This window comes from Chaetodon auriga, chromosome 5 (assembly GCF_051107435.1).
Source record: "Chaetodon auriga isolate fChaAug3 chromosome 5, fChaAug3.hap1, whole genome shotgun sequence".
Lineage (NCBI taxonomy): Eukaryota > Metazoa > Chordata > Actinopteri > Chaetodontiformes > Chaetodontidae > Chaetodon > Chaetodon auriga.
This window is the reverse complement of record NC_135078.1, coordinates 27296673-27501031: the sequence shown is the minus strand read 5'-3', so window position 1 is coordinate 27501031 and position 204359 is coordinate 27296673. Positions and strand designations below refer to the sequence as shown.

Below are 204359 nucleotides of genomic sequence, written 5' to 3'. Positions count from 1 at the left end.
TATGCTTTTTAAGAAAACGCAGAAGTCACAGAATCCACTAAAATACACAAATAACCAACCAAACACAGAGTAGGCAAGTAAAAGCATAAAATAAATAACATAAGTAAAGAAGAGGTGTGTGCTTTAGCCTATGTGAGAGTGTGAGTGTATGTGTGCATGCAGTTTGGATGTAACTGTCCCACAGCTGAGCCCTGAGTGTCTAACAGAGAAAATACAGCTGATGCTCGTCTTTACCCTTTGAAAAGTACTTTCTTGTTGACATTTGAGCACACTAGGTGATACCTATAAGCAAGGGAACAAATCCAGTGAAGAAAATCTAACAGTGACTGTAATTGCACTTATAAGTCGCAGTAATCTGAATATTTATTATGTCGCCGTGGGGTTTGTGTGTCCTAAAACTCACCTGTTGAGGCTTACACCAATATGACACATGAAAAATTCAACAGCATCTGGCAGATAGCACCAAATATTGGACCTGAGGCATTTTGTCAACTACATCATTAAAATTGTGGTGATAAGCTCGGATAATTACAAAGCTTTACTCAGCAAACAGCGCAGGCTTTTAAAACATATTCTCTACTAAACAGACGTTCCAGTTGTAAACTGTGAACATGTGTCAGACAAAATGAATGTCCTCTGTTGGTAATTAAGCAAATCAGTCAGCATGTTTTATCATTAAAACTGTTTTTCTGTGAAACATAATGTGTTTAGATGTCAAATTTCACAGATCAAAATTCACAATACACCTCTCTGTATCTGACCCGTTCTGTCATGCATTTAATAAAGCATAATAACATTTTCAACGTGTCCCTTTCTTCCTGACAAGTCATTGATCACCATTTGGTGTTTTTAGTTTGATGTTCTTACTTAGAAAATGTGACCAACAAAATATTTTACCACCATCACGACAGTACTAAAAAGAGTGTTTTATCCATATGGCACACGAGTCTGAAACAGCAGCTTTCAGATGTTTTTTTCGACAACTACTCCGTTATACTGACAGCATCTGCTTGCTAACAGTCGCCTTTGTCCTGTTTAGCAAAGAAACCCTGCTGTGCCTGGTTTTGGTGACAGATGGCTCGCTTTGAGAACCGTCGAGGAGTGCTCTCTTACAAAAGATGTCTTTTTTTGAACACATCTGTGTGTCTGATTTTAAGCACTAAATAATATGTTAATGACGGTGCATTTTAACACAGCATATGTTGGTGCTGACATACTGTATCATGTTCCTGAAAGTGAGGTAAATGTCTTGCTGTTCTGGACAAATTAGTTAAACTGACACGTCCTTTTTAATAACGCGAGGCCACCAGAAGAAGACATGAAATGCTTTTTGTTTGAGTGGTGAATTGAATGAAAGCAAAGGGGACGTGTTAAATATGGGATGTTTGGCTGGTGGGTTTGAGCGTGACGATAAGTGCTGCCAAACCAAGTGGAAATGTTTGAGCAGACTTCAACAAAAGGACGTTCAGTAACAAAAAAAGCGGCATATGAAGTTTCTGTTTGTAATGATAGCACTTTACACGAAGCTCACACATCGTACTAAAGAGGCAAAGCAGAGAGTCTGTTAGACATGGAATAAAGAAGTAAATAAGATATGATAGGATCTGCAGTGGTGCGTCTTCTGAAAGTAAATTCAGATTCAGAAAAAACTTTATTGATCCCTGCAGGGAAACAGCTTTGTTGCTGTGCAAATTGCTCAACACACAGTGATAAAGAAGGATGAAGTGCTTAAAAAGGTAAAACAAACAAACAAACAAACAAAAACTGCTATAAAAATGCAAAACCATAATACTAACAGTAATAGTAAAAATGCAATGTGTGCAAATGTGCATGTGCCAACGATTAACACAAATGTGCAAATGGAAAGTAAAATAACTACAATTCAAGAGTAAAGATAAAAAAAAAAATAAAAAAAAACACAATATAGTAAAAATAATGCCGATAATAGTGCAGATAATGAAGCACAGTATGTGTGTGACTGCCTGTCAAATAACAGTTGATTCAGATGGTCTTTAGGTGGCAGCAGTGCAGCACAGGCCAGCACATCAGCCCTGAGCTCAGAGTCAGTGGTGCACATCTGTTAGGACACAGAAAAGGCATTAAGAGCACAGTTTTACACATGCATGAAGGCAAACATCACCCATCATGTAAATGGAAACAGGCTAACAAACAGCACTCAGACAGTCTGTTTGGCACACTGACGACTCCTCCTGTGAAGTGGAAAACAGAAGTTTAATCAAAGTTCGGTTCAGACAATTATCAGTTTCTCACCTCATCAATAAAGACCTGTTCCCTGAACGGATGGCAGCTCGCTCAGAATCCCTCTAATGTGACTTAAGTCTTCCAGTTTACCCTCCGTTTTTGAGCCATGCGCTCGTGAATAATCTACTTTTACAAATCAGCCGGTGATCAGCTCTTAAGTCTTTGTGCACACACCTGTCGGGTTCCCCGGTGAAGCACTCTGAAGTTCATTTGTACCTTTGCCGCCCTGTGGTCACAAGAGCATAGACAGAGCAGAGACACATCCCCCCCCCCCCCAGACACACACCCACACACACACACACACACAGATCTGAGGCTTAGCATTAATGTAGGTTCTTGAGGAAGTTTATGAAGATCACTGCAGCACAGCATCAATGTCATTCACAAAGCACTTCACGTGCCCGTGGTCATCAGAATGAAAGATCTGAAGCTGCTTTTGAAAAAATCTTCCAAGCCACCATTATTTGGTGGAGGAAACAGAAGAACTGCACAAGTTAATATGAACTGAACGACTGAGCTGATTTACTGTGTTCAGGCTCTCGTCCTCCATTAAGCTTAAAGTTCAACCGGGCCGACAAACAATGAAGTCACGATCGCTTCACATCGAAACGGTAACGTAACCTCCCTCAATGCTACACGTGATGCAACGATCTGCTGGGATTATAGGTATCAAAGAGTGATGGCGGCAGTCAAAAACCTGTCAGAAATATCACCCTCTGAGCTCTTTGTCCTTTTCCTTCGGTCTAATTTTGATCTGAAGGTAAAGAGGGGAAAAGAGGGACGATAACTGCGGTTCCATTCCTTCAGCCCATACGACTAAACCTGCCTCTTTATTAAACGCAGGCCCATCTATCAATACAAAGAATGGTATCGAAATTACTTTGTTGGCCACAAATCGTTGGCAATAGATTGAGCCTCTCTTGAAACAAGGCCATCATTTATCTGGTTCACATTTCCTCCTGAGGTGACAGGAAGCAGGATAAGGCTTTCATTTGTTTCTTGAGTGATAGATGTGACCCCCCCCCCCAACATGTGATTATGAGATTACCGCATGTAAAATAAGAATCTATTAAACATTTAGACCTGTTAGTTCCCTTTGGATTTCCTCTATTTTCATCAAACAGTGCTGTCAGAGGAACTTGAGGCATGGCAGTTTTGAAGCAGCGAGGAGATTTAAGGAGCTACGAAGTACTGTGGGCCACGCAGAGCTGTGTGGTTTGTCCCAGGAGGGCGATGCATAAAGGAGAAGTTAATTACCGCGGATACAAAGTACTTTAAGATGCTATAAAGCAGAACGCACACTGGACCCTTCAGCTCCTGAGGAAGCCGCACGCTCGAGGTGAAAGGTGATGGAAAACCGACGGTGAAGGTGAAGGTGGATGCAGGGAAATGATAATAGAGTGACGGGGCATTGTGGCCTCCTTTCCTTCAGTTCCTTACTGAGAGCTGGAATTATCAGAGCAGCAGGTCCGGGCCTATCCTTTTGTGCTGGCGGCATATTGCCGAGTGAAGATTGTGGATGGAAATAATCAGTCCTTTTAAAGGTCAGAGGAAGTTAAGCACACCCAAAGTAGACCATGACACATTCTAGCTGATAAGAAATAACAGTCTGTGTAAGGAAGAATGAGGAGAGTTCACCTTGTCCCATTTATGTTATCGTGATTGCTCAACTGTCAGTCAAATATAATGGCACATATGCGGTCAACCCAACCACAGCTATAAAAAACTCTTTGTTCTGGCTGACATACGGCGCTCTGAGGCACAGAGTACTGCAGCGAACAGTGCGGTCACTACAGTTTGATGGTATCTTTTAAGTATGTTACTACATAAAAAACATCTCTGTGAAGTGTAATGATGTGTAATGATGAGTGCTGCAATAACCTGCGTAAGTAAAACTGCATTAAGTTCATTTTTGGCCACTCGAGAGCAGCAGAAAACACTGATATGGAGCAACATTAACTCATCAGGAGTGATGTTTCGGCTGTTCGGGTGTTAAGTGTTTGCGAGTTAGTCGCCGTCTGCTGCAGCCAAAAACGACGCTATGAGAGCCGCGAGACTGAAGCGGTTCAGAGTTCAGCTGCAGGCTGTAAAACCAAAACAATGAGCTAAAATGCTGAAACACCGTAGAGGTGAGAGGAGCTGTGTGGAGCAGTGGTTAACTCTGCCAAACCGCCGGCTAATCCAGAAATTAGCATGAGGTGAACTGAGTGAAGCCTGGCTGCTGAAAGCTCACAGCTAACTGTCCCTAAGAGCAGCACGTCCATAATTATGCACAACTTTAAGCCTTAAAATAGTTTAAAAGAGTACATGATGGGAAAAGTCGCCCCTGTATGGTTGTCATGAACCAGGAAATTAGCTATAAAAACCAAAACAGTTTTTGTACCATGCTGTAAACATGTTTATTTTTTAATATGGGGGTCTCTGGTGACTTTCTTGTTTTGGAGGCTGCCTCGAGTGGCCGTTTGTGGAACTGCAGTTTTTGGCATGTTCGTTTTTCAGCATTTATTTTTTAATTTTGAACTTCAGTTTCTGTACAGGTGAAGCCAAACAAGATATAAGATGCTAGTTAGCAAGTTTTAGAGGAGCCGGAGGCTGGATTTTATAAGCTAAGCTAACCGGCTGCTCTTTGCGTTGTATCAGTATTTCACCAGAAACAAAAACGTGTATTTCCCAAAATGTCAAACTGTTCCTTTAAGATTTAAGTTAGTTACTCAAGAGTTCAGGTCTTTGTCTCCTTATGGAGATGGACCGATTACCTTCAGTAGAGTTTAGGCTGCAAAATAAAGGGGAAAGCATTTGGAACTCATGACTCAGAGCACTGTAGGCTATGTGAAGGTCACTCTTTGCCTTCCCTCTGGGCATCAGTCTTGAAAACAGAGTGACGGCCCCAGAGAGGCTGATAAGTAAATACAGTTTTAATGGGCTGTGAATGGCTGGTGGTAATCTGCGCAGGCTGGGAGTGGGCAGGGCACAGAGGGCGACAGGACATTCTGCAGCCGTTATTATTAATGCTATCATAGATCAGATAGGCCAGGGGAGGAGAATGAAAGGTGGTGATGAATTTGGGCCTCCTGTCTACCAGCTGACTGGAGGACAGGCTACCGAGGATGGTTAAGGTCATGGATGAAGGATACCTTCGAAAAGAAGACACAAGGGACGATTCATTATGTATAATACAGAGGAAAGGATCGTATATACCTCAGGGACCTGCTGAAGGTCATGAGGCGACTGTGGGAAACTTCAAAAACAGCCTCTATTGTGTGTATTCTAAATATCTGAATACCCAACAAAACACATCATCTGTGGTTTTAGTTTTCCTGACAGAAACTAAACTGCCTGATGTTCCAAAGCGAAACAGAGCGATATGTGTCTGAACATGGAAATGTAGTCTGCTGTCTTCGTGCCTGACATTTCATTCTTCTGTGTGTTCTCGGTGTATGAAAGCTTCCAGATCTTTTTCGAGACATCAAAGGCTCGAGACCTTTCTCCTGACTTCAAAGTCTTCAGACCTGCGCTCGGAGAGGTCTGCTCATCTGAACGCCACGTCTGGCGAGACACAATCGCTCGTACGCGCGGCTCCCATATATCTCTTTAAATATTGCTCTTCCTGTTTTTTAAAACTCCCACATTTCCAAATCCGAAGGTTCTTATCGTCTTTGGGGGGAAGATGGATGGCGTGTGAGTTTTTACAGCAGCCAGCATTTCTGTAATTTAACCTGGGAAATGGGTTTGCCATGTGTAGAACTGAGAGGGGTTCAGCTACTTTTTTTAATGACTTGCAGTGACAGACAGTGTAACCTAAGCCACTCGGGCTCTGCTGGTGCTCTCTCTGACTTCCAGCAGTTAAATGGACCTCAGTGCAGCGTGGGCTTTAGAGTGAGTGTCGGGCTTTAGACGGGCTGCTTTTGGACGTGCACCAGCCTTTGTGTGAGCGATGTTCCAGCCCACCATTACAGCCTGGGAAGTGACTGCTCTACATCAACACTTTTGTCCCCCACCACTAATGCATTTTGCAGCTGTACAGGAGCACATTTCTTTCCACGATTGCACACATTTAGGAGGAAGCAAAAGCTCGGTACCATGAGAAAGGAGAAAATTGGAATTTGAAGTCAACCAGAAAGGATGCCTTGAAATTATGACAAATGCAGCGGCTGTAAGCACGCTTTAGGTCAAAGAGATTTCAAACACACTCTTACCTTTGCAAACATCTTCACAGAAAGCTAACCCGAGCATTATCCGCACACTCTGTCTGAGTGCAAGTGGGTGATTTCTCTGTTTGCTTTTCAGACATAACTGCTGCACACACCCCAAACAGAGTATGGGTTGTGATACCGCTTTTAGGCTACAATTTGCTTTGCTGATGTACTTTAGTTTAGCTTGACATGTTTCTCAGAAATATAGTTTGTGATACGTGGAGCCTGAAAACCACAGAAATCCACATGCAATTACGTAAAATACAGGTTGCCGTGTGTACTCAGATTCTACATAAAGCAATTTCAGCTCTGTTAAAGTAGATATGACGTCTGCTTGTGTTCTTCATTTCTGATTAATAAACACTGCCTTCATTTGTAAAAGCATGACAAGTCTTAATTATATTCATTACACCTCAAGACAGCGTGATATCTTTCTCACAATCAAACCAAACTAATGCTACGTCCTCACCTTGAACTGATCCCAGCACAGCAGACAAGCAAAGCAGTGAACAAATACTCAGGACAAGAATGATTAGACTGGTGGGTGACTCATGTGATATTTCTGTATTTAGTGTTAATGAATCTTTCTTTATCTTTGCCTCACAACACCATCTGGCCTTCACAGGCAAAAAATCTGCTGCATGGCTCACGGTTTAATCAATCACCAGATTACAGTAATAAACCGTGTTTCAGTTCATTTTCTTTGAGGTTTTTTGGTGAATTCCTCAGCAGCGACAGTTACATTTCAGAGTCCCAGCAAATGATGAAAAACTGAGAAAATCAGATTCAGAATCAGCCTTATTGGCCAAGTATGTGTGCAAACACAAGGAATATGACTCTGGATTAAACCTTGCATTCAATGCACTTACATAGGAAAAACAAAATGATGAGAAAGCTGCAGAGATGATAGAAGCCCTGGACAGAGCACATCATGGCTCTCAATAGGAATATGTCTGGAAAATAAAGGGAATGAAGTTCTAGAAGAAACGATGTGAAAATCCAGCGGGGACACTAGAAAATCACTGCTGAGCGCCACCGACATGAAGACTGACTGCATCTCTCTCAGGACAACACGGAGGAGTGGGTGCATCCTCAGGAGAGAGTCCATGATTCCATCAAACTGGTGATTTCTGTCGCGGTCAGTCACTTCAATCAAAGATTTCTAATTGAATCTTTGCGGCGTCCTCAGCGTTTATTGTCTACTGCCTTCTGTCCTCTGCTCAGTTCAGTTTTCACGCCACAAGGGGTCACTAGTGCCTGCCAAGTGGCGCAGTCATGCAATCAACTGAACATGTCCGATAACAACTTTTAAAGTCCATCTTTTGGTCCACAGAGGCTAAAGGTGTCAGCGAGGAGCTGAGAGGGTTGAACTCAGGAGGGGAGATGTGAGTAAAAACAGTCCAATCTGAGCAGGAATGGACTGAAAGGAGATGCCTTCGCGTTCAGTGTGGATTCATTGTTCCAAAGTGTTTCATAGAAATGCTTATGTTTATTCTCACCACTACCTGTGAGGACTGACGCGCCGCTGGTCTGCCTCACGCCTCCTGATGTGCGCCAGTGCCAGTCGTTGTCACTGCTATGGGTTTTCTTCTGCTCTGCATCTCTCGACGCGCATTGGACGGCTGACAATGCGTAAGCTCCACTGAAACTGTAGCCCACAATCAGTCTACATAAACATCGAAAGATGAAGGCTTGAGAGCGGACATCCGCAGCATATCTGAAGCACTCGGAGCCAAAGTCTAATTAGAAGTGGCAGCTGCTCCGGGAGCAGAGCCCTGCGCGCTCCGCCGAGGCTGCTGCGTGCTGCTGGAGTTGCACTCTGGACTTCACCAACGCTGTGGGTGTCTGGGTGTGGATGTACGCAGTCTGAACTTCTTTACTTTTATATATTTACCGAGCATGATGGCGGGCTGGGACTGCTCCCATTCGTCCCCAAGTGTCGGACTCCATCCACCGCACAGCAGCCAACTTGACGCGGAGGACACAGAGCAGACAAACTGACCAACAGGGGATCAGGGATTGGAAACGTTTGCAGTTTGGCTGCTTTTGGAGAAAATTGTCTTGCAGCTCATTGAGAGAGTCATTGTGAAGATGTGTCACAGCAGACGTTTCACTCTGGCTTTAAGCTTTTTTCCAGACGTCTAAACGTTTTCTCTTCCCGAAATGCTTCCAGGAGTGATGCAAAGCTGCGCGCAACTTCCTCCTCTTCAGTTGCCGAATTTTCCAGGCGATAACAAGTAGATAGGACACAAGTGAGGAGGCTTTCACGATTCTTTTTCACGAGCTCCAGGATTTTTTTTAGCATTTGCAAATGGCTGGACGAATCCTGACATTTTTAGCAAAAAAGATGCTTTTTCATATTTTACTAGCGATGCTGGAAGAGGGATTTTTTTCTTTGAATTAAGCCATTTCGGCTTCCGCGTCATTTTTGGGAGATTCTTGTTTTTGTAGCGGCTCACAGAAACATGTTGCTTATCCTTGCGCTTCAGTCGGTGGTGTTACTTTTTGGAGGTAAGCTCAATTTCATCCTGCCTGTGTGTCTTCTGATGCACCGCTTCCACTGAGGAAATGTGTTTTTCTTACAAAGAATGTGCAGCCAACCGTAAAGAAGTTGAATCGAAACTGCAGCCAACACATAGCAGGAGTTGAAGCTTTCCCAGGTAAAGCAGAGAATTCCTACCTGAGACACAGGAGGACGCAGGGCAGTGACATCCTGTGAGTCACTGCATCCTGAGAGCCAGTCTGCTCCATTCTTATCTGAATTTATCTGCCATTCAGTGTTATTCTGCAGAGGACAACGATCAGAGTTCATATCTGCTCAGTTATGTATTATGAATCAGGAGGACCCCTCTGCAGCCATTGGCCGGTAGCTCTGCACCTGTACAACATCCCAGAGCAGCTCTGGCCTTAAATAACATTTATCTCATGAATATTTCAGCACGACAGACATTCTCTTGTGCAACAGAAGCGTCAGGGCTTTATTACCTCTTGGCTTGTCAGGTTATTACATCAAAATTCATCTGGAAGCCCATAATTATTTCATGGGCAAAGTTACAGGGAGCTGCAGTGGTGAGAGAGCCCCATAGCTCAGCTCACAGTGTGACAGCAACACTGACAATCAGGGCATGTCCTCAACACTTCCTGTTTATCTGCAGGACTTTATCTGCATTCTTGCTGAACCTGTAATAATGTAAATTTCATTTTCTATGCACGTGACTTTGCATCGATCGTTCAGAGGCAGCAGGAGGGGAGCAGTGTTTGCTGTGGCTGCCCTGCAGCCAGCTCTGAGGGCAGCTAGTGGTCTGGCTGAGGAATCCCTTCTGTCTTGTGGGAAAAGCTAAAAGTCTTTTTGGAAACTGTATCCTGTGCACTATGGTGTATATTTTCTCTGCTGGCTTCAGCTGCTGTCTCTCTTATGACACAGACAGAACTTTTTATTACGTCCCTATATGTTAGAAAAAGGTCTGTTCAGCTGTGCAGCAGCGAATAGTCAATGTAATTTCAGCAGCAGTGAAGGACATGTTTCTCAGTCAGTGACCGTGACAGCCTCCCAAGAATGGCCGTCTGATCGTACTCACGTACAAGCCAATGATGTATCATTTGCAATAAAAGAAAAGAAACACGTCCACTGATTCCCTTCAGAATGAAAGGTCAAGTATTTCCGGAAAGTCAAAGCTAAACACTCTCAAACTGCATCTCACGCATACACCTTGATGACGCTCCCTCCTCAGAGCTCAGCGGATGGCTCTCATTTGACAGCGCCTCCATTATGACTGCTGACTCACTGGCTTGAAGTGTACGGTAATGATGTTTGCCATATGCCGAGGCCTTCTCAGTAACCACACGCAGTATGATACTAATTGAGCATTGTGTGTCATAAAGCTGCAGGACACAGCTTCTCACTGTGAATGGTGATGAAAATTGATAACACACTCCAGGAAATGAGAGGATCAGATCCATGCTAGAAAAATGCCTGCGCAGCATAATGAAGCCATAATCATGGAGGGAAGTCTTCTGGTATTCTGCTCTGAATACTGTGACGGCACCCTTTGTTTGGAGAAGCAGAACTGGGAGTTATTTCACCTAAAATCTGTTGAATAAAATGCCATTGTGCTAAAGTGTAAAGATCCTTCTCGGTTCTCAGAGAAGTGGCCTTATTCCTTAAATTTAAAAAGGCTGTCCTCGCTATTAATTGAAGCCGCGAGGTGTGTTCCAGTGAGACACCTCGCTGGGATTCCTGAGGGTAATATCCAATCTTCCCTCCCTTCGTCTTATCCTTGAGCTTAACAAGATCCAAAAGGGGATCAAGCAAGGATAGCCTTCAGTCTACATCTTTAAGCACTAAGCACATAGCCCATGCTGTCTCTTGTCTCTGCTATGTGTCTGTCTCTATGGCTCTACGTCCCTGTGAAGGGATTCAGCTTGTCCCGCCGGATATATATATATATATATATATATATATATATACATCTTATTTCTTTCTGGAACACCAACATTTTATCAACCCTGCAGAGATTCCTCCTCAGCAGACAGTTTTTATCTGTAATTGTACTCAGAGATCTGTTGCTGTGGTCCTGCACCCGGCGCTGTGGCTCACATCCAGCTCCTCTTCTTTTGCCCCTGGCAGTCCTTTAAGCCTCGCGACTCATGTCCTTGAGCAACTAAGGACCAAGAAATGAGAGACAGGGGTGACACACTGCATGCAAAGAAAACGGCGTGTTTTGAAAAGTTGCTGGAAAAGGAAAATATGGTTGAAATGGATGGACTGAAAGGCGGCAGGGCGCTGTAATCTGTTTCCTGTGTGGTAGACTGTGAGTTCACAGCTGCTTTTAAAATACTGATTAAATAGATATAGAATGTGTTTGTTGGCATCCTGTCACATGACTGCGTCTCTTTGCTTTAGGTCGTGCAATCAAATCAGAATCAAACCATCAGCTGGACGTTTTTTGGAGACTTAAGGACAATCAGGAGTTAAACAGGGGCCTCCTCGTCGTATTGTTTTATCGCTTTGGAAGATTTGAAGTCCTGGAAGTCTCATTGAGAACTTCAGATCCTGAACTCTGTTTGAAACCTTTGTCAGTTCTGCTCGTATCAGCAGCGTGTGGTCGTTTAGGTTGAAGTGAGTCTGTGTGATCTCGTGTCGGGTAAAGACCTGTAAAGTCATTTTTCTGGTTTGTTGGTTTTAACTTGGTTATGATGTTTATTTACGGATCAGAGGACATGAAAAGAACAGAAGAAGTCCCCGGCTTCCTGGTATTTTTATCAAGGCTATCTTACAGCTGCGCTTTGAGCTCGCTGTGGAGCAACTCTGAGATTTGTGACGGAGGACGCTGATAAAAAGGCAAATTTTTCCCTTCTCTCAAATCCAGTTTGACGTGGCTTAGGTGTTTTCCGCAGCTTCTGCTCGTGGAGGGAGAGAGGAAAAACAGATCCCAGCAGCAGCTCGGCGTGAGCTGGGTGTTAACGTCTCTGCTGTGTAATTACCAGCCATCACGAATGTTTCTCGCCATAGGTTTGCATGTCAAACTGTGCACCTTTGTTTGTTTATTGACCGTTTTATGAAACACAATGAGTCGCTGGACTCCCGTCTTTATGCTCATTATACTTAAAGTGTGTGTGGGAGGCATATATTGCAGCTTTCCAATCACTGAGTCAAAAGAGGGGTTTTGCCCCCATAAATTCTTATATCATCAGTGTAATGTCCTATAATATTTCCACAAAGCACATCTGCCCTGTGTTAATTGGCTTTTTATAACTGCCGTGATCTCACATTCAATTTAATCAAATTTCATGATTAGAGAAGGTGGATGAAAGGAATCTGTGTAAAAGCTTTAAAGGGAGGGGCCGTGTGTGTGCCTGAGGAGGGGGGGGTCATCGCAATAATTGACAAACATGCTGATGCAGTGGTTGTGCTCTCTCATCAGTGGATAGTTGTGTCTGAACAGAGGACTTCCTCCCCATAAATCTTCACAGCCAGGCTGTGTCGGCGAGGTGTGGCTCAACAGAGGAAAACACCGGAGATCAGCAGCAGCTCAGACTACAAAATGAACCCTTTGATAATCATGAACTCAGGCTGCATTTACATTTACCAGGTATCACATATAGAAACTATAAAATGCATGTCTCATGTGGTGGAATCAAGATAAAACAAGAGAGTCTGCAGCCATGTTTGCAGATCTGTGAGTTTTTAGGCCCAGCAGTGCTTTGAGCTAAATGTTAGCGCGCTAACATGCTCACAATGACAACGCTAACATGCTGATATTTAGCAGCAAATGCTGCCGTGGTCATCATCTAAGTTTAGCATGCTAACATTGATTAGCAGCAAACAAAGTACAGCTGAGGCAGATGGGAATGTCATTAGTGTCAGTTAGCATCGGACAAATTAAAATTTTGACCTAACGAGGGAGAAAGCTGAAGAGTCATGGGACAGCTAACATCATAGTAGTTCATCATTTGGGAACCACAGATGTTTGTACCAAGTTAAATGTCAATCCATCCAATAGTTGTTGAGATGTTTCCCTCAAAATCCCAAATATCAACCTTCATTGTTGGACTAGATGAAGTCAGTGGATCATAAAAGTCGGATTAGTAGGATTCATCCTCAGGGGAACATGCAGGTCTGTAGAAGATTTTGTGCCAGTTGGATGTTGAAATATTTGACTGGATAAGAGAAAACTTGACCTTCTGGTGGTGTTATATGAAAACTCAGAGTATCCTAAAGGTCATTAGGATTCATCCTCTGGGCGCCATGAATGTGTGTACAGAGTCTGTGCTGTTCCCGCCGCTGTCCCCACTGCGAGCGCGGCTAAAACTCCCACTAAGAAGCCACTAACAGATCACATTTAAGTCTCCTAATAAATATTTTAGCAGAATGAAGAGGCTCTCGTTTTACTTTGAATACTGATGACAAGAAATAATAAGCATGTTGAAAATGTGAACTCTGTTGCCCTGCTGCTCGACAGCTCTCTGAAATTCGGGGGGCCACGGCAGCAGCTCTCTGGCTGACATGAACGCCTCTTGAAGTGACCACCTCCTGTGGTCACATAAGGGCAGGATCAAGTGCGTGCTTTATACCAAATTACACGATATTACATAAAAGCAGTCAGAGAGGAGGAAGAACTCTGGGATGCAGCTCAGGAGTCATGATTGCAGCTCTTAAAGATATGCCTTGATGTTTTCTTCTGTTTACTCTGATTGCACAGTGGGCTTTAACACAAATGCAATTACACTGTGACCTTTTTCAAGTCCATGCTGCTCAGACATCTTAACAATGATGAGATATGAGGCTTTGCTCTGTGCAGATGCTGTCTTAAAATCCTAACCTGTTTCTTGACTGTTAATGTTTACGCTGCTTTTTACAACAGCTTAACATTTTCATTGTGAATGAAAGACGAGGGAAAATAGATTTGCTCTGTTTACTGTAATGTAAAAACTATTGAATCATGGGATATTCAAAAAAAAAAAAAAAAAGAAAAAACCCCACCAGACTAAGAAGTGGATTATGTTTTTATTACTGCAATACATTAATAAAATGTCATTAGCCTGGGAGCTTTCTCTAGAAACAAAAACTGCTACGGCAGCATCCCACAGTATTACATATTTATGTAATATATCCTGCATTAAGGCTTAAACAATATGAATACACCCGAGATCTGCATCTCCTTGTAACTGGATCTTCTCTGCAAGCACAGATGTGAGTAGGAGAAAAAATAACATCAGCACTTGTGCTAAGCTGTATAGTGATACACATGTACTGTATAATTCCTCTCTCTCCAGCCGGCTGCCGCACAGCGTTTCATTCGCCGCTCCTCAGCCCGGTCTTGCTTCCTTGCTGTCAGCGGAGATGAATCAATAACTCCAATTGGTTATGCATTTTTGATTTGAGTAATCACAGGCAGGTGGCTGGACAAAAGGCTGTCACTACATCTGAGAGAGCGGGGCTCCTGGTTGTGTGCGGAGCTGTCGCTGTCTATCAGAGGCATCAGAGCTTAATGCATTAGAGCCAATGATCTGACAGGTACATATTGTCAAGGCCCATTGACTTCTTTGTGGTGTGGCTGATTGATTGTCAAGATTATGTTAAAACGGGAGCCGTGCGCCTCTTTGTGATTCAGAGTGGTGCGCTCATGCAGTCGAATGCTGAACAGCGGCCTTAAAACTACCATTGAATTTTAATTTTAAGATATATTAGTTTTATCCCTCGAGCAGTTCATTCTGTTTGTGAATAATCACTATTGTCTGCTGCGGCTGGAACAAGAGCGAAGAGTTTGCTGTGGCCTCTCATCTGTGACAGCAAACCAATGCACAGCTGCACGAAGAATGAATTACGGCAGATGGAAAGGTGCCTCTGACACAGCACATTATGTAATGTGAATCAAACAGCATCAGAATAATATGAAACTCTTTGAGATGGAAAGAAATGGCTGTTTGAAATCAACATATTGGCTGGCAGCGAAGCAGCTCTGGGCTTTACATCAGCGTGATGTCACAGGTTAGAGCTTTGAGGTTTGCTCCCATTCAAAGTGTTATTCTATCTGAATTATCGGACATGCTCACCTCTCGTTTTCACTATCGGCAGCAGCGTCTCTGATGTTTCTAGTATAGTGTTGCTCTACAGGAACAAAGTATTAGCAGAACAACAAAGTACCACCGCAGTGGGAATAAAACTGTGGTCCTAAACCAGCTGCCATCTAAGGAATAACTTCAAATCAACGAATGCGGATATTAAGAAACTGAAGTGAATGTTCTCTCATGCTAAATTAATGGCTATATTTGCTTAAAGTCAAACTTAATCCCTAAGCATCCTCGTCACATACTGTATTTTTGAAAATGTCACATCATGAGAGAACATTTGGAGCTCTCTGTGATTTAGTTGACACTGACTGCTGCAATGCGGTAATCTTCATTAGAGCCGCACTCATAAATCGGCCGGGCCGGCGTTCTGGCAGATATTAACTTATTGCAGATTTATTGGTATCGGTGTATGTGTAGGCCAATAAATTAAAATAAAAATTAAAAAGTCTCAATTACACAGTTTGTCCAGCAAAGAGCACTGACAAGTTTATTTTTCAGCTGTAAATGTCCCGCTCGTACATATCCTGCTCATAATTCTTTAAATCTGCATTGACTGATTGATTGGGGCCAGCAGCCAGCTGTAAACACCACACTGACATATTAGCATCCCATAATATTAATAACAGTCGCCTCACATCCAGCAGACACTCACTTGCAGTCGTGTTTAAGTCCTGTTTGCAGTCCACTTTTAGCTGTTTTGGTCCCCACAAAATCCAAAACAATGAGCTAAAAGATGCTAAAAGGCTCGACAGAGGTCGGAGGAAGTGCAGAGTCAGCTCTAAAAATACTGATGAGCGCAGCTTTAATAAGCAAACTGAAGGAGTGTGAATTCAAATTGCGATGATCGAGCTGGAACGAAAGAGCTGAAGTCACTTTCAAACCTGTTGCGCTGATTATGGGATGTGAGGCGCTTCTTTCTCTTGCTTTGATTTTAAAGGCGACACTCAAGAGAAATAACTCTACAGAATAATCACTTGTTCATTCACTACAACTCGGTTAAATGTAAATGGCCTGAAGTACGCTCTGACCGTTGGCGGGATGGTACTTGGTGTAATTGGAATGCCAGCGTTTGTGTGCGTCCCCAATCAGTCTTGAAACAATCACCGCTCCCTAATCAGCGTGAAAGTAATGGCCACCTCGGAGTACAATCAGCGTACAAGTTAGTGAGGCAGGAGTGGCTCCAACTTAATGAACTCCCTCGAGTGAACTTACTGAGTCAGCGCCGCTGTATTCATACACAAAGAGCACCAAAGTCCTGCCATGCACGCTGACTGCCTGCATCTGAAAGCGTCGTCCTGTTCCTGATTTATGCCGATCTTGAACTGCCTGTGCAGCGGTGACATGCTTTCACGCTGTCATCTTGCCCTTGCTGTCCAGCAGCCTCCAGTCCTCGGTTTTTGGCAGCTTGGCGTGTTCGTGCTGCTTTGTTTCTTCATGCTAAGGGACAGTGAGCTGATGATGAGGGAGGATTAGATTTGTCCAGTCACAACATAGACAGTGTGGCAAGAGTGAGTCATTGGCCCTGTGGTGCTCAGCGGTGCTGCCCAGGCCAGGAGGGGCAGCGCTGGCAGTAAGCACATCCTCCCACAGCTCGTTCTGAGCCGCTATCTGCTCCTGCAGATTCTCCTCTTAACCCACAGGCCCTCAATTTCACACAAATTGGAGGGAGACACACCAAGCTGCGACAGAATGACCCCAATAATAATGAAGGGTTGGCCTAAAAAATATTACAGTTTCATTCAAATTGGAAATAAAATCGTATAAGGATGTTAAAGCGGCTCTGAATGCTGTCTGTCCCACCTGCTCAGAATTAGAATTTGGATTAGTCATATCTTAATCATTTTTACCCGCCATGCTAACACCGTGACTTAATGGATGTCAGCGGGCCGCTTTCTCAGCCAGGCTGAAATATCTCATCAGATTCTGTTCACGATCCTCAGAGGATGAATCCTAATGACCAGTGTGAAACTACTGGATGGATGGACGGGACATTTAGCACAGAAGCTCACGTTCCAGTGCTAACATGCTAACGCACTAAGCTAGCACGGTAAACATGGGTCACATTGTCATTGTGAGCATGTTAGCGTATAGCATTAGCTACCATTGTGACCAAGTACAGCCTCGCTGAGCTGCTAGTGTGGCTTTACCAAATTATTACTAATGATAATAATAATAATAAAGTAAGGCGCCCTGAAAGTCCTGCTCCTGTCACATACAGCTAAGTCCACTAACGAGCAGGTGAGACGATCTCAGAGATCTACTGGCTGTCTTGTACGTATGAAGCCTTCTCCTTCACAACATAACCTGTTTCTATGCTCTCTACATACCAATAGCGCCACTTGTTGCTCTGGAGGTCATGAGCTTCTTGAATCGGTCTTCTTCATAAGAACATAGCATTATGTCAGGTTGGGTGCAGCAAACTGACCTTTGGAAAGCAGCATTGGAGTCTGTCCAGTGATCTGAGTGGTTATTGAACACTATCATGTCCAGTTTAAGAGACGCTGGTAAACATTTTTAATCTCAGAACTCGTATCAATCAGGTTTTAGAGCAACAGACAACAGTTCCACTTAAGTGAATATTACACTCTTAATGGGACTCCAGTTGAAAGAGTGTCCTATTTAACTACCTTGGTTTCTGGCTCGATGACAAGCTGCTCTCTAAGATATAAATGAGCTCAGTCCTTCAAAGCAAAGCTGGCATTTTTAAAAAACAGAAATAAAGCATGCATCACCCAGAACTGCAGAAAGAACACGATCCAGCCAACCGTTTTCCCATTATAGTCTACGGTGAAGTCATTCGTATGCATTGTCCTGCCTCCGCTCTTAAAGCTCTCCACGCAGTCTATCATTCTGCCCTTTGCTTCATATCTGGGCATGGCTTTAGAGTGCATCGCTGTTTACTCTCTGAGGAAGTCGGGTGGCAATCGTTGGCAGAGGAAAGGGAGCAGCATGCATTCTGTTTATTTATAAAGCACTTCTTGGCAAACCACCTGGATAACTTACATGCCTCTTTAACCATAGATCACGTTCACACTGCACTACGTCCGAAGGCTCCTAGAAAACCAACATATTAATACTGAGACTGGGAAACTTAAATATCATGCTCCACAATATGCAGAAAAGATCATAATTATCAGACAGGCTGGTTCCTTTTATGCCATTTGGACCAGTGTGAATGTGTGTTTTCTTTGTTTGTTGTGCGATTTGTTTGTACTGTGTTTGCTCTGTGTATATTTTGCATATGTGTATGTATGTTTTATATACACACACACACACACACACACACACAGCAAATAGAGGATCATAAAGGAAAGACATGAAGGATGTGAGAGGTTAAAAGTTCAGACATGTAGGCTGGAGGCAGATAATTCTTTGTGCTGAAGATGATGAGTAAAACCTCAGAATTGAGCTGAAGTTTATTGGCAGGCAGCGGAGGGAGACTGATGCAGTCGCTGTCTTTGCATTCATTAAAAGCCCGGCAGCATTTCTTCTACAGCAGTGCACACAGTGACGAGTGGTGCACATGTGAAGAAGGACGCCCGCTTTCTGTCGGCGTATACGGCTTTAACGCACCACATGTTGAAAACAGTATTAAGATTTGATCTGAATCTTTTTCTGGCTCTGAAATTTATTGAGCACGGTGATTCACAGAGGTATGATGGAGGCTGTGATGTGACTCGCTCAGAGGACACGCTAACTAGCCCGAGATAAGTGCAAACAAGCAGTTGGCAAGTGGTTCTTTGCCCTGCTGGGCCGCATTTGATTATTACTGCTGCCTTGTTTCATGCTGTTTTTGTGTGTTCTCAGAGAACCTCTCAGAGATTGTTGTGTGAAGGCCTGTAATTAGATGTTCCGGGACTATGGCAACCGCTGAAACTCAGTGATGTAATCTGCGCTCCATCCTTAATTGCACATGCCTTGTGTAGGATGGATAGTTTAGCCCAGAAGAGCGAAGAAGCTGAAAGCTTTTTCCAAGTTGGTACTTTCCAAAATCAGTCCATATATAGCGTCTCTGTGCCGGGTTGTATTTTTTTATAGCCCGTCTGGAACTAACATAAGCGCATATTGCTTTGACGGAGGATGTGAATTTTATCACACATGCAGTGCTGCCCTGCATTCCTGAAGTAAGCATGACCACTTTAACAATATCCATGCCAAGGGACAGGGAGAGGCAGCGAGAAAAAGTACAGCGTGATAAGGATAAAGCACCTCTAAAACAACTCAGCACGTCAGGTGTTGTGCTTATCTGGTCTTTTCAGAGATGGAAGCCAGGGTGGTTCATCCAAATAAATATTCAGGATCTGACCCGCATGTCCGCACGGCAGCTTTTGTCCAAATGAGAAATCTGTTTGGAGGCATATTGCGCGCTGACCAGCAGAGAGAGGAGGGCTGACAGCAGCCTCGTGTGAATGAAAACAGACGAGAAGTGACGAATCACTCTCTGCTGCTGCGATGTGGCACAGCTCACCTCTGAGACGAGCACGAAGAAACAAAAAAACGCCTCTCACACAAAAGCATACAAAGTACACATATAACCTGAAAGCGTGTGATATAGAGGAATTCTATCAATTATTTGATAAGGGATCTGGAGTCGCGCACAATTTCACAGAGGGAACTGGGAAGAGAACTTGTGATTTATTTTTGGTATATCTCCTCATGTTGTAAGAAATGGACCCATGCTGTAACAACTGGGCAGCGGTGATACCGAGAGCACCAGGAAGTCAGCGCAGAAGTGGAGTTTAATCATATTAATGGTGTGGCTGAACCTGCGGGGACATGTTTTCACACACTCTGCTCAGAGATTCCTCCACATGTCTGCTTTTATGCACTCAAACACTGATTGAAATGACTAAATAAATAACCTGTTTTTAATGATTTAATCTGGTGCATGTAACCTGCTCTGAATACTGAACCCTGGGAATTGAAGCACAGGCAGGGCTGATCCATTTTCAGTCAAACGGTGGTGTTTTTCGAGCAACCAATGACAGTATTTATTGATATTGGATATGAATGTGTGACATGTCCTTGAAAGCTAACCCAGACAAATCCACATGATGTATGACAACCGATACTCTTGACTACGGCTCCAACTACATCCAACCATTTCTTCATTAGCTCACCGCGGCTCAGACCACCAGAGGGGATAAATCAAGCCGTGTCGCACGGTGAAGTGTCGGATGACGTGCTGTCAGTCATCCGAATGAGGTTTGTTTGGTTTTTCCCTCACAGGTTGAAGTCACCAGATCCGTCCAATGAGCGAGCGGCCCGCTGGTCCATGTGAACACTAAACGCTCTAAACTGCTAAATGCTAAATTCTTTGGTAGAGTGAAAGCTAGACGACGGCGCCGCTAACAGCCCGAAACACTGCTGCGTGTCAGAAGAAGCTGAGCTCATGTCGTTGGATCTTCTGCTTCTCTCTAACACTTTTCTGGAGATTTCACTTCCTTGTCTAGTGCACGGCAGGCATACAGATTTTAGGCAACGCTGTTAACATGATGTTTTTACAGGCCAGCACATTTTTCAGCACATCACCTAATTTATGAAGGGAAGCATCTCTGTAATATTTTACACCTGGAAGCACAGGGGCAGCTCTACCACCAGTGAGCTAATTTGCTGGCATACTTCCTGCAGGCTGTGCAGGCTCCCTCTCAGAACAGTCTTACATGAATGACACCGGCTGCGGGTCTTTTCTAACAATGTTTTATGTGTTTTTGTATTACAATGAATAGATTTTAGTCGGAATTTATGTTTAAAGGTATTAGTCTTGAGCTGTTTCCTCTGTATTTCCTATTTTTGCAGGCAGACTCCAAACACAGCTGGTGAAAGTCTTTTTCTGAGCACACAACATGAGCACGAACCAGAAGTTATGTGTGCGTGAGTTCATGAGCAGTGCGCATGTTGTGTGTTTTGGAGGGAGTCTTTAGTCTTTAGTCCTTGTTTCTCTTGAATATTTTTGTATTGATTACATTCACATCACAGTAAAGCGACTCCCTGTTTAAAGCTAAATAGAGGTGAAAGAATTGTTGTCACACTGTTGTACTAATTACTGCAACAAGCTTTTCTTAACTAATATTTAATGAAGAGTTTTGCATTCTCCATTGATTTACTTCATGCAGCACAAACAGACGAGCTCGCTGAAGAGTCTTTCACGTTGCTTTGGAGAAAATATCCCAGGCTGAGTGTAACCTCAGAGGACAAAACGTTCACAACACGTTAACTGAATGACAGAATGACACGGCGTAAAGGTCTCTGTTGGGATTGGAGGTGAGGAATATATTGTCTCATGCCTGACATTCATTGGCTTAAAAGAATAGTTAGCAACCACAGGCCACGGCTTGAAACTCCACAGGTAAGCTAGGTGTGACGGCTAACAGTGTTAATTAAAATGCCAGGACTACTTTTCCTTTCCTTTTCCACCGCCCGTAATGCCGGCCTCATAATACTGGCTGGCCCTCCCTTCTCTGCTTCTCAGTGGTTAGGCAGGGAAGACTGTGGTGCTTTAGCTTGGCCTGTGGAGGATTAACTCAAACAGTGAGTGATTTTTCTTTCTGCCTGCAGAGCAGCTCTGCTCCTGTGAGATGTTTGTAGAACAGAAATTATAATTATCTTCTGTTTCCTTACCTATTTTTTCAATACATTAGAAAGCCCACGTCTGTGCAGCTGGCTCAGGAGGCATCGTCTAGTCCTCCAGTGTTCCTGCAGGCTGGTTTCGGCGAGCGTCGAGTGAGTCGCTGTCAATCACAGGAAGCAAGTTCAGCTTGGCGGCTGGACAGGAAGCTTGTGAAAACAAACGTGCCCTGCCGCATCGCGAGCTGGAAATATTTCTCTGAAACTGAAAGATTTTGTCAGTGGTGTGAAAGCACACTGCTTCTCCCTCTGATCTGGTCTGAAATAGAAACGTTTGCCTCCTCTTGCTTTAATAGCTTCCTTTCCCCAAAAATAGACCTACTTGTTCATGGAGTTAGTTCCCACTCTGACAGGTTTTAGGTTAAACTGCAGATTTAAAGCCAGTCCATCTGGAGCACAATAAAACCTCTTTTCATGAGGGAACGACGCCGTGAGGGGTGAATGGACACTTCTGCAGAGCATCGTAATTCCATATTTCCAAGGATTAAACACATAACTGACCTTACTGTATGTGTTGTTGTACACACAACACAGTGGAGAATGAAACAAAGCCGTCATGTTCGGAGGCTGATGGTAGATCTTGATGTGTACACATGTAGACTTTAAACTTTAAGCCCCTACATTCAGCCTAAAGACGTCTGTAGTGTCTTGTTGTGTTTCTATCTGTCTGCCTTTTATTGTCTCCCTCGATGCAGTTTAGTAAATTATGTGCACTAAAGCAGAAAAGACCTTGACCTGCTTCCAGAGATGACAAGACAAGTACGGAGAGTCAGGTGACATCTGTGCAGAGGGCAACATCAACCCTCGCTGTTATCGTGGTCACTGCAGTCCGGAAATAATGAGGATAGATGCATAATTCACTGGTGCATTGTTAAAAAGAGTTTACCATCATTACATGCTGTTATGCTGTGGTAGGTTAACTGTCTTTGTCACAGTAGCCTGTTGAAGTACTTGTTGTAACAGTAGTAATGCAGTAATGAACAGTGTTAGAGCCATGCAGGCTATTTTTAAGTTTCAAGGCAAAGACATATCAGTTCAGGTTTTGGTCTTTGAGCTTCAGCAGGACCGTGTTTTCTCGACTTCATCTTTGGAGAAAATATCTATTTGCAAGCTTTAGACTTTTGTTGGCACAAGGTCATTTTTTTCAACCTTTCAACGTTCTGTGGAAAACAAAAGTGCAGTTTTTTTGACCACAGTGAAAGTGTTTTTGAAAGGCTAAGTGCCAACAAATATGGATTGAAGCAGAATATTTTGCCGGATAAAAACATGCTGCGAACTTTGGAAATTATTGCATCTATCTGTTCCTAATAAATTTTGACTTTTGGACTTTGCAACGCTCCGGAGTTATTGGAAATTGGATCACACCAGTCAGAAATAATCCTACGCAGCCACCACTGGAATCTAATTCCACAAATAGTGTAATACTAATAATATTAGTCTAATCTTTATCTGCTGGGTAAAACACCAGGTTTGAACAGAATAAACAGCCAGGCTGAAAAAAGCTGTGCAGCATTGATGTTGATTTAGAAGTGAAATGTCAATGTTTTGGCAGACTAACACCTGACCCCTCTCTCTGATGATGAAAATGTTATGAACTAGAAAAGCGCATGGTTCACATCTACAACAATGAACACACATGCGCACAGACAAAATGATGCTAGCAGACCCTGTATGTACAGCAGTGCTTTGAGCTAAATGCTAATGTCAGTGTGTTATCATGTTTAACATGCTAATGGGAGGGGAATCATTATTTTTTTAAATTTATTTGGTCATAAAAGAAAATACTGAAGAAATTAAAACTTGATCTGAGACTCTGAGAATCACGGAAATCGATGGATTCATCCTCTGGGCACCATGAACGTCTGCACAACAATCCATCTTTTAGATGTTGAGATATTTCACCAGATAAGTGTCCAGCTGGTGGTGCCAGGGGAGAAAATCAGCTGACCACTGACGTCATTCTGAGGCCTCATCTGGTGAAGATGAACGTCTGTCCAGGAAATCAAGCAGCTGATGAGATATTTCAATCTGGACCACCATGGTGGACCCCCAGATGGACAGCTCCACGGCACCAGTAGACTGTTGGTGTGGTGGCTCCAAGCTTAGCACACAGGCCTCCCATGGTGAAGGTTGGTGGTTTGAAACCTGGTTTGATGAGGCTCTGTGCAGGTAGTGCCTGTGTAAAGCTTTATTGTCATAGTTTGAGTCATCTGATGTTGTTTTAAGACCTGGACAGCTTGAGTTATTTTAAGATAAAGAGTGAAGATGAATCCCAGCCCTGGCAGCCAAATTAGCTCGTTTCAAGCAGAAGGAAGGTCACATCTGAAATGTTCTCACTCAGATTTGATAGAGCATTTGGTGGTGTGCAGAGACGGTTGCTGGGCAGTGACCTTTATAATGTACCAAACTACCAAACTCACATTTTTATGAAGCAAGTTGGGTTACAGCTTCCAGGTTTGATTTTCTAAAAACACAAGTGCTTTGTGCTCTCAACAGCTGTGTCCTACTTCCACACAGTGAAGTACCCAGACCCTGCAGCAGTTACAGAAGACAAAAATAAGGCAAAATGAAAAATCACTTTACCATTTGATATACTTTCATACACTAACGACGTCAGCCACGTTGAAATTTTGGAAATCTGAATTAACAAATTTAAACTTCTGGAGATGTCTGAGCGTCGTCCATTCGTCCACAACACCACAGCAACAAATCAAGCAAACCCAGTGCGCATGATGACATGTTTGACTTCATGTTGTAACTTTTTCACTGTGAATGCATTAAATACAGACAACTCATATCAGAATTAGAGTGAACCGTAGCAGCGGGATGCAGATTATGTTGTTTGGCCACCAGCTGTCAGATCTCAGATTAGAGCTTCAAGCACTTGAATATACCAAGAATAGAGATGTTCAAAGCCATCCTTTGTTTGATGTGGACCCATGTGGTTACAAACCAAAGCAAATTTTTTGTGTTTTATATCCACATGAAAATAAATTCAGCTGTTTTTATTAGCCACAAACAGCCAACAGCTGTTTTTCCTTAAGCGTGGCGCTTCTGCCAGTATGTCTGTGTATTAGTTTGAGTGACAGCTGAGCCAGACGGATTTTACAACTTCGCAGGAACTCTTCAGTGGCTTTACTAATTTTCCACCCGTCCCTTTGCTTTCAGCCTCTTTCTTCCTGAGCAGAATTTCTTGCTCAAGTTGAAACGTTCATTTTAAAAAGACAAATCTTTGCCTCGGTTTTCGCCGCCTGGAGCGAAGCTACACCTGTTTCTCTCCATTCACATCTTTTTTATTGACGTTGAATACGTTTGTACCGCCTCCAAATTTTGCTTGGCAATTCGTCTGAATGCACCAATCAGTTTCAAATGAAGACATCCACAGTGAGCACTTATAGTCTAATGGTACTGCAAGGTATTATCCAATCAAGGTCAATTATCAGCATAATCGTCGCGTATTCATTAGCAATGAACCGAAGGTCTGGTGCAGGAGAATGTAGAGGAGAGAGCGAAAAGACCTCAGAGAAAAGCCGACACTACATTCATAAACACTGCATAGCCAAGACTCGCAGTGTGGCTGCATTTATGGGGATTCAGGCTTGTCAGGAGAGCTCCAGGCAGAATTTATCATCCTATATGTGGGTGACCTTGGGGAGAGGTTTACCAGTAGATTTGGGGAGGGAGCAGAGTTGGGTAAGGAGGCACTTAAGCATGCAGAGACTCTGTGCTACAGAACTCTTTCATTTACAAGCTCTGTTTTTCACACCTTGCTATAAATAAAGGGATTTGGGGGAAAATCTTCCCTCCGTACTATATAAACTGATTTAATTAACTTTTACGGATTTTACGGTTATCATCCCCTGGTTCCTCAGCAAACTCTCCGCAGCCTCGCAAGTTTTGCTTTAAGAAATTCAAGGTAACAACAGTTTTCTGTGAGTTGACCACAGGTGAACTCTGCAGTCATATTCGCTGGAAACGTTTTCACTGATGCGTCTTGACCCCAAGTGGACAAAAACGTGTTTTGGCTTGATTCAGATTTTGATTATCCGAGGCCGCCACTTGTTCCTCACACTCATCAGAGAGGTACAGTACTTCATTTTCAAGCTGCAGAATCACAGACAGGCGTCACCGTCCATAATCAATCTGCTCCGCTTGTCTTGAATATTCTCTCAGTTAGATTTTTCTTGGTTTCTTGATTTGGTGCAGTGTGAATGTGATTTCTTGGTGATCGCACTTAAAGAGCAGAAACTATGCCAGTTGAAGAACAAAGAGAAGTAATTACAGTCGCAGATTGGAATTTCTATTTTTCAGTGATACACTGATGATTATCAATTGTCATCTAATCCTCCACTATAATCCTATTTGCTGTGTAATAATAATTTCTAACCTAACTGAGCTCCCGTCAGTAGGTGGCCAATAAGTCCTGCTTGGATTTGTGTCCACTTGTTCCTCTGTGCTAACAGGGCTCACTCACCATTAAATGTCCCTCTGCACTCACAAAGAGGCCAACTGACTCTGCCCCGCGAATGCCTCTGTATTTAGCCTGATTTACGATATCATTTTGCAGTAAAGGCCAGTGTGAGGGGAAGAGATTCATTAAGGAGCCCAGTTTATGTTTTAGAGAAGTCCGGAGGGGCCGCGGGAATACTGATTGGCACACAGATATGTGATTGTCTCATCCTCCCAACCCAAGCCAAAAGCTCTCAGCCCCTTTCCCCTCCAGCCATGTGCACTGGATGGCACAAGAGAGGTGTTGTTCTGGGCTCGCAGGATGCCCAGGGCTCTTGCCACTCAGTCTGCAGTCTCTTGCTGTGATAACACTGTTCCAGACATATCAGGCCTCCTCGCAGCACCTGGAGGCCCTCCTCAGCATCCCTTAATGACATCCCCGCTGACCCTCCCAGCCACTAACAGCAGCGCCTATTTGGGTTCATCTTTTCCATCCACAGCTTTACCAAATAGGCCAGCGGCACGGCACTGCAGTGTTTACTCTTCATCGGTCGATACTCTTTAATCCCCGAGATGATGCTTTCTCTCATGAACTCAAAATAGCTCTTCCTCCTCCCTGGTGAAGCCACAGGCCCATTACTCTTTATTAGCTCTTAGCGTCTTAAATGTGGCCATCCATTAGAGGCGAGGGAACAAACATCCCCAGCAGGTCCCTCAGTAGCCTGCCAGCACACACACACATGCACACACACACACAAACCCACACACACACACACACACACTAATTTAAAGTGACCCTTAATCAAGAACAATTATTGTGCATTGAATTCAGCTCATCTGAAAGCTAAAGAAGAGTCACCTGTGTAGCATGTTTCCTTTGAAGACTCCCTAACTTTGCATTGCCCCCCCCCCCCCCCATGACTTCTGCTTATCAGCTAGGCGGAGTCCACAGACCTCTATCTGCCTGAATGATTTCTTTTCAATGGAGGCTGACGTGAAGTAATACCATACTGTGTCATGTATTGATTCTTTTTTCAGTCCCTCTTTCTTGAATTTCTTGGTGACTCAAAAGCATAAATCATCCACAAATGATCCTTGAAGGAAATATTGTAATTATTATTCTTGACGCATGGTCACAAATTCAATAGCCCTTATTAATTGAACATGGTGAGAAATATGATGTGGGTAATTCAATGGGACTAGAGAGCTTTCTCTCATCGCTCATGTTTAGGACTGTTCTGTTTGGCATTCACTGCAACGCTCGCAGTGATTCAGGGTCAGGATGAGGGTCAAAGGGAGTGTAATTGTAAACCTTGGCAAATAATGTTTCTCTGTCAGCTTTGCAACGTGCTTAGTTGTTTTCTGTTCTTAGAAAACCACATTTAGGCCACCGATGCTGGAAAAGCCTTTTGTATGTGATCCTTGTGCAGAGATGATTGAAAGCTGACTGAAGAGAATCAGTCGCATTCGCCTTTTCTCTCAGACTTTGCTTATTGTTGCTCACCATCTGCTTTTTCCTATTGGGCTTTCTGTCCTTGTACCTTGTTTCTTGTCTGTCTTGGTGTGTGTGATGAAGCAGAAAGACAAGCAGCTGACCAGCCAGCCACCCAGGCAGCCATTCACTTCTGTGTCCACCCATATCATTACAGCCAGGAGTGGACAGCAGGAACGCGTCCTCTCCTTCCCTGGTGTCCTCTATTGTAGCTGTTCATTTACTCAACCTGTGTGAGTGTGAAGGTTGCTCTTCGCTCTGCCAGTCCTATTCCAGCTCTACGTAGCCTAGCGTGGAGCCCTGGCGATAGGATGAGTGAGTCTGTATGAGGCTGGGTACAGGAGGGGTGCTGCTTGGCTAGTTAACTGTCACCTGGGACCTGCCTTTCTCCCCTGCACACCTCGACACAGCTGTGTCTGACAGAAAAACGCCTGACTGGTAACCTCAAAAACTGGAAAGCTTAAATTGACTGCATGTGCAAGAGTGGAATCAGATATTTCAAAGTCACAGCCAAACTATATACTACCAAGGCTGATACAGTGCGTGCTGTATAGCTGCACACTGTCTAAGAAAATAGACCAGGGCTGAAAGAGACCGCAAAGCTGTTCCTTCTATTAGAAATTAATCCAATGAGCCACAATTAAGTCTCTGTGTGATTGTCCAAATACATCTTGTTTTAGGCTGTTGTAGCTCACCTGTATTCACAGTAGTATGCGGACACCCAACCTGAGCCTGGCGGGACCCGAACCTGCAGGTTTGGACAAAAATATAGAAATGATGTTCAGGTTTGGGTTACGTCAGCCGCTCTAGCCTGCTTGATGTGGTGCTTTCAAGTGCTTTAAGTGAAAATATGATGTAAAAACTAATAAAAATGAAGGACCTACTCTCTGTGCTGGGCTACGTCCTGTTCATTGCTGGAGTTTGTGACTACGCATGAACACAGCACATGGCTAGCTCAGGTGGTGTACAGCCTTTTCATGTAGCCTGGGGTGGAGCACGTTATACCACATTTAATCAACATTGTGGAGGTATTTCTATTTAGCCATCACCTGCATTCAAATCTGCAGGTAACAGGTGAAATCTGTAATCCAGTCATGTTTTGTGCCTATGAACAAAATATGATGATCTTACAGAAGCTTGGACCACTTTCAATCAATAATATCATGACATCCACCCGTCAACCACTCTTAAACTTTTAGTGGCACAGATCTCAGAGTCATTAGTCAGCTAATAGTCCTCTACAGCTGAGTGCGGGCTAGCATCCAGCAACTGTAAGTCTCCCTGTTTGTTATACGCATACTTTTCAATATTATAATGAAAATTATGCCAGTGTTATGTCAATAGGCGCAGAAGGGGGTGGAGGGGCAGCCAGGGCTGCAGCCCCCCCTAGTGTCGGCTGCTGAGAATCTTAGATGCAGCAGTAATAATTTAGACTCCATTCCAGCCCTGAGGTGTCAACCGCCTGTTCAAGACTACCCAAAATAAGCTGATAGCTGTTCTTGAACCATTTGGAGTGCATGGATGGTTTTGGTCTGTTTTGAAAGGTAACACTCTGAACTTTGATCCCCAGCAGAATCACTGTTTGTGCTACGGGCATTGACTAACAGAGGTGTGAACACACTGAAGAAGGAGTTTTTTTTTTTACTTGCAAATAGATGCAATAGGAGAAACCACAGAAATGTAGTATTTTCACATTTCCCCTACTTGTATATCCTCCAAAAAATTACTATATATTCATCTACATAAACATTTCTATTTATAATAATGAAATCTACATTTTGGCCATCTATGTTCATATTTAAGGTATCTATACCTATATTTTGAACACATATCTTTACTGTGTTTATCACTTCAAACTGCTGTTCATTTTCCTGTTAGCACAGAATTTCTTGGTTTGAGGTGATTGAGCTGTAAATAACGAATTGCCATATCAGTGTTTTGAGAATTTCATTGGCTATTCAAAGTGTCAGTCATCTACAAACTCGGTTATGATTGGCTTGATTGAAGGCGGCCCTTCTATTCATCTTAGGCTGTTATTGGCTGCTGTGGTTGCTGCAGAGTAACTGGAGACAAGATGGCGCCGTAAACATTTCCGTGAGTTGTAACAGGGAAAAGACGAGCAGAAGACAAGCACGAGGCCTGCTAGTTTGAGAGGAGGAAACATCATTCTGTGGATTTTTATCATGTTTTGGACTAAATATTTTGACAGCAGTGGATCGTCTGGACCTTTGTCAGTGTTACCCGACCGTGTCTGCCCAAGTATTATATGTGACTCAGAGACGTAGTGTTATGGGTGAGTTGCCTCAGTTTTAAAATTGTTTGTGTGCTGTTGCTGTTTGCTGTGCCTCCTGTTGTGATCACATCTTGAAGTTGTTTGTATTAGTCCACTCTCAATAATCTAGCTGTCTCACTGTGTAATGTGAGTATAAAGGCGATCGTAAAGTTTTTGTGAATAGATAGAGGAACTATAAAGAACAAAACGTTCTCATTTGGCCCAAAGACGGGTTGCTGGCATGTTAAGGGACACTAGCTTACAGTCAGTTACACGGACTTTCCAGCGAGAACGCAGGTGTGTGTGTGTGGCGCATCGCTGCTAGTAGCGTGTGTTGTTGCTATCGTAACGGTTACTGTCGCTAGCGACTCGGCTACAGAGCCCCTAATCTACCCTAAACCACAAATCCTCGCGCTTTTATATTCCGTTGGCAGACCTCTTACTTAAACCATCTTCCTGCGAGCATGCTTATGTCCCGTCTGTCTGTTTCACCCGGAAATGCGTCACAGCAGAAGCGCTTTTAGCTAAACGCTAATATTAGCATGCTAACGTGTTCACAGTGAAAATGCTAACATTACTCAGTGGATGTATTTACCATGTTCACCATTTTAGTTTAGCGTTTTAACATGCTAACATTGCTAATTAGCTCTAAACACAAGCTACAGCTGACATCAGTTTTGCAGGTAGTTTGTCATGAGTCTTAAACAAATTAATATTTTGACCTAGTGATGGCGCTAGGTGAACTATTAAGGGATCAGTAGTTGGTACAATTCCTCCTGAGGGAGACATGAATATCTGTATAAGATACCATGACAATCCATCCCATAATTGTCGAGGCATTTCCCTCAAAACCACAAATATCAATCTTGTGATGACACTAACGGAAAGGTCAGGGGATGACCGGAGTCAGGAGGGTGCATCATAAAGAATAAGAGAGTGTCTGTACAAAATCTCATGACAATCCATCGAGGAGTTGTTGAGATATTTCAGTTTTTCCAATTGCCATTTATTATAGCCACTAATCTGTCGAAAATGACAGTAGTTATTTATGTGCAGACAAACAGTGTTTTCATAATGCGCATTCACCCCTAACATTTAATGAAGCGACCGCTCTTTGCTTGCTGGATGCTGCAATCAGCGAGAGGTCCTGAGAGCAGCTCCATGAAGAAAGCACAGCGTTTCCAGAGAGGGGGAAAAACCCCTTTGATTAAAGATTGGAAATGAAGAAAGAGATTTGAACATTTGAATTTATCTGCCTCAGCATAATGCTGCCGATGCTTTTACGATTTAATGCCACACAATAGGGAAATTTAATTATACATGATGTGGATCATAAAGTGTATGCTGAAATAGACATTTTTCTCACTTGAATTATAATTATTTTTCTTTCTGTGCCAACTCAAAGATGTACACCCCCCACCCTCCTTATTGAATATGAACAGCTAATTTAGTATCTTAACATTCCTTATTAAAACTACAACAATTGACCGGTTGATTGTTAGAGAGCTGATAAAAGTGGAGAGCTGTTTATACATCTGATCAGGTGTCAGCTGCTCAAAACTAGTGCTATTTCCTTTTGGATGGTTGATAGTTTCTTTAAAATGAAATTCATTACAAAACTCATTACATATTACATACTGCATTACTCTTTACTTGACTTTTGTTACAGCTCGGCTCTGTCACACTTTCTGTATTTAACCCATAGACTTGCTTTAACAAGCAGCTCATTTTGGAAGTATTTACTGACCATCAACAACTAGCTTAGTCTCACTGACTGCATGCGGCGCTCCAGAGGTCCAGTTCTTACTGTCTGAGCAAAACCAGGTGATTCGTGAATGGTGGCTTATAATTATTTTGGTAGCCAATTACTGGGATCAGTAATTTAACTGTATTGTAATGACTTGGTCAGAGGAGGTTTGTTTAACTTAGCTAATGCTAAACATAAAGCCTGGAAGCATGGATAAACAGCTAGCCTGGCCAAATAAGATAAGATAAGCTAGGACTTTATTGATCCCACACTGGGGAAATTAAGTCGTTACAGCCAGCAAGTGTTATAAAAAGCAAAAACAGTGGCACAAAAGGGTCAAGATAAAAAAAGTGGACAGGATGCAGAAAAGAAAAACAACTATGTATATGAACATTATGTACTAACCCTAGTTGCTGGTTGTAGCTTTATAGCCTACTTCCTGTGCAGACACGAGAGTGGTATTAACCCTCTCATCTAACTTTCAGCAAAGAGCATATTTACCTTAAGATAATTCTGCTGCATGCTATTGTTGTGATGCTAACACTGCTGATGTACAGTCCATATATTGCATCCAGTGTGAAGTGGAAACTGGCCAAAGGGACATTATAACCAGAGTAAGTTCTGTAGAGGTCCTGAAATGTGGGACCTGAGAAGTTGTGACAGTAACACTCAAATATTGTTGCGTCATGTCCAGTCTCTGCTGCAAAGCTGTGAAATTGCCGGTGGGCTGAAAGCTGGTAAAAGTTGTAGGGGCCCCAGCTGGAGAGGGCCCACAAAAGAATGATTTTATTAACAGGAGTGCCGAGAGCAATATTCTCTCAGGGGGGTCCAGATATCTGAGCTACACCCCCGCTGCACAGAAAAACAAAGAACTACTGGAGTTTGAAAAGTAGGTTTGTTCTGTGATTTTCAATTTCTCCTCCCCAGAACAAAGCAGGGAGTTACTCATCTTGAAATAGCTTCGTGTGAGTTATTAATTCCAATCCATAACGCAGGCTTGCTGATTCTGATTATGTCGGATCTGGGTTTGGAGATTTCCAGGCTTTATTTGGCTTGAGATAGGATTATTTCCCCGTTTATAAATTCAGTGTCAGTTTTTGGGCAGCGGTCATAAAGAAAAATAAACCTGCACACTGTTTGGGCGCATGCACACACTGAAATACACTGAAAATATAGTCACGATTAAAGCTCCTTGGTTTGAATGTCTGTCTAAAAGCAAAGCATGCATTAAAGACATTTTTAAGATTAAATTCAAATGACGTCTGAGCCAAATGAACAGAAATGTAAACCTTGTTTATTCCTGATTCTGAGTGTCTGTAAATAATTATACTGCGACTGTATGTTGTCCTACTTGTCACACTAGCAGTTTGGTGCAGACATATCTAATTTGTGTTGGATTTTCCATTTTCTGTTTCATTTCCTCCTTTCCACGAGGATAGCTACTCATTTTATTAAGAGATGACTGCACTTTTAGATTTTGTTTGTACACAAGTTGTGCCTCACCGCTTTGCTTTAAATAGAGTTCAAATATGTATTTTTTATAAGTCTGACGAAACCCTGTCGGTCTTGAACAAGGTCGTCTCATGCTGTTATCCAATAGGTCGTCCTCTTGCTTTTGTGCAATCAGTAGAGACTCAGTCATTTTGTGCTTTTTGTTCTTCCTGCTTTGCTGATATCTGATAATTATCAGAGCAGATATTCAACAAAGCCTTCATTTTGTGTAAATTTTGAATCACATTGTGAATAGTGGATATTGTGGCCCACATTAACAAAATATTTTTTGCACTGAAGTATATTTTTTCATATCTAAAACAATTACAATAGCCTCTTGTCTGTAGGTCCGTTAATGTAGCGGTGGTGGATCCAGTCAAACAGCTGTAACATGCATTTATTTCATGGTTTATTAATGAGGAGTGAGCAGTGGATCTATGATCAGTGTATACGTTCTTATATTTTCCTTCGCGTGTGTGTGTATGTGTGTGTGTGTGTGTGTGTGTGTGTGTGTGTGTGTGTGAGCACATTTTGATCCTTTATGTAAGCTTTGAAGACAGTAAATCACATTTCAGCACAGAGAATAAGGTGCACAGTCCTGCAGAGAGAGCACTTTGCTTTCACTTTACTTGAGACATTAGAGCTGAGATGTGAGTGAGAGAAACATAACTACCCAGGGACCAGAGGATGACTTTGTTCCTGACTCTTCTGTCTTGCTGGACTATCCAGCTTTTCATTTGTCAGCAGTGCTGTGCCATGTGTACAACAATGCCTCTTGCCAACAAACAACACAATGCTCCTGCTTGTTCAGGAAAAATACAAATTGCTCTGTGGTTGTTCGCTGCTCAGAAGTCTGTGTTCCCTGTCGTAAAGACAAAGTCTAGAGGCGAGTGTTTACTCAGAAACAGATAGCTGATGCTGTAAATAGGGCTGATGCTGCACCGGGGTTGAGGGTTGGAGCCCGCTGCACCCCTGTACCCCTCTGTGAGATGGGAGCACTGAGGTCAAAGGGGGTGCCATGAATCACAAATCCCCTTGTGATTTGTCAGCTGCCGGGACATTGATTCACTGATCAGAGGAGAGAAATCCTCCGGCAGCCGGCGTGAAGACGGGAGTAAGCTGAGGAAGTGCAATCACACGGCGGATTGCTCTTGAGAAGAAGTTCAAAGCCCACTGTGATTGTGATTAAAACAAAGGCGTCTGTGCTGTGAACTTGTTTTACATCAGAGGGCAAAACTGCACATTACAGGCTTAATGGATTTACATCCATGTGTTCAGTTGATTTGATGAGCAGCCACACCAGTTGTCTGTACATCTAAACACGATTAATAACATCTCCTCCTTGTGTTGGGACATTTACAGAGCCGTTCAGAATAGTTGGTGACAGAGGTGAGGAATACATGAGGCTAAGCTGGAGGTCAGACTGGGACTGGATGACCAATATGATACTGAAACCCAGATGATTTAGATTTCAGAACACTTCTTTTCAGACCTAACTTTTAGAAATAACCAGACCCCCAGAGGCATCAAAAGTCTGACTTTTATTGCATTTTGCTGGGTTTTGGTAATTTGATTAACTGAAAATTACACCACAATATTTCAATATTTCCCAACTGGTTTGGTTCAGTTTTCAGAGTTTCAAAGTACAAAACACACAATGGTGTAGTCTTGATTTTAGCCTTAAAATGTCATGTGGCACACAAAATGAAAGCATCTAAAGCAGATTAGGTAATGCAGCACTCAGAAAGTGTAAATCCCCCCGATGGAGTCCAGACACTGGTGGCGGCGGCTGATCACTGACTGATCTGCAATGACTGGGCGGTGATGGGGAGGTGGAGGGTGCAGCAGAACAGCAGTATGAAAGAATGAAGGCCGACGAAGACTCGTGTTTAAAAAGACAGCAGAATGTCGATAGGCTAACGATGAAGGTGTCGCTGTGTTATTGGACAACTGTGACCAGCTGATGAGAACAGCTGATATCTTAATTGACAGCACCAGACAATGACAGCAAAGACATGATGAGTGAACATGCGTGAGAGGAGTGAATGCAGGATGGAATAAGATACAGGCCCGAGCATGCAAAGGACCAGTCTGTCTGACTGAGCTTTCGCTAGAGCTTCATTATTTGGAAAAAAGATTTAAATATAGATGATGGAGTCTACGGTCTGACGACACTGCACTCAATCTAAATTCAAGGCACAGCATGTGATTTAGAGATTTTCATGTTGTTGATGTCATTTCAGCATGTTGTGTTTAAAGGTAAGACTTTGGCAGGTCCTGCGTCGTGTTGCCATGTCTTCCCTTGTGTGAAAATTCTTTATTCTAGTTTACGTTTTTCTCACATGCGTATCGCTAAATATACGTCTGCCTCATGCAGTTAGGAGAACATGTTGTGCACACAGTGCCCAGAGGGTGAGGACTCAAACGAGGCTCCACAGGACATGTTTACTCTCAGGCCTCCTAACAGGTTAATGCAGCCGTTGTTTCAGTACACAGCCTGATGACATTAAATTATTACACTTGTCAGGCAGTCCAACTCTCAAAACTATTACATTTTGAATGATATGGCAGCAAACGAGTGGCTGGAACCAGTGCACACACTTCATTGATTGTAAAAATCACAGCTGATTAGTTTTTGATTGATTGATTGTTCCAGCTCTGTTTCAGTCGCAGTTATCGTTCCAGATGTCTGAGTCTTCTTTTTGTCCTATTTTCTACTTTTACAACACAGGAAAAGAACACAGTTAAACAACTCACCTGAACCATTCTCACAATCAAATGTCCTTTGCCAACAACACACAGTGCTTTGACTGAGTCAGAGATTGTGAATGTCAGAAAAACATCCAAAATGAATGGGAACACAAAGCTAACAGTGCAGTGACTGGCAACCCCACCAGAGTGGAACATGAAGAGAAAGCGTGTCGTCTCTTTACTTCTTCAAATGGCTGTCACTCATGTAACTGATAGTTTTGTTTAGTCTTTATACTAAGTGCTTTATGGCAGGAGAAGAAGTCATGTGATGGTGAACTTTCCCTGACTCAGCTCTTCTCTTCTGTCTTTTAGTAGCCGACTGTCGAGTCTTGGAGGGATTGCAGAGATATTCCTCCATCTCCACGTACCTGCCTGTCAACTACCAGGTGCTCAATGCTGACTTGGCGTTTTTCCTGAAGGAAGCCAACCAGGACTTCATGAGGAACTCTAGCCTGATGTCGCGAACTGAGCCCTTCTTCATCTACCAGGCCAGAAGTTTGCCCTCAGTGAACGCTAGCTATGGGCCTCTCTCTTTGGAGCAGCCCGTCCCCTTAGAGCTGCTACAGAGCCCGGGGACATTTCCTGCCTCCTCCGTTTTTACCTTCAACTGGAAGGTGCAGACCTTTATTATGAATACCAGGATTCACTTGGCCAAGCCCAGAGTCCAGGTGCTGTTTTATGTCGCAGGCAGGGACTGGGACGACTACAGTGCCATCGACAAGCTGCCCTGCGTGCACATGTTTGCTTTCCACGAGACCCAGGAGGTGCGTGGCACTTGCCAGCTGAAGGGGGAGCTGGGGCTGTGTGTGGCTGAGCTGGAGCCCTTGGCCAGCTGGTTCAGCCCACCCAGCGTGGTGCCAGGGCGCCAGAGGAACCTCGAAGTGTCAGAGGGCACGCCGGTGGAGCTCTACTACATGCTGCAATCCACAGAAGCAGGGGAGTGCCATTCAGAGGAGGCCAGGAAGGACAACTTCATGCGCTCAAGCCAGGAAGGGCTGTTTGGGTCTTATACCTCCACACCGCTGAGGAGGATCGGTGGCGTGAGGCTGTACCAGAACCCTAATCCACCACCCCTCGCTGAACACAGGCTGGATAATAACTTCATGGTCATGGTGCCAGCCACACCCATGAGACAGAGGGAGACCGTCTCGGCTTTTATCAGCGTGTCGGCCTACTCTCCCGTGGAGATGTTTACTCTCAGGTAGGCATGCATTTCTTTTCTTCTCTGAAGTGTTTGCCTGCAGACTTTCACTCTCAAACTTTGAAATTCTGCAGTATTCCTTTTATTCTTTTAAGATTTCAGCAGTTTCCACACTGAGGATGTTTTTTTAATATGTCCACACTGAAATGAAGCTAAATCTCCTCCTCGTTCTCCTCTTTCTGTTGGCAAACACTGAAAGTCATTGGCTGGTCACTGTGCTTGATCTCAGAAGGTTAAACCGCCGATCTGTCCCGTCCTGCTCTCCATGCTCAGATTTTCTTTCATTATGTCCAAACGTACACTTTAGTTGTTTTCATTTACCACTGAATGAGAATAAGACAATGATTTGGGGGCAACTTGTCAACCAAGGTAAACAGTAATGCTTGTGCTGCTGCACTGAGACAGTTTAGCAAATCAATATTGATCGCAAAGTCGCCTGACAGCAAAGATGTAAACACAGGCTAACGACAACAGTTCTCTTGTGTGATTGGCTTAACTTCACTTCTGCACATCTTCAGCACATGTTCACATCTGTGCAGGCATGTCATCAGTTTGCAAAAGCAATCTTTATCATATTCAGACACACAGAGGATGATCATCCTGCATTTCCTATCACAAATGACAACAACAACAACAACAATATGACTGTTATCATCAATAATCATAAGAATAATGATGAGGAAGAAGAAGAACCTTTCATACAAGAAATGCAGCTCATAGAGCTTTACAGCAAAGATCTCACATGCACCTAGTGCTTCACGTGGAAAAAGACAAAGAGTGAACATAAAAGCAGGGATAGAAAATTAATGTGAAATAAGATGGAAGATTCCCTGATATCTGTAGGCAGTGTGTTCCACAGCTTTGGGCCGTAATTGACATAGGCTGCATTGACTTTTGGCAGTTGCTGGAAACCTCCAATAAACCAGCAGCAGGTGACGCAGTGTTCTTGAAAGCAAATAGTGAGCAAGGGATTTAGTGATTTAGCTTCGCCCTCGGCCATTAAAGGCCTTGTGTAGAAGGAAGAGGACCTTAAAATCAGTTCTAAATGTTACAGGAAGCCGGTGCAGAGCAGCTAGAACTGGACTAATGCCGTCACTGTCGTTCATGCATGAGTATGTGTTGAACCATCTGTATAAAACATGGACTGATAATTACCTTTAGATTTTGTATTTGGTGTGTTGAAAATTCGCCTGTGTAGTTTTTTTACACTCTGGCATGTGACAGAATTTTTCGCTGAAGGTTTTGTGTTGCTTAAACGCAAAATAATGTGTTACTTTGTGAGCTTTGGAAGTGCTGGTAGGGTCAGTTGTTACCTTTGGATAGAGTCAGGCTAGCTGTTAGCTGCTTCCTCCAGTCGTAATGTTCAGTGAGCTGCTGGCTGCAGCTACACTCAAGAGTGGTAACAATCTTCCTTTTAACTCTTGACAGGAAAGCAAATAAGCATATTCTGTTCCTTTAATGTTTGCTGAGACTGAAATGACTGAAATATTATCATGCAGCGTGAGAATACAGGACTAAACGTTACAGTATATCCAGTTCATACAGGTTCTGTTTCTATGGGTTTAGTAAACTTTAATTAACTTCATACTAATTAGACTGTAAAGTATTTGCTGTTTTAATTTTGAGACATTAAACATCATAAGCAGTCAGGTTACCAAGCATTTCTTCAGAGTGAAGCAGACAAAGAGCAGAGTTATCTCTGGAAGTAGCTTTACTCTGCGAAGCGCTTGATAGGTACTAATTACAGCGAGCAGACAAGACAAAATGATTTAGATAATTAAAATGCAATTCGAATAAAGATGTCATTAATTAAACTGCATGTCCATTAGTGTAATGACTGAAGCTGATCTTAATCACGCTGGTTTGGAGCATTTATAAGCCTTCAGAGACGCTGCAGCGAGGGGTCAATCCAGTTTGTTTGAATGGAGCGAGCTCAGTGCTGAATGGAGTGTTTTTTGTGCTTAGGCAAAGTAAAAGCATTTAGAATGAAACATTAATGTTTATATAAAGCTGTTCCACTATGTATTCGCTTTTTCCAGTCGTTTGCTAATGAAGATCATTTACTCAGCCTAAAAGATACACCGAGTGGGCTTTAGGCTCAGGATTGGAGCCAAGGTAAACAAGTGCACAATAGCTGCGAAGTCTTAACAAGCCAAACTGATTCTCCACACTCGTGTCCTTCCTCTGTTTGGTTTAATTATCGAATAGCTATTCTGAAGTCACCAGGCATTAAAAACTTTTTGTTTTTCAGAATGGAAAAACTGTGAGAGATGTCTTTCATGAGTCAGATGAGCAGGCCAGGCTGGCCACAGAGGCAATGCCTGTGGTGTTTTTATTTGGCAGCGGAGCGTGTGGCAGGCGCAGGTTGGCCATCTGAGAGCGACAGATATGGAAAGGCCTCTGTGTGGTCCTAGGTGATAAGGCTGTCCTCATACATGCATTTGTTAGGACGCTTAATCACCAGAGCGGGAAGACTTTGATCTCTATATTCACAACATCATTATCATCTGTGCACGACACACTTCTGTGTCGGCCATTGTTGGCTGTGCAGCCCTGAATGCAGGATGAGCTCATGATCCTGTGAAATCTGTCAAACAGACCGTCTGCTACTTTACTTCTAAATGTTCATTAGATCCCAAAATCCACAGCCAAGTCTGTCATATTCCCTTTTTTCAGTTTTAGACCTCGTTCAGCGTGAGCACGGCAGCAACATCTGGACTGAATTCCTGGAAATGGCGAATTTAAAAAGAAATGAAAATGGCCACCATCAGTAATTCTTTCCTCTTCCCCAATTCAGTTTTCACCTGCGTGTCCTCCATTATGCTGAAAGGCTCATGCTGCGACAGATATTATGCAAAGAAAGCTAATTTCACATACTTTTAAAAGCCAATCATCCGGCCAGTTTGTTGCTTTGTGGATGCCCAGCGTGGTGCGCCTTGCTGGGGTATTTCTGTCTCGACATGCTCTTTTAATTTGATGGACTGGGATTTGGTTCGACCTCCCCTGTGCTGATAGGCATTCAGAAGAGGAAGCGTGACTTGTGTTACTGTAGCCCATTGCAGACGCACTCAGAGGGATTTTGGTGCTGAATGTTTCATAGTTGCTACTTTTAGTCACTATCATGAATCATCCTGACACACGAACACATTCGTGTTTCCTGCTTTCCCTCTATTGACAAGTCATCGTCCACTGGAGACAAATGACTCAGAGGAGAAAGCTGAGTAATTACAGTAAAAGACTGTTGCATTTGTGGGTCATAAAGTCTACATTTACCTTTTTAAAGGTGCATCACCATCGTCTGCGTGCCCCTGATGCCAAGATGTAGAGATCCAGTTCAGAGCTCCTGATAGAATGAGGCACTTTGGACTTGGAGTGTCCATCAGGATCCTTCAAACCTTAATTCGATGATACAAGCTACCTCTTATTTCACTCTGAGTGACTGTGCCGAGTTTGAGAGCACGCATTATCCCGTTCCCTTGAGTTTTGATTGGCCGCTGAATGGAAACCATATGTCCTTGGACAGTCTAATCATTGATTAAGAGTATTTTTGGTTCAGGTTCAGGTTCAGGTTGCAGGAACACATGAGCTTTCCATTCAGAAGCCGGACTAATGCTTCTCTATGTGCAGAGACAGACGGGACTGTTTGAGACAGTAACATGATAGTGTATTTTAAATTTATTTACCCTCCTGTTGTTGTTGTTTTCTTGTTGCGTGGCTCCCTGTAGTGAGAGCATCCTCAGAATACTACAGTACTTTATTTGGATACAACACGCAGTATCTTTAAAGTCTAGACATCAGTAACACCTGTTTTCATCAAAGAGCGCAGGTGTGCTACGGCTGATAATGCAGTTACTCTTTGATAATAAACGAAATATCCAGATAAATGTGAAGGTGATTGGTGATTATCACTTCAAACAGGGTGCGGCATGTTAAAGTGATGATGCAGTGACAAATACAGCAGCGTATGGAAGCAAAAGGCACCAACAATGATCTTATAAGCAACTAAATTGTGACATTTAGCTGCTGCTGAGTACTTAATGGAGAACATTTTAAATACCGCTGAATTTACAGCACTGAAATATTATATTTTGAAAACCGTCTGGGTCATTTTATGTGGTTTGAATTCCCCTCATGGTAATTTTAAGTGGTCCAATCTTCTTTTATTTTTCCCTGTGCGTGTTCACAAATTCAAATTAAAGTGTCCAGCATTCAGAGTATTGAAGGTGCACAGACTCGTCAGGTGAAAGACAGACACAGAGAAATGAGAAATTCAGACTTTAACATCCGACTCCCAAGACCCAGACGAGATGCTCCTCCTCTTGAATTTTGGGCAGGTTATGTGACTGATGGAGCATCACCTGATCAATCACAGAACCCATCGGCTGTTGTATGGAGACGATTTAGCCTCTGGGGGGCAACAGCCAATGATTTGGGACTTGCGGTGACGTCAGTGGAAATCCAGATATGTCAGCCAAACTTTCTCATGCATGCAGCGCTCAGTGTTTACAGTCCAGTCAGCACCTGAAGACGACACTGGCTAATCGCTATGAACAGATATCTGCATATGAGTGCAGATGCTTTAAATCAGATGACAGCCGATGGGTCCTGAGATTGCAGTTCAGCCTGTAAACAGACTGTTTACCTGCAGGCAACCAAAGCAGCTCAAACATGATTGGTCAATACCACTCAGACTACAAAGTGACTACAAAATGTTGTCCTTTGCCCACAGATTGTGCGTTCATATTCAGATTTCTGTTTGTGGAAACTATAGGATGACAGGACAGAGGTCGATCCCTGCTGATCCTGATGTTCAAGGTTATCTTGAATTTTGGCGTCTGAGTTAATCAGTGCTAATGTTTTTCGGGACACCTTGTGCTGTAATGTCATATACTCACTGAAAGTTAGGAGTTATCATCTGTTGAAAACCGTAAAGACTCAAAAGGAATAAGACAGACAGGAAATGCAGTAATGCCGTTACGCCGTCATGGACTTAATTGATATTTCATGACATTTTCAACAAGCTTACACATCCTGCAGTCATTTTCCTACCGGTGGTGATTTGCCAGCTACGCTGGGAATTAAAATACATAACATCTCCTGAAGGTTTTAAAATGTCTTGCCAAATGTCAAAGGACATCATCAAAATCAGAATTATTATGAACAAGGCAGGATTAGGCGAGATTAACTCTTTGATAGCAGTGTATTCCTTTGCTGTACTCCGTCTTTGATATCTCCCTGCTTTGTTGTGCTGGATGAGACACAGTATCACATCACAGTCTACTGTAGAGCTGTTTCATCATGAGCAGGAGTTACTCCTTGTAATGTCTTCAAAGACGTTTCTGCACACCAGCACATTCGGCTCTGCTGCAGGGAAGCCGAGTGAAGGGAAAGGCATAGAAAAGGCTCTGAGGGCTTTAAGGCCATTAAATGTAATATGCAGTAATGTGTAAGTCAGACTCATTATCATAATATGTTTTGTGGTATCACTGTGTGAGTAATTCAGATTGTTGTATGTCGTTGATAATTAATCATTATTAGATGATTCGTATGCAAATCAAATGCAATGATGGGAGTGTTTTAAAGGGTATTTTCCTCCTGCAGTCTCTGTGGTACAAAGAAAAACCCAGAGCACAAAGGAAATTGCTCTTCTTTCTGTCTTGGTGCAGCGCTGCCATACAGCATGAGTCACAGTACAGTGAGGGTCAGCACTGCTCATTGTCCCTCGCTGTGCTCAGCCACCAGTTTAACCATAGATTAGCCCGTTGAAGGAACACATTTCATGAGTCATTCCACTTCTGTCTGTATTGTTGTCCTTGGCTTATGTTGCATTTCTTGTCTTTTTGATGCTGTCTTTTGGGTTTATTGCCTTTTTTTATTGAGGCTGGTTTTTGTGTTGAGTCCAGGAAGACGAGCAACCGCTCTGTGGAAGCCAGTGAGGATCCAAAGAGAGCATTTCATGAGAGCAGCGTTCTCCTTAGAACGCCGCATTTCTCATGTCTCTGTATGTGGAGTCACTCCACTGGTGAAAGGCTGGAGGTCTGTGTCCAAACTACTTATTGTCTGTTAAATACCACGCGTTAATTACCCACAATGCAACTCAATTGCCGACTGTTCAGTTGGGGATTCAGGTGTGTGTTGGCTACAGAGGCCTGTTTAACTCACCTCTAAGTCCAAACCTCCAGATTTTCTTCAGCTGTAGACGTGTGTTCTTCGGCTCCAGCCCCCCCAGGGTCCACCTTTGAGGACATTTATCACATTTCATGCAGCTCGTGTTTTGAGGTGAATCTGTGAGTCAGGACGGTTGAAACGTATCACGCTTTATGTTACTTTTAATCTTTTCCTGTACAATAATAAAAAGGAAGATGAAAATGATATGAAAGCTCCCCCTAAAAAAAAAGTTTTATGCAAATGTTTCCACATAAATAGAGACTGACTTTGACACCAGTTCCCCCGTAACATTTCCTTTAAATCCTCCCCAAACTGCAGCATTTAAATATCTCAGAGTAATACAACACACTGGTACAGCCTGTTTTGCTATTAGATAGTTTGCCCCATTTTAAATAATAAATACAATATTTGTCGCCCACGCACAGTAACACACATCAGATCTGAAAGAAAGAGCTAAAAGATTCACAGCAAACTTTACAAAATGAAAAATAAGCTCTAAATAAAGATGGATGAGTGAACTGGACACAGGTGGCAGCTCTTTGGCACGACCGCTGCAGTGTGTTTGTCCATTCTATGAAATAAAATAAGTATGATTCAGATGAGATGATGGTGTGTTTAATGTACGAGGTCAGTCAGTCTGTAAGGTTAAAAACTATTAGACTCCACCTGCCACCACGCATCATGTTCATACAGTCCCATAAGAAGAACAGTGAAAACCTTTGATGCACACTCAGCATTATCAATATGAAATATGAAAGTTACTGATCAAGTTGCTGTAAAGAGCGTCTTGTCTCCTGATCAGCAGGCTGGTTGGTTTTTCCTAAACTGATATAAAGGGCTTTGACTTTACAGTCAGAGCGTCACTCTGTGTTTGATGACGCTGCCATTGGCCAGGGGGGGTTCAGGGCCACCTGGATACCCCAGATGGCCCCCCTCATGAGCTGCATATGCACATTATTGTGATAGTTTGTATTAGGTGCTGTTCATTTCAATCAGTAATGTGTGTTTTTCGTGGTATTTCATGTCAAAGAAAAGCACAAATGCAAACCAGCCAGCCTCCTCCCCCGGGGGCCCAGAGGCCCCGTCTGGACCCCCGTGAAAGATTTCTGGGAGCACCACTTTTTGCTCACCTGAGTGTCCTTAGCTTTGACCTGGAAAGGCATTGAAATGGGAAAGATTGGAAACAAAATTGGATGCAATGGCACAAAATTCTGTGTTCAGATGTAATAACTGTTATTGCTGTACTTTGATCTACGTTTTGTAAGAGTGTGTGTGTGTGTGTGTGTGTGTGTGTGTGTGTGTGTGTGTGTGTTTGTGTGGTGAAAGGAGGTGGAAGCTGAACTAATATGCTTGTATTCTCTGTGTGTGTGTGTGTGTGTGTGTGTGTGAGTGTGATGCAGGTGTGTGGCACATGCAGGTGTGCCGTGTGTGCATGTGTCTGACTGTTTGGGCTGATGCGTTCGCCAGCCGCTGCTCTCCTGCACGCAGTTTGTTTAATCGGTCGCCTCCCGTGGAGAACATTCCACCAAACATTTGTTTGCAAACAGATTTCAATAAATTTGTCACATCCTGCGTGCATGTGTGTCTGTGTGTGCATGGGAGTGTTTGTGTGTACACAGAGGTGTTTGTGCGTGTGTGCTGACACGTCTGAGCGACGCTCGCGCCGTGAATACCAAAAGTACTGTACGAGCGAGCGTGGTGGAATCAATTTGCCTCGTCTTTAAAAGGCAGTGCATCAGTGAACAAATGATCAACCATTACGCTTCATTATGTGTGCTGATGGACAACACTGACTAATATATGCAGGAAGCTGTGGCGTAAATATCAGCAGGGGTGGACAGAGGAGAGAATGATTCCCCTGAAAAGGTGCAGGTTCACTCCACAGGACAACTTAGTGCAAACATCAGGTGAACATGTTTTGGTTAAGTTTCAGAAGTTTTATCCACAAGTACTTTCTCATTATTTTGGCCCACTTGCACTAAAAGAACAAATCTTAAAATGGAAAATAACTTGTACTTTGACTTATTCATTCACCAGTACTTTCAGTACTCTACCCTCCAGTGGCTGCACGCGGCGGCCATGATGAAGAGCCCTTTTCGATTGGTCCACCTGAGGCCTCACATCGGCTTCACGTTAGCTCTGCGCTGCGTGGACTGCGGGCTTTGGCCTCCATTTGAGACTGGAGAGCAGGTTCATTACAGCGACCCAACGTTCAGTGCACACATGGCATGTGAGGGTTGGATTAAGACAGACCTAGAAATATCCAAACCGTTCATGTTTCATGTTCGAGTCCAGGCTCGTGTCAGGAATCCTCACACTGTCCTCATTCTTATCCACTACGGAGGCTTACATGGGACAGTAGTCACTCACATGGCTGGCAGATCAGTGTCAGGGATACGTCTTCCTCTTCGTATTCATTTGCACATCAACATTTTCCTCTAAATCGACATCCTTTAAACTCAATGTGGCCTTCGGGCCGACAGAACGCTGAGCTGGAATCAGCTGATTCAGCTCTAAGCTCGTAGCTGCTGACCACTAATGGCTTGAGACAAAAGTCCAATGAAACTAATCCTTCATAGAAACAAATGAGTAACCGCTCAGGTTGAGAAATGGACAACAACACAAATGGTAGCTGGCTGAAGCCAAGTGGGAGACCTCCACCCGCCTCCCCCCTTCACGGAAGACCACAGCACACAGATCAGCTCGGTGGCCACATATTCATATCCGATTCATTACAGTGCAATCTCATTTGAAAGCCGTCGTCGCTGGCTATAAACAGGCACTGAATCAGCAGCCACTGGGGTGCTTCTGCAGGGAGAGTGTGTGATGAAAGACTAAGAAAATGCCTTGTCATTTATTGGCAGGCATTGAAGCCATAAGCCATTTTCCTAAAACAGCTCCTCCATTTGAAAGTGGAAGAAAGAAGCACTCCGGGGACCAGATATAGATGATTAAGGCTAAACGTATCTGAGAGAGCGGCTTCAAATACGCATTAAATAAATCTTGTCAGATGTCTCCCAGTCATTATGAATAATATCTTTGTAGTTTGTTTATATTTAGTCTGTGAGAGGTTGCAGTGTGATTTGGCAACCAGCAGCAGATTGCATTTCCATAACAAACTGTCCTCTTTAAAGAGGCTAATAGTGTCGGCGGCAGACTCTCCGGAGCCCTCTTGGATGCGATAATACACATACCTTTAAAAAAAAAAAAGCCATACAGCACCGTGAACGTTTAGGAGCTCTTTATTTTTATGCAGTAAGGAGTCTCCTCTCATTTTCATGACGGTGTCAAACGTTGACGTCTCGTATGCTGAGCTTGCCGATTTAACTTTGTCCCATTATGTCTGCTACATTTTTATTAGCTGGTAGAGTGTGTGGCCTTGCCAGCGGCAGACTGGGGTCCTGTTAACAAACACTGCTGCCAGGAGCTGGCTGCACAGCGGCTGCAGTGCTGTAGCAGAGTGGTGCATCGCTCCCACATCGAGCCCCGATTGTTCCCACACGGCTCCGTGGGGGGTCCCGTCATCTGCCTGGGCTCCGTCTATTCGCTGTCTTAGTGAAAACACAGTATTGTACACCCAGGAATAGCGTTCATATATAATTAGACAGCAGCACAGATTTGCCGCTGACTTACTGGAGCTTTTCTCTTTGTTACTCGACGTCTGCGTGCAGGATGGACGGCCGTGTATGTGAATTCTGCTTCTGCTTCTTAGTCACATTACAGTGAAAATATGTGTTTGTCCCACCACCTCAGCGCACAGTGAAACCTCTTAATTGCAAGAAAGGCCCACAAATGTCCAAATTATACGATGTATAAAGAAATATGTTACAATTTAAAAAGGCAGAAAATGCATAAGGATTTTTCAGTGGACGGCATTTGCAGGAAACACCGTATCTGAATCTCCTCTGCCGTGTGTGTGTGTGTGTGTGTGTGTGTGTGTGTCCCCGCAACAATTGATGTGTGTATTCTGGAGTGGGTCACGTTGTTTTGCCTGTGGGAGTCTCCATTGATCTCTGATACTGAAGTGGTCGCTGTGGACAAATCCACAGTCGTGAACGCGTGAACAAGAAACATGTGACGGTTCTCTGTTGAAACGTGGAGGCGCGTTGCTTTCTCTTCGCTTCCTCGTCCTCCTCATCTTCAGAAATATCTAATTGTCGTGTGTTTGTGACGAGGTGGAAGGGGAGGGTCCCACAGGCCGACGGGCCGGTCATCATCTGTGTGCTGTTGGTGTGGAATTAGACAAGAGACATCAGATCTGAAGATGAAGAGAGGACCTGTCTCACCTGTCTTGTCCACTATTCCTTTCACGATGATCATTTTTATACAAAGTATATCTATAATAAAACCGCTTTCTGTGCTCAAAATGTCCCATTGCCGCTAAGAAGCAGACAGAAATATCCCTCAACACTCAGCAAAGATGAATCATCCATCCTGGATTTCAGCAGCGACCTGAACAACCACTTTTCATCGCCACCAATCGTCCAGAATTTACTTCACAAGCTTTTGTCTTTGTGTTTGATCCACTCATTCCATTTGTAACCACACTGACCAACTGTTACAGGTAAGATTAGCATGCTAAGTGAATGTTGACGAATATTAAACGCGCGATTCTCATAATCGGATATCCTTCTGGAAGGCTAATCGAGGCCGTGCTCTCACTTCTGATGAATATATTGACAAGAACGGAGCCTCAGATATCACAATACATTCCCCGCTCTCTACATTATACATGCAGCGGTAATTATTTCTTTGTAGAATGACTGAATTAAATTACAATAATTCTTATTATTCAGTGCTAATTAAAGGGTCATCTTATGCAGTCCCCAGTCTTTTACTTAGCCTTTCCTTTGCGCCTCTCACTTTTATTCCTTTTAAGCATAAACATGATCAAAGCGTTTTTCTGATAATTAACTGCAGTTTGAAGCTCAGCTCTGTTAAATTTAGGGCCAGAGTTTTGTGGATTGTTCCAGGCCTGATTTAAGCACATATATATATACAGCTGTCATTTATATAAACAGTCATTTCTTTGTTTCTAGATTAGCTTTCGTAAATAAATGACTAAAATAGTTTTGGATACTTTTGGTTTGGTTTGATACGCCCCTCCATGGTCATGTGCTTTATGTGTAGGGCAAAGCGGAGGTGGAGAGGAGAGGCTAATTAGATTTTTTAGAAATGATCCAAAGCATCCATCAGTCAGTCACCCTCACAACTCCCTACAAATACATTATGTCACGCAGGCCACACTTCAGCCTCGACCCTTTGGCTCAGTTTTATGGTATCGTCCATTTGACCTTGAATGCTCGGCTTATTAGCAGTCGGGAGGTGCAGAGATCTGATTTAATGCTTTTTCTTGGAGAGAACACAATGAGACCAAACTAAATGATTTCACTATTCATTTTCATGGACTTAAACGTGCCTTTGTAACCCTTTAATTGGCACTCTAACTGGTTGTGTTCTGTCTTCTGTGACACGTGTAGCCAATTGTTCACTGACGGTGGCTAATTAACACAGTTAGGAGTATTTTTGTTGTTATGGGAAGTAAATGAAGAAGTACTCTGCAGTCAGAGACGTTGATTCTCAAGGGATCTCTCAGTGCGCCGTTCTCCTGACATCCAGATAAGAACAGACATAAGAGGATTAGCGTTGCACCACAGATGACTGTAATCAAATTTATCAGATAGTAGATTAAGACTTGAAAGACACAGGGCTACATTTTTATGATTTTTATTTTCCCCTCTAGATGCCCAAATCCCCAAAAGCAGACAGGACAGTCTGTCCTTAAAGGGATGGCTTGAGGCAGATGAGAAGATCAATACAATCTTATTTTTTAATGTAAATATGCAGCTAGAGCTCCTGTAGGTGCAGCATGGTTAGCTCAGCAGAGTACGACTGGAAAGTAAGTAAGTAAGTAAGTAAGACTGGAACCTGAAGAAAGATAACAAAATCAGCACCTCACAAGCTCACAACTGAACAGATCACGTCTCCTTCATTTAATGTTCCAGCGTGTAGCAGGAGAACCGACGGTGGCCACTAAAAGCATGAAAGACCCCGTTTAGAGCCAGCGTTTGGTTTGTCCCCTCTGGGCTGCTGCAAACACAGCAGTGCAGTATGACGGACTCTGTGGATGAGATAGAAAGAGCTCATTCAAAACACAGCAGATCTTATTTTCAGGTGATTATATGCTAAAGGAAACATAGTTTTTAATACAATATTCCATTTCTGCCAGTAGATTTGCCTCCATCCTGCACACTGGATCTTTTAGCTGAAGCTTAAACACAATGCATAAAGGTAGGTCGTTACGGGTCAGACTATTTCCTGGTGGGGCACAGCGACTTCCTGAAATCTTTGGTTTTTGTGCAGATTAAATGGATGAGAACATACTTGTGGGCGGATTTTCTTACAACGTTGACAGAGCCAGGCTACCCGTTGCCAGTCTTTATGCTAAGCTAAGCTAAACACCTCAGCTGCTGCCCAGCAGGTGACATCATCTCATCTAACCCAAGCACGTCTTCTAAAAGTGTTGAACTGTTCCTTCAAGCGCAGCTTATTTCAGTAATATGAACATCAAAGCAGACAAAATGACCAAGAGAAGAACCTCTGAAGAACCCTTTCTTGTAAATAGCGTCCATTACTGATCAAAACAGAAGAAGTTGCACATTTGTTTACTGTCCATCTGCTGATCAGGAGATGAACCACATGTTACATACACTGTGTTGTCTTCAAGTCCTGTCTGGGGAACCGTTTCGCAGATGGCCTCCGGTTCAGACTCTCTCAGCTTGGAGTTTGAAGTCAGCGCGAGAACAAGCTGTTGCTTCTGTTCGGATCAGTGTGACGATATTTAAATTGTCCTTTTGTGCATTCTGTCACTTTATCTGTGAACAGTTTAAGGAAAAGTGCACTTTTATCTACTCTAATCCATGCTTTTGTCCAAGTTTGTGCATCTTCACATAGATTAAACCACAAAAGTAAAAATTGCCGCAAGCATTGCTCAATCCACTGGAATTGAAATAGTGTGACGATCCAAAGTCCCCGAATAATACAAATAATACAAATACTTAAAGCCACAATCCGACACTTGACACATAATCTCTGCCCTGATTCTGATGACCTCTGTCCAAAACCCTGCTGGAATCCACTTCAAATGTAGGATTTACTGGGTTCATCCCCACTCTGTGTGTCAGACTGTACATCAGGCCGGCCGCATCCGGGGATCAGGACAGAAAATGTGTATCTAACAACAGCTCTGCTCTCCACAGACAGACAGACAGACAGACAGACAGACAGACAGACAGACAAGGACACAGCTCCCTGTGATCACAGCCCCCCAGCACAGCCCGCCCCCTCAGACCTGCATCAAATCAATGGTTTCAGGCAGAACGCCATTATACCTCCATATCGTAGGCCGATTTTTCCCTTTTCCTGTCCTGCCTAGCTGCTATGCAACCGAAGCAACAAGCGCCTCATGAATGCATAACGCTGAAGTCCCATGACAGAGAAACACCCGGCATCATTTTTTACATGAAGAGACGAGCAGCATGACGCTGTGCATCAGCCCTGAGACACCGCAGCCTTTATGTTAACACTCATTTCAAGCCTTTTAATTAAAAACAAGGCCAAATACTTCAATCCAGGCATTTTGAACATTTTTTCCTACATCTTCCAAGGAAACCCCTTCTCTGCCACAGGTGAAACAGGTCGTGGTTCTATTCTCTCTCCGGCGACTGACCATCAATCATGGCCAGTGTTAATAATGAAAACAGTGTTTTTTTATGCAGTGATGATGCTGCAGATATCTGCTGTCCAGGTCTAAACACAGTACTTTATGGAATAAGCAAAAGTAAGTGAAGCGACAGAAACGAACATCAGGAACAGCAGAAACTCACTCAGTGCAGTGATGGAGGGAGTATTTAGATCACTTCCTGAAGGAAAAGCAGCAGCACAACCTTGAAATAAACGCTTTGATAAAGTCCTGAATTGAAAATATTACTTCAGTAAAAGTATTCTTAATTATCAAAATGTACTTTTATTTACTGGTTGTAATCACAGGCAAAGTGAAAAACGGCCTCTGGGAGTTTTATGCTAATCTTTCATGAGATCATTGACGCTTCAGTGTAGAAGGAGCAGTAGATTTTCTGCACTGTTGATGAAATCTGTCGCCCTGCGTGCAGTAAGCTCATCCTAAGAGCTGTACGTGAGTTTTTAAAGTAGGCATTAACCACCGCTGTCAGAGGAAGGTAGTGGAGCGTCAGTTCAGCGCTGCCTCCACCCTCCAGCCTCCCATGAAATCATCTGTGTCATCTCTGAATACATGTGTCGGCTTTTCCTCAGATTAATATCTACAGTTTTGGTTCTTGATTTCAGTGGTGTGCATGAACGATATGATGACATGTTGGCACTGAGCTGAACTGTGACCCAGCAGCAGCCACTGATGATGTGTAGACAGCCTGCCAATGAAAATGAGAACTGCTCCTTGACCTCCAAACCAGATCAGCGAGGGATAATCCTGCGTTAAGCATGATAGTAACGGAACACAAGAGCAGCGCACAGGAAACACCAGAGTTCATCTGGTCTCAGGAGGAGGAAGAGGAGTGATTCCAGCTCGGTGTTCGCTGAATGATAATTACACGTAGCTCCAGAGCGGGACAGCCAATGGAGAGAAAGAAGGCAGGAACGCAAACTCTTCTTCTTTAGGTGGAAACAGCTCACCTATGAGACACGAGTAGATCCGAGAAGACGAGACGGTTTCAGAATTCTAATCACAGCGACTGAAGGACGAAGGACTGTTAGCAGGCGGTTATGATTAATAACATTTGCTTCATAACCTGATGACAGCAGCTAGTTTGTGTAGGTCAACGGCGAAGCTGTCAAGCTGCCTGCAGGCAGACGGACAGACAGTGTAACCAATCAGAGAGCCAGAATGAGCAGCTACGCTCTGACAGGTTGACAGCGCTCAGTGTAACAGTCATGCTGTAACTCTGTTGTGGAGTTAATAAAAGCACTCGTTCTGATCATAACGCCTCCCTGCGTGTTGTTCTCTGCGGCAGACGGCCGGTTCGCCAGAGAGCGGCGAGCAGACGCCAGCTTTGCCATAATGACGCATTTAGTGGTTAAAACTGACAACATGTTCGTCCAGCGGTCATACCTGGTTTCCTCTGTCCACACATTGTCTTTTTTACTCCTGCGTGTGCGTGCACAGATCTGGGTTTGTGTCTGCGTCCTTGGTGTGTGTGCAGCAGTCTGTCACCTGCTCTCGTCAGGACATCTTTGATCGTCTGATTTCGATGTACACACGTTCGTCAGGATGAGTCATTGTGCATACATTTCTGAGGCTGTGTACATACACAGTTGATAATAACACCAGGTTTGTGACATCAGCTGCTAATGCCTCCTCACCCGTGGATGTGTTCCCATCCTCAACCTATTTTGGGACTGTGGTGGACAATTATTGAAATGTACACGTAAAATCGCTGAATCACTGTTAGATCATCTGCTGAATAACTCAAAAGTGGCATTGCAGCCGTTGACGTGAGGGAGGAAGATTAAAGGACCTTGGGGTGTCTCAATTTCCTGAGATATGCTCGTTGGTAACTGGTTGTGACTGGATTTTGTCGCGTAGAGACAGACTGGCCGCACGCATCCCTTTTTATGGGAGTGTTGAGGTACTGAGCACATCTTCCTATATTTTTTGGCATTGTTCCTCATTTATTTGGATATTAGCAGTGAGAGTAAACACATTTATGTAACAATCAAGTCTTTTATCATTCCTGTAACAAGGTGGGTTTGGGCCCACAACTCGGATATTTCTTATACTGACGTTAATCTTGGCAGGACCAGATTAGCAGCAACAAGTGCACAGACTCTGGTATCATACAGTGAATCAAACACCAAGCTGTCACAGGCAGGTGAAGGTCCAGGAAGGGTAAGGCGAGACTCATGGTCGGGGACTAAAGGCTGCGGTGTTTACTGGGATCAGGAAACAGACGTGGTCAGAAACAGGCAGCTCACAGCTGGAGGAACATGGAAACAGTGACAGTCTGGCAGAGCAGCTTAAACACTGCACTGATTGCTATGAGCCTCAGGTGTGCCATCAGGTGAGCAGGCAGGTAGGCGTGGCTGAGTGTGGTAGAGTGCTGAGGGCACAGGTGAGCAGATGAGAAGACAGTGGCAGCAGGTAGGAGGACTGAATACACTGTGACTCATTCCTGTTAACGACCTCGTTTAACGAGTCAGCTCGTGTTTGGTGTTGTGTTAAATGAGTGGACAAACTTCAAGTCACTGAAAGCTGTGAAGATACTAACCAACGTTTTTCTGCTGGGGTTCACATCATATGGAGCTTTATGAGTGTGATCGCTCATCACAGTGCTGTGTGTGCTCACACAGTATGGATTTACATTACTCATTACACACAGTCCGTCCTCCCCTGTACTGTTTCTATTGATGCAGCTAAACACACAGGCCTGTTCTTCCTGTAGTGTTTGACTTGTCTCAGCGTCTTATGTTCTGTTGTGTTTACGTCTGTCAAGTCCCCTTTGGCTCGAAGCTGGCTTCCAAACATACACGTCCAATATGGAAATCACCATGAAACAGCTTCTGATCGAGCCACAACAGCCGCACGATAGAAGAAATCCACAAACCTGTTCTTGCTCCTGGGAACAGAGGAGAACGGAAATAATGTCATCAGGGAGGAAGAGCGTTCACACAGGCCGCCTCAGTGATTCAATGACAAACTGTTTATTTTCACAGCTTGACTGCTGACCATTCATAGCTGGGGGGGTGGGGGGGGGGTGTCTTGTAACCCCAGGACTAAGGATGTAATCTCAGCAGTGAATTCTCTCACTAAGTTTATTATTTTTAACATCTTGTATGTTGAATTCTGCAGCATATCTGCGCTCAAACCGCGACAGTCCTGCTCACATGTTGCTGATTTTGTAGTTTTAAAACTCATTTAACAGGGTGTGTGTGTGTGTGTGTGTGTGTGTGTGTGTGCGTGTGCGTGCGTGCGTGCCGCATATATCAATTTCTTTTTTGTGCAGTGTACGAGTGTACTGTATCGATAAACCATTTCCATATTCAGCCGGTGCCTGTGGAAATGGATGAGCTCTGCATTATCAAAGCGCCAGCTCCCTTATTTACATTTCATCCTCTTCTTCCTGTAATAATCTTTGAAATTGTTATTAACCCGAGGAGACCCCGTTCCTGTAAAAAGGATGTGGAAATAGAATGTGAAATCACTTAAAGATGAGATCTGGTGGCAGGAAGCTGCAGTGGACTGATGTAATCTTTGACTTACAGTATGCCGCTTGCTTTTCTTTCATCCTCTGATTTGATGGAGATGTTGCGTCTCACCTTGATTGACTCGTGTTTCGATGATGCTAACACGCACCGACTACAAATCACACAACATTACTCTTCTGGTTTTTCAGTCCGCTGAAGGTACGCTCGGCTCGATATTTCCAGCTTGTCTCACTCTAACCCCGACACCTCGGGATTTGACCACTCAGATGCCGAACTCTGGCATTTTACATGTACTTCCAAATCTGGTTATGTTATTCAACTGTCTGGCATTTCCAAAGGTCACAACCTTTACTTGTTCATTTGGTGCCTTCGATGTCAATGTTTCTGTGTTCAACATGAGTTTTTCCGGGGCAGATGTCAGAGGTCTGGGCCTCGTTAGGGCTGCAGAGGGAGCCGATCGGCATAGCGATCAATCCTCAGCAGGGCCTCTGTGATCTTTCTGCCTGCCACTCCCTCTTTGATCTCCCAGGCCTGATCAATAAACCTACGGTTTATTCAAAAGGCTGCAGAATTACAGTTCCAGCAGATCTGTGAATGAGGCCACAGGCACCAAAGCAAGAGATACCAAAACACTGAAACAGCTGAGCTCAACTTCTCTCTGTCAAGTTAAACATTCAAATTTTGTTTTCCTGTGGTTTGGCTTTTCACAGTGCTCTCGACAGTATGTGCCTTTTCCTCTGCAGTACATATCTACCATAGACAGACACTGAGGAAATGACAGTCAGCTCCTCCTGTAGCATTAGGTGCAACCTGACGGTGGGGAAGGAGAAGCCGAGCAGAGTGGTCGGTCTGAGTGGCTAAAGACTGAGAGAGATGAACCGTGGTGGCCTCTTTCTCTCCTGTGAAAGCAGCCTGTGGGCCCATCCTGCAGCAGGAAGGTTAGGGATTCATCATTGACCAGAAAATTCAAGTGTGTGTGTGATCAGGGTGGCTGGTCCAGCGCTGGGCTAAATGGAAGACTAATGGGTGGAGGGAGCGAGCCTGACGGGCTCTGAGGAGCCCTGTTCTCTCTCCCTCCACCTGTCATCCATCACATTTCCAGCTGATACTGGGAGATAGCTGTCTCACACTGGTGGGAGGGGGGCCAAGGGAGCAGACGGAGGGGTGGGGGAGCGGGGGATGCCAGCTGGCTGGAGACGGGGACGGGGACGTGGCTGCCGCATATCATTCTGAGCGTTCAGTGTTTAGCAGCCTTTCTCATCCACAGACTGAGATGATACCTGTCACAGCGCTCCGGCCGAAACTCTAACAAGACCAAGCAACGATCAGTTCCCTCCAGCAAGCATTCAGACTATCTCTGAGAATATTAATGTGCGTGCAAGTGTTTTATCATGCGACACTCGAAGGGATGAAAGAGGCTGAGGTAAAAAGAAGGACTCAGCGGGCGTCACGTTTAGCATCGAAGCTCGCGTCAATAAATAAGAGTCTCATCGTGAGAGACGCGGTGGATTAGATGCAGCTGCTTGTCCTCCAGCGTGGAGGTTTGGAGGTTTGGGAGGAACCTTTTCACATAATCACTGGCTCTGCTTTTCCTCTGTGGGACAGAAAACACAGGGGAACTCACACACACACACAGATCACACACATGTGCAACAAAAGCGGTGAAATGGCGTTTGAAAGTCTTTTATACCAGCTCAGATTAGACTTCTTTTAAAACAGATGTCACCTTGAGGGCAAAGAAAAGAGATTATGGATTTTTTTTTTTTATCACCTCTGTTCGCTGTCCTTTACCGCGGCGACGTGTCAGAACTCTGAAGGCAAAATGCTCCTTAGATTCGACTAATAATAAGAAAATAATTAGAATAATAACGTAAGAAGTGTCCCTGAAACATCAGTGTTTGCTGTATGGAAGAAGTCATTGAATACCTAACTGAGAACAAAGTGCACTTTAGCATAAGTTGGCTGTCCAGTTAAACAAAAAAAAAAAAAAAATCCTCCTCAGCCTCATTTTAATTCGCCTCCTTCGCTGCAGACCATTACAGCATTTTTCACCTGATTGATGTAATTTTCTGTTTGTGCCTCGGTCAAAAGCAAAGTATCAATAAATTTCACAACAGAACAGATTCAATTGTTTCGCTGCCTGCTGACAAATCGTTGTGTCCGCTCCTGCCGTGATAAATGCGTATTCATGGGCGTGTTGTTGTTCCAAGTCCACGAGTCGTGCATGCAGCATAGGACGGACCCTCTGCTTCCTTATTTTGATAGCCAGCCCTGTTAACTATTCACGAGCTCTACATACACATTTAACAAATGATTTATAACACTGTCATGTAGCTGTGATCAGATATGTGTGTATTAATGTGTTTGTCAACCGTTTCGACACATAAATGCAGTTTGGTGTATAAACAGATAGAACAATGTAGTAAAACATAGTTGTAATAATATGAAATATAGGAGTGAAAATACATCAATAACCCAATGTAACATAACTGATGAACTTAACTAAATAAATGCATGTTTGTATGGTGATTATTAATACTAATTGTGAGGTTTATACCGTCTTAGCTTTGTGAAACTTCAAATATTTAATTGTTGAATATTGACTGAACTTTCTTAGGCTGAGGATTTCATTATAAGGGGTTTGAAAATGTTTTCTATAAACAGCATTTACAGTAATTCCTTCAGTGTGCCGAGCAGTTAAAGGGATAGTTTGGTTTTTTCAAAGTGGGCTTGTACGAGGTGTTTATCCATAGTCAGTGTATTGCTTACTGTAGAGGGGGCTTTGCACACCCCCAGCGAGGAGAAGCAGCAGAAACAGCAGCTTAGAAGCTGGGAAATGTACTGCTGAGGACGAGGCCCACCTAAAAGATCAGTGACAACTCAAGTGTACTCAGTATTTCGAGTGTTTTCACTGCTTTATCTCGGCGTCAGACCCTCCTTTCCAACAGGAAACTGAAGGCACCAGACTCCTTTGAGAAAAACAGTACTTTTAGCTCTCAGAACACGAGAGTCGCTGGTCCACAGCTGCCTTTATTGGTTAGTTTGTTCGTGTTCTTGTGGACGTCAATGAATCCTAACTAACACTTTACGACACGTTCAAAAACCCAAACTATCCCTGAAAGTTGATTCCAGATGAAGGAGGAAGCTCAGAACTGCTAGAGAAATAAACTCTAAAAAGTGTAGAAGATGTAACGTGTTCTTGGTCCGATATATTTAATAACTTGTTCCTGTGCGCTGGGTTTCTGTGGTCTTAGTCCTCTGTAGCAGGTAATTAAAGAGGAAACACTTGGGCACAGTTCGTAGGTGTGAAAGTGCCCACGTATACTTAAAAACTTCTGTGATGTGTTTCCTCATGTGATTTCCGCTGCCCACCGGTCTTCACCAGACTCCCTTCACATACTCCTCCCTCGCCTCTTCCTGGTTTTCTCTGTATCTTCTCGTATGGCGGTGGCTCCTGACACTTTTGTGTACCGTAGCTGTTAAAATGCAAATTTAACAGGATTCAGCTTTCCTGTTCTGTCGGCAATTTGCTGTGTGACGTCCCCATCTCCGTGCTGCTGAGCAGAGGACACGAGTGTCAGCTATATCCATCCTCCTGAGCTTTGGTAAAATGCCACGATATCCTCCTGCACAAACTGCAGCACTCCCCTCACGCTGCAGAGCATGGAGGCCAACAAGCAGCTCGCTCTCGAGCCTCTAATGTTTTAGGCCCTGACATTGTTTGCACGTCTGTTGTACGTGTTTTAAGCTGACGGCAGCTCAGGGAAAAGCTTGAGCTGTGCTGTTTCCTTGCTGCAGACAGATAGCAGAGATAGCTTAAGATATACTGTGCAAACATTGTGTGGAGAAGATTTCAAGCCCCATTTTACACCAGAAATAAAGCAAAGCGAGTCTCTAAAAGGCAGGCGGTGATGCTGTATTCATGTCACAGTCTTTTGTAGAGCCACATGAGCATTATGCAGGGCACCTCGCCACCTTTAGATGTCATACAAGAAGGGCAGGTCGCTGGTTTGCAGCTGTAAAGTTTGTAATGTGGCTCTGTTGCATTTATTAGACGAGCGGCGAACAGAGACATGTTTTCTCATTGCAAGTGCACCGATAGAATCTCGAGCTCCCCAGAGAAAAGTCTCTTCTGTGGCCTTTCCGTCAACTGTGGTGAAGTGTGTTCTTTGCAGACATCTGCCACAGCGGGGAGAAGCACACACAATGCCTCCTTTTCTTTGTACAGTTCACTGTAAAGAACTCTGCTTCAGCAGCGACGGCATTGGCCCTTTGTAAACAAGTGGTATTAATTGTCACAGTGTCATTAACTCGCAGTGTATGCCGAGTAAACAGCCTTCGCTAAGGTGAAATGAAGCATACTGCAAATGATGTGCACTTAGCAGCGAGTGGAAACAGTGTGTTTGTGTGTGTGTGTGTGTGTGTGTGTGTGTGTGTGTGTGTGTGTGTGTGTGTGTGTGTGTGTGTGTGTCCGTTCGTGGGTGTTCTGGTGTGTATGCAGTACCTACAATAGATTGGGTCAAGGTTGCTTACAGGCAACACGTGGAAATGATTATTGAAAGAAAGAGGTGAGGATGAACAATTATTAATATTAACACAGACAAGAAACACACAAAAGAAACTCAACATGTACTAAAACTGTTCTCCTTTCCTTTCCTTTCCTTCTCTTTTCTTTCCTTTCCTTCCCTTCCCTTGCCTTTCCTTGCCTTTCCTTTCCTTCTCTTTCCTTTCCTTTCCTTCCCCTGCCTTTCCTTTCCTTTCCTTTCCTTCTGTTTCCTTTCCTTTCCTTTCCTTGCCTTGCCTTGCCTTTCCTTTCCTTTCCTTCTCTTTCCTTTCCTTTCCTTCTCTTTCCTTTCCTTTCCTTGCCTTTCCTTTGCACCCCCGTGTTTCCTCGGCCCCATCATGACGCTCATGACTCATCAGAGACACGTGGTCATAAATCAGCCACTTTATTGAGACGCTCCTGTCAATGAAACAACTCCCGTCTATGAAATAGGCCTCTGTTAACGTGGATCTTTAATCCATAGGACATCCTTTTACTCACAGACGTCGCCGATTGTCACGTGCATTAACTGCTCCTGCTGCATGAAGTATGGCGGGACAGTGATGACGAGGGAAAGCGTCGCGCTGTCACATCACGTCCATACAGCGCAGACGCTGTCCTTATTGTTGCATCAGTAAAGATTATTCATGAAGCACGTCGTTGTCTGTATACAGATGAGATTAATGTTTAAAATAGGAGCCCATGGTGGTGGTTCTTAAGCTAGATGATTACAGCAGGGCTGCATAAATCCTGAAAATAAAGGAACTTTGCCAAACAGTTGACTTTGTATTTAAAGTGCTGAATTGCATTTCTTTTTGAGGTCGCTTAGTGTATATTGTTGCATATTATCAGCCTTTATAACAGCAAAATTTACTGGTCATTTCAACGGAATCGCTGCAGTAAATGTGTGTAATTCTTTTGTTAAACTTTGGTGAACTTGTGAATTATTAGCTGCATGACTCGTTAACAAACTGCTCCACAGCAGAGGTTTGCAGACAGTTAAGAGGAAGGATTTGATGGCATAAAACGAACTGTCGTCATCTTATTGTCTCGTTAGAAAGCTGCCTCGCTGACAGTTAGGAAGCTCGCTGGCCTGGAGAGAAAGAACTCAGACGTCACCGAGCGTCCAGCAGCTCTGTGGTGTCACTTTCTGGCGTGACCATGTTTTTGACTGTGAGTTCTGTTGGTATTTAGTTCACTCAGACCTTCAGTAACTGAACTTTTGCCACCTGAGGGCAGTGGCAGTTGCAACAACTATCTAATGGTGCGTTGAAGGAGAAGCTGTGCTCCTTCCTGAGACGTCAGAGTGTTTCAGGCTGCTGCTGTTGGAGGAGATATTGGTCTTAACGTCTGTCTCTTCTCCTTTCATGGTGGAATTCTCTCTGTATGGGCCTCCAAAGAAGCCCTTCGTCTTTGATTCTGCTGAGCTTTTATGTAAAATGTGTAAGATTTAAAGTGCTGGAGGGCAGATGTTTCTTTTAAAGAAGCTTGGTGTTCTTTTGCCTGTTTTTAGGACCTGTGTTGTCATGCTTCAGTCAGTTCGAACAAAGCGAGCGTGGATGCGTGTCTGCAGTGCTGACTTTGATGTCAAAATCAGATTTTTAGGTGAGGCACAGACACAGACACATGCAAGTCCATTTCCTCTCCTGCACTGTGATGAGTGAGACTCCTGAAAGACACTTGTCCCTGGTGGGCCGGGAAGGCGCCTTGTGCCTGAAGAGCTCTGGGGCAGCTGCTCCGACAGGTGACTCCATCAGCTGTCCTCAGCTCTTTGACCGCATATGCAGGACAAGGACACAACATCCGCTGCCCACTTCAGTGCAGCGTCACCTAGGCCATCATAGGCTGGGTCAGCTGTCAGTCATAGCTGAGTAATGTATTGTGAAGTGCCCAAGCCAAGGGCGCCGTCAGCCGCGGTGATAATTAACTCTGCAGAAGACCTCTGGGTCGTATAAACAAGGGTCAGCACACCCCACTGTAACTCTGGCATTAGGCAAGAGTCGTCCTCCACGAGGATCAGAGTGATGAAGATGACACACTGTAGGTTCCCAGGCAGCAGAGTGTGTGTGTGTGTGTGTGTGTGTGTGTGTGTGTGTGTGTGTGTGTGTGTGTGTCATTCTTATTAGGAAAGGTCATCTTGTTGTTTGGGATGCAGAAAGTTACTCATGAAAGATGAAATTTGGGATTCAGATTTGAAAGTTTTGCTGGTGTCTGTGCGACATACCTGCACAGTCACAGTCAGATCCTGTGAGGAAGACCATGGTGGAAAGTTTCATGACCTCTTTCATTGAGTCACATTGGGACTGTGAATAGCGTTTTTTTTATATAAGCAGCTGCACTACAGACATCCCGTTAGATATTTTTAGTCTTTATGATGGCCACGCGTTAGGACAGCCGAGCACAGGAGTATTACTTTTTTATTTTCAGGAGAGTGTCTGTGTACCACAGCAGGCCGACATCACCACAAAGATAAGGTCAAGAGCTGAAAAGAGCGACAACATGATATTTGTGCTCCTGATGCGGCCGCGGCGCCGTCAGTAATGCAGCCACAGACTCCGTCCTCGGTGGGTTCGTTTGTGTGTCTGTCACAATCACTTAAATACGCTGCCTCGCGTCTAAAAATACAACTACACCACTGGCTGACAGGGATTACCTTGATGGAATAATCGGACCTCGGGATCCACTTATGAGCTTTTTCCAAAGCACTAGTCTTGCTTGCGCCATCTCCATGACAACCAAGCACACATCCGCCGACGGGGGCCACAAATTGCGATTAAAATGTGAAAAAGCTGCTGCAGTAAATGGACCCTGAGTAAAAGCTGCTCTGATCAATATGTTCATTCTAGCCAGGTGACTTCATGTCATCTCTACGTGAGTTATCACCCACTGCTCCGCGCAGTGTTTTTGGCTTCTTTTAGCTGATTGTCTTCCAGCCGCTGTTTGGTTCAGTCTCTTGGCTCTCATCAGCATCGTTTCCAGCCGCAGCTGTTTTTATCAGAAAGCTTCTGTTACACCTACTGTACGCTGCCGGCCAAGCGGCAAACAGCAGGCACGCGCCGTTAGCAAGCAGCTGGCGAATCCAGCGTTAAGTGCTTAAAGTGCTCGAAGATTACATTGTTAAAGGACTCCAAGGCCAGGAACGAACGTTCACACTCAATTATCATTACTTATCGTTCCTCTTTCCTTTTTTCTGTAAAGACTGAAGACAAATTAAGACACACAGGGAGACAGACAGATGCAAACTTTATAACCGAGCCCGTACAGCATCGCACACAGTGCCTTAAGTCTTGAGTTCACCCATTAGTTTCAAAGGGAAGAGAAAGTGCTAATTCACTACACAAACAAGCATCCGTTGGATGACAGACTTTCAGCAATTTCGGTGCCAATTCTGCAGATACGAGCGGAGCCTTTAATAGACTGCAGAGCGCTCTCTGTGCTGTATTAGGCTGTTAGTGGTTCTCTGTGGTTTTGCATGATTTGAAAAGTTGTGTCGTTACATTAGCGGCCGGTGTGTCCTTCTAATCCCATTTGCCTCGTGGTTACAAACAAGGTGCCAGCAGAGCCGCTCAGCTGAAGGAACAGAGAATCCACGCTTTATACCAAGCAGCCCTAATTCAATTGACATTACTGGCTGGCTTTAATGGATTTTACCTGGTGAGCCTGCAAATTGAATATTTTAAGGCATATCAACTCCTTCGGAGCAGCTGAAAAGAAAGGGTGCAATTTTCATTTCGTGGGCCCTTGGTATGGAGACGGTGACATACGGGAGATTATAATCTATTTCTTGGATTGGAGTTGATTTGTCCTCGGTAAAGCGCGGTCCCTCTTGCCTGTGGTTTGGGCTTTTATCTCCCTCAAGCCATTTGATGTTCTTAACCACTGCTTTTCATTAGCGGAGCACGGACTCAGGCGCTCACGCTCACATGGACCACGTACACCCCCCCCCCCCCCCCCCCACCCCCCCGCCCATCGCAGCCCCAGCTCCAGCCTCGTCTTCCAGTGCAAAGCCAAACTCTTTGCTGTGTCATCTTGCCGAGCTTCTGAGGCTGTTATTGTTTTATCTCCCGGTGTGTTGATCTCTGCGCGAGGTGGGCGGCCGTCCTTCCCCTGCTCTCTCTGTAAAGGTCAGCGAGCTGCGGATGAAGTTGTGTCGATCAGACGAGTGCCAGAGACTGACAGCTAATTTTCATCAAAGCAGCTGTGGACGAGGGGGGCCAAGGCGTGGACCGCCTGGGGGCCTTTTGCCTCTCTGAGGATTCTCCACTACATACTTATCAGGCTTACCGGCTCACTGTGTGGAGGTATGGCCCTGCGGTCTCCTCTAGAGTCCACTAGCTCTGCAGAAAGTTGCCGTTCGCTCTGAACACCAGTATATATACGGCTGTGCAGAGGGAGGAAGCAGTAAAAACACCGTCAGCGGCTCAGCGCTGTAACATTTGTCATTTCTAACGCAGCCTCGTCTGATGATCTGAACCTTCGCCGCGCTCTGTTCGGTTTTTGCCCTCTTCCTCCTCCCCTGTGCCAGTATTCTAAACATGGTTTGCATTGATTTATTCTCCTCCACCAATTAAAAGCAATTTTGTGAGCATTAGAGTAAGCCATGCCGGGAGCCGTTTACTGCGGCAGGCTGTTCATTACCTCATTGTGAGTGAGTGTGTGTGTGTGTGTGTGTGTGTGTGTGTATGTGTGTGTGTGTGTGTGTGACCTCCTGGGTGCCTCTGTTATGTTCCTTTAACTCTGTGGATGTACGTGCGAACGCGTGTGCGTGCAGACGTGTGCCTTTCCGTGTACGTTAAGACATACGTGAGCAGATGTGTGCGGGTGTGTGCCAGAGATTCCCTTCACGTGCGGCGCATTAGTCCTCTGTTTGCAGGATAAATCCTCATGTTGTTGAAGCGGTGTCAGTTGCCTCTGCCACGACACAAAGCTTATCTTTTAGCAACTCCCATGCCCCCGTGAGGAGGGGAGACGTGGGGGCAGGGCGTGGGATGAGGGGATGTGTGAAAGAAGACAGGAAGTAAATAACCCTGGGCTCTGGGAGAAGGTTAAGAAGCCAACGCCACGCTGAATAACGAGTGTTATCCCTGAAGGATCCACTTCCTGCTGCACCCACCCTGCCCCCCCACCCTGATGGAGCTCTGTGCCATGATGGCAGCCATCACAGCGATGTGTCGGTGCATACAGGCCTCTGTTTGTCCGTAAACGTCGGCGGATCTACGACCGCCATCCGTGCTGGATTAATATTGCATTGGTATACTGCAGCACAGGCAGCAGACCGACGGTGTTTTGGTTTCAGTCTGGGAGCATTTTTAAACTTCTGTAACTTCAGGCCAAACTTCGTGACTGAAATATTATCTTTCCCAACTTTTATGTCTGCAGTTGTCGAGACCAAGCGGACGTTTTTCATAATGGTTTTGTGAGATTCCTGCTCATTTCGTTCTTTGTTTGCCGAAGTTTTTCAAACCGCTGCTCAGTTGCCGGTTCATTTACCGTATTTAATAACACTCTCAACATAAACACTTTGTGACATTTTGAAATAACAGAATCTGGGAGACAAAATAACAATTGCAGAACGTTCCACTGTGTCAGCGTGGAATAATTAGAGCGGCTTGCTGCTGCGGCTCAGAGACAGTGTGCAGTGTGAATGCAGCACCGCGTGCAGCGGGATGAACAGCATCACTAGCTTAGAAACTGGATGGATGTTTGGAGGGCGACCACCTTTCACTGAGCGCTGACGTGGAGGAGGGGCTTCCGTGTTACAGGTGAGGGTCGGGGGAACTGTCCATGCAGATCCTTCTGAAACTATTTGGTTCTCGTCAGAGTAAACTGATTTCCGACTCTCCCCTCTTGGTCATCCAGCCTTTAACCGGCGCAGCACATGAAACCAGAGATGAGGCGTCACTGTGTGAGCAGCAGGGCCGGGCCTTCAGCGCAGTTTCCCTTTTACTAACCGTTCCCTCTGGGCACGCGACTATTTATTCCCATCATTTTCTCAAAGCTGGGAGTGAAATGAAAAGAAGCAAGAAGAGAGAAAAAAGGAAAAGGAGTGTGCGGGTTAATCTCTCTAGCCAAAGGCGACGCTGTGACATTATCTCTTCATCACGACTTAACAACGGCCTCCTCCTATGACTGTTTGTTTGAGGGACTGCGTGTACATACATGTGCAAACCACACACATGCGTGAGCACATATGTGCGTGTGTGCATTTGCATGTGTGTGCACGTTTTCCCGCGCCTGGCTTGTGTGAGTTCTGAGAGCGTTTGCTGTTGTGCTCAGAATGAAAGGCATCATGTTTACCCACACACGCGTTCGTCTGCAGATTAGCCTGCGGCTGCCTGCCCCCCCCCCCCCCCATGCAGGAGATGCACACTTCTCCAGCAGCCTTTGTTGAGCCCCACTACCTGCTCCTTCTAAATCAGCTCCCCTCAAAAACACTTTAATATCATCCAACAAGGCATGATACGGCAATTCACAGGCTAGACGAGCTGCTCCACAAACCCTCAGACTGACTAACTGCACTCAGTCATGTTGGATTAATAACGAGAGACAGTCTTGAATTTGTTGAATTAAACTCGAGTGCGCTTTGATTGAAAAACCTTTTATCTGATGAAACAGGAGAGGAAACGCTGCGCAAATATTTTATAAGTCTTAAAATATCTCACAAGCGAGTATTATTGACTGTTTCTGTTTCTCTCCGCTGCTTTTTTTTCCTCCTCCTGCGTGTTTTTCCCCCTCTCGCTGTGCTTTTGAATGTCGTGAAAATCCAATTAGGTGGACACATTCTGCGAGAACGCCACAAAAACACGCTCCATGATAGCAATCATATGAATTCTTCAAATGGGATTTTCAATGCTCTCCTTTCACACCGTGTCTACACTAAAGATAGAGTAATTGGCAAACAGATCTCCATACAAAATGTTTTCCCCCCTCTCTTTTATGGCCACTCAGCATAACAATGGGTACTTCTGTAATCTCTGCAGTGTGATTCAGAAATGAAAAGCCAATGAAATGTGTCTCCTGGCATGCAGGGAAAATGACTGCTACTGTAGGTAGGGCATGTTAGCAGCACTTAGCGGCTCCCCCACTGACACATGAGCAAACGGCTTATAATTGTCTTATATATTGCATTGTTTCAGACTGTCACTTCTGGCGGGCCATGTCACTCCCTAAAACTGCCCTGTTTTACCAATTTAAAAGCTAAAATATGGCCGTCTATATGCTGTAATAAATGCTAATATTTACCTGGATACAGGTGGGGAATCCTAAATGCTTTCTTAACATTCATGTTGATGTTACGTTACTTAAACAGAGGGAAGAAATGAATAATTCATAGTCGGGGAAGGGGCTGCTGCCAGGCCCATAGACTCAGGATATTATGTGTACCTGACCATGACAGCAGCAGAGTGAAGGTCTGTCCCAGCCTCGTGCTCATATGACAGTTTTCATAAAGGGACTCCAGTGCGTTCTGTCAGCGCATCACGTCTGAATCGCTCTGTTGTCCTATGAACATTTTATGATGATTTTAACTCTGCGCCTCTACAAACAAGGCTTATTTTGCTCTGCCGTAACCCATCGTATCGAAGCATCTGTTTTCCTTCCCTGGTGAACGGTGGAGATGGGCAGTACAACACATTGATTTAAGTAACTGCAGAGTGCACAGTCACGCTCTGTGCCTGCACACGCACACACTCAGCCTCTTCCCGAACCTGCCTTCTCTTTCTCATTGTTTTTCTAGCCGCCTAAACTCCGTCTCCCCACGCCCTCCTACGACCTAAAATCCCCTAACCCCTTACCTACAGCATTTGTTTTCTTTCTTGTCCTTTTTCATTTTGGAGATGAAATAAAAAGCAGTAGACTGAGGCTCTCCCTCTGTGAGGCTGTGAACGCTGTAGTGCTTTGAACTAAATGCTAGCATCAGCATGCTAACATGCTCACAGTGACAATGTTAGCATGTGGATGCTAACCTGGTGTAATGCTTGCTTATTCAGTTGAGGCTGATGGGAATGTTATTCATGAACCCAAGTAGTAGACAGAGTGAGATTTTGACCTGATGACAGAAGAAGAAAAGTGAACATCTGTACCTGATTTCCAATAGTTGTTGAGACATTTCCCTCAAAACCACATGATGGCGCTGGAGGAAAAGCCGCTTTTTTACGTAATCCTCCCCCTACCTTGTGGGACATCAGGCCCACAGGCAGTGTAATAAGTGGACAGAGCCTCCGGGTCCGAAAAGTGAAGCCAGCGTGAAAGTGCCCTACACCTGGCCGGCAGGGGGCGACTCCACTGGTTGCAGGTTGCACATTTTATGTAAGCTTTTGAGAAAATGACTCTACTTCTCACTCAATTTATTTCCTCAGTAAACATTTTCCAAAGGAGTTTCTGGTCCGAATCGCTAGTTTCAAGTCTTCGTCAGTCCAGCATGATGTTCATTTTGTAAATCATGGTTCCATTGAGAGTAAAATACAGTGTGCTTTAAAGCGTTGCGACCTTGTTATTGACAAATCACTGTCACAGCATGTCCTCGGGTCCTCCCCTGCTCCACTCTCACGTCTAAATACACTCACTTCTGACTCCAACAAACAAGATGGCGACGGCCATATTACCAAAGTCAAGGCTTCAAAAGGGCTGACGTCACAGCGGCTACGCCCACTGCACTGAACACAGTATCTGTCCATGATGTTGTGCCAGTTCATCTGAGGTATTTCACAGGTGGCCTCAGGTGAGAAGTCAGGGGTCATACATCCTCTTGGCTTAATGGAGCTCTGCACCAAGGGAAGCTCAGTGGGGTAAACCAATTAGGGACACCACACACGTACACTCTCAGACACACTTATGCACACACACACAAACACAAACACATCAGTAAAGAGCATTAAGAATCCTTTTTTTGAAATTTTTAAGACTTTGCAAAAGTTTCCGTGTCTCATTGTACATTGTGAAAATAAGTCTGTTTTGATATGTCACTTCGGAATTGGAGTGTAGGCGTCTGGCCTGATTTATTTTTTGCTTGCCAGCGTGTGTGTCTGTGTGTGTGTGTGTTCCAGTGTGTGCTCTTGCAGCAGTTATGGTCTATGAAGCAGCACACTCGTAGATGAGCGCGGTGCTTTACACTGTTCCATTTGCCGTCAACCACAAACCATCACAAAGCGCTGTCCTCCCGCTGTCTCCCTGCCTTTCCCCCACACTGCAGCGTCTCTCTTTTCCCCGTTTCCCACTGAGCTCGCAGTCCCTGCACACTGTTTATGTAGGCGGGATGGCACAATAAAACAGGAAACGCTTCCTTGGGGAGCTGCTGATTTTGGATGCATATGGTCCTCAGAGGAGTCAGTGGAGATAAATGGTCAGACTAGATCACCAAACCCTGTGATGCATGTGAGCCAGGAGCAGCCCAACAGAGCCAGATGGAAGCAGGCCACAGAGGTAACTGGAGTGCAGTGGACTCAGACCACTGGCTGGGGACTCCCATTACCATCCAGCCTCCACCTTATTGGATTTCCCCTGGAAATTTTTATTTCTTTCACCGCCCCGCCGAGAAGTAGCTCTCCTACTTATCTCATCACTATTTATTAAGGGAGCCCCTGAGGAGTCCAAGCATACGATCAGGTCTGAGGGAGGACGGGCGGCAGAGAGACGGAGCTAAGAGAAAAAGAATGAGAGGATAGAATATACAGTAGTTGCAGCATGATTTTCTCCATTTTTTCATCCAAGAAAGGGTCGTGATGACATGAAATGGCATAAGAATCTGGTCCCCTCTGTGCTCCCTGATTGCCTCTGTACAACCAGCAGCAGCTTCTCTTTGTTCAGCTCAGTTGAGCTCAGACTCAGCACAGCGCTGATGAAGACTCGTCAGCTTCTCTTATGATTGCTGACAGTTTTAGGAGTTGCGCCGAGCGTAACTTTAAACTGTCAACTGTTGCCTTTTTACACTGCGTCCCTTTTTCTCTCTGTGGGCCGTTGTCTCTTTACTTCCCCTCTAGTTGTTTAATACTTGGTATTCAGAACAGTCAGGCTCGATTGTAGTTCGGCGGCTTCACAGTAGACCTATTCAGAGACTGAGGAAAGCCCAGGTGCATTCATATAAAGTGTTCCTTCCTCCTTCATCTTTTTTTTTTGGAGGGGAGGAGGCTTGTCAAACTTTGAAGAGAGTTCTACCCGATTGTTGTCTGGCTTGCCCTTGACTTTACTCTTCATCTGCGTCACACATTTTGTACAGTGTGTAAGACTTAGCCTTGCTAGGGGTTCGGGATGGGGTCCACCGCTTTGGTCCAGACTGAAACATCTCAACCTCTATTGGATGGAAGCCCGTTAAATTTTGTAAAGAAATTCATGGATGAATCCTTCGACCTTTGGTGATACCACAAGCAGGTCAGAGTTTTCCTTTATCCAGTAACAAATCTCAACAATCTACTCAATGATTTTTGTGTCAATCCAAAATTTCCCTGACACTGAATCATGATGACTTTGATGATCGCCTGACCTTTCCTCTAACACCACCATGAGGCTTTGTGTGAGGCATTCATGTCACCCTCAGGATGAATTGTAATGACTTTAGTGATCCACTGACATTTCATCCAACGCTGTCATCGGGTCATATTTCAATTTGTCCAATAATTTGGTTTATGATGAAATACCTGCCAAACTAATGACATTCCCACCAGCTTCAGTTGTACTTGCAAATGTTAGCACACTAAACTATGAACACGGCTAACATTATACCTGCTAAACATCACCATGTGAGCTTTTTCGTGGTGGATTGCATTGGAAGTGTGCTCATGTTAGCATGTAGCTCAAAGCACCGCTGTGCATGCATGTAGACCTTTACTCTTATTAAACAATGCTTTAGCTTAATAAATGTGCTCTGAGGTAACTGATAACTGAACTGTGAATTGCATGGCTGTCTGAGCTACAGCGTGAATCAGTCAGTCACCAGTATTGGATGGCTGCTATTTAACCTGCAGTCGACTCCTACGCTGCCGGTTACAAGGCCAAATTGACCATTAAGTCAATAAAAGACTCTTCAAGCATGCACCAACACTTGCTCTGTGAACCCGGATATGGTCTGTGGAGTAATGACTGCTTCCCTTCTGAGACTCGACTGTGTTTAAAACATTCTGAAGCCTCACTGGAAACCATTGATACACATCCAGATCACTGAAGTGTAAAGAATCCAGATAGAAGACCACTGGCCCTTCGGGACCCGAGCAGGACTGTCCAAGAGCTCTTTGTGTTACAGTTGTATGCTCACGGCCGGCGAGGTCCTCCTCGGCCCTTCCTTTCACTCTGACTTGAACAGCAGATCTTCAGTTTAATGGAAAAAGGGTTTGCCCTTGGATTGACACTGGAAGCTTTTATTCTGTGCTGTTTTGTGTATTTCAGGACTTGCAGATGAAGAGTTGTAGTTGGTGGTGTAGCGCCTTCACCTGTCTCACCCAAAGCACTCAGGCTGAGGTGATTTCCACCTTCTCCAGTATGTTTAAGTTTAGCAAGTATGTTCTTTTTGCCTTCAGTCCAGATGTATGGGAATATGAGTGAAGTGACACTGAAGAGTTCTGAGGATGCAACAACAACAACAACAAAGCTGAGTTCGCTCGCCTTTTGACATCCACACCCAGTCCGTGATGCAGGCTACGTCAGGAGTGGATACAAGCATTCAAAACCTGCAGCACAGTCTTGATTCAGCGCCGTCAGATGGCTGAGAGGACTGTTTCTGAATGGTCTTTAGGTTGAGGTTGTATATAATCCTGTTAACAAATGCTTGTTCTTTGGATGAAGGCTTTGCAGAAAGGTCATGCTTCGTACATGAGGAACCAAACACTGAACGGTGGTTCAACCAGACTGACAGCTGAAAGGTCAGAAAGAGACAAAGATGCCTCTGAGTCAAATATGAATGCAAGGCATCACCAGTCAAAAGAGATCTGAAGCTTTGCATCCAAATCTGTGCAGACTGAAAAACGAACAGCGTCCTGTTTTAGCGTCAAGAGCTCAGGATCGACTTTTACGAGCTGGAATTAACAGCTGTGTTGTTTTTGCTAAACTAATCTTAAAATTTCAAACTAGAAATGGTCGAGAGTAAGAACTATTTGAATTGGATCGCAGATCAGCTGAACATAGTCTGGACTGACAAAACACACTTCACACCTCCTCAATCTAACCGCTGGTTGATTGAGCAGCTTAGATTTGGTCAGCGGCTGGTTTTCTTTGCCCAAAGAAAAATGGGCTCCCAAAATATTTCGAGCCTACTTTCACAGTTCAGCTGTGGTTCAGTGACGATCGAGGTTCACCGACGCCTTCCTGCACTGGAAAACAAATTCAAAATTGAAGGATATTTGGGAAAAAGAGCAGCAATGTTCTCCTCCATTGAAGAAGAAAGCATCAACATCACAGGTGGTCCAGATCTTTGAGCGTGTTGTCTGCGTCTTAAAGGAATCAAACCGACTGTTTCTTTGCATCATGGCAGCAAAAGCAGCATGTCGGGTTTTCTTTGCCCTCTCCTGCACAGTCTGACATCTTCTCATTACATTCAGCCAAACAAGCACAGCGTTCAGTGCACGGCTGTAAACATGAGAAAGTAGAAGATAATACATGTTTTATTTTAGCAAACCTACAACCTTTAAACTGTCGCCCTCTGGTCAGGAGCATTAAGGCTAACGTACCACACGTGTCAGTGCAGCGTCACCCCCTGCAAACATATGTATGCTGCTCACCCACATGTCCATCCTCCATCTGATGATGAACGGTTCAAGGTTTGCTCTCATTCATAAGCCCAATATTTGTTGACGTTGTCAGGTACAGCAGTAATCCTGATGCTGTGAGAGACGGCAAGCTCTGATTGGTCGCCGTCCAATTTGCAGTCATGCCGTTCAGCCAAGTCGTAGAAAGTCATGGCTGCTTGGACTCACATCTAATCTGGAAAGAGAGAAATATTGTGTGGTCTGATCTCGGCATCAGACAAAATGAGATGTTGTGGTAAAATCTATGAAAGCGTGTAGGCCTCCGTTCACGCACGTGGCAGAGAGGGAAGCAGCTGGCGAAAAGACATCAAGCCATCACAGAAATACTGCAACACAAAAGCACACACACACACACACACACACACACACACACACACACACGGAGAAGGTGTTGCGTTTATCGTCATTCCTATAGGAAAGGAAAGCTAACCGTCTGTCATATTACCCATTTTCACTTTGCATTTGGCCCCCTTCACAACATGATAAGACATCAGATCAAAGAAAGAGGCTTGACTGGAGAGGGCAGATGCATTCATCGACGTACAGACGGGCAGGCGCACAGTGCATGCTAAAGTGCAGCAACAAATTCAAGATGAAAGCAAAGTCCTATCTTTGCTCTCGTCTGCCAGCCGGCTGTGGACTGGACAGCCAGAGTGATTTGGCCTTTTTTTTATAATTTAGTCTGCTCTTCAACTTTACTGTCACCCTCAAACCAAATCACCTGTGAGACATTAGTCTGAACCTATTTCATGTCAACACTTTCCACCTGATCACTCTGTGTTCAGCGGATGTACTTAGAATACGTGCTCCTGTTAAGGAGATTTTCATTTCTGTTCCTCTTTCCTCTTGATGAAGGTTTTCCTCCTTTGTCGCGCACTGAGCCAGGGACATTGACATTGTAATTTTGCCGCAGTCAAAGAAACCTTTTCATAATGTCCTTTTCAGAGCGCAAGCAAGTGAATCTATTTTTGAGGGAGGTAAAGGAGGCATAATGGAACGTCACATCCCACTTACACAGCACCCTCATTTCATGACAAACAGCACATTCTCCACGGACGGCAGATCCAACAGCATCGGGTACGAAATTAATTTAGATACAAAACTAATGAGATTTTGCAAAGATGTACACCAAAGCGTATCAGAGGGTTCAGCATGCGCATTGAAACCGCAGGTGTTTGCCGTGCTTTGATTATTTGATTGACCGGTGGAGCGCATGAAAAAACTCACATGTTTAAAACAGCCAATTGTCCTCCTGGGATACAAAAACAATGTGATCAAAACCAAGAAAACAGCTGCGACATCTTTTGAAGACAACGCGGTGCAGTGAACCATCTGGATAACGTATTGCTAGACAGAATGACAAAAAAAGTCAAAAGCAAATCATCGTCTGTGTGGAGGCAGCTGCCACGCACGGATCAGCTGTGCGTCCAGTGACTCGCTGCTCGGCGGCAGGAGAGAATCCCTCAGCCTCACATTCATGAACATCTTTTGTCTTTTGTCTCTGCTTCGTCCACAGGGTGAAGTTGAAAGAAGGAGTGACGTTCCTCGGGGCTCGTCCCAGCAACCCCACTCAGTGGATCGTCAGCCAGGACGTGAGGAGCGAAGGCCACCGCGTGGTGACTCTGCACTGCCGCAGGAAGGAGTCCAGCTACGACCAGCAAAGGTCAGCAGATCCATAACTGCGCGTTAAAGGTCCAGTGCATACGCTTTAGTTGCATCTAGCAGTGAGGTTGCAGGGTGTAACCAGCTCAATACCCCTCACCTCCCCCTCCCCTCCCCTCCCCCACGGTGGCTGCTAAAAATTATGTCTTAAACCTGCATTAATGCATTTTTTGGTCAGTAGAGGGCAAAACAACAAGCTGTGAACAAAGCACTGAATATATCATTACTGTATGAAGTTGATATAGCCTATATGCTAGCAAACAGTTGTCTATTCATTATGTTTCTGCCCACCTGGCCAGTCTAAGCTCAGTACTCACTCTCTTTTTATCTCTGTTTTGGTCTCCACCAACTCCTGAGGGACATACGGGATGGTTTTGGTGCTGAGCTCAGCAGATTTCTGTCAGCTGCTGAGTGACGGACGGGAGAATTGAGACTAATCGGCTGAAAGATGCTAAAAGTGATGAAGGGAGCTGCAGAAGTGGCTTCATCAAAACTCGCGACCACTTTTACATTTCACATCGTCACCTTTTCTATTATTAATGCTAAATGATATGAATTATTGCAGCTTTAATTTGTCCGTCTCAAACTCCTCGATTAAAGTTTTCTGATTTTTACTTGGATTTAATCCCCTGACGAGCCTCGATCTTCACCTGTGGAGGACACAGCAGGAGTAGCTCTGTCGTCTGTTGTCATTGTGCGGCGCTCCGTCACTCAGACCGAGCAGTGGCTCAGTGTGAGTGGTTATCGGAGTGACGTCCCTCTGCTGAAATGACACGCTGCACTTGACATTAGGGCCATGGGATATGTCTGTTGAGACCACTCTGGGGGGGGTTAATAGACTATTGCGATATCCCCTCCTCTCCCTCTCGCTCTGTCTCTCCATCCGTTCCTCTGGTTTTATTTGCATACTTATTTTCTCCGCTGCCGTAGCCTCCAAGTTGTTTTGGTCATTTCCTATCTGTATTCTCGTCCTTAAACTAATCTGGCAGATAGGGAAGTGATTGCCAGCACTGGGAAAAAGGTTGCTGTGTTAATTAAGTGCTGATTGAAGGCCTTTGTGTGTTGTAATGGTTTTTCCTTCTCGGATCAGGAAGCGGTTTTAATAGATCTAACTTTCTAGTGACAGGTGTAATTTTATGGATTAGACGCAGATTTGGGGTTGAGGAAAGCTCCACTTATTTGCTGTTTAGCTTCAGTTCCACTTAGCAAATTCCAAACCACTCCCCAGAGAAAGCAGGACGTTGACATCGCAACTGCGACTTTATAATCAGAGTGGTTCAGGGGTTATTTAAGCGAGGACCAGTCCATGAAGCGTGTTATGTCATTGAATGTGCTGCTCCACTGATTTGTTTAGACATGCTGCTATTAGCAGATCACTGTGAACTATGATTCTAATGTAACTATGATGCTACAGCGTATAAAACGGAGATAACGGCGCCCGCCTTTGAGCGGCCGTGGCTGTAAAATCAGAAGCAGCTAATAAAGATTTGCTCTAACAGGCGTCTCGTGCAGTAATCTGCGCTGTGGTTCTGCAGAGCCACGCTCAGCCCAGCAGCTCGCTGACGGGTACGCTCACATCTCTGCCGCATGTTTTCACAAAATAAACATTTTCACTTTTCAGAACATACAGCACAAGTTTATTTGACTTTATTAACAGTCGGTTTCAAACACGAGCTGCCCCGGGAACTCAAAGTCGCCTCCGCACCGAAACTTCTCTTCAGACCTTCCATTCACTCACATAATAAGTTTTGACAGCTAAGTCTTATAAATAGAAAGGTTTCGGCTGCCTGCGAATATACAGGGATGCAAAATACGCTTTTGATAATCACATTGTTTGTATCTGCCTCGTCCCTTCTCTTTTTCTTGACTTAAAAATGAAGGCCAGAATATCTGCTGTGCTGTGGTTTGTGATCGTGACTCAATGAGACTCTGAGAGCACGTTAGCAGCTACAGCTGAGAGCTGAAAATGATCCCTGTTAACAGATTTGTTGTCGCCTCGCAGTACACAAGATTTTATGTGTGTGACTTTGGTTTTATGTAATTTTTAGCAAGAAGCCTGCAAACTGAAAACCATTTTGGTTTATGTGTGGCAGCTGGTGTCAGCAGTTTCTCTGGAAATGGAAATACAGAAAGCACGAACGTGTTTGCGCAGTAAAATGTTCTTTTAACGTCCCCAAACACGACCTGTCAAGCTGAATGAGCGAGGGGGCCGGCCGAGTTAGTCCGAGCTGAGTTCTTGGCCTTTCTCAGTAAACTTCCCGTGGATGCATTGTATCGTGGTGCTGCCTGGCTGGAAGCGGAGCTGCGGCATCTCGAACAACATAAAAAGGAGCTTTCAGCAAACTGCAGCAGCGAGCAGCAACACTTGGCAGCTGGCTCCTCCTTCCCTCCGGAGCCGTTCTCCCCCTTTATGCAGGTGTTTTTCTCTCTGCCTCACGACCTCACCTTCACACACACACACACACACACACACACACACACACACACGCACACACTCCATTACTGTAGTAAAATCATGTTTTATTGATTTACTAAGTGAAGGAGCCACAGACAAGAGTGAGCATATTTAGTCTAATCCCTGCTGTTTGGGCCATGTACGATGGACTGCTCCTTAATCCCCAAAGCTGTCAAAGTCACTTCACAGAGGAGACCAAAGACGCCCCGTGATGGCTCTACAATGCACAATGCTCGATTTTTCTTTCGTCTTGTCCTCCCCGCTCCCAGTCATTTCAATGAAGCTCTTTTAGAAAAGGATTAGACACAGCTATCTCATCTGTTGAGCTGTCATTCAGCCCGCTCTCTTCTTTTCTGCTCCTTCCTCGAGGAGAGGAGGATGATGAGGTGTGTGAGCTGTGGAGGGTGCAGTCAGTGATGTAGCTCATCGCACCGTCACCTTACCTGTAACAAGGTGCTCGGAGGATGCAGAGTTGTTAGTCACACTTCTGAAACGTAAGGATGTGTTTTAATTATTCTGTTCGTCTGCTGCAGCGAAGGCAGAGTTAAGCACTGGGATCAAATCATGTGTCCTGACCATTTCCCGTCCTTTCTTCATGTCCACTCACGCTCAGCCAGAGACACGTGGGACACGGCCAGGAAACATGTTGAAAGCAGAAGGGACTGTGAAATTGTGATGTCTCTCATTGCTTTGTGGACTGTGGTTCTGAAGCCTCGACTTTGGCTTTTTAGTTGACGTCATCCTGGTTTTCTGGAGACAGAAGTGACCAGACTGTGGAGCCGTGAGGGGCGCAGCCATGACCCACATCAAACGCTAAGTTAGCGCTAGCTAGTTTAGCACATTGTGGGGCAACAATTAGACATCAAAGTTACGGTGACATTGTTTTTAGTTTGAACCAAAAATGTGACGTGACGCTGCAAAAAGGAACTTTCAAGTGTTTATTTTTACACTTTTCACAGCAAAATATTTCACTGAACTTCATCCACGCTGTAGATTTGTTTCCTCCAAAACACTTCACACAGAACCACGTGGCATCGACAGCAGGAGACACGTTTTCAATGAGATCTGACAGCAACAGTCTGATTATGAAATAAATGACCTTTTGGCTGCAGCGAGCGTCCTTTCCACAGTCTCAGACTCTGATTCTGTACATACAGGATTTCGTCATAATATCAGATTTTCATTTGCGTTTTTCACTCAGTCTGTGTGTTTAAATACACGGTGTTTAGATCAGGCTGCTCGTGCCTGGTTAGCATGTCTACAGCAAGCTGTCTGTGGATGGAGGGATGAGTGGCTCAGCCGCAGAGGCTGAGCAGCTGTTAGCGAGAGAGCTAATGACACCAGCAAACACATATGTCATCAGTAACTGCTCTCATGATTGCAGTGAGGCTGGCTTTTCATCTTAAAACACACACACACATACACACACTTGAAAATTGGAAGCTCTGGCTGTCAGCTGTGGTACAAATGGATCATTGGCACTGCGACTGGACCTTGGGTTGTGGACTGGGCTTAAGTGTCATTGAATAATGTGTGTGGGGCTGCTAATTGAAGCCTGCGTGTGTGTGCGGGAGCCTCTGGAAGCACGAGGACAGTGTCAGCGATGGGTCAGGTGTGCTCTGAGCGCAGGTTCACTCAGTCACTTGAAGCCGCTCGGCCCGGCCAGCTGAGCCGCTCCTTTCTTCCCACTCACAGCTGATGCTCGCGCCACACCCGACTCGCTGTGAATAACAATCTAAAAAAGTAAAACGACATTTTGCACTTGCCAGCTCTTTCTTCTTGCTCACAGGCAGCCTTCAGACTGACGTGGCATCTGCTTTACAGCTAAACATAATGTACATTTTGGACCGTATTCATCAAACAATATGATTTTTCTTGCAAGTGTTCATTGCACAAAACCTTCTCTTTCAGAGGAATGACATATTCTGAGTGTGTTTCTCAGCCCTGCAGACGAATTTTCCTCTGGTAATGCAAACATGCACACTTTCCCTGACTGGCGGCATCCAGCCTAATAAAAGCAATACTGAGGTGACAGTTTTTCATCAAGGGGTGCTACAGTGGAAAGACAGCTTGAGCTTTTGACTGAAAGTAACCCTGAGGGAAACGCCACCAAACAGCTGATGTCGGTCCTTTTCAAAGTGAAGAGAAGGAATCTATTGAGCATGCAATAATGAGTTAATAGCCGTCCAGGATTTTGTCATGAGGTGTTTTAATGAAAAGCCGGATCCGCTCCAGTTGCACTGCATGCTGGGTCGCAGGCACTAACTTAAAGCTGCACTCATTTATTGCCAAATCAGACTGAATAACAAAGGCTTTTAAGCAAAGCACTTGTTCATGAAGACTGGAAATTGCTGAAATTACCCCTGAGTGATTGATTGATAGATCACTGGTGTCTTTTAAACATGTACATCGGTTGGCTGTTGACTAAACCCCGCCCCTGAACGGCGGGGGTCAGGTCATAGCTGAGCAGGGCTTTGCACAGCAGGCCTGTCGAGCTTTGGGTTCCTCCTCACGCTGGAACAGACGATCATCTGGATCTTTGTAGCTTCCTGTCTTTTTTATCTGCATCAGGCATTGACTTCAACAGTGTTTGTGTGATATAAGGTGCAAACTTTAGCACGCTTGGCTAGCTGACTTACCTGAAGTTTTAACGTGGCATTCGTTTGTTTCCATGTAATCGATCAGGTGGTGACTTTTCGCTGCTGCATGCTTTGCCCCAGTCTTTGAGCATCATGTGTATAACCATTAAGTGCATGTTTATGACCTTTTAATAGGCTTCTTATTGTAACATCAGTCAGCTGGAGAGTTTTGTAGCTCGAAATGAGTTTGTTTTGTTCTGTATGACCCACCGTTTCAAGAAATTTGTGCCGCTTTTATTGTTGCAGCAGTGCTGTGAGGGCCTGGATGGTCATTTCTCTCTTTGTTTATATTTAGTTGTATGCCGTTTGTTTGTTATCCTATAAATAATTAATGTTCTGTAGAGTAATGAGAGCATGGTTTTCCGTTCATATACACCTAACTTCATAGTTAGAAATGAGCATTTACAGCCACGTGTTGATGCAGAATCTTTTTTAACCTGCCACGATGCTTTGAAGGGAACCTGGCAGCCTTTGACAGGCTCCACGTTTTCAGGGATGGTGCTACAGTAGGTGGAAGAAATCAAAATGAATCCCTATAAAAAAACAAAGGGGCCAAAATTGCCATGTGGAGAGCACGTGATAGTGGCTGAAGTGCACTTTGGTAGATTGAAAAGTTCACTTTGTCACCATTAAAGGCAAACACATCGAAAACAAAAGCGCTCCTGCCTCCTCAGCATGTCATAAGCCATAAATGGAGGCCTCAGTAAAAGTGCCATGTCTGGGCCTCGGTAGTTCATTAAGACTGTCTGGGTGCAGATGGATCTCTCTTGTGAGCCACCACTTCATTAATCCCCCACGCCACACCCAGCAGAGGGACAGCAGGCAGTCCACTTATTACAGCCTCTCCACAAGAGAGCCAGTCCAAGTGGACGGGGGGGAGGTGGGAGCGCATATATATTTAAATATCTTTTTTAATGATCCCAGCTTCAAACAGCCTCATCGTGGCCTGTTTCACACTGTCTGAATCAAATCTGCATAGAGTTCAGATTAATGTAATTAAATTCAACGTACATTAATTTAGCGATAAAGATACACGAGTTTTCCTCTGAAGCAGGCTTGTAAATCTCATCAACGTGAATAGTTGGGATCTCAGCGGGAAAGAAATCATGCAGCGGTGCAATAACGGGCGAGATTTGGCAGCGACCTGACAATTTATCTCAATTTCAAAGTCCAGAGAACCTTTAAGAACATAATTATTTATAGTTTGTGACATTTACTGCAAAACTGCAATGAAAGAAAGGACCCAGGGTAGTTTTTCAGTCCTCAAGGCCCCGCAAGAAATGTGAAGCCCATTCACTCACGGATGCATCGTTCTTTCTACGATGTCTTCGGGTCCCTGAGACATTTGTGCCTCTTTCCTTCAGAGATGTGAAAAAAGTCCAGTTACATTAACGGAGACTTTAAAGACGAGCAGAGAACAGAGATCATTCCACCGTCAGTGCAGCTCACCAACAGGTCAGTGCTGCTTCAAACCTGATTTCAAATGAGATGCTAAACCCTCTTGATTTTTTGCATGAATCAAGTTTTTTTTAAACAGTGCAACAGCCCTGAGACTGATCCACACGCCCTGGGCTCTCATGCTGTATAATGCTGCATAAATCAAGACTGGAACGAAATGACCCAGTTACATTAGGGCCAAACAGGAACGTTAACTTGACAGCCTTAATGCTAACACCCTTAATAATGAATCAGCCCCGTTCCCGCTGGGCTCCGTAAACACTCTCACTGGAGCCTCATTGGCAGTATTTACCTACACCCAAACAACTGTCCACACTGCTCCATCGTCTTCCTCGCCTCTCATTAATAGAGCAACACCTTCTCAGAGCTAAGCGGCTGAAGAGGTTGGTTGCCGGTGACTCCTAAAGATATGTATGTGACCTTCATCGTCACGTGGTTAACATTGTGAAACGGTCCAGTTCGTCCAGGTTTAAGCAACTAAACGTTGAACAACAAAACGGGTGAAAGTGTTGATTTGATCGTCCCTCCACCAGCCTTCCTCCACCCGTGGACTTTCTTGCTCTTTACACGGCGTCACCTCACTTCCTCTTCGCTCTCATCCTAATCACTCCGGCCGCCTGACTACAAACACAGATAAGGGTCGTAATAACCGACTTGTGCGACCTGTGAAGCCGTCTTTCTGTAATTGAAATGACGTGATTGGAGGCCTCGTGTGACGGCCGGGCGTGTCGGCGCTTTGTACTGAGGCACATTTCTGATCGAGAAAGAAAATGAGCAGCGGGGGTGCTATTAGGTGCCGTATTGTCAGGCTGATGAGAAAAGAACATTCAGATTGTATTTAATAGAATAGATGTGGCTTGGTTTCCTTTCTCTGGACTGGAGCAGAGACGTGGCATATTCTGTGTCTCCCCAGGACGTCCAGCTGATTACAGCAGTCAGCCCAGATTACATCTGACTGTCCGGGCTGCTCCTCTGCTCCATTACCAAGGAAACAATATGAGGAAATAATGTCCCAGTGTGCCTCGCTGCACATTTTCTGAGGTCAGTCTGGATAGTAATAGCTCCAAAAGTGGAAGATTGGATCAATTGTATACATCTACAGGTTGCAAGGATACCATTTTCCAAGTTGAAATCTTCATTCATGGGTCGCATTGGCTTTACATGCCGACCTAAATAGCCAGTCAGTGATACAGCTCAGGTCACGCCACGGCGTCCAGAATCTGTTTGTGGTAGACGGTGGATGTGCGGAGCAGAGACAGATTGAGGCTCGCATGTGTCCCAGAGAGTTCATGTGTTTCAGATTTCTAAAGCTTTATGAGTGAATATCCTGCTCTTAGAGGTTAATCCGCTGGAGGATTAGATGGTGGCCACCAGTGTTTGGAGCGTTGCATTACCACAGGGCTTTTTTTAGCTACTTACAGGAAAACTGCTTTTTAAAAAATACTGAGCGAGAGCACTGATTTACATACAGATTTTTTCTTTATTTCTAGTTGCACGCAGCTGAGCAATCTCATGACTCACTTTATTTTCTTCATGGTGTCAGTTTATGAAAGATTACTGCAGTGACACAAACTAACGTGGACATCATGTGCACGAATGTACCAACTGATTTAAACACCCTTCATCCTGACGTGTGTCATTTTTAATACCTGTTGTGGATTAAATAATGTGATAATGTAACTATTTTCTACATATGGGGCATCAGAAATCACATTATGGTCTAAATTATTCTAGAATAATGATCCTTACACAAGTGCATATTGATTGACTGCAGTGCGCAGTGGTTCTGTGTTACTGGGGAACAAAGCATCGTGCTGAGCCATGAAGGTGAGCTTTGTGTGTGTTTTTGGAAATGATGATGAAATACTGGGGAACAGTAATGCAGTTTTGGGATCCATCTGACAGCCAAAGTGATGTTGTTGGGATTTTGGACGAGCTGCAGCCTGAAGAGCAGGACTGAGCCGTCCATCTCTCACCAACCACGTTGCTTTTCTTCAGTAATTCTGCCTGAGCTTCATCTTCTGCTGACAGCACACGACCGTCAGGACAAAACAATTAACTTTATTAACATCGTTGTTGTTACAGTGTACGTTGGAGGTGTGTGGGCTGTAAAATACAGTTCGATCAGGAGAGACAAGCGAATGAGGGAAAGATAATTGTTCATTACGACGGCTGATGTGTGATGATTAAGTCTTATCAGAAAGTCTTTGGCTGATGAGGATGATGAAGATCTGCGAGGACTGGGCGGTGATGGGGGTGGGGGGGTGGGGGGGTGGGGGCAGCGTAACAGCAGCGTGAAAGAACGAAGGCAGCGAGATGATTGGCTGAAGGCGACGGTGTGTCAGTCGATGTGACTGAACCGTAAACGAAACCCTAAACTCACAGTTTGTACAAGCACAGCTCAGACAATCAGCTGAGTGACAGGAAAGAAATGCCGACAGTTTTTCATGCAGAAATGATAAATTTTATGGGACCAGTTTCACAAATATGAGGATTTGCTGCTTCTTCATTTAATGATTTTAATGGGTTTTGAATAATAAGTAAAGACAGTACAGATATTATTGATATTTGAGATCTGAAGCGTTTTTATTCTTTTGGCACATGAAGGAGACACTGTGAATTAGTCCGCTGTATCAGCTGTCTATGTGTCTGTGATTTTATTTAATAGATAAATTAGACCAATTACTCATCATAATCACCTGTGGTCGCCGCCTTTCCTTCCTCCCTCTGTGAAGAATCACGAGCGTTTGCTTTTGTTTTGAAATCCTTCAGCGTGAAACAAAGGCCACGAATGAGCACTGATTTATTTCCCATGCTCTCCTCCCATAAATATATGTATGATCGTAGCCTCTGCAGAAATTTCCTCATGTTTTCCGAGCAGACAGACGCGGTTCAGACCTGTGGTTAGATCAAAATTGTTGCTGTGCTCGCTGCAGGTAGCACTCAGTCAGGGAGGCGAAGTGGGTTGAGATGTAAACATGCAATTGTCTACAGGCGTTCTGACAAACATACTGGTTGTTTCTCTTCTAATTACGTCTTCGCGGTGTCTATTGAACAAGTGCTCAGTTTGGATTGCTTTGCAATGAGCTTCCCCTCATTCGGTATTCTCCTCTGATGAACAACAATCGAGCAGTGAGAATAAGCTGCACTTGTCTTTAATATCGCCATTCAGATTTCTCTCGAAAGCTCCTTCCCCACAGATTTATCTTACTGAATAGGCAAAAGAAACCTTGGCCTGCAGTTGGCTCCAATTAACCTCAGTTTAACTTGGCCTTCAAGATGATTGGCTTTTATACCAAAGCCCGTTCCAGTTAAAGAAATGCCTGCTCTGGCACCAGTGCTTTCTCATTCCTCTAACCTGCGCTGGAGAAATATTTAAATGAGCCTATTAAAACAGGCCCTGGGCTGTGGAGAAAGGTATAGAAGCAGTAAAAAAACGAGATGGGGCTTTTACATGCCCGAGCAAAGAGACGCTGAAGCTCGTGAAACACGACTGGGCAGCTGTGCTTTCAGTCAGCAGATTCAATCGACCACAGGACAAACAGAGAGCGTGCCAGTCCCATCCTCTCACCTGCTCCACGACACCTGCGCGTGTCGACGCTGACAGGCAATCCTTTGCTGTCCTCTGTTATCTTTCCCAGCCTAACTGGTTGGAAGCGGAACTCTGTCCACCTGATAACGTGCAGGGAGAGGTTTAGGACGCCGCCGTCGGCAGCCCTCTCCTGCAGCCGGCGCCTGCTCAGCGGGGCTCACCAGCCCTGACATGTAATCAGGCGCTGTGTACACCTCAGTCGGCCACAGGGGCATCAGAAGCTGCACCCAGAGCGCCTCAGCGCAGCGGGACCGGCAGACGCCTTCACGCCTCCAGATGAGATGCCACACTTTGTATATGTCACCTCCACCTTGAACCATCACACGTAAACGCCGGGCGCAGAGACATCAGGGAACATGCACATTTACACACATCCACGTGACAGCGAGGCATCAGAGGCTGCCATTGGCCGGAGGAGATCCACTGAAAGGACACCTGCACAGGCTCCTCAGCTGATCGATGACTTCTCTCAACACCACATTGCTGATTAACCGTCACTAAAAGCAGCGTATCTGCTTGTTTTTGACAGCTGACGCGTCCGTCAGCGACGCCCAAGCCACAGCAGCATCTTAGTCATGTCGTGCGAGCGCCGATGGAGTCAGACGTTTCAGACGCTTGTCGTTAGTATATCATTGTGTGATCTAACTCAACTCTTCACAGCCTCCGGATCAACCCCAAACCCCCCCCCCACCAATCGTCTCTCACAGGCTGCAAGTCAGCGAGCAGCATTCAATGGCTGAGCTGAATATGTAAATGATGCCATTAAAGCTCTCTTTCTTTAATTAGTCTTTAGATTTCATGACTGAGTGCTTCCAATTATGGATCAATGTCTCATTTCTGCACACGGACCTCTGGGTGTGCGGAGGCAGTTTTTCTGTTACCGAATGCTTTATAATTTCTCCTGTGCCGTTCACATCACACTCCCTAACTGCTGATCAATGACGAATTCTGCTGCTGTCAGCCCGCTGATATACGTCTAATGTGCAGCTCTAAGTTTTTTTATTTGCACAAACATGATCAGATTTCCACAAATACGCAGTTTGACTTATGGAATAGGCTTTCAGGATCTGAGCTGCTGGTGTGTGTGTGTGGCGGATGCGGTATGGCGGGAATGTAGGGCTGATGTGTGTGTAATTGCTCTGGTTGTAATTTAGCACTGAGCTCATTAAGTGGTGCACAAGAGGTGCCTAAATTCTGCTTAATGCCTAAATGCGCTTCTGACTGGGAGTTGGGTGCATACTGGGAGGAGGTGCTGATAAAGCGCTTTGAGAGTGTAAAACGCAGCTCGTGTGTTTTAAAAATGGCCGTCGGGGTCTGTGGGTTCAGTTCCTGGAGCCCGTGATCGCGGCTCGGGGCTTTTATGAATCCAAAATGTGAACTAACCTCACTGTTAATTGGCTTGTGACAGCCAACGTGTCCACATGCAGTTTTTATGCTCGCTGGGATTTCAAAGGCGTTTAGGGACGAGGAAAGCTCTCACATTTCTTTCTTTTAACTTTATTTCCAGAGCAGGTTCTTCGTGACTCTGAGAGCAGACGAGTCGCTTCAAACTGGGAGCAGGCGAGGTTAAATACATGTTCTCTCAAAGTTTATCGACTGTAATATAAATTTACAATATAATTATTAATGCAAGATGAATCCAATCACAATCTGTGATGTAATTACTGCGTTTTCATATTAAAGGAGCAGTCAAATCCTCATTACAGGATTCAAAGTGGCAGCAAATTGTGATTACTGGGCAGCCTTTAGATTAGCAGCCTGCTAATGCACTGAACCTGTTTGATAGCTGCAATATCTTATCAACAATTTGCGAAATCAGTCCTAAATTTGCAGTGAAATATAAGAAAAAGAGAATTTATCAGGAACTTTCAGCACATTTTGAAGTCAGTGTTCATGGTGGGTGTGCCTGACGGGATGCACGTGGAAGGAAAACAGATTTTACCGTGACAGAATAGCCTGTGTGGGTGTCACGCACATTTATTCGCTCTCTCAATTAAAATGGATCTTTTAAGGGCTCCTGGGAAGGCAGGAGTCGTGCAGGGGCCGACTCTCCATCACTGCCTCTCACCCCCCCGGTGCATGGGACACTGCATTAAGACTGAGGTACAAAGCAGTCGTGCCCACACAGCCTCCGCTTCACTTCCTCACCAACGCTGTAATTATCACAAACAAAGCAGTTGTGTTTACGCGTGTGTTTGTGTAGAACGGCACGAGTGTCGCTCGTTTATTCAAGTGTGTGCTCGTGTGTGTGCGTGTTGGTGGACGTGCACGGGTTAGCATGCGACTCCGTGCTGTGTGCTCAGATTTTAAGGGCTTTGCCGGTGGTACTTAAGGTTAAATGTCCTCATTTTGATCCGTGCACTGCTTTTTCATAAGATGCTGGCACAGATCTCAACATCTGGCTCTGCTGTCCTTATTTAGCAGCGCCCCGTTAGCGAGACCTCGTCTGTGATGCCGAGCGGGTCCTCCGTCTGACTCTTTCACCCTTTCTGGGTGTCACAGAGTTGGAGCTTAACCTCGCACATCCTACGAGCGGGGGGGGGGGAGGGTGAAGCCTCGCTGCGATAGAGTCCCATTGATCTGATGTTCGGGCCCCTCTGGTCAATGACTCTTGTGTGTTCTCCAGGTTCTGTTGCCATGCCAACAGTGCCAGAGCTGAAAGGACCCGGGTTTCGGGGGTCTTTGAGGACTTTAGTGAGGAGGACAGGCGCCGCCAGTGTCACAGCACCTGCAGGTGCAAGGGCAGGCCAAGACGGTCACATGATGTCACCCGCAGATCGAGCAGGGGGAGCCTGCAGACGGGGAGGGATCAGTGTATCTGCACCATCGGCGCCCCAGGGCTCAGTGTCTGCTGCCCCCTAGTGTGCGTGCCGACGAGTTATCAGCAGCTTTGCTGGCTGTCGCCGGTGGTTCCTGCCTGTGATCCGGCCTCGAGACGAGAGCTTTGATGTGGGGAAAATTGAGTGTAACTGTCAGGACGAGCGGCAATTTATTATATTCCAATTTACTATTTAGAAAGCTTTTCTATGAGCGAGACAGATACAGAGTGCAGCTGACTGAGAGGTGATGTCTGACGCTCAGAGGTCCGAGGTCACCAGTGATGATAACCGCCGTCATTAGGGATCCATTACGCCGCGGAGCCTACTCCAGCTGATGGACTCTAACGATGCTGCGCTGCAGAAAAGCATTTAGTTTTGATTAGACAATTGTTGGCATGGTGCATTTCATTAACTCCGAGATGAGATTTTGTCGTCTGGGAATTGATACGCTGCTGTTTGAGCCCGGTCTAACAGGCTGTGCCCCGTTTCCCTCCAAGGCAAGTTAAGAAGCAAATGTAATAATGGAATATTCTCCTCCTGACACTCCTCTACTTTAACATCCAACATCCTCATCCTCATCCAACGCCCCCCCAAGAAATCAACCTTTAACTCACCTGCAGATATAATGTCTCCTCTTTGTTGCCACAGCTTATTATTGCACTGATAAAACACGTTTAGTTCCTGTGAAGAAAGCAATGACAACAACTCTCCTGTATCCAATCCAGGACAGACACTCAGTTATTTAGAAAGCCTGAATTCTCTCTTTTCCATGTACATTTAATCAAGTGTATAACAGTTTGCATGACTAAGGGAGGCAGCGAGACCAAACGAGGAGCGGGAGCAGCGAGTGAGTGTGTGTGGGAGTTGAATATTTTAGCTGATGAATGCTGCAGAACACTGTTAAGCTAATCGGAAATTTGATCCCCTTATTGGGTTTGATGCACACAAGCCAGAAGCCCTCGGTTTCCACCCATGGTTCATTATAATCGTATAATTAATAGTACTCAGCCCTTTTCTCTGCGTGCACGTTAGAAAGGGCTAAAGAATAAATGATTAAATTAAAGGGAATCCGATGCTTATTAAAAGTGGGTTTTAATTCAAGCACTGTAGGTTATGTGAAACGTAACAGCCTGATTTCTTTATGGGCTCCTGAGAATAAGATAAATGGAAATTACAGTTCCTCAGTGTATTTTTTGCCTGTTGGGAAGAACAAAGCAGCTTGATGAAGAACACCTTGTTGAAAGTGTCTTATAGCATTATTATTGTTATTATTATCTTATTTAGGAAGTGCATGTTTTCATTGGAGAGCTGACAGGAGATGACAGGAACCCAAACAAACGGAGAACACTGCGGTTCATGTCGAGGACGTCAGAGTGCACACGCAGCACTTTTTAATGTGTGTGTCTGACTGTCTGCGCAAAGGTTCAGACAGCGTCCTCAAAACCTCCCGTGAAACAAACACAGCAGGTTTTACAGGATTTCTGATCTTTGTCATGGAGACAGAAATATTCAAATGTAGTCAAAATGCAACTCAAAAACAAAGATAAAGTAAAAGTGTAGAAGTATTATAGTAAAATGTGCTAAAAGTAGCAAAAACAGTGTCACGTCATTAGATATTAGATTATTGCATTATTACTGTTCATGTATGTGATTCATTCATGATTTAGACGAAGAAGAAGAGTTTGTGGAATTGGTCCTGTTCATCATAAGTCTAACATTAGTGAGGATATACGTCATTAGTTGAGTGTAACAGCGTATTTACCTCAGAGTTAATGTCCAGGATGAGATTTCTACAAATATCTGCCAAAGTCCTCCCAGAGCAATCGACCATTTTACCTCCAAACAGAGCTTTCTTCTTAAAATGACACTCGTGTGCCAAGACAGAGATGTGTCCAAGGATTTATGCTTCCTGCAGTAAATGTTAAAAGACTGTTAGCAGAATCTGTTTTCTTCATCACATTTCCAGCTGCCTGTTAAACACAGAGCTCCTTAGAACAGCCCAGCACAGTGTTTCCTCTTTTTCTGTTCTGCCAGTTCAGAGGTGTGTAAATGGATGTCAGCTGACGCTCCATAAATCAAAGGTATTGGTTTAGTATCTTGGAGGAAATGATAGCAACATGAGGGATGCTCCGGCTCTTGATTGTATCACCAGTGCACTGCAGCCTTCATGTAAGAAACACTTTGACATGTTTGAAATGCAGGAATCCTGCACACACACACACACACACACACACACACACACACACACACGCACACACACACACGCACACACACACACACACACACGCACACACCTGCGTGCACACACGCCCACAGGGCCAACACAAACCCATACATTCAGAGGCAGGTTGGTATTAAAGTTTAATCAAATGTAAAATTGGCGTAGTTTTGAATGTCATATTGACAAGTTAATGTTGGGCGCCGGCGGCTGGCGGCTGTGGGATCCGTCAGCAGGCACTTTGTTCAGAGGGATCTTTATAGCTCACCTCCAGGAGAGGATGGAGAGAGCACTCACCGGCTGCAGGGACGTATTGTTGCTGTCAGACGAGAGGGAATAAAAGGTTTTTCTCTCCTCACTTTGTGTCTAACCTGGAGTGAAATTTTATAGTGACGCTTTTTTAACCAAGGCACACCTGAAATCACGGAGACGCCTGCTAATGCTGCCAGTGCAGTGTGGGATTTTTGGACAAAGTGACTTACTGTGTGTGAGGGGGTCAGTCGGTGGTCTTCTTCATGTTCTACCAGAGCAGAGCACAATGTTCTTTTCACTCTCGTCTGCCATGTTGGAAATGAACACGCGTCTTTATGTTTTTACACGTTTTTAACTCATCCCTTGAAGCCATGAGGCCCTCCTGCTCTTAAACTGTCTCTATTCTTGTATAATTTCCCTCTCGTCTGTCCGCCTTCGCTCTCTTGTGGCCAATATGTACAATATATCTCTGTCTGCATAACCATGAACCTCCAAAGCCACAGAGGCAGCTACACCTCGCTGACATTTATCACTATTATTCTCCTTCCTGTCTTCGCTTTATCTGACAGTGTTTCGGGGGCAGTTCGCACCTTTTCTCCTCCCGTCACTATTTCTCTGTCTATTCTGGTCAAGGCTGAATTGAAAAGGTCCGCCGGGTATGGGCGTCTGAGGGTGCTTTAACTCCTACACTCTCCCAACTCTGCAGCCCCCACTTCCCAGCCTTTGGCTTTTCTCCATCTCCTTCCTCCACCTCCCTTTGTGTACTTTCACAGAAACATACTGGAGAGATTTTCTTTGGAACATAAAGGCACTAATGGACTCACCATCCTCGGCTTTGTGCTCAGGTTTCTTCTAACAGGCTGAAGTTTAACATTTCTTCTGTGCAGCTCTGTGACATTAGCCCGATAATAAATATTATCATAAGAATAATAATATGTCTCCATGGAAGCTCCAGTCCATCTTTCTGCTTTTCAGATGCAGAACAGTTTTCACTGTCGTCCGCGTTAACATTTGGGCTTTTGAGTGGAGCCGTGGTTATCGTCTGCTCAGCCTCTGAGGGACTTGCTTTGATTGCAGAGCAGCTAATCAGAGGGCCGTGAAAATGTGCCTCTGCTTTCTGATCAGGACTCCCCCAGCAGAGGCCTGAACCACTGGGGTCCGTTCTCAGAAATCAGGCCTAAAACGAGGCCGTGATGCAGGCTGATGCTTGCTGGAGGTAATTCACCTCTCGTGGGCTTCCCTCAGGCTGAGAGCAAAGACTCAGACAAATCTGACGTGGACTTAACTCTGATTCTGTTCTCTATCAGACATCTTTTCAACGAGCAGTCGTTTAACATGAGCTCTTCATGTTCGTGCACTGTTACTGTCGTTTCATATGAAATATCTCAGCTGTTTGTGTGTCTGTCTGTCCTTCACATTCACCTCAATCCTCTTTTTAATGGGGCTAACTCGGCAGACAGACAGACGTCACAGGGTTGATCCAGTCAGGGCAGTACTCCCCCAGGACACCGTGATGGACATTTTTCACTGCTGTCAGAGGATTTATCGACAAAACAATAAGCAGATTAAACCATTGTTAAAATAAATGTTAGTTTTCGCCCTAAACCGTTAAAAAGTTGTGTGAAGATGTGTGTTTTCAGGCTCTCGCCCTCATTGTTGCACTGCTGTCGTTGTTGATGACGCGACTGATGTGCTGCACTGTGCCTTTGACAAACGTCAGTGTCTTTCTGCGTGTACGTGAAGCGACAGATTGTCCAGTCAAGACAGTTTGCGGCGCGCTGATGTTTGTATTAGATTCAGAAAAATGTAATCTCGTGTGATTAAGTCCACAGTGTTTGTCAGAGTGTGTGTGTGGCCACAGATTCATGCATGGATGCACCGGTGCACAGGATATACTGTGTGTGCTCATACATGTATGCATAGCTGTTTGTGTGACTGCGTGTGTGTGTGTGTGTGTGTGTGTGTGTGTGTGTGTGTGTGTGTGTGCGTGTGCGTGTGCGTGTGTGTGTCCTGGCTTCATTGTGCTGACTGGTTTATTGCTGTTCCAGGTGACGGAGCATGAGAACAGCAGAGTTTCAGGGTGCTGTTTTCAAGCACCACTGAAGCCACAAATTTGATTATTTTTTTTTCCTCTACAAGTAGTTTAGAGTTTGCATGAGACCCCCCCCTCCACACACACATACACGCACACACACACAGAGCTGAGTCACACTGCCATGGACTGCATCTCCTCTGGTTCCACCGGCCTGCATTATGCATCTTCATCCTCCGTTCTGTTTCCGTTCAGCATTTCTTGTTACGGTGAATCAGCAGCGTTTCGTGCTGCTCTGCTGTTTGTTTTGGCCCTTCATGGCTCGGACTCTGAATCTTTCTCAGTTTTTCGTACATAAAACAGAAGAAACGGGTCTGTCCTCGGCTACGTGTTTGTCCAGACGCGGTTCTGTCGTTCTGATGTTACGACGACGCCACGACATGTCGAGAAAAACTCGAGCTGCAAGTTTAAAATGAAGAAACTGGACCTGAAAATGTCACTTCATTTATTCCACAAAGGCTCTCTGTGTCTGTCCCTTATTCTCCAATCCCCATTGGACGAGGCCATGGACACACGGATCCAATCACATCAGGCAGAGATTAAACAAGGAGTGTCACAATGACACAGTGAGTGTGATAATGGAACAATAGAAGCTCTTTCAATTAAAGCTCTTTCTCCAGAGAAATCTGCTCAAGAGGAAATTCCTCCAATAACTTTGTCCCACGTCTGTTTATTCATTTTGACATTTAAATCTATCTTTCTTTAACCTTCCTGCAGCCTAAATTCAATATCTCCTCGGCATGCTCCATCAAGATAAGATGGAGCTCAGTCACCTTTGCAAACAGCTTTTGAGACTGTTTAATTAGTGGAGACAGAACAATAGAAGAGTGGATTTAATGGATGCTGAAAGGACACGTGGAAGACGGAGAGAACGTTACAACAACAGCTGTCTGTGAACCTGAAAGCTACATGCTAACGCCTGGCTAGGCACTGCTCAAACCATGAATCCATTTGATGGGCAGAAAACGATCAATAATTAGAACTGACTGGTCATTTAAGGCATTTCTGTCTCAGTCGTCTGTGTTTGTCAGACCTTACAGTGAGCTGAGTGTCTTAAGCTGCTGGACTGTTTGTCCAAAAACGAGGAATCGCTGTGGGCTTCGGGAATTAAGCCGATTTAGCACATTAGCAGATTAATCAATACTAAAAGTTACTTAGAGAGTATGAGATGCTCAGCATTGATCGGTTTCAAGAATGGAGTTTAGCTTTAAAGATACAGCTGAAATTACACCAAAAAAAGACTCACGCCGCCGACAGACAACATGATCAATGAGAATATTGACAGGCTGTGATCACTCACGCAGATTTTTAGGAGTTGTTGAGTTTGTTTGGAAATCCTCTGCATGTGGCCAAAGATGAAACACTTCCTCTGCGACAGGAAGCGAACAGGGTTTGTTGTAACGTGAGGGAGGCGACTGTCAGCAGTCACCACAATGGCCTCTGTTATTTATGTCAGCCATTGGCTTGACGTTGTCATTTTGATGTATAAAAGTGCGACGAACGGCGTCTTAAATGCATGCATTACGCTGCTCGGCTATGCACTTATGTTTTATTGCGTGTCACCGCGTGTCCTGCAGATCTGCCGGTGTCACTGTGATTAATGGCCGCCCTGAATGTGCCTAAGCAGCGTCCTCGCAGCCGTCTCCCCGCTACTCTCAGTGAGCCGCTCGTCAGCTGTCTCGGGCAGCACCTTGTCAAGTCTGATTTCCTCTGGAGTCCGGCCTCTGAAGCCACGGGGCCAGCTGCTTCCAACTTCAGGGCCTGTCTTCTGCCGAGCCCCCGTCTATTGCCTGTTGGCTGCCCTCCGGTCATCTGTCTGGCCTCAGATTTAGTCAAACCGCAGCTAGTTTACAGATAATTATCGGGCTGAGACCAGCTGTGTGGCACGCATCCACGGGCCCTTTGTTGCTAATTGAATTAGACCCCACGCTGGAAGTGACAGAGAAATGAACAGTTTCCCCCAGCGAGCCATGTGATTAGCCGACTTGGAGAGGGGAGGTCGGCTCGGGATGGCACGCCGGCGCTTGATGCCTGCGACTCAACGGCTGAGTCACATTCACCCTGACACCGACGCCTCCGTCAGGTTTCACTTTATGACGTGTGCCAATGGGGGTCAAGTGCAGCGAACGATCAAAAAGCGACTGCTGCCAGGCTTCCTGTGTGAGGGAAAGAGCCCAAAATGTCTGTTCATCGTTCCCACTTTCGCCCATCTGCTTTACAACTTATTGGTCGGCTAGATATACGACCAGGAGCAGCTTTGGTTTTTAAGAGTCGTCGTAAAAATGCCATAAACAAACTGTTTTCACCCCAACATTTCTTACTTATTTGTTATAGTCACAGCTTTGTGCATGAAGCACAAAATAAATCACAAACACACACCGGGACATGTCCTCCACTGTCCATGTCCTCTGCCGTCCATGTCCTCCACTGCCCATGTCCTCTGCCGTCCATGTCCTCCACTGTCCATGTCCTCCGCCGTCCATGTCCTCCGCCGTCCATGTCCTCCACTGCCCATGTCCTCCGCCGTCCATGTCCTCTGCCGTCCATGTCCTCCACTGCCCATGTCCTCCACTGTCCATGTCCTCCACTGTCCATGTCCTCCACTGCCCATGTCCTCCGCCGTCCATGTCCTCTGCCGTCCATGTCCTCCGCCGTCCATGTCCTCCACTGTCCCTGTCCTCCACTGTCCCTGTCCTCCACAGACTGCAGGTCCATCGTTTCCATCCTCACCCTCACATTTTGTATTTCAGCTCTTCTATTCCTTCTCTTCCCTTCATTTGTCCTCGTTTTTACACTGCTGTCATCTTTTCAAGTCTTTTTTTTTTTTTTTTTTTGCATTTCTGCTTTATTTATTTAGACAGCGACAGCTGGAGAGAGACAGGAAAGGCAGGGGACGGTGAGAGAGGGGACGACATGCAGCAGAGAGCCCGGCTGGAGCTGAACTGGGCCTCGGTGGTCAGGACTCAGCCCGGAGACGTGCTGTGCGTTCTACCAGCTTCAGGTCATCTGAAGTCACGAAATGCAGAATTAGCAGCATGTTTGCATGTTCGGATGAAGCAGAAGGAGTGTTTCCACCCTGCGCTGTACAAACCCTGTAACCTCAATATTTTGTTGCCGTTTTTATTGTAGGAGGAATTATAAAAACCTCATGAAATTCACGGCATTGGCAGCTGCTGTCAAACTCTGCCAACTGGATCACGTGAGGAGGGAAATATTTTACATCTCTGAAGGGAAAAAAGCTCTTAACAGTCAACTTTTCCAGTTCTCTCTGCAGGCCCTTTAGCGTTGTGAGGTGGGAGTTCAGCTCCTGTACTCGGCGGTGTGTGTACAGTAAAACCAAACCTTTCTGCCGTGCAGTCGCTTTCATTCTTTCCCCCGTCAGTCTCGTTGCCTACATAACGTGTGTGATGTTTGCCAGAGCAACCTTTCTGCAGCACAAGTCTGCCTGTGCCGTGGAAAGTAGGCCACTGGGGCTGCCGTCTGACTCTGCGACGCTCGGTGGCCGCGGAGCCTCAGAGGTTTATCCGCGGACGTCCGGTCGGTCGTCTGCTGACTTTGCTTGCCTGATAAACCTCGTGGCCTCACCGGTCTGCAAGCAGAGATCAGCATCTGTCTCTGTCCGCGGCACTGTGGGACAGTTATGTAAGTCCGTGATGTCGTACTATTCCTTCAGTGGCTCTGCGCTCTGATTGGTGCGCCGTTATGAAATGTGACACTAGTTATTTGGTTGTCATGTTAATTATTTATACACACCTCTGTTGGATGTAAAAATTGGGTTGTTGTGCTCTGCTGTGCAACAAATCTTCCATTCTCTCACAGTGAAACCGAATAATGTGAGAGTGATGTGGAAACAGTGTCACACGATGTGAACGTGGGAGCGGCGGATGAAACCTTTTCTATTATTTATCGTTTTACTGTTTTTAGTCCACTATTCATAATTCAACATGTTATACATTTGCTCTGTTGTCTTTCCAAGATGTATGACACATGTATCATGTCTTTTTTCGACGGTGGTTCGTTTGCTTGACATTTGGCTTTTTCCTGGCTCTCTGCTTCACAGTACCGTCGATCACAGTTCAAATAAGTACGTTAGTCAGTCCGAGACTTCACAAAGCTCCGGTTTGTAGGACGAGGGCAGATCTATCTGCAGAAAATTCATGGGTGTGTTTTCATCCGTGCATAATGAGGTGAAAATAAGAATGGTTGTGTTTTCCTTACCAGGGTCGTCAGCGGGGTCTTTTCCACGGCGTCCGCCATGTTGCACCGCCGTGTTTCTACAGTAGCCCAGATTGGACTAAACAGACACTGAGTCCAGAGAGCAGTTGTATGTAAGTTAGAATAAGTCAATGCTGATTTCGGTTTCTCACCAGCAGCTGTCTCCTGGATGATAGTCTTTGTCTGACTCGTCCGTCTTCCTCCACATGTGGACTTTCTTGCTCTTTATACGACGTCAGGATCACCGCGGCCACTAGAGGCTGAGCTCTGAGTGTAAATACGGGTGGTAAAAGTCGACCTGCGTGGAGAGGACGGCCTGGCTCCATGTACATACATCCTCCTCTCCAAACAAAGTACCCCGTGGATTTATTCATCCCTCCTCCTCCTCCTCCTCCTCCTCCTCTCTCTCCCCCCCTCACCATGTTCAAATTACAAGATGCTGTTTTGTGCCGGTGTGCCACAGAGACCATGCATGAAATTTATTGGCCCCGAGTCCTGCCATTTGACACGCAAGACGTGGCTAACAGATCTTGTGCCATTTCCCATCTCCTCCGGCTCCCGTGTAAAGCTGACCTTTCCTGCCTCCAAGCTATATTTAAACTCTGAGCACCAGAGACTTATGGCGGCACGGGAAATTTTATTATCAACGCTCTCCATTTGTCTGACTTAATTCAGGCCCGCCGTAGATTGTGCCAAAGCATGCCGTATATTTACACTCTGCTACGGCAAACAAGGGCACCGGTGACAAACCCGACCATCCACCCCTGAGCGGGGGCGATGCCTGGTGGAGCTGCTCCGGGGCGCAGCCTCGAGATTATAGGTTGTGTTTACAGTGCACATCACCTGGGTGAGAAGAATGAGGAGAACGGGAGCGACGTTGTTCCAAAAAGCAGAGGCTTGACCAGTGAGTCAAACACAAAGGGACTTGACATTTTGAAGAATCCCAGTTGGTAAAATGTCAGAGATTTCAGCCACAGAGACGTTCATCAGCCTTTACCGTTTGTCATCATTAGAGCAGACAGCAGGTTGAATGAGCTCACATGAACACACACGCTTCCTCTTTTTCTCGCTCAGCCATCTGCCTAACCACTCGCTGACTCTCTGTTTTGCTCTGGCAGGCCTGAGATGGGAGTTCAGAGGGTGCTCCAGGTGGATCTGAAAATGGAAAGCTTTCCAGAGCTGCTGGGTAGCCGCTGGATGGCCTGGCAGGTGGAGTACCCGGCCGGTCGCGCCGCCACACAAGAGGCCGAGACGGAGATCCGACTGGCGCAGGAGGACCTCGCAGGCATCGTGCCGCTGTCCATGGTGAGTGATGCCGCTTCTGGTTCGGCGCCACACATGAAGAGACGGCTGTGAATGAATGTGAAATCGGGCACCGAGATCATGTAAACCACCGCGTTCTGTTCATTCAGACCTCTGAACCTGTGAAGCAGCACGTGTTATGTTGTCTTTCAGCACATGAATGAAACACTTTCACCTTTTAACATGACTGACGGCAGCCAGAAGGAGAAAGACGAACGTTTTCATGTGGTCACGTTTCATACAGACTGTCAGTGAAGTATTTAGCAACAAAAAACACATTTAGAGAGGAGGATGTTAAAGTTCCCTGATGTTTAAAGACTGCTGTTTCATCATTTATATTCATGATATACTCACACTAACAAAGCCATCAGTGGGCGGTGGTGGAAAGTAACTAAGTACATATATGCAAATATTGCACACAAGTGCAATTTTGAGGTACTTGTACTTTATCTGAGTATTATTATTATTTCCTGATATTTTATACTTCGACTCCATTTCAGAGGGAAATGTTGCTTTTCTTTGCCTCGTGGCATAAATCTGACAGCTATAGTTACTATTTATTAACTTTTCAGATTAAGATTTTACAAAACGTGACGAGTTTATAAAATACTGTGTATTAAAATACTGTACAGAAAAACAACATGCCCCAGTGCATGCTGGTCCTATACCTGTCTGCCCATGTATGTACGCCTGAGGTGTGTGTGGAGCTGCTCAGTTCTTAGAAAACAAAACAAAACATGATGAATAGATGTGAAAGGACTGAACTGACCATCGCTGTGCTGCAAACGTGCTAATTCACCCATGATAACAGTCCAGTCATGTAATATAGACGTGGAACATTGTGGATGGAGTGAGGCTCACCGCTCTGTGAACACATGATTGGATGAATAAATCTAAAGTATGCTAGCAGCTGTGTTTGGGAGCGCTTCATATCCGTCGCCTGTAAACAGTTCGTTTGAAAGTCTGTTTCGTTCACGGCTCACACGGCGTCCCTGCTTCTTAAAACCAGGCTTGTGTTTCCACTTCAGCTCAAAGGATCTGAGTACTCCTTCCATCAGCGCTGCTTCCACAGATAAGGCAGTGCTGTAATGTGGGCCTGTGCCCGCAGAGTGTTTTTAGGAGCGGGGCAGGAAGCGAGCATCTGTAGCTCCCAGCAGGCGTCAGATGGGGTCTAGATTCTGGCTCTGGCCTGAGGGCGAGCCTGGAGCTGTCTGTCTCCCTCAGCGAGGTGCAGGTACTCTGTGTGTAGATTAAGCAAAGCTCCCCCTATAGAACTTCACACAGAGAGCGTTTCACACATCTCTGCAGCTCTCCGGCGGCCCGGAGAGCGCCGCGTCTGATTTAGACCAGGAAGGCTCAGGTGGAAGAATGAGCGACATCAGTTGTGTTGCCTAAAGAGAAAGACGTGCTGTCACATCAGCGCTGATTACTAAGACAAAAATTGCATTCATTTCTATTTCGGTGCTTCTGATCTGCATGATACATACCTGACTGTTGTGTCAATGTTATTCTCTAAGTATTGCCCATGGCTGTGTAGATGATAGATGCGCGTGGGTGGCTGTTCCTGGATTCAGAGGAACGCGGCGCATCCTCACCCACTGATCCAGTCTCAGGATAATTCGAGCTCTGTGTTTAATGCCGCGGTATTGTTCGAGTTCCTTTTCTCACGTCGTGTCACTGATGTACCAACAGCCTGCTCGCCTTTTTCTCCAGGAATATACAGTTTGCTCCCACATCTTCCACTGACTGCGAAGATGATTTGCATGATTATCTCTGCTCATAAAAATAATTTGCTGTTGCCTGTTGAATGAGAAACATATTTTAAGTAAAATCTTTCCACGGCTGATTTGATTTGGCTGTTGTGTAAAACATGCTTTTGTAAGATCTCACATGCTCTCATCCATCATTTCTAAAGCCGCTGAATATTCAGCTGCTTTGACATAGAAGGATTTCACGGCTCTCTATAAATCATCTAACTTTTCTTTTTCACGGTGGCAAATATCCATCTCAATTAACCTGATATTACATTATTTGCTAAACTTGGCTAAATCAATTAGGGACAGGATAATTTAGGCAGGAGCCTCCCAGGAGCCAAGATGAATAGTGTTTCATGTGTACTAAAACAGATGATGTGCTCTGTGTGTGTGTGTGTGTGTGTGTGTGTGTGTGTGTGTGTGTGTGTGTGTGTGTGTGTGTGTGTGTGTGTGTGCGCTACTCGTGCCGTGGGGACATAAATCTCTTTACAGAGTCACATTGTGTGGACTCACCTTCCTTCTGGGGACAAAATCCAAGTCCCTGAAACATAAATCATTACATTTAAGGGTGAAGACTTTGGGTAGGGTTTGGTTTGGATTAAGGGTTGGGGGGGGGGGGCAGCAAGTGGCTGCTGTGGTTATGGTGAGAGTAAGTCTCCAGGAAATGAGTGGAAGTCTCATAATGTGATGGAAATATGTGCGTGTGTGTGTGTGTGTGTGCAGAAAGGCTTGATTTTCCCTTTTCCGTACCTTGATTTGCCATTCTGTTGGGAGGCCCGTCAGGGAGTCAGTGAAGCAGCTGCTGTCATGTCAGGGAGTGTGTGTACACAGTGTATTGAAAAGGATAAAGTTCACCGATCAGCGTTCACCTTTGATACGAGCGTTTCAAACGTTTTCATCATCTGGCTCGTATGGAAAACAGGTTGATGGGACGACTTTATTTCATTTTATTTTGCTCCGTCGTGAAGCGCTCTCCTCGCTTTTCTACTTAATTTTCTTCCGAGTGCCTCTCCTGCACAGACAGCTTCCCAAGGTGCACAGCGTCTCCAGCCACTCCACGCCACTTCACACACAACACAAATACTTATGCATGCAGACACATTCAGAACTCATTAACTCTGTCTTCCTCTGTCCCCCTTTCCTCTCCCCTCTCTCCTGTGCACACACACGCAGACACACATGCACATGAGGCTTTTGCAATCTGCATGCACCAATATGAGAGGAGCACACAAGCGAGAAAGAGGAAGGCTGAATTAGATTACTTGGGATCACTGTGGCATGAAAGGCCCACAGATAAGTTCCTCTCCCTTCCCCCGCTACACTGGTAGAAAAGAGGAAGTAAGGTAATGTAAGAGCAGGGCTGTCAAACCCTCGCACACACACACGCACACACACACACACACACACTCCCATCACCACATTGCCTCCACCGAGGGGAAAACAGACTCAGTGATTCCGATGGAAAACAGGTTTCTGCACACAGAGCTGCAGCCCCTGTAATAGAGCAGCGGCGAAGGAAATGCAGCAGAGACTTGAAATATGAAATGTGGATGGACAGAACGTATGATAATCACATGTGTGCTCTCATGAAACAAATGCTGAGTTACTGTAAGGGGCCACTTTAATCCTGCAGTATGGGAATATCATCAGGGAGCCACGCAGAGTCGAGGTCAGAGCTAATAAGTCAGTGACGTCTGCCCACAGCAGTCCAGATCCAGCATCATGTTTTTGCTATTTCAGCTCCAGACTGCTGCTGTAATCATCCTCTAGTTTTCTCCAGATGCACAGTGAGAAAAAAAAAACAGCCTGACCGTAATATGATTCCACTGCTCTGAGGTTCACGTCGGTAAGCCTTACAGAAGGAAAAGCATCTTCATGTGTTGGCTTTGGATGCAAGTGCTGCAGGTTTTTAAGTCACGAGGCAGCCGTGTAGCTTAAAACTTGAACTAGCTTAAAAAGCTGCTCTGTGACATGTCCCCTCCCCAGATTCCTGCTGGAAATTACACCCTCATAGTGCAGATTGTCATGGAGGTGATGTTTAAATGCTGTGGAAATGTCTCAGACTTGCGGTAAGGCAGTTTTCACCAGCTGATCTGTAATATGTCAATTTATCCCTGTTGGCAAGCTTTAAGCGTTACTTAGTCGGCCAGCAGGAGCAGAGCAGCATTGACTTCCCGTCAGAGTCTTCTTTCTCACCGCTGGTCCAAGACGAGTCTGATATTCCTGCTTTGGCCTCTTGTTTCATCCCCTAACTCCTGAGAACAAACGTCTGGGTCTCTGAGAGCCAAAGTAATGAGCCTGCAGCGGGGCTGCAGTCTGCGGCGTCGATCCTCGGCGGGATCAGCAGCGTTAGCGTCATTCCATAGACAGTGTTAATATCCAAACATATTGATTAATGCAGCTTTGAAAGAAATATGATTGTCTTGCTGCCTTCGCAATTAGCTACGGTGAAGACGGCCAAAGGCCCTTTGTAACGCGGCCTGTCATCGTTAGCGTCGTCTCATGTTTGGCAGTCTTTGTCCTGATCAGTGATGTGGACAGCAAATCAAATGTTCAGCCTGGAGACAGAGAAGCAAAGCAGAGGAAAAGCAGACCTTCAGAGGCAGCGGAGACGGGAGACGCACGGCGAAGTCTTTTTAATCGAGTTGAGAGGCGAGACTTCACAGAGCGCGCTGAAGGCTTCTGTTGACACAACAAGTCTGTGCTTTTGCTTTGGAAGGTCCTTTCATCTGTAATTAGCACTAATTAGTCTAATAAGCTAGACTGTATTTTGGAGTGATGGAGACGCTGCTGTAATTGTGTTTTGACCAGAAATAATCTCATAAACCGAACGAGGATCCATAACTGACCATGTCTCCGAAGGTTGTAATGTAATAAAGCTAATGACCATCAGTGATGGGGAGCTTATTTAGGGTTTGATCACATTTATGGCCTGTTACCTCAGCGCCTGCTCAGACCCGTTCCTGCGCCCATTTATGGCGTGTCCTAAATTACCGCACCCTTGCTGGAATTGATTATTATAAAAAGGTCTTTTTATTGCTTTTTCCCAGCCAAGCGATGGGCTCTGCCACGGGTGACACCTCCGGGAGAGCGGCGACGTGGTTTTGAAAGATGAGCTCTCTTTTCCTGCTGCCTTTGAAGAGGCCTGTGTGTTGTCACAGACCCACCTGCACCGGGAGGGCTCAGAGCGCCGCTCGCCACTTTGTCACCAATTTCAAACCACCGAGCAGGAGTTCTGCAAATGCAGCAATTATTTCTAAAGCAGAAAATGAAAAGAGTACTCAAAAGTTTCAGTCAGTTCAGAGCGAGGAAACGCCTCAGAACTCTTCCTGCCGGCTGTAACGCCGCTCGCCTGTCCTGCCTCGTCTTGTCGTTACCTCTTTTCTCCTCCTATATTCCTCTGCACGCTCCAGACAAACATACATTAATATATTAACAATGTAGATTAATTGCCTCCCTCGTCACCCCCGCCTCCTCCTGTCGGCATCCTCCGTTTCCCTTACAGTGTGAAAGAGCTGTGTGTTTTTTTGGGTCATGTTGAGATGGATCTTAAAGGCAGTAATTGGATGCCGGAGCAGATTCCCCTGCACAGTAGGAGGCTGGTCCATTATCTTTTAGCATGGTGAAGTAATGCGCTCCTGTCCGGGCTGCCCTCATCATCATTACCCATGCTGTGGATGCCTGGTGATGGAGAGGGAGCAGGAGGACAGGGCATACATCATATCTGGACTCATCAGTCTTCCTGTTCCAGCCGAGACACCACACTGTGCTCGCTCACACGAGCGTTCGCGGGCATAGAGATGAGGAGAAATGAAAGCAGCCGTTTGTATTCACATGCCGCTCCCATATATCGTTAAACAATACATCATCACCCTGGCCTTCTCTGGCCACTTCTGCACTCACATGATAAAGTCATCTATCAACATCCTCCAATGAATGTTTCATTTTACTCCTTTCGATTTCATTCCCTCCGTTGCAATGCGCATCTTCTCTGCCGGGCAAGTGAGATCTGACTGACCATTCATCAAACACATAGTTAGACATACAGACAGGAGCATCTGTATGCCAGCTAATCCTGCAGAGCCGCTGCAGGGGCGCCGCTAATATCATGCAAGCTGTTTATCAAAAGGGGATGTGCTATACACCTTGCTTGAAAGCACCTTATTTCATCTAATAACCTCAGCCACTCTGTTCCACTAGTGCTGAGTCTCTGTTGCATGCCTCCAGTGTTTTAGTGGAACAGAATAAAACAGCACTTTTTTCACCTCGCATGAGTCACACAGTTTACAATAAGGGGCTGATGGATGGACCCCAAGCGAGCAATCCATTAGCATGTACTACAGCTTAGAGGCTGATGATGAAGTGGTAGCACTAATTGAGGCTGCTGCAGTATTCACGTGTGGCGTACTACATGTAAAACCAAATGGGACAACAGATTGTGACAAATGGTCACCTAATCCAGAGCGCCATCGAGTCCTAGGCTTAACATTTTCCGCGTTCCATCACAGGACATATTTTGAAGGACTGACACTCCTGCATGTACAGTGAGAGAGTGAGTGGGTGATACGCAGAGGTTTAATGGTAAATTCTTCCAGAGTCACTCAGGAAGACAGTACACTGAACGCTTTTGTGATGGAAAGGCTGAAAGAGAGTGGGACGGCTTCACGACCTTTAAAACTTACACACACGCGACCTCTCTTTGTGTGTGTGGTACGTGGCTCAAGCTGTAGATGAATGCGTTTTGGTGCTCGCTCATTACGGTGACATCAGAGAATTATCAGTCACCGTAAAGAAAGCTCCTCGGGCCGTGAGGTCAGATTACTTGTTTACTTCGCTGTGGCAATTCTCCCAAGATGATGCAACGCGTTCGTGATTCATGCAGTAAACACTGCACTCGTGTAAAGTTTATTCTGTGTGCCTACAGAAAATGCTTTAGACCTGTACCCTTTGGAACCACTTATGTTCTAGTGCCTCTAATTGAATGCTGTGAACCTTCATCCCCGTCACTGCAGCCCTCTCCGTTCTCTCAACCCCGTCAGTTCTGGTGGAACTCGTTTGTACTGCGAGGAAACAGATGGGGGGATGAAGCGAAGGGCAGGATCCAGACTGACGGATCGGTAAATGTCCATATCTCACGTCTCCCTGTAATTGTTAACTTCCCACGTTCTGACCCAGTTCTGTTCGTTCCGACTTTAATCCCGGCCCGCTGAGGTTTGAGAGGAATGTGTGTATTTTTTAGCGGTAATGGACTCTACAGTGGAGCTGACCTTTGTGCCTGCTGAGAGAGGTCCGTGTCCAGAGGGCAGCTAAGCCAAGCTAAGCCAAGCTAAGCTGGCAGTATGGATCTCGATCAGAGCCGGGTGAAGAAATCAGACAGAGATCAGGAGGTCATCTCCCACAGGCATGGTTGGCTGTTGGTGAAGAACTCTTCATCGATCGTCCGACTGTAATAGATATCGGGCTGAAATTGAGCAGACTGGCGCGGGCAGGGCTGTTTCCTTGGCTTCTGGCCTCCGGGCCCCGGCTCAATGGGCAAACAGCGGGGGCACCAGAGAGACATCGCTGTATCAGAGCCAGCATCAGTCAAAGCGGCCGCTGGCTCCCTTCCCCGAGCCCCTGCAGCTCGCTCACTCATCTCCAGGTGAGCACAGAGCTGCTCGTGTCCCTGGTGTCTGACCTTGGTTCTTCCAGAGTCTGGCTGTTTGAAATTCACCAGGGACGCCAGCTCCTCCCTCCTGACCCATTGATCCAGATGTATTACAGGTATTGTATTCATGAGAATAGCAGGGGATTTGTCCTATAAACTTAAAATATTGTACTTCCACGTCCAGCCATGTTTTATTCACAACTCCTTTCCACAGCATGAGGTTCAATTCATGGCATCTGAGCCGTAGAGGGTGTCTCCGTCCCTCCAGCGCCAGTCCAGTAATTCCTAACTTTGTTTTGAAAGTGCAGAAACTAATAAGCTCTTTGTTAATGGACTCATGTTATGGACAGGCGTGTTTACGAGAGATGCCCTGAGGATTCGTGGATGCAGCGCAGAGCACCAGAGCTGCAGCTCATAGGCCGACTGTCTCCCAGAAAATGTCTTCCTTTACATCCTGTGTGTCTCCTGTGAAAGTAAAATATTTACACTCGATAAGATTTAAGATAGACCCTTCGATAAAATCTCTTTGCATTGTAGAAAATGAAATATACTGTCAACAACCCATGTTGACTGAGGGATCAGGGACAGTTCATAAAGTGATTAATATTTATGGGGGGATTTGTCCCGTCAGCAGTGTCATTGTGACAGTTCCCCACAGTCAAAGTTTACTCGTAAATCATGTGCAATCATAAATAATTTACAGCTGAGAGCGATTCGCTGTGACTAAAACATCAATACCGTCCATGAAGTGTCATGCGAATCCTCTCGCACAACTGGCCAAGCAGCTCAGACGAAGAAGAGGGAGGTCTCCACATGTCATCGTTTGAAGTTTGTGAGGGCAACAATACGACATAAATCATTCCACCACGAGTTTCTGTTCAGGTTGATGCGGCACATTCGGGTCCTGAATCAGCGCTAATCATCCCGTCCTCTGATGTTCTCTGTCTTACCGCGCCGGCTCGGTCATCAAAAGTAAAATTCAGGTCAGACATTCAGAAGCAAAATGCTTTATTCTTTCATTTCAGAGACACTTAGAGTGCGTCAAGGCATTGAACACTGAAAGCAAATGGTAATACATTTATGTTTTGGTGGAAAGGCTCTGTTCTCTGAGGGGCCTCAAAGAGTCTGAGCAGCAACGAGGATTCTGTGGGAGAATTAATCCCTCCTTACAGGAAGAGTTTGACATTTTGGAAAATATGCTTATTTTCTTTCTTTGATACCGTTTTCATGTCTGTCTGGTAAATAAGAACCTACAACCAGGAGACAGTCAGCTTAGCTTGCTTAAAGTCTGGAAGCATTTGGAAAGAGCTAGCTGGCTAACACATGGTGGTGTGATGGGGGGGGGGGGGCTATTTGCTGCACTTTTTCTTGGATTGGTGCACCAAATAAACCCCATAAACCTGAACTTTTTATCAATCAAAGACACGAGGTATAACGTGTTCATGAGCTTTAGAGTTACCTGGATTCTCATAAGATCACACAAGCGAGAATCCATCTCACTCAAGTTACGCACTTTTGTGGTTTTGACCAATCAGCATCCCATTAGGAAGTACTGGCAGCTACGGGCAGGCGTGATTTAGGTGTGACCACATATCTCCACCCCTCTATTACAGCGCCCAGCAATAATTCAGCTCATTCTCATATTGGCACTGCTGTGACAGGGAATAAAGTGCCCTTTCTACAAGGTCTCTTAATTTTTTAATGAGGTACCTGCTGAAGTGGCACCAATTCGTCCCGTCCACCTGACCCTCGCCGCGATCTCCCGCCACCTCCCCTTTTAAGCCGACACTTCCTGGAGCAGGTCCACTATCATAGCCGCCATCAAGTAAATCAGCCACAGCCAACAGTAATGAGCAGATCAGATCTCTGACCGGCGTGTACCTCAGAAAGGGCACCCGCTGGAGACGGGTCTTTGTGCGCCACGCACTGCAGCCGCCTTCATCCAGTCAGCGGGGAAGAGACGAGGAAGAGGGAAAAGGGAAGACAAGGGAGGAACTGGCTCATTCTTGGAGGAGCAGGAATTGGAAGAGAAGGGATCAAGAGAGAGACCCTCATTAAAAGGCAGTGTGTTGGCTTCACAACCATCCCACCACTTCAATGCGCTGTCATGCGGTGATGTATCGCTCTGCATGGTGCTACCAAGGCCTTTATTCCCACTCTCCTCCATGTTTCTCGCTTCTAGCCAATTAAACGCCCACTGGAATAGAAGAGAGGAAGTGCCACATTGAGCATTGCACAATGTGGAGAGAGGAGCTGATGAAAGGACATGTCTCTTTTAGTCTGCTTAATAGCTTCAGGACACTGTCTGAGTGGCATTTAATGTCTACAGCAGATAATTCACTATCCCCCTACTCCCATTTCAGTTTCCTCACACGTACGCACAGTTTATCACCAAGAGATGAAAATGTTTATCAGAACTATGAATATTCATTTACCATAGGTTAGTTGACTATTGGCATACTTCACTGCCCCTTTTTAATGCATTTGCTCTTGAAACGACATGAAAGATCATAAAGAGGCTCGTGTGCAATGATAAGTCATCAATTACGGTGGTAAAAGCACCAGATTAGGTGTCATGGCTTCTCGGTTTTTTACTGCCTCGACTTGCGTGTTTGGGTTTATTTGGACAGCTCGCTGGCTTCAGCTCAGCCCCAACAATGCCGGCCTGACATGAATAGGTGTACACACTAAGTGTATACACTGTTTACCACCTTCTCTTCTCTCTGCTGCCCCATGAATAATGCAAGCCCTAAGATCCCCAACTCAACACTGTGCTTGACCTGTTCATTTGTTGCCGGAGCCTCGATGTCGGGTCAGAATGTGGATGTGTTAGTGCAGGGCAGCAGCAGAGGCTAATCGCAACTCCAGGACGGGCAGCTTCGCTACTTCGCATGCTGCCGGTGTCACTCAGGCTGACACCATAAATCTCACTTATTTTCAGATCCAACCGAGACACAGGCAGAAATTACGGCCCAGAGCACATTACCAGCCACAGCAGCGTGCTGAATGCTAACAGAGAGATCCCTGATAAAGCAGACAGGCAGTTCTCTCACAGATTATTGAGCAAAAAGACTCCTATCTGTGAGACTTGAAGGCCCAGATTGGCTCGTAACTAAAGCACAAACACCGGCATCAACAGTTGGGAATCAAATGAACAACAAAGCTCTGCAGTATGCAGAGAAACATATGGAAAAAGTGCATTTGTACATACAGTTACAGATGAGTGTTATCTGCCTTCTTATGCATGCATGTCAGTGTGGGGGTGCAGAGACGTGAAGGACAGGACGATGAGACAAACTGAGCTCGGTTCACGTGAACACCTGCTCGACGTCACACAGCTCTGCTCCTCAGTGAAGGTGTTTGACTGACCTCAGTGCTCAGAGGTGAAGGCTGCAGGTCTCAGGTGCTTCAGGCTGTGGATTCTTTACCTCTGCACGGCGCTCAGTAATTCTGTATACACCAAGAAAAGCACATAACGATGGGGGTCTTAACTGAACATTATTACATAATCCTGAGGACCCTCGTTAAAGAGGGTCCTACGAGGGGCCGTAAATCATGTGTTAACGTCTTGCTTTAAGGCATTCTGCTGCCCTGAAGGCCTGATTTGGCCTTGGTAAAAGCAGTGCGACTCCGTACTGCCCCGATGAACATGCAATAAAGTCCACCGTACAAGTCAGTGATGCTCTATAAGTGAAATAATCCATTCATACCATTGCACTACTGATAAATAATGCACTCTGCGTGGTGGACTGTGCTTCAACACCGTCGCCGTTGCTCATGGATTATCTCTTAACGAGTCACTGCCACGTTAATCTTGAAACAACAGATAATAATGGTGAGCAATGGGGACGTTACCAACGAGCTCAGTCTGCGCTGCAGTTTCTACCATGTGTAAAGCTTTTTACTTTGCACCTCATCTGCAGCGTGTTGATCTCATGTGAACATTCTGTATATTCAAGGAAACTGCTGCACACAGTCCGGATGAAAACATGGTGTTTAACAACATCTTTATGTCCTGTAAGCGACACTCTTAAAAGCACTGCATGATGCACCTTTCAGTGCTCTAAAATGAAGCTTTGGAAGAACAAAGCCGGAGCAGAACGATGGTTAAAAAGCATCTCAGGCTGTATCTGGTCATGTTTCCAGCCTCACAGGCCCCAGATTTCGCTTACTGTAAGAGTAACGCTGCTGATGTGCACCGCTGGCCTCCATTTGATGTTTAATTGTGCTGTCTGTGTCTGAGTGTGGACCACTGATGCATCACTGGAGGATCCCGCTGTGGCTTATTACTGCCAGGCCCTGCTCTCTGCTGCTCTCAACCTGCTGGGTCATCTCCAGCTGCTGTAATCTAACATTATCCTCCGCCTTCACCGGGTCCCAGCCATTTACCCCATCATGTATTATAGATGACCCTCTGGAAATGGAGGAATCCCAGCAGACGCGGAATTAATTTACAGCAACCCTCGATTTTAAGGGGAATTGAATCAAAGTCAGCGGCACGGGGAGAGGGGGGTTTATTGCTATATAACACTGTCACAGTCTATAAAATTGTAATGAAAAGCCATTTGAAGATTAAGTGTTTTTTTTGTGATTCATTGGTATCTCTTGGCTCAACTAATAATCATTTCACTCCAAAGCTGAACGGCCTCAGTAATTGATGCTTACAAACGACCGGGCTCCTTTCAACCAAACTTAATCCTCCTTTTCTCTTGTTGAATGGCGTCGATTCACAAGCTCACAAACACAGAGGAGAGCCTTTAGGATCCGCGCTAACAGGATGTGCACGTCCTGTGTACGTCCCGTTACAGCGGCATACACGTGAATGTGGCGACAGGAAGTCAGGCCCTGTGCGTTGGCCCCGTCTGCTCTTGTCAGGTTCGGCGACATTATTCGAAATGAATGCGACATTTTATTCCACCGGCATCACCCTGGAGTCAGATTTCCTCTGTTAGAAGAAAAATAGTTGTAGCCGCCTCAGTAGAATAGCAGTGAAGTGTCTTCAGTGCTGCAAAACTTCAATACAGCCGATAAAGAAAAAAAAAAACAGACTCTTGGGGTTCCTGCCCATTGAAATTAAGGAAATGTGAGCGGGGCTTTTGTGTAAGACCATCCCCGAAGCAGGATGAAAACAGCTTACAATGAGAGACTTTTGTCACGCCGTACAATTAGCTAAAGTCATTCCAGTTCCCCAACAGCAAGAAGGCTGCGTTCGTGGTATAGTACAAGTATTTAGAAGTACACTTTGACCTCAATGGCAGCTACTTAATGTGCTGCCCGTGGTTCCATAGCAATCTGTGTAATTGAAGTGCAAGTTCTTTGGGCTGAATAAGCGGAAGAGACAATCCAATGTGCACGGGTGACTTCAGAGAGCAAAAGTTAACTCAAACTCATCTTAATTGGCCCCAATTATCTACTGTGACAATACCGCAGTGTGTGCGTGTGTGTATGTGTAATGAAAGGTTAAGATTTATGTTCAGAGTGATGAAGCTGTGCCGTTGAACTTAAAGAAGCAGGGCTGTCTAGACCACAGAGGTCACTCGCTGAGAGTACCGCTAATACAGTCCAGGGCAAATCGCAGCATTGGTGCTTTTTACAGAGAGCCTCAAGCCGATTAGCCGCTAAGTGCTAATTTACACCCAGTGTTCCTGAAAGAGTCCTGGCAGGTTAAGTCTTATGATCCTGCTCCACAAAGCCAAAATGCATCACACAACCAACTAAAAGCTAAAGCAGGAGAGCTGTGTGAGGTGGAAGCTACCTGGTGAGGCAGCCATGACTCGCCGCAGCCGAACTGCCATCTTGGTAGTTCATTATTCCTACAAGGTAGTTACTAAAGTAGGGTGAGCATATCTTCAAACCCCCAAACCAGGACCCCTAAGTGTACCACAGGTTCATGCATGTGCACACCTGTCACAGGCGTTTTCATTAGGACAGGTGGACGATTATTCCAGTGCCTTCAACACCATGAACGCAGCAGAGCCACAGGCGTCGCAGCCTGGCGCGCCGATGACTCACTGCTAGCAGCAGCATTGACAGCGACACACTGAATGACTGACACACACACACACACACACACACACACACACCCATAGACAAATCAGTGCTGAGTTCAGACGTGTGGTGTGTTATTCATGTTTTAATGTTGGGTTAGGTGATAATCAGTGGGACAGAATATGAAGACGTATGTCAGCTTTGAAAACAAGCAGTGTAATTGGTGTGAAAACATGAATATTTTAGTGTTTTACGGATATTTGTCGAGTCTCAGGACTCTCATACGGGACGTCTGGTCACTTTAAGATAAACTCCTGTTAACCATGTTAGTCTTAGCGTTTGACTCCAGTGGACTTCAAGCGATTTCATTGAGGTTAAACTGCCTTTATGTGTGTATTAATAGATATTACATGTAGATTCTAACATAGATATTAGTAGAAGACACACAGGAAAGCAGAAATGCGTTCAGTTAATCCCTCTGTGTCAATGTATAAGGCTGTTTAATGGGTGAGACAGCTGTCAGAGCACAGCTGGACACTGAAGGTCGGCCAACACAGAGCACACTATCTGCATTTCAGTCATTCTAAGTTTTGTGGCAGTGCTTATTATCATGTCAGATCGAGGTATCACAACCTGTCTGTTACGTAATTCACTGGTTGAAAACTTTAAACCTTCGTCTTAACGTTGTAGGGTAGCACTGTTCTTCTTATTATTTTACCTTCTTATTGTATTTTTCTTACAGGAAAATGTAACATATGTTACATTTTCCTGTCAGCAAAGCCCCCATCAATGAAACGAATTATCATCATTAACAATGATCGTATACTTAATGCCTGTAAACGATGATTGCTGGATTTTTAACTTTGAGGAAGAGAAAAGAGGCCAAGCGGCGTTCGCTGTGTCTTCCAGTAAAAGGCAGAGTTTGAGACGTCGGCTGGCAGCGCTCTTACTGAGCAATTACACATGCACAAGGAGGGCAATCACTACCGCCACGGAGGCTGCAGAGAGAGCCTTCAAACTGCCGCGGATCCAGGACAACATGAATAAAAGCTGGATCAACCCCGGCTTCATTACTGGTGATGTGTGTGAGCAGAGCGGCAAATGATTCTGTGAAGGCCAGAACTCAAAAGGACTCAAACGCAGCAGCGATCACACAAAGACTGAAGCCCAAAAAAGTTCCCGAGTTTACTTAAACGCTCGAGGTCGTGAAAGAAACAGGCAGTCAGCGCAAACAAAGCAGACGAGGAGCCGGCAGAAAGGCTGAGCACGAAAACTGTCCAAGAGTCAAAAGTAAAGCATCGAGCTTACAGAGCGTTAGACAAGAATCAAATCCAAGAGCAGGAGGAGGTCAGAGGAAACGCAGAGGCAGCAATAACGGCTGCAAGGCCAGCGGAGACGCTGCGGCAGACACACTGATGGCAGGAAGTAAAACAAACCGAATCCAAGAAGGTGAAAAACTTCAAATTAAAACAGGAACAACTACAGTGAGTGACACAGATTTGAACAACAATTTCCAACATGAAATCTAATTATTAGCATTTCAGTCAATTCAATGATGTCAACGATGAGTAAAATCAGTAAAATCGAATTATTTTCATCAATTAGCTACCTTTAGAGCATCTCAGTGTTTTGTATTCTTCCTAATTACTTTCCCAATAATTAAAACAACCCTCACATAGCTGCACTTAATTTCATACTTAGAAAGTTAGAAACTCAAAAGTTCAACGCGCACCAAATGCTGCACGTTGCCTCTTTAAAAGAAACCAGACGAGACTGAAGATGAGCAGCGGACCTGACGGAGGAATTTAAATGACAGAAACACGCTCTCTGAGCTGCTGTCACACCAGCTGCCATCACTCATTAACTGTCCACCCAGCAGTGCTGCTCATTTACCCAATAATCCCTAATTGAGTAGCGATTGTGCAAAGCCTCTTTAGGTCATTCTCAGTGCGTCTGTGCTGATCTCCCTCCCTCCGTCTGCAGGACTCTGAGATCCTCAACACCGCCGTGCTGACCGGGAAGACGGTGGCCGTGCCGGTGAAGGTGGTGACCGTGGGAATAGACGCCTCGGTCATCGACGTGTCCGAGGCGGTCAAGTGCCGCTCCACAGACGAGGACGTGGTCAAGGTGAGCCGTTTGAGAAGCGAGCCTCTGTGAGTGCAGAGTGAGTGAATGTATGTTTTTAATGTGTGCGTAAAAGCAGGTGGAGGTGCTGAAAATCATCTGAAAGAACTCTGGTCTGTGTGGAGCCATGAGGAGGCTCTAACCTTCCTCAAATGAACTCATTTCACAAACACAAATGTCAGATCTACGTCACGTTTTCCACCGTTTGAGCTCTGCCTGGCGCTCTTTTCATGACGTCATCTCGCTGTGTTCTCTTCTTCTGTGATGGCGCCCGGCTGGAAAATTGGCTCCACCAGCTGTTTATCTCGATGCGCCCGACTCCTAATATTTGCATAATGATAGTGGATAGAAACGCATCTTCATTTGCATTTTCTTTCTGTAAATTCAGTTAAAATTTGCGGTTTTATCACTTCTCTTACTAAAGCATGCCTTCGATTGACTTCAAGTCCATTTTTGCTGATGGTTTTCAACGACCTCTTCCATCATCTCAGTGCAGTTAAAAGTCAGTGAAGTGATCCATGTAGACCCATTTTTTAATCTGTTCATATTAATTAAATATCCATATATTTCTATATTAATATACCAATGAATGAATCATTTTGAATCAGTGTTGTCTGTTTACAGAAGAGTCCATCCTGGTTATCAGAGCAGCTCAGCGCAGCAGCTCTTAGTTAACATCAAATCAAAGTGACTTCACAAACGTGCACTCAGTGACTGACACATGCAGGAACTGTGACGCCTTACAGACAATGCATTAAAGCTTATGTGAAGGATAGATGAGAAGATTTTCTATGTTTAGCACATCTATATAAATCCTCCAGAAAGGATAAACAAACACCAGCAAACAACATGAAAGTGTGTGTTTGATATGCAGTGACTGCTGACAGGTTGCTCAAGTTTTCCTTTATTTTTAGAGCCCCTTTCAAACCTGGGGCACCAGGCACGGCAGAATAAACAGGCCCTTACAGTGTTAGAAAATGGAGCCGGGTATCAGCGGCTTTGCTCTCCAAACAAAAGAAGTCGCTCTCCAGCAGAATCTCAATGAACTCTGTAATGATCTACAGAAGGAAAAGCAGAGGAAATATGACATTGTCTGTGGTCTGTTTCCAAGAGGCTCAGTATCTAGAAACAGCTCCCCGCTGCGCCGAGAGCTCCTTCCAGTCGCGCTTCCCGTGTCAGCCCGTCGAGATCAGAAAGGATGGAAGGATGCAGCGAGTCAGACCCGCGTAATGTACGCTAATGAGCCGTAATGAAACAAAATCAAAAGTAGAGGAGCATATTTTGCCACATCGATCCACTTTATCGTGTGTGATGAGCGAGTCGGGGGACGGTTAAGTGAGTTCCAGAGGGAAATTAAACCCCAGAGATGTTTAAGAAGAAGCCACAGCTCCGCCGCTGATATCTGGAGGTCAGAGGAAGCTCACTCTGCAGAGTTCTGTTCTAATCATGTATGTAAACATGACTAATTTATCTAATTTTGACCTGGGGAATTAGCAAAAACACACAGTGACATTAAACCTGAATAATGAATGACTGCACACATTAGATTATGCTTCTTCTATCCACTCGTGGCCTTATAATTATGCTGAATTTGAAAGAAATACCTCAGGTCACATGCTTTTTCTTTGCAGGAGTGTGTTGCTTCAGCAGATCTCATCTGACGTGTATAGGCTGAAATGAAGCTGCATTATTCTGCATGCACATGTTGTTCTGTGTGGGTTTATAGTTTTGACAGCTCAATTTAGGGCCAGTGTGTAAAGCCCGCTTCACTGAGACCGAGCTGGATTACAGGAGCATCTAATGGCTCATATGCTATACTGCACATGTACGGTCATGTTACAGCTCTGTGTGCTGCAGCGAGGACGCTTTAGAGGGGTGAACCTGCAGGCAAGCGTCTTTCAGCTCACTGTTTTGGTTCAGCCGCTGTCCTCCACCTGTTCAAGGTTAGCAACTAGCTAAAGAGAGATTATAGCAGCGAGAATGAACGAGGGTCTCATCTTCCAGAAGCACGCAGCTCTATCAGGGGCTTCTTAGCTCCAGGAGAGGACGCTGGAGGACAGCCTGTAGTCATACAAACAGACCAGCATTGTCAGAATGGACAGAAACGGAAGGCTAACAGGTGTGCAGTCGGTGCGGAGGAGGTTCTCAGGAGACGGTGAAGACCAAAAACAGAGCGTGAACGTTGGATTAAGTTGTCCTGGTGGCCACAAACATGACGCCAAATGAATCAGAACGTTTCTCTCCCATTTTATTAAAATGAGATCTGTGTTCAGATAAGTTCTCCAGACACTAAATGATCCGGTCTTTGTGTTTACAGCTGGTGTTTTTAGTGCGCTCTCTGTATCCTCATGAAGATCAAAACCTGCACTTCATTTCAGAGGAGGTAAATCAGCCCCAGACTGCCTTCAAAAGTCTGAGTTGTTGAGTTTAGAGAAACTTTATGAACTCTGTGGAATTCTCTGACAAATTCTTCATTATTTTGTGAATTCGTTCTGACTTTCTTTGCATACAAACACTCCGTTTGTCCTGGAGTGTTGCAGTACTGTAGACCACTGCCTCCACACGTGTTCAGACACATCCCATCACGTTCTCATCATGACGTGTTTTTCCTGATCTGGATAACAAGTGTGGACACAGATCACGTTTTGAAATGTAATGGGTTCTGAGTCGGTGCCGTGATCACAGTTTGTGAAATAAACTCTTACTGCAGCTTTAAAACGATGAGAATGAAGTTTGAAATGAATCACTTTCCTTGTTTCTGTGTGACTCTTTCAACAGAAAGGTCCAAACTTTCTCTTCATGCTTCCGTTTTCTGGCACGTGTTGTTTCTGTCGTTACCTTTGACTCCTAAAACTTTTTTTCTTTTTTACAGAAAGAAAATGTGCTGCAGTCGCTCGCTCATAACAAGAATACAGAAACAGCCGAATCAACAGCACAGACACGTTCCACAGTTATGTTCTGTATTAATGCGTTTCCATGTTAGCCGTGGAACGTACTCACTCAAGGTCATGCTATGAGCGGGCTCTTACGGCGTAACCGCTGCTTCCAGCAGGGCTGTTAGAATATTTACAGACCTTCCTCTCGCATTGAAATGAGCGCTGTAGCTTATGCAGAGGAGTCTGAGCGGCTTAATTGCTTCTGTCAAGCCAACTCTGTGTACGAGCCGGAGACGGGCTCACCCCGCCGTCATGCTCCCTTCTCCCATCGCTCATATCTGCCGTGGATTCTGTCTGTCTGGTGAGCTGTTAATTTCCTGGGCTAGATCCAGAGACAGCCTTAATGTCCTCTGTAAGTATTCTCCCGTTAGCTGCCTAATGTGTCTGATTAATGTGGCAGCGGATCCTCCTGGACGTTTATGATACTTTGTGAATCAGAATGACGGTGGGGGTGTAATTCGCAGAGACAGTCCCACCCTGGCTCCGCCATGACGCACTTCCCGCCGAGAGGGTGCAGAAGGGGTTAAAGGGACCGCTGATTAATTGGGGGTGTCTTTGTATGTTCTAATATTGATTTGGAGCTGTGTCGGCCAATAATACAGCACAGCAGGACGGCGTAACGGCGTCAGCGTAATGTGCCGCGATGGCTCCATGCATGTTTTCCATAATTGTTTCTGCTTAGATCGTTTGGGAGGAGATCAAAGAAACGCCAGCAGGTAGTTAATGAGCTGCATGTTAATAAATCCCACTCGTTTAACACACTTTCCCTAAACTGACTGTACTGATCATTCACGTCCCTGTTAGACGCCGTCGACCTGACGCTCGTCACACGTCACAGACCCAAGTTGTGAGGAAAGTCAAAGACGAAGAGGCCGTCAGCCGGCTGAGTGCAGCAAGAGGGAAAGAGCCGAACAACGAGGGCCGCTAAGGAGCAGGGACTCCTCTGACGTCTCTATCAGTTCAAACACACGCTCACACTGGGAGCCCAATCTGCTCCATGACTGACTGCAGCCAGGGGAGCAGCGCCGCCCTTGTAGAAATGTTCAGAAGCTTCATTAAGCATCTCTGTCACTGTTAGGCTGCAGCGCCGTGCAGCATTAGCACTGCTACGTATGCTCTGTGCTCTTTATTGGCTGGAAAAATGTAGAGAAAATACCCATCGATCCTGCACGCGTCCGCTGGAGAGTTCAGGACCGGCACCAGGACGTCGAAGGTCTGGAGGGCACCTGCAGCAGGAGGTGCTCGTCTGCAGCTCAGGCCAGCCAAAGTCCCACAAAGGTTATATCAGTTCGTCTCCAGCAGCCACACAGGATAAAGGAAAAGGTGTCAGAGCAGGAGTCAGACAGCGAATTTAAAAGTAATTTGAAAATGAAAAGAGAAGGAGGAAGGAGAGTCAGTGAGCAAAGAGGTTTATCTGGTGGGGATGTTTGCAGTGACACACACAGGATTTTTAAGGATTCACATGAAGGGAAGTTTGTTTGGGGGATGTTTGATCGGTCAAGATGACGAGAAGCGAGTTGATCATCATGGAGCGAGAATCAAAGAGCCAGAGAGCCAGAGCCCTGAAGATCTGTGAATTTAGAGATTATATCTGTGTGGAGTGTTTCGGATCAGAGGGAAGAGAGAAAACAGCGGTCAGCGCTGTCAGCGAAGGCCGAGTCATTTCAGGATATCTGAGGTGTTTGTGAATCAAGACGACTGACAGGACTCGGAGACGGGGAAGGAGGACGGCGCCCCGGCGTTCGGCTTCTGAAGGATAATTACCAGAGAGAGTATTTCTTGACTGTGTGTGCCACGTGAGGCGGTGTGAGAGCTCCTCTCAGATGTTTCTGTTTCCAGGAACGTGGACGTGTTGCAGCAGTTTGTAGAGGAGTCAGAAGATGTGGGCGATGCAGGAAGAACGATCGCTACAGGGAGCGTGAAGAAGAGCGAGCAGAGAGCCTGCACCCAGAGGAGACATCATGAGGGGTCAGCAAAGTGTCCAACAAGAAGGAAAAGTGAATGAAGTCAGAGCAGAGACAGAGAGAAACAAGGAAAAGGTGGCAAAGCAGAAGGAACCACGACTTTTGTTTGCATGGCTGTTAACTGTGCTGTTGAAACACAGGAGATGTCAGAAAGGATTAAGATTAGGATCCTTGAACATGGCCGACGTTTCTGAAGACGACCTTGATGCGACACTGAGGGAAAGATTTACACCAACGCACACAGTCGGGTCTGAGGTATAGAATGGACAGCGAGGTGACACTGAAAATAGCTTTCACTGTGGAGCTGTTACGGTCCAGCAGGGGGCAGTAATGCAGCTTACATGGATGCCAACTGCTGTAAAACTCAGAAGAAGAAGAAGACTTGGACTCAAACCTCTCTGTTTCCTGTCGTTTTGGCTGTCTGGTCTTCGTCATTTCCAGCTCCTCCTTTCTTTAAACGCAGAGTGAGCGGGAGCTGATGACGACTCAGTACAAAACAACTGTTAACGTTAGCACGCTAGGCTAACTAGCTCCCACTAGCCTAGCTTGCTAGCTTCCAATTTCAAGTAGAAGACAAACCGAACAGACAGATCCTCCCAAATGCTGAATGCTGTAGAGGGACAAATGTCCTAAATCACTAATGGTGCATAACCAACATTATGAGGGCTTGTTCGGCCCTCAGATGTGAGTCAAAGGGAAAAGAAAGGAAAACACCACCCAAAATGTTTTTGCCCTCTTTTGCTGATTGAAAAAATGTGCACAATAGTTGCAGTGTCATCATAATACGTATTTCCTCACACACACGAAAAGATTTGTTTAAAATTGAAGAACTGAGTGACAGGATGAATGAATACCTTCAGGACATCATGCGTTCACATCATCACCGTCGCGGTACATGTTCTTACATCACGTTTGTTTATTGACAGCGCTCAGGTGGATCTGCATGGATGCAAACAGGGAGCGACTAGAAGGCCTTCGATGACTGTTCTGATTGAGCCGACACTGAAATACACGTGTTCGAGCTCATAAAGGCCACGAGTTCTAGTGCAGAGTCCACAGTGCAGAGTGTAAAATCAATGCAGCGAGTCTCCAAACATCTGCTTTCATTTATACAAACCATCCAAATTGACTTTCCAGAGAAAAATCTGCGGCTGGCTTCGCTCTGGAGGTGACGTGAAGTGGAGGGAGCTCCCACAAAGCAATAGAATCTGTCACACACACAAAGTTTTCTGGTCACAGAGGATATCCTCCACGGCTTCATGATGAATGGCTGTTTATGGTTTTATCTCGCTGTGGAGAAATAACTTGGAAGTAGAAAAAAAAAAAGATATTTCCCCAGACCATCTAATTACATCTGGTTCCAGCCGTGGTCGTCTGCTATATGATGGGATCAATGGGATTGACAGAGAGCCCAAAAATCCAGCGGATCTCTGTTTAAGACACACTGATTAATTACCTCTGAGTGTGTGTGTGTGTGTGTGTGTGTGTGTGTGTGTGTGTGTGTGTGTGTGTGTGTGTGTGTGTGCGCTGGATATCCCCCTCGAGGTCTTCTGCATGCGTTTGTGTGCGCCGTGCGTTTGTTATGCCTGCACGCCGTATCATGAGGTTTTTAAAGAGACGGAGACAGAAAGCGAGAGCGGAGATTCTGGACATTAATCAAACGCTGGTACGAGTGAAGACAGAAGCGTGGGGGAGGCTTCAAAGACAGTGAGCAACACGGAGCTGTGTCTTTGGACAAAATTGGCCGGCTCATTCCATTTGTAAAGCAATTTATGAAACAGATGGCTTTGAATGTGGTCATTTTATCCAGAGACAACTGCTCTCCTCTTACTAGTTTCCATCTGTTGGTCCTTCTTTTAGCTGTAGGCAGAGCTGTAATGGAGGAGCAGACCACGACCTGTTCTCCCTCAGGTTCAAAGATGTCCTTTCCGCCCCCCTCCCTCTTTTCCTGAGTGTGGAGCAGACAGAGGACCTTTCATCTTGTTCAAAGTAGTTATAGGAGTACTGTATCAGTGCAGGGCTCAGAGTGTAAAGCCTTCTAATCAACACGGAGGGCCAGGCCTGTACAGTACATCGCACTGTGTAATTCACCGAGCGCGGCCGTCACAAGAGCTCAGCTTAAACACTGTCTCTCTTAATCCTCCCCTCTCCTCCCACGCAGGTGTCAGACAGGTGTGACTACGTTTTCGTGAACGGCAAGGAGATGAAGGGCAAGGTGAAGATGATGGTGAACTTCACCTACGGATACCTGAGCGCTCAGCTGGAGCTCAACGTGTGGATCCCTCGGCTCCCCCTGCAGATTGAGGTGTCAGACACGGAGCTGAGCCAGATCAAAGGGTGGCGGGTGCCCATCATGGCCAGCAGTCAGAGGTACGGTGCTGCATGCAGCCGGCAGGTACGAGGCGTCGAGTCTCACTGAACACCTTCAATCTGCGAGACAAGTCGTCAGCTCGCTCACTGATGAAACGTCTTCCAGTTCAGCCACCATCTCTCTGCATTTGTCAGAGATTAAACAGAAACAGATGTTTATGCTTATTAACGACAGATAAAATCATTGGAAGGTATTTGTGTGTCTGATTGGATGAAACCTAAATTGACTCAGTCTTTCAACATCCTGCGTTTTCTCACTTCATCAGTGTCATCTCTCATTTGAGTGGGTCCGAGTTTGATCTAAATGCACTTCTTTCCGTGTGGCTCTTGTAGATTTCGCGTGCAGCAGCCGCTCATCATCAGAGTAACGCCTAACGAACAGCCTTTATTCCAGGTCATGTATTCGATTTCAGTGGTGGCAGCCTCAGATAAGATAATGATGAGACGTGTGACTGAACACCTCTCCACCTGTCTCCTCCTGACTTCTTGCTGACAGTTTTTGGCTGATAACAAAATGGCTGACCTGTGCAATACGGCCTGTCATTACGGCCGGCTTAAGGTGGCCTGCCATCGCGCCTTTTAGTCGACAGTAGGACGGGACATTATTAGAGCTGTCTGGAGGTCAGAGCTCTCCCCCGGGGCCTCATCACTATCAGCACCTCTGCCAACGCCGCTGTGTAGTGCTCCTCTGCAACTGTTGAAATCCATCAATTGATGGAGCAGCTATCAGCCTACCTGTAGTAATTACTTCTGGAAAAGCGTCGAGGTTGGACTTGGACTCGGAGTCATCCCACGCAGCAGTGTGGCGACTCTAATTATCCCTGCTCCCCTCTTATTTTGAGTGACAGAGGTACAGCTTGCGACTAATGCCGTGGCTTGTCGGGGATGTTGCTGCTTTCCCGCCTGCTGGTATGCCTTTATCAGCGGGGACAGCCGGGCTGTGTTGTCACTGTTGACGCCAGCCCCGCCGCTGATGGGCTGCACGCTGCTTTGTTTCTCCCTGTCTTCCACCCGTCTTTGTTTATCACGGGATAACAGGCGTGACCTTGCAAAGTAGCACTATGCTTGTTGGCGAGAATGGGCATCGGTCCACTGTCCATAAGCCCGCGAGGAGCAAGCGGTGGGACCGTCCTCTATCAGCCAGGCCGGCACGCCGCGGAGGGAGGGAGGGAGGGAGGGAGGTAAAGAGACATCGGGCCTGTAAGTGGGATAGCTGCAGAAGTCCTCCTCGCACAGGTTTTGAGTGACACTGCCTGTATGGCTCACCTCTTCCCTCCCTAAGCCCTGTCAAAACAGGGACAAGATAAGCCTCCGCAGACAGCAAACCTAAGTGTAGGCGTAGCACTCAGGCATGCACCACTCCTTCAACACGTCTTTCAAGATATGCACACTATGTTCAGATTCCTATTTCCCCTTTTGCTTTGTACTGTTTTAAGAAATCTCTCACAGTTCCCGTTATTAGCGCGTGTTGTTTCCACGCACGCCGACGTGTCTGAAGCTGCGTGTTCTCCCTCTGCTGTAGAGCGAGCGGCTGCACTCGATTTCCCTGCAACACTCGAACAATGAAAAACAATCAGCCGCTGTCAGACGGAGCCGTTTCTGTATATATCGAAGCTGCGACGCCTATTTCTGTCCAGATGACCTTCGTCATGTTATTGTAGCAGAAAATGAAATGCAGCAAAACGCCAAAACAAATACGTCGCACGATCCACGGGGCACAACAAAAATAAGCGTGACACACACTCATTAATATGCAGCATCTCCTCTGAAGTCAGAACCGGGCTTGAAAGTGAATGAAGCGGAAAGAAGAATTGCTTTGTGAAGCAGGTTGTTCTCGGCGCTCAGTGTGATTTGTTTATTAGATTAACCTTAGATTAGATTTGGAGATGGCTGCATAAGCACCGGCGCATCAGATTTATGGCTGGACTTCACTCTCAGCTTGTTTATTCCTGAATCCGTTGCACCTGACTGATACCTGCGTGTATAAATGTCTTCAAAAACCTGCTCTTGAAACGCTGATTCAGTCCATATCTAAGTACATACCCCTGTAACTTCAGCGCCATTTGTCAATTCATTAGCCGTGAATGTCAAATAACAAAGTGTGTTTACGCTCAGAACATTCACAGTGTGACTCAAAAGGATTTAACCAAAGCAGTCAGTGGTGGGAAACTTTCAATTACTGCCACTGGAATAAATTGGAAGATGGTGAGTGAAATCATTGGCAGGTGTTTTTTTTCTCCTCTGTATCTAATATGTAAATGAGTGGAGAGACAAGAGAGAGCAGGAATTTATGAAAGGGAACAAAAATGTAAAAAATTCATAAATGACAAACTTTGTTAGTCTGCCGGAATAAAGCATGAGTGTGTGAGTCAGTGCTGCATGTTATTCAGCTGGCAGCTCTTTTGTTTGGATCTGAATCTGAAGGTTGCCCTTTCATTAGCCCGTGTGGACTGAGGTAACCCGGGGAGGAAGCTCCACGCGTCTGACCGACCTAAAAATACTGTTAACCAGAGGGACCGCACGAAGCTCGTCCTCACGGGGACTGTGGTGCAGCGTTCCACATCTGTGTGGAAAATTACATAAAAGAGGGGGAGTCGGCGCTCATGAATATGCATTGAATGTGTCACGTCGGGCTGCTGAGCCACAACTGATCTGCTGTTTTAATCTGCTGTTTCCAAAATAGTTTTAAAAATGAAAGTTTCAGCGATGATTCAGAGACGCGTCCGCGCTGCCGTGCGAAGACCAGACTGCAGATCCTCAGACTGATCCCTGCTCCGAATCCGTCCTTCGACGGGGAGTTGACTTTCCTTCAGCTCTCGGTTGGAACACGGCGACGTCACACGCTTCTGTGCACCAATCAGGATCTGGACAAAATTCCGTTGACAGGTGGTGGATTTGTTTGCTCACTGCCAATCAAATCTAATCAAATCCCACCCACGCAGGCCTGATGAGGCGTCACTTGTTGAATCCTGAATGTTCTTTCCTTTCATCCAGGGCGTCCTCTGTAAATGTCCGTCGGTCCCGCCGGCGAAGGTTTTAAGCCCTTAACTCCAGATCTCCCTGCACTCTCGGCTCTTCTCTGCAGCGTGCGGCTAACGTCTTTATTCCCACGGCTTCGCTCGCAGTCACATTTCTCAGGGGATTCAGACCGAACGAGACAAGCGGAGCGAATAATCACAAGAAAAACAGTTTAAGAGATTCATTTCTTTTCTTCTCTCCTTTATCGTGACCGCAACCTTTGCTGGTGTGTTTGTGTGCGACAGACAGAGGAACAAATGTCGATGATTAGACGGAAAGGCGGCTGTTAAGTCTACAGTACAGTATATGATTAGTAGCTTTGTTGACAAAACGCTTTTCTGCTTGTAATGCTCCCGACTGTGCCCCCGTGGAAGGCTGAGCAGCTGCACCGGCATTTATTCTCCCACATCAACCGTTCAAACGTTGCTTTCTCAACATCTCAGGCTGCTTTATCTGTTGTTTTTATAAAGCTGTTTGTTGAAGCAAAATAAAAAAAAAACTGTTATGGGCAAAATCTAATGATATCGCAGCTGTATTGTATCCATTTAAAGGTAGTTTGTCATACTCAAAGCAATTTTCCTGGTGAGAAAGAGCTGAGCCTCTGCTGGCTGATTTGTTGCCTGAAGTAATAAAATTAGATTTGCTAGCAACAGAGCAATCAGGGAGGCTATTAAGTAAAGCAGTAAGGAGGTGTACATCCAGAATTCAGACCGGGCGCTCCAGAACGAGGAAGAAAAATGATGGCTGTGCTCCGGACCGATCCTCTCTTAGTGCTCTGATCAACGGTCCTGCATCATTACTGGAGCTTTGTCGGGTAAACATCCCCGCCTGAGTTACAGCCCTGATTCCAAAATAAGTCTGGATGCTGTGTAAGACATAAATAAAACTGTGATGATTGAATCCTGTTTGACATGAACTCAACTGAAAGCAGCACAAAGACAATAGATTTAAAGTCTGAGCTCATCAGAACCTGAATCTGACGCAGCAACACGTTTCAAACACACTGGGACAGGAGCAGCAAAGGACAGGGAAAGAGGAGGAATGTCCCAAAAACACCTGTCTGGAACATTCCACAGGTAAACGGGCTCATTGGTAACAGCCATGTTAGCAGAATGCTACTATCTGCACGCTAACATGCTAAAAGTGATCATGCTAACAATGCAAATATAGCAGGTCTGATGTTTACCATGTTTACCATCTCAGTGTAGCCTGTTAGCATGCTAAAAATTGCTGATTAAACACAAAGTACAGCTGAGGATGATGGGAATGTATTTAGTTTGGCAGTTTGATCACACGACAAAGTTTTGGACAAATTCAGGTTTTGACCTGCTGATGGCGCCGGATGAAAAGTCAGTGGACGACCAAAGTTAATCCAGTTCACCTGAGGGGGACATGAATGTGTGAACCAAATTTCGTGGCAATCTGTCCAATAGTTGTTGAGACATTTCACTCAAACCCACAAACCTCAACCTCATAGTGACACAGTTATTATGATGGTTATTAGGATTCATCCTAATCACAGATAACGATTAGCTGAGATATTTTATTATGGAGCAAAGCAGTGCAAGCAGATTAACATCCATCGCTGCTACGCTGCTAGCACAGCTAAAAAGGTTCAAGTTGCTGACTGTTTACACATCAGGTTTTTTGTTATTGCCAGATCAACACGGGACAGCGAGGACGAGGATGATGAAGACAGACGAGGACGAAGCTGCACTCTGCAGTACCAGCACGCCATGGTCAGAGTCCTCACCCATTTTGTAGCGGAGTCAGCTGATCCTCGAGGCCAGACCAGCTTCATGCTGGGCACTGATTGGCAGGTGGACATCACAGAGCTGGTGTGGGACTTCCTGAAGGTGGAGGACTCCCAGATTGCACAGCTGCTGGACAGGAGGATACTGATGGGACTGGACATGGGGATGACCACCATCCAGGTAGGCCATGTGTTAGCTTAAAGGAGCGCAGACTAATTTTTCTTATTTTGCTTCTTGGTAATCTCAGCACTTCTTTTGGTGAGTTAAATAAAATCATAATTTGTTGAAAAAGCAGCTAAAACGACCAGAATTAGCCCGACGTTGTAATAAAGCTGAACTGTTCTTGAACTCAGCATTTCGCTGAGGCAGGCTAAACAAAGAGATCAGAATTCTTCACCTTTGTCTCATTACAGAAACATTTTTTAAGCCCTCAGTTCCTAAATGTGGGGAGTTTTTATCATTTTCCTCTACTAATGTTTAAGCTGCTGGAGTGCAATTATTCCTCCTCGTCAGGCTCTCGCTGACCTTTGCTATAAAACGTGTTGCACCCTGCTAGCATTTGAGTCCGTCAATAAAAAGCATTTAACCGACGTCATCACTGAAATGAAGCTGCCATCATCAAATCTTCATTTTTATCTGTTTTGCTCTTGATTTTAAATATCTTCCACCCAGTAACTAAACCCTAAACCTTCCTGGGAAAAAATAAAGAAAGGTTGCAGCTCATTGATCGAATGAAACAGCTCACAGCACTTCTTAGATATTCTTTTATCAGCTATAACATCTGTTTTATTGTTTCTGGATGTTAAGGAGCTTCTGATCTGACCATGATTTTAGCTGAACGTCTTAAACGCTGAGTCAGCGTATGGCTCCGTTTATATGTCGCCTCTTGGTCAAATCAGTTTTCGTTTCTATGCAGACGACTCCCGACTAACAGGCCAAATACAAACTTGTCTTACAGATGTTAAAACCTGCCTCAAAACGTTCAGCAGTTAAACTCTGATCGATCAGAAGCCTCCATCGTGGATGCGAATCCCTCCATCAAGCATCAAACCCTTTGCAGAGATCTTTATCTCTGATAACAAACTAACCTCTGACCATCAGCTGAATTCATTCTGTCGAGCTTTCAGCAGCTTTGTAATATCTTGAAAATTTCAACTTTTTACTTTTTTACTTTTACCTTTACTTTGTTTTATTCATTCATAGCTCATTTGTCATTATTAGTGTATCAAGTCTACTTTTATTTAGTATTTATCTGCTGATTTCTCTTGTTTTTATGTCTTTGTAAAGCACCTTCTAACTTTGAATATTATTTAATGACACAGGCATTGCTAGTGTGTGTGTGCACCTCCCAAATTAAGACCATATTTCCCATGAACCCTGCCTCAAAGAGCGTCCAGCCACTTGTCCTTCTCCCTCTCCTCGTCATTGTCTTGCGAGCAGCGAGACGAGGGTCCGGAAACAGCTCTCGATGACGGTGAACATGCATTCAGTCATTCTTCCGTCTGCCATCGCAAGAGTCTCTTGAAGCTTCAGTCGTATTTCTGTTGGAAAATCGCTGCCTGCTTCCAGTTGATGTGCAGATTTCTGCCAAGATCTGATGACACACTATGTAAAGTGCAGTGCTGAGGGCACGGGGGGGGGGGCTGCCGTTGATCTTGACAAAGGCCTGTTTTATTCTCAAAACTAACACAGTAAAGATTTCATTACCACATATAATCAAGCGAGTTTAATGACTGCCTTTAAAAAATGGATGACGGCACTGCTCGTCATCCCTGTGGTACGTTACTCTCTCAGCTCAGACACATGATGGAAAAATAACCTGCAGGGACACAAAGACTTTGCAGGGACAGTAACAGATGACGCCGCCGCTGCTGCTATGCTTGGATTACTTCCTCCTTTTGTCAGACAGGTGCTTTCTGGTGTGTCACCGCCTGCGCTGCGGCGAGCGCGTCCTCCCCCTCGGCCCTTTGCTTCGTCAGGCTCTCCAGGCTGGCTGGATGAATATCAGCCTCCTGATGACGTCCATGCGAGTGGGATGCTCTCCCCGGCGTCAAGGTCTCATCCGCCTGTCTGCGTGGCTTCACCTTCGCAAAAGCATCCACGCTCTCACAAAACGAGCACGAACCGGAAAGCGTGCCGAGCGCGAAGGTCTGACAGCGGCGGCGGTGGTGGCGGTGGCGGTGGCGGCTACCTGAGCCACACACACTGATGCATGAGGGGGCGTTCATTAAGATTTGCATGCAGAGAAAGTCACACACGCTACCCACAGCGTTTGTCATAAATATTGTGTCACTTCCTGCTCCTGTTTGGGGTTAAAGTGTGCTTTCCTCTGGATTAGCAGTATTAATCAAAGGGAATGGATTCTCACCCACCTACAGGAGGCACGGGCTGGATGGCAGCCAAGTGGAGCTCTTGTTTGATCTGCACAGCCTGAGTAAAGTGATAAAATAAAAAGTAGGTTCTGTGCATCATTTTGCATATTGCACAGGGGCTTGTGTACGGGATGAATATGGTGTCACGCTTTGAAACAGAAAAAAATGCTTCAAAAGGTTGAAAGTCTTTGTTTGGGAGCTAATGAAAGTCTAATAAAGTGCCTGTGGAGGGCGTGGACGTGATGTCTGAAGCTGAAGAGCAGGAAGAGCAGCGACTGCTGATGGAGGCTGACGGAGACACGGCCTGTGTGCCGCCGTCCACCTGCTTCGTCTGTGTTCAGAGAAACTCACAGACGTAATCTAGATTAGAAAGAATTCCTCAGGTGTGATCTTATTGGACATCTGCTGCCCCACAATGCATCGCTTCTCTTCAGACTGCAAACAGTAGCAAAGACATGGACGTCGTCTGTGTGATGTCACCGTGAAGCTCAGTGACTGCAGCCGTCGCCATCTTGGCAGCGACTGACTGAAACCAAACTGCCAGCTAATCCCAAAATGGGCGAAGCGTGGGTGGAGCTGAGGCGGCTAAATGAAGCCTGAGTGCTGAGAGCTAGCAGCTAGCTGTCAGTCAAAGCAGGAATGCTCATAACTATGCATAACTTTAAGCCTTAATAGCATTTAAATGAGTCCTCGCACAGTTTTCATGAATTATCTGCAGAGACCAGAGCAGATTTTATTCCAGGCTGTAAACATGTTGATTTCTGCTGTGAAGTTCAGCCTTTTAATGTGGAGGTCTGTGGAGGTTTTGGAGCCGGACTCCAGTGGCCATTTGTGGAACTGCAGTTTTTGGAGATTTTGCATTGGCTTTTTCAGATTACACACTACAAACTGCACCAGTGGCACGACTTGATGTGCACTTCCTGTCCTCTAAGTGGGCCTGTCCCCCACCCCCACTGCGCATTTTAACACTAATGCTTGACTGACTTGTCCATGTCAAAACAGTAGAACAGAGAACACAGAACAAATGGGAAGTTCATCCCTTTTTTGCTGCTTTTTAGTATCTGAGAGATTTTCTCTTAACATCATCTCTTATCTTCAGCGAGTGTGTTGCTGAGACAGATTCAGGTTTCAAACAAAGTTCATTTTCTTTTGATTTGTCTGTCTGAAAAATGCCATTTGGGAGATTTGTGGCTTTTGAAAAATGGGTCCAATATTTACTTTGGTGACTACGGGGCCAAAGAATCGGTCATGATCTGAGCTCACGGTCACTTTTCCCATCGGACTGAGCGAACTCACGACCTGCTGCAGGTCTCCTAAAGGGCCGAGTCGAGGTGAGACGCTCATGACGCAGAAACAGGAAATGACTCCCATACGCTTTGAAACGAGGATGCTGTAAACTCGAGCGCCAATGATCATCCACACGAAGTTTCTAAATAAAGATTCGCCCTTTCAAACTCGACTCTCTGAACTTTCCCCCCACAGCTTTCAGATCAGCGTTTACAAGGTTTCAAACCTGGAAAACAAACGAACACACCCGGAGAACAAACGCGAGGCTCTGACAGAGCCGGAGAAACACTGCTGCAGGAAGAACAACGCTGGCAGAGATTTCACCTCCTTTCCAGCCATCAGAACATTATGCAAGCCTTCAAAACTGTAGCTTCAATCTTGCAAATCTTTTGTTTTCGATTTCAAGCTTTCAAACAGTTTCAGCCGCTCAAAGCTCTCTTCACTTTCAGAGTAGATCTTCATCCCGGACTTGTGAGACTTTTATGTTAGATGAAACACATTTTCTCTTCAAAACACCTCTAATTCATGATAATCTGCTTTTTTTTTTCATGTCCGTGACATCCTGGCTGCTAAATGCTTATTGATGTGATGCTTTTGAATTCCACTCGCCGGGAGCCGTTCGTCAATCGGGCGCTGTGACCGGTGGGGACTTCTTTCTGCCTCTCGCTTTCTGTTGATGAAGCTTCTATAGGTGCTGTGCTGTGTCACTGTGCAGCTATGGTTGCTGTCACTGCTGATTTCTCCTGGGGAAGACCCCCCCAACCCTCCGTGTTTAGAGCAGGAAATGAAAAAGCTTTCGCGAGCAGGCGATACAATAGAGCGCCGCTCTAATTGATCACAGCAGAAAGTCACGGGTTATTGCTCGACAGGCACGTGTTTGAGGACGAGAAGCAAATCTTCTTCTTCTTCCTCTGGTGTGGCCGTCGTGATCTGTAATCCTTTTGTCTCTTTCCCTCTCTCTGTCTTGCTGTTGCCCCCCCCCCCCCCCCCCCCCCCCCCAGGTTTTGTCTCCTCTGTCGGACTCCATCCTGGCGGAGAAGACCATCACGGTGGTGGACGACAAGGTGACCATCACGGAGCTGGGGGTCCAGCTGGTGACCGGCCTCTCGATGAGCCTGCAGCTCAGCCCAGGAAGCAACAGAGCCATCCTGGCCACGACGACCACTCAGGAGGTTCTGCAGAGCCCCAAACAGGTCAGGAAGCTGTCGCGTCTGATGGCGATTAACCGATCGATTCGTCAGCAGACGGTTAATCGCCATTTTTCAACTAAAAATTCCAAACGTTTACTCAAGCGTGATGATTTGCTGACACTGTTTTCGGACATTTTATGAACAAAACGATTAATCCAGAATGGAAAATAATTAAATGAGAACTGAGCTTTGCTTCGTAGCAAACCTGAAAAATGACGGTGATGATGATCCAACAGATTAAAAACAAAGACCAGTAATTATTCCCAAACACTGTTTAACCAGGTGTGATGGAGGCAGAGAGTGAGGATGATTAGTTTTACAACAATAATTATTGTCTCTCTGCATATTCAATTATTCTTCAGTGGCTTCGTAGCATTTGGTGAAAGATGTATGTGCTGAAACCCAAACGCAGCCCTCTGCAGACTCTCCAGAACAAAAGACATTTCACACCATCAGCATCGTCCAACGAGCCCATTTCCAAAGTGCGCCGCGAGTGTGCGTGCGCTCACGAGGACGCGTCTGTTTGTTTGTTCGGAGCGTTTCTAACCCTCTTAACTCCACGGCCCGAGAGCCAGAGTGTGACAGAGTGTGTTTCCTTGGGCAGCTAATGGAAACGAGAGCTTAATCTGAGCACATGTAAAAGCAACAGCGCAGCGCCTGCACCGAAACGCCACTCACAGGCCGAATCGCGTCTGGCTTCCGCTTCTCATTGGCTGCTCTTTGATCTGCCCATCAAGCCCTCTCATGTCTCTGGACCGCTCCTTTACACTCCTCTTCCTCCAAAGTGAGGAAGGAAGGAGCGGAGGGCCGTTTATCTGGCCTATCGCCTCGTGCACAGTGTGCAGATAAGCAGGCAGCGCTGCACTGTAAGTCCTCTGGTGCCAGTAATTAGCGAGCATTGACAGAGCGCTGTGGAGAGCTGCTCGTGCGCCGTTGGGGATTTGTCCTTCCGCAACATTAAAAGGCAAATTGTGAAATTGGAGTAGGAGAGGGCCTTAAGACTCTATGTATGGCAAATCCTCATTCACGCGAACAATGTTTAATGTTACTGTTTGATCTTTTCCGCCTATCTTTTAATCTGTTTCCCCTTTAGCTCAGAGAGTAGCCGCTGAGCTAGCAGAACGACTTAGTGAGCGTGCGTTGGACTTACAGTGTCTTCCACAATTAGAAAGCGCCGTATATTCTGTACTAGAAGTCTAATGTAAGTCTGTGTGCTGCATTGACAAAATTAACTTTAATGCGTTTCAGTGTGTCTCATTTTTACTGATTGACTGCACTCCTGACAGTAAAGGCAGCAACAGAGTTTCTTTTCTGTTCTCATCACAGTCCTCTCCTCTTCATCCACTCTTCATCCTCTCTACCTCCTCATTCTTCTGTTGACTGCGTCAGACTCCTCGTTCATGCATCCTGAGTACCTGAACAACATCTGGTTGATGCTCCAACAGCCGAACAATTCGAGCAGTTTTATCTGTTTCACTGTGAGACTGGAGGCAGTTTTTTTTTTTTCACTGATTATTTATTTCCTCTCTCTCTCTCTCTCTCTCTCTCTCTCTCTCTCTCTCTCTGTGTGTGTGTGTGTGTGTGTGTGTGTGTGTGTGTGTGTGTGTGTGTGTGTGTGTGTGTGTGTGCGCCCACAGGAGGCCCTGATCAGCGCCTGGCTGCAGTTCAGCGACGGCTCCGTTGCTCCTCTAGACCTGTACAACCCCGACTTTTTCGTCCTGACAGCCACCTCCCTTGACGAGGAGGTGGTGACAGTGCAGCAGAACCCCTCTTGGAAGTGGCCTGTCATCGTGACGGAGGCGGAGGGCCAAGGCCTGCTGGTCAGGGTGGAGATGACTGTCTGCGAGGTCTGCCAGAAGTTCAAGCGCCGCAGCGTCCTGGCGGCGGGGAACTGTAACGTCAGGGTGAAGTTCGGCCGCAGTGACAGCTCGAGGGGAGGGGGCAGCGACTACGGCCCTGACGGAGACGATATGGAGAGCAGGGGCAGGCTCTCCCCCTCCCAGGACAGGACCGGCCTCGACACCCACTACTATGGCAGCTCCATCTCTGACATGGAGGACGGAGTGTTGAGGAGAGCCACCACCACCAGAAGCGCAATAATGCGGAGACCCAACGGGGACAAACTGTCCGACGACGGCAGCCAGAACGTGCCCATTGACTTTGCCGACTTCCCCGCGCAGGTGGACCTCCCCCGAGGCCGCAACATGGACGACGACCTCATTCAGACCGCCCGTGGGCTCACGGACCTGGAGATCGGCATGTACGCCCTGCTGGGGGTCTTCTGCCTCGCCATCCTGGTCTTTCTCATCAACTGCATCTCCTACACCCTCAAATACCGCCACAAGGAGCTCTCGATCGAGGGCCAGGAGAACATGAACCACGCCCACGACTGGGTGTGGCTGGGGAACGAGGCGGAGCTGCTGGAGAGCCAAATCAGCCTGTCGCCGCAGCAGGAGGAGCAGACCTCCATGATGGACTCGAGCAGCGGGCTCGAGGAAGGCAGCCACCTGCTGAACGGAGGCTCGGCCCAGAAGCACGTGCAGGGCCAAGTGCACCGGGCGGCGGAGGCCGGCTGTGGCGCCAAGGACAGCAAAGGAGACTCACCCACCACCAAGAGGAAGCGAGTCAAGTTCACCACGTTCACCACCATCCCCTCGGACAGTAGCTACCCCGCCGTGAACACACTGACTGGAGGCCACGGCCGGGACATTAAGTGGGTGTGCCAGGACGTGGAGCTCGGAGACTCCAAGGAGTTACGCAATTACATGGAGCGGCTAAACGACAGTGCTTTAAAAGAGGTGGCATAATGCTCTGCGTGCACTCGTAACAAACTCACCCTTATGCCTTTCAGAGGAAAGTGGGTCTGGACCAAACCGGACCTCCAGCAGGTGAACGTTACTTCAGAGTCACCCCAAACTGCCAAAGGGTCATTAAACTCAAGAGGACTGTCTTGATTCCACAAGTGACTGCATCGCTAAAGGTGACAGAGGAGGTTGTGTCATTTGTTCTCAGACCTTTTTATCATCACTTTACTACGACAGGGTTCAGGTAGAATCACCATCCCGGACTGACCTGCGACATCCAGACCACATGTAGATTTAAACAAACAGTAACACGACTAGTTAGATGTTCTGAATGTGTGTGCACATTAAATGGTTTTTGGAAGTTTTGTAACATTTTGGATATTAATTTCCTACGACAGATCCTCACCCTGCGGACGAGCTCTGAGAGGCCAAAGCAAGCCGAGAGAAGTTTCTGCATGTTGTTGGAAAAAAAAAAAAAAAAAAGGCACAACTTTCCGGTTCATTCTCATCCTCCTTAACACGGCAGAGGACCTGTTATGTATATACCGAACAGTCTCCAAAGCATTGTATTGTTGCTCCGTATATTGTATTTTCATAACATTTAAGAAATACACAACAATGTCAAGAAGTGTGTTAGCGTTTATTGACCGCAGCGCGGACGCCGCTCGGCTCTGCAGCGCTAATGTCAGCTGAGGAGTGTGGGCGAGGAAGAGGAGCCGGCCGCACATTCATCTCTGAATCAGGAGCGTTTTATGACATGTAATTTACCCACAAGCCACCACATGGTGGAGGGAGGCGGCGGCCGTTAGAACGCGGGAGCCTGACGTGACGGCCAGCGTGTGAAGGAGCTTTTAGATTAAACGGCTGGACGGCATGGTAATGTGACATTTCCCGCCGCCGCCGCCGAGTTTAAAGTTTTGTGGGCTTTGAAGAAAATGCCAATTAAGGTCTCGTTAACCTCTGTCCCGCCGCCTCCGGGAGACGCCGGGATGAAACGTGCTCTCCGTCTCCGGAGGAGCGCGAGGATACAAAGAGGGATAATTACAGGAAAGGTGGGTAATGTTTTCGCTTTGGAAATGGATCTTTTATTATGGAGATAATTGCACAAATAATAATCATTTCTGAAAACTTCCCAAACAAAGGCAGTGGGCTGAAAAATTGCATTTTGCTCAGTGAGCGTCATTATCATCACAGTGGTGTTGGCTGATTGGGTTTTTTCTCTTATTATTTTCCATCAAGCAGAGAAATGTTCACATTATGTTAACTGTTGCTGCCGCGTGGATCAGATTGTTAATCAGCGGCGCTCACGATATCGGCCTGGAAGAGGGGAGGCGGGATACTTCAGCCAACGCGGCGCTACCTCGAGTGTAATTAGTGATGGCGTTTAGATTTGCTCAGTTCTGTCGCGCTGAATGGAGCCTCCAGACCGCTGACTGGAAGTTTACTGGCTTTTATTTGATTAGTTCAAGCTGCTTGATGACTGGTTCTGTTTTCTTCTTCTGTGGTGCTGCTATCGATCCGCCGCACGCTGAGCCAAAAGCACAAAGACTGGAGTTCAATTGGAAGATAAAAACCCTGACAGGTATTCAGAGAATTAAAGGAGAAGCTCCAAATTTTGAGAAATGTGCTGATTTGCTGCCTCGCAGAGAGAGATGCAGTTAGCAGATCGATTACTGCGCTAAATATACAGCCACAACCTGCAGACAGTTAGCTTAGCTTAGCATAAAGACTGGAAACAAAGGGAAACAGCTAGCCTGACTGCGCAAAGGTCACAAAGTGCAGCTACCAGCACGTGTAAAGCTTTCCAATGAACACTTTAATCTGTCTTAATTAAAGTGTAAAGACGACGCAGCACGATCACTTCCTGGACTCACATGTTGATCTCTGAGCTGCAGTGGTGCCGCGACGCATGTTCCCTTCAGACTGAGCCAGGCTAGCTGTTTCCCCCTGTTTCCAGTCTTTGTGCTAAGCTAAGCTAGCTGACGGCTGGTTTTAGCTTCTTCTCATCGAACTCTGTAACAAGAAAAGACGTAAAGCAGAAAACGGATTTCCAAAAATGTCAAAGTAATATTTTCTGTTGCACTATTTGGAGGTGAAAGTTGAAATCATTAAGTCCTCAGCATCACCTGACTAAACCCACAACACACGAGTTTACCTGTTAAAGCATATGGAGGCCATGCAGCACACACACACACACACACACACACACACACACACACACACACACACACACACACACACACACACTGGCCCTCCTCCCTCTTCTTCTCTGTTTCTGCTCCGTCCTGATCCCTCTTCTCCTGCGGGCCGATCTGCGTCTCCTGTGTGATTTCCTGCCTCTGTGGCTCTGTTGGTGGCTGCGGGGGATGGAGGCGGGGTCCGCCGCCGCCGCGCTCAGCCCGTGGACTGTGAAGGGCGAGGAGAGCCCGTGCGGGTCTGGGAGGGATTTAACTGTCAGCCACTGGGGGCATGATTGATGGAGAGCCCGGCGTAATTAAAACTCTTTCGTGACCACCGTTGGTGGCTCCATCCTCCTCAGGTGGGAACGGGAGACGCAGCCCATTAAAGACACGGCGTCCACCCCCTGGGCTCCGGCCTCAGACATGTGTTTGTCTCTGCTGGGACGCAGCACAGGAGATTTAATGATTGCATTCACTTCCATTCTTGGAGCACAGTAACTCAGGACTCATTTTGTTGGCCTTGAAGTCTTGACTCCCCTGAAAGGGAGAGAAAAAACCTTCCCCAGGCCTCCATCTTAAATGGATTTTTAATTAAATTGATGATGTGAGACCAACAAACTCTGGCTAATGGTTGGCTGTGCTCCCTGTGGTCCTAATGTGCCGGGTCTGTATTTGCAATTTCCAAATGATTATTCGCCGCTTGATTTATGTTGCTTCTTTTGAATTCATTTTTAAATCAGTTCACAGCGGTTTTACAGCAGCCGAACACGCACAAACACGCACAAACACGCCGCCGCAGACGAGCGAGGGAGCCGCTGTCAAGGTCGGCTCGACATTCAGGTCCGACCGGCTTCAGCAGGTAAACGCAGGAACCCAAAGACAAACACGGCGTCCCACCTGAGCAGAGCGCCGCACAGTAACTGGCCTTTACCGACCACGTTCAGCCTGACCTTTGACCTCAGCGTGTTTGTGCATCTCTCAATGCTTATTGACTCCTCTGTCAGTCTGAGGACATAAAGCTTTAAAAAATGGCTCACAGACGTCATTAATTTCTTCAAACAGCTGGACGTTAATGGTGCATTTGTTTGGGACTATTTTTAGCTGCGGATTAATACACGCTGTGCTGCAGTGAGTCTGTTCAGCATGGAGTGTGTATGTGGGTTTGATGCATATTAAATGCTGCATTAACAAAGAGGGAAACATCATCAGTTTATGGGATTTGTTGACAGAATGTAGAACCACGACCCCAAACTCAGGTTGAACGAGTTGTTTCCAGACAGTTTGATAGAAACGTGCACGCGACAGAAAGTATCAGTGATGACTCAAAAACCCAAAGTAATAAACACGAGCAGCAGCCAGCGAAGCCGCTCAGAGGAGCGACCAGGCCGCAAAGACGCACCTGGCCGGGCGGCGTTCCTCAGCGTGGCTGAGCGAGATTCATCTCGATGCCGCTGCTGTTTCATGGGAGTCGAGCCCCGTTCTCTAAACTCAGGTCCTGCTCACCAGAGCAGAGGTGGAGCCATAACTCCAGATGGATGTGTGCCGTTAGCTTCACGGCTGCTTATGTCACAGATCATCTGCCTGCATGGACGCCGTCAGCCCGCCGCCGTGCAGGAGATGGAGAGAGGATCTCTGCTTAAGCACGACTGTTGGAGGCAGATCAACCCCGAGTGAAACGACTTGTCTCTTGTCCAACACCGTCCCATCTGGAGGAAAAAGCTCCGGGAAGCCGAGCGACAAAGACGGCTCAGATAAGATAATTAGGTCTATGTAAACACGGATGATTAGTGCTCAGAGATGGCCGATTTGTCTCCTTGGCTGTTTTCTTAAACATTGTGTCTGCATTAGCTTATCTTAATTAACACGTGATGATACCTCCTAATCCTCCAATTACTGGGGGAACATCTTCTGGAGCATCTGCCGGTCGCTCATTACACAGGTAAGACTCAGTAATACAATTAAAAGCAGCTTAACATTCTGTAGATTATAGGCTGCCACATGCCCCCGAAAAGTCATTTAAAGTCGACGGCACAGGAAACGCTCTTAATTAAGCAATAACCATGACGGAGCTGCAGATACGCACTTACAACTGAAACTTTTCTACTTAGCACCACGCTGATCCGCTCCGACTCAGAGCCGAAGATGTTTGTAGAGGAAGTGGATGTCACGAACGTCTGTGATCAGAATCATTACTGTTGATTTAATGTCTGCGAACCTGTTTTTAAAATTCCATTTCCTATTCAATGCATGACGATAACAACTCATAAAGTGTAAAATTAACCTGAGCAGTGAGCAAACTGCAGGACGTTCGTGTAAAAGGAGCGATTAGGATGAGATTTCCTGACACTTTTAGAAACTTTTTAAGCAGCTCTCTGTATTCTGTTTTCTACTTAAAAGGCGTCTTTTTTCAGTGTTTTCTTCTCGCTGACGCTTGGCCGTCGTTCTGTGAGCGCGTCGGCCATTTTAGTCTCACTTTGACACTTTTCTAACGCCGTTTAGCAGAGTGAAGCTCTGTTAGGATGTACTGACGCAGAACATGCTCTCATACTGATGATGCTAACATGCTAATGCTAAGCATGTATCTGAGTACCATCTCAGTTTAGCCTATTAGCATGCTAGCATTTGATGATGATGAAAAGCTATCAGTGAAAGGCTTAAAATTCATCCTGAGGGATGAATGTGTGCATCTTCATGGTAATCACTGAAATCACAACCTCATGGTGGTGCTGGAGGAAATTCATCAGGATTCATCCTCCTGGAACCACGAATGTCTGTCCGACACTTCATCCCCCGCTCCCAATCCGCCCGACAGACGTAGAGATATTTCACAGGATAAGTAAACCTTTACCCTGCAGGTGGCGCCAGAGGAAAGGTCAGGGGTCACCATCAGGACTCAGACTCTGGGAACCATGAATGATCTAAATTTCAATGCATGTTCTGACAGTTGTTATTCGACCTGGAGCAAACCACCATGCAGGAGGCGCTCACTCGCTCTCAGAGGCGCTTTGTTTGCTTAAATCCTGGCCAATAAATTAACTTAAAGGGCCGGTACCAAACCCGTACCTCTCCGTGTTACCGCCTCCATAACTGCTTTGACGTGTCAGAAATTGCTCTCAACATGAGAAACAAGCCGCCGCAGTAGAATTATGGCCGCAGGCTTTGTGTTGGTTTCAAACATCAAGCTGTCTGTTCAGTCACGGCTGTTCGGCCTCTCCCACCAAATTAAACAGGAAATGGCCTCTCCCGCCCCCCTCGTGGCTGGGGGGGGGGGGGGGGGGGGGGCTTCGCATTAAAAAAATGATCTGCGATGACGTGTTGATTTCAATCTGAGTCTGATGAAACTGAGGAGAAATCCGCTGCCTTCCCCGACGGGAACGAGGAGATGAGGCTCTACACCTCAGCCTTTCTCCAAACAGCCGGCCTCGGTAGGGGGTGTGTGTGTGGGGGGGGGGGGGCTTTTTTGTAATATAAATAATTGAAGAACTCGACTTTGAGTTTCCCTGAGGGTCAGCAAACCGTAACCCTAATCATGAAAGTATCCTGGCAGGCTTTAAAGGCGCATTCCCTGATTCACGCGTAAACAACGGGGTCACCGCGCCGCATGAGCTTCAGACATCAAAACATTTGTTTACATCTGTGATGTTTGTGAAAACTGGAGTAAACAGAGTTGTATGTTCAGAAACACGCAGGCCTCTAATTCTTCATTTATATGTATGACTCCTGGCTGCACACGCTCTAACAAAGCAGCGAAAAATACTCAATATGCATCATAAAAAAAGCTTTTTCACAGCCGCTGAGTTAACTAACAGCAGGTAAAGACGTCTCTGCAGGACAACAGCTGAAAAAAACAAACAAACCCAAATCTCAATTTAATATACTTTAATGGCCACAAATATAACCACGAAACAATATTCCACTTGTGCAGCATCATGAAAACTGAAGATAGTTCTAAAATAAACGGAATAAATCTTCGTGAAAGAGGACTGAGATGACAAAGCAACTTTACAGGATATAAAATATGCAATAAAACAAGGAGCGTCCATTTAGCCGAACAATTAAACACAAAAAAACAGGCTGTGCTGAGACAGCTTCTCGCTGTTTATGTGCTCGTACAAATGGAACTTTATTCGCACCGCAGGACAAACGAACGCCGCTCCGAGCTCAGAGGCAGCTCCACTTCTCCTGGAGAGTCATGACACTCGAAACTATTGCTCAAGCCCTGAGTTTTCATGTTTTGATAAAAGTCGGTACCTTGTGCTGTATACCTATTCTGAACACACACGCACACACGCACACACGTCGCAGCATAAAGCTAAAACAGAAGCAGTCTAATAAATACTGAACCTCTTCTGGCAGGGCTGCAGAGAAACCGTCATTTCTTCTGCCGTGAAACATTAAATCTGAGCGAGTTTCACTTTTAATTTAATTCGTATTCATCGTCTCCCGCGCTCCTCCTCTTCATCACGATGCAAACATTAATGCAGTGGATGTGTTAAGAGCTCCACTCGAGGTCACTTTCTAATGAGCTGTTTAGCAGCTTGACCAGAAGTGAAAACCTGCTGCGAAGCTTCGCGGTGGAGGAGGAGGAGTTCTTGGTGCGCTGCTGTCTGAGGGTTTATGGGCTGGATTTACGTGGATTTACAGCTGCGATCACACGTGGGAGATGCTTTTCAAACAGAGTCTCCTCAAACAAAAGTTAAAACAAACGTCCCATCGGTGCATAGATATCTGAAGCCACCACAGGTGAGCGTACTCAGCAAAAAACGCCAACATTCAAGTACATTTAATGCACAAATACCCCAATTTTAGACACTCAGTGAAACGGTTAGTCCAAAAATACGCCTTTGTTAGAAAACAAAGTAAAAATCTAACTATAAAAACCGCAGAGCGCCTCCTCAGGATTAGAAAATATCTAGATTTCTTTATGGCACCGCTCCTCGAGTCAAGTATCCGACAAAGGCAACGAGAGTGAACGCAGGCAGCATCCGGCTCACTGACCTGAAACCAGTATTAAAAAACGGATAAAGAGCCTCCACTTCAGGCTAAAACAACCATAAATAAGAAACACGCAGTCGTTGGAGGATCGCGTGTGAGCATCTGTGTGTCGGGGTCTTTGGGCGCTGAGCGGCGGTGAAGGCGGGGAGGGGGGAGCGGGGTCAGGAGGACGTGTGTCTCTGCCTTTGGCTCCCCGCTCTGCCTCGCTGCTTGTCGTACTTGACCGAGACGATGAGGAAGACCAGCAAGGTGACGCCCTGGATCCCGGCCAGGAGGAAGAAGTAGTAGTGCAGAGAGCAGTCGTTGATGTTACCTGGAGAGACAGAAAACAAGGGCGCGTTAGAGGAGGCCTTTAAAGCCGCCGGCGGCACGGAAAAATGACAAAAATGGAGATTTGGAGAACAAAAGAGTGCGAGCGTGTTGGGAGGGGACGGCAGGAGGGTTCTTTAATCACAAAGTGCTGCTCGACGTTAACAGAACACCAAAGGTAAACGACCGGCAGCTCGCAGAAGAGGCAGGTTACCGCGCGTCTGTCGGACATGAAAGGCGGGCTGGAACTGAGAGCGGCAGCCGAACGCCGTCCTGTCAGGAATTAGGAATCAGCGGAGGGGCTCGTTGTCATCTCACCACAGCGTGAGACCCTCTGAGGAGACGGTTTGACCCGCTCTGTATTGACGAGGGACCGAACCAGCCAAGGGTCTTTGATCGGCTCGTTTCCTCGTGGGAACGCCGTAAAAAGCAGGACAAATAAGCTGATTTGCTTTATGATTCAGGGGAAGACGGGCAGACGGTTAAAAACAGAGCAGGGCTCCTCGTTTCCTCCTGCTGGGTCTGGAGAGTTCGACCAGCGGCCTTTAAGTCTTCACATTCGCCGCGCTGCTGAGCGAAGTGGTCGTCCTCGTTCAGCAGCTCGACAGAAAAGCTCCAAACAAATCCTGTTTTCCCCTCGCCGGGCTTTTACACCAAGGGCAGAGCTGACGACGAAACAATCGTCTCCACTCCTCAAGTACGCAGACCGTCGAGTTGGCATTAGAGCAGCTCCCGTCCTCTTGACCATGTCAGGCGGACCAATTGACTTTGCAGTCAACAGCGTGAGATGAGGTCGTCTGCGGGACGAGGAGACGCTTCGGGGTCGCTGAAGGAAGCGTCGCGCCGAGACGACGAGGACTTCATCTTCGCTTCTGCTGCAGCACATTTAAGAAACGCCTTTTACGGAACGAGCTCCACGTAAAGGCACAGATACCTATAGCTCGCATCCTACATCATCGTCAGCGAGTGAACGAGGAGCCCCGCGGCGGGCTGCCGTCCTCCTCGCAAAGCTCCCATTACTGTCTCCATGTGGAGCTGTCACACCGGATAAAGAGCCAGAGAAGAGAAGCAGTCCTGATTTTAATTAGATACGGGGCCATCGTCAATTCAGGTCCTGCCTGTTCGCGTGGCGGGAAGCGTGCGTGCGTGCGTGCGTGCGTGCGTGCGTGCGTGCGTGCGTGCAGGCTCGTCACAGCTGTCAGTTCACAGTCAACAGCTCTGAGGGTCAAGATGCTGCTCGTGGAATCATTTTGGGGTGTGCTCAGTGTGATGCAGCTCAGCTGATGCTCTGCAAACCGTCTTTCACGGCTCCTGTTTGAGGAGGTCAAAGGTCATCAGCATTCACACGAGCAAAACCAGGACCTGCAGCTGAACGTGTCGTAAACAAACCCTGCTAAAGACCCTTCCCTCTTCAATTAACTGCCCTTTGTATGCCTCCATGATGAGCTGTTAACGAGACCCCGGGCCCTGCTTTAATTAAACGCGCGGCGTGACACCTGCAAAGCGGCGGGTCCGGGCGCACGGACCGCGTGGGCGTCTCCGGCACGACTGCCGTGTTGGTTGGTGTGTTTGCAGCAAAGTGCAAAAGGGCTGAAGTGGAATATAAATCAGAGCAGAGCAAAGCTTTAATGTCCCAGAGCAGCGATTTGGCTTTCAAACAGCAGTCGATGGCAGTAAATATTAGATAGACGGATGAAGAAAGATGGCGATCCATACGAGATGTACACAGATCCAGACGGCGTGCTGGTCACTGACGGCTGGTGAAGTTTTCCACCAAAACACCAACAGCTCGCTTTGCACCGCCTCATCTGAGTGAGCCGCTCACCTGTTCTCACCTGTCCTCTCTCACCTGTTTGTCCTCTGTCACCTGTTCTCACCTGTCCTCTCTCACCTGTTTGTCCTCTCTCACCTGTTCTCACCTGTCCTCTCTCACCTGTTTGTCCTCTCTCACCTGTTCACACCTGTCCTCTCTCACCTGTTCGTCCTCTCTCACCTGTGAATGAGGCCTAGGACTCCACAGCCTGTTCATGATGTTTAGGAGGTATAGTGTTTATCACATTCACCAGCTTAGCTTAGCATGTTAGCATTTCACATTAAGGTTTCCAGTCATTTGGTGCTCAGGACTCTTTAAATAAACTCATGGTGCAGCCGTCGACATCACATCACTGATGCTTACTACAAATGCAAAAGTCTCTGAATCAATTGCGAGGCTGAGGAGGACGAGGGCAGCGTGAAACAAGACGATGTTCAATGAATGAGCACATGAATCTGCTCAGATGCCAAACACCATCTTTAGACTGCATGACGTCACCTGAGGGCCTGCAGGGCCTCCAGCTCGCTGCGTTACAGGCCGCCGTGTCACAGCACATCCTCAGCTAACGCACAATCCTTCATGTTCCTGTGCATGATTTAACAGCGCGTCCTCGGCGGCTGATCAAAGAGCAGCATTAACTCATTGGAAACAAGTGATCCCGGAGCGCCGCGTGATCCCTAGCGATCAGCAGAGCAGATCGCGCTCTGTAAAGTCACCATGGTGCATATAAATAATTCTTTTTCCAGCCTCTCCGGTGCACCCGTGCTCTTGTGGATAATTAGAAATGGAGTGGAGCGGAGGAACGGCGTGATGATGGGACGAATCACAGAGGAGCGATTCCTCGTCAGAGCTCGTTTGACACCTTTGATCTCAGAACAGCGAGCCGGCTGACGGCTGCTTCTGCCTGAGCGTTAATGGACTGAGCGGGGGACGGACAGGCTGACACTCCGACCGCCGTCGCAGCTTCAACTTATGCTGCTCTCGCCCTAATCTGGTCAAAAGTTTAATTTGAGAGAAATACATCAAAAAACAAAGTTTGAATAATTCATGAAGTGCAAAACAACGCGCTTGACAGGAGAGCAGGCCAGGAGGGGGGACGTGCGTCTGCAGCTCGGCGCTCGTATCCTGGATCGATAGCTCACCGTCAGAGTCTGCCTCTGCAGGCTTAGCTCACAGAGCAGCATCGCTCCCGAAAAGCAAAGAATGCAGCATGCAGATCGTTCAGAGGGAAGGCCGAACACAGCAGCAGCGTTTAGGGAGGTTTGATTCCTCTAAGGCAGACCGTGGACGTCGGACGGAGGCCTGCTTCTCAACCTCCGTTCCAGATTCTCTTTTAACTGGAACCCAAAGAATGAAAAGGGGAAAAAAACATCTAATTTTTTGGAATCAGTCCTGAAAATTGTGCAAGCTTTCAGTTTTGTCCTCTTTGGTTCTTGCTCTAATTTCATTATGAAGTCGGGCTCTGCCTCCTCCGCTCAGCCTCCGCCCCCCAGGGCCCACTTGGCTGCTGAGCATTTTCAGAAATATGGAAGGCTAATTACAGCAGCAAAAGACTAAACAAGGACTTGCTGTAAAACACATTAATGAAGGCCATTAATATTTGACATTTATTTTAAATGCTGAGCAAGGGAGGGAACAGCGCCAGCCAATCAGAGCGGGGGGTTTTGGAACGAGCTGCGCTGCCACGAGACGTTCACATGTTCTCTGAGGCTTGTTTTACAGAGTGTGACTACACTGAACAGGCCGGCGGGGGGGGGGGGGGTGTCATTTTTTTTGGCATTTCTGCTTTTTTGTGACAGCTGGAGACAGACAGGAAGGAGGGGGGTGGGGGATGGGGGGGCGGCGGCGACCCCGGACCTCTGCAGTGAGGACTGTAGCTAGCGGGCATCCAACCAGCCGTCCAACACCTGCGTGACTCAAACCTATGGGACGATTTACCTGCACGAGGGTCCGAGCAGACCATGTGAGTCCAGATCAAACGGGTCAATATCAATTTAATGTTTGAAAATGGATCAATTGATCCAGACCTTCAGCGCAGCGACCCAACATTTTAACGCCTCGACGCACTCGATGCCATCTGCCTGCGAGCGGGGATCGATGAGCCTGTTTCAGCTATAAATATAGTTATTTTCTGCAGCTCTCCTCCTGCTCGTTAAAGCTTTATGATGGATGCTGAGGTTCTGTAACCGGCCACGACGTGAGAACTCTTTTCACGAGCTGTCCGTCGCCTCTGACACGTCCAACACGTTTCCATTCTCGCACAGAAGAAGAGTTCATGTTAAATTTGCCAGATCTGACATTAAAGACTCCCATTAAAACACTGACATTTCACTGAGTGTGATCCAACACTTCACGAGCAGGATGTGCGAATGTCAGCTCGCTCTGAACGTCTGAACACGTTCCAGACATCTGATGCCAGATCAGCCGGGACAAAGGAGCCATTTCCTGTCACGTGACCGCGGCAGCTCATAAAAAACCGTCGACTTTGAGCGAATGAAGCTCCCACAGAGGCGGACGGATGACGAGCAACAACAGAAACAAAAAGAGGAGAGCGTGAAGTTGATCTCTGATCGACTTATCAGGCTGACGCGGCTCCACGCCGTCTGTCCAGAGGACGCGCCGGCCTATAAAAATGAAAGAGTGACGTATGACTGCTCGACCAGATGTGACCACAGGGGGAAGCGATGAGCTGCGGGACGTTTGGATCCCTAATTTCAACATAAAAACTCTCTTTCCTTTAAGTTTGAGAGCAGATGTGTCTGAGATCATCTGTCTTTACAGACCGATGCCTCGAGCTTTCACCTCACACGTGGTCACTCACGCCGACGAGCCTGATGGGAAACTCGTTCACTGACGGAGGCTCGAGGCTCCAGGAGCAGGAGGAGCCAGGAGGCCACTTCGAAGAAGCAGCTCCTCCTTTTACGATGCTCTTCTTATCTGAGCTTTTTTATCTTTTAGAGGTTTTCACTTTATCATTATCAGTCCAGTTTTACTGGTTAATCAATTAATTACCATAAAATTACATCCTTCCAAAGCTCAGGCCGACTTACTTATTGCTCATCTCGTCCAACCAATAACCCAAAGCCCAAAGACCTTTAGTTTAATGTCACTGAAAAGCAGCTGAGAGTCTTATTTTTTAGTGATGAATCAGTAATCAAAATAGCGCGTTCATTTTCTGTCCTTTGACTTCTCTGTAAACTTTTTTAACTGCATTACGTTTTACACCTCAAATGAGTCAACTGCTCACTTTAACGGTGTTTTATTATGTGCAAATTGATGAATTAGACGTTGAGCCGACACAAAAAGACAAACTTAATAATAAAATCACACGTGTGCAAACAGCCACACTGTTCGCTGACACGCTGCCTACAACAACAGCAAAAAGCGTCTGACTGACAGACTCTGAGACCTGAACTTCACCTTTTCTGAACCAGCTGAGCGTAACGCAGGGCTGGACGGGCTCCTCAGGTGACCCCTCACCTCTGCTGACCAACATCAGGGAGTGCAAAGCGAGGAAAGGTGGAGCTGAGCATCCACCGGCGCGACGGCAGACGAGCAGAGCCCTGCCCATGTAGCGCTCCGGGGGCAGCTTTACTCAGGAGGAGCAGGGCTAAGTAATCAGACCCCCGGCCTGTGATTAATGTTGCTCATCTGTCTTCAGGCCCGTGCAGCTCAGTACAACTTAGCACAGCTCACCCAAGATGCTGTTTACTGCACACCGCTTTGCCCGCAGCCATGGAAATAAGTTGAATCCATTCCACCTAGAGAGCCACGAGATGTGGAAGGAGCTAACACGCAACAAACTGTGAAAAACAGCCGAAAAAAAACACCAAACTGCGTGATTCCTGGCTCTACTTAATGGCTAAGCTTTGTGCCGTGTGTCTTTTATTAGTGGCCAGGAGGATGTTTTGTTCCATTTCTGCAGCTCACCTTTTAAATGACTTATTTTGGAGAGCAAGAAGAAGTCTGGAGGCGATCCGGCTCCAGTTTAACTGCCCCTCAAGTGAAGCCAGGCTGAGCGGCGGATGGATTTATGAAGCGTGCCGAGCATCTCCCACTGCTAACATCATCAAAAGTACCTCCCAACCTGTCGGCACACTGTATTAATGAGCTATTAGGTGTTTGTGGGTAAACAATTTACAGTGTTGGCTTGTTTACCGCACGCTCAGGGAAAAGTGCATCTGGGTTGGGAGCCCCCTCTTGCTGGGGAGCCCATCCATCTGCTGCCACCGCCGCACTATTCATTCTGCCACTTGGACAGATTTACACAAACCTTTTGTCGTTAGTCTGACACGTCTATTTATTACAGGAAACGCTCTTAAAACAGCAGCCCTCACGGTGCTGTCGCCCCCTCCACCTCTAATCTGCAAACTCTTTAAAGTGGATTTTAAATCAGCACAAGCTATGAAAATTCTTAAGGTATGTCCCCGGAAAATAAATTTCTGTCTGCTGAATCGATACCAACTATTCTATTTCCACAAGTCCATACATGAGAGTCGATGTGCAGAGTCAATAGTGCGCTAACAGCAGGCCTGACGCTGTAACGCTCAATTCAGGAGGATTATGGACAGCCCTGAGAAAAGTGTATGAGTGGAGATCAATCTCCTCTGAGCCGGAGGTGTTTTGAAGAGAGCAGCACTGTTCCTGAAGTTACACGACAGCAGGACTCCCATCAGGCTGCACACATGTCAAAGGGCTGCGCGCACACGCACACGCACAGCAGCACAATTGGTTGTTTTTCATACTACATTTATATTTAGCTGTTTCAGTCAGGATAATGTCAGTATTGTTGTGGGGGTCTGGCTCACAGGCCCCTCAGAAACTTATCCTGCCACCACCGCCCCTTTCTTTGGCAGCACAAGCGAACCATAAACACTGACATCTTTTAAGTTCATATGGAGAGCCTGTTAGCCTGTTAGCCTGTTAGCTGTGTTTACTCATGCAGCAGTTACGCAGCAACATTCTCGTTCTGGTTGAGTTGCGTCTCCTTTTAGGTAAACATGAGGCTCCTCACCAGCTCATGTTGTCTGCTGGGTGCTGAGCAGGTAGCTCACAGCAAGCTTTTACAATGATCACAGGTGAAAAAGACGCTTTTGGAAAACCAAAACAATGAGCTGAAAGACGCCAAGATTTACTGTGAACGGCTCCTGCAAGCTGACACAGTAAATCTTGATCCGCTGTTACTCTAAAAATTCAGCTGCACATATTAAGAGTGTACAAGCTTACCAAAGTCTTTGTGTGACGACATCCAGCCAATCTCCTTGAGGGACACGATAGCCAACAACCCGGAGCCCACGAAGGAGCCAATCCCAGAGAAGAAGAAGAAGAGCCCCATGATGGCGCTCTGCATGGACTTGGGGGCGGCAGAATAGGCGAACTCCAGCCCTGCAACACAGAGTGAAAAGACAGATATTTGCTGGCCTGCTGTGGGACGTGCAGGCGATAAAACAGTGAAAATACTCGCTATGACCCGTCGCAGATAAAGCTCCACACGCTGCAGCCAGCGATAGCATAGCTGTGATAACACGCTAGTTAGTCACACATGCTGTCGAGTTCATGTGTGTGACAGTGGAGCTCACTGGGCAACAGCGTGTACTTGGGTTTCATATCGGTCTTCAGCATCTATGTGACACGATGGGTTTTGTTGGCGGTGGCTGTTTTCCTTTTAGTGTATTGTATAGGACACCGAAAAGCTTCCTCTGCAGCTGCCTGACAGCTAATTTTCCACGGTGGCACTGGTCTGCGCTGCCATTGTCGGGTATCTACTCGGCTCGGCGCTGGTCTCCAAAAAACAGTTATTTCTGGAAAACACATCACTCAGTATTTACTGTGTTAGGAAAGAAATAAAAGGACTGAGAAAATGGGCAAGGGACCGAAGAGAAAGAGAGACGAGGAGGGGGAAACATCAAATGTGTGTCTTTTTCGCCCAGAGATCCGTCTGCCTGCGAGCTGACATTGATAATTTCATGGCACCTCAAACATGTGATTTTTCAAACGAGGCCCTATAGCTACATCTGTCGGGAGAGATTAGGGAGCTGCGGTTAAATACGTTTAAGACCTTCCTCGCAGGGGGACATTGCACAAATTAATGTGACAAACAGTCTCCTTACAGATACCTGCGCTTGTTGTGCTTCATAAGAAAAGGAAGGAGATAAAGGCGTGAGAGCGCGGCGACGCGAGGTTATTACTCAGCGGAAACACGACTGACCTTTCCAGAAGTTCACGCCAATGCCTTTGTTTTCCATGCTAAGCTAACCTTTTGATAGCAGCAAACACCGCTCAATAGCTACGCCGATCACAGCGGGCTGCACAGATACTGCACGTGATGTTAGATCCAGCCTACGACGACTGAAATGAACCGACCTTTCTCGACCGAAAGCGAGAATTATTTAGGAATTTAAAATGTGTGCAGAATTTTTTCTCCTCCCAAAGGCATTATTGGAAGGGTGATTTTTCTTTCTTAGACAATAATATTACCCTTTAACATTTTCAAAAGTGCAACACATAATTAAAAATACTGCAGGGAACACAAGCTTTTGCATATTCTCATCGCCTGAAAGCAGACGAACTCGGCTGGTGCAGAGAATTACCCGTCGTCCTACAAGGCTGGGGATTGCAGCGAGGAAGTTTGACGGCACCGGAGGTTTTAAACAGATTTATTCAAACAGGAGAAGACTAAGGAGAAATATTCCTCCCAAGCAGACATATGTCACAATTCTGTCAGCCAATTTTCCTTGAGTAAGCCCTGCGGGACGTATGGAGGGAGAGAGGAGGGTGCGTTTATTTTAAGGATCCCTATAGCTTTGTTATGTCTGGAAGTGACTTTCACAGGGACTCTGATGGTTTTTTCTGCAAATTCCACTGTTTCATAGAAGCCTTATGGAGTTCTGTTCAAGGGCTTTATAATACTCCAGCTTATTAAACAAATTTCAGCATCCAAGGATTTTAAACTTAAAGATGACGAATGTGAACGTTGCTTCCTACAAAGAGCCTGCAGTGACTGGATCGGCGAGATAATCCTTCCTCTGTGGCGAGCAAAGAAAAGTCTTAAATATTAATGGCTCAATCTGCACTCGTGATATAGACATAAAGCGAGCGCTATATGGAAGAGCCAACAACAACATGACCCGTAGTAATTGGAGAATGACTCAATCATGGCCAGAGGCCTTAACAAACTTGAATCTGGGAGATAATTGAGGCCCGGAGCCGCGATAGGGACTGCAGAGAGGAAGTCATAAAGAAAGAAAGACTATACAAGCAGATAAACACAATGCAGGGCAGATCTCTGTCGTGCTTTGCGGAGTATAGAAAAAAAAAAAAATGGGCCACATCACATTCAGAGCACCTCTCAGACACAAGCTCCCCTCTTTTAATAAAGGACAATATTCTGCTGTTGTTTCCGTTCTAGTCTCAGACTTCGCGGCTGCAATTTGATGTAACATTAGAGCAATTTCTCACTTTGTCACATTATTATATTACTGGGGCAATAAGGCCTTACTTCACATCGCTTTTAATGAAATGGCATTTCCCGATCAGGTCGCAAAGAGAGGAGGAAAAAACAGAGAGGAGAGCGGGCTCGCTGAGCGGTTTTCAGCAAAGCATCGAAAAGAAGTCCGCGGCTGTCAGTTCCAGCGCGAACTCCGCTGACCCGCTCTGATTCACTGCTTTTGTTTTTAAGAATTTTTCGGAAAAGGGCGGGGAATCCATTTCTCAGGGGGGAGCGAATGCTGCTGAGGGGTTATGGGTGGCCTCACGCTCACGAGCATGTGTCTTAGAATGATATTTAGTGGGATGAATCATCTGAGCAGCAACAGTAATACAACTTTGAATTTAAATCAGACCTGGGGCCAAATTCACAAGCTTCCTAGCGTGAAGAGTTGGTCCAAGTGCTGTAGCTCTGAACAAAAAAAAAACCTTCTTCTAAGAAATTCTGCTCGTACATTAAAGCTTTTCGTGATGGATCTCGGCCATTAGAAGTGAGGCGGCGGAATAATGAATATGGAGGAAGAAAGAGTTAATTAACCCAAGTCACACTCACTCCAAGTGCTGCCTAATCATGCGGATAGTTTTGGTTTATTGTGCCAACGTTTTGAGATGTCTGCCGGTGGAGCTTTGGCTGATACCTGAAACCTTTGGCTGATGGAGATTAATCAGGTTTTGAGCGAGACTCGTCAGCCTGCGGAGTGTTTCCGACGTAGTTAGACTCTGCAGCAAAGTGGAGCTGATGCATCGGACGCCTGGCGCTCATTCTCCGCCTCTTTGCTCCACATACAGATCTGACTGTCAGCAACCTCAGAGCGCGGCGCTGATAATTAAACACACAACCGTTTCATTTTCTGTGTATTCAAGTGTAATATGTCCCCGTGAACAGCTGCGTCAGCTGGGGAAGCATGCTAATTGGGTAATTTAGAGTTGAACTTGCACTACTGTGTATGTCAGTACAATTTGTCAGTATTAGCGCTCTCTCGCTGTGATTACTGTTTCTATGATGGTATATTATAGTTAAGCTCACAGTGCTAAATGTCAACACACCAGCAGACTGAACAAGGAGGTGAAAAGTTTATGTTCTCATGTTAATTGTGTTGCCACAGTGATTAGACCCTGAGGGGTTGGTCTTAGGGTGTAACGTGTATATTTGTGTATTAATCCGTCTTATTATCCACTGAATCTCTGTGGACATCAGGCAGAGGAAGAGGCCGGTCCTCGGCTGGGGCGAAGGCACGGCTGTCATCGTCGTTTCAATTTTAAAAGGTTACTTTATCCACACCTTATTTATAAAACGTCCCATTACTGAACAATGTCTCGCAGTGGTGTGAGAGAATCAGGATAATCAATTATCGATCGACTCGCTGGGCTGTTTACTCTGGACAACAACCCGCAAACACATTAGGCTGGTGCAGGCTGGCAATGGATCAAACAGACTGTTCAAAAAAGGTTTTACACATTAGTCTTCATTGCTTTCTGCCAAGAAGAATGGGCACTACGGTTTTTAGGCCACGCCGGCTCAGAGCGAGCGGCTCAGCGTCAAGGTGAGGCCCGAATCATCGCGTCCACCTGACCGCAAATAAGACACGAGAGACGTCAAACTACTGTACCTGCAATGCTGGCGAAGATTTCGCTGATTCCTATCAGCACGTACTGAGGCACTTGCCACCATATGGGTAAATCTGCCGCGTAGTAGATAACGTTGCCGAGCACCTGGTCAATGGTGCCGTTTGATTTGACGATCTCCAGACGTTTGGTCTCCAGAATACCTGCAGGGACAGACACGGACATAAATTACATGAGCGCAGAAACGCGTATGTTAGCTGTGTGACAGTCCTCTCTGACATCAGCTCACCTGAAAACAGCACAGAGTCAATGCATTGGATGTTTTTCACGTTTCACAGACTGGGAAAGTTATGGAACGCTCCAAAAACACCTGTTTGGAACATTCCACAGGTAAACAGGCTCACTGACAACAGGTGAGAGTATGATTGGGTGTGAAAGGGGCATCCTGGGAAGGCTCAGTCGCTCATACAGGATGGAGCGAGGTTCACCACTTTGTGAACACATGATTGGATGAGGGAGATTAACACACGGACTCAGAGACACTTCAGCGTCCCAGCTTCTCTGGAATCGAGGTTGCGTGTAAGCTATACATCAGCAACACACACACACACGGCACGGACAGGGCATCGGGTGCATCACAGGCTGCTGGATGTCAGTCAGGATGAGGAAACGTTCATTAAGTCTAAGACACCAACAAGCAGCCAAACGCTGCCACAGTTCCAGCACTCAGTGACAGTCCATTAGGCGTTTAGCTAGTTTTAAGGCTACCCGACCACTTCATTTAGATCACATCTGCACGCTTCCATATTATGGCAGTTAGTAATGGATCAGTGCAGACGGTTCAATAATAAGAGCCAAGCAGTTGTCATCAACCGCTGCCGCCTCCTAAAAGCTTTATTCGATAGCTATTATCATGTAACCAGCGGCTATTTCCAGATAACTCCCAGAGACAGCCTCCTATCATAACTACACTTAATGCTGTGTTTGAGAGGAGCTGCAGCCTTGTAATCCAGCTATCCTATAATACCAGGCGTCCATCTCAGGCAGCGTGGCCACTGGGCTGCCCAGAGCGAGCCTCACTACAAACACACATCCCTGCTTTTTTTTTTTTTGCCCTTTCTAAGCATCACACATCAGACAACCCAGTGTGATCCCCGGCAACTCCGCTGCAGCTTTTAGAGGAGAAACAGAGACAGCTCTGGACACCTAAAAGCCACTGAGCTTTAAGCAAAGCAGATTAGTGCATAAAGTTAAGAGAATGTGATAAAACACGCCTCTTCAAAAGCAATGTCAGCGCGGCTTTTCAGAGCCGGCCGCAGTGCGAGGCTGAAGTCTGGGACGGCTGGACGTGAAAGAGCGGGGATCAGAAACAGTCCACTGTCCGCTTGACAGCGCGTCTTCAGCCGTCCCTTTGCACTGCATGGGAGGTCCAGGCGTGTCAGCGAGCGCGACGAAACCCTGTGAAATATCGCTGCACCAGTGTCATCATGACAAAGTCCTGCACATGTCTTGCACACGGTGATGAAATTGATTCTAACTCTGAACAGCGGCGCTGTGGCCGAGGCCCCGGACATGCGGTGGCGGGCTGACAATGCGATGTGTTGGACCGGCTATTCTCTGGGCTAAAGATGCCACACTTGGTCATTCCCAACTATCCATCTGTCAGCCTCCGAGGCACGATTTCAGCTCGTGGGCAGATGCAGATAAGGACACACGGGAAGCCGGCCGAGGGAAATGCAGTTGAAAATATAACAACAGTGAAAGGCAGCTCCCAGGAGTGAGCGTGCGTAAGTGAATTAGTGTGAAGGAAGGCAATGTCGGGGATCAACAGCACAGAGGCGCAGCAAAGGATCCTTTGATGAAGAACGCTTCAATAACAGATGCAGATACAGTATCATTAATACTCATTTCACAAAGTACACTACGGTACACATCTGATCCGGCCGCCCGACGTGACTCCTGAAATCCAGGTCAGAAGTGTTTGCACGCTCGTTGTGTATTCACCTACTGTTCTGTGACCAATGGCCACACCGCTGCACCATCGTAAACCCTTTCTCTCCACTGCCAGGACTCAAAATTGCTTTCTGAAATATTCTGAATTTATTTAGCCTGAATTCAAATGCAAGGATTGCACTTTCTTTCAAGAAGCCAAATGGAAAAGCAAACCTGAATGGCTCGTGAGCATCAGAAATGAGCACGTTGGAGCACCTTTCCTTCCAGGACTGCTCATGTCCTCTGAAAAGGAAATGTGACTTTGAGCCAAACGCATCAGACATTAGATTTGGTTAATAGACCTTTTAGCGCAGCTCGATGGCTGAAAAGGATGTTTCTGATGGGCTAAGTCAGGCTTTCATAACTCTCCGGCGAGAACATCCGAAGACTCGCCTTCAACAAACTTCCTCATCTCTCGTAAAGCAGAAGATGAGACTTCAGTCCAGCACCCGCTTCTCGCTTTGACCCATAAAAGAGGACGATCTATAGAGTCCATACGCTCGGTCTACAGATTACACCCACTATTTGTAATATCTGAACGTGGATATGACCTGATTTAAAAGGCTCTTTATGTCATTTTACAAACAGTACATGAAACATGTACTAACTCCTTTGAGACTGATGCTGAACCACAGATAAATATTGCGTTTTACCCATGTTGGTCTTGTCACCGTGCGGTCTTTCACGCAGTCATTAACGTCTTTATAATGCAGATGAGGATGAATTAGCCGTTTGTGAATACCACATGACGCACGCGGCGAGTCCGATCTTATTGGCGGCTCGACGGCCTCGTCTTTGTGCAGCACACACACGCAGAACTGCTATTTGGCAAAAGGTAAATTATATCCGCTGTTACGCTCAAATAGCTTTTATGGAAATATCTGTTGCTGCTTTTCGATCTGGACTGAAAATCCACTTTGAAACGATGAACAGAGCTCACCAGGCATCTGCTTTCAGCTTTAAATTCAATAATGAAGCAGCTAATCGGATTATATTTGTATTTTTGTTGCATCTAAAATGTTGAACTTCTGTAGATTTGCTAGTCCCTAATTTATCTTCATTGTCATTTGTATGTTGAAAAATACTTAATGAACTCACAGAAAATGTAATTATCCCCCACAATTGATGCCAAGTTTGATTCAGTGCATGCTTACCAGTCAATTGGCAATCTGGTTGAAGCACGCCGGTCGATACCTGAAAGGTCACTAATGACAGGACGTGCTCATATTCTATGTGGCCCATGTATTGTGCGTGAGGGAGAGGAGGGAGGACGGCGGCTGTAGAAATATAATGTGCATTGATTCTCAGGAGTGTTACTGATTTGCCTTCTTCCTGCCTGCAGGCTCGTCTCTCTCCAAACATTTTAGCCTGGATGCATCGATGCAGCAGGACGCACCGACAGGCCTGGCTGAGACTTTATTTCCAAAATAATCCACAGGCTGGAAGCTGCACGCGGGTGCAGTCTCCCAGGGCCAGAAACAGAGAAGCCACAGCTCCCCCTCTCCTCCACAGGGCAAAACAAACCCTCCAGGGCTTTCTTCCCCTTTTCCAGGTGCAAAGCGATGTTTTAATTCAGGGACAATTAATACATCTGTGACAGACCATCTGCTGAGCCCCACAAAAGGCAGCAGCAGCAGCACAGTAAAGGCAGTTTAGTCTGAAAAAAAAAAAAGGATTTAGCAAATACCTGCAAGTCATCGCTTGATACTCAATATTCCACAGACAGCACACCGCATTTCTATCGTTGTTGGTGAGGATCTGTCGGATTAGTTCCGTGTTTCAAAAGCATTTAGAGTTAAAATTAATAAATGATGTACGTGCGTCACTGCAGCTGCCTGAACGTCCTAATTGCATGTGGCATTTACCGCAAAGCGCCAACTTTGCTGTTTCATTAGTGTTTGTCTGGCCTACTTAAGAGACGGCACAGAGAGGACGAGTCCGTCAGCGCACTCACCCGCCGCCACGGCCGACCACATGACAAAGAACATCCCCACCGCGATCCTCTTCAGAGAGGAGGGCAGCAGGCCGCGGCGCTTCAGGATGGGGTCCACCACTTTGTCCTTAAGGGGGATCAGCATGAGGATGAGCACCGCGTCAAACATGGTGAGCCAGGCGGCCGGGAAGCGGAACGTCATCTGGGGGAGAGAGGCGAGGTAAAAGTGGGCAGAAAGCAACAAAGCACGAAAACTACGGAGAATGTCAGCGCACTCAAACACAGCTCACCCAGCGTTCGTGTGCATGGGAGTGTGCATGTGACAGTGTGTGTACACGGGGCTTGATACTGCTTTGGCACCCCCAGGTGGTCAAAAGTACACATAATGAAATGAAGAATATTTCTTCGACACAGCCAAAACAAGTTATTAGGAAGTAAATGGTAGAATTATCATTATTAGAAGTAGTAGTAATAGTACTGTTTATTTCAAAGTGTACTTTTATTCAAAAGTTTTCAGCATGAATCTGAACTATTAGCATAAAGCGTAATCTATAAAAGGAATAATTACACCGTGCAAACAGACTGGAAGACGTATCAATCAGAGAGAAAATCCACTGTGAGCATATAAAGCATCTGCAAGTTCAGGCAACATCTGACAGAGTGAGCAATGGAAGACGTCCAACTGCTGCAGATGTTTTTTGCAATTCAAATTCCGAGTGCCATCAGAGCTCCTGACGCGTCTCTGCTTTAACACGTCTGATAGCATCATTTACTCTCAAACTGAATTTCCATTTTGTTGGAGTCACCACTGGCAATCTATACGCAGAGAGCGTTTTCCTCCCTTGTTTGGGCATTATCATATCAAAACTGATAAAAAGTGTTAAATGAGACTTTGTGTCGCAGAGGAAAGGCTGCCATGGAGGAGTCCCAGCAGGCCCAGGTCTGCGGTGGGCAGCGCGTTCTGCTTCAACACTTCCCCAAAAGGACGGCATGCATGTGCTGTATGTACAGTATATATACTGTATATTACGGGAACTCAAGAGGTGATAAACAAGTTCTTAAAAAGCAAATTTCTGATGTGCAAAATTTATTTTTTGGACACATTTTTCCTTTTTGTGCAATACTGGGTAGTTTCACCTTTTCATGCATCAAAATATGTTAAAATTAAAACAGTAGGAGAAGGTTAAAATCACTGCTTTGCATGAAAAGGTCACAATCCAAAAAGGTTCTCCACATGCATGAGAAAGCACTTACTGCACATTCACGGAGACACGAAACAGACGCCGCCGCAACAGAGCAGTTATCTCAGGCCCCAATCGAATTATAAGCAATTAGATCAGATCCGCTGCTGCCCCCCATTCCCACTCATTATTATTAGCATGGGCCACATTTCCTTGAAGAGACTATTTGTTGGTCTCAGTCACTGAAATGTGTCAGGTGAGGTGAGGGAGCGAATCACAGAGGCATCTAATCTCACTTCTCTTTTGATGTGGAGGCTGGTGGCAGAAAAGGCTTAGTTCTGTTTTTTAAGGCGCTAAACAGCCTGTGAAGGGCAGGAAAAAACCAAGCTGTGAAACGCAGTTCAACACGGTGGAATATGAGTAAACAAAACCGTGTCAGGCGGCGTCTCTGCGCCACAGGTTTCACTGCATATTATTGTGAAATGTAAGAATGTGTACATATACCCTGCACGGAGGCCGTTAATGCAGCGCTGGGTTAGGCCGCGTGGTTTCCAGGCTGGAGTTTCACTTCACGTTTCCATGAAGTCGGCACTCTTCACCTCGATCACGCCTGTACGTTCTACACTTCCTGGTCTGCTCCAGTTTCACCACTTTTAAACGTTCGATTTTTGAGGAGTCCAGCGTCACGTGCGAGGCGGTCTCAGTCACAGAGCGAGACGCGGCTCCGGTCAGGAGGAGTGAGCTGCTGTGGGGGGACAATCACGGCCAGGTTGCTAATCTGCGAGGTATTTGTCTGTGGAGTGCAGTTCTCACTTAATCCCTGAGGTATTACCGACCTTTGCTGCTGCCTCCAGCTGTTGCCTTCCGCGGTGTGTCGGTGACCTACTGACTCCTGCAGCTTCAGCTGCTTCAAACCTACTTAGGTGGAGGCAGGTTGGCGCTCCGACCTGGTATGTTTAACTCAATGGAATTAAACGTCAGCGGCTGTGAATAACTAATCACAATGTAAAGCCACAGACGTCACCGCAGAGATGCTTTTTTTTTTTTTTTTTTTTAATTAAACCAGAAACAGGTATCTGGACTGAGAGCGTCTCCTGTTAGTTTACCTGGTGGGAGGCTGCCGTGTTGTTCGAGGCACTATCAGGAATCCTCAGATGGAGGCTCTGCAGGATGTAGGTTGTCTGCATCTGCAACACAATAAGGAGATTAGAGTCTCAGCATGAAGTAATTCTCCACTTCATGATCACCAGGATGTCTGGAGCAAAACCATTCTTCTCCGATAGCAGAATGGAGAATAATCTTCCCTCGTATTAACGCGTGCGTATCTGCATCCAGGCAGCTCGTACCGCCATATTAAATGTCTTCCTATTTTTCATCTCATGTGAAGCGTGACTCACACCTTTAGATTCGACTTGAAGCGGGCTGATCTCACCTGGAAGTACACGGTCCAGTACGGGATGAGGGCGAAGAAGACTGGGAGGATTTTCACCAGAGCTTTCACCTCCTCCACTTTCTCCTCCGGAAACTTCCCCCCGTAGGTCACTTTGGCGCTGTCCAGGAGCGTCGGTTTGTTACTTCATGGGAGTAAGAGAAGACAACGACCTTCAAAATAATATTCACAACTGCAGCGTGATGGAAAGCCTAAAATAAACAAATAAATACAGAAACTGTGAGAGCTAAGCAGTCTTTTTTGTGAATATCTTACCCTTAAATAACAGCACTTCTAGAGATAGAAAAACTTCATTCTAAAGCCTGTAATCCCCATCTCAGGAGAAAATGTCTTAATAAGGAATTCTTGAAAGGCTGCAGGATTGGCCAACTTAAAATATTCAATGTCAAGTTTTTGAACCAATTGTGCTACTTCGGTTCAAAGTCAAGTAACAGCACTTCAGAATAACTTTTCACCACAGGGAATGAAGATGAATGCCCGGACTGGGAGGGGGGGGAATTATACGGGGGGATCAAAGGATGCTCCGACATAAAGGTCTACCAACAACACCTCGCTGTGTTTTTCCACTGGATCCGAGTCACCGTCCCACTGAAACACTCGGCGCGCCGCTGGACAGAGCCGACCCATCGAGGCTGATGAATGCTTCGCTGCACCGCAGTGACTGTGAGCGCGCTGTTTGTCATTGAGGGGACGGATTTACCTCTTTCACTGCCTGATAATACAGTTTTATATTAGAAGTTAAAATGACGGACAGGGCCGCTCTCACCGGAGCAGGTTAGGCTCCTTTGGTTTCTGGGAGCAGCAGGCGAAGCCCAGGATCTTGAACATATCCGTGAAGGCGCTGCCGTCGGCGGGCTTGGTGATGAAGACGGTGCGGCCCAGGAGGAAGACCAGGAAGGAGATCCCGAGGCACACGGTGGGAATGATGTAGCCGAGCTCGAAGCTGAAGTTCTGCTGGATGTAGGCCACGCCTCCCAACGACAGGATGGCTCCTAAGTTGATGCACCAGTAGAACCAGTTGAAGAATCGACGCGTGGCCTCAGGTCCTCTGTCTTTGACCTGAAATCACACACAGCAGCCAATCACGTCACGGTGCTGTAAGGTGGTGCAACATGCGGGTCACAGCAGTCAACTGTCAACGAGTCATGTGAGGAAAACTAGTTCAGGAAGACAAATTTATAAACAACAGCTGTTTTGTTCAGTGAAGCTACAAAACCGTTAGATGGACCACCTTTAAACATCGTGACAGCACAGGACAGAGAGGCCGCCCTGACAAAGAGGAACAAAGATCACAAGCTGAAACTGCCCGGGGTGCGACGTCACGTCTCATTCAACACCTTAAACTGTCAGAATTACTGACTTTACCGCGACAATTATCCAATTCTTCTTGTGTTCGGCTCGGTTGCTGCAGTGAACGTCTACAGTCACATGTAATTGAAAAGCACAAGGCAGCCGGAGATGGAGGGTTTTTCTTCTTCATGTCAGGAGGGATAACAACACAAACAGCAGCTTCTGGTTTATCTTTCATCTGCCTGCGGTGAGCATTCACACAGAATTTGCTATGACAGCCTCACTACTCACTCACCAAAACAGCAATAAATTCAGCTAAGTGCCTATGCAAGCAAATAATACTATTCTCATAACGGCACTGATCCCCCACGAAGGGACTGACTTTATCACTGCGTGATGAAGGGGACGCGTCTTTCAAAAGGTGCAGCAGTACAGCCGCAGTAAACTACAGAGGAGACGACGTCACGGCACCCACAGTCGACGCTCAGCGTGAATCTTTGCAGCTGTGCAGCACAGCCACAAAATGAATCATCACGTGCAAACTGACCACCTGACCGTAACCAGGAATTGCGTTAGAGCAGATTTACAATAACAACACATAGAAAGGAGCGCTTCTGTAGCTCCTACTGCGCACAAGATCAGAGAAAGTGTTCCCTCCAGCCTTTGGTCACGTCAGGGTTGACCTTCCATCAAATACACAATATGATGAGTAGTGAGCTCAGGCTGATAGACAGCACACCTGCAGCCACTCACAAAAAGGCAGAAACAGTTTCCTCGCCTCTGTTTTCTCCCTTATTTCATGTCCAAAGATCCAGTTTCCTACAGAGCTGCATCAGCGGAGTCCAGCGAAACTGTAACTTCATGATTACTATGTTCAAGTTGAATGTGAATAATAAAAATCACAACAGTGACGACGGCAATTTTCACACTGCAAGAGGGTGCAATTATTTCTCAGACAGAAATCAAGCCACATGCGAGAGGAAATCTTCAATGTTACTGAAACCGAGCACATTTCAAGTATTAACAGCTCCCACTGCCACTTAATTAGGACTTTCATCTGGAGGAGAATTAGTGTGGAAATTGTGCCTTTAAGTGATGCACTTCTTACTCAATCTCTGCTGCTCGTAAAAAAGTGTTTTCCAGGTTTCTGAATGATTCTTCCTCGACAATCAGCGGCAGCAGTGAAATGTGGACGATTCATGTTGCTGTTTGTTCTGCCGTGTGCCGCTGAAAGACGTACCGGCTCCCGCGTTCCTCTTTTGTTCCCCTCCGATGTATGGATTGTGCCTGATGTTGTTCGCCGTGCGTGTTTGAACATGATCAAAGGGAGCATTGACAGAAACGTGGAAATCTTGTAATGAGCACAGCGGGCTCAGGAACTAATCATGTTCCCCCGCCAATCTCCTTTGAACGGTTTTAGCTGCTCCTGCTTAGATTATTCTGAAAAACAATGACCCCATTGATGAACTCTCCTTCTGGATAATATGACAGTATTTTGTCACCAAACGTACAGATCGAGTGTTCGCGTGTGTGTACGTTAGTGTGATGATAGTGACTATATATTATTTCCAAAATGACAACTTTAGAGTGGAAACACTTATGGCGGCCGTGGCGATCAAGGGCCTGCGTGTCACAGTAAACGGTCACGGTGCAACAGAAATCCCATCACATGTCTGTCCTCCATGATGACACACTGCATACCCAATTTTCCACAGGCCTATGTGACAAAACATGTCATTCAAAGACGTCTAATGCGCTCCATGTCTGCTCTCTGCATGCACACTTCAGATCTGAGTCACACAGTTCATACTCTACCTGATCTGCCCCAAAGGGAGTGATGTTGGACTTCACAGTGCCCACACCTAATGCAATTAAAAAAAGTCCACTGTAGACCACTGCACCACAGTATGGAGGACGTATGGGGCAGGTGACGTTGCTTGGAGGGGTACTGTTTGTGCTCAGACACTCTGCGGGCTGCACAGGAAATGCCATCTCCTCTCCGCACAGGTGTATCCTGGTGTCTTCGTTTGAAACGAAAGGGAAAAACAGCATGCCCATAAAATACAGGATCAAACTTGATGCAATTGTCCAGAATTTCCCAAGATAGGCGTCTGCCAACCAGCCTCCGAAGGGTGAAATCAGGTAAGTGACCCCCATGAACATCAGAGGTGCCTGGCTCGCCTGAGTGCCCTCCCAATAAAAGGGACTACCATTGAGAAAAAGCACAAGATTGGATGTAATGCCGTAGAAAGCGACCCTCTCCAATGACTCAGCCAGCAGGATGGCTGCACACGCCAGTCTCCTTCCCTGGAAAACTGATGGTGCTGACGGTCTGTTCACAGAATCTGAGTCCAAAAGGGGGGTGCTCTCACTGGCATCCCTGCTGTTAGCCATTCTCAGCCAACTTTATGGCTTCTCGATTATGAAGAGTTCAAACCTGCAAAGAAAATACAGAGGAGGTTATTAAAAGTTGTCATCACAGTTCACACAGAGGGAAAACCCACCTGAGCCGAGCTAACAACATCTGAATTATCCCTGGAGAGCAAGCTTCCTTATCATGTCTAACACAGACACTTAAATCTGAAGTAAGCTAGCTTTAGCATAACGAAAGCTCGAGTTTGGCTTTACATTACCTGTAATTACTGAAACGCGTCCCAGTGCTCTTCAGTTATCTCCATTAACCTCGATAATATTTACCGCTCAAATGTTTACGTTGTCTCGTCTTAAATCAACACTTCGTCAAAGGAGAACTGGAAGTCAACAAAACACAGTGTCACAGTACTATCGCGTGACACACAGCTCGTTCGTTAGGCTGCCACACTTGCGCTGCCCTGGACTCGATCTCAAAGTGAAATTTGTCCGACGTGCCTTATGAAGACACGCGCGCACCGGCCTATCCGAGTGATTTGGAAGTTAGTTCCGCTTCCGCAGAGGTCGTACCACCGAGAGACGGAAGTTGCTGCGCGTTTTTTTTTTTAATCTATCTATATTTCGCTACCTCAGATTCTTACACTGACGAACTAAGTAGTCGGTCGTTTTTATTAATATTTTTATTTTATTTTTTATTTTTTGCTGACTCACTCTACAATGAAACAAAATACTGAAAGGGGCCAACGGTGCCTGGACAGTTTGTGCTACCGTCATGTGTTTCCAGGGGATCATATAGGGGACGGACCTGTAAACATGTCAAACGTGGGTGCGCTGCCAGCTAATGAGCTAGCCGTATGGTGCTCACGCCTAGATTTACGTGCAAGTCGCAGGCATGGGTTCAGGAAATGTGAGAAGAGTTCAGGTTAGCGAGCCAACTCAAACAGCGCACAGAGGCTCTGCTTGCTTTACTCAAACTGGTTTTCACTAAAGTTTCCATGTCAACTGCTTAGCTCGTCTAATTAGCCTTTAGTGAAGATATGAAATTGCTCTTTCTTGCCTGCCTCAGCCCCAAAACTGGGAACCACACTACCGCTGAGAGAATCAGGTAATTTACGTTGTTGCTAAGTGAAGTTAGCTACAGCAGCTGATGCTAATGTTTGTTTACCGGGTGATGCTTCGTTGGGCAGCAGCAGTGCTAATCATGGCTACCTCAGAATAAAGCTGTTACTGTGAAAATGTCTACTGTATGATGTCTTTAGTAAAATCAGCTGTAACACGAGTCAGGAAGGCAGGAAGCAGTTTGTCAGCAACAAGAAACCAGCAAAACATTTCAGCACTGTTGAGTAAAACTAAAGGCACTGAGGAGGAAGTAATGTTTGCTTAACCCTGTCTTCCCACAGCCTTTCATAGTCACGTGTCTGCTTTATTTTAGGTCCCACATTGAGTCAGCAGGACACACTTGTGAGCTCAGAGACGCTGCAGACTTTCAGTCCCCCGCTGAGGTGGCAAACTTAGTGTCTGGAAACCCTCCATTCGAGGCTGCGCTGGCCATTCATCTGTTCAGAGCAGGCAGGCTCCTCTTAGGTAAACACCCTCCTGTGATCTATTGGCTTATCTCCACACATCATTTGTGTTTGTCAGCGTTATAGTAGAGCTACAAGTGCTCTGCTACCTGTCCCACAAATGTCAGAGCTTTTCTGTTTTATGCCTAACCTTTACACCAGACGTCCACGTACCCTTCGGCGTTATCTTTGGCGGAACAGACATAAATGAAGATGTGAAAGTCGAGCAGAAGCGTGTGGTTATGGAGCAGGTGCTGCTGAAGGCCAGGTGATGTTTCTGCAAACTATTTTAACCCATTTAACACCAGAAAGTTTCAAACTGAGCACACAGATCTTACTTCTTAATCCAGCACATGTCAAAATATGTCCCATGAGCTGCAGCTACTGTATGCATAATAACAACGTACTGTGTCACATGTTTAGTTACACACACACACACACACACACACACACACAGCAGTCAACATTTCTTTTAGTGTGAAAGCTAAGTGAGTAAAAGATGACCTGATTTCCAAACAGCATGATGTTAAAGATGATGCATTTCTTTATGATTTCAAGCCACGTTGCTTTTTTTATTTCCATCTTTTGCAGTTTTAGAATAATAAAAATGGAAAAGGGTCAAAGAAAAAATTCCTAATCTTAAACACACCTCAAAATCCACAATGGACTGAAGGTCCTTGAGTGGCCCCCACAGTCCCCGGACCTAAACGTCATTGAAAACCTGTCTCAAAGGAGCAGCTCATGCAAGACGGCCGAAGAATCTCACAGAACTAGGAGCCTTTTAAAAGGAAAATTAGGTGGAAATCCTGCAGAGAAGAGCTTACAGAGCCCGAGGTGGCCACAAAAAGCCTTTACGAGCTGTGATTGTTGCGTTGTTTTGGCCCTTTTTCATTTTTGTTATGTTAAAACCTGTTAAAGATGGAAATAAAAAAAACTATTCTTGCTTGAAATATTGAAGAAAAGTGTCATCTTTAGCTTCATGCTGTTTGGAAATCAGGTCGCAGTAAAAGACACGTGGTGCCCAAACCTTTACACGTGACTGTATGTTACGATTCTACGACCTCTGACCTCTGTTTTCACAGCGGCTCGTGGCAGGAAGAGCACAGGTGCAGCTAATGACATGAAATATGGATGCATTCCACTTAGCTGCACCAGTTCAAGGGCTCTGTTGCTGTGCATGCTCATTCCCTGCCGTGGCTCTCATGTGACATTTAAGTGGAATATAGCAGTTGTTATTAGTTTCACCTGTGCCTGTCATGCAAACAGTCTTTTTGAACGGGTTTTGGTTTGTGAGCACGATTTAAAAGTGGCGGTGCTATCACTTTGACATATCAATAAGAAACGCCTTATTGATTGTTAGCACCAACATGCTAGCAACGTATCACAACATGTTTCACTTACTTCCTTTTGTAGAGGTTTGATGCGGAGGTCAGCGTCCTGAAGTGCGAGCAGGAAGTAAATGCCTTTAAACTGAAATTGTTCATGTGAAATCAAGACGCGCTCTAACGTGTGATGTGATTTTCAGTTTTGGACGCACTAACATCTTTCGTAGCCCTACAAGCTCAAAACGGAACTGTTGCTACACGTATTCACATTTGGATCAGCCGTCAGTTAACTATGGGGGAAAAGGGCTGAGTAGACGATCCATGTTTTGTCCTGTGCCCCGGCGTGACGCCTCTGTTACGTTACCATGAAAACGGGTGGTGGGGCGTCCATCTAGTCAAAGGGGACAGTTGCCTTCTGGGAGAACTGGGCAGATCTAGGTCTCATGACTTCAAACATCTGAATCCACACACCTCCCACTGTTGGTGCCTTCACACGCACAGACCTCGATCGTGAAACAGTCACCGCTCTGAGCCTGTTGGCCCGTTTAATAATGCACGCTCACACATGCTCAAATTAATATCTCCCCACTGTTTTTTGCTCCACTTTCTCTCCTGTTTTCCTCTTTGTATTCTCGCTGTGCTCGTCTTTAAATCCTTTCCCTTCAGACCGCAAGCACTTTTCCTGCTCTCACGCACTCGGCCTGCAGACTTCTGTGATTCACTGCTGTTGCTTTTTTCCTCTTTTGTCAAAATTGCTTGTAAAAGAATCAAACGTGCTGTCAGCCATGAATATTCTTGGCATTCAGATCTCTTTCGCAGCAGTGATAATGAAGTTTTTTTTTTTGTTTTTTTTTATCAGGTTTGCTGTTGCTTTTACTGACAAACTGAAAGAAGAGGCCGAGTTATTTTCGGTACGATTATACTCTTTTGTGTTTTAATAAACAAACTGCAGGAGCATCTAATTAGCACTGATGAGGACTTGATGCTCGTATGTGTCTAATGTTCTACTCATTTATGTTCTTCTAGAAACTTTGTGCGTGTGACTAATCGCTGGTTCGTCAGTATGAAGTAGAAAGTTAGCAGTGAAGGAGGCTCATATTTCCACATGAAGAAAATATTGACTGGTGTTACAAAACCCTGAAAAAACAAGCAGTGAGAGCAAAAGTTTTCTGTTTGCATTTTATTGCACATCAGCAGTCAGCAGGAGCCTGACAGCTCCGATAAATAGAACAGAAGGGCTTTTACAATACAAACACAATATCCTGGCCTGTCCTGTAACAGTTTGGCATTAAAACAATATTACTGCGTTTTATTGTCAGATTAGATGGTCGCCGTCGGCTGCAGATCGAGGCGAGTGGCGTGCTTTATCTCTGCCATTTAGTGCTGACAGCAGGCAGACGGGAAGGCACTGAGAGGCATCGCCGCGCTTTTATTGTGACAGAAAACACACATAGGGGATGGATCTCGTGTGATAACATCCAGTCAATTTCCTCCCCATCCCCTCCCATTTATTTTGTAGCACTCCCATTATCTTAGCAACTGCTTCACTCTTTTTTTCGTAAGTTTGGATTTTGGTTAAATGTGTTCTGAGCGTTAATTGGCTGCTTCTGTTGTCTCACAGTCAGTAACAATCAGATGCAATTTTGTATAAACGGACGCCACAAATAATAATCAATTGATTTAAACACTTGTGTGGTTTTGCTGTGGTGCTTGTTTTAACCAGACTCCAATGTGTTTTGTCTCTGAAGCTGTCCCAGAGCAGTAAAATCTACGTCCAGCCTCAAGGTGAGCTCTGCAGGATGAATCCCTCGCTGCTGCTGTGCGTCCCTGACTCACTGCTGAAGTGTTGCATTAATCAGCTTTGACATTTGTCCCTCCATTATCACGCTGTCTGCAGCACAGAGATGTATTTGCTCTTGCCATTGGCCACCGTGTCATGTAGGACAGCCCAAATCACTCATCCATGTTTTTCCCACCAATAGCCTTGTTTGGCAAATAGCGTCCCTTCATAGATTAGAGGAGAGCTCTTGGCCGGCTGCACGGCTGAGCCCAGACCAGTGAAAGCTTGTCTTTTATGTGATAGCGATCACGCTGAAGTGCTTTGTACACAGACCACACAAAACAGTGATGCTGTAATATGAAGTCTGTCCAGTATGAATAAACGTTTGAAGTTCAAGATCATTTGTTGCATGGTGGACGTTTGCGTCCATGTTCAGTAAAAGCTTCATTAAGGCCGCTGTGTCTTTTATTTTGAAGGTATCCAGACGGATGTGACTGAGAAATTCTGCTGGCGCGAGTTCTTGAGGAGCTCAGGTACTTTCACCCCTTTAATTCCAGCCCGATGTGGGCGTGATGATCCACAGACCGACCTGTGGTCAGCGCTCAGGTTTGTTTGTTTCTCTCTTTCCCTTCAGTTGAAGGTGTTTCAGAATGAAAGCTGCTCTGAGGGAGGTCTGCGGATCAGCCCGAGTAAACAAACAGCTTTTTTATTATTCTTCTGGTTGGTGCACTGAGCCTTTCGTGGCAGCACTGAGCTCTAAATCTTGAGAGAAGTGTTGGGCATATGCTGGATTTCACCATGATATTTTATGCTCTTTAACAACTAGTTGTTATTGACAGGAAGCGCTTTAGTCAGTCGGGTCGGTCTAAGCTTTAGAAACTTGTGTCTCATCTTATTATCAAGTCTGAAACTGTAGCAGGGACGGCTGTGTGCACATCCTCAGAGTGGGGAAAGTGCTGGATACAGCGTTTATGCAATAAAAAGGAACAGTGCCTGCACGCTGAAACATAAGCTCTCTTGTAAAATAGATTTTATTGGTGTCACTCTGACCAGCTGCACACAGGCTGCCTCATATTTGTCACCATTTGCAGTGTTGTACATGCAAGCTGTCCTCCATATTCTGAGCTGCAGCCTTCTATCCTCACCTGCCCTGTTAGTGATCGGCCGCACTGCCGGGAGTCACCACTGGGAGCGCTGCAGGAACCACATTCGTACAGCCCTAACCTGAAAAGCACCAATCAGAGAGCAGAAATGTGCTCTGTGTTGTGTTCGAAGCCTCGGCGTGGTGTCAGGGAGGCCACGCTCATCCAGTAAAAATGCACCGTTACTCCGAGCGTCCACAAACTGTAAATTGGACACTGCGAGATGATGTCCGTCCCAGGTACATTAGTGCTCACAGAGAGCGCCGCTGAGCACAGAGAGGGGCGACTGATTAATAGCTCTCCCGCCGGAGGCCATTTGTCACCACGCTTCACAACCGCTGCAAGTAATACTAATTGTCCTCAGTCACGTCTCCATTTGTTACACTCGAAAAAGGCCTCAGTGCTGTGCTCTTCCTCAGATGTGATGAAAGCGCCGTGATCTGACTCATCGCCGTCGTTGGAGCTGTGAACGTTGCACACACGCTGTCTGATGGTGTTAATTTGCCTGACTCATTCTTTGTGGATGTGGGTCAGATGTGTTTAATGTCTGATGCATTAATTGTGTGTTTTCCTGTCACAGTTGTCGCCACAGAGCTTTAACCGAGCCGCACGTGCTCTGGATGCTCTTCGCTCGTGTTCGTCTGTAATGAGGGCGAGCGACTGTGACCTCAAGGCGCGGAGATGCCTTCAGATACGATGATGACTGATCCCGCAGTCTGCACTTCATTGTTGTAAATGTGCTTCTGTGAGGATGATCTTAAAGATGAAAACTTTAGTTGTTTGGTTGTGACTGTGCTCTTACGTTGAAGCAAAACTAAAACTCCCCTGCAGGAGCTTAAACTCTGCTGTGGCATAAATAGATTATTACTAAATAGTGAAATCTGGAGTATATAGTGTTAGTTTAGTGATGGTTTGGAGTAGATACACTCTGTGTTGCGGTGGCACGCTGTACAAAGACCTCCACCGGTGCACATGAAAGAGGCAAAGCAACCTCCCAGACTGAAGATGCTCGACTGTACCGCGAGCGTCTGTGTCATCCGCTGGCTGTCATGAAGGCTCCAAAAGCACAGATGTCAGCACGGGGATCCAGAAGCTGTCGGTCCATGAAAGGCGCTGGGTGTGTGCTGCTCGCGGCCCCCGCTGCGTTCCTGGTGCAGCCGCACACGAAGGACGGCGTCATGGAGTGAGCGGCGATGCTTTGAGTCCGTGGAGGATGAGGGGAAGCAGGCAGGGGGTCTGTTGTTACCACGTCCAGTCACCTGCTCCTCCAAGAAGGCCGAGATTGTCGAATAGATTACACACAGATGAGGGAGGTGAGGGGAGGTGAGGGGAGGTGAGGCGTCGAGGGCGATGCCTGATGGTTATATGACCATGATTAATTTTCAGATTGAGACAAAAACATTAAAACCAGATCACTGACGTGGCTTCTGCTCATGAGTGCAGTGAGCTAAAGATATGTCGAGTGCATATTTACTTGACTCACCTCAAGCGTTAGGTCACAGACACAGACACTCAAACTCAGCGGTTTTCTGTTCTCGGTTGTTTGTGTCTGATATTTAATGTCAGATTTTAACGTGTAATTCACTTTGGCTGACTGAAATGTGGCTCTGACCTCTGACTTCTGTCCTGATGTGGAGGGAAGGAAACCAGATGAACTCCTCCTCAGATTTGTGACATTCACCTGTGATCTGGGCACAAACTGTTTTCTCTTTGGAGCTCGTTAGCTGCTGTGAAGCCTTTTAATATGAAGGAGATGACTGATTATCAGACATAATGCTAATTGGCTTAATCTGCAGCTCAGAGTACAACAGAATTTGAGGACTTGTTCATCCTCTTTTGACATGAACTGACCTGAAAACAGCTCAAGGTCAATATATTTAATGTTTTCCTCATCAGCTTCATTGATTTTTGTAAATATCTGCTCTAAAAACACCTGTTTGGATCATTCCACAGGTAAACAGGCTGATTGGTAACAGGTGAGAGGATCATGATTGGCTCAGTTGTTCATAGAGGATGGAGCCAGGTTCACCACTTTGTGAACACATGACTGGATCAATTGCTGCGTGGACTCAGAACCCTTTGTCTGTAAACTCAGTTTGTCTGTTAATGACTCGTTTCTGCTTTGTTTCCTCGGCGTTCCGGCTCTTTCTGCCGCTCTGTCAGTGTCGATGCTGTCGTCGGTCTGTCCGCTGCCCGTGTCGCCCGGCGCCTCTCAATAGATTAATAGGAGCTGTTCAGATAGACGTGTGCTCCTGCACACGCGCTGATTAAAGCATTAAGGGATTGTTCAGACTGTCCTTCTGAAATCAAAGACAAACGAACAAAAATGTGTTTTGCATAGAACTCCCAGAACCGCAGAGCGAGCGGCAGAAGAAACTGCTGCCGGCGCGACGGATGACTTTTACAATCTGTTCTTCTCCCCAGAGGAAAGATGAAGCGAGCTTTTTTTTTTTTTTTTGACTTTCTTGATCATTTTGACAGGTGTGTGCTCTGCTATGATTCCAGACACCCTCCATTATTCTCCAGCATCGTGTCCCGGCGTGCTGATGTTTGTTCGCCTCTCATCCTGCGAATCGATGCGTGGAGGCTCTGAACGTCCTGCAGATGATGAGCTTTTTTTGACAATCGGCTCCGAGGATCAGGGTCAATGCCCGGACTCCACGCTGTCATTTTAAGATGCTCTTTAATAGCATTAAAAGAGCTGCCGCAGCCTCCTGATCTGGACTTATCTGGCAGGAGGGGATTTCACTGGGCTGTCGCTGTGCTGTGAGCACGTGCTTCAGTCTGTCTGTCTGTCTGTCTGTCTGTCTGTCTGTCTGTCTGTCTGTCTGCTCTCACGGACACTTTGAACGTAGATTTTATTATGGGCTTATTTTGTGCCTCACTGATTGAAGCATCATGTCAACGTTTGTGATTCATCCTTCTGGGTCACGCTTTAAGCTTTGAGGTCAAGGATTAAAGACGTATTTTCTTGGGTGACCCTCTGATATTAAAGCATCCTTAAATATCTGCTTGTTTTGGTGTCGATTAACGCTCTTATGTTCAGACAGCTGACCTCGACCCCAAAGCGCGGCCTTTCCTTTGAAACCTTGACGGCCCTCTCAGACGCTGTGAAGGACGTAATGCCTTTAAAGCTGACGTCTTCTCACATGAGACTCAAACACCAAACTGTTTGATGCATAATCATGAAGCTTTGCACAGATGTTCATGGTCCCCAGAGGATCAAAGTATCAGGAGACGCTGCTCCTGAAGCGCCGCCTGCAGGTTGAACTCTTCACTTATCTTGTGAAATATCCCAAAATCTGCTGGACGGATTGACACAGACATTCACGCCCCCCCTCAGGATCAGATGTTAAGACTTATTGATACCTCAGGTTTTTGTCTAACGCCATCATCGGGTCAAAATCTTAGCTTGCTCCTTGATTAGGTGATTAATGTTCAGTTTGAAATAGGAAAACAAAGCATGCTAATGCACCAAATTCAGGAAAAGAGGGAAGAAGCAGCTTGTGCTTCAGGCTTGAAGGCGCTGACATCTGCAAAACCAGGTAAACAGGAGCCTGATGAAGCGCCGAGCGAAACGCTTGCTCTCGTCACTGTTAATAAAAGATCACTTTTGTGTGTTGAGTGTGAGCTCCTGATTAATCTTCTCCAAGTGTTTGACGTTAGCATGATGTTTGGGTAGCTCGCTTTAATCTCGCTGCTCGGTGGGTCCGTCGTCAGCCTCTGTGCTCTTGGTGCTGTTTTCCACACTGATTAGGCTGCAACCTTCCAGTGTTTCCAGCAGACTATTTCCCTGCTGAGCGTTACGACTGTGATCAGAGAATTGTGCGAGCACATTAGTCACTCCTGTCTTATTTTCCTCGTGACCTTGGGTGATGTATTGCTTTCATTATCTGCCGATGTACTTGGGATGTTCATTATGCAGTGTTTTGATATTGTAGCGCTGTCTGTCTTTCTGTGTGTCTGGCTTCTCTCCAGGTGTGAGCAGCGAGCGCCTGGACGAGCTGCGAGTCTTTCTGTTGGTGTGCGGCCTCAGAAGAGTCAAGGACCCTCTTTATCTGGTCCAGGTTTTTTCAGGTCCGGTATCTGAACATTATGATTATCATCTGTTTATATATATGCAGGTATAGAAACGCTCGGTCGAGTCGTAGCCACCGTGCCGGCTAAAACAGGTGTTTCCTGCTGGCGTGTTTTCTTCTGACTGTGTTCCCGTTGTACCCTGCAGTCGAGGCAAACTCCTCATCAATTAGCAATGAAATTAGATCTCTGCGGTTGAGTTTCAGCTAATTGAAAATTTATGTGAAAGTGCAAAGAGATTCTTCTGACAGCTCGTGTTGGCCCTGCAAACACATTCATCTGCTCCAGCCTCGCCTCCATGGTGTTTGTTTTTATGGCGTTCCTGTCTCATAGACCCTCCGTGAGTCCGTCTGACGCATCACATCAGCGGCTTCTCGTGTAATTGCACAAGATTTATTTTATGTGACGTTCATGGCACAGTTATGGTAATGAGACGGCACTAGAGGGCGTCAAATTGTACATTAATGTTGCATCCGGATAGGAGAGCGAGATGTGTGTGTTTTCATAATTATCAGATTGCACTCTGCACACACTTAAAGAATAAAACATATGTGGCACTAAGAGAGTATCACACTAACAACAACTGCTTTTAAGGAAGCTGCTGTCCATTCTCCCTGAGCTGTTTTTGTTCACGTCTCTGGTTTCATGTCTTCCAGAGTGGCGCCGCCAGGATCCGCTGAATGTGTTTGTCATTATTGGGCCAAAGGTGAGTTTGCAGTCATTATCCAGATTTTTCTCTGCACCGTGAATCTCGGTGCTGCTGAAATTACCTAGAAACCTTCCGTTGGAACTGAAGCTGCCTCTAATTGGATGTAGCGGAGATACAGGCTTTAGCTGTTTAGCTGGAATTAACGCTGGGAGGAAATGCAGACGAGGCGAGGGTCAGCGGCGGCAGCGGCGGTCCTTTTTCCTTCTGTCTGATTGGCCGACTGCTCGGCACACCAAGTGGAGCTGACTCACATTAATGCACATAGCTGGGCGTGTATGTGCAGAGCTCACACACCGTCATGCTTCTCTCCTGTGGATCACTCATGAAGACATCAACCTCACATGGTTTCATGTCGAGCATTCAGATGATTAAAATGATTCGACCTGCTGTGATCTGTGATATTCATTAGCAGCCAATCAAATCAGACGAGGTTTTTTTTTCCCTACATTATTTTAATTGCTTGCACTTGATGTTAGTATTTGTGTCTGCTCAGTCCTGCAGATATCAGTCACGTCCCAGCAGCAGCAGCAGCAGCCTCAGTGCTCTACCAGCTCTTCTTCTTTTCCAATCTGTCACTCATTGATTTCTCTCCGTGTTTGTCTTCATCTTTTCTTCCCCCTGACTTGCTTGGATATGACATGAGCACACAGTATTTTAGTGTCTCTTCTCTTTCAAACAGTGGTGTCAGACACAAGGTATGTTCTGCTTTAGCTTCGCTCAGAAACAACTCAATTAGACATGGCCAGGGGCTTCCACGCCGGCTCACTGCTGCTTCTTGCTCTGCTGTACTTTGCTGTGGTTTGATGAGGCGGTTCGGTGGAAGCGGAGACGTGTGATTCGTCACGACGCCCCTGAATCACAGCGCTTTGTTTGTCTGAGGAATGAAAAGTATAGTATTATTATAATAAACCTGTATTCTAATCCTAAGATTCCACATTTGGTTAAACACGAACAGTAAAATCTAAGAATACAGACGGAGGTTAGGCTGAGGCTTTGCTCCGACCGTCATGACGTACTGCAGATCCACAGCTACTTCATTCAAGTAGTGAGCGCTCTGGCTGCACAGCATCTGTCATTAAGAGGAAAATTCAGGTCAGTTTGTCAGCGATGACACATCTCACTCCTCTGTCACTGGGCTTTATCAAGCATCGCAGCGTGCAGCATATTCTGTTATTACTGAGGTTATTCTGAAAATGGAAATCTTAGGACGTTGCACCAAATACCTACTGCTTAAGGACAAGAACATGTGTAGCAAAGGACAAAACAGCAGTATCGTTATCACAAAACCAGAAAAATATGACAAACACTGACGCCCCCTCCCTCTGAGTGGTCACGTCTGTCCTGTAGATTTCCCGTGGACTCACCACAGAACCGGCACAGCATTTAAATGGTTCGTCTTTGTCAGTACAGTTTTTATGGTGATCTGTCCCCTGCTGATTTTCCAATGTCTGCTAAATCCCAGATTACACCAGGATACAAAATGTTCTCTGGTTAGATTCTTTGATTTTAATGCACGTGTGCTTGACAGCATTTAGAAATTCCATGAGCTATAGAATAAAAGAGGCAAAGTAGCAGCTTGCTTGGCGGCATCTTTGACCTAAATTGCTATGCTTTGACTTTTACTGTGGGCAGGCTAATGCATGCAAATCCCACGTTGCAATTAATCAGATTGGCCACCCACCCCAGCCTGACCCCAATCTCTGAAAACACAGGATTTTCAGAGAATAATTTCCTCTTGATAGAAATTATTAATTGTGTCATTGTTTCGTTCACCGTCTGGATTAAGTCATCGCCGGCACCCTTGGTGAAAACAGAGCTTTTAGCAGTCAGCTGTTGACGCTCTTCGTCGTGTGTTGGTCTCTCTTAGATTGATCCTGTGCTCAGTGCTGAAGTACAAGCTGCCGTTCAAAGGTAAGCTTCCTTTTTCCTTCCTTCAAACTTACACGTCATATCTGCTAAGAGAGAACTTGATATCTGACAGTCTCATTGCTGACGCTTTAATCCTCCGGGAAACCTGAAGATTGCTTTTCCTTCTATTCATCCCACATGGCACAAGAAAATATCTAAATGTGGCTTTAACTTGATATAATGTGAACAGAATGAAAATCTGAGCGGCGCACAGAGATCCTCTTTTTTTTTTATCTGTCCTCCCACTCTCAAGTCTTGGCTGATCTTTCAGTTTTTCGCCAAGGGCCTCCACCACAACAGAGATCTGTGGGGCAGGAAGCTGCCCTCTCTGGTTAGGACTTTTACCTGGACTCTCTGTGCATGTCACACGTAGCGCAGCCGTGTTTGCTGCCCTGAGCCTGTCACTGCCCTTTAGCATCATTCACGCCTCCGTGAGCCCTGAGTCACGCAGAACTGAGCTCTGCCACTGCTTCTGCAGAACAGCAGGGGTCTTCTTGGCCCAGGAGAGGAGCCAACAGGAGCTTCATGCAGCGATGAAAAGGTGCTTCGCTGTGGTCAACAGCTCCGTCTCAGAGGGCATGTCAGCAGCCATCTTGGAGGTAAACATCTTCAGGACTCATGGGTAACAGGGTAACAATTCAGCTGCTAAACACAGTGTCTTTTTATAGCTCAGGCATTGTGATGCAGGATACTGTTTTGGGAATGTGATTTATATCAAAGTGTATCCTGAGAATTTGCCATCCGAAGCCCTTGAAAAATGTAAACCATGTGAATATTTACGGGAGTCCTTATCTCACTGTTTCCCGCTCAGCTACAATGTTATCTGACCACTTCAGGGACAATTACCCAAATTAATTGCTTGACTCCAATCTTCCCATTCCTGAGTGAGCAAAACCTGCAAATCCACTTAATCTCTTTTAAACAGTCGATTAAGACAATCCACAGTAGGCTTAAAGTCTGATTAGTGTGTTAGCATGTTTCACTCAGCAACCTGCTGAAGGTATTAGCTGATACAGATTGTTAATTCTGTAAGTGAACTAAGGAACTGAAGAGCAGAATAGCCCAGCTGTTCGATTTCCAAGGTGCTTTTAACAGTCTGGAGTCTGGGTGAGCGACTTTTGACTTCTTTGACATTTTACATGTCAGCAGCTTCTGATCGTTGAACCTCTCGCCTCCAACAGGCCATGGATCTCGGGGTACCTGTGTTAGCCAGAAACATTCCAGGAAACGCGGCCGTCGTGCAGCACGAGTTCACGGGGCTCCTGTACTCGTCTCCTCAGGTATATGTGACAAACACTGACTGGGTCACCACACGTGTTCGTCTTTAACACTGACCACGCTGATGGACTGCAGAGGGGACACACTGCATGCACACAGCACCCAGCAGCTTCTCCTGTCACCCCAACTGAGCAGCAGAGCATTGATAAGTCGCGTTGAAGCGCTGTCTCAGGACGACTGAAGGTGAAGGGTTGTCTAATAATTTTAAAGGTTTGCTGTGTAGCATATTCCTGCAAAACAATGCATAGACTCCTTCAACAGTAATCCCTCTCCATCATCACTTATGACCCTCTTGAAGTGTGTGGAGGCGCATTTATCTGCAGAGACGCCGCCCTCTGCCTTTCCTGATTTTGCTGTGTTTGAGACGTTTCTGGGCTGCAGCCTTTGGGCAGTGGGTGTGTAGCCCCAATAACAGCACGCAGGTGAGCTCATGAAAGGTAACGACCAGGTGCCAGAAAGGAAGCAGCACTGAAAAAAAAAAAATGCAAATACAGTGAGACAAAAAGAGAAGCTTGTTCCAAAACGAGAGTCAGTCTGAGGTTTGAGAGCGATAAGTGTTTTCTGTAGGGCAGGTAGCTGCCAGCGGTTAGCTTAGCTAGCTTACCGAAGTATCAGCTTCTCCTGCACGACAAATGAAACGTTCCTACAAGCTTTCAGTTCCTGCACCGGATTCCTTCAAGTAAGAAAAGTTTACATCATTGTGTAAAACTTTGTACTTGAAATTCTCATCATTAGTCCAGTCTCAGCAGATAAAATATAACAAAAGGAGCTGATGTTTCCGCAGGTACTTAGATTAGAATCAGAAAGTGCAGCCTTCAGGGAGAGAGCAGAGATAGCACATTACCATGCAGTGATGCAACACATAGCAGGATGCAGGAAAGTGCAAAGTGGGGAGCTCCCATGAGGACGATTCAGTTTGATATTTAATGAGGTTTGATGCAAAAGGAGAATAGCATAGGTTAAGGCAGGGGCTGTCAAACTGGAGAGCAGGCCCCCCTCGGGGGGCACAGAGGCACTGCAGGAGGGGCGTGCACGGGGGAAAATATGGATTCAAAGTAAGCTGAGTAAAATGATTTATGGAGGAAAATAAACAACAGTTTGCTGATGGTATCACGCTGACCTTCATTCCACTAAAATACAGCTCGCATCTTTTTTGTTGCCTCGTTTTTTCCCCTTCTCTTCGTTAATTATTGCTAAAAAAAAAAAAAAAAGTGTGGGTTGGGGCATGAAGTCTTTTCACCTGGGGGGGGGGGGGCAGAAAAAGTTTGAGAAGTTCTGGGTGGAGGCCAGCTGACTGAGGCCTTGCTGCTGTCAGGACACCATGCTGTAGCGTGATGTTGTTGTAGCGGCAGAGATAAGTCCTCTCTGAGGGGGTGGGGGTGGGGGGTGTAGTCACGTGTGCTCGGCTGAGCTGCCAGGAGGAAGCTCTCACAGATGGTTGCAGCAACTTGGGCTGGATAAACCGCGACCTCAGCCAGGACTGATGGGCAGCGAGGGCCGGTCTCTCAGCCAAAACTTTTCCTGCAGCGGATCAGGCTCAAAACTGTTTCTGCATCTTTAAAAATGGCGTCTTATTTTTGATTGGCGGTGTTTCTGGCTCTTTAAGCTTTTAAAGTAATTACATGGGGTGTATAGGTATCAAGAGACGTGTCAAACGAAACAAACACGCACGCACTCGACAGAGAAAAATGGCGCTCTCTGGCTGGCTCTATAATTTGCACTAACAGAGAAATGATTATAAGCGTGCTGCTCATAAGATGAGCTTTAATCCTGTTGCTGGGGATTTGTAGCTCTCATATAGCCACACAGAAGAGCCGTTCCTACCAAAGAGCTTCTCCAGAAGTAATCACATCACTTGAGTGAAGTGAAGTATAGTGAATTGGCCTGCTGACTGGCAGTGGCTAAAACTTTGCTTGCCCATTGGCGCCCCGCTGCAGTAAACGCTGGCTGCCGTGTTTCAGGAACACTTTAAGGCACTTTCACTTCATTTCGTTGGAGGCTTTCCTCTGTCTGTTGGCCCGGCAGATGAGCATCAGGATGCTGTGTGGGTACAGCACGTTTCAGTCGACGCTCAGCGGCGGCGCCATCATTTATATCCTCGTCTTCTCCTCCCCGTGTCCCTGTGACAGCTGTTGTGGTGGCATCATTTAAGTGTAGCTGTCACTTTGTTTGTTTTCCCTTTCTTCATAAGCAAGTGAGAGGTGGCAGCTATTAAGATAGACTGAAAAGGTCTATTGGACAGCCATATTTGGATCTGGAGCCACAAATATCTCCCTCCTTTGGCAACGCACACACATTTTAGATGTATTTACTAATCAGTGCACAGGCTTTTATCTGAGTTCTGTTCTCATGCTTTGGATTATCTTCTATACTTTAAAAACACATATCTTCAGGCAACTTCAGTGGCAGGCTTTAAGTGGCATTTGGCAGTAAATGAGACACGTTTTGCCTTTATCCTCGCCAGGAATTTGTGCATCAGTCTCAGAGGCTGGTGTCAGATCATGAGCTGAGAGGGAGGGTGGTGAGGAACGGAAAAGTCTACATGGAAGAGCATCACAGCCTGAAACAGGAGAGAGAAACCTACCAGCGGCTGGTAGACGCTCTGCTCTGAATGTGAGGTGACAGCGTTCAGCCTGGGTACTTTCTCAGGAACTTCAGCAACAGAGAACAAAGCGTTTCATTTATTTACCCACATATTACAGGTATTTTTACTCCCACCTTTTCAAGAAATCAACCTGCAAAGGTTTCTGTGCAAAATAATCCTCTTTCATCTGCACTGCCTGATCAAAATTATGCTGCAGAGCACTTTGAACCAAAGATCTAGAGTAGAAAATTTTGTCCTGTTAATATATTTTATGTATTTGAAATTGATGTTTTCCTGTTAAATATGGTTTAGTTTGAATATGGAACGATGCATTCTCTGTTTATTCATTCTAATTAATAAAAGAGGAAAATAACACTGGTTGTTTTTTGACTGGTTGGTGATCTGAAAACACTCACTTGTCCTTTTGGATGCCTTCATGGTAGATAAAACATGACAAGTGCCCTCTGAGGTGGAGAAAGTATTAAAAAATTAGTATAAGCTCAGTTTACCTCTGAGTCCTAATAAAGCAGTTTAATTCTCGATCAGGGTTTAAATGCATCACGACTTTCTGCATGCTGGCTGCATGCACCTTTTTATTTCTCCCCCACCATCAGACTGTGCCACTGTCTGGAAACGTATGATAGTTTTGAAATCATCATTCCCTCTATCGAGACAAAAATAGCAGTTATCTGTCGTACTTTCCGAAAGTGCCATTAAATCTTGATTGTGCAGTGCAGGTTCAGCTAATCTGCTCTTGCTAAAACAGTTCCAATATTTCTCTTGCTTCCAGTCTGTATGCCACCACATTCATTTTTAATAAAGTGCAACGGTTGGGTTGCACACAAGTTTCCAGCAAAAACTCAATTTGTTTAAAGGGCAAAGGGGCACAAAAGGTTCTTATAATTTGCTGTTACAGAGGCTGATTTTGGCAACACGCTGGGGGCAGTGGACGGTTGGAAAGCTGCACGTTCTCTCCAAAGCTTTGCACTACGCCACGTTTTTGATGCAACTGTGAAATTAAGTAAGTAAAAGGCGATATTCAAGATCATAAAGATCATAGTGTTTTAATGAAAAAACAATGAAAATTAGATCAACTTAAATTTACAAAGAAAAAGGTTGTGGATATTACATAATAGAAAACACCCATTTCAGTTGGAATTCTGTTAAATCAAAGCCACATTTTTGGTGAAACCCATATCTGTCAAAATAACTGCTAATCAATATTTTGTATTTGTTGTTTGGGATACTATTTTGGTCTGTCTTTGTACTATATATACCAGCATGTGAGTGCAAAAGTTTAGAGAAGTAGATATCCACATGCAGCATTAACATTTGGTGGCTTTAAACATTGTGTAAATAAGAGTCCATCTGGTCAACCATCTGAAACATCACCACACGCATCCACGCTGTGATATTAACAATAATATACAGTACATGTACATGTCAAAGGCCTTGAAAGGTAATGAAATGTAGAGGAGGGCAATTCCAAAATCACATATTCTAGACAGTTGTTGGAGTTAACAAAGGCATTGAGGTGATCAAAGCCACATCTACTGTACATGTGAGGTCTGATCAGGTTCTGGATTATAACTGTTCCCCAGGCTCTGTAATGGGCACTTGGGGTTCCTCCTCACAACTGTCCTCTTTCCCAACCCAGTGGATGCCGTGGCCATTCTCCCTGGGCAGGATATGTGGCGAGTGCTGGCGCTCCAGAGTGGAGAAGGTGGTGAACTGGACCCTCTTCCTCTTGCTGGTGGGCGAGTGGAGGGACTCGGTGTGCATAGGTTTGCTCCTGAGGGTTCCCACGCAGCTGAGGGGAGAGTCCGTGACCGAGGTCAGGCAACTGGGCCTTCTGGACAGAGAGGCAGTCTTATCAGGGCCAATGTCTATGACGGTGGTTGTAGTCTGGGAGTCTTGCTGGACAGGACTGCCTGGAACACTCATCACCAGCTCAGCGTCTGTGCCGAGCCACACCCAGTCATGCCTGTGCCCAGTGGGCTCCTGGCCGTTAGAGGGAGGCTTCTTGTGCCTGAACTTAACGACGTATGAGATACAGTTAACCAGAAAAACCAGAATCGCCAGGCAAAAGACGCCCAACAGAGCATACATGCCAATCTCCAAGTCTGTGAGCGGCCTGTTGGCCAGCAGTTCTTCACCACCAATTTCTACCTCCGTCTCTTGCCCAGGTACCTCCACCTTGGTGGGGAAGTTGTTGTAGTTGACCAGGTTCCCCGGGGCCTTCACAGTGCTAGTAAAGCTAACGCTCCTCATATCCTCCACTATCATGTTGTCTGAGCCGTACGCTTTGCTGCTGTCACTGGGGCTGCTCATCATGCTGATATTCATCATGCTGGTAGGGCTGCTGGGGTTTCCTGAACTGCTGGTCTTGCCCACTCCTCCGAGGCTGCCGCTGGTCATGAAGGTTCGTTCTGTAGACTTGATCGTGGTTGTGGTCTTCTGCATTGCATCCTGGGACGGCCTCCTCTGCTTCCTCTCGCTGTCCACCTCTTCACCATCACTCCCATAGTCACTGCCGTTGTCCTTGCTGCTGTCAGCACTGCTGGTATTGCTGCCTGGGCGCCGGCTGTTCAACTGAAACTTGACCTTGAGGCTGCCGTTGCCCACAGCCACAGTGCTTTTACGTTTGGACTTCTGGCAGGCCTCACAGATGGACATCTCCACTCTGACCAGCACTCCCTCGCCTTCGCCCTCCGCCACCACAGCGGGAGGCGTGCCCTGCACGGACACCACCCCCTCATCCAGAGATGACACCGTCACTCGGTAGTAAGCAGGGTCGTAAATGTCAAGAGGCGTCTGGTTGCCATCACTGAACTGCACCCAGGCACTGACCAAAGCTTCCTGAAAGAGTAGAATAATTAGAGAAATTGTGATTTTGCATTTAATCTACATTTCATCTTTGAGACTTTAGATGGATTAAGACTGTTACCTGTTTGGGGCTCTGTAGAACCTCCTGTGTGGTTGTGGTAGCCAGGATGGCCCTGTTGCTTCCAGGACTGAGCTGTAAGGTCATGGAGAGGCCTGTAACCAGTTGGATCCCCAAGTCTGTGATGGTCACTTTGTCATCCACGACTTTGATAGTTGTCTTCGCCAAGATGGCGTCAGACAGCGGAGAAAACACCTGTCAGAGAACAGTATCAGATACAGTAAATTAACTGGGGGCCCTCAGGCTGTATCTCTGAGCCAGGACCACTTCAGTCCGGGTTCAAAGTAAAACCTACATGCTTTTAAAACTTAAATCCAACTAAAACACAACAGTTGTAAGTGCTACCATCCAATCCAGGGTCTGACCAGCTGCTTCTACGACGGTGGTCAAAGCCAAAGTCAATCCAGGAAATAGATCAGTTTAATACCTGGATGGTGGTGGTCCCAAGGTCTCGCCCTGACAGCACCCTTCCCGCCTGCAGCCTTGCCACTCGAGGATCCTCCACCTTCATGAAGTATCGAACCAGCCTCGTGACATCCACCTGCCAATCCGAGCCCAGGAAATAGGCCTTGGGATCCCGAGGGTCCGCCTGCTCTGCCACAAAGTGAGCTAGCACCCGTACCAGGGCGTGCTGAAACTGCAGCATGCAGCCCTTCCCCTTCCTGTCGTCTTCTTCGCTGCTCCAGCCGGCTCTGGAACACGAGCACAAAAACACATGCACAGGTCACACCTGTCACACAGTAAATGCTCTGACCTGATGTACTCCAATCACTCAACCCCGTCTCTTTGCTTGATTGGATCACATTGAGATATTGCAATACATTATGTAATGGAATCAAAACCCTAAACCCTTGGAAAGATATGATTTGGATTTGTATGGGCTAAAGGATGCTTCTAGAAATCCTATCTAGAAACCAAATAAGGGGCGGTTTAAGCAAAAGGTTTGTTTGTGTGTCCCACCTTTTTGAGGTCAGTATGGGCACCCTCCAGCTTTTGATCTGGCTCAGCTCTGAGTCTGACACCTCGATCTGGAGGGGCAGCTGGGGCATCCACACGCTCAGTTCCAGCTGAGCGCTCAGGTAGCTGTAGGTGAAGTTCACCATCATCTTCACTTTGCCCTTCGTCTCTTTGCCATTTACAAAGACGTAGTCGCACCTGTCCGACACCTGGATAGGAGGAAATGATATAGAAAGGGGACAATCGATCAGGACGTGAACATTTTATCATTTTAATTTCCCTGATAATACCAAAGAGCTTGTGTAGGGACGCTTGTGTAAACAATCTATATCAAACTCAGAATGAGACTGTTGTCAATGAACCAATGACAAAAAATAATCAAATATTCTCATAAAAGTCACTATTTTAACAAATAGGCCATTCTTACAACAACGAATGGCCTTGCAGCAGTTCTGCACTGCATGTGTTACCACAGTAATGTCAGCTGGCTGTAATAAACTACTGCGATGATCACCGGTCCGAAGCGTTAGGAAGAGGCAGCACAGCAATTTTATGTTAATCAAAATATCATGTGGTGCAGCGCTGAACATCAGTCCTTCACAGCCAAGTGCATTCATTACACCATAATTTCAAAGGTGACCTTGGCAAGTTTGGGCAACTGCTCGAAGATCCCATGGACATTTTAAGACAGGAATCAGGAGGTTTTCCTCTGTCTTTTCAACAGCCACGGCTTTAAACAAATTGGATAATTAATGCAGCATTGAAATTCAGTCACCAGCCCCTGAAAGTGTGCAGGGGAGTGAAGGGAAAAACAGTGACTTTGACAGATAGCCTGAGGAGGAATACAAATAACACACACTTTTCATTCGTGTGAACAGTCTGCTAGAGGATGTACTGTCAGAGGAACATGCTATTTTTGAGAGGATCCTGTGTCATCGGCGCATCTGAGCGTCAGTCATCCTGCACCCATGACCAGAGCTCAAGCTTCAGAATGACCACATCACCGTGTGTCATCCCTGCTAACTAAGACGCCCTGACCTCTTCTCTGCCAATAACGCTCCATTTACATCCAAACAGCAAGATTTACAATATGTGACACTGAAGCGCTCGAGCAGTTGTTACGGCAAATTTCTAATGCAAGCATGGAACAATAGAGAGGACTGATTAAACTCCAGCGAAGTCGTCTCGAGTTCTCGTGTTTTTAATTCGGCGTGGAGGCGGTCGACCAGTCATCCGTGATGTAAGACACTTTGCTCATTTCTCCTCTTCTTCCAAGAGCTCCGCTCAACGTCCATGAGCCATGTTCAAATGATATTTTGAAGCATCAGTTGAAAGGGAATGCCATTTTAATGTGTCAGCCGCCCACTCATCCTGCTCACAATCTCATCCTGCAGCCAAGAATATCCCTCAGTGTTTTTGGTGTCAAAACAGATATTTATTTAAAATGGGATTTGACTTTCATCACCGGGTACAGTATTAAAGACGGGCAGAAATAAATAAATAAAAAGGCTGAAGAGCAGGCTTCACTGACACCACTGTGACTGTAGTTTCCTTGTGGTAAATAAAACAAGTTAAATAAGTTTTAATGCATCTGCAGAATCATTATGTCTATTACAGAGGGGCAAATGAAGTTCAAGCGTTACTCTGAGTTCAGGCTTGATGTAAATCATTTAGTCAAATTGCTCTGCCACCCCATAAAAAGTCCTGATTAATCAACTAAGTAGACGTCTATGCACAATATGTCTCCGCTTAAAATGTTCAAGTGTCAATCCTTCAACCCTGAGCTGACAACGAGAACGCCCGTGCACATTTTAAGTCTCTCCATCATTCATGCACATTTGAAAAACCCTTCCATCACAGCAGATTACACTTTGTTTTGCCTTTGTTTCGTCACATGAGCTATCCATTCTAGATAAATCCTTCCCCATCTATCACTAGCAGATTTGATACTCTTCAGGCACACCAGAAGAGAAAAGATATCTGAGTCAAGCTGTTAGACTAAGAAGATTAAAGGGAATATTTGTGACTGGAGCTGCTCTCTGGTCAGCAAATACACTGAGAGCTACAGTAAGCTTAGAACAACGGCAAAGACGGCTACATTACGAGGTTGAACAGAATGATTAAGGCCACGTCCAGCTTCTTGACATCCTCATGTAATACCGCTTTTCTTATAGCTGACACCCATCTGCACTTAATACATGTGCACTGACTGTATATACTGTATTGTGACTCCAAGAGCAACAGGATACTGCATTTATTTATTAGCCGACACATGTTGTTTGCTGAACCTGCTTTGGGACATATTCGACCAGCGAAAAACGTATTAGATATCTGGAATCCACTGCATGTGTTTACTCTTTGTTTACAATCCCACTTTACCCTTGAGTAAATACAGTCACAGCCTCTGACCTCGGGGACCAGAGGCCTGACTTTCAATTTCAGCAGTAAACAAAGCCGGCTTTTGGCAGTCGGCCGTGCTCAGGTTCACGGGATAAAAGGGACAAGTCACGGGATGGGAGCACAGAGGCAGAATGGGAGGTCATTTGTGGGGAGCGATTTAGCTCAGTGGCTCTTCATTGTTGGGGTGATTGATGGCTGATGTTGTCGGAGCCCAGCTAATAGTTTGTTTTACCGTGTGGAGAGCAGAGGTGACTTTGGTGCACTTTATTTGTCTGCATTTGTCTTTAGCATCACACATGAAGCCCACTTTTGCAGCTCTGAAGCTGCTTTTTAACAGCCACTCCAAAACTGCACCCCTGCCTCTTAGTGTCAGCAAGACAAAACACAAGTGTCTCACATTCTTCCTCTTAGTGCTGCTAAACTTGCTCTTAGGTAACTATTTACCTGTAATGATTGAAGGTGTTCTGCAGCAAAAGTGACCAAGGTTGAATAAAGTAAAAAAAAAATCTGACCAATTTCGCCCTTTACCTTTTCATTGTCAATGAGTCCCTGTTACGAAATAGCTTTAAGAAGCCATTTACGCAGTAAACACTGCGGGGCCACAGAAACTAAAAATGATGTATTAACGGTCCATGTAACTAGGAGCACGAGGAGTAAACCCTACCTTGAGTACATCTTCATCAGTGGAGCTACAGTCTGTGTAGTCAGACACATCGGTGACTACTCCGTCCTCCTCCACAGCTACTGTCCTCACAGGCATCGCCACCTTCTTCCCAGTCAGAACGGCTGTATTCAGGATGTCTGTGTCCTGCAGAGAGCAAAATCAGCGTCAGTCACCACACACTGATCACATCCAAAGAGCAGAAAACCATGTAGTTTCCATGTTGTGCTAAAGATTTTTGGATAAAGCCACCGTGGGAGGAAAGTGGAGGAGGAAGGTAGGAAAGACGGGGGCAATACAGAGTGACTCAGCAGTCCTGATGAGGTAAGAAGGCCGGTCCCCCTTTGGGAAGCCAGCGGGGGGGAGCAGAGTTGAGGCTGGGTGACGTTCAGGTCACCACACGGAAGTAAGAGCTAATCTTGGACTTTTCTGCACAGGCTTGTCCCTCGGAGCGATGTCCTATCAGTTCACGATCATATAACTGGAGCCGTGGACGTGGACTAAGAATAATCCCTACATGTAGAGCATACAGTACAGCCTGTGCTTTAATGCGCAATGCATTATTAAATAGGGCAGCTGTGGCAGGTAAAGCAGAGTCATGCCCTAATCGCAGGGTTGTTGTTCAATCCCTGGTTCCTCTGTCCACAAGTCAAAGCGTCCTCGGGTATGACACCGAGCTCCAGTAGCTCAGGGTGATTAGACCAGCGACTTGCACGGCAGGTCAGCATCAGCCTATGAGCGCGTGTGTGTGTGTGTGCATGCACGCGCAAATGTGGCACAAATTATAAAGCGCTTCGAATAAAAATGCTATATAAATGCAGAGTGTGTGTGTTTGGACATGCATTTGCACGCATGTTTGGATAATCAAAGCATGAAAATGAAGCAGATGGATATGTGTCCTCCCCTGTGAAAACACTGTTTTAAATGAAGTTGAAATAATTCAATACTGTGTGTGTGTGTGTGTGTGTGTGTGTGTGTGTGTGTGTGTGTGTGTGTGTGTGTGAGAATTAGTGTGAGAGCAGTGGAGCGCTGCACGGTCAAGTTCTCTGAATGATCACTTGAATCAAATTTAAAGAGACACTCGGCCACTCACAGAATGAAGCAGATGGATCGGAGTCCCTCGGCTGTAAAGACGGGTTTAAATGTAGCTGAAATAACTTTTTTTAACTGTCATTACCATCCAGTTAAAAAATACAGCTCTGAAGCCTGTGTCAGTGAGGATTTCACCATTATGTAGAAGAACTGAGCAGCAGCACTAGCTGGAGTTCATAGAGCAAGACTAAGAGTGATCAGTCAGTGCTAATGTCCCCTCGAGCCAACCATCAAATCTCCTCATGTTTGGCCCTCTGCCTGAGGTCGGCTTCTAATCCACAAGAGAGATGAACCATGTCAAATTCACAAATCAGGACACTGTAGCACATCCCCATAACTTCAAGCACTTCTGCACCATTATGATGGAAATGCAGCAGAGAGAACTCGGAAAAATAAGTAACGCGCTGCCCAAAAGCACGGCATGAAGTAGAGTCGTTTTTAACTTTGAATCCTATAAATCGCGTGTGTCATTAATAATATGTTGAACAAATGGTAAGAAACATAACAAATGGTGGTCTGAGTTTATTATAATTGCCATTGTTATGTATTGTTCCTGCAGACAGCGACATACTAAGAAGTCATTGACCCTGTTGGCACATAACTCAGACTGGATATTGTAATTCAAAGTGGTGTAAAGTCTTGTGTAATGTTCCGTATTTAGTAGTGGGTATTATATCACAGATTAATTATAGAGGTAACATGATAAAGAGGCCTGCGGCACCAAAATAGCAGCACATGAAGCAGCTGCTGGAGGAGAGGATGACCACATATCGCACGCCAGAGCTGAGCAGAACAACACAGAGGAGAGACATCAGCTAGCTGACAGTCAACAACACAAGGTCACTCTCTGCTCAAAATAGAACCCATTTACTAAACAATCCAAAGCATATCCAGCCGTCTGTGTATGCAAACCAGACAGGAATGGATCAGAGCAAAGTGCATTTTATGATATTTTCACGCACCGACGCTCAAAGGATGCAGTCCGAGAAGTGTTGGCGTTATTGGGAACTGCTGTCAGTAACGTCGACGGCGGCTTCACTAATGATTAGGTGTGACGTGGATGCTGTCTCACCATGACAAGAGGGGCCAGGCCGACGAAGTCTCTCTGGGTGGTGTAGATCCTCATGGCTCCTTCGGTCTTGGCCACGTTTTTGGATGTGGATGGTAGTTCCAGCTTCCATATGATCACCTGACTGTCGAGGGGGCTGCTCAGCTCCTCCACCTCAAAATCCATCTGAAGCACCTCCAGCAGACTGCTGTCGAGCCTGAAGGGGACACAGAGTTGGTTATGGTTGTCAATAACTGCAGGACAACACCTTTTGATGTGGAAAAGCAAATCAACAGAATAATACAAAATCTAATCTAAAAGTTACTGCAGCTTTCCGTTGTCGTATTGTGTTAGCATCAGGTGCAAGAAGTGCTACACGTGTGCTTTGATTGTATCTGCGAGGGATCGAATTCTTTCAGCTTCTTCATAATGCAAATTAGTACCAGACAGACAGAATCTTTCCATCAGTCACCGATACTTAATATGATTATTTCACCATTGGGGTCTGTAATTCTCCCTCCACATATTGAATTGCTGTAGAGATAATCGCGTCTGAATAGAAGTGCAGTGCTCAAACCGCAGTGTATCCCGCGCCTCAGCCTGTGGCTCATTGTTCTCAGTACAGGACGAGTCGGTGCAGATCCAAATCTATGGGAAGTTGAGCCCAAAGGAAAGTACATCAAATGGGCTTTTGTTTAATTGTGTCTTTTGTCTGATGAAGACACACTTTGCATTAGAATGTTAGAAATTTCATTTGATAAATAGCATTAAACAAGACTAAGCGTCTGCAGGCATGCCAGCGGCTCTGTGACGCTGTTCTGCACCGCAGTGCTGCAGCTGAACGCTAACATCAGCATGCTAACATGCCTCCAGCACAGAGAGCCCCGCGCTCCTCTAGATTCATCATGTCTTTGATGTACACAAAACGCATCACCGGATAAAAATACCCAGATGTTTTTCATCATATGCGACAGAATAGAAAAGTGAGTGGACGGCTTGTCTGACCAGAACCAAACTGGATGCTCATAGTCACAAAATCTGAGTGTCAAGCAGAATCATTTTAACCACGAAGCAGACGTATAGAAAAGATAATAAGACCTTATTTACTGTATGATGCAAAGTATAAATGTATTTCAATGTATTTTAATGTCCACTCTGAGACTTTAAATCTGCCATTGTTTCATGACAGTTACCTGACAGACACTGACACTGGATTTGTGGAGATATCCAGCTCAGAATTGGAAGTGAGATGTTGTGAATTTGGCCGCATGGATAGAAAGTTGAGAGATTTTTAGGAGAGGGATGTGATCCCAGTCGTTGCGACAACACCCAATCACCTTTGTTTAACTCTGTGGAGGCCTTTGCATCTCCAGGCATTTTCACAAGCTAAAACAAAGAAAGAGCAGAGCTGAGTTTCTCTGTGCGGGCCCGACCCTTGAGTTGAAGTGAATAAAAGGTGGTCCAAGGACAGCATCATCCTGCACACACAACAAAGCATAAGCCGGTGCAACTTATAATGGCCTCTCTGTGATGCCAGCTAGAACAGAGTGTCTTAGCCACGGATTCAATTTTCTCCCATGGCCCAAGTTAGTATTCTGGGTTTTTATTTCTTGGCACTGAATTGAACTATAGAAAAGATGTATTGGTGGCCAAAAACACAATAAGCATGCACGGACCCACATGGACATTATCAGAGTCAGTTTATCTGTGTGTGCATGTTATAAATAATCTGTGTCAGGGCCGTGCAGACACACAGTAAGTCCTGTTTACTGCATGAAAATGACCTCTAAAGGGCTGCATACCAGCCGCCTCTCTGTATTAAAGCTACAACAATTGGAGAAACTGCAAATCATATTTGGTTAATCCTCCATTAAGTTCCAAACTCAACAACAAAGCACACAAAAGTCCTTCTCTGTATCCCCCTCTCACGCAGTGCTGCATTATTTCTGCCCTTATTAAGGGCAAGACAGAGATTTAGTGTAATTGAATAATCTTAGCATATTGCTCAGAGACCTGAGATTAAAAGATAATAAAGGTATTCTGGTCAAATATCAAAACAAGATATGCTTGACTCACATAAGCATGCCTATATCCCCTTAAGTATGCATTAACACAGATATCCAGATAAAATAGGGGATGCTGCTGTGCTATTTACGCCCTCAGTCATTCTTGTGAGGCTTGCAGGGGAATAATGCTTCAGCAACTTGTTTACGGCCGGCAGTCTGTCCGAGAGCATCAGTGCTTTAATATTAAGATCCAAACCGAGCTGCTGCAACGGAGGATAAAAAAGCTTTAATGTACAGATACAGCAAATACTTTTAGTGCTCACTAAAGCCAATAAGACAAAAAGGCAGAGAAATCCCCACAGTGGTGTGACAGTAGACACCCTCTGCAGGGGTTCTGCTGGTTTCATGACATTTCAGAGAGGATTAGCCGAAATGACTGAGTGAAAGAATATGTTAACCCGTAAAGAAGTTGTGATAAACAATGTCATAATCCACGGCAAACGGGGAAAACAACTTAATGAGGTCAAACCAATAATGACGAGCACAGATAAGGTCAGTGTTCTGGCTCTGTTTGAAGCAAGCTGAGTCTATTGTTGTGTGACCTCTGACGAGTCGGTGCCAGCAAAGCCACATGTTTAGCTTCAGGAAGGCTGCGCTTACGCCTGCGGTAAAACTTTTTTATATTGTACAGCAGAAAAGTTCACTGAGAAATGTTGTTCTGTGTCGTCTTTTATTAGTTTTTTTCATCCTGGGAAAGTTGGCTGCATACGCTTGCTCTTCTCCAGCTATGCCAACCATTCACACACAGATTACAGCTTTAGTTTTACAAGCATTACTTGGAGCTGCTCTAGAGGCAGAAATAATATTACTGTTTGAGTTAAATCTCAGTGGAGCGGTTTTTGGGAGCGCTGGCAAGCTTGAAAGGCAAAAAAAGGAATTAAAATTAAGTGCAAAACAACAACATAAATAATATTCTCCTGAAACTGTGTTGCATTCAAGATGGCTGGATGGTCTGCTGGAAAAATTAGCTCACTTAGATGACTTAGTCCAGCCAGTCTATCAGTCCCCAACGAGCATCCAGAGTGAAATATCTGCAGAAATACGTGCAAAATTAAATACATTAACAGCCTCAGCTGTAAGTCTGCTTTGTGTTTTGGGTTAATTAACAAATGTTAGCATGCTAACACACTAAACCTGCATGCAGAGTTTCAGAAAAGGTTCCTCATCATGACAGAGGGCTGCACTCAATGACAAGATGTCACGTCTGTGGTCGAAGTCTTCGTCGTCTGTCAATAAACTGACATCCTGTCATTCAGTGCGACCTTCCTCTGTCATCATTAGCATGCACACAGGCAAAATAAAATGATCAACATGGTAAATATTATACATGCTGAACTTCAGCATGTTAGCATTTAGCTCAAAGTACAGCTGTGTCTTGTTTCGCTTGTATTACATTTCCCAGTAAGCCGTTAGAGGGTTACAGCCAATGTGACATAAAGAACAAAGGTTTAACTTCGGGCTGTTGTTGTGGCAGAAAGCTAAGAAGCCATCATGCGAGACCGAGAGGCCTTGAAAGTCGTGCTGGGTGCCCTTTTACAAAAAGGTGTGCTGTAATCTCAGGAGTCATGGGCCTCAGTTCAATGACAGAAAGCTGCTCTCAGATGAACTTGAAAGGACATCTAAGATAAGCTGCTTGTTGGGGAAAGGGTGTAGCCCCGTTTAATGAGGTGATAGGGCAGGTTAAGTACTTCTTAGAGCTGGGTTTGATCAGACCAGCCTGCAGATGTCTTGTAAATAGTTTTAGTGTCATGTTTGAAAATGGCCCATCACAGTTTTGCTATAACTGCCGTCCCTACCTGCAGCTTGTAAGTCATAGGTTAAAATATGTTTTACTGCATGCCGGGAATGCATGGACGCGCACGGCTGGTAAATGTTTAAAAATGATTAAAGCACAGCACAGAAGTGGGCAATGAAGGGGGGAAAGCAATAGCCGTTTACAAGGGGCAGCTTTACAGGAGCACCTGCAGCCAACCTGTGCTTAGAGAGAATAAGAGAAGTCCTCCCAGGACAGCACAGTATGCGGCTGCAGTAAGCCGCTGTCAGGCTTGCACTGCACAGATGGTTTGTCTTTTACTCCACAGGTGCAGAGACAAACGCTGATATGCTTTGCAGGATGTACATTACAATAGTGCCACTTTTAACAGCTAGAGACACTGGCAAGCAACAATCCATGACAAATTGCCTCTGGACCTCTGCAGTGTTATTTATCCATTCAAACAGCAGCAATTTAAACCCATAAATACATGATAAATTTCCTAGTGATAACAAGAGAGAACACAGAGTAATGTGAGCAGACTTGCCTTTTCCCAGGTATGGGAGCCTTCCTCTGACAAACAACAGCGATGGCTCCATCTGCACCCATATCCAGCGTGATGTCCCACAGTAAAGAGTTACTGGGCGTCGCCGTTCGAAAGGTCACACCTTTCTTTACTGTCGCTCTGTGAAAAGTCAAAAACGAAAAGGTCAAGACTGTGCTAAATGGGAACTGCCCCATATCATCAACCAGTGCAGTTCTGGGCAATGATTGGTTATTTTCCCAGGGCTGAAGTGGTGTGTAAGGTTAAACCAAACACATTCAGAGCACCTCTCTGCTCTTAATTTTTTATTTTCTTCTGACAGTTTCCTTTTATAGAATATATCTAACTGTCCAATAAATCAGGGAATCCAAAACATCCTCGTATATTTGATGTTACACTCAGAACAGTGATGAAGCTGAATATTTATTAGACATGTAGGAGCAATCAATCAAATAAAACACTTCAAACGGCGAAGAGGACGCAGGTCTTTCTGCTCATCCTCGCGTGCGCTCATTATTCAAACTGAACAAATGGATCATTAGTTTTTCTGGTCTCTAATTTGTAGATGGAAAGTATTATGCTGCTAAACATGCTGACCCTCCCGGTGGGCTACCCCAGCGTAAGCAGCTTGCAGTAGGTCAAATGTTAATTCTTCAACAAGAATTGCGATCAAGTGAGGACAAGCGAGGCACGCGAGTAAAAATGCAAAAAGAGTCTCTGCAGCAGCAATTCTAAGAATTCATTCGTTCACGGAGTGCTCCTGCTTCCTCTGAGCACCCGAAGCTCCGAGAAGACTCCCTGAATACTCAGTAACAGCTCAGACAAGTTGTCTCAAATAGTCCTGAACAACATCCTCATGTAATGCTTTGGTTTTCATCTGCATGCAAAGCTGTGTGGTTTATCTCTGAATCATTGAGATAAACACAAAGTGTTGAGCGCATTATGAGTCTCTGAGGAGGTGTAATCTACAGCAGGAGCAACAGCAATCTGAGCACGTCTCCTGCGTGGGGTTGGGGGTTTTGGCTTAGAAGACCAGCAAAAGACGAGACGCTGCTCCGTGTTGAGCGCAGTGAAACACAGTCCAACGACATGCATCATCGCCTCGTTGAAATATGGAAGATTGCTTTTTTTCTCGTTCAGACGGACAAACACCTCGCAGGTTAAAGATCACAATTAAAGAGGGATGACTGAGCAGTGTTTTTTTTTCAACAGTGCTTTTAATCTTGTGTCATGGTGACCCAGGAGACAGTTTCCACTCCAGCTGCACACAACACAGCAGATTTGTCTGAATGACACATGTTCAACCAGGGCGCAGAGGGCTGAAAGGTGAAATCATCGGGCGCCGTGACTGGCCGCAAAACAAAAACCTGCAAATCTTTCGGTCACAGCCGAATGCCACAGTTTCACAGTCAGTGGAGGCTGTTGCGCTGAGCACAGGCGTGTCTCAGGAAACACACTGAACTCAGAAAATCCAACTTTTTAAATCACTTCTGGCTCCGAGCTTTCTCATCAAATAAAGCACAAAAAGAGGCCAAACACTGTCGCCTCTGCTCGGTCGCTGTGTTAGTATAGTAAATGAAACTAGCCTCTCTGTGTGCTGTGCATTAGAGTGAATGAGCAGGGAGGGTCAGCGGGTCCACTGATATCAGTCAGAGGGCTCCCAGGAGGCAGCAGCGCCAGCAGCACAGGGGACAAACACTCAGCCTGGGCTGAATAAGCAAAGGGAAAATACATGCAGGTTTGATGTAAAGCTTCAACTTCCCGGTTAGGAAACAAAAAACAAGAAGGTGGCTGCACCCTGTTACCAATGTTAATGACTAATTACTCTGAATTTAAGTCACTGGAGCCTCACATGAATCATTCAGCTTATGATTGTGACTATTACAATTTGCAAAATGTAGGCAGGTGCATTTTTTTTTCATGACAGGGGAAAATATTTAGACCTGCCTCTTTTGTTCTGTGCAGTATCTGCAGCATGCATGTGCTGTAAGGGAGCGCATTTTATCACATTTTCCCAATGCATAGACTTTCCTTTTCTCCACCTTCCCAAGTTTTGTTTAAACTAGTCATTTGCTAATTAGCACAGCTGAGGCTGACGGGATCACCAGAGTTATCAAAGCTCATCCAGAGGGGGCGAGGAACCACATTTTTGCCGATCCCTCCGATAGTTGTGGAGACATTTCACTCAAAACCAAAACTTTATGGTGTCGCTGGAGGAAAAGTCACTAAATTAATTTTCCCCAAACTTCCAGATCTGTTGCAAATTTCATTGCAATCCATCCCAAGATACTTCAGTCTGCACAAAAGTGGCGGACCAGGCCACCAAAGACCAGATACTGCCATACAGCGACACCGCTAGCATGGCTTCAAAATGTCTTTCTCATGTAATGTGTTACAGATTCCACATGCGAGTTCATCACAGCCCTCCTGATGCAGACCGTATCATTTGCCTTCAGTGGGGAAAAACTCTAATCTGGCATAATCAATGAGGTAAGCAGGATGACAGTGTATTAATGAGAAACCCTAGGAGGACGGTTAATCTACTGATGACTTCTGAATAACATGGCCTGCTGTGATGAAACACCTCTTTGTATTGAGCCGAGTGGAGGAGAGTTTAACTAACGAAAGCTGACAGTAACAAGAAGACTTATCTGAAGCTTTTTTTCCTCTCTCAGCCCCTCTTGTGTAAAAAAAAAAAAAAAGAAGAAGAAGAGGAAGAACATCCCCGGAGACTGGAAGAGGCGTTTTTCCTCTGAGTGGCTGGGAGCAGGAACCAGTGCCCACGGCTTTGGATCGCGGGCCCTGAGGAGGCAGTGGGCAGGGGGAGGCACCAGGGCAGAGAAGATGGATGGCTGTGGAGACTGAAGCTGACAGTGTGTGAGAAAAGCAGCTCTCAGGTGCTGCACCTGCCATCCATCTCACTTCTGACCAGGCAAGGCATGAGTGGCACCGTTGTTTCACCTTTTACATACTCTTCTCACACACACACACACACACACACACACACACACACACACACACACACACACAGGCATGCACGTACAACTGCCACCAAACGCACGCAAACTATTACACAAGACGGTACACACTCTGTCAAACACACTCAAAGCAGACTGTGTTGGTCCTTGGCCCTTTTGAGTCAGTTCCCTTTTATTTATTTGTGGGATGCTGTTTTCTTTAAACCTATTTGAAAGATCACAGAGCCACGGCCAACTAATGAAAGTAAAACAACGGGGCAATTCAGAAAAGAGAGCACATAACACAATGAAACAGAGTCTGAATGTGATCAAAGACCTACAAGATAGATTTATCGTCTGCCTGAGCCGCACAGCCTGGCCCAGATGCATTTCATCACCGGGCTGCTAGCGAGATGCTACATAGGGTTTGTAATTACTTCCCTGATATAATTTGTGTTCCCATCTTTGGCTTTGCGAACACATCAGTGCGGGGCCAGTAACATCGGTGAACCCCCGTGCAATCGGAAACAGATGCAGTCGTTAATTATGCAGGCAAATGTCCACCGTTTGGCCAGTCTGATGGCCAGCCATCGGCAACGTGCTTATCGTACTTATGGAGCAGTTTAGGGAGTTGGGAGACGCTCATGCCAACACTCCTGCCAGATGGCAGACACCACAGCACTAAAAATGGATGTAAAAGTCCTATTTGTCACACAGATGAATGATTAGGCTCTGCAGCTGAAGAGCTCGCTGACACGGTGTCCTGTTGATACAGAGGCTCTAGTTTATTTATTGCCACAGCGCTGCCTTTAAATAAAACCCACAGAGCAAGACAAACTATTGTGCTTCACCGCTGACTTTTAATAGCAGTTAAGAGGAAAACAAAAGAAAAATTGTAAGCTCATACGTCATGCCAGTCACATTCCTGAGCAAACGCTAAAGGGATATATAATTACCCTTCACGTGTGTGCGTGCGTGCGTGCGTGTGTGTGTGTGCAATGATAGCACTTTATCTATGACCTTTATCAAACTCTGAGAATGACAGATTCACTTTAGCGGAACGGACAGGTGTGGCTTGTCTTTTTCTCAATCGACCTCAAATTTGTACGTCCCTTGACTCCGGCTATAGACATCAATAACAGGTTTATCATGGTGATGAGAGAGTATTAAGCAAAGCTTAATGGGACATTCAGACAGTGATAAAGCACACAGACAGCTGTTGAGGACTGGATGCACGGGGCTTGTTAATGTGTTGATAAGCTGGGGGAGGGTTGCACTGTGTTACCGGCTCTGTGAGTTAGACAGTTAGTGTGTTATATCATGTTAATGGACGCAAAAAATTTAATTTCAGAGTTTAGGCACCAAAAAAAGATTGAATTTATGTATCATATGGACAGAACTGCTCACTGTGAGCCAATCATCCAACCAAGCTGTGAGGAGAGAGAAGGAAAGGAAAGGAAAAGGGGGGAGGGGAGGGAAGGGTAGGAAAGTGAAAGGAAAGGAAAGGAAAGGAAAGGAAAGGAAAGGAAAGGAAAGAGAAGAAAAGCAAAGGAAAGGAAAAGGGGGGAGGGGAGGGAAGGGTAGGAAAGTGAAAGGAAAGGAAAGGAAAGGAAAAGAAAGGAAAGGAAAGGAAAGGACAGAGAAGGAAAGAGAAGAAAAGCAAAGGAAAGGGGGGGAGGGTAGGGAAGGAAAGGAAACATTTCTACCTGCTTTTAAAAGCTGTGATGATGAAAAACGACAGAACGAATAGTGAAAATCAGGATTTCTGTTTTGGCTTCGTTGCCTCAGCAATAATCCAGAGACACAGCAGCAAAGCAAACCAGCTGATTTATTCAACTATTCCATCTAAGCTTTTAAAATACATGAATGCACAGGTGTGTTAATGCAATTTAACCATCAGACGCTGCTGGAAATCCAGACAGCCCATGAAAAGTGGGATGAAACACCTTCAGCTTCACATCTCTCACACCTGAGAAACGCTGAGACACTTCTGAAGACTCAACTTTGAAACTCGACGAAGAGGACGAGTGCACTGATGCACAGCTGTCCGCTCAATCGATATTTACCTTTTCCTGCATTCGCGATTGATCTGAGTAAGTGACTGTCTAAGTGAAGGAACGGCGGAGCAGGTGAAAAAGGGATTAATAATCCATGACTGTCTCCTCACCTGCTCGCCTCCACTGAAGCATGTATGGACAAGTCAAGGCGGAAGTAACTCTGGAACGATTTATTTTTCAGCAGGTATCGATTGTGTACCGCAGTGTTCTTCGGTCTAACACTGTAACTACTGTCCAGCGACTCACACACTTTGGGATCAGCTGTGAAGTCAGGACGCCTCGCTGGACAACGAAACTGCAAACCGAACCGCAAACGAAGGAGGGATTTATGACGGACATTACTCATGATCCAAATCTACACCCAAACCCAACAAATAGCTGAGACATGCCAGGAAAATGCATTACAAGCCTCCTGACGGTCCATTATTCATTGGCTTGGAGTAAAGCAGATAATGTCTAGAATAATAATGAAAAAAATCAGCCTCTAATCAAGTTAGCGTAAATCTCTTCTCGTCTGCTCTGACAGCTAACCTCCACAAATCTAGCCACGCTGCAACGCGCTTCTCTTTGATCTCCATCTGGATGATGATAATAAAAAGGTATTAGGCTGAGAATGACCACGAAAACCGTCGACGAATCGTTGAGAGCGAGAAGGAGGCGTTTAATTCACATCCAGTTTTCAGGTGCCAATCTCCCAATGTTGCGTCATTTCACCTCGAGGAGGGGAGCAACAAGCCGACATCCTGAGAGAAAGCCATGAGAGCACATTAAGTCTTGTTTTTCTTTCTTCTGTTCGTTTGTCTTTTACTTTTCCTCCAGAGGATAGGAAGTCAAGTGGTTTCATTCTTGGGAAATATATGAGTACATTTCCTTAAATATATCTGCAGAAAATTCGCCTAGGGTGCCACAGAGAGCTCCAGAGGAGGTGTTATAGCTTTAAGGTGTGTTTCAAAAGCTCTCACCTCCAGTCAAACAGAACGCAACAACAACAGAGCCGTAAATTAAACTGAACTACGCTGGTGATCACATGATCCTCACACAGTGCGTTCAATAGCAATCAGTCGCATCTGTCGCATGTGTTTTATAGAACAACACAGACTCCTTTAAAGGAGAGCAGCGATGAGTCACGAGCCGCACGTGATTCTGTCTGATCCACGTCCACCTCGATGACTACCGCTCTTGAAATAGCCTTTAATGTCATCAGGCTGTGCTCACTCAAACATCTACTTTTCAAATTTAAGTCAAATAATCTCGCACAGCTCCAGGAAAGACAGTTAACGTCTATCACATTTTCAGAGAAACGCCGTAATCCACGATAAATCTCATTTCCCTCAATACTCCCAAAATTTGTGATGCACAGGATTTGTGCATGAATCAGAGAGGAGGACTAAAAGTGCCAGTGGACGGTCCCCCGCACTGCATTCTTGTTGACTAATTGATTTGGGTTTTGCTGAAGCTGCAGAGAGCTCTGAAGTGGTGGCAGTTTGCCACCTCGCTGTGTGGGAATGCGTCTTTACAGTAACGTCAGTCTGACCTCCGCAAAGCGCGAGGCAGCAGGAAACACATCTTACCTGAGAGTGAAGTTTGTCAGCTGAGCCGAGCTGGCCATGAGGATGTAGAAGGTGGCGATATCAGTCTTCTTCAGCGGTTTGGAGGACGTCCGTATGACTATGGCGTTGCCAAGCTTGAGCCGGGAGAGCGTTGCCATTCCTTTAGGCACCTGCAGAAGACGTACGCTGCCAATCCTCTGCATGGGAGTGACAGGCACATACTCTGCCTGCTGCTGGGAGCCTCCCCAGCGGCTTCCATCCACAGAATTACACTTCCCGTTGACTTTGGGCTGCGCCTGATAGTACAGCTCCACGGGGTTCCCAGCAGATGGGTCCTGCCTCTCCCTGCTGGTGCCCTCTAACCCCGGAGCAAACCAGCCAGGTGCGGGAGCCAGCTCAGCCATGCAGGTTCCCCTCTCGCCTCCCATGGCACAGGAACCCCTCACCTCCTGTGTCTGCCAGAAAGCGTACACTGTCACACACGGTAGCTCATCCACATTTCCTTCTCCCCTGCCCCAGTCCCTCCCCGCAACATAGAAGAGCACCCGCACTTTGGGCTTGGAGGAGAAAACCCGAGGCGTCAGCATGAAGGCCTGGATTTTCCAGTTAAAGGTAAAGACCTCTGGAGCGTTGAAGAGCCGCACAGACTGGACCAGATCTAGAGGCACAAGCTGCTCTGTGGACATAGTGCCGTAGCTGGCGTTGACAGCTGGCTGGCGACTGGCTCTTAAGATAACAAAGGGCTGCGTGTGGCTCTGCATGCTGGAGTTCCTCATGAAGTCCTGCCCAGCCTCCTTTAGGAAGAGGTAGTCAGCATCTCGCACCTCGTAGCTGACCGGCAAGAAGGCACTGGGCGCTGGGCTCTTACTGTCCATCAGCTCTTTACTGCTCAGATCTGTGAAGTAAAAACAACAAATGACACTTAATAAAAGCCGTGAGATGAAACGATTGCACCACACTTCTAAGCAACTAGAGCCCTACATGAAACAAAAACAGAAGCAATGACTTCAGCTCTGCTCTGCATTTGAGAGTCAAACGCTATTAAAAATACCAGTTTTAGTTCCAGGAATTGACACTTGAGCACAAAGGTCAGCCAAGGCCAACTGATCAACTGAGTGGGACATTACACTGAAAGGCCCCCGAGCTTAACCTTAAAATTCATGTACCAGAGCACACAGGTGAAGTAATGCAAATTACATCAAGGGAGAGTTTGTGAGGCTGCAGCAGCTGCAGAGACACAGCAGAGGTTGAACTCTGTGGCTTTAAAAGGGACTGTATGAAAATTATTTGTGCTGAACTTTGCATTTCAACACCCTTTGCAGGGTTGTTCATATTTTTTTTCTACCTTCCTCTCACAGCATGATCAAATAATACGCTGCTCTCCCAAAAATGTCAACAACTCTCCCTTCAAAATGACAGCATCCTGCTCTCTCTGCCTCTCACCACTTTCTCACAGTCCCTAAATAACATCCAGGTACATAATCACGTCACAGAAACATAATATCTGAAAAACACTACAGGATTTACTTTGCCGTCACGTGTTTTAACACGTTCTGTAAAAATATCGGCTGTCATGCATTGCCGTTATATTGCCACAGTTCCCCTCCGCTGCCCCAGTTTCACCTCTCATGGATGACCTGCTTTCTCTATACGGACAGCAAAGGTGGGATCTGATCGTGAGGTGGAAATCAGCCATCAAAAACTGGGATTAAAATGGCTTTTCAGATTGTCAGCAGGCTGTGAATACCCAGCAGATCCTCCATGAAAAAAACAAGAATGGCAGCGCATCACCATGTGAAGTAAAAGGCCATGAGAGCAGAGTCTCACAGTGAGCTAACGAAAGCAGAAATACGTCTGAAGAACTGTGTGTTATTCACTAAGATGAGGATTCATGCATCAGTGTTTCTGCGGTATACTAGTACAATGATTTCAACGATTACTGACTGACTGTTAAATACTGATCACAAGTGCATAGAATGACCTTTTTATATGAGGGAGTGTAAACAAACCAACAGCATAAATATTCTCTGATCTGGTTTAAAAGCTTACTGGTGAGTGTTTGCCTCGGTGGAAATGAGCAGAGGCAGGGGTCACCCGGCCATCGTGCGTCCGCATTAAGCGTCCATTTTGATAGAATTATGAAGATTATAGCAGCTGACCTGAGTGTGCACTGTTTATCTGGTGGCTAATTGCCCTACTTGGTGAATTAAGGACAAAAACACTGGTGTTTACATTGCAGATTATGACTAAATGGAAGAAGATGCATTAGTGTGTTATTGAATAGTGGAAAACAGCTTTGGCAGCATCTCAGATGTAAACAAATCATCATCCCACAGGTCTTACAAAAGAGATCATACGCACTTGTGTAAGACTCATTTGTGAGATGATGACAAAAACTACCAAATTAGAGCGCCGTGTGTCACTGAATTATTAATTGTTATTTATCCACTGAGGAAGACTTTTCTATGTCGATATCAGTCATCATGTCCCTCATGGTTGCTGGCATTTGACAGGTCCGTCTATCAGGGTCTCTTCTGCCTTTCATACACACTCATCCACCGCGGCAAAGAGCCTGTCATGATGGTCTGACAGTTCACACGGCAGTAACTATACTGCATGTGTCACAATCATGTCAGCCCGGCAGCCCTCGGAGGAAGACAACAGCATCTTTCTCTCCTTCTTTTCCACACAGACAAGAGTGTCAGTCATGTTCTCAGAGCGGGTGACACACTGTGTGAGAGACCCGGCCCTCGGTCCTCAGATCATTTCTGACGGCGTGCTTGGGTTCGATTTGTAAAAGATGGCCGGCATAACAAACCTTGTATCAGCAGCTTCTAAGAATCTCATTTGTGACTGGCACACCAGCGATCTATGAATCTGAATTCAACTTGATTTCTACTTGTATAATGGCAGCTCCAGTCAGGAACAGCCAGGGACCAAAAGAGAAAAGCAAACAAAAGTCAGGCAACGTGTGTTGTACTAAACCTTGGGGTGACAAACAAACATGCAGCTTGGGAGTGCGTCGGCGCTGCAGGAAGACAGAGCTGTGGCTGATATTAAAAAGAAACGGTCCAACCTTAAACCGCAAGGGATAAAGAGAACAGGCAGACATAACTGCAGCATTAAGGCAGCAGGAGGCAGCCTGGTTCGGCTAATTGTTCACATGCAAACTTCAGCGCAGGCTTGCATGTGCATGCGTCCAAACTGCAGTACTCTGCACAACCAGCAGTCAAGTTTAGAGTTAGAGAGGAGATCATTTCCATGTCAAAGTGAGGTTTTCTATCAACTATTTAAATCTGTTTTTGCTTAAGTCATACTTAAAATCAGTATTGATCTTAAGTCCATTTTATAAATGAGGCCCCTGGGCCGGGAACGGGGCTGTCCTGGCTTAGCCGACCAGTGGCCGCAGTGACAGATGTGCTGTTTAATACCAGAGCTGGCAGCAGCTCCGGCTGGAGAGAACATAAACTGGCTCAGTGTCTCCAGGAGGGAGAATGCACCGCCAATGTAGCAACAAATGTACTTCACATGCAAGCTCATCCTTTTACAGTTGGCTTTGATGGGTCATCTGTGCTCTTCTTGTTATTTCACATGCTTTTCCTGTCATAAACCCCAGAGGGGACCGTTTAGATGAAGCAAACATAGCACACAATCTATTCATGAGTGTGGTTTGTTTATGATTCATGGCAGGCAAAGAGATGCAGCCGTCTCCTGTGCCAATATTTCAGATATTTAACAAGTAGCCAGTGTGAGCACAACTCTCATCATGATGAGCGTCCTGCCCTCAACTGATAAACATGAGAGAAAATCCGCTGCACCAGCTGTTCCGGCCTCTCAAATCACTCATTTTGAAGACCCTGAGCTTCTCTCCTTCCTTGGCTGAGTCAAAAAGCATCAGTGTTGCCATGCAGCTGCTACAACCGCCTCTAAAAGCCACCTCTCCAAGACTGCTCTCCTGCAGTCTGCACATGTTCTCTGCCGTGTTGCTTCATTTTATTTTTCTCTGCAGTATGTAGGTTAAGTGCTTTGTATGGGGGGAACAAACAGAAGATTCCCTTTATGCCGGGGTTTAAATCATATTTTGTTAATCTTTATTCATGCCTCTCTGTGTCCAAATGAAAATGCTGCCTGTATGAAATTAGATTCAGGAGCTGTTTTCAACACGTCATTTGAAACCAACACTAGTGGACCTTTGACTGATAGCAGAAAATGAACTTCAAGTTGGGATTTATGGATGGATGTGTGACTTTTTCAAATGGAGCTTTTCATGTGGGCACAATATCCCCCAGTCGTGCTCTGGCTTTAGTTTGGCTACTAGTGTGAAGCAAACACAGTCCAATAAGAGCTTTACTGTCATGCTTTAAACTGGAAATGCAAGTAATCCTTGTACTTAACTTTGAAAAGTACGGTACAGTAACTGAGATTTATTATGTGGTCTCTGTAAGTAACTGCAGAGTTTAGTCTGGAATTTATTTCAAAATAATGTTCCTCATCACCAGTTTTAATAAAAACACTGTGGCATCTAATGAGCCACTTCCGCCCTGCACTTTGTCTTAAGGCTCTACAGTATATTAAAATCCTTTCATGGACATGTCAGCTCACTTATTTTCCGTGTGCTTGTCTTTTAGCGCCATTTCTGTAGTTGTAATCAATCTTTGCATTATTCTATTAAAATGCACAAAGCCCAAGCAACCACTTTGAATTCTAATGCGCAGTAATGACTTTTACCATATGTGCGAAACAGCTTGCAGAAGTGAGCCGACTCCCAATGGCATCGCAGAGGAGAACAATGGATGTCTGCATTTTAATCACTAATTGAGAGATTTAAAGAGCTGTTTGTGTCTCAAAGTTTCTCTTTCATGCAAAGGCTTTGGGCTATTTTTAATGTCACATATCAAGAAATATATTGATTATAAATACTTTAAAATGTTGGCAATGGCCCAGATGCTACTAGCACTAACTAAGCACCTGCAGCAGACACCATGTTAGCACTATGTGTCTTTGTCCTTTGACTGGCTGACCTTTCCAATACATCTACCCTTAATAAAGCACCAAAAGTCTCATTAGGATCTGCTGATAAGTCCGCAAATGAGAAGATTTGGAGTCTTTTGTGGGACACACAAACAAAAGTACTTTTCAGCATTGCTTAATTATCAAAAGTCATCCAGAAATTAGGAAAACTGTGATCCAGAAAGTCTGGAAGGCATATTGTGTGTTAGTTAAATGAGCAGTGCTGCAATGTGGCGTCCAGTATTGGTGCCTAATTGGGGTGTTGAGGTCCCAATTAAATAAAAAGTCACAAAGATTTTGAGGTCACTCGCTGAACTTATGCTCTCAAGTTTTAGGTTTGTTTAGGTTTGTACACTAAGCACAATGCATTAACCAAGAATGATCAGGTATAGAGCGTTAAAAGTTTTCAGAGGTGGTTTGTTTATGTTCTGCGGTCAAAACTCTTGCTGATTTGTCACTTTGCATTTCCTTTATGTCATGATGGGAACGATAGCAGCAGAGCTCTAAAACAGACCCGGTGTGTGTGGATGAACGTTAGACTGCACACGGTGGAGTCAAAGCACTCTTGACAGCATATTCTCATCATACATGCTTTAAGAAGTGCTTTACACAAACATACACAGATAATGCACTGATCATAAAGCATGTAATGCTCTGATGGCCTGGGAGGGCGGAGGAGATAAGGAGACAGAGGGGGAGAGGGAGAGAGAGAGAGAGAGAGAGAAAGAGAGAGAGAGAGAGAGAGAGAGAGAGAGAGAGAGAGAGAGAGGCTTAAGCTTGTGCAGTGATTGTTAGGGATTGCTATGTCCAATGAGACTCTTAAAGCTGCTTTAAAAAAAATCAGTTTTATCGCAATTTCCCCGTTTTTGTCATCTTTTTATCCACATAAATCAGCCAGCCTGCATCTCCTGGAAATAGCCATATGAGGCAGTTATAGGCTTTACAGTAAATGCCTTTGTGATGTGCTTTTTCCCTTCTTTTTCATCACCAGAGCTGGGAATTTAGATTGTCTGCCTCTTGTTTGCCTTACTGTGTGTGAAAATTGGGTACCCCAGTTTTCAAGCAGACATCCATAAGGGAAAGTAATACTACCCAAAGAGGAGCAAAGCACAAAGCATTAAGGCATGGCTCCAGTTGTAATATAACCATCAAGTCTTTTACTCCTCACCAATTTCATCCTAAATGTTTTATATCCCACTCACTGCCTGACACCCTTCACCACAAGTAAGACACATATGCTCATGTTCAGCTCTCTGGAACGCTGTATCACTGTGGAGTAAGATGTAAGTTTGTGGCACAAATGAAGACGTTTACATATTATTTAGACTTGTAGAGAAGGCTGTTTTACTGCTTGGCATGGCATTGCTGAGTGAGGGCCCACCTCCCATCAGTAATATGTGTTCAAGATGGGCAGTCACATCCAATAGCAAATTGGTTTTCAGCTGTTATCATTAAATACGGAGCAGACACAGTATGAATGCAGTGACGCCCCAAGAGGCTTCAGGTTGATTCATTGCGCTTTGGTCTGAGCTGGTTTTACATTCATCCCCGATGGACAGTTTAGATTTAAATATAACACAACACGCAACCAATTACTCCCAGCACACTTACCTTGCGTGAGAACTGCTGTAATTGTTGCAAAGAGTATTTGTAGGAACCTCCAGCTCTGGTGGTAAAGGCTCATTTTGGCACCCGCGCGGCTCGCTGTTCCAGCCAAGTTCCCAGTGTCCGTGGTTTGGTCTTGTTTCAGCACAGCACGGAGCGGATCGTTTCATCCATCCCTGCAGTTCGCACGCTTAACATAATCACACCTGTGGGAGTATGAATAGTGGTAATCCGTGCTGCAGGTAACATGGACAGCGCATCGAGATCTGTTCATCGGCAGGTTGTGCGTAAAAGTTGTGCGTAACGATCCTGGAGATGTCTCTCCGGCAGACTTGTGTCCGGTCAGGAGATGTGGAAGTCTTGAGCTGCAACTGTGTGTCGGAGAATGCCGCGTTTCGATCAGTATTACCCCTCTCTGCGAATTACCTCAACAAGTCCTCCAGATTGAGTCGGTCTCCCAGTCTGCCGCCGCGGCTGGGACTCTGCGGTGTTAAACGGCTGTTAGCAGATCACTGACTGTCTTGTGCGCAATCCTCGGGGCACTAAACTCATCATCTGTCACTGTTCATCTGCTCAGGAAGTCACGTCCAGTACGCAGCTGGTAGGATTAACCCTGCGCTGGTTTGAGTGTCATGTCAGAAGAAATGATCAAACGTCATGTATTTAATGTGTACTGACTTCTGATCGTTAAATCTGATAATGTGGGATTTCATTGTATGTTGACCCAGAGTCAAATGCAGGAAAGCCCACAGTCTTCAGCCAACATGGAGGATAAATGTTCAGAGAAACTGGAAGCAAGGATGTAGTGGAGGTTATTCATTTCCATCCTGTCTTAATGGTGTGAAATATCATTGAAACTGTGATCAGACAAATGCAGATATAAATATAATAATACAGTTTTTTAAGGGTAGAAAATAAAAACCAGTAGTTTCCTGAAAGCACAATTTATTTTTGCTTCACTTGATAATTGCACTCTCATGATGGAGGCCATTCTCTACTGATTCAGCATCAACAGAGCATTTAGAAAAAGTCACTTGAGCTTCCTTTGGATTTCCATCTTTCTCTGCAGCAGAATTTCACTACATTTCCTGCATTGTTTGATGTATAAGTTTATTTTTCTTCACCCCAAAATCAC

At 45.7% G+C, this 204359-nt stretch overlaps 4 protein-coding genes across 9 annotated transcripts; 2 read left to right on the top strand and 2 right to left on the bottom strand.

Annotated features, from left to right (window-relative positions):
- The first annotated feature begins 8117 nt into the window (after positions 1-8117).
- LOC143321433 (transmembrane protein 132C) lies at positions 8118-132274 on the top strand. 2 transcript variants are annotated; one of them, XM_076731771.1, is made up of 9 exons: positions 8118-8966; positions 36171-37059; positions 73256-73402; positions 96260-96446; positions 111816-111959; positions 119018-119226; positions 123905-124178; positions 128659-128850; positions 130485-132274. In XM_076731771.1, exons 1-9 carry the CDS (start codon positions 8921-8923, stop codon positions 131652-131654), a joined length of 3258 nt encoding a protein of 1085 aa, XP_076587886.1. In that variant the 5' UTR covers positions 8118-8920; the 3' UTR covers positions 131655-132274. The 2 variants fall into 2 exon arrangements, with proteins under 2 accessions (XP_076587886.1, XP_076587887.1); XM_076731772.1 differs by lacking the exon at positions 8118-8966 and adding an exon at positions 29758-29890.
- A 5421-nt stretch (positions 132275-137695) lies between these two features.
- On the bottom strand, positions 137696-160690 carry slc15a4 (solute carrier family 15 member 4). Its single transcript, XM_076731685.1, has 9 exons — positions 160479-160690; positions 159661-160282; positions 157322-157614; positions 156538-156679; positions 156212-156292; positions 153946-154126; positions 150044-150202; positions 146175-146333; positions 137696-139139 (listed from the first exon to the last, which is right to left on the bottom strand). The coding sequence occupies exons 2-9, from the start codon at positions 160237-160239 to the stop codon at positions 138988-138990; spliced, it is 1746 nt and encodes a 581-aa protein (XP_076587800.1). The 5' UTR covers positions 160240-160282; positions 160479-160690; the 3' UTR covers positions 137696-138987.
- A 286-nt stretch (positions 160691-160976) lies between these two features.
- glt1d1 (glycosyltransferase 1 domain containing 1) lies at positions 160977-192977 on the top strand. Of its 5 annotated transcripts, none has more exons than XR_013077178.1 (13): positions 161006-161320; positions 161648-161799; positions 161940-162045; positions 163962-164013; positions 164851-164887; positions 165359-165415; positions 170003-170101; positions 170758-170807; positions 172678-172721; positions 173197-173317; positions 173900-173998; positions 192444-192535; positions 192721-192893. XR_013077178.1 is itself a non-coding variant. In XM_076730638.1 (13 exons), exons 1-12 carry the CDS (start codon positions 161253-161255, stop codon positions 192515-192517), a joined length of 954 nt encoding a protein of 317 aa, XP_076586753.1. In that variant the 5' UTR covers positions 161006-161252; the 3' UTR covers positions 192518-192535; positions 192721-192977. The 5 variants fall into 5 exon arrangements, 4 of the variants coding, with proteins under 4 accessions (XP_076586751.1, XP_076586753.1, XP_076586752.1 ...); XM_076730638.1 differs by having other exon boundaries at positions 173202-173317; positions 192721-192977; XM_076730637.1 differs by lacking the exons at positions 192444-192535; positions 192721-192893 and adding exons at positions 177497-177601; positions 178238-178272.
- Positions 177579-203756, bottom strand: LOC143320745 (transmembrane protein 132D). The gene is made up of 9 exons (XM_076730635.1): positions 203231-203756; positions 196631-197504; positions 190049-190186; positions 185707-185899; positions 183546-183689; positions 180485-180690; positions 179952-180216; positions 179528-179719; positions 177579-179439 (listed from the first exon to the last, which is right to left on the bottom strand). Exons 1-9 carry the CDS (start codon positions 203301-203303, stop codon positions 178165-178167), a joined length of 3360 nt encoding a protein of 1119 aa, XP_076586750.1. The 5' UTR covers positions 203304-203756; the 3' UTR covers positions 177579-178164.
- Between the last annotated feature and the right edge of the window lie 603 nt (positions 203757-204359).

Excerpts from the sequence above, each read along its gene's own strand:
- LOC143321433 (XM_076731771.1), top strand. The coding sequence starts at position 8,921 with ATGTTGCTTATCCTTGCGCTTCAGTCGGTGGTGTTACTTTTTGGAG. Across the intron at positions 111,960-119,017 it reads CAGACGAGGACGTGGTCAAG|GTGTCAGACAGGTGTGACTA; the intron begins GTGAGCCGTTTG and ends CCTCCCACGCAG. Across the intron at positions 119,227-123,904 it reads ATCATGGCCAGCAGTCAGAG|ATCAACACGGGACAGCGAGG; the intron begins GTACGGTGCTGC and ends TGTTATTGCCAG.
- slc15a4 (XM_076731685.1), bottom strand. The coding sequence starts at position 160,239 with ATGGCTAACAGCAGGGATGCCAGTGAGAGCACCCCCCTTTTGGACTCA. Across the intron at positions 154,127-156,211 it reads ACACGGCAGCCTCCCACCAG|ATGACGTTCCGCTTCCCGGC; the intron begins GTAAACTAACAG and ends TCTCTCCCCCAG. Across the intron at positions 150,203-153,945 it reads GTGGTCGGCCGTGGCGGCGG|GTATTCTGGAGACCAAACGT; the intron begins GTGAGTGCGCTG and ends CTGTCCCTGCAG.
- glt1d1 (XM_076730636.1), top strand. The coding sequence starts at position 161,253 with ATGAAATTGCTCTTTCTTGCCTGCCTCAGCCCCAAAACTGGGAACCAC. Across the intron at positions 170,808-172,677 it reads TTGTCATTATTGGGCCAAAG|ATTGATCCTGTGCTCAGTGC; the intron begins GTGAGTTTGCAG and ends GGTCTCTCTTAG. Across the intron at positions 173,999-176,460 it reads TCCTGTACTCGTCTCCTCAG|GAATTTGTGCATCAGTCTCA; the intron begins GTATATGTGACA and ends TATCCTCGCCAG.
- LOC143320745 (XM_076730635.1), bottom strand. The coding sequence starts at position 203,303 with ATGAGCCTTTACCACCAGAGCTGGAGGTTCCTACAAATACTCTTTGCA. Across the intron at positions 185,900-190,048 it reads GCTCCCATACCTGGGAAAAG|GCTCGACAGCAGTCTGCTGG; the intron begins GCAAGTCTGCTC and ends TGTCCCCTTCAG. Across the intron at positions 179,440-179,527 it reads TTCTACAGAGCCCCAAACAG|GAAGCTTTGGTCAGTGCCTG; the intron begins GTAACAGTCTTA and ends CTACTCTTTCAG.